Source organism: Hemiscyllium ocellatum, chromosome 12 (assembly GCF_020745735.1).
Source record: "Hemiscyllium ocellatum isolate sHemOce1 chromosome 12, sHemOce1.pat.X.cur, whole genome shotgun sequence".
In the NCBI taxonomy this organism is placed as follows: domain Eukaryota; kingdom Metazoa; phylum Chordata; class Chondrichthyes; order Orectolobiformes; family Hemiscylliidae; genus Hemiscyllium; species Hemiscyllium ocellatum.
In genome coordinates this window covers 84,123,596-84,411,953 of record NC_083412.1, presented here as the reverse complement: position 1 = coordinate 84,411,953, position 288,358 = coordinate 84,123,596, and the positions used below count along the sequence as shown (strand labels likewise).

Genomic DNA, 288,358 nt, shown 5'->3' with positions numbered 1-288,358 from the left:
AGAGTCCCTGGTGTTGCAAGACAGCAGTGCTAACCACTGAGTCATCCCACTGCCCCATTTTGTTCATTCTTTTATACAGATGAAGGTTCTGAATTGGTGAAATCAAAGGAGTTGTGATACTTCACTCTGCTTTGATGTACAAAAGCCAGTTGTATTGATACCTTACTGTCTTGGCTAAAATCCAATATAAAACAGAGATCAGCCTTGAGCATGTTCACAGTGCTCCATCAGACAACATATTTAACTAGACGGAATTCCCAATCAAATTTATGTATCAAGATCACTTAAAGAAACAAAAATAAACTTCGAATATATGCATTGAAATTCTATATCATCTTTATACTCTCACAAACAGCCAAACAGAAAATATTCAGGTCCTGAACGAGCTAGTGTACATGCAGAATAATAACTAGCCGGACAGTAGTTGAACAATTCAGCCTTTTTCCATCTGGTATTCTTAAACTAGAAATCCCAGTTGGATAGTATTAATATATGCTCTATTAATGTTCTGCTCTAAAGTGTATTAATGGTTTGCAAGCACATGATTGATTTTGCAAATATTACTGAAAAGCAGCACTCTTGAGGAGTTTATTACAGGAGCGAGAGAGCACATACCCTGCAATTTTCTGTTCATTAATAGAAGAAACATCATTAGCTATACACTTGAGATTTCAAAGTTAGTTCTCGTAGAATCTCCATTTTCCACGGGGAAACAGAGGTCCATTGTTAATCCCCTAATGCATAGGAGGGAATTGAACAGGCATTAGAAATATGGGGATTTCCCTTCTAAGCATTGCTAGGTTATATATTTGACCAGCTGTCGAATAGTAAGAGATACCACATTATTCTAATGACTTCCTGCAATTAACCTCATCGGTCATCGACTCTCTTTTTCGGGTTCTTTGGCTGCTTTTAGCTTCACCCGCACTCTCCCATTATTATTGAGGCCAGCGTGTGCATAATTGGCCACATGACAATGAACCAGACTGAAAAAGTAATAGTGTGTGAACATTGCATTCCCTTATTAGTGTGTAGATTGGTTAAGAACTTACAGCAAGAGGAGAAATTGTGATCGCCAGGGGCTTCTGGTCAATTTGCACTATTTCTCCGTTAGATTGCGTATATTGCATTGCACCCTTAAATCTCTCTGTGAGTTTCTTCACATTGCTATATTTGTGTATGAATTTCCCATTAAACATATTGTTGAAATATAGATTTTGCAATAAACAACGTTTGCATAATTTCAACAACATGTTGATTGTTAATGACTGCAAGTAACGTCTGCTTAGAAAGTTAGTAATTGTAAGTGTGGAGTTTCATTCCTTAAAATTGTGAATTGTTACAACAGATGTTAAAATTGTCAAATTTTAATTGTGATATTTCTTTTCCTTACATTTCCTTTTTGTTGCTTTTATTTATATTCACAGAGTCACAGAACAGTGCAGTACGGAAACAGACGCTTCATGCCGACCAGATATCTTATATTAATCTAGGCCCATTTGAGAGCATTTGGCCAATATCCCACTAAACGGTGCCTATTCATATACCAATCTAGATGCCTTTTAAATGATGGAATTGTACCAGCTTCCATCACCACCTTTGGTAGCTCATTCTATATACATACTACACTCTGCATGAAAACATTGTCCCTCAGGTCCTCTCACCGTAAACCTATGACCTCAACCTTTGGACTCCACGACCCTGGGGAAGAGACTTTGGCTAGTCACCCTATTCATGCCCCTCATGATTTTATAAACCTCTACAAGGTCACACCTCAGCCTCTGACGCTCCAGGAAAAACAGCTCCAGCCTATTCAGTCTCACCCTATAGATCAAACTCTCCAACCCTAACAACATCCTTGTAAATCTTTTCTGAACCCTTTCAAGTTTCACAACATCGTTCCTATAGCAGGGAGACCAGAATTGAATGCAGTATTCCAAAAGTGACCTAACCAATATCCAGTATAGCCACAACGTGACCTTTCAACTCCTATGCTGAATGCACTGACCAATAAAGGCAAGCGTATCAAACACTTAGTTCAAGTATCGTGTCTACCTGCAACTCCATTTAAAGGAACTATGAGCCTGCATCCCAACATTTGTTTGTTTGACAACACTCACCAGCATCTTACCATTAAGTGTCTAGGTTCAGCCATAATTTGCCCTTCCAAAAATGCAGTGCTTCACGTTTATCTAATTTATACTTCTTTGTGAATCCAATCTGTCTTCCCCACTCTATTTCTCTTCTTGGTTTTTTGAGGTATTGAATTCACCCCCTTTCATTTACCTTTATCCCTGTTGTTCCTTTCGTTTCTCGATCCTTACATTTTGTTTATTAAGGGTACACTCTGTTGGCTCAGAGGTCCTGTTGTCCACACTGCTTGCACTTGCAGCAGATTTGTGGTCATATTTTCCTTAAAATCAAAACATGGACAAAAAGGTCTAATTAGTACGATGTCCACTGTAATGTCAACAGCAAATGATAGTGTCGCTGCCAAAGTGGTGGGAAATTCTTCCACAATGGGCATCCTCTCCATCTCTTGTTTCAATTTCTCTTCTCATGCAACATTCAACTTTCAATAGAGCCTCTCTTCACAAGTATATGTTGTTTTCCTCATTTTTTTCACATTTCACCACCCTCCAGGGGCGTCTGTAATTCATTTCCATGCACCCACTAACCACAGAACATGCCTTTCTCTCAATCTGCCCTGCCAGCTGGATTTCTGTTAGGTTCTGTCTTCCTGTTCTATTTACCATTTCCCTCGTCTTCCCTCCCTTCACCTAACAGCATTTCTTTCACACACATTCTCTTGCCTCAATGTTATCAACAGCAGCAGAGCTGAAAGAAATGAAGTCGAGATTCTGGTCAACAGAATTGGTTTTGCTGTGCATTCGAAGCTTATTTCCATGGTTATAGCAGGCAGCTCATTGTAGCATGCCTCATCGGGAGGCCTCAGCTTTCTTCAAGGTTAGCACTACTTAAAGCTAGACTGCCTGACTTAAAAGCATCCCCTAAACACAAATCAAATATAACTGAACTGAACAGAGTAACAGGCTCGAGGAACTGAATGGTCTCCTTTTGTCCCTATATTCCAATCTCATCTGCTACTGCTGAATAGCAATTGCTTTCAGTATAACAGAGACTTCACTTTAAAAGTGAAATGGTCGCCTTGAAGATAGAAGTTAGAATTAAACCCTGGAACCCCCTCCCTAACAGCACAATGGATGCATCCAGATCCCAACAACTGTAGCATTAACGAAGGGGTTCACCACCAACTTCTCCAGGACAATAAATGTTGGCCCAGATCCCACGATTGAATCAAAAAAGAGATTATTTCAAAATACAAGAAAATCTCATGTTAGCCTGAATTATATTTTGTTTCCATATTAATTTATTTGTAAAATTCAATCTCCTATAATTGCCTTGCAATTGTGCATTTGCTTTTTGTGCTCAAAGCATAATAATATTTTCTGATTCATTTTACTTGTTTAAGCTTTGCTTGCTGGTGCAAATTCACATTAATTACTACAATCAGTGTCTGTAAGTGTCAGCCCTGAATCAGTTTGCAATGTCCTCGCCTCCAAGTCACATCGTTGGCCCAGAGATCAGCGGCTTTTGCCCAAAACGTCGATTTTACTGCTCCTCGGATGCTGCCTGAACTGCTGTGCTCTTCCAGCACCACTGATCCAGAATCTGGTTTTCGGCATCTGCAGTCATTGCTTTTACCGAGCACACTCCAGTGCTGTGCTGTTGGACACGATGACCTTTTGGCATAAGCTGGTAAACCACGGTTCACTGTCGAGTGGAAGATAGCTGAGTGGAGTGCAAATCTCTTCTCCAGTATCAGACGGGTGCAAAGGCATGACAGCAGGGTGAAAGGGCAGCATTTGTCTTCAGCGTGCATTCTGTCTTGTTGTTTGAAAGTGATGGCTGTACTGCATGAACTGCAAATGATATTACCAATTCTGCAGTGTCGGTTCCGAGAAGCATATTGAATTTGTGATGTTACATCAAAAAGCGAATTAGATTTAAGGCAGCGCTTGGAGTTGTACCGGATTACATTTTAATAATAATTTGCTCTAACCTGTGTGTACTATACTGCAGTATTTGTCACATGATCACAAATGTCCTTCAAGTCTTTCCTCAATGTCATCAGTATTCTCAAAGCTGCTGGTAGTGTAGTTAGTTTCCTCACTTCCTCCAGTCTGTTTTTATTATATTCTTTTATAATCACATTCAACTCTCCAGACAGTTTTTTTTTAACAGCAAGAAACTTCTCAGCTTGATATTTGTGGAATTATACCAACTTCCACAGAATTCTTCCTGGATACTTTGTCACAGTGTTACTGGCGTCCGTGGATTTGTTTCTCCTGTTGTTCATTTGGCAGACAGCTCATTTGAGCTGTTATATTTATTCAGCACATTAAAGGAGAAACACCTCTGTCTTTTCAGAGGATCCCAAGACATTGAGAAAGAGCCTTTTCAGGAGTGGAGTCACTGTTGAAATGTGTGAAGACTAGTAGCCAATCTGTATGGGGTCAGTTTACACAGACATCGGTTGAAAAAAACAACCAGATATTCGGTGGCGGATGAAACTCGGAAAGTTTGCTCAGAGGTGCAGCAGGTAATCAGGTGGTCTAACAGAATGTTGTTCCTTATTTCAGGGGAGTAAGGAAGTCTTATTGCAACTGTACAGGGTGCTGGAGAGACCACATCTGGAGTACTGAGAGTAGATTTGGTCCCCTTATTTGAGAAAAGATATTATTTCATTGGAGCAAAGGCATTCACTCGTGATGATCCTTTATGTAGAATCATAGAATCCCTTTTGTGTGGAAGCAGGCCACTTGGCCCACCAACCCTCCAAAGGATAACCTACCCAGATCTACCTCATCTACCCTATACCTCTAACCTTGCCTTTTCAAAGGCTAATACACCTAGCCCGCACATCCCTGGACACTACAGGCAATTTAGCATGGCCAACCCACCCAAACTGCACTTGGAGGAAACCCACGCAGACATGGGGAGAATGTGCAAACTCCCTATGGACATGCCCCAAGGGTAGAATCAAACCCAGATCCCTGCAGCTGTGAGGCATCAGTGCTAACCACTCAGCCACCCTGTTGCCCCAAAAGGGGTATAGAGGAAATGTTTTATGGGCAAAGGCTGAACAGGTTGGGGCTCTATGCACTGGAGTTTCGTAGAAAGCGAGGTAATCACATAGATGTTTCCCCTCATGGTCCACCAAAGGACAAGGGGGCATAGTCTCAGAATGAAGGGGTGCCAATTAAAGACTGTGATGAGAAGGAACTTCTTTGTTCAGAGGGTTGTAAGTCTTTGGAACTATTTTCCATGTAGAGCTGTGAGGGCAGAGTTCTTGAGTATATTTATGCTAAGATAGGTTCTTGATCAGTAGGAGAATCAAGGTTATGGGTTAAACACAAGAACACGGACATGGGGAATGTTGGATTAGCCATGATCCTATTAAATGGCGAAACAAGTTCAAGGGGCTGAATGGCCTACTCTTGTTCCTATTTTTTATAGTCTTATGATTATCAAATCAATATTACCCAGGACAGCTCCCTGCTTTCTTCAAAGTATGGTTTTGTGCCTTTATTACATCCCCTGAGAGTGACATGGCTTCAGTTCAATGATTTCTCAGGAAGACAGCACCTCCAGCAGGGCAGCATCCCCTCAGTATTCTACCAGATTGTCATCCCAGAGTTTTGAGCTCAGGCCTGATCTTTGAACTATAACCCTTGAATTGAGAAGCAAGGGTGCTACAATCAAGCCGTAGCTGACACCGAACATCATGAATGGGTGAATCCTACTCATTCTAAAAGCTATTCTGACTTATTTTCCAGTGAAAACTAATAGAGGGGAACACATTACTTTCCCAAATTTTCCAAAGATCTCATGAGCAACTTTTACCAGCTGTAAGTCACACAACACCAGGTTATAATCCAACAGGTTTGCTTGAGATCACAAGCTTTCACAGCACTGCTCTTCGTCAAGTTAAGTCAACACCCCGAAAGCTTGTGATTTCAAATAAACGCGTTGGACTATAACCTGGTGTCATGTGACTTCTAACTTTCTCCACCCCAGTCCAATAGGCACCTCCACATTATTTCAGGTTGAGTTGCATCAGAACCAAAAGGAACCCCTTCAGTAAAACAAAGACCAGCAGATGCTGGAGATCTATAATAAACAAAAACAAAAATTGCCATGTTCTGTTCCAAAGAAGCGTCAAATTCAACTGGAAACATTGACTCTGCTTCTGTCTCCACAGGCACTGCCAGACCTGCTGAGTTTCTCCAGCATTCTCTGTTAGTGATTCAGATTTTCAGCATCTGTGTATTTTGTCTTTATTCCAGAAGTTGCAACGTTGTCTGACTTGGAAAGTGGAAAGCTTAAACTAAATTAATTGGGGTGGGGGGGAGGAAATGATCCTCATTGATCATCAGAAGTTGTATAGAAATTTATGCTCATGTTCACATATTCTGGTTGTGTTATAGCAACATGACTGATGGGTCAAGAACCAGATGACATGGCATTAATGTGATTGTCAAAAGAATTAGAGCAATGTGAGAAGATGGTTATGCACAGATGACTCGAATGTGGACTGCATTGCCTGAGAGTGCAGCAGGAACAAATTCAACCTGTGGATTCCCCAAAGGAATTAGATAATTATTTCAAAAGAGGAAGAAAATTGCAGAGCTGTGGTGAAAAGAAGGAGATGTGGCATAAACTAGGCAGCTGTTACTGAGAGCCATCACCGGCACAATGGGCCAAATGGCATCTTTCTGTGCTGTAACCATTCTATGATCACCGACATTTACAGTGGTTCTATATCCCGTTCTGACTGGACAGACTGAGTCATAGAGATGTACACGATGGAAACAGACCATTTGGTCCAACTCATCCATGCCGACCAGATATCCTAAATTAATCTAGTCCCATTTGTCAGCATTTGCCCCATATCCCTCAAAACCCTTCCTATTCATATACCCATCTAGATCCATTTTAAATGTTGTAATTGTACCAGCCTCTACCACCTCATATGGCAGCTCATGCCATACACACACCATCCTCTGTGTGAGAAAGTTGCCCCTTAGGTCCCCTTCAGCTCTTTCCTCTCTCACCTGAAACCTGCGTCCTCTCCTTTTGGACTCCCCTACCCTTGGGAAAAGATCTTGGCTATTCACCCTATCCATGCCCCCTCATGATTTTGTAAACCTCAAAAAAGTCACCTTCAGCCTCCGACACTCCAGGAAAATCAGCCCCAGCCTGTTCAGCCTCTCCCTGTAGCTCAAATGCTCCAACCCTGGCAACATCCTTGCAAATCTTTTCTGAACCCTTTCAAGTTGAACAACATCAGACCAGAATTGAACACAGTATTCCAAAAGTGGCCTCACCAGTGTCCTGTACAGGAATAACTGGTAACTGTCTGATGAATTAGCGGCACTCTGAAAGTTAGTGCTTCCAAATAAACCTATTGGACTATAACCTGCTGTTGTGTGATTTTAACTTTGTCCACCCCAGTCCAACACCAGCTTCTCCACATCAGAAATAACATGACCTCTCTGAGGTTTACCTTCCCCTCACTCTGCTGCAAAATAACTCAGGTATTTTTCAATGTAGAACCACGAGCATGTGAGTGTACAGCACCAACACATCTGTTTGTCTATCCTAACATAAATGAGGGGAAATGGCAATCTTACTGTGGTTTGCGGTATCTTCTGAAGTCAGAAGATTATATTGCAGTGAATAACACTACCCTTTGTAAACTGGCTGAATTGGAATCACTTTATCTTTCTAAGCCTTTGTACAATTTCACAGCAGTCAACCTACAGAGACAATCTTTCCCCATTACTGGGACAAAAGGGACGTTACTAAAATTCCCAAACTGGAATGACTTTGAAGTGTTTGATACTGATGCTGATGGAAAATGGCAGTGATAATAGCCAAACAAACACTTCATGGTTTTCGTATGATGTTCCTCACATGCTATTTTATTAGATGCAAATGGGTTACACATGCATTTGATAATATTTCCAAACCATTATTAGGTTATCAAGTGTAAAAATATTCCATTTTAGCTCTGGGATTCTGACCCAAATGAGTAAAGTAAAATTAGTCTAAATTAAAATACCATGTCAGGGAATAGAACCTAAACTGTAACCCAGTCTGAGATTTCAGACGTTGAATTCACAGCATAAGTTATCAGAACCTCTTGATTAAGTCACAAACTAAGCACAAAATCTGGGCTGACAGTCTGAGGCAGTGATAAAGGAATATTGAACTGCTGCTGTCACATCTTTTGCATGTGGTGTTCAATTGAGACCCGACCTGCTCTCTCACGTGAATATAAAACACTCCACCATACTATTCTAAAGAAATGCAAGGAGTGCTTATGCCTCAACCAACATTATTAAAATAAATTCAGAGGACATTTTTGAAATGGCAAATGGGACTAGATTAATTTAGGATTTCTGGTCAGCATGGGCGAGTTGGACCACATAGCTTTATGACTCTCAATGTAAGAGCTTGCTCTACGCAAATTGACTCCTGCACTTCCTATACTACAATTCACTGTTTGTGAGGTCTGTATGGCCAAGCTGTGGTTATGTAAGGGACTAAACAAGTTTCTTTTTTATTATTTTATATTAATTTATTGTTTTCATTGGAAAGCACCTCTTCCAGACTCACTCTTTCTCTTGTGCTGCTCAAATCCCTTGAGAGGATGTCACAGATGCCAGTCGCTCACACAATAAACAAAGAAGCATAAAATAAATGATTGGATTGAAGGAGACCATTCATCTCATCACATCTGTATCAGCTCAAAATGTATCCATTATCATTTTGCTTTCCAGTTTCTCATCTTTGGCTATCACGGCACTTCAAGTGTTATTCAAATTTGTTTTATGCACAATGAGAGGTTCTGGCTCTACCACCTTTTGAAGCAAAGAGTTCCAGAACCATCCTTTGGATAATGACACTTCTCCTCAACTACCCCCCAACCCCCATCCTTCCACCATTTTCTTTAAATCCTTGCTTCCTGTTTATTGACCTCGTTGCTAAGTGAAATAGGTCAGTCCATTCCATTCATTTGTATCTATTCCACTGCATTTGTATCCATTCCATTTAAGGCCCTCAGCTTCATCAACCTCAATTAAATTTCCCTCCAACCTTCTGTGTTCCAAGAAAAAGAGTCTGCCCATCTTTCTTCACCAATTAAATTCCCAACTCCAGGGAACATCTTCATGAATTTGCCTGACCAAATATCATTCTAATTATTGTTATCGTGGAATAAATCTTCTTGTTCAAAGTTTGTGAGAAGATTTGTAGCTCGGGTGCTCATTGTTGTGGTTCTGTTCGCCGAGCTGGGAGTTTTTCTTGCAAACGTTTCGTCCCTTTTCTAGGTAACATCTTCAGTGCTTGGGAGCCTCCTGTGAAGAGGTTCTGTGCCGGAGGAATCAGCATAGAAGCGCTTCACAGGAGGCTCCCAAGCACTGAAGATGTCACCTAGAAAGGGGACGAAACGTTTGCAAGAAAATCTCCCAGCTCGGCGAACGGAACCACAACAAATCTTCTTGTTATCCAAGAAAAGTGCCTCTTCTGTAAATTCTGTAATGATGTATTATCCATAACTGATCACTAGGCAGGACAAAGCCAAGAGAAAGGAAGATTGACAGCAGAGAACGATTTCAAAGAGCTCCCACCCAGTACCACACATTGGTTGAAGTGGCGAGTATCAGAATGTGTCAGGTGCGGTCATCTGGGAAAATGTCACATGGTAGCAGTGGTGCCGATATGACCTCCACCACGAGAAGAAGAAACAAAGAAAAAGACAAAAATCACACAACACCAGGTCATAGTTCAACAGGTTTATTTGGAAGCACTAGCTTTCGGAGTGCTGCTCCTTCATCAGGTGGTTGTGGAGAATAAGATCGTAAGACACAGAATTTAGAGCAAAAGTTAACAGTGTGATGTATCTGAAGTGGTATATTGGAAAAAGACCTGGATTGTTTGTCAACTCTCTCATCTTTTAGAATGAACATGTTGGCTTCAGTTCTTTCATATATAAATCCCAGAATGTCTTTTTTTAAAGTTGCATTCTTAAGTGAACTTTAACAATTGGTGTCATGTTGGCCCAGATAATGCACTGAAGGTGTGAGGTGCCCTGGTGAGGTTGTCTGTGCCCCAATGTTCAGACTGATTCTAATCTAAAAAATGCATTTACAGAATCTTACATGGATTCATGCAGTTTTTAAGCAAAAGAAAATGTAGCTCTGCAAGGACAAATTCACCCCACAAACTTATATTTGTATGTCTGGGTGTTTGGGTGTTTGTGTGTGGGAGGGGTTATCAGTGTCTTTGAGAAAGGGTGTCTATGTGTGTGAGTGTAAAGGGGTTGAAGTCTGTGAGTGGATGCATGTATACATGTGATTGTGGGAGTGTACGTGCAAGTGTATGAGAGACAGCTTGTGTATGACAAAGGGTTTGTGTGAGTGTATGGATCTGTAAGAGTGTACATTCACGCCTAACCTCTCTTATACACAAGCTCTCAGTCATGTGCTCACACATACACTTCACAATCACATGCACACACGCATCCTCTCACAGACCTATGCCCCTTTACACTCACACTCACACACATACACACACTCTCTCACAGAAACTCATAACCCCTCCCATACACAAACACCCAGACATATACCCACAAATATGAAAGAACTGAAACCAACATGCTCATTCTAAAAGATGAGAGACTTAACAAATAATGGAGGTCTTTTTCAATATATAATTTAAGTTATATCACAGTGTAAATTTTTATTATAAATTCTGTGGGGTCTTATGATCTTATACTCCACAACCACCTGATGAAGGAGCAGCGCTCCAAAAGCTGGTGCTTCCAAGTAAACCTGTTGGACTATAACCTGGTGTCATGTGATTTTTAACTTTGTACATCCCAGTCCAACACTGGCATCTCCACATCAAAGAAAACGAGTTCAATTAAATGAATTTATGACTTTAAGGGCATTACCACTTTAAGATAACAATGATAGTCAGCAGCTGAAGCATGATTCCCAACAGAAAGTGAGAAGGAATACAGACGGTGGGTGAATAGCTTAGCACTCCAAAGGCAAAACCTCATTTAGAAACTGGTAAGAAGTGCTATAAGACCATAAGATATAGAGCAGAATTAGACCATTCAGCCCATCAAGTCTGCACCGTTGTTTGTTCATGACTGACATGTTTCTCATTCTCCTGTCTTCTCCCTGCAACCCATGACCCCTTTACCAATCACGAATCTATCTTTGTCTTAAATTCATTCAATGAATTGGCCTCTACAGCTCTCTGTGGTAATGATTCCACAGATTAACCACGTGCTGGGGGAGAAATTCCTCCTCATCTCTGCTGTAATAGGACATCCTTTCATTTGAGGCTGTACCCTCAGGTCCTAATCTCTCCTAATCATGGAAACACCTTCTCCACATCCACTCTATCCAGGCTTCTCAGTATTCTAAAAGTTTCAATCCGATCTTCCCTCATCCTTGTGAACCCCATCGAATATAGACCCGAAGTCCCCAACTGCTCCTCATATGACACGCCCTTCATCCCCAGGATCATTCTTGTAAACCTCGACTTAGACCCTCCAACAGCAGCACATCTTTTCTTCCAGGGCAAAAAAACAGCTCATAATACTCCAAGTGTGTTCTGACCAGAGTCTTATATAGCCTCAGCAGTACATCTCTCCTCTTGTATTCCATCCCTCTTGCAATGTGTTTCATATTTCTTAATCATTTCCCCATTTGGAAAGTTCTATGCCTCCATTCTACCTACCAAAGTGTATAACCTCACAGTTTCCCATATTGTATTCCATCTGCCACTTCTTTGCCCACTTTCCCAGCGTGTCCAGGTACTTCTGCTGACTCCCTGCTTCCTCAAGATTACCTGTTCATCCATCTACCTTTGTATCATCTGCAAACCTAGCAACCATGCCCTTGGTTCTTTCATCCGGATTATTAATGTATAACATGAATAGTTGTGGTCGCAACATGGACCCCTTTAAACTCCATTAGTCACCAGCTTCCATCCTTACAAAGACCCATTCATTTCCACTTTCCGTCTTCTGCTAGTCAGCCAATCTCCTATCCATGCCAGTACCTTGCCTATAGCACCATGGACTCTTATCTTATTTAGCAGGCTTCTGTGTGGCACCTTGTCAAAGGCTTCTGGAAATCCAGAATCACGTCCACTGGCTATCCTTTGTCTAAATTCCTGTAAGAATTCTAACAGGTTATGTATGAACTTTCTGTAAAAGTTCACCAGCCAAGGGAACAACCTCAGCCCCAGTATCGAGGTCGACCCCTTTGATCAACTTCACTTTATCTTCCAACAGATATAGTCCAGTCTTGTTGACTCCGTAGATCACTTGGGGATGACTAGAACACATTTATCCATTCTTAAGTGTAAGCCCGCCTAGGAGAAAAATCTAAGGACTATGTCCAAATTCTGTAAGTGTTCCTTATTGGTCTTCCTTGTTAATAGTACATAATCTAGATAAATGGTGACCTGGAGTAGACCTTGTAAAAAGTTCTCATCATCCACTGAAAAATCACACAGGCTGACGATATCTCAAAAGGCCGTATCATATATTGGTACAAACCCTGACAGGTATTAATTGTAGCATACACCTGGGAATCCGCATCTCACCACAATTGCAAGAGAGCACAGCTCATGTCCAGCTTTGCATGCAAACACTCAATGCAAGGGATTGAGTATTTATCCATCTGTGAAAAGTGATTTCTTTAAAACCGCCACAAAGGCAAACCCACCAATTCGGCTACACAATCAGTACAACGGGTGCTGGGTTTCCTGAATCCAAGGTGGAGGATGGGAAAAATTTCTGGCTGTAATAGCTGCTCCTTTTTTTGAGGTATTTTAGGTGTTGGAGGTGATTTCCTCGAATTCCAGGAGCAGCAATTACTGTTTTATATGCTGTTGCATTGTTTTGGAACTTTGGAGAAAAAAAGTCAAAACAACAGCAGTTTTAAAAGGGAGAAGAGCAGACAAAGGAAGCACATGGTGAGGACAGCGCAGGAGAGAGAGAGAACCTGCACAGTTACCGCCTTTGCTGTTTGAATTCGTGTATCGCTGGACATCAGAGTGCATCTGGGAAAATGAACAAACAGTGAAATTCACAACTAATCTTGGAGGAACTGTTGGGGGAAGTTCACAGCACAGAATCAGATAAGTTAATTGTTGTTTTAAGCCTGTCCAAGAGAAAGGCTGCAGTAGTGAGTACAGTGGATTCTTTCTTGATTATATGTTATATAAAAGAGACCTAAGAAGCAACCTTTTCACACAGAGGGTGGTACGTGTGTGGAATGAGCTGCCAGAGGATGTGGCGGAGGCTGGTACGTTGCAACACTTAAGAGGTATTTGGAGGGGTATATGAATAGGAAAGGTTTGGAGGGATATGGGCCGGGTGCTGACAAGTGGGACTAGTTTGGGTTGGGATATCTGGTCGGCATGGACGGGTTGGACCGAAGGGTCTGTTTCCATGCTGTACATCTCTATGATTCTATGACTTTATGACAAACTGGTTTGATGGTTCCTTTGCACTCCAGCCTTCTGATATCTGCCTCGATGTTTGCCCATAATGCAAATTGTACTGGGCAAGTCTTGTAGAATTGTGGACTTACTTATTTCCTGAAAACTTTTGGGTATTTAATTAAGACTTCACTCAGGCAGCCATTTTCTAATTGAAACATGTTCAGCCAATCAAGGTGAATCTTTCTCAACCATTTTCACCCTACCAAGCTTGGGCCTAAGCATTTTACTATAATCAGTGGGAACTGAGCCAGCTGCTTCTCATAAGAGACCTGAACTTTCATTGCCAAAGGTTCCCCAGCATAGGTTCTCAATCTAGACTTGCACAAACTTAATGGTTGGAGTCCAGAGAGAATTTTGTTAAAGTGTGGTTCTGCAATCACTGAAATAGCTGTGATGGTATCAACCTCCATTAGAACCAGGTGACCATTTAACCAGACATTTATTTTGATTGGGTCAGATTTGGATGTTGGTAAGCAATTTAACAGTTCCAAACCAGATGTAGGTGGACTCTCCAAGGTGTGCACACTCCTGATAACCAGCCTATGAGTTCTCTTATTCAGTTTAGGTCAAGTGGGACTCTTTTGCTGTCTCGAGTCCACATACCAGCAACAACCGCAGTGCCTCGCCAGCCTGAATCCTGAGGAAACTTAACTGTTTGGCTGAGACCTAGTTTTATTTTAGGGTTTTGCTGTGGGCTGGCTTAGAATCCTTCTGTCGAGGACATGTCCTGAGTGAGGCTCTGCAATTGCCTTTACTCAAGTAACGTTCCCCAAGCTCAGTTGGACTGGCAAGGGTGTCCACTTCCAGTGAAATACCCTGCAACTCATATGCTCCAGTTGCTGCATTTTCCAATGGTAAAGTCAGTTTGAAATCCAGTTGGGCTGCATCTCATAGGTACTTTTGCATGGTTACATCATTTGTCCTACATACCAACCAATCTCTCAGCATCTCATTAAGGATTAAAACAAAGTCAAATTACTCGGCCAGTCGTGGTAACCAAGTCAAAAATCCCAATACAGATTCCCCTAGTTCTCAAACTAGTAAAACTGATAGCATCTCAGAATTAGAGGTGGCTTGGGGTCATAATATTCCTTAATTGAATCTGTCAACTCTTGGGTGCCTCAGGGAGTGTTAGGCTCTGAATAACTGAAGAAGCTTTGGGTCCACAAGCTGTCAGGAGAATTCCTGATTGCTTTTCATCTGCCCTAAAATCATCTGCCTGAAAAAAAATAACACATTCTTTTCACATATTGGGCCCAGACTTTAACAGCTGGATTGAACGAGTCAAGCTTCCCAAATAATGGCATGATCCGTGAAATGATTACCCCAACTCAAAGATGAACAAAGTTGTTCAGGAGTGTGCTTTTGTCTGGTCGTGACTAAAATTACTGCACAGAGGGTGGTATCCTGTCATCAAGTCCCCTTTTATTTACATGCGGAGAGCCTTGACACTGATCCAGCTCCCTCAGAGCCAGTTCTCAGATTGAACAGAACCTCTGACATTCCTGTTTATATCTGTCAGTCAGAACTTTCTGATTGGACCAGATTAACAGCGATAATCAGGGAAGTTATATTCTATGAGGTCTTCCTGGTTGACCTTGTTACAATCACTGTAGGCACCACACCCACTCTCAGGAGCTCAGTAGCCATAGTGTGTACTACCTAAAAGATACACTGCAGAAATTCATCAAAGATCCTCAGACAGCACCTTCCGTAAACACAACCAATTCTATCTAGTAGAACAAGGACAGCCGACACATGGGAATACCACCACCTTCAAGTTCCCCCCACCCCCACCCCGAGCTACTCACCCCTGACTTGGAAATATATCACTGTTCCTTCACAGCCACTGGCCAAAATCCAGAATTCCCTCTCTAATGGCATTGTGGGTCAACCCACAGCAGATGGGCTGCAACAGTTCAAGAAGGCAGTTCACCACCACCTTCTCAAGGTCAATGAGATACAGGCATTAAATGCTGGCCCAGTCAGTGACACCCACATCCCACAAATGAATTCAAAAAGATTCATGAATTCAAACAACTGACAAATAAAGGAACTTTTAGAGAACCTTTAGTGTAGCACAGAACCAAGCAAGTTCCACAAATATTCAATTTAAAACAGTATTCGTGAGTACAACAGTATAAGTATAATGAATGTCAGATTTAAATGCAACATGTTTAAAAATATTGTTACAGAAATAACACTAACCAGAATATTATGAAGAAATAGATAAGAATAGAATACTTCCTAGGAGATTTAAGGTCAGGAAATGACGAGACAGAATACAAGATTGGAGTTCATGAAGGTGATAGTTCTTAAAATATCACATAGCTTCAAAATGAACACTGAGACAAAGATGCATAAGTGAGTACACTTTTATATCCAAAGGCTCTGATTATGGACGATATTTTTAACAGGCAAAATATTAGAAAACATAAACATTTTTGAAAATGACCTAAAAGCTTTGATACTTATTTCAATTTAAGAAAAATCTAACTTTTTCAATGAGCAGGATTTACCAGAAGGTGCTAGCTATCAGGAGAATCTATAGGCATACTCATTAATGACCTTGCGTAATAGAGACATAAAGTTTCCTTTAGCATGGAAACAGCCCATTATATCCATGCCAGTAGATTAGTATGGTTTTACAGCCAAAATGCAAGTAAACCATGCAGATCTTTGGGTGACCATCCTCCAAAGCAGATTTTGGGATGTGCAACAATGCAGTGTGGCCGAGCAGTTAGTACCAAGTTTGGTACTAAGCAGGAACTTGGGTCCATGCCACACTACAGGACCCCCACTACACTATACACTCTCTCTCACACACGCACACATACACACACTTACATAATCACGTATTCTCACAGACCCTCTCTCATACACACACTTTGTCTCAGACATGTACATCCCACATACTCTCACCCACGTGCATGCTCTCTCACAGGCTTACACAATGTCACACTCATGCACACACTCTACCAAGCACACACTACCTAGGCACACTCTCACACTTGCGCGCGCGCGCACACACACACGTGCACACACACAAACTTACACTCTCCCACACTCTGTCTCTCTCTCTCTCTCTCTCTCTCACGCACACACATGCATGAATGCACAAATATAAGTCTAAGGGATGAATTTGCATTTGCAGAATTGTATTTGCAGACATATTCTATTTTATTCAAAAATCTGCGGGCAGTCATTCCATGTGACATTTTATAAATTCCTACTTTGGAAATAGAGCCAGTCTGACTCAAGATTAGAACACAGACAGACTCTGACCTCACACCTTTAATGCATTGCCTGGGCTGAGATGTCACTTTTTTTTAATAAAACCTTAAGTTATCTCTGGAATGTGACTTGAAAAAAGTTCTGGGATTTACATATTAATGAATCAATACCTGCAACCCATTCTAAAAGATGAAAGACTTAATAGCAATCTAGGTGTGTTCAATATATCATATCAGTTGCATGACACTATGATCTTTTGCTATAAATTCTGTGTCTTCTGATCCTGCCCCACTAGTTACCTAATGAAGGAGCAGTGCTCCGAAAGCTAATACTTCCAAATAAACCTGTTGGAGTATAACCTGGTGTTATGTTACTTTTAATTTTGTCCACCCCAGTCCAGCACCAGCACCTCCACATCAGAATAGTTGCTGGACACATATGTCAAGAGGGTGATGCATCACCATTGGAAAAACTATTTGCTTTTGGTGAAATATGTCCATTGGAGGAGACAGCAGAGGCATTCCTGGAGGGGCTAGTCAATCCAAATGAATCAGAAGAAACAGAATGTCTACATGAATGGGCATGCTATTGATTCTGTACTTGATATAGGAGTAAGTGCTACTGTCCTATCAGACTGATGACCATGTCTGAAAAAGCAAATGTTAAAGCTGACTGAGGTAGAACAACATAACAGAGGTAGTATAACTATCAGAAGCATATAAATGTTACAAGTCACATAAAATCAGAACACACTTAAGAGGGTTGAAAACATGTATGTTGTTCACAGTCAAACAACTTTACTTCGAGCATAGCTGCATGTCTCAAGCTCAACTTTATCAGAAGTGTTGGAGGAGATTGATAATCTTCCAAATTACAACCGATCTAGGAGCAAAGTCTGGTCCATGAACAAACCATTATTTCCCAGTCAAAAAGGAAGTACTCAGCAAAAGGCATCATTCCAGGTTCAAGGCAAAATGTGAACAGAAAACAGAATATGTTGGCATAAGGGAGCAACTTAATATTGTCAATGTAGAGTAAGTTACAGAGTTCATGACTGGTGGAACTGTTCAGTCTGCTATCGTCTAAAACAGAACAGTCAATGCAAGTGGCAGAGATAGTGCTGAGTGAGCAACAATCCTTCAGTAACAAGACAGAATCTGAAAGAATCAGATTGTGTTTTTTACCAGTTAAAAAAAAGGGCAACTGAAGGTACCGAGCCTGATCAATAAGAATAAGGCAGATAACCTGTACATGAGTCTAAAAGAGCCAGATCAAAGCTCACAAATCCAAGAGACGTTCAAGGTCAAGAAACTGAAAGTGTTTAGTGTTTAAAGTTAATAATGACACAACACCAGGTTATAATCCAACAGGTTTATTTAGAAGCACTGGTTTTCAGAGTACTGCTCCTTCATCAGGTGGTTGTCTAAGCTGTTTAGTCTAAGCACCCAGGATATTTCAAGAACAAGACTATCTTTCTGATTTGAAAGTGACTGCCTGATCCAGAAAATCCGAATACTAGAATGAAGAACATATTTATTTCAATAGAGCCATCAGTCTTCCAACAGGATAATAGACAAGCTGAAAGGCCCTCCAGAGGGAGGCAGCTTTAAAGTGAGGGGAGATAGGTATAAGACAGACGTCAGAGGTACCTTCTTTACTTAGAGAGTAGTAAGGGTATGGAATGCTTTGCCTGCCATCAGTAATATATTTGCCAAGTTTACGTGCATTTACGTCATCATGGACAGGCAAATGGATGTACATGGGATAGTGTAGGTGGGATGGGCTTCAGATTAGTATGACAGGGCGATGCAACATCGAGGGTCGAAGGGCCTGTACTGCACTATAACGTGCTATGTTCTGTGTTCCATGTTAAGTCTAGTGAGGAAGAGAGTGGGGATGAGCAGACCCATGGTGAGCGAAAGCCTGACGAGAAACTGTTTCAGTATATTCAAGCATTGCCTAAATTTGATGAGAATGATGTGGAAGCCTTTTTCATCTCATTTGAAAGAGTGGCTAAACAAATTCAGTGGCCGATGGCAATGTGGGGTTTGTTGATCCAAATGAAACTAGTAGGTAGGGCAAGTGAGGTTTTCACATTACTATCAGAGGAGGTATCTGGAGAGTATGAGAGGTGAAAAAAGGCATTTTAAGTGCATATGAGCTTGTACCAGAAGTCTACAGACAATGTTTCAGGAATCTAAGGATGGGCCTTGGTCAAACCTATCTTGAGTTTGAAAAGATCAAACATTCATTTCAACAAATGGAGAAGAGCTTTAAAAATAGAATAAACTTATGATACCCTTAGAGGGGTAATTATTTTGGAGGAATTCGAAAATTTACTGCCTGAAGTGTTGTGAACTCATGTCAGAACAGCAAGGTTAAGGTTAACAGATGAAGTGGCTGATGATTATGAGCTGGTCCATAAAACACGGTTTGGCTTCCAGAATCAATTTCAGTCCATGAAGGGTAGAAATTCAGGCAAAGAAAAATCCTCACGTGGAGAGGGAAAAATAAATCTCAGTGAAGATCAGAAGGATAACTTACCACAGGGTAAAAACGAAACCCTTGAGGGGGGACAAAGAAGTTAAAAAGCTTCGATGTTTTCATAGTAATGAAGTGGGCCACACAAAATCGCAGTGTTTGTGGGCCAGGAGAAAGCCAGTTGTAGGAAAACCAGACAATCCTGGGAGTTTTGTTGGACTAGTAACAAAAAGCACATGGGAAGTTGGACCACTGTCTCAGAGTGTACAAGATGATCAGAGGATGATTAAGGGGGAAGTGCCAGATCTGCTTAAAACAAATACCTGCAAGGGTAAAATTTATTCACAAGGCCAGGAGTAGCAAGTAAAGAAGTTACAATAGTAAGTCTATGATGCTGAAAGATGAGGAGATATGTACTCCTGAGGGAATATTGCCAGAAAAGGTACTGATAACAGGAATACTGGAGAAATCCTCAATTCCAGGAACACGATTTGTCCTTGAAAATGATGCAGCTGATTCACCGGTAGGCGTGCTGCCTACTCGAGTTGAAAAGCTAGTGAAGACTCATGCAACTGAAGAAATGCAGGGTATTTATCCAGGGATCTTCCCAGATTGTGTGGTCACAAAATCACAGATGCACAAGTTGAAGCAGGAGAGATCAAAAGGCACAGATAAGAAAGCTGGCATTGCTTTATCAGAAACTTTTTTGATCAGAGAAGTAGGACAGAGCAGGAACACTGGGAAAAAATGCAAGTATCTTTAGCTCTGCTATGCTTATTGAGTTACAGCAGAAAGCTGAGAAGTTAAAACAGTTGTATCAAAAGGCATATACAGAAGAGGAGTGTGAATGCATCCCTGTGTGTTATTACTTAAAGAATGATGTTTTAATGAGGAAATGGAGACCATCAGACATTCAAGCTGATGAGAAATGGGCAGAAGTTCATCAGATTATTTTGCCAGTAGGGTATAGAAAGGAGGTACTGTGAGTGGTGCATGAACAACTACTTGGAGGTCATTTAGGGGTGAGGAAAACACAGGCTAAAATACAAAGACATTTTTATGGGACTGGACTACACAAGGATGTAGTTGAACTTTCCCAGACGTGTCAAACACGTCAGCTAATCAGAAAACCATGGGTAGAAATAAAACCTGCACCTTTAATACCTATTCCAACATTTGAAGAACCTTTCACAAGAGTCTTGATTGATTGTTTAGGTCCCCTAACTCAAACAAAAAGTGGGAACAAGTATTTATTAGCAATAATAGATTAGATTTCCAGACGCTAAAAGAGTTGTAGAAGAAGTAATCAATTTTTTTATGAGATACAGTCTAACGATAGAAATCCAGTCAGATCAAGGATCAACCTTCACATCCAAACTATCAAGGAGGTTATGGGTAGCTTTGGAATAAAGCAATTCAAATCTACTGCATACTCTCCAGAATCGCAAGGAGCACTAGAGAGATGGCATCAAACATTATAGACCATGTTGAGGGCTAATGGTCAGGACTATCCAGATGATTGGGATAAGGGAGTTCCATTTGTACTTTTTGCGATCAGAGATGCACTAAATGAATTGACCAAATTCTGTCCATTTGAATTAATTTTTGGGCATCAAGTAAGAGAACTGTTAAAATTGACTGAGGAGAAATTAATAAGTCAGAATTCAGAGACCACAAATTTGGACTTTGTGTCAAATTTTAGAGAATGATTAAATAAAGCTGGAGAGTTGGCTAGACAGCATTTAAAAGTATCACAATGTACAATGAAACAGGAAGCAGACAAGAAATCACAAATTCGCAATTTTGCAATTGGAGTTACTTACACTAACAGGTGAACCTTTAAAAGCAAGATTTAGTGGACCTTATCAAATCGAGAGGAAATTGAGTGAGGTGAACTACTTGATAAGGATTCCAGACAGGAAGAAATCTCACAGAGTGTGCCATGTAAATATGCTCAAAAGGTATTTTGATCGGGAAGGAAAGCAAGAGGAGAAAGTGTTAATGGTTCCAGCACAGAAGGAAGAACCAAGTTCAGAGGATTCTGAATTGGACATTCCTCAAATCGGAACAATGAGGACAATGAGGAAATTATCAAAAGTTGGGATAAATTATTAAGCTACCTTCCACAAGAAAATCAAAATGACCTGACAGAGTTATGCTATCACATGGGAAGATATGTGGAAATACACTGGGAAGTACTAACTTAATTGTGCATGACGTAGTGATGGAGATGCCACTCTGATCAAGCAACATCCAAATAGGAATAACCCTCCAAAGTTGGCATAGGTTCAGAAGGAGATAGAGCGCATGCTCCAAGATGGCATAATGGAAATGAGTTACAGTGACTGGCGCTCATCCATAGTCATGGTGCCAAAGCTAGATGATACTCAGTGGTTATGAGTGGATTATCATAAAGTCAACACTGTTATAAAGACTAATGCATATCCAATTCCATGGGTGGAGGGCTGTGTTGAAAAAAGTGGGACAAGCAAATTATATTTCTCAGTTGGACTTACTCAAAGGCTACTGGCAAGTACCTCTGTCAGAGAGAGCAAAGGCAATTTCGGCTTTCGTAACACCAAATGGACTACATCAGTTCAAAGTCAAGCCACTTGGTATGAAAAACACTCCAGCCATATTTCAGCGACTAACTAATATGGTAATTGCTGGATTACCCAACTGTGTGGCGTATATTGATGACCTGGTGATTTTAGTCACTCATGAAAGGAACATTTATAGCATTTATCGGACTTGTTCGATCGACTTTGGAAGGCAGGCTTGGTGGTAAACCCAGCTAAAAGAGAATTTGCCAAAGCCCAAGTCACCTTCTGGGCCATATTATTGGACACGGACAAATGGCCCATGGGATGTGAAAATGAAAGCAATTGGGAAATTTTCCACACCGTCGACGAAAAAGCAGTATTATGGTTCCTGGGATTGAGTGGATTTTACCAAAGGTTTGTGCCAAACATTAGTAGTGTGGCTGCTCCACTCACCGAATTGTTAACAAAGGGCAAGAAGTTTAACTAGACAGCGGATTATCAAAGGGCATGTGACAGCCTAAAGACTGTGCTAACCATTGCCCCAGTATTAGTCACACCGCATTACACAAAGCCTTTCAAGGTGGCTATCAATGCCAGTGACGTGGGTGTCGGTGCGATGCTCCTGCAGGAGACTGACAAGGGGCTAGAAAGACCCATTGGGTATTTTTCCAGGAAATTGAATGTTCATCAACAGAAATATTCAATTGCGAAGAAAGAGACTTTGAGCTTGGTTTTGGCATTACAACATTTCAGTGTTTACATTACCAGCAATACATCTCAGACAATCATATACACTGATCATAAGCCATTGACATTTCTGGAAAAATTTCTGGACAAAAATGCCAGACTGTTTAGATGGAGCTTGTTGTTGCAGCCATTTAATTTGACAATTGTGCAGGTGGCAGGTTGCAAAAACGTGATTGACGATGCATTATCGAGGCTCGAATGAGATAAATAGGCATTCGTTGGCGGGTGTGCCACGGCCCGAATTTGCATGTGGTTGTGCATGTTTACATGTTTATAGTTAGTATAGTGTATAAGTGTGTTTAGACTACTAACAGGGTTTTTGAAGGGTTTTGAAAATGAATCCATCTTAGGAGGTTAATGGTTCTTTTTTTTAACGGGGGAGGTGTCATAAAACTCAATGATACTGCGTCCTTGGTTTTCTTCAGAGGGTTCATAAACTAGATCCCGGCTCCAAGGTGGTTGGTTTGGTACAGAGAAGAAAAAGGATTTTGAGAGGTCTTCTGTTTTTATGTAAACAGATGAGACTTCAGACTAGAATGGTCATGTTTTAGAAGTGACCTAAAAAATGAAAGGGGAGTGATCAGTTCTAAAAGCTAAAGTTAAGTTTGAGGCAGTTCAGCAATGGACTGTGTGAAGAAAGGCTGCTAAACTCTCTCGCCTTCTGCCCTTCTAACTTCGACCTGTAAGCCTCTGTTTCAGTTTTACTCTATGTTTAAGGGGTTTGTGTATTAGGGCTGTTGTGTACAATTGGACGAGCATAATTAAGCCTAGTTTGGATAGATTGGGTTCTGTAAATATTCTTTGCCCTGTTTTTTGTATTTTATTCCATAATTTTGTGAATAAATTTTTGTCTGTTTTAAAACCTGGTAGTCAACCTCGCTAACTTACTCTGGGTAATTTTCACTGTACACCTACTGAAGGACATTAAGTTTCAGTAATTTGTTACTGAAATCCTGGTGTTGAACTGAGGTGTACAAAGTTAAAAATCACCCAACACCAGGTTATAGTCCAATAGGTTTATTTGGAAGCTCTAGCTTTTGGAACGCTGCTCCTTCACCACCTGCTGAAGGAGCAGCACTCCGAAAGCTAGTGCTTCCAAATAAACCTGTTGGACAATAACCTGGTGTTGTATGATTTTTAACTTTGAAACAAAATGCAAAGTTATGGTCTGGGCTGCCTGCTTGAGAATGTTCTGAGTGGTCTGGCCCAGACCATAACACCTGTGAGTAGATAAAATGATAGTAAATGCAATATAACTAGGCACGTGATTATATAATCGGCAATAAATTTGAGGGAAGATGTTGTATTGCACAATGATTCTGAAGGGATCCTACCCATGTTACTTTGGTTCCTTTTGTTCTGTAGATTCTATGAAGGAATATCTTACACCACTAATCAGTGGCATATACCTCCAAGGTATTGAAGTATACCTTGAAGTTGTCATCTAGAAAAATATCACACATGACAGCATGCAGATTCCATTATGAATAGCGAACAGTTATCATATACCACATGGAAACAACTGAAATTTGCTTTTCTCCACCAGGCCAGGTACCACAGCTACAAAGTTGATAAACATAGACAAACAGAAACAGACCTCAAAGAACTTAATGTTGTGCTTGGAGATGGTTCATTTCTCAGATTGGCCTCACAGCCCAATGGACAGCAATTGTGGATAAAATAAAGAACCCTTTCTTCTTTATAAGAATATAACATTGGAAGGAAGAGGAAAGAATTTAGTCTCTTGGACTTCCTTCGCCAATCAAGAATTGGCTGATCAGAATGTGACCTTAACTCTGCCACCAAATTATTTTGGTTCCCATATAGATCACTCACTTCTGCCTCACTCAACCCTGAATATATTCAATGAACCAGCCTCCACAACTCCTTCATCCCAGGAACCAGCCTCATTAACCTTCCCTGAACTATTTCCAATGCAAGGACTGGTTAGAGCCCAATTAAAGACAAAGTATCAAAAGACCAAGAACAGTCATATCCACCTCATTTAAAACAACTATTTCTCCAGGTACAAAGTCATTACTTCTTGCTACTCTCCATCACACTCTAACACAATACAATATGAAGGAGGGCCTGTGATTATGGACCTTGTTGCCATTATTTGATTTGTTCAGTGTCTTTCTCATTCCCTTTCCTAACCAGGGTTGTGAAGATGTTGCTTCTTTACTGCTGCCCCTTGTTGAGATGATCCAATTCAGAAAATCAGAGGATTTAACCTGAGCCTTCTCTGCGCTGTATGATTCAGACTCTTCGATCCATAAAGCATTTTGAAGGCCCACTCCTGTGATACAAACCAGGAGTGGTACCAGTGTTCGCATTTGAGTGTTCCACCACTATTTTCAAGGTTATCCTTCAAGTAGCAAACTGATTCTTTACATGGTACAGCAGATTTATGGGCGGCACGGTGGCACAGTGGTTAGCACCGCTGTCTCACAGCGCCTGAGACCCGGGTTCAATTCCCGACTCAGGTGACTGACTGCGTGGAGTTTGCACGTTCTCCCCGTGTCTGCGTGGGTTTCCTCCGGGTGCTCCGGTTTCCTCCCACAGTCCAAAGATGTGCGGGTCAGGTGAATTGGCCAGGCTAAATTGCCCGTAGTGTTAGGTAAGGGGTAAATGTGGTGGTATGGGTGGGTTGCGCTTCGGCGGGTCGGTGTGGACTTGTTGGGCCGAAGGGCCTGTTTCCACACTGTAAGTAATCTAATCTAATCTAATTTCCCTTTGTTAGGCTACATACCATCAAGAATAAAGGTTATAAGTAATGAGCTAAATTTTCCTGCCACTGTCCCCAGTCCCCCCAAATGCACCCACACTTCTACCTCAGAGAAGGATTTGGAGGCACAGGTGTTAAGTGATGCCAGGAAAGAAATGGTAACCCTGTTGGCATGGATTCCCAATATTGTCCTGCCTCCAGCATGGAAGTGGGCATTCAGGTAACAAAAGTACTTAATATTCCCAGACAATGCTGGAGACACTCAGCAGGTCTGGCAGCATCTATGGAAAGAAAAAAACAGTTAATATTTTGAGTCCAGCACTCTGTTCTAAAGACATAACATGCTGAATTCCAGTTCTGAGGAAATTATGCCAGACTCAAAACATTAACTTTGTTTCTCTCTCCACAGATGCTGCCTGACCTATTGAGTTTCTCCAGCATTATCTGTGTTTGTTTAAGATTTCCTGTGTCTGAAGTGTTTTTCATTTACTTCATACTTTAAACCAGGGCATTGGAACTATCAGAATGCCTCAGTGCTGCATAATGTGCTGCAAAAGGAACCAGTCATTCGGAAATGTGCAGTAATATGGATGCATTAGCAGCACCGTGGGTTGCAAAACTCACAGAAGGCCAGGAATAACAACTGGACTGCTGCTCTATCTTGAGGTCTCCTCCCTGCACTCTATCATCTTTCTCATCACTGAACAGGAAGATCTTTGAGGGTGCCTCTATTTTAGGTCTCCCTCTTCTCCAGCAACGTTCACTTGTCCTGGTGAGTCAGTTCAGACTTTGGGGCTTGACCTCCCTCTTCACTGGTTCACAATTTTATAAAACCTTTCACAAGCTTTGGACATCGCTACCAGAGCCACATCCTTAACTGCCCCAGGAAGACAGCGTTGGTTTGCCATTTGAATTGCTGCAGTTCTCCTTGCCTTAACTGGACAGCAAACATAGAGTTTATCTTATTACAAGAAATAAGAGCAAAATAATGTAAAAAAAATGAAAAAAAGCAGAAGATGCTGGAAATACTTAGCAGGTCAAGCAGCATCTGTGGATAGAGAAACAGAGTTAACATTTCAAGACAGCGATGTCTCTTCTTGAGAAGCCATGATGTGGAGGTGCCGGTGATGGGCCAGGGTGGACAAAGTTAGAAGTCACGTGACTTCAGGTTATAGTCCAATCGGTTTGTTTGAAACCACAAGCTCTCAGAGCACTGATCCTTTGTCAGATGAGGTTTATCCGATGGAGGAGCAGTGCTCTGAAAGCTTGTGATTTTAAATAAAACTGTTGGACTATGACCTGGTGTTGTGTGGACTTCTGACTTCTTCTTGAGAATGTGGTCTCATATAAAATTTTTCACAGGATCTGGGCATTGCGAACAGGGCCACATCCCTAATTGCCCTTGAAAAGGCAATGGTGGGTTCCCATTTTGTGCTCTGAGGAACATGCTGCGCCATATATAGGCTTAGGTGTCCTCAAACATCTAGGCCTCAATAGCCATGGAAAGTTTCAGCACAATGTTAATTGGTTTTTCCTTTTATTGAAGAGGAAAGGAATGCAATTTGCCAGGACCATTTGAAAGTGAAGTCAGAAGGGAAAACATTTACTTAATTAAAATTGTTCCCTTGACAGCTTGGCCTACTTGGTAAGTAACCGCACTAAGCCACAACATTGTGTTTCCTTTTCAAGAGGATGTGCAGATGACACTTCAGTGTAATACTGAGACCGTGCTAAATTGGCAGAATTACTGTCCTTCAAGTATTCTGACAGACCATGTACCTTGATGCTTCAGGCAAGTAAAAGAATGTTCCACCCTTCAACTCTAGCTAAAATTTCTCAAACATCACAATCAAAACCTGACTGAATCATTATTTATTCTCTAGCTGTTTGGGCAGTGTTGCTCAAGCCAAAATGGCTTTTACATAGCTGCTGTACAATGGAGAGTGAACTTCAAAACAGATCACCATTATGAGCTTTAAGATACTTTCAAATGCTGTGACATGATACTCATGTCCATGTATGCCTTCAAATCTCCATAAATGTGATTCGATGATTCTATTCCATGCTTCTATGAGGCTATCATTAAGAGATTGAACAAAGGAAAACATGGCAGCTCTAATATTTTCTATTACCATTGATTCCTTTATAGCAAAGATAAGTGGGAAAACGAAGGACTGGGAAGCTTTGAAAGAACAACAGAGGATTACTAAGAAGGAAATACGCAGAGAAAAAATGAGGTACGAAGGTAAACTGGCCAATAATATAAAGGAGGATAGTAAAAGTTTTTTTAAGTATGTGCAAGGCAAAAAAAATGGTTAGGACTAAAATTGGGCCCTTGAAGACAGAAACAGGGGAATATATTACGGGGAACAAAGAAATGGCAGAAGAGTTAAATGGGTACTTCAGATCTGTGTTCACTGGGAAGACACAAGCAATCTCCCTGAGGTAACAGTGGCTGAAGGACCTGAACATAAGGGAACCTATATTTGCCAGGATTAGGTGTTGGAGAGACTGTTAGGTCTGAAGGTTGATAAGTCTCAGGGGCCTGATGGTCTACATCCCAGGGTACTGAAGGAGGTGGCTTGGGAAATCGTGGATGCGTTGGTGGATTATTTTCCAGAGTCCGATAGATTCAGGGTCAGTTCCTGAGGATTAGAGGGTGGCTAATGTTATACCACTTTTTAAGAAAGGTGGAAGAGAGAAAGCAGGAAATTATAGACCAGTTAGTCTGACCTCAGTGTTGGGAAAGATGCTGGAGTCTATTATAAAGGATGAGATTACGGCACATCTGGATAGTAGTAACAGCATAGGACAGAGTCAGCATGGATTTATGAAGGGGAAATCATGCTTGACTAATCTTCTTGAATTTTTTGAGGATGTAACTTTGAAGATGGACGAGGGAGATCCAGTAGATGTAGTGTACCTGGACTTTCAGAAAGCTTTTGATAAAGTCCCACATAAGAGGTTGGTGAGCAAAATTAGGGTGCAAGTACTAGCTTGGATTGAAAGTTGGTTGGCTGACAGGAAACAAAGAGTAGTGATAAACGGCTCCATTACGAAATGGCAGGCAGTGATCAGTGGGGTACTGCAGGGATCAATGCTGGGACCGCAGCTTTTTACAATATATATTAATGATATACAAGATGGTATTAGTAATAACATTAGCAAATTTGCTGATGATACTAAGTTGGGTGGCAGGGTGAAATGTGATGAGGATGTTAGGAGATTACAGGGTGACCTGGACAAGTTAGGTGAGTGGGCAGATGCATGGCAGATACAGTTTAATGTGGATAAATGTATGGTTATCCACTTTGGTGGCAAGAACAGGAAGGCAGATTACTATCTAAATGGAATCAATTTAGGTAAAGGGGCAGTACAAAGAGATCTGGGTGTTCTTGTACACCAGTCAATGAAGGTAAGCATGCAGGTACAGCAGGTAGTGAAGAAAGCTAATAGCATGCTGGCCTTCATAACAAGAGGGATTGAGTATAGAAGCAAAGAGGTTCTTCTGCAGCTGTACAGGGCCCTGGGGAGACCACACCTGGAGTATTGTGTGCAGTTCTGGTCCCCATATTTGAGGAAAGACATTCTGGCTATTGAGGGAGTGCAGCGTAGGTTCACGAGGTCAATTCCTGGAATGGCGGGACTACCTTATGCTGAAAGACTGGAGGGACTGGGCTTGTATACCCTTGAGTTTAGAAGACTGAGAGGGGATCTGATTTAAACATATAAGATTATTAAAGGATTGGACACTCTGGAGGCAGGAAACATGTTTCCACTGATGGGTGAGTGCCGAACCAGAGGACACAGCTTAAAAATATGGGGTAGGCCATTAAGGACAGAAATGAGGAGAAACTTCTTCACTCAGAGAGTGGTGGCTGTGTGGAATGCTCTGCCCCAGAGGGCAGTGGAGGCCCAGTCTCTGGATTCATTTCAGAAAGAGTTGGATAGAGCTCTCAAGGATAGTGGAATCAAGGGTTATGGAGATAAGGCAGGAACAGGATACTGATTAAGGATGATCAGCCATGATCATAATAAATGGTGGTGCAGGGTTGAAGAGCAGAATGGCCTACTCCTGCACCTACTGTCTATTGGCTATTTATGATGTGGTGTGGAACTGCACAGAATTATTTTATAGTTTTCAGTTATATACATTGTGTATTTTGGATTCTTTCATGTCATGGGATATCACTGTCTAGGCCAGCATTTATTGCCCATCCCTAGTTGTAAGTGAGAAGGTGGTGGTATGCTGCCTTCTTGGACCACTGCAGTCCATGCCATGTCAGTGATGCTAAGGAGGAAGGGAGAATCAGGATTTTGACACAGCAGTAGTGGGAGTGGCAATGTATTTCCAAGTCAGGATGGTGAGCGGCTTGGAAGGAAATTTGTATTTATAGTCATAGAGTCATAGAGACGTACAGCACAGAAACAGACCCTTCGGTCCAACTTGTCCATGCCGACCAGATATCCCAACTCAATCTAGTCCCACCTGCCAGCACCCAGCCCATATTCCTCCAAACCCTTCCTATTCATATACCCATCCAATTGCCTCTTAAATGTTGCAATTGTACTAGTCTCCACCATTCCATACATGTACCACCCCCTGCATGAAAAAGTTGCCCGTTAGGTCTCTTTATATATTTCCCCTCTCACCCTAAACCTGTGCCCTGGAATTCTGGACTCTTCCACCCCAGGGAAAAGACCTTGTCCATTTACCCGATCCATGCCCCTCATGATTTTATAAACCTCAATTAGGTCACCCCTCAGCCTCTGACGCTCCAGGGAAAACAACCCCAGCCTGTTCAGCCTCTCCCTATAGCTCAAATCCTCCAACCCTGGCAACATTCTTCTAAATCTTTTCTGAACACTTTCAAGTTTCACAACATTTTTTCCGATAGGAAGGACACCAGAATTGCATGCAATATTTCAACAGTGGCCTAACTAATGTCCTGTACAGCCACATAATGACCTCCCAACTCCTATACTCAATACTCTGACCAATAAAGGAAAGCATACCAAACGCCTTCTTCACTATCCTATCTACCTGCAGCTCCACTTTCAAGGAGCTATGAACCTGCATTCCAAGGTCTCTTTGTTCAATTACACTCCCTGGGACGTTACCATTAAGTGTATAAGTCCTGCTAAGATTTGCTTTCCCAAAATGCAGCACCTCACATTTATCTGAATTAAACTCCATTTGCCACTTCTTAGCCCAGTGGCCCATCTGATAAGATCCCGTTGTAATCTGAGGTAATCCTCTTTGCTGTCCACTACATCTCCAATTTTGGTGTCATCTGCAAACTTACTAACTATACCCCCCATGCACACATCCAATTTGATGATGTTCCCATCCTGACTTGGAAATCTATCGCCGTTCCTTCACTGTCACTTGTCAAAATCCTAGAACGCCATCCCTCCATCTTGTCCTTCTAGATAGCAGTGGTTCCAGGTTCCAGTTTGAAAAGTATTGTCGAAGGAAACTTGCTGCATTTCAAAGGTTCTCCACCAAACCTCCAATCATCAAGGATCACAAGGAAACCTTAGAGATCTTTGGTCACTTCCAATACCTCAGGATTGTTCTGTTGGCCAAAGCAGTTATTTATAAAGAGATCCACCACAACCTACAATGTGCTAGTGCAGCCTTTGACTGTCTGAGGAAAAGGGTGTTCAAGGACAACAACATCAGATCTGACATCAAACTCATTGTTTGCAGAGCTGTTGTGGCTCCTGCTCTGAGATATCTGCAGCAGACATGTCGAGGCACTAGAGGAAGTATCACTAATGCTGCCTGCACAAGATCCTGTGAAGCCATTGGGAAGAAAGATGCACCAACACCAGCATCTTCAACCAAGCCAACATCCCCAGCATTGAGACACTGACCGCCTTTCATTGGCTACAATGGGCTGGGTCCCAGTTGGACAGAGGAAGTGCTTCAGGGATACCTTCAAGGCGTCACTGGTGAAGTGCAGCATTCCCACAGACAACTGTGAATCACTGGCCCAAGACTGTCCAAAGTGAAGGAAGAGCACCCAGGAAGGTGTCAAGCACTTTAACATTTGCTGTCAGGAAAAAATGGCAGCCAGGCGAAAACAGCTTAAGGAGCACACTACCAGACCAATGCCCCACCCACCCCTTCTCACGGCGACCTTTTATCCCAAGTGTAACACAGCCTGCAGTATCCACATCAGTCTGTATAGCCACCTACAGACTCAACCTAAGAGTGGAAGAGAGTCATTCTTATCTGTAAGGGACCACCAATGATGAGTATGCTGAATTCCTGCAGAGTATCCTGTGAATGATATCAACATCAACTGTCTACTGCTGCTACTGTGCATTAGAGAGTAAATCTTGAAGGTGTTCAATGGATTGCAAAGTAAGTGAGTTGCTTTTTCCTGGATGATACTGAGCTTACTGAGTATTGTTGGAACTGCACTCATTCAAGCAAGTGGACACTATCCCATTACACATCTGATGAGCACCTTATAGATGTAGACAGGCTTTGGGGAGGTGAGTTTACCTGCTCTTGTAGTCACAATATTTATATGGCTAATCCAATTTCATTTCTGGACAATGGGAACCCTCAGAACATTGATAGCAATGCTAATGCAACTGACTGCTGAAGGGAGATGGTTAGGCTCTTTCTTTCCAGAGATGGTCGTTGTCTGCTGCTTGTATTTTTTCCAATTAGTGCTGCACAGTGGCTCAGTGGTTAGCACTGCTGCCTCACAAAGACCGGGGCCCATGTTCGATTCCACCCTTGGGCGACTGTGTCTAGTTGCCCTGTGTGTACTCTCCCTGTGTCCATATGGGTTTCCTCCGGGTGCTCCGGTTTCTTCTCACAGCCCAAACATGTGCAGGTTAGGTGGATCGGCCATGCTAAATTGTCTGTATTGTGCAGGGATGTGCAGGCTAGGGATTAGCCATGGGAAAGTTGGGGCTACAGGGATAGAATGGGGGTGTGACTCTGGGTGGGATGATCTTTGGAGGGTCATTGTGGACTTGAAGGGCTGAAATGCCTGCTTCCATGTTGTGAGGATTCTATGATCAGCACAAGCCTGGATATTATCCAGGTCGTGCTACAAATGTACACACACTGCTTCAATATCTGAGGAGCCATAAATGGTGACGAACATTTTGCAATCATCAACAAACATTTCCACTTTAGACTTTATGGTGTTGGGAACGTCATTGATGAAGCAGTTAGGGATGGTTGGGCCAGGGAGATATAAGAATTGAATGCAACATAAAACTTGGTTTACTGGTCACATTGAGGTTGTGTGAATCTTATCACCTTAAATTGCAGCATCTGTTTGAAAGAAAGAACTTGCATTTTGTGCAGATGTTCCACAGGATGCTCCAAAGTGCCTCCAGGCCAATGAAATGTATTTGTAGCCTGATGCTTAGCAGGCACACACAGCAGTCAATTTATCCAGAGTACCGTGCTGCTGATGGCAAGGGAAATAAACGATGAGGCAAATTGTTTTGGTCATGTTAGTTGATTATTCCATAGGCAGAAGAAGTGATATTATATTTTCAGCTGGTCATTCAGTTTGGATTTATTGAGATTTGTGCAGAATGTAGGGAAATTGTGGTCCGTTCAGAAGCCAAAATACAGACTTTGTCGAATTACTGTTATGACATATCAACCGAATCACAGAATTTGTTCTTAAGTACTGCAGCTGACTGCAGACAGTCTGCAACATGAAGTTTGGAAGTGAGCATTAAACTAGTATATATGTTGCTTTCTGTCTTATAGATGATAATCTCTTTTTACAATTAGTCATATTATAATTAATTCAGCAATGAGTAAGAACTACTTACAGAGTGCATTAACTTTTGAGGTTTCGTATTGAAGTTATACCAGATTCTGTTGGAGCCTCATAGATTGTAAAGCGATCATAACAGACTGTGATGGACAGAGATATATATTCGGAACAAATTTCTAATAACTGTGCATTCATAACAAACATGGCTGGAATTCACAAGGTGAGTGACTGAAGGTCACTTCACTTAGAACAATGTGGGCTTTCAATCAACGTTGTTTTTTTTATTCATTCACAGGATATGGATGATATTGACCAGGCCAGCATTTTTGCCCATCCCCAGTTGCCCAGTTGAGTGTCAACCCCACTGCTGTAAGTCTGGAATCACATGTAGGCCGGACCAGGTAAGGATGGCAGTTTCCTTAAAGGACATTATTAAATCAGTGGGTTTTTTCAACAATTGTTTCATGGTCATTATTAGATTTTTAATTCCAGATTTTGACTGAATTCAAATTCCACCATCTGCCTTGGTGAGGTTTGAGCCCAGTTCCCCAAAAGATTATCTGGGTCTCCACATTATTAAGTACAAACTGCAGATGCTGTCAATCAGAAACAAAGTTTCTCAAAAACTTCAGTATCTGTGAAGAGAAATCATAGTTAACATTTTGGGTCCAGTGACCCTCGGAAATGATGGTAGCTCAGAAAGTGTCAGTTTATAGGCAGAAGATAGTGTGGAGGGATGGGGTAAACAGTAACAATAGGTGGAGATGGAGCCCAAAGAGAGAGAAGAACACTTGGACAGACAAAGGAGTCAATAACAATCTGGCTGGGGGTGTAAATAGCTGTTAGCCATTAGTGGCTAATAATAGGTAGTGTGTAATGGCAGATGATGTGATAAAGCCTGGTCTGTGTGCAGTTGAAACTAGGACATAGGAGAGCTCAGGACCTAAAATTATTGAACTCGATATTGAATCCGGAGGTCCCTATTTTAGGACAAGGGGTAAACTGAGTTGAGGAGAAATTTCTTAGCGACTGGTGAGCCTGTGGAACTCACTGACACAGAAAATGGCTGAAGCCAAACCATGTGTTTTCAAGAAAGAGTTAGATATCGCACTTGTGATTAAAGGGACCAAGGGATTCCTCACAAGTGTATAGAATGAGCTGCCAGAAGAGGTGTTGGAGGCTGGTATAATTACAACATTTAAAAGGCTTCTGAATGGGAAATGAATAGAAAAGGTTTAGAGGCATATGGGCCAAATATGGGCAAATGGGACTACATTTATTTAGGATAGCTAGTTGGCAAGATCGAGTTGGACTAAAAGATCTGTTTCCATACTGTACATCTCTATGACTCTCTGACTGTATGATATGTGAAATTAGGGGATTGTACTCAATGGATTTTAGAAGGATGAGGGATGATCTGTTTGAAACTTATAGAATACTAAGTGGCCTGGATAGATTAGATGTGGAGAAGATGTTTCCTCTGGTCAAAGAGTCTCGCACCCCAGGGCATGGCCTCAGAGTGAAGAGAGAACCATTTAGAATGGAGATGAGAAGAAATTTCTTCCACCTGGGGTGGTGAATCAATAAAACTCATTGCCGTGGTGGGCTGTGGAGACCAAGACATTGAGTGTGTTTAAGACAGAGATAAATTGATTTTTAAAGGAATCAGAGTTACGAGGAGAAGACAGGAGAATGGGGTTGAAAAACAATCAGCCATGATCAAGTGGTGGAGTCAAATCAATGGGCCAAATGGCCTAATTCTGCTCCTATGTTATCTGGTCTTATGATCAGCCTTGATCATCATAAATGTCAGAACAGGTTTGAGGAGTCGAATGCCCTACTGCTGCGTCTGTCTTCTATGTTTACGTTTCTATGTAAATGTTAACATTTGCCATCTGTCTATCACTATGGAATGGCCAATGTCTCAGAACATTTTCAAACTTAGGGTTTTACTTGAACTTGAATTGAACTCTAAGGAAAAGAAAGTGAGGACGGCAGATGTTGGGAGTCAGAGTCGAAAAGCACAGCCGGTCAGGCAGCATCCAAGGAGCAGGAGAGTTGATGATTCGGGCATAAGCCCTTCATCAGGAATGTACCCTCACGTCCCCACCATCACAGAGACCATCATGTCCACATCAATCAGATCATGTGCCTCCACTACTTCCTTCTTATTCCACTATTCCATGTTCTCCTGGCGGGCCGTTCATCTTCAACCCTCCAAGAAACTGAGCTCCATCAAAAGGATTGTACTAATAATAAAACCTGTGTCAACACCCACACATTTAACACCCCCCACTATGTGCTCACTGACACCAAATGACGCCTCACCCATCAATATCTCAACGTTGACATTCTCATTTTCCGATAAACCCATCTCTCCTCCTCACACCTGTAACCACCTCCAGTTGTCTCTCCCTCTCCTTCTTCAGCTTTGTATTCATTTTTGTCTTAAATACATTCCTGTGAAGCAGACGGAATGTATTATTACATTACAGGTGCTTTATAAGTAAAAGTAGTAGTTTTTTTAGCCTTTATTCACCTTACTGTTATAGTTCTATTACTACGTGATTCCTACAGTGTTAGCTTTTTCCCACACAAATGCCTCAGCATGCAGAGCTGACACTAATGCATCTCTGGCAGATTCATAGATCATTGGTCATTTGTGTAAAAATAAGACAGGCAATATTATTTCCTTTTTCATTCCATTAACTCCAATTTAACAAATAAGCACTTTAGGAGGTAAAACGGAAAGCTGATGAACCACTCATGAAGTTGGACTCATTAGGGTGCTTTAAATCAACCGTGACTTGCCCTTCACTCTCCAATTTAATACCAATGCCCAGTAAATCAAGAAAGCAATTTTTTTTCCCCTTTGAAAGATTTGGCCTAAATGAGCCTGCCAGTTAAATAAAAGATTCTGAATTCTGTGTAACTGCACATGATGTAAGGCTTCTCTATCATTTCCTTTAATTACCTTCACACCCCCACTCAAGTCCTCCCTCCATCCTGAGGGTGTCATTCAGATCCATATCTTGTTTGACTTTACTGTCTGCATGTGGGGAGACCAGCTTGCTCAGCATAAACCTATCACCAAGCCTTGTACTCTTCAATTTGTTTCTCTAAGGCTGAAAGTTGTTAACTTTTATCTTCTCTAATCTTTCCAAATTCAGGATGTGCTTCCCTCGAGCCCTCTGCCTCACTCTCGCTCCTCCTTTCAGTTAAAACTTTAAAGTGTCTCCTTTGTCCAACTGTCCTACTGTCCCTCAGGTGATTTAGTATCAAAGTTGATAACAAATTATGTGAAGTGCCTTAAGGCCTTATTCTGTAAAGGAACTATGTCTATACATTAAAGCTGGTATTGCTTTATTCATCTTCCAGGAACGGATGTCAGTGTCCAATGCTGTGGGCAGGGTTTAGATCAAGTTTCCGTCTGCATGGGAAACACAGCACTCCTAATTTGATACAACATGTTCGACATTTATATAGCACCATTCACTTCATAGAAACGTGCCAATAAGGTGCTTCACAAAAGCAGTATCAGGCAAAGTGATAAAGGCCACCTGAAGATAGTTGACAAAGGGGTGGTGGCACAGTGGTTTGCACACAGCACCAGAGACCCGGGTTCGAATCCTGCCTCAGGCAACTGTCTGTGTGGAGTTTGCGCATTCCCCCTGCGCTGCAAGGGTTTCCTCCGGGTTCTCCAGTTTACTCCCACAATCCAAAGATGTACAGTTTAGCTGAAATGACCATGCTAAATTGCCCATAGTGTTCAGGGATGTGTAGGTTAGGTGCATTGTCAGGTGTAAATGTAGAGGAATAGGGTAGGGGAATGAGTCTGGGTGGGTTACTCTTCTGAGGGTCAGTGTGAATTTGTTGGGCCAACTGGCCTGTTTCCACACTGTAGAGATTCCATGAACAATTCTACGTAAATTTTAAGGAGCGTATAAAACAGGGGAGAGCGATAGAGGTGTGGGAGAGGCCTGCAGTGGAACTCCCAGAATTTAAGACCTTGGCCATTAAAACCTTGACTACTAATGAAAGACCCAACACCAGGTTATGGGATAGTGTGAGTCTATATAAATAGAAAGCTCCACAAATTGCCCTGACATGTTCATTTGCACAGCTACAATGGCAACATCATGTCTCCAGATTGTAGCTGCACCAGTGCTGAGTCATCATTGAAGTGAAGCGACCAACTGTAACATCCTTCTGCTTGTCAGCACACACTATCTCTGCTACTGTACCCACCTCCCACCAAGGCTCAGGTTCAGCCACTCTTACTATAGCCTGCAATATCTTCCTGTACTCACTCTCCCCCTAGCCACTAACCCTGAATGATGTCTCCTCATCCCTTTGGTACATCTCATCATCTTTCACCCCACGTACCACAGCACTAACAGCTCGGCCACCCATCCTAACCTCACTTATTGGCCTTCTTTGTTCTTTTTGTTACAAGAGAAGACAACAGTGCAGAAAAGACCTGAAATCTGTGTCCTCATCCCCAGTGAGGAGAGGCACCACTTCTGTGGTGGTGCTTAACCATCCATGTCCCACCAAGCAAACTTCACTCATTCTTTCCACAACAACACTTCCAATCATTCAACACCACACTAAACCACTTGCTGTGACACCCTCACTCTCCCTATCTCTCTTCTGCCTTGCATGTTCCATTAGCCTCCCCATGAACTCTGCAGAAAAATGCCCAGCTGTCCCAGATACTGAGGGGGACAAGAGAAGCCCCAAGGTGTTCAAATGAAAAAGGCGTGAGATTGATATCGCACACTGTCACTTGACAAGATGTGTGCCCCTCCTAGATGGAAGACCTCTTAGCATCAAGATAAGTTGCCTAAGCTCATTAGCACAGTAAAGCAAGGCAGGGATATTCACAGAATCCCTGTGTGGAAACAAGCCATTCGGCCCAACAAATCCACACCAACTCTCCGAAGAATGTCCCACCCAGACACACCACTCCCTACCCTATCCCTATAACCCTACATTTTCCATGGCTAATCCACTTGACCTACACATCCCTGGACACAATGGGTAATCTAGCATTGTCAATTCAACTAACCTTCACTTTATGGAAGGAACCCCATACAGACATGGGAAGAATGTGAAAACTCCAGGTAGACAGTCATCAATGGCTGGAAGTTAACCCAGGTCCCTGGCACTGTGAGGAAACAGTGCTAGCCACTGAGCCACCATGCCACATGTTGCAAGCATGCAGGCAGGTGCTAAGTGAGAGAGTGTGATTCCTGTAGATGCAGCCTTGGTCCAATCTACGCCCTGGCTGCCTGTTCTTCTTCCAATGTCCCCTTTCTGCATCCTTTGAAAACTAATTGTTGGTGAGCCCTGTAATGTTGGTTTATGCTTCCAAAATGCATTGCCAGCAAATAGGACAAGTGTCAATGATGATGAGCAAATGCGGATGCCAGTGTCCATGGAGGAGGAGGGTTGTGTGTTGACCATACCTGGGACTACAGTTTGGGAGTAGGTTCATGGAGAGCATTTGGAGCAAACTTTGTGCTGAATCCAACAAGTACACACCCTGGTTTCCTTTTTGAGTTTCCCTGATGACTAGTTAATTGATGATTTTTGTAAGAGGGGCTGAATATAAATGTGGCAGGTTGTGGCATTAAATGCAACAAGCATTAATCACTGTCGATAGGCATCTCGCTGCTGCCTCTCAAGAATCTCACCGCGCTACTTGGGAAATGGTAGAGATGGAGTTGGTCCTCACCATACTGTGTGTCAGGGAACACCTGCCAAAACACACATCACTCAGACTCCTGTAAGATTGCTTCCTTCATTTAGGGGTGACATCCATCATTACGAAATAGCACAGTGGCTCAATGGTTATCCCTGCTGATTCACAGAGTCAAGGACTCAGGTTTGATTCCACCCTCAGGCAGCTGTCTATGAAGTCTCCATGTGTCTATGTGGATTTCCTCCAGGTGCAATGGCTTCCCCCCACATTGTGCAGGTTAGGCGCACTGGCCATGTTAAATTGCCCATAGTACCCAGAGGTATGCAGGCTAGGTGGGTTAGCTTTTGGAAATGTAGGGTTACAGATTAGGGGGTTGGGTCTAGTGGGATGCCTTTCAGAGGCTTGAGGTAGACTTGATGGGCCAAATGGGCTGCATCCACGCTGTAAGGATTCTACAATTTCCGTGATGCCTGTCATGACTTCAAGGTGCTGCCATCCTGGGAAAAATAAGAGCAAGATGCCACAAAAAAGAAATAAATAACGGATAATTTATTGTAGAGATGTTGGGTTGAGGGATGAGCATGACTCCCTTACTCTTGTCCAAATCACGATCACTGCTATCTGCCTGGGAGGATAGATAATCTCATCATTGGAAATGTAGATCCTCCAGAAGTGCAGAATGTCCTCATTACCTCACTACACTGTCAGCCCACATTCTCTGTCTACGTCTGCAGTGTAGAACTGGAACGCTGAAGCAAAACTATTAAACCAGTCTTTCTCATAAATGAACTGAATCAATTATCTTCTGAAGAGCCTCATGGGAAGTGTCAATAGCTGTGTTGTCTTCCGCTGAGAACTTATGAGGCTGGGATAGAGAGAACTCCTTCAGGTCTCATTCTGACATGTGTGCAGAAGGTCCACCCATGATCCCTTCCAGCGGATGATCAAAGGACCGGATTGAACTGGGGAAGGAACATTTCACCCCAGTTTTCCTGGATGCCAGCAATTCCCGCATCTACTTCCATGGCTGAATCTGCTACCTCATCTAATACCTGCAGTGAGTTCACCTTCCACCAGGAAATATCCAGACTCTAGTGCTTTCCAGAGCCAAATGCACAGTATCACTGATGGTGTGGTGAGACCAGGTTGGACTAATGTTCTATGGGGAGCCACAGGAATGGCACTAAATTATTTTAAACACCCCGACTCATGTGATGTATACTACTGCCTTAAACAACTTCTTATACACCAAAACATTACTTGGGGGTGGGGTGTAGTCAGACAAACACTAGGCTGGGGGTGGTGGAATTATAAATATTACTGGGCTTGGGAGGACTGTAATAAAATTATTGGTGGTTATGAAAACACGGGGACATTGTTATAAAATTATTGAGGGTTATAAAAATGCTGGGCTGTGGGATGTTGTTATGAAATTATTGGGGGTTATAAAAACGCTGGGCTGGGGGATGTTGTTAGAAAATTATTGGGGGTTATAAAAATGCTGGGCTGGGGGATGTTGTTAGAAAATTATTGGGGTTATAGAAACGCTGGGCTGGGGCAAGTTGTTATAAAATTATTGAGGGTTATAGAAATGCTGGGCTGGGGGGTGTTGCTATAAAATTATTAGGGGTTATAAAAACACTGGGCTGGGGCAAGTTGTTATAAAATTATTGGGGAGTTATAAAAATGTTGGGCTGGGAGATGTTGTTATAAAATTATTGGGGTTATAAAAACGCTGGGCTGGGGCAAGTTGTTATAAAATTATTGGGGGTTATAAAAACGCTGGGCTGGGGGATGTTGTTATAAAATTATTGGGGGTTATAAAAAGGCTGGGCTGGGGGATGTTGTTATACAATTATTAGGGGTTATAAAAATGCTGGGCGGGGGGGTTGTTATAAAATTATTGGGGGTTATAAAAACACTGGGCTGGGGCAAATTGTAATAAAATTATTGGGGGTTATAAAAATGCTGGGCTGGGGGGATGTTGTTATAAAATTATTGGAGGTTATAAAAGCACTGGACTGGGGGGATTGTTATAAAATTATTGGGGGTTATAAAAATGCTGGGCTGGGGGTGTTGTTATAAAATTATTAGGGGTTATAAAAACACTGGGCTGGGGCAAGTTGTTATAAAATTATTGGGGAGTTATAAAAATGCTGGGCTGGGGGATGTTGTTATAAAATTATTGGGGGTTATAAAAACACTGGGCTGGGGCAAATTGTTATAAAATTATTGGGGGTTCTAAAAATGTTGGGCTGGGGGAATGTTCTTATAAAATTATTGGGGGTTATAAAAACACTGGGCTGGGACACATTGTTATAAAATTATTAGGGATTATAAAAATGCTGGGTTGGGGAATGTTGTTATAAAATTATTGGGGCTTATAAAAATGCTGGGCTGGGGGACGTTGTTATAAAATTATTGGAGGTTATAAAAATACTGGATGGGGGGGTTGTTATAAAATTATTGGGGGTTATAAAAAGGCTGGGCTGGGGGATGTTGTTATACAATTATTGGAGGTTATAAAAACGCTGGGCTGGGGGATGTTGTTATAAAATTATTAAGGGTTATAAAAATGCTGGGCGGGGGTGTTGTTATAAAAGTATTAGGGGTTATAAAAACGCTGGGCTGGGGCACATTGTTATAAAATTATTGGGGGTTATAAAAACGCTGGGCTGGGGGGTGTTGTTATAAAATTATTGGGGGTTATAAAAACACTGGGCTAGGGGACATTGTTATAAAATTATTGGGGGTTATAAAAACGCTGGGCTGGGGGATTTTGTTATAAAATTATTTGGGGTTATAAACACGCTGAGCTGGGGGGCATTGTTATAAAATTATTAAGGGTGATAAAAACACTGTACTGGGGGACGTTGTTATAAAATCATTGAGGGTTATGAAAACGCTGGGTGAGGGGATGTTGTATAAAATAACTGGAGGTCATAAAAACACTGGGCTGGGGCACGTTGTTATAAAATTATTGGGGGTTATAAAAACACTGGGCTGGGTTTGACGGAGTTATAAAATTATTGGGGGTTATAAAAACAATTGTGAATCAGCTGGGAAGAAAGACGCAGCAGCACCTGGGTCCTTGACCAGGCCAATATCCCCAGCATTGAGACACTGACCATTATTAATCGGCTGTGATGGGCTGGGCATGTCATCCACATGACCATGAGACTCCCCAGGCAGGTGCTCTACTTCCAGCTTTGAAACAGCAGGCACCGCCCAGGTGGATAGAGGAAGTGCTTCAGGGATACCCTCAGGGCCTCACTGGTGGAACACTGCATTCCCACAGGCACCTGGGAACCGCTGACCCAACATCGTCCAAAATGGAGGAGGAGCATCCAGGAAGGCATTGAGGTCCTCGAGACTTGCCGTCAAGAAAAAATGGAAGCCAGGTGAGCACAGTGAAAGGACCGCGCTGCCACACACCAATGCCCCCACCCATTTCCGTGATCACATCCCAAGTGTAAACAAAGCCTGTGGGAGCTGCATCAATCTGTACAGCCAGCTGCAGACTCACCCTGAGAATGGAAGAGTGTCTACCTCATCTGCAAGGGACCGCCGATGAACGAATGAATGAATAAACCAAACCCTGATGCAGAAGCTAGAATGGCATGAGCTATCAGAGCTGAACAACAACCAACCATACTGAGTAAGATCAGCGTGAATAACATAGCAGTATATTTCCCGAATTATTTAGTGGTCTTTTATCAAAGTGTCTCATACATATTCTGTACATTTTATACAGTGACTGGCCCTTATTTTCTTTTGAGTGATAAACGCGTAATAGAAGGATGCCCATCATCTTATCCCTTCAGATTTGTAATCAAAAATAGTATCGCAATATTATTACTTAATACTCTATTTCTTCCAGGTTTCACTACTGTGTATTCCTGTCCAACATGGGTAACCTCTCTCTACCAACTTCAATGCCCATCCACATGGTCTGATCATTCCGACACCAGAAATTGCAATGAGATTGTTGGGTGACGCCCATTCTCCAGTATCAAGTACTAATTTTTCACATCTGCATCCAGACAATGGGGCTTGAAGAATCAACAGTCGTTGTGAATGGGTAGAGGGACACCATTCATTCATTCATAACCTCTACAGTGGGAGCAGAGGTGGGATTGGGAGGATATCAGCTCCAGAATCCCGACTAGTGCAGGCGCTGCTGTGCCCAACACATTCCACTCTTTGGGAAAAACAGAGCGCTTGGCTTGAACCACGGCAGAAGTCCCATCACCACCAAAGCAAACGTGAATTGCTCTTGGGTATGGATTCCTCACTGCTGCCTGTTCTGTCCCTGAGGGCAACCCCAATGTGCCAACATTGTCTCAAGTATCAGAAATTCTAGTGGGTTTAGTCATCCCATGTGTAGGAGAAAGTAAGCCTTGTACTGGTCTCATAGCCCACCTCACCTAGTGGTGGCAGGGTGGCATTGCAGTCTATGAGACCACCATGGTGACATGGTGGCTCATTGGTTAGCAATATTGCTTCACCAGCACCAGAGGCTTGGGTTTGATTCCACCCTCAGGTGACTGTGCAAACTTCACACAGACATTCTGCCCAAGTCTGCGTGGGTTTCCTCTGGGGACTCAAGTTTCTTCCCACAGTACAAAGATGCGCAGGTTAGGTGGATTGGCCAAAGGAAATGTAGAATTGCAGAGATAGGGTTGGGGGTGAGCTGCTCTTCAGAGGGTCAGTGTGGACTAGATGGACCATGCTTCCACACTGTAGGAATTCAATGATTAAGTATCGGAAGCCACTTCAACTGCAGGAGGCATCACAGCCTTTCATGCATGTGTACTTTCTAGTCAAGCTGATCATATTAGAAGCAAGAGAGGGCAATGTAGATGGATTTGTACCTGAGGTCAGTGAGGATGACTCAATCCAGTACATCTTGCAGCCTGTCAGTTGGATGCGTGGGGAGGGCAATACGCCCTCTGATTATCTCGGTCACTGAAAAAACTCTCAAGATTAAAATGCTTGACTAATTTATCCTTTAAAGCACCAAGTTTGAGGTCAGCCTCAGGGCCCATAAATCCACTTTTGTTATTAATGTCATCCCTCTGAAACTATCATTTGATTTTCAGCTCCCTCTTATCATTCCCTGAATCCATTGTTTTTGCCTTCTAGCTTCCTTCCCTTTCTGTTATTTCCCTCTCAACAATAATTAAGCAATGATTTCTCTGATGTCCTGCGGTGTCCACAACAACTGAAATATTTACAGATTATAAATCTTTAATTTCTATGACCATCTGTTGGACTGGCTCTGAATGGTTGCTCACTGTTTTGTGTGTGCGCTGGTTTGCTGTAACTCTAAAGGTCACTGCAGCACCCTTATATCCTTTCCTCTCACATCCTCATTTCCTTCTCCACTCCTTCTGTCTCACCCCTATCCGCTGTCGCGTCATTTATTTTTCCTCTTTCCTCTCTTCTCCTTGCGCTCCACTTCCTTCACCTTTGCTTTGTCCCTTCTCCTCTCTTCCTTGTATTCAAAGTTGCTGACTCATGCTCATCCTCATTCAAGAAGATAAACTTTTTGTGTTAAATCTGGGCAGAGTGAGCTGTCCGAGGATTTGATTGTGGAAGTTTGTTAGTCACTGGTTAACTTACTGAAGCAGGACAAACACCTGATTAATTTTGATTTTTGTTTCTCTTTCTGACATCCATTGGAGAAACTAGAAACGAGCAAAAAATTTCTGAGATATTTATTTTCCGGGACTTGCATGGCTCTTCCCCAGAATTTAACTGGAAGAAACCAGGAAAAACATTGCCTTCATCTTCAACCCTATACGTAGTTGTAAATGTATAAGCAAATGAAAGGAGAATAAATCATAGTGTAAGCAACATCTACACATAAGAACAGCTTTATCCCCACTGTTATCAGACTTATGAATGGACCTCTCATATAATAAAGTTGATCTTTCTCTGCATCTTCTCTGTAGCTGTAATACTAGATTCTGCGTTCTGTTCTATTACTATGATGTGCTTATTTAAGATATGATTTATTTGGTATATTTCACTGTATCTTAGTACATGTGACAATAATAAAACAGATTAACTCTGATTTGTTATGTATCTCTGATTTCCATCACTCCCACAATTAATGGCCATGCCTTTGGCTACCTCGGCTCTAATCTCTGGAAATACCACTCTCCACCTCTCTCTCTGTGGCCCTTTGAAATCTACCTCTTTGCCTGAGCCTTTGCTCACCTGTCTAGATATCTCTTTGTGCGTTAAGTCTTGTCTGGTAATGCTCCAATGAAATGCTTTGCTATCTATTCTACTGTGTAAAAAGTGCTGCATAACTGCAAGTTGTTATGATCAATCTGCCCCATCCACACTGCGTCTCCCCTCATCTGCACCAAACAATCATATAATGCCCTCCCCCACCAGAAACACCACAACCTCCACTGCCCCAGTCACCCAATTTCGACCTCAGATAGGCAGAACAAAAAGTTCAGGATAATTTGAGAACCTTCGTGTCAATAGTGAGGAAGGTATGCTTTAAGTGTGAGGTTTTTGTGAACGTGGATTGCCCTTTCTCTAGCTTACATCATGACTTGACAGCAGCTGACACAAGGTGAGATTACCATGAACATCTTGTGAACATTGCCGTTCACACAGATTGACTTGAATCAGATGGATGGTGTAAAAAAAAGGAAAGCTTCTGACAATGTAGGCTGTAACAATCTATTATTCATTACAGATAACCCAGTAAAACATTAGCTCTATTGTCCCATCTTAAACATAACCTGTCATTAGATGGAATGAACAATCTACACATCAGCTAGAGAAAGTGGTATTCAAGCAATGTAAGTTCAAAATTGAAGTTACTTATTTGTTTCAGAAAAAGAGTCAAATAGCAAAATGTCTTTCATTCACCAGCAGCACTCTACAGCAGCTTGAGTTCTTATGTTCACTTCAGCAGATTTCTTCAAACATAAATGAAACAGGAGAGGGGGATTTAATTGTAAGAATATTATTGCTTAAATTGTAAAGCCTTAAATTTCTGGAAATCTTCCACCATCTGATAGTTCACTGGATCTTTCATAAAGAACTTTACATGCAATTCAACAGCACTTTCCCAACCCAAAACCACTTCCATCTAGCAGGACAGGTGCAGCAGATACCTAGGAAAGCCATCAGCTGCAAGTTTGCCTCCAAACCATTCACAACCTTGATTTAGAAATATATAGCCATCCCTATAATGTCACTGGGTCAAAATCCTGTGGGTGTTAGATGGGCATGGACTGCAGCGGTTCTAGAAGGCAGCTCACCATCACCTTCTCAAGGGCAATGAGGGGATGGGCAATTAATTCACTCCAGCCAATGACGGCCTACATCCCATGAATGAATAAAAATAAATTGCTATGCATTGTACACACATGCAACTCTCGTTTTTTTCAGTCACGTACTGCTATTTTTGATTATTTTTACGATTTTAAAGCCTGTGTTTTCTGCCCGTACTTTTGCCCTCATGCTGCTTTGAATTTATGTTGTTTACTGTATCCATGTTTGTTTTCTCTCTTCTTTTGAACTGTTAATTTGTATTTATCTATGTTCACTGCTTTCATTTTGCTTCATTGTATCACCTCTATCAGAGATTTTCTTTGCACTTGCAGTCTTCAGCACTCTCCCTGTTTCTCTCTTTCATCTGTGTTACAGTTGGCTTTGCTTTGTCTTTATTGCACTCTTTTGTACATTTTGACTTTCATTCGCTCTGTGTTCCCTTTCTCCTTCTGCCCATCCTGCTGTCATTATTCGCTTCATAACACTGAGGCTCTCTGCATCTGTCAAATGCCTTTTGTATCTCAGTTCTGTTTAACACCGGACTCAAGCACCCACACAGTTATAAATTAGTTTCTTTTTAATTCGTTGCATTTTATACTTCTGTCAGTATACACTTAGATCTCCCATTTGGAGAAAATGCAACACAGCTGAACAAAGCTACGTATGAGTGCACACAATTATTAATATGAAGTGTCTTACTAAAGTGAAATTCACAATAAAAATTAACATAGCATATTGAACTCATTGGAAAAAAATGGACACTTTTAAAAATTAAAGCAAACTGCAAAGTGCTGGAATCACACAACAGGTCTGTGACCATCTGACAAGAGATTAAATCAGATTATTTTATCTCAGACTATTGAGGTTGACATCTGAAACAGTATCTTTTAAAAAATTTTCTTTAAGTTGTAAATGACTGACATATAGAATCCTTGGCATTCCTTTAAAGAGAACTTAAATGATCACAGTTTTATTGAAAAGGAAACTGCATTCAGTGCAGAATAAATCAGAATAAAACATCAGTGAGTTTAAACATAATTACATTAACTGAACTTGGGACCTGGAGGAAAAGGTTTTGTCAACCAATCTGGACTGAAGGCAGAATAATTGAGCATACTTTACATGCACAATAGAATGCAGGTCATTTTACTTATAAGCCTCACCTCGCTCATGGTTAGACTGCAAATGTCTCTCTGTGGGGTTTCTGTTTGCCGCTTTCTCCCTCCAAGGTAGTTCAGGTTCACACTCTGCTAGTGTCAGGAGCTCAGCAACCAGCCCTCTGTGATGCCAAGCTCGGAAAGCAGATCCTTTTAAACTCAGGCAGAACCTAATGTCATCACACCTTCGGGGGAGCCAATGGAAATCGCCGTTCTAAACTTCAGCATCCCGAGTCTGACACACTCTCATGCCACCCAGTGTTTCAAATATTAATAGAACACTTCAAGGTACGAGCTTAAGCTTCTCGTTCTCCCACAGTAATTGTGAAAAAGAAGGCATGCCCCATCGATAACGTTTTGAAAGACCTTTTTCTTTCCCTGAAGGCTATGCTCTGACCTCTTCAGCACAGTAAACAGAAATGCTATTCAGGACGAGAGGAGCTTTGATCCTTAAACACTGTCAGCCTGAGCAATACCCTCACTGTTTCCACATATACAAACCATATTTGTTATCAAACAGGGAAGGGAGCAGTTTGAGGTGGTTTAGTCACTTAATTGCTCCACCCAATGCATTCTTGGTGGTGACAGATCAGGAAGATTCATCCAGTATTTTACAATTGACCATTGATACGGAGTACGATCACCTCCACAGGGTATCCTATCCAAAGTGGTACTTCTGCAATTACTCACCTTTTCATTTGATGTTAATCCTGTGAAGCAACTTAGCATGTAGTGCAAAGGCATAATACAAATGCAAATTGTTATTGTTGTACTGCCCTTTGGCCAAAGGAGTGTTCTAACTGGCCCAGATTTTCTACCCTCCATTGTTACCCAGTGACCCAGGCAGAGAGTATCAGCCAAGGGTGAAGATCAGTGCCGATCCATGAGCAGTCCACCAACACTCATGTACACTTCCCCCAGATAGCAAATGAACCATTGGCTAGTGACTAGGGCCGTCCTTGCAATGGTAATCTGGCAGAGTGCTCCAAGAAAGTGGGGAAAAAACACTGTCACACAGGACAGGAAAACATTGTTTAACAGGACCATTTCTCTATGAAGTAAAAATCACATCCTTTCTCGATGTCTTGAGATAAAAATGTTATAGGAGGAGAAAGTGAGGTAGGTTCCCTTCTCTTTCTCCTTCATTAATGTGACACTGTGTATCCCTAAGCAAAGGCTGCTTTTTAAAATTCATTCAAAGGATGTGGGCATTGTTGACTTGGTCAGCATTTGTTACCCATCCCTAATTGCCCAGAAAGCAGGTGAGAGTATACCGTGTTGCTGTGGTTGGAGGTCTGGAGTCACATATCAACCAGATCAGGTAAGGACAGCAATTTCCTTCCCTAAAGGAAATTTCACTCCCTCCCTATCACCACCATGATAACAGTACCAACATCACATTGCCTTGGTTCTGAATGTATTTCACCAGCTTCCCCTCAAGGGCATTGAGAGAGAGGTGGTAAATGGTGATCTCGGCAGTGACATCCCCATATCAGAACTGAACAGAAAGATTTTTACAAAAACCATCATCACTCTCACAGTGTCTTTTCCCTCCCCGTGACTGTCTCCCAGGCTTACACCCGCTGTGCAAAACTGATGCAGGTTGGGCGATGTGTGATTAGTAATACAGTGTACTATAGAGTTGGACAGGATCAATTCATCAGGCAGAATCACAAAAGTCTTACAGTGTAGAGGGAAGTCATTCAATCCATCATGCCCACACCAGCTCTTCAAATGAACATCATTGCCTAATGCTTATGTCCTGCTTTATCCCCATTAACTTGCACACTATTTCCATCTAAACAACCATCCAGCTCCCTCTTGAACATATTCCTATTGAACCTGCCTCCACCACATGTCCAGACAGTGTGTTCCATACAGTAATTACTCACTGGGTGAAAATGTTTTTTCTCCTTTCACTCATGCTACTTCTGTAAAGCACTTTAAATCTATGCTATATTGTTCTTGTTCCTATTAAAAGTGGGAACAGTTTCTCCCTCTCTATTCTATTTGGCCTAATAGAAAGGTTCTATTTTCTTAGTCTTCTTTCTGAGGAATAAAGTCTCATCTTCTTCTATCTTCATAATTGAAGTTTCTCATTTCTGGAGCCATTCTTGTATATTGCGTCTGTCCAATGCATTGACAACTTTCCTATAGAGTAGTGCCCTGAACTGTATGATATCTAACAAGCGAATTATACAAGTTCAACATCAGCTCCTTGCTCTTGTACTCTATGCCCAATTAATAAAGTTGAGGACACTGTGTGCTTTATTTGCTGCTCTCTCTGTCAACCTTGTCACCTTCAGTAATCTCAGCACATATATCTCCCTCTGGTCCGGCATCCACTTTTAGAACTGTATTCTGTGCTGCATTGTATTCCCTCCTCTGCGCTGTCTTTCAAAGTTATTCCTACCAAAGTGCATCACTTAACTCTCTGAAACCCGCACCAATCAACCACACCGCCCTATGGCCCAACATTTCAACTCCACCTCCCACTCTGCCGAGAACATGGAGGTCCAGGGCCTCCTTCACCGGCAGTCTCTCACCACCAGACGCCTGGAGGAAGAACACCTCACCTTCCGTCTCGGAACACGTCAACCTCAGGGAATCAACATGGACTTCAACAGTTTCCTCATTTCCCCTTCCCCCACCTCACCCTAGTTCCAAACTTCCAGCTCAGCACTGTCCCATTGACTTGTCCTACCTGCCTATCTCCTTTTCCACCTATCCACTCCACCATCTCCTCCCTGACCTATCACCTTCATCCCCTCCCTCATTCACCTATTGTACTCTGTGCAACTTTCTCTCCACCTCCACCCTCCTCTAGCTTATCTCTCCACACTTCAGACTCTCTGCCTTTATTCCTGATGAAGGGCTTTTGCCCGAAAAGTCGATTTTACTGCTCCTTGGATGCTGCCTGAACTGCTGTGCTCTACCAGCACCACTAATCCAGAATCCAATCTCTGAAACCCATCACCACCAGATCACCCACTCCACCAAATTGTCTGTGTCCTTTTGAGTTTTTCACTGTCCTCACCACAGTTCACAATTCTTTCAAGTTTCGTGTCATCTGCAAATTTTGAAATTGTCACCTGCACACCGAGATCCAGATCATTAAAGTATGTCAAGAAAAGCAAGGGTCCCAAAGCCAAACACTTGGGAATTCCTTGACAAATCATGCTCCAGCCTAAGAAATATCCATCAACCATTACTTTCTGTTCCCTATAGTTCAGCCAATTCTAGTATCCACTTTGCTACTGACCCTTTTATTCTGTGATATATAACTTATCTCATAAGTCTGCTTTGTGGTACTATATCAAACACCTTCTGGAATTTATGTACAACACAGTGTTACACTAATCTTTGATTTGACTTATTGTTGTTATGTACCTAAATATAGTGAATAGTTTCGTTTTGCGAGCAGTACAGGCAACTCATAGCATACAAGGACATACAGATCATAGGGTGTTTAGACAGAGTGAGGCATGCAAGGTTAAGGCTGTACAGGAGATGCACAAAAGCAAAATCAACATTAGTTTTGAAATTAGAGTGGTCCATCCAGCAATCTAATTGGACCTTTCTGTTATCTCTTCAAAAAAAACCTCAACAAATTAATAAAACACAACTTTGCCTGTCTGTCTCAGCCTCTGCTGTATTTAATAACCCAACTTGACAGTACCGTATGATAAAGAGGTTTAAGGTCAACTTTATTGTAGATTATGATTTTTTTTGTTATTCAATACAAGTTTTACCATGTCATATGGTGGGATTTGAACCCTTGTCCCCAGAACATTTTCTAGGGTTATAAATTATTAATCCATTACCACTTTGCAACTAGCTCCCTCCCAATCTACACAATAACCTAACCTGGACCCACATTCTCATGAGCCATGAGCAGTAGGAGATGGAAGTCACATGATTGTGAGTTGTCGTCCTCTGCCAAGCTCCAAAACTGGGCAGAGGAATGTGCTCAGAGTATAATGCAAAGGAAATGACTTTACTTCCTGTTAACTGTTGTAGAAGCTGCATTTATTACATGCAATGCTTGTTATATTGTTGGATGGCTGCCTGACCCCTTTTAAATGTGTTTAGATGCAACAGAGGTAAATATTGTGACTCTGGCTCTTTATCATCACTTACTAATCTATATTATATTTGGTATTAACTCTTGTGCTATGTTGGTTGCATTTGTTTGTTAGTTTCTTTGCATTTTGCAGACACTCTCCTGATTCCCAATGTAAATTATTTATTTAGCTCTCCTTCTCTCTGTCTCTCATTCTTTGTTTGCATATTTATAGCATGGAACAGCTGGGAGAGTTGAACTTTATTTCAAGGGGTCCAGGGTTTCACAGACACAGGATGAACTTGATCATTCCTACTTTTTGATTTTACTGTGAACCTCACTTGATCAGGAGAGAGAGAGAGAGATCTGCCAGATGAAATCAGGCAAACTCCCCAGGAAATCAATCCTTTGCTGCATCAATTAAGATCAAAAATGAGCAGCACATTGAAAAAATAAATTGGCAGAAAGGAACCCTGATGTCCTTGTTCTTAGAAATAATAAGTGCCAGCTCTAGCATCAGCAATTATAATCTTCTACAACAGCATCTTCTAAAGCCATGACCTTTCCTAGCTCGAAGGGCACGGGCAGCAGGTGTATCAACACTTCCAGAATCCCTGTGACTGCAGGATATCTTGCTATTCCTTCATTGTCTGAGTTAAAGACCTGAAACTCCTTACTTTGCAAGGCAGGTGAATGGAGGGGAAGGTATCACTCCAAACTGCAACTGGTCAAGAAGGGGACCAACCGCAACCTTTTCAAAAGGAACTGAGCACGATCATTCGATTCCATCTCGCTAGCGATGTTCACATCTCACAATTTAATTTTTAAGAAATGTCTTCCTCTTCTAATGAGACTTCAGTGTCATCAAAATTAAATATATGCTACGTATGTTGCAGTATGCTTAATGTAACACAATAGCTGGAGAATTCCCACATCGACTCAGAAAGTCTGTAAACAGCCCAAAGTACTGATTGAAATGACAGGCAAAATGCCTTTGTGCTAAAAGGGAAGTTTGCTTTAAACTTTTAACAGAACACAGTGCACTTGGACATGTATAAATAGAATTTTGCCTGGGAAAATCTCTCATGCATGCTTCTTTTCATTCAAGAAGATGACCTAGAACATAGAATAGGACAGCACAGGAACAGGCCCTTCAGCCCACCATGTCTGTACCAGTTGTGATGCCATTCTGAACTAATTCCACAAGCTTGCACGTGATCCTATTCCTCTCTTTCCCATGTCTGTCTAAATGTCTCTGAAATATTGCTATTATATCTACTTCTACAACATCCCTGGTGGCATGTTCCAGGTACCTATCACCTTCCGTATCAAAAACTTGCCTTGCACTTTTAAAAAATCCCTTTAAACCTGTGCTGCTTAGTATTTGACACTTCCAACCTGGGAAAAAGACTCTGACTAGCCATCCTATTCATGCCTTGCATATGTTTACATAATTCTATCAGGTCACGCGCCCCCACCCCGCCAAGCCTCCAACAGTCTAGCAAAAATAATCCCAAGTTTGTCTGACCTCTCCTGATAGCTGATACACTCTGATCCAGGCAATATCCTGGTCAGGTGCAGTGCTGTGCAGAGGAGATGACCTGGGGGGTGCAGTGCTGTGCAGAGGAGATGGTCAACCTCTTTGGCACCGTCTCTAAAGCCACCACATCCCTCCTATAGTATGAAGACCAGAACTGCACACCACACTCCAAATGTGGCCTAACTGAAGTTTTATATAGTTGCCACTTGACTTGCCAACATTGATACTGACTGCCCCGACCAATGAACACTGTATGCCTTCTTCATCACTTTCTCCACTTGTGTTGCACCCCAAGATCCCTCTGTATATCAACACTCCTCAGGGTCCTGCTCTGTATAACTTTGCCATGATAAAAAAGAAGGATACATATTAATGCTGCATCTTTTTAAGATGTCCCAAAATCCTCTCATAGTGTAGTCACTGTTGCAAGTAGGAACATTAGCAGCCAGTTTGCAACACTGCAAGCCTACCGTTGCTGGTCATTAAATATGGTAGGGCTTCCTACAGTTCCGTGCGCTATACGATTGGACTTCTTGGCAACCTCAGAAATAAAGTCTAAGCATTTTGCTCACTGTGTAGGCTTGATCTGCAATAGAGTGCATCAAAGCCATCCTGCAGAATAATTGCTATCTGGATCATGTCATTTCTCATTATATATCACTCAAGTTCAAAACAAGCCTAAGGCTATCACTTTTAGTCCTAAAACGTCTACTGTCTACCTCAGATTACCCTGGTAATTTGAAAAACCAGAAAAGCTAGCAGTACTGCTGTGCAGTAGCAAAATGAGCAGTGTTCATTGAGTCAAAAATAAATTATGTCCACCACACAAATGAATTTGCCAGGGTTGGAGGATATGAGCTACAGGGAGTGATTGAATAGGCTGGGGCTGTATTCCCTGCAGGAGGCTGAGGGGTGACCTTATAGAGGTTTATAAAATTACGAGGGGCATGGATAGAGTGAATAGGCAAGGTCTTTTCCCCAGGATTGGGGGGAGTCCAAAACTAGAGGGAATAGATTAAAGGTGAGAGGGGAAAAATTTAAAAGGACACAAGAGACAATGTTTTCATGCAGAGGGTGGTGCGTGTATGGAATGAGCTGCCAGAGGAAGTGGTGGAGTCTGGTACAATTACAACATTTAAAGGGCATCTGGATGGGGACATGAATAGGAAGGGTTTAGAGGGATATGGGTCAAGTGCTAGCAAATGGGACAAGATTAGGTCGGATATCTGGTCGGCATGGACAGGTTAGACTGAAGGGTCTGTTTCCCGTGCTGTGCTCTATTATTCTATGATTCTATGAAAGTGTCAGTGGATTGTCAGCACAGACTTAAGTGCAAGTTCTGGAGTGGGGCACAACCCTCAGTCTAGGTTATTGTGAGGTAAGAACTATTGATTCTAGCTAAGGTTTCACAAAAGCAAAGTATTGTGGATGCTGGAAACTGATATCAAAACAGAAATTGCTGGAGAAACTCAGCAGGCCTGGCAGCATCTGTGGAGAAAAAGCACAATTAACATTTCAGGTCAATACTATTGAACCCCTACAGAGTGGAAGCAGGCCATTCAGCCTGTCAAATCCATACCAAACCTCCATCCCACCCCCCCCCCTATTCTATCTCTGTAATTCTGTATTTCCTATGGTGAATCCAACTAACCTTTGGCCTGTGGGAGGAAACCGGAGCACCCGGAAGAAACCCGCACAGATACAAGGAGAACGGGCAAACTCCACACAGTCAGCCACCCAAGAGTGAAATTGATCCCGGGCCCCTGGTACTGTGAGGCAGCAGTACTAAACACTGAGCCATCGTGCTGACCTTCTTCATTGACCTTTCATCAAAACTGTCAGAAATTTACAGAACATTTCGGAAGTGACGGAGAATACTGCACTGTCTCCTAAAGAATTTCTGACTATGTTTCATGAAATAGAGTGAGGAGTTTATGTTCTTCCAGTAGTAAATTGTGCTGCCAGACCTGAGATATAATGTTAGGTCAGTGACTTTGCTGAATAACAAATGAAGAATTTCATCAGGGTGATAAACCTTTTCATTGAAAATATGGCACAGAGAAATTCCAACATAATAAATTGAAGTGTATATATATTTAAAAAACAGTCCATTATGGGTTAAGTGGGAACCCTTCTACAACGACAACAGTATATCTTGCACACTCTCTCTGAACTAAGATTTCTCTCTGAATGGCAGTAAAAAATACACAGCAATGGCCAAAATCTACCAGCCCCTATTAAAGAAGGTAATTTACCTCACCACGTCTGCTTACTGTAGGCCCTGAGCAGTCATCCACATGTGTTATATTGATCCAGCGTCTCTGAGTGCTGATGTAAAGTGCTCAGCTGAAAGCTGAGAGACCTGCAGGGGTGTTCAGTCTTAATGAAAAGGAATCCCCAGCTAACGGTCTGTGTTCGCCAAATGCCTTCAGGATACAGAGGGAAGGTAATGACTATATCTTTGTTGTGTGGAGCAAAGAGCCTTTGTGAAACAAATCACATCAGATCGGACAAATCCAGCCACCTACTCTGTTATAAATACTGGGAACCCCCTTCGGGGTTCTCCTTTTCCACCAACGGAAAGCTGCACAAATGTGATGTGGGTTGAAGAATAAATATTGGACAGTTGGGGCCTCGATTTAATATTTTACCTGAAGGCTAGCACCTTTAACAATGCGTGGCATAGCCCTATACTAGGTAACAGTTTACTTTTCTAGGTCATATTGTTCAATCATTGAACACTCTGGGGCTCTCTGCAGTGACATGCTGCATTTGGCATGAAATAAAGTGATGAGCTTAATGTCTACTCCCACACAAGGGATTTTAAAGATGGCACCGACTAAAGGGTATAAATTCCTAAGCTCCTAATTTTTAGTAAACCATTTGGAAATTCCCCAAATATAAAAAGGAGAGACCAAAAGTCTTGTTTAAAATGCCCATAATTATTGATCTTGTATATAAGCATAGGAGGCATTACTTATTGAGAGTTTGGATTGGATTCAGTTCAGCAGAAATGAGGTACAGCATAGTGCAAATTCTGTTTCTACTTTGGTGAGGTAATTGATCCACTGTTCATGTGTATCTACAAATTTCAGGCATTTGATTTCATAGTATAACTGCAGGCTTTCAAAATTGGGGCTTGAAATCGGCACTTCATGACCTGTGACCAAGTCAATGTTCCACCCATTATCTGCTTTTGAACATATTGGAGGTACCAATTTTGATTCTTCATAAAAGGCTGGAAAACAATCCTGAAACATACCAGGTACAGCATCTAAAAATGTGAATCAGCAGTGAAATATTATCCTGTAACTATCATCCGTTGGGATTCTTACCTCCAACATATATGGCACATAACTGCCATGCTTATTTCCTCTAACAGTCTCTTGAATGCAGTTTGTCGATTGCACCCCTATTGAGTCCTTTGACTCATCATCAGCAATGGCACTGGAGTTATGCCAGTCAATATTTATGTTGTTCCAGTTGAAATGCACTGTACCTCAATGAAACATGTTTCATGTCCATCCTTGACTTTTGAAGACTTGACAAAAGGGATCCAGGTCTTGCTTAATCCCAAAATGGTTCCTACCTAATGTGAAATCAAAAATGTTCAAAGCAATTGCAGTCAAGACAACTGATGCTAAAGTTGTTTTTGAAACAATATGAAAACACTAATATGCTAGCTTTTAACTTTATTAAAGGTACAGTATACTCCCATCTTCATAACATCTCCTTCCTTAAGAAAAATGAAACATCATAATGAAAAGATGGCTTTTTTTAAAAAAACACATTACCCTAACATACAGATAACTTTAATATAAGTTCACCTTAAACTTTTCCCATATAGCTGTGTGTGTGTGTGTGTGTGTGTGTGTGTGTATGTATAAAATATTAAATAAGTACAAATCTCATCTAAACTTTATCAGTTAAATCCACAATAACGCATCTATGATTACATTCTTATGACTCCAATGAAATAGTCTCACATTCTTGTCTTTAAAGCATTCTAAGAATGTAAGCAGATTGTGATCTGTGCAGTAGTCTGTGAAAATTCGAGAGGCCAAGAATTATTTGAAGTAAACATTAACAACTTCATTCTTTAAGTATAACAGCAAGTAATCAACTAGCAACTATCTACAACTCCATCCTCTAACCTATCATTTACATTCCCCTTCCACAATACTGGTCCAATAAAACTCCCAGTTAGGATTTACTAAAATAAAATTTCTTATCTCAAAACCAGGCAGCTTTCGGTTCTTCTATTGGAATCTTCCTGTGTCTTCTTTTCTTCTTCTTAGGGATTCTGGTTCACAGGTTACTGATGAGAAATGCACTTTTAAGAGTGCTATTTTTCAGGCAGTCTTTTTACATTCTGGTAGCTGGGCAGTTCTCCTCCCAACTGTTCAATTTTCCCTGGTCTTATACCCACAAAGCATTGGATTATGTCATTGGCTTTTAAAATTGTCAATATATTAACTCCAAACTGGATTGGAGTTTGGCATTTTTTGGGTATAATTTAAACTGATTGGACTAATTCAAATCTGCTTTGTCGTTTTCAGTCAACCAGTAGCTGGAGTACATGTTACATTGTATCTTATTGAGAACACTTGGTACTGTCACTGATAGCTTTTAACTCTGTTAAAGTTACAGTACACCCACATCTCCATAACAGTAAGAAGGAAAGAAGCCAAGCTCTTCTTGCAATTAAAGCATTTAATTTTACTGCTAAACCCAGTTAAGAGTTGAAACATCAACATTTATTTCACTAGACTTCTGATCCATGGCAAACAACTATTTTCAATGTTTGGCACAGGAAACAGCAACTCACTTTCTCAAAGTATCAGCCTATCTTTCACTGAGTTTAGAAAATTAAGAGACATTTTAGTCAACATGTATAGATGCAGAGATGCTATATCTTCTGGTGGGGGAGATTCCAAATCAAATTAGAGCTAGGCTATTCTGGAGTGAAATTAGGATGTCCTATTTCACAAAAAAAAGGTCAGTGAAATTTTGGACCCCAGTTTCCCCCAAAATATTTGGAGTCTGAGCCAATGGATATTTTCAAGAGGTTGAAACTTTGAGAACACCAGATTACTGTTACAGAGTGATATTGAGAGACGAAAGGTGGATAATGAAGTTGAGGCTCAGATCTAAAGAATGGTTAAAGACAAAAAACTGCAATCCAAAGTAGACAGGTAGGGGGCTGGAAGAACACAACAAGCCAGGCAGCATCAGGAGGTGGAGAAATCAATGTTTCAGGTTTAACCCTTCTTCAGGACTGGGATAGGTGTTGAGGGGAGCTGTAAATAAAGAGAGTGGTTGGGACAGGGTGGTGAAGTGGGGATAGGTGAAGACAGGTAGAGGGTATGACCTGCTTGGTAAATGGGAGGAATGAGTCTGGTTAGTGGCAGGAAGGAGTGGACGGGGGGGGGGGGAGAGCCTAGAAGGGAGTCAGAGGATGGGAAGAGACATTATTTGAAATTGGAGAACTCAATGTTGGCTGTCCAGGCAGAAGATGAGGTGTTGTTCGTCCAATTTGTGGTTTGGTTCATTGTGGCAATGGAGGAGGCCAAAGATGGTCATCTGCCACTCTCTGCCTTCCACAAGGACCATTCCCCTTGACAGTCCTAGGTTTGCACCACTCTCCTCATCAACCCCACGAACACCCAGATACCTTCTCCTACAACCGGAAAAGATGCAAAACCTGCTGGTACACCACGCTCCTCGCCTCCATCCAGGACCCCCGACAGTCCATCTAGGTGAGACACAGGTTCACCTGCCTCTCCTCCAACCTAGTTTACTGCATCAGGTGCACCCGGTGTGGTCTTCTCTATATCGAGGAGACTAAAGGAACGGTTCGAGAATCACAGCTGGGCCTGCAGGGGCCAACCAGACCGCCTAGTCAACACCCATTTTAATTCCTCTTCCCACTCCCTTTCCAACATGATCATCCTTAGCCTCCTCCATTGCCACAATGAACCAAACCACAAATTGGAGGAACAACACCTCATCTTCCATCTGGGCAGCCTACAGCCCACAGGACTCAACATTGAGACCTCCAATTTAAATAACCTCCTTTCCCATCTTCTGATTCCCTTCCCAGCCCCTACCAATTCCTTCCACTGCTCTCTGCCACCAACTGGATTCATTCCTTCCATTAACCAACTAGGTCATACTTGTCTTCTCCTATTTCCACTTCACCACCCTGCCCCCACCACCCCCTTTATCTGCAGCTCCTCCCTGCACCCGCCCCTGTTCTGAAGAAGGGTTACACCCGAAACATCAACTTCTCCAGCTCCTGATGCTGCCTGGCTTGCTGTGTTCTTCCAGATCTAAAGAATAGCAAATGAATCTAAAATGGCTCTCACTCTTATAAACAAACAGTAAGGAGCATAGCTTCAGTCACAGCACCACATCCAGGTGGCTAAGCAAAGTCCTATAGGGGAGATGGAGCTGAACATAAGAACTAGGAGCAGGAGTGGGAAATTTAGCCTTTCCAGCCTGATCGAGCCTTTCTTACCATCCTGGCTGATCTCATATTGGCCTCAATTCCAATTCCTGCCTGGTTTCCATCACCTTTCAACCCATTCCTAATTAAAAACCTGTCTATGGCCTACTTAAATTTCCTCAATGTCCCAGCATCCATCACATTCTGGGTAATGAATTCTGAAGGCTCATGACCCTTTAAGAGAAGTAATTTTATCCTCATCTTTGTTTTAAATCTGCTCCCCTTTATCCCAAAACTATGACCTTTCATTCCCACATGGGGAAACAGCCTTTCTACGTCTAAAGTTAAAAATCACACAACACCAGGTTATAGACCAACAGGTTTAATTGGAAGCACACTAGTTTTCGTAGCGACGCTCCTTCATCTTGTCACGGAGCCCACAAGGGAGCAGGTTATTCTGGACCTAGTGCTATGTAATGAACCAGACTTTATAAAAAATCTTAAAGTAAGGGAACACTTAGGAAGCAGTGATTATAATATGGTAGAGTTCAGTCTGCAGTTTGAAAGAGAGAAGGCAAAATCGGATGTAATGGTGTTACAGTTAAATAAAGGTAATTATGAGGGCATGAGAGAGAGGAACTGGCGAAAAAAGACTGGAAGCAGAGCCTAGAAGGGAAGACAGTAGAATAAAAATGGCAGGAGTTTGTGGGTATACTTGAGGACACTGTACAGAGGTTCATCCCCAAGAAAAGAAAGATTATCCAGGGAGGGATTAGACAGCCATGGCTGACAAAGGAAGTCAAGAAATGTATTAAAGAAAAAGAGAGATCCTATAAAGTGGCCAAGAGCACTGGGAAATCAGAAGATTGGGAAGGCTACAAAAACAAACAGAGGATAACAAAGAGAGAAATAAGGAAGGAGAGGATCAAATATGAAGGTAGGCTAGCCAGTAATATTAGAAATGATAGTAAAAGTTTCTTTCAATACATAAGAAACAAACGACAGGCAAAAGTAGACATTGGACCACTTCAAACTGATGCTGGAAGTCTAGTGATGGGAGATAAGGAAATAGCAGGAGAACTTAACAAGTACTTTGCGTCAGTCTTCACACTGGAAGACATGAGTAATATCCCAACAATTAAAGGGAGTCAGGGGGCTGAGTTGAGTATGGTTGCCATTACAAAAGAGAAAGTGCTAGAAAACCTAAAAGGTCTTAAATTTGATAAATCTCCTGGCCCCGATGGGATACATCCTAGAGTTCTGAGGGAGGTGGCTGAGGAAATAGCAGAGGCATTGGTTGAGATCTTTCAAAAGTCACTGGAGTCAGGGAAAGTCCCGGATGATTGGAAGATCGCTGTTGGAACCCCCTTGTTCAAGAAAGGATCAAGACAAAAGATGGAAAATCATAGGCCAATTAGCCTAATCTCGGTTGTTGGTAAAATTCTAGAATCCATCATTAAGGATGAGATTTCTAAATTCTTGGAAGAGCAGAGTCGGATTAGAACAAGTCAACATGGATTTAGTCAGGGGAGGTCATGCCTGACAAACCTGTTGGAATTCTTTGAAGAGGTGACAAGTAGGTTAGACCAGGGAAACGCAGTGGATGTGGTCTATCTAGACTTCCAAAAGACCTTTGATAAGGTGCCACACGGGAGGCTACTGAGCAAGGTGAGGGCCCATGGTGTTCGAGGTGAGCTACTGGTATGGATTGAGGATTGGCTGTCTGACAGAAGGCAGAGAGTTGGGATAAAAGGTTCTTTTTCAGAATGCAGCTGGTGACAAGCGGTGTCCCGCAGGGTTCAGTGTCGGGGCCGCAGCTGTTCACGTTATATATTAATGATCTGGATGAAGGGACTGGGGGCATTCTAGCGAAGTTTGCCGATGATTCGAAGTTAGGTGGACAGGCAGATAGTCCTGAGGAAGTGGGGAGGCTGCAGAAGGATGTAGACAGTTTGGGAGAGTGGTCCAGGAAATGGCTGATGGAATTCACCGTGAGCAAATGTGAGGTCTTGCACTTTGGCAAAAAGAATACAAGCATGGACTACTTTCTAAACGGTGAGAAAATTCATAAAGCCAAAGTACAAAGGGATCTGGGAGTGCTAGTCGAGGATTCTCTAAAGGTAAACATGCAGGTTGAGTCCGTGATTAAAAAAGCGAATGCAATGTTGTCATTTATCTCAAGAGGGTTGGATTATAAAAGCACCGTTGTGCTACTGAGACTTTATAAAGCTCTGGTTAGGCCCCATTTGGAGTACTGTGTCCAGTTTTGGTCCCCACACCTCAGGAAGGACATACTGGCACTGGAGCGTGTCCAGTGAAGATTCACATGGATGATCCCTGGAATGGTTGGCCTAACATACGAGGAACGGCTGAGGATCCTGGGATTGTATTCATTGGAGTTTAGAAGATTAAGGGGAGACTTAATAGAGACGTACAAGATAATACATGGCTTGAAAAGGGTGGATGCTAGGATATTGTTTCCATTAGGCGAGGAGACTAGGACCCATGGACACAGCCTTAGAATTAGAGGGGGTCAATTCAGAACAGAAATGCAGAGACATTTCTTCAGCCAAAGAGTGGTGGGCCTGTGGAATTCATTGCCGCAAAGTGCAGTGGAGGCCGGGACGCTAAATGTCTTCAAGGCAGAGATTGATAAATTCTTGATGTCACAAGGAATTAAGGGCTATGGGGAGAATGCAGGTAAGTGGAGTTGAAATGCCCATCAGCCATGATTGAATGGCGGAGTGGACTCGATGGGCCGAATGGCCTTACTTCCACTCCTATGTCTTATGGTCTTATATCTCCAAATCATTTCTACGTCTACTTTGTCAATCCCCTTCAACTTCAAATATAACTCAGTTAGATCTCTTCTTGTTCCTCTAAATTCCAAAGAGTATACGCCTAAACTGCTCAGTCTCACTTCAAAAAACAAACACTTCATCTCTGAAATCAATCTGTTGAAACTCCTTTGAACAGCCTCCAGCGTAACTCCATCCCTCCTCAAGCAAGTGCCCTAAAATATGTCATGTCAAGCACTTTCTACAGACATGTTTGAGTGCTTACTCTTTATTTCAAGTGCTAATTTTATTCTACATGAATGATTGCATCAAATAGCACAAATTTGCTTTCAATTTATTTCATCAGACTTGGCTTGACATTTTAATTCAAGGGGAGAAAATGAAAAGCCTTGATTACATTGTAAAGAAGGTTCTGCACTCAAAGCGTTAACATGATTTTGTTGTGAGCTTAGACTTAAATTGTTGGATTACTATTCATGCACATCTTTTCACTGCTGTCATTGTACAAATGACTTACTGCAGTGCTAATTGGAGGAAAGTAATATAATGTGTTGAGAAATCATTTGTTTAACCAATGTAGTATTAATTAATGCACTCTTGTTTCTTTTTAATACATGCACCCTCCCCCAAAAATAATTCCAGTTCTGGGTTCAAACAGAGACAACTATAAGTGGCTCTTTGGGATTTTTGATCTAGATTTCCAGCTTGATTTGACACAAAAATGGTGAGGCTTTTGGAAATGATTAACTTGATAATGAGGCAAATCAAACTCTTCTGCAAATTGCCAACATAAGATAACTTTGCTTCTCAGGCAGACACATGCATCACATTGCCGGAAATTGTGTTTTTGAGCTAGCCTTGTCATCCCAAGATCAGGTTCCCACCCAGACTCCTCCAGGAGCACGGTCTGCTGACATGAGCAAGCTTCTCCAATGAAAAAGAGGCGAATCCTGGCAGGCTTGAACAAGCTCATCCAGAGCGCAGCAAGATAACAATCACAGCAGAGGGCTAATAAAGGTTGATGCATTGAAAAGGCAACACAAAAATCACTCCCTGTTGTTTGATTGTAATCACTATGAGAGTGATGGGTGGACAAGTATCTAATGTCCAATATCTGCCAGTCCCAGAGTACTTTCTATGCATCTATTCTCAGGATTGTACTTGATATTGCCAGGGCTACAATTGTTGCCCGTTCTCAGTTGCTTTGACATGCTTCTTGCTCTTCTGAGGGCCCAGTAACAACACAAAGTGGTTTAATGTAGAATTTTGCACAATACTGACACACAGTGATGTACGTTCAAGTCAGCACTTGAAAGAAAAGTGCACATTTATATAAGATATTTCTCCTGACATCCCAACATTTACAATGAATAAAGTATAGTTACTATTGCAGTGTAGGGAACACAGCAAGCCCCTGCAAACAACAATACCATAATCTGCTTAATTGATTGAGAGATAAATACTGGGCAGGACACCAGAGATACCTCCCCTACTCCTGTTTCAAATAGAGCAATGGGATTCCTTACAACCATCTAAGAGGGTGCATGGAGTCTCAGTGTAGAATCTCACCTAAGGCTCTGGTAGTGCAGCACTGCAGTATGACTTGAAATCAGAACCTTGTGACTCAGGAGGAAGAGAGCAACAGATTAAGCCGCTGGTGATATTGCTAATTTAATGCAAGTTCTTTTCCCATGTAGTTGCTATTTTTATCTATCTCTGTAATGCAGCTTGTGGCACCTTTAATAATAGCAAAACATTTCAAGGTACCTCACACACTGCAATCAAAAATAAAACTAACACAAGTCCACACTGGGAGATTTTAGAACAGATGACCAGAACCCTGGTCCAATCGGTTGCGTTCAAATTTCATGACTAAGAGAGGTGAGAGATGGAGAGGCGTAGAGGAAAATTCCACGGCTTCAGACTGAAGCAGTTGAACTTGCAGCCGACAATGGTTAAACAATGAAAATCAAAATTGTGCATGGGACTGGAATTGTTGGAGTACATGTATCCCATAGGATTGTGGGTTTGTGGAGATTACAGATATAACCAATTCCTTCCATCTTTGTACACTTCTATTCTGGTCTCAGCAAATAAAGCTTCATCAAACCAGTTGTTACTGAGACTTTAGACAGAGGAGATGGTTCAAACATGGGGGAGGCTTATAGATGCTTTGAAAATAAATAAGTCACTACTAAATCCAACAGTAAATTCTTTGTAAAACACCAAAGGTTAAATACTGGTTCAACAGAGACTTCCCGAGTCAGAGTTTTATTTCTACTCATAGTCCAATACTGCCTGACTGTTCTTTCCAGTCTGGCAGTTAGACATACCATTGTTCTGCCATTCTCACATTCCGATCACTTGATCTGAGCCATCAACATCTTTTCTCAACCAGTACTTTACACCCCACCACCCCCACACCCGCCACTTTCCCAGCATAAATGCTGCCCCTTGTACACTTCACTTCAGCTTTGATGATGAGTCATCTAGATTCGAAACGTTAGCTTGCTGTCTCTCCGTGGATGCTGTCTGACCTGCTGTCATCTCCAACATTTGTTGTTTTCAGTACAGATTCCAGCATCTGCAGTCATTTGTTCCAATATTGATTGCCTACTCCCTCCCTATAGATATTTTTCATCAACCTATTCAGATGCATGTGATTTATCTCTGGACCAGGTGATGCTTGAACTGACATCTTCTGGCTCAGAGATAGGGATACTACCACTGTGCCACAAAAGCCTCAGTGCTCACCCAATTATCCATTAGTTAAAATATAATAATATCCATTCCTAGTTGCATTTGGTCTCAGACATCTCTGCTTCACCCTTCTGGATGATAAGTTTCTTTACCCAAGTAGTACGTAAATACACATTTGAAAGGAGCTGACTCTCTGAGCCAAGTGCTGGAAGTAGGTTTAAAATAGATAGATGCTTGATGAGCAATGTGGACATGAAGGGCCGAAGAGTCTTTTGTCACACTGTAAAAACTCAGTGATTTTGCGAGTGGTTAGAATGAGAGTTTGGAAGTGCTTGGCAGTGTAACTGTTGAATTGAAGAGAAGTGAGAAAGACGTGTGAGGGAGAAAGGATATTCAATTTAATTTGATCTGATTTACTGCTGACATGTAGCAAATATGGTGAAAAATATTGTTTTGCATGCTATTCGAGCAAATGATATGTTGCATAAGTACATCAGGGTAATATTGCGACAGTAGGTGAATTGCAGTGGATCAAGGCAATCTGGAGTTGCTGTATGCTGTTACTAACCTCCTGAAACAAAAAGAATTCCAAAAATGTGGAAGCAGACCAATCAGTCCACACTTACCCTTTGAAGGGTAGCCCACCCAAACACTGTAATCCTACATTTCCCATTGCTAATCCACCTCACCTACCCATCTTTGACTGTAGGAGGAAACCAGTGCACCCGGAGGAAACCCATGCAGACACGAGGAGAATGTGCAAACTCCACACAGACAGTGGCCCAAGGCTGGAATTGAACCCAGGTCCCTGGCACTGTGAAGTAGCAGCACTAATCACTGAGCCACTGTCCCACATAATAATGATGGATGTCCAAGCCATTGAGACACGTTGCCTGATTTTCCTTTGGCACCTGAATGATAGTGGTCTTCTTGAAGCAGGTGCAACCATCACCTCATAGGAAGGAGAGGTTAAAGATGTCTGCAAATACTCCTGCCAGCTGGTCCATCTCGGTTCTGAACGCACAGACGGTGACTCCATCTGGGCTCTCAAGAAGGCCGATCTGATGTCTGCAGCAGTGACCATGGGTCACCCAAGGCGATAGGTGACACCATTTCACTGACCTTTCTTTCAAAATGAACATAGAATGCATTGAGTTCATTAGGAAGGGTTACATTGTTGGGATATTGTGATAGAATTATATGGGAGGTGGTTGATGCAAATGGCCTGTCACAGCAAGGCAAAACAATCTTTTTTCTGTACATTCTATGTAATAGCTGCCCTCTGGAGTGTCCAATGTTATAATTTTGGATGCAGTTTCTGAAGAAAAGCCAACAGCTGAAATATGAACCAATTCTTTTCCTTCCTCAGCTGCTTGGTCAGCCAAGTGTCGCTTGTTTTTTGTTTATTCTGTGATTGATTCACGGTTTGCACTTCATCCAGGCTTTACAAGGCCAATCAATGCCCTGACGCGGCATAATTGGATTAATCCTGGAAAAGGGCGTTTTGTGCCTGACTGATTTGCAAATCGAAGACACTGACCTGGATTCCACAAAACTTCATGCTGTTGTGTGGCCTAGGCACGAAGAATGTTATATCTGCAAACGTTGCTTTCACTGACACCTCCCTTTTCGCTACTTAGCAAAAATTAAGCAATCGTTGCCCTCATAGAATCCCGAACTTTGTCATTTATCAGATCAGAAGTCATTGGCTCTGACAGGACTTTGCAAAGCTTGAATAGTGCTTCAGTTATCATAGCATTTCATATTCCAGAGAAAGCACATTCAAAATATCCACAAAGACCAAAAACACCCACAGAAAACACTTCTTCCAGAGAGCAGTCGGCAGACATTTGTCCGGCTTAAGTAATGCTAAAAATATATGCATCACAAATATGTTATTATTTTAAGCAGTTGCACCTCTAGTCAGGTGATGACCCCAGTAACTAAATCATAGAACCAAAGATAATCAGTATTGTTGTTGGCGAACTAGTAAGCTACAGAGTTAGTTAATATTTTGGTGTCCTGAGTTCAAAGCCCAGATGGTGGAAATTGTATATTATAAATGTTGGAAATTAAAAGTCTAATGATGACCATGAAATCATTGCTGTGTCAGGAAAAAAGGACCCATTTGATGTACTAATGTTTGTTAGAGAAGGAAGCTGCCATCCTTACCTAGGGTCTGGCCTACACGTGATTCCAGACAATTAGGGATAGGCAATAAATGCTGTTCTAGCCAGTGGTGCCCACATCCCTTGAACGAATTAAGCAAAAATAAAAGGATTAAAAATTCCCTGTGGTCCTGTTGATCACCTCCATGACCTTCCTGCATGCTTTACTGAACATTGATGGCTCTAGCTTGAAAGGATCCAGTGGTGGTTTTGGAAGCTGCTCAGTGAATAGGATGTTTTAAAGAGAACTCACTTTGTCTCCTTCCTCATACAGCTTTTCTCTATTGTCTCTCCATGTGTTGCTGAACTGTAACCTCCATCCTCCCCACAATAAGGCAATGCTATTCTCTGCTTTCCATCTTCTTGCTCTTACCCGTGCACAATGTACAGTTCTCATGATCCCATTACTCATTCTAGACCAAAATTAGTAAAACCTTGTCAAATCTCCCTTCCAAAGACGATAAATACTAGAGTCAATTGGAACTTTGAAAGCATGAGGTTAACAGATTTCTAGGAGAAAGTGAGGTCTGCAGATGCTGGAGATCAGAGTCGAGACTGTGTTGCTGGAAAAGCACAGCAGGTCAGGCAGCATCCAACGAGCAGGAGAATTGATGTTTCGGGCTGTTCCTCAGATGCTGTGCATTAACAGATTTCTTTCCAGTTTTGAAATCAAGGGGATATGAGGGTGAGGTAGATAAAGGATTTGAAGTACAGATCAGCCATGATCTAACGGAATAGCAGTGCAGGCTTGAGTGGCTGAACAACCGATTCCCTTTCCTAAATCTTATTACAATGGTCCTCTCACTGATAGCATGTTATTCCATTTGTTAACCTGCTTCCTTTGGTTTTTACCAATGCCATAAACCTTATCCTTATTTTCCTTTTTGGGAATACTTCAAAATATCTACTCTGCAAAATTCTTTCAGAGTTGTAAGCTGACTGGGTCAACAAAAATCACAAATTTATTGGCTTTCTGTGATATTAACATGTAAACACTTCACAGATTGGGAAGAAATTTCTGTCTTCACCACTTCATTGATGCAAAAAGCTGTTAAATTCTGAACAGCTTGATGTTTTGATTAAATTGCTAGGAAATTTCATGCAAATTAATGCAATTCAAATTTCATGATATCTCCATATTTTTTATATTCCAAGGTGGTAATTTAAACATTGCTGCATATTTATTATTGTGACACATGGTTCATTATTTACAAACAGTATCACTCTCAAAATTAAATAATAACGAAATATTTGGCATCCATATAGCATCTATCATAAACTCAGGATATTGATGGCCAATTTGCCACCATTTACTGTCACAGGGAGAATGTAATTGTGGAATTTGCCAATAGTTAGAACAGTTGTGAAGTGAATACCGTACATGCATTTAAGGGAAATTAAATAATCTCATGAGGGATCAAGGAAGGGATGATATATTGATAAAATTAGATTGGATTGCAGGAGGCTTGTGCAGAGCATGAATGGCACAGACTAACTGGTCAGAACAACCAGTTCCAGTGCTTTGTAGATCTAGTCTGTGCTGTTGAATATTTAACAGCTATTTATATGAAGTAGTTGAGGGAAAAGAGACACCCAAAACCTATGTTCATTGCCTTGGGTCAATGATGGATGTGGGTTAGAGAGAGAATCAGAGCTAACTTTAAGAGATGATAGGTCGAGGTAGATTTTGCTTCATGGGTTTCTGAAAGGAAGTAGCTGCCTTTTCTGATGAAGGGTCATTTGTCTCAAAATGGTAACTCTGATCACTTTACAGATGCTGCCTGGCCCGCTTTGTTTCTCCAGCATACTCCCTGTTTTTATTTCAGCTACCTATAATCTTTTCTCTTTCTTTAAGGCACCCATTTGGCTTGACCACACTCCAGATAGGGATTTCTGGCTGGGACTTGTACCAGAGAGGGTGGGAACACAGTTCAACTCAGCTTCTATCAGAGGAGTCCTGTGACAGTTCCTGGAGAGAGGGTATAACAACATCATCAGCACATGGAGGATTAGGATCAGCTTGACGGGAGGGCAGAGGATAACAGGTTCCCAATGATTCTGAGTGACCACAGCTCTCCTGAAATTTAGTTCTCAAATGACAGACCGGAAACTCACCTTTGATTGCTTCAGCAACATCCCCAGCACTTTATAGTAGATCATATTTTGGAAATGTGGTCACCAAATGTGAAATGGAGCAGCTAAATTATACTCAAGTCCCAATGTGCATTTACTTCTGCCCCAAAACATTTCCACTTACCCTGCCTATCCAGGCCACTCAATATTTTGAAAACTTTAAACAAACCACCTCTCGGCCTTCTCCCCTCACAGGAAAACAGTCTCAAATTCTTCAGTCTATCCTCATAATGGAAGTGTCTCATGCCTAGAACCATTCACGTAAACCTCTTCTGCAGCTGAAGTCGAAGCAGTGCCCTGGATAAGTCTAGTTGAGCAAGAAATCCCCTTGCAGGTGTCTGTTTTTAAATATATATCACAGCTCACAGCCTGGAGGGATAATATTGATCGGCTTTGTAATTAAAGGCTGCTATGTGTTGCACTGCAGAGCCAAAGTATGGGTGGGACTTTCATTTCTGTGACGTACTTTTCAGAGGTGCTGAAATGGTACATTTGGAAAAAAACATTGAAATCAAGTTAGAAATTAATGTATTCCTTTTTCCACAAGACCAATGAGAAAAATGTGAAACAAACCTAAGCAAAACAATGAAAGTGAGAAGGGTGGAGGTAGCTGACTGTTAAAATTGGAATGCTTTATTGTAACTATGAGACTTTATCAGGCCTCCTGCTTCCATTTTATTTCAAGGATTTTGATCCATTCAAACTCGGTAATTCCTGTTTAATTAGGTCATGCAAGTATGTTAAGCAGAATGTGATCAGAACAATCTCAATTAATTTACTGATCTAATTGCAGTTGATGTGGTCCAACAAGATTACTAATGCAATGGCTGAGAATTAGCATCAAATGCAAATGTCATCTGTAGGGAGTGTTATGGAACACCTTCCCTGTTTCCTCCATAATATACGTTCAGCCATGATACCTAAGACCATAAGATATAGGAATAGAATTAGGCCATTTGGTCCATTGGGCTTGCTCCATCATTCAAGCATAGATGATATGTTTCTCAACACCCACTCTCCCACAACCCTTGACCCCCTTAACAATCAAGAATCTTCCTATCTCTTTCTGAGATACACTCATTGACTTGGTCTCTAAAGCCCTCTGTGGCAGATTAGACACCCTCTAGTGGAAGAAATTCCTTCTCTTCTCAGTTCTAAAGGGTCATCTCTTCATACTAAGGCTGTGCTCTCAGGTCCTAGTTTCTCCTACTAATGGAAACATCTTCTCCACAATCTACCCTCTCCAGGCCTCGCAGAATTCTCTAAGCCTTGATCAGATTTCTTCTCATCCTTCTGACCCCTGTTGAGTCCATATCTGCTCTTCATATGACAAATGTTTCATCTCCTGAGATTATTCTTGTAAACCTCGTCTGGAACCTCACCAGGATCAGCACATCCTTCCTTAGTTACAGGGCCCAAAACTGCTCACAATATTTCAAATGTGTACCCTGAATTAGGATTCCCTAGTGTATTTGTGCATCTGATTTCAAGAGTCTTTCCCCATTGAGAAAATATTCCATGCCTCTATTTTTCTGTCCAAAGTGCAGAACCTCACACATTGTATTCTAGCTGTGACTTCTTTGTCCACCATCCTAACCTGCCCAAGTCCTTCCACAGACTCCAATTTCCTCAACATGAGCTAACCCTCCACCTATCTTTGTGTCAACTGCAAATTTAACAATAATGTCCTTTGTTCCTTTGTTCAGATTGTTAGTGTTATAGTTGCGGTCCTGACATTGATCCCTGTGGGACTCCACTAGTCATCAGCTGTCATATATGTTAGTTTTCTCTGCAAAGCTGATGCAAAATAGTGTTTGTGAAAAAAGCTATGTAAAAATCAAGTTTGGAAAGGAAAATTCACTTTGATGTTCAGCAACTCATATTCATGCGAGTACAGAGAGTTATCCAGCATTCCAGCTGAAGCCTTTGAAATGATCAAGGAATTTAATAAATACAGAGGGTCAAATTTTATTGTTTCTTGGTTAAGATGTCGCTTTGAACCTTTTCAGTGGTTTTTCATGTGAGGTTTTGTGGGTTCTTTGCTATATCTTACCAAACTTGCCACATTAATTATTAGATTCCAAAAAAAAACCAGGAGGCTAAAGCTTTTAACAGCAGGATCTTTATTGTTGAGCTGTTAACTCAACAGGCAGCCATGTTGGATGAAGCTGTTTCCTACCCAAAATGATTGATGATGTCATAATTACAAGACATGATGAAACTCTTAAAGTGACAGTCCTTCATACGTACACAAATGCACAACATTAATTACTTATCCCACTCCTGTGGTGTCTCTCAAGTCTGATTCTGGCCCCACCTTGCTGTACACCACTCCCAGAAAAAAAAACACTCAGCGGGTATTGGCACCCCTTGCACCCATGTTATCTTTAAAAGTCCATTAAGAACCTTGATAGCTGCCCTGCCCAGTTCCTGATGTTTGCCCCAGACTTTGCAGACAGGGAGAAATTGGAACCCTACTGCATGGGCAGGTACGTGGAGGTCCTGATAGGTGGACTGGTGCAGAGACAACTTCCTCTTCTCTCAAGACCAACACTGGAGGCCACAGGGCCATCCAATCCAGCCTGGGCCAAGGTTACCATCTGGGTCAGTGTAGGCTCAGCCATTAGACCATAACATTTAGGAGCAGAATTAGGCCATTTGGCCTATCAAGTCTGTTCCACCATTCAATCATGGCTGAAACATTTCTCAATCCCATTCTCGTGCCTCTCCCCCATAACCCTTTATCCCCTTACTAATCAAGGGTCTATATTTTTCTGTCTTAAAGAATTCAATGACTTGGTCTCCACAGCCCTCTAAGGCATTGAGTTCCATGAATTGGCCACCTCTGGCTGAAGAAATTCTTCCTCAGTGGAGTTCTAAAGCATTATTCCTTTACTCTGAGGCTGTGGCTTGGGTTCTAGTATCTCCTACTCATGGAAATATCTTGTCCACATTCACTCTATCTAGCCCTCTCACTATTCTGTACGTTTCAATCAGATCCTCCCTCACTCTGCCAAACTCCATCATGTACAGCCCGATCAGTCTTCATATGACAAGCACTTGGGATCATTCTTCTAAACCTCCTCTGGACCCCCTCAAATGCCTGCACACCCTTCCTTAGATATGGGACCAAAATTGCTCACAAAATTCCATCTGGATAAATGCTAGCAGTGTGGGAATAAGGACAATGGCTTTCTCTATTTTGCCAATGTAAGAGCCACAATCATCTCTCTGCTGCCTCACACTCACTTCAGCAGGAGCAGTGCTCTGAAAGCTTGTGATTTCAACTTAACCTGTTGGACTATAATTTGTGACTTCTGACTTTGTTGATTCTGAGAATAGGATCTGAACCTAAATAAAGGAAACTACAATGGTATTAGGAGCTCGTTAACTTTGATGAATTGGGCACATTACTTAATTGGACATGGTGGATAAGTAGTAACATTTAAAAAGTGCACTGAGAAGTAACATTTAAAAAGTTCATTTCTATCTGGCAGAAAAATATAATGGAAAAGTTGGCCTGACCATGGCTAACTAAGGAAATTAAGAGGAGTAACACAGAGTTGATGACATTGTGGTAATGATTAGTAATCCAGAACCTTAGGTTAACTTTTTAGGAGCAAGGGTTTAAATACCACGTTGGCAGATGTTAAAATTTGAATTCAATATACTCTGAAATAAAAGTCTAGCTAATGGTGATCATGTGACCATTGTTGATTGCTATGAAACCCATCTGGTTCACTGGTGCCCTTTAAGGATGGACATTTTTGCCATCCTTGCCCATTGTGGCCTACATTGCCTCTGAACAATTAGGGATGGACCATTAGTGCTAACATTACCAGTGATGCCTCTCATCCCATGAACAGATAAAAGTACATTCAAATTGGCCAAAACAAGTAGTAAATCTGAGGATTGGCATCAGTTTAGATTTCAGCAAAGGGGACCAAAAGGATTGATTAAGAGGGGAAACGTGAAGTCCAAGAATAATCTCATCACTTAGCAATTGTATTGTCATCTTAAGACATCATAAACCTAAGATAATTCTATCTTTTAATGAGACCATCATTCATGTACTCGGTTTTATGAATTCTGCCAGTTGTGCCAATGCATTCACATATCTATCAATTGACTCTTTGTCACTGTGACAGACAAGGTGGGCTGAATGGCCTCCTTCTGCACTGTAACAATTGTGTAATTCACCATTAGCTCTAATTTGAAATGCATAAAATTCATATGTTAAGTTCAATTTGAGTTTAAAGTATGCCTTCTAGTCTTCCAAAATTTCGTACCTGTTTTATTCTTTTCTTCAGAGAGGTTTACAGTGGGATATACTTTGAAACAGCCTCTCCCCAATGAGTGTAGCTGCTCTAGCCTGTTAATTCAATCTGTCACAATCTTGTGGTTATGCCAGTTCTGATTCATATTGCTTTTCATTTTGTCTGGTGCCAGGAACATTTGCAGACATTGTTTTTTACTCAGTGCTTGTAGCTGTGGCCTCTTTCTTTGTTACATTTCTGTGTTTTCATGTGTGTTATACTCACTTGCAGCAGCTCTGAGCATCTTTTTATCCTCTCTTAATAGTTGTGCTTCATATAACTCTCAAATGTTTAATCTCAGCTCCACTTTAACACCGTCTTATGTGTGCAGCAAGTAGACTGTTGCCTGCATTGTGTCTTTATTGAATTGTCTGTAAAACAGGAGCCTGCAGTGAATGTGCCTCATGGCACATAATGTTGGCAAACCAGAAATAACATTTGTACATGATTGCATTTCAATCCAAACTCTATCAACAGCTGAATCAACCTCTATTAACCTGTTAGGAGAAAGTGAGGACTGCAGATGCTGGAGATTAGAGCTGAAAAATGTGTTGCTGGAAAAGCGCAGCAGGTCAGGCACCATCCAAGGAGCAGGAGAATCGACGCTTCGGGCATAAGCCCTTCTTCAGGAATGAAGAGGATGTGCCAAGCAAGTTAAGATAAAAGGTAGGGAGGAGGGACTTGGGGGAGGGGCTTTGGGAATGCGATAGGTGGAAGGAGGTTAAGGTGAGGGTGATAGGCCAGAGAGGGGGTGGGGGCAGAGAGGGCGGGAGAAATGCAGATTTCTCCAGCTTCCTCATTTCCCCTCCTCCCACCTTATCTCAGTCCCAACCCTCGGACTCAGCACCGCCTTCTTGACCTGCAATCTTCTTCCCGACCTCTCCGCCCCGGCCTATCACCCTCACCTTAACCTCCTTCCACCTATCGCATTCCCAACGCCCCTCCCCCAAGTCCCTCCTCCCTACCTTTTATCTTAGCCGGCTTGGCACACCTTCCTCATGCCCGAAACATCGATTCTCCTGCTCCTTGGATGCTGCCTGACCTGCTGTGCTTTTCTTAGTAAAAAATGAGGTCTGCAGATGCTGGAGATCACAGCTCAAAATGTGTTGCTGGTTAAAGCACAGCAGGTTAGGCAGCATCTCGGGAATAGGGAATTCGACGTTTCAAGCATAAACCCTTCAAAGGGCTTATGCTCGAAACGTCGAATTCCCTATTCCTGAGATGCTGCCTAACCTGCTGTGCTTTAACTAGCAACACATTTTCAGCTGCTGCGCTTTTCTAGCAACACATTTTTCAGCTCTATTGACCTGCTGAAAGGCAAATGATGTAACAGAGTCATAGAGTCTTACAGCACAGAAACAGACCCTTCGGTCCAAACAGTCACCATGCCAACCATATTTCCAAACTAAATGAGTCCCACCTGCCTGCGCTTCGCTTATTTCCCTCTAGACATTTCCTATTCATTCACTTATTCAAATGTCTTTTAACTGTTTTAACTGTCCCGTCACCCACGACTTCCTCTGGAAGTTTATTCTACACAGAAACCACTTTGTGTGTATAAAATATTACCCCTCATGTCTCTTGTATATCTCTCTCCTTTCCCTTTAAAAATATGCCCCCTACACTTGAAATCCTCCACCCTAGTGAAAAGACACCTATCACTCACCTTACCCATACCCCTCATGATTTGATAAATCTTGATAAGGTCATCCCTTAGCCTCCTGTGATCAGTGAAAAAAGTTCCCACCTATCCAGCCTTTCCTGATAACTCAAAGACTCCATTCCGAGCAATATCCATGCAAGTCTCTTCTGAACTCTCTCCAGCTTAATAATGTCCTTCTTATAACAGGGCAACCAGAACTGGATCCAATACTCTAAAAGGGGCCTCATCAACATTCTGTACAACCTCAGCATGATGTTCCAACTCCTATCTTGAAAGGTCAGAGCAATGAAGGCATCCATCTTCTTAACCATCCTGACTACGTCTGATGCAAACTTCACAGAATTACGTGCTGGAACCCCTGGGTCACTGTGTTCTACAGCACAACCCAAGGCCCGATTATTAATTGTATAAGTCCTGCCCTTGTTTGTTTTACAAAAATGTAATACTTTGCACTTATCCAAATTAAACTCCATCTGCCACTCCTCAGCCCATTGACCCAATTAACTAAGATTTCTTTGTAGTCTTAGATAACCTTCTTCACCACCCAGTATACCATCCATTTTGGTATCATCCGCAAGCTTACTAATCCCTTCTATATTCTCATCTACATCATTTATATAAATGATAAACAAAATACCATCCAGCAGTGATCCCTGTGGAATAATACTAGTAGCAGGCCTCTAATCTGAAAAACAACCCTCCACTACTCTCCTGCCATTAAGCAAATCTTGTATCTAATTGACAAACTCACTTTGAATCCCATGTGATCTAACTTTATTAAATATAAATTGGACAAGATGTCAATGTACAAAGCATGGGATGAAGGTTTCTACAGATACCTCTGACTCTATATCGCATTGATTCTTTGAAGAGTTCAATCTTTTTCATTTCATTTTCAATTGCAAGCAAATATAATTTAATCCTGACCAATGTGGCAAACTACTGGGTCTGCTGATAAATGCAGCAAGCACTGAAATATCTTCTGTCTCTGGTTTGAAAAGAATTTGGGATCTCCTTCTAATGCTGTCATGCACAAAAATCTAGGCTGCCACTCCCAATGCAATATTCAGGGAGCTGTGCAATTTCAATCATATTTATTGGTCACAACATGAAACCTTGGCATTGGCTTCTAAGCCTGTAAATATTGCATTGTCACTATTTCAAAGGAATGTAAGAAGGTTCTACCAACTACTCCTAGAATCAAGCAGTAATAGAGCAGAGGAAAAGAGCAGTTTCACTTTATCATTACCCTGGTTTTATTGATTATCACAAAGATAGTCTGAAGATAAAAGTATGAAATATCAGTGTGCAATTATCGATAACATCTGAAAGCTGACCCACACTCCATTTGGCTAAGCTGTGAATTTACTCTGAAACAGTGTTATCTGTTGTAACCAAAGTCGTTTTCAGGCAAAGGTAATGATGTCATGACTGTCTCCCAATATCGGTTGAATCATCTCATCAATTATTTCTTGCACTCTTCAATCCAATAACTGAAAGGTAACTCTAGTGTTGGTCAAAAATAGCAGAGATAGGGCTTAATAGAGTGGTTTACATACTATCAACTTCTAGCCCCATATTTGGTGTAATATATGCCTCTAAGATGATGCAATTCATGCTGAAAACATAGCAAGTATTGAAAGCAATAAAAATTTGTAACTCACTACTTTATGCCCACAGCCTATTGGTTGAACAGAGATGTGAATCCATTCATTTTAAATGGATTAAGAACAACTATTAAAATGATGCATTGGGGAATAGTTAAATCAGCACATTAAGTGTCCAACTGTTAGTTTTACCAAACATTTCTCATCTTGCACCCTGCTAGGCTTCATTCCTTAAAGCTCCACTAAAACTGATGCCAGATTGAGTGTTCCAGCAAGTAACAGTTTCCATGCCAATGTGCTGTGCTATAAAGTCTTACAATGCATTCTGAGAGATTTCCTTGGCATGGGAAGGATTGGCAATAGTCTTGGTGGCGTTGTTATGCAAATACATTTTGCATTTGTGCAGCTGCACACAAAAAAACAAAACTAGCTGCTCTTCTTGTCTGAATTGATCATGCATTGAAAGTAATGCTATTGAAATTTTTAATTGCTGTTCTTCTCTTCGTTGCTTCTCAACAGTTTCAATTTGGAGATTAAAGTGATGGCTCTTAATGAGACTATTGATGTGACAGTAGCTGCAAATGACAAAGCATGGATAGACTCTAATGATCTTTTCCAATTTGTTTCAGCTTACAACTTGCATTTTATTAATACCTCAACAGGCAGCATCACTTGATGTCACCTCTTTGTAAATGTTGCTGAAATCTCTGGCAGATTTATCCAGTCGACCTCTTCAACATTGCAAAAGGAACACACAATATTCAACCCTTATTTTAAAAGGTTTGAATTTTCTGTCTTGTGCAGATACAAATGTAAAGTGCATTTGACTTGCTAAAGAAGAAAATTTATTTGGTCTCTTTCACAAACTGAGGGTACACCAGAGGCTGGGTCATGGGTACCATCTGGAAGGAAACCCACGTGCCCTCTTTCATTCCAATCAGATTCTGTTGGTGGACCTTGCCCTATGATTGGGACACCAGGAAAGGCAGCCAAGAGCTGCCAGCTAAACAGAGACCAACATCTCTCGTGAGGAGCAGCGCCACCCAAGGAGGCAGTGGCAACAGTCAGAACTACGTTCCCAGTATTCCAGGATCATAAAGGAACCAGGACACATTTTTAGATTAGATTAGATTACTTACAGTGTGGAAACATGCCCTTCGGCCCAACAACTTCACACTGACCCTCCGAAGAGCAACCCACCCAGATCCATTCCCCTACATTTACCCCTTCACCTAACACTACGGTCAATTTAGCATGGCCAATTCACCTAACCTGCACATTTTTAGTCTGTGGGAGGAAACCGGAGCACCTGGAGGAAACCCACGCAGACACGGGAAGAATGTGCAAACTCCATACAGACAGTTGCCTGAGGCAGGATTGAACCCAGATCCCTGGCACTGTGAGGCAGCAGTGCTAACCACTGTGCCACCCAGCTGATATAGTGTGGTGAAGCTTCTTGGGGTAGAGGCTGCAAGGAAAGGGGGAAATAGGAGGTGCCTTCAGTGAGCACCTTCTGTCGACTGATCCTCAACTGAGCCCTGGTTGTCTTTGATTGAGACACAACCCTCCCCTTCACCCACTGAGGTGATGACGTAGCAACTATCAGTTGCATCACATGGTGATGACACACTTGCAGCTGGACAATGGAAAATAAAGAGTTGGCAGATAATTTGTACAGGTATCTTATATCGGTCTTCATTGTAGAGAATGCAAGCAAGAGCCCAGATGCAGCTATAAATCAGGAAATGGAAGGGAAGGAGACCATCATAAAAATTACAATCAGCAGGGAAGTGATCCTGAGCAAATATAGGGTACTGTATTTCCTGGAGTATAAATGTATGAATTATTGGAGCTGTGTGCTAACAAGTGCTTGGGTCCTGATGGACTTCATCCCCGGATCTTAGAAGAAGTAACTCGTGACGTAGTTGATGCATTGGTTTTCATTTTCCAAAGCTTCCTAGATTTGGGGAATGTCACTCTTATTTTCAAAACGGGAAGGAGACAGAAAGCAGGAAACTGCAAGTCAGCAAACCAGTGAACACCTTTCACAGGGAAAGAACAAAGAACAAATAAAATTTACAGCCCAAGAACAGGCCCTTTGGCCCTCCAAGCCAAATGTACTGTCTAAACCTGTCAATTCCTAACCATCTGTATCCCTCTGCTCCCCGCCTACTCATGTATTTATCCAGACGCATCTTAAATGAATCTACCGTGCCAGCCTCTACCACTCTGCTGGCATCACGTTCCAAATGCCCACCACCCTCTGTGTGAAGCACTTGCTGCGTGTATCCCCCTTAAACATTCCACCTTTCACCTTGAAAGCATGACCTCTCGTTATTGAATCCTTCACCCTGGGAAAAAGCTTGTCTCTATCCACCCTGTCTATACCCTTCATGATTTTGTAAACCTCAATCAGGTCCCCCCTCATTTTCCCTTTTTCTAATGAAAACAAACCTAACCTACTCAATTGCTCTTCATAGCTAGCACCTTCCATACCAGGCAACCTTCCCCCCCCCACCCTCACCCCACCCCCATCCTTGTAAACCTTCTCTGCACCCTCTCCAAAGTGTCCACATCCTTTTGATAATGTGGCGACCAGAACTGTACACAATATTCTAAATGCGGCCGAACCAATGTCTTGTGCAATGTTAACGTGACTTGCCAGCTCTTATACTCAATAGCATGTCCAATGAAGGCAAGCATACAATATGCCTTCTTGACCACTCTTTGCACTTGTGCAGCAACCTTCAGGGTACAGTGGGTCTGCCCTCCCAGATCTCTCTGCCCATCAACTTTTCCCAAGGCTCTTCTGTTCATTGTATAATTTGCTCTAGAATTAGTCTAGAATTAAATGCATCACCTCACGTTTGTCTGGATTGAAATCCCTCTGCCACTTTTCTGCCCAACTCTCCAGTCTATCTATATCCTCCTGTTTGGGAAGTTATTGTTAAAGAGGTTTGATAAGTTCAATGCAATGAAGCAGAGGTAACAAAGTTTTGTGAAAGGAAAATCATATTTAAGTAGATAGAGTTTTGCTGCAATTATACAGGGCCTAGTGAGATCACATCTGGAATATTGTGTATAGCTCATGCCTCCTTTCCTGTGGTAGGATGTCCTTCTACCAAGGGAATGTACCAAAGGTTTACCAGACAGATTCCTGGGATATTGGGATTGACATATGAGGAGCGGTTGAATCAATTAGTATCATATTCATTGGAGTTCAGAAGAATGAGGAGGATCTGACAGAAACCTATAAACTTGTAACAGGGCTAGGCAGGGAAGCTCAGGAAGGATGTTCCTTATGTAGAGGATTCCAGAACCAGGGGTCACAGACTAAGGATATGGAGTAAACCGCTTAAGATTGAGATGAAGAGAAATTTCTTCCAGAGAGTAGTCAGTCTGTGGAATTCACTACTGCGCAAACAATCAAGGCAAAAACATTGTATGACTTCAAGAAGGAGTTGGATACAGTACTTGGGACTAAAGGGATCAAAGAATATGGGAGAAAAGTGGAAACAAACGACAGGATTGGATGATCAGCCATGAACAAACTAAATGGTTGAGCAGGCTTGAAAGATGAAATGGCACTCGTTCTGATATTTTCTGTTCCTGTTTGAATTCTTTGAGGAAGTAACATGTTCAGTAAGTAAGGGGGAACCAGTAAAGGTATCACCTTTAGATTTTCAGAAGGCATTTGATAAGGTGCCATATCAAAAGTTATCATTGCAAAAGCTCATGGTGTGGAGAGTAGCATGTTGGCATGCATAAACAATTGGCTGGCTAAAAGGAAGCTGAATAAATGGATCTTTCTCACACCGACAAATGACACATGGATAGACCACAAATATCAGAGATGGGGCCTCAACTGCTTAAAATGTATACAAATGACTTAGATGGAAGGATGGGAAAGTAAGTTGTGAATTGGACATAAGGAAGTTACAAAAAGATATAGAGAAGTTGAGTGTGTGAGCAAATAAGTAGCAAATAGAATATAATGTGGGAGAATATGAAATACTCTATTGCAAAGCTCTGAGGATCATACGATATTGGCATCCTAGTGTAACTGCAAAAAGTTAATATGGTGGTACAGCAAATAATTAGGAAAGCTGTAGAATATTATGGTTTATTGTGAAGGGAGCTGAATATGAAAATAAGGCAGGTGAGACCACATCTGGAGTACTGTGGACAGTATTGATTTTATTTAGTAAGAGATGTAAATGTGTTGGAAGTAGGTCAGTGGAGGTTTACCAAACAATATCTGAAGTAGGTGGGTTAGCTTATGAGGAAAGATTGAATAGGCTAGGCTTGTATCTGCTGGAATTCAGAAGAGGAAAAGGTGACTTGGATGAGACAGATAAAATTCAGAGGGAGGGATCTTGACAGGGAAAATGTGGAGAGAATGTTTCTTCTTATGGAGAATATGAAACTAGTGGTTACTGTTTAAAAACAAGGCATCACTCATTTAAAATAGAGATTACAGAATTTCTAGGAAGCACAGCAGAAATTTATCTCAAGGAATAAGAAATATACTCAGGGAAGAATGAGGTAACAATTGCTAACAATGGAAGTCAAGACAGCATAAAAGGAGTTTGGTGAACTCTCCTTCTTTATGGTCATTTAAGCGGGCATTGGATAGGCATTTGCAAGTTATTGGGCTAGTATAGGTTAGGTAGGATTCGGTCGGCGCAACATCGAGGGCCGAAGGGCCTGTACTGCGCTGTATCCTTCTATGTTCTATGTTCTATAAAAGCCAAAGAAAAAATGCATACAATCTGGTGAAAATTAGTGGAAAGCTAGAGGATTGGGAAACCTTTAAAAACAAGGAGAGGATAACTAAAAAAAAGCAATATGCAGGGAGAAAATGGAATATAGTAATATAAAAGAAGATTGCACGATTTCTTTTAGATATCTAACAGGTAAGAGAGAGGTAAAAGTGGACATTGGAGCCTTGGAAAATGAGGTTAGAAAAGTAGTAATGGGAAACAAAGAAATGATGGAGGAACTCGATATGTACTTTGCTTCAGTTTTCACAGTGGAAGACATCAACAGCATATCAGAACTTCAAGAGAGTTGGGGACAGATGTGAGTTCAGTGGCCATCACTAAGAAGAAGGTGCTGGAAAAGCTGAAAGGTTTAAGGTGGATAAATCACCCAGAAGAACCAGATGGACTACACCCCAGAGTTCTGAAGGAGATAGCTCAGGAAATTGTCGAAGCATTGGTGGTGATCTTTCAGGAATTCCTGGAGTATGGGTCCCAGAGAACTGAAAAATAGCAAATGTAACACCCCTGCTTAAGAAAGGAGGGCTGCAGAAGAAAGGGAAAATATGCTTGTTAGCCTGACTTTGTTCTTTGGTAAAAATTTAAGAAGGATGGAATAGTGGAATACTTGGAAGTGTGTGGTAAAATAAGGCTGAGTCAGCACAGCCTTGTCAAGGTCAGGTCATACCTGACAAATCTGTTAAAATTCTTTGAGGAGGTAATGAGCAAGTTAGACAAAGGAGATCAGTGGATTTGATCTTTTTGGATTTTCAAAAGGCCTTTGAGAAGGTGCTGTTCAGGAGGATGCTAAATAAGATAAGATCGGAGGTATTAGTGCAAGGTATTGATATTGATTGAGGATTGGCTGACTGGCAGAACACAGAGAATGAGAATGAAAGGGTCTTCTTTTGGTTGGTTGCCAGTGATTGGTGGAGTTCCGCAGGGGTCAGTTTTGTGACTACAGCTATTTATGTTACACATTGACGATGTGGACAAAGGAACTGTTAGGACGGGCTACCGTCCCCGTGTTCGTTTGAAGGAGAGAAACACTGGATCTGATTCAAAATATAAGCTGTTTTAATGAGAGAGAGCCGTACACAAATACAGTGAGGTTTTCAGATCACTGGAGAAGGCGCCTTCTGCAATCTTTCCAAAACCCCTGCTTGATATATTGTTCGCTAAGCTAACGCTACGTAATCACTCACACACGTGATCACTCACAGACAAAGGCCTCCTGTGAACAGGCCTCGGCCTTGGCAGGTATCCACGAGATGGTCTGTCTCGTAAACAAGGTCTCCGAGTAAAGGCTGCCATTGTATTGGTCTGACCTTGGTAGTCCAGCTGCACAGGCAGTTTCGGTAAACAGTCCAAACAACAGCTCCGCAGCGCCCCCCGATTTCCCAAGAAGTAACTACATCTCTACCCTCCCTAGGCCTATGATATATCCATCCCAACAGAACTGAGGGCATTGTTGCTATGTTTGCAGATGACACTAAAGATAGATGGAGCAACAGGTAGTGTAGCAGAAGCTGGGAGCTGGCAGAAGGACTTGGACAGGCCAGGAGAGTGGCAAAGAAGTGGCAGATGGAAAACAGTGTGGGTAAGTGTGAGGTTTTCACTTTGATAGAAAGAATAGAAGCATAGACTATTATCTAAACAGGGAAAGGATTCAGAAATTTAAAGCAGAAGGAGGATTGGAAGCTCTAGTTCAGGATTCTCTTAAGGTCAACATGCAGGTTCAGTTGGCAGTTGGGAACGCAAATGTAATGTTAGCATTAATCTCAAGAGGGCTAGAATATGAGATATACTGCTGAAGTTGTATAAGGCTCTGGTCAGAATGCATTTGGAATACTGTGAGCAGTTTTGGGCCCCGTGGCTAAGGAAGAAGGTGTTTGCATTGGGAGGGGGTCCAGAGGAGTTTTACAAGAACAATTCTGGGGAAGAAGAGCTTGCCATATGAGGAGTGGTTGAGGACTCTGAGACTGCACTCAATGGGGATTAGAAGGATGTGGTGGATCTGAGTGAAACTAAAGAATATAGAAAGGCCTGGTTTGAGTGAATGTGTCGAAGATGTTTTCACTAGCAGGAGAGACTAGGAACCTAGGGTATAGCCTCAGAGTGAAGGGACGACCCTTTAGAACTGAGATGAGAAGGAATTTCTTCAGCCAGAGGCTAGTGAATCTGTGGAAATCATCGCTACACAGGGTTGTGGTGGCCAAGTCATTAAATGTATTTAAGACAGAGATAGATAGGTCCTTAATTACAAAAGCAGAAATTTCTGGATAACTTCTGCAGCTCTGGCAGCATCCATGGAGAGAAGGGAGAGTTAATGCTTCAGGTTCAGTGGGCCTTTGTCAGAACTTTTTCCACAGATCCCCTGAGTTTCTCTGGAAATTTCTATTTCTGTTTTTGATTTCCAGCATTCACACTTCTTTTGATTAGGTTCTTGATTAGTAAGCGGACCTAGGGGGTTACAGACAGAAGGCTGGAGAATGGGACTGAGAAACATATCAGCCACGATCGAATAGTGAAGAAGATTCCATGGGCCAAATGGGTTAATTCTGCTCTGGTATCTTATGGTATTATAATGTGATTTTATTTTTCTCTCAGATGGTTGTGTGTTTGGAACTCTCTCACTGAAGAAGCAGTGGAAGTTGAGTCTTTGAATATTTTATGGTAGAGCTGGTTAGATTCTTGATAAGTTAGGAATAGGCAGGAATGTGGATTAGATAAGCCATAAGCACATTAAATTACAAACAAAAAAACTGCAGATGCTGGAATCCACAATAGACAATCAAGAGGCTGGAAGACCACAGCAGACCAGGCAACATGAGGTGGTGGAGAAGTCACCGTTTCAGGTGTAACCCTTCTTCAGGACTGGGGATGAGTGTAGGGGGAGCTGCAGATAAAGGGAGAGGGAGTGGGGTGTGGGGTGCTGAGCTCAGGATAAGTGAACACAGGTAGAGGGTACAATCTGGTTGGTCAAAGGGAAGAATGAATCCGGTTGGTAGTTGGAAGGAAGGATCGATGAGAGAAATGGAAGTGAGGGGGATGGGGTGGAGAGGGAGTCAGAGGATGGGAAGGGAGGTTATTTGAAATTGGAGAATTCAATGTTGAGCCTTCTGCGCTGTAGGCTGCCCAATGGAAGATGAGGTGTTGTTCCTCTGATTTGCGGTCTGATTCGCTGTAGCAATGAAGGAGACCTTGGGAAGGGGAATTAAAATAGGCAGTGACTGGGAGGTCAGACCTGAAGAAGGCTTACATCCAAAATGCTGACTTCTTGACCTCTTGATGATGTCTGGCTTGCTGCATTCTTTCAGCCTCCTGCTTGAGAACCATGTTAAATGGTACAGGTGTGTGTATATCCTCTCAGTTTATCACAACATTGAAGGTACGGTTACCTCAGCCTAACTTTGTTTGCCTGGCCATGTATAGTGAATGCATGACACCAGACACCCAGAGCAGCAACTTTATTTGGAACTGATTTCCAACAGAAGAAATGTTGGAGGTCAGAAAAGATGACATGAAGATGCTTAAAAATGCAATGTGTAGGAAAGTGGGATTGGCACTAACATTGCAATTGAAATCTTCAACAAACTTGTAGGAAGTTCAGAAGTTTGAATGGGGTAAGATTATCCAAAAAAGGAAAACATAGACAGAGGAATGAGTGTTAGTCTGTAGGATGTGCCAAGTAGATTCAGGTGCCCAATTTATTAAAGCATGTCTACTTTGTTTACAAGATGATTCTAAAACTCACCAAAGATAAGACCAATCTGAAAGCGCAGATCTCTATCTTTCCCTCATGCTTTATGCTGAGGAACAATCTTACACAAAAATTGAGAGGTTGCCAGAAATGTTAAGATCAGAAAATCTTTTCTGTTTTATTGTTTGAATGGCACTTCACTAATAAGCAGCACCATTACCAAGTGATCCATGGAGAAACTGCTGCTTGTATAATGTTAACATCCTTCAATGTTGCTGCTGGATCAGAATAATTAGTGCTCTATTATTTTCTATTGTATTGATAAGAAACAATTTTCTGTTATCATCCAGTTAATTTACAGTGATCCATAATGTACAAAGTGCATTGTAGAATCCTCATTATCTAACTGCATTAAGGAACTTGACTTTGTCTTGTGTCATCTTCAATCACCTTTACATTCCCATTTCAATATATCTGTGTGACTGTAGAAACATACCATTAATTCATAAATGAACTGATCTCATGGTCAGGATGAAATATTTGTATCCATTAAGAGATATCTGCAGTATTGGTAAACCTAACTTTTACAAAGGAAAGATATTTATACCCAGTGTCAGAATTGGCATTACTCACACTCATCAGATAGTCAGAATTTCATCCCATTAGTCAGTGTTGGATTGAAATCCAATGCACACATCATTATCTATTTGTTATACGCTATGTTGATTTATATTGTCTTTGTAAGTTGCATGAAATTCGAGCCTAAGTATGTTATTTTCTTCCACTGAAGAAGAAGTAACATACAGAATACTAGATGCTTTAGGCCGACTATCTGAATGTCAATGCATAATATTAGCTGCATCTTCCTTGGGGACAGTCAGAGGACTAAAGCAAGAGTTGACGGTGGAATACAAGTTTATAAATGGGGAATTCAGATCATTTCCTGCCCCTGGACCTGCATTTTAACTGCGTAGTGAAACCTCAATGATACATTGTGGTAGAGGGATTCCTCAGGCATACATCAGAAATTCTTTAAGCTGTTCAGCAGATGTTAATCCATCTTATTATCCACTGTTCTTATAACTCAAGTGGAGTTTTGATATCTTGTCATATTTGTTGTTAAGGAAGAGGCTATTCCAGTCAGTAACCATCCAAGTGCCACCTAGAAATAGAGAATGGAAAATTAAGTTGACTAGAGTGAACAGGTTGATTTGATGATGTGAAGGACTTCCTATGCTGTCTGTTCTGGATGCCATCTCTCAGTGCACAAAGTTAAAAATCACACAACACCAGGTTATAGTCCAGCAGGTTTAATTGGAAGCGCTAGCTTTCGAAATGCCGCTCCTTCATCAGGTGATCAACCACCTGACGAAGGAGCAGCGCTCCGAAAGCTAATGTTTCCAATTAAACCTGCTGGACTATAACCTGGTGTTGTGTGATTTTTAACTTTGTACACCTCAGTCCAACACCGGCATCTCCAAATCATCTCTTAGTGCAGATGACATTGGACTCTTCTAATTTTATGAAGATTAGATTGCACGTGTATTAGAAGTAGGTCCCAAAAAGGTACACAGAGTAGGGCGATCATACGAATATCAGTATATAATTTGATGCCAGTGCTAGAATTTTCATCCTCAGCTCACCACATAATACCATCTCATAAGTACAAACAGCTAACATGTATTCAGCAGCAGCAAGGAACTCTCATTGCTGCTATATAGTGGATGAGTCTTTCAGAGGTAGTGAACACAAAATGGTAGAATTTCAAATTCAGTTTGAGGAGATCAACTTGGGCCTTAAATGGCTTTCCTTAATTGTAGCAAAGGTATGCATAAAGATTTCTCTCAAGCTGGATGGGAAAATATACTAAGGTGGAAGTAGATGAGCGGTGGCAGATATTTAAGCAGATAGTTGATAATGTTCAGCAAAAAATTTGTACCTATCAAAAAGAAAGACTCAGAGAATGGTGACACAGCTTGCACTTTAGGGGGTGATGGAGAACAAGGATCCACACATAGTGAGTCACCAAACATGCGACCATGGTAGGGAGGAAAGGTGGCATAGGTGGCATTGTGGTCATGTCATTGGAACAGTAATCCAGAGGAAGAGGCTAATGTTCTGAGCAAGTGGGTTCAAATCCCATCCTGACAGATGGTGAAATTTAAATTCAATAAAAATCTGGAATTAAGAAAACAAGCTGGCCTGTTGCTAACCGGATGACTATTGCTGATTGTTGCAAAAACCTATCTGGTTAAACAATACCCTTTAGGGACGAAAATTACCATCCTTACCTAATCTGGCCTATATGTGACTCCAGGCCCACAGCTTATGATTGACTCCTAACTGCCTGCTGGGCAAGTAAGGATGTGCAATAAATGCTGGCCTATCCAGAGATACCTTAGCCTGTGAAGAAATAATGAAACAGAGGGCAAACTTGTGCAGTAATATTGTTGCTAGGATACACATTTTTGGTGAAATATTGTATCTGTTTCATTGTCGGGCCAAAAAGCCCACCACTGTTGGAAAAGTTCAATGTCATCTGCAATCCTTTACACACAGATTGAAAGCCATTCTTTCCAGCAGTGAGTGATGGTTAACTCCACAGGAACATTTGAGAATCTGTAAGGGCTTTGTCATGTACAGTGCCACTTCTTTTGATCTTGACCAGCCTTAAACAATTTTAAACCACCACGACTTTTATCAGCCCACAAACAGCCAATGGAAATGAATCAACAAATGACTTGACAATAGATGACCACTTTAAATAGCAGCAATGAGAGTTCCTTGCTGCTGCTGAATACATGTTAGCTGTTTATACTTACGAGATGGTGTTATGTGGTGAGCTGAGGATGAAAATTCTAGCACTGGCATCAAATTATATACTGATATTCGTATGATCGCCCTACTCTGTGTATCTCTTTGAAACCTACTTCTAATACACGTGCAATCTGATCTTCATAAAATTAGAAGAGTCCAATGTCATCTGCACGAAGAGATGATTTGGAGATGCCGGTGTTGAACGGGGGTGTACAAAGTTTACAATGGCTCTAACAAACAATACCTGATACACTCTAGAAACTCAACTGTCACATTACCTTTGCCCATTTGACTTGACCATTCAACATGTAAGCTAAAATCACTCATGATAATTGAAGTCTCCTTCATACATACCTCATTTTTTCCTGATTTATGCTTTGCCCTACAGTGAGACAGCTCTTTGGGAGCCTACAGATGACACCTACCCCTGAATTCTTTCCCTTCCTATTTCTCATTTCTTTATCATGGTCTGGTGTTCCTATGTCATCATGCACCACCACACTGATACTATCCTCTATTAATAGCACAATCCCACCTCTATTAGCTCTTTGCCTATTTTTTCTAAACATCAAATATCCCCTTGTATGTTGAGTTTCCAATCCTGGTCACCCTACAGTCTTGCCTTCATAGTAGTTATCATGTCATGCTCATTGATTACTGTTTGTGCTGTCTACTCATCCATCTTGTTACAATTGCTGCATGCATTCAGAGTTTTATTAAAGTAAACTGGCAATAAATAAAAACCAACAGCAAGAGTTTCTATATGTATATAAAAAGAGAGTAGCTAAAGTAAAGGTGGAAGATGCACTGGAGAATGAACAATGGAGAACAGGTAAAAGGAAGACTTTTTAAACCAATACTTTGCATTGGCTTTGACAGTGAAGGATGCCATAAACATCTCAAAGATAAGCAAGGTCCTAATGAGAGGAAATGTCTTGTAACAGTCTTTGTCACAAGCGACAAAGTATTTGCAAACTAATTTGACTAAAGGCAAACAAATTACCAGGACTTGGTGGGCCCTGTGCCCAAGAGTTTTACAGGAAGTGACAACAGAGTCTTGGAAGAATTCATGGAAATATTGCAAACATCACTGGACTCCAGGAGGGTTATAGTGGATTGAAAAACTATTAATATGGCACCCCTGTTCAAGAACGAAGAGAAACACAAAGCAGGAAACTATAGGACAGTTAACCTAGCATCAGTTGTTGAGAAAATGCTAAAATTTAATTATTAAGGAAATAATAGAAAGGCATTTAGAAAAGCTTAATGCAATCAAGCTGATTCAACATTGTTTTGTAAAAGAGAAATCATGTTTGACAATTTTGAGAGTTCTTCAGAGGCTACAACAATCAGACTTGATAAAGGGGAGCCAGGACATGGAGTACATTTGCATCAATAAGGTGACACACAGAAGGTTATTGCTTAAGATTAGGGATCAGAGTTTGAGGGTAATGTATTAGTATGGACTGAAGATTGATTAACACTCAGAAGATAGAATCATTATTAATGGTCCTTTTACAGGTTGGAAAGGTTGTGATACTGGATTGCCACAAGGATCAGTCCTAGGACTTAAATTGGATATTATTTATATCAACAATGTGGACGAAGGTACAGATTGTAATGTATCCAAATTTACTGATGATACAAAAGCAGCTGGGAATGCATAAAAACTACAGATGCTGTAAATCAGAAATAAAAACAGAAATTGCTTAAAAAAAAAAGCTCAGCAGGTCTAGCAACATTTGTGAAGAGAAATGTTTGAGGAAGAGTCACTCGAGCTGAAATGTGAACTCTGATTTCTCTCCATCGATGCTGGGGATACATGCTGTGATACAGACATAAAGAATCTGCAAGGGGATATAGATTGAATGGACAAAAACTTGGCAGATAGAGTTTAATGTAGCAAAGTGTGAAGTGATGCACTTTGGTGGGAAAAAAAGTCAAAAGGCATACTAGTATTTAGATGGAGAAAAGTGCAGCATCGAGGCTCTAGCTGTTCTTGTGTATAAAACACAAAATATTAGCATGCAGATGCAGCAAGTAATTAAGAAGATAATGGAGCTTTGGCCTTTATTCCTACAGGTTTGAAGTTTAAAACAGAAACCTCTAGCTTCAACTGTGTCCAGTGTTGGTGAGAATTTCTAGAAGGCATTGGACACAGTGCCATACAACAGATTCATGAGGAAAGCATTGCATAGAGTTTGGTCCATTATTTAGGAAATATATACTGCATTAGCAACAATACCAAGGGATGATTCCTGACATAAAGCAATTGATTTATCAAGAATGGCTAAACAGACTAAGGCTTTATTCATACAGTTTTGAAGAATGAGGGATAGTCGTATTGAAAGATACAGATTCTGAGAGGATTTGACATGAAATTTTTGAAATAATGTTTCCAATGGTAGGGGAACTAATGGACAGAATTAAAGAACAAAGGGGACACTTGTTTAAAACCGAGGGGCAAAGGATCTTTTCTCTCCTAGGTAGTAGTGAATGTTTGGAATTCACTACCCTGAAGAATTGTAGTGAGTGAGATCACTGAAAGTATTTCGAGAGGACATAAATAGATTTCTCGAAATATTTAGGAGTTGATGGCTATGAGAGACTGGCACAAAAGAGGAGTTGAGGCATAGGGCAGATCAACCATAACTTTCGCAGAATTACTGAATTATTACGGCAGAGAAGGAGGCCATTCAGATCATTGAACTTATACCAGTTCTTTCACCTAGTGCTTTCTTACAATTGTCTTAGAGAGGTTCAACAACATCTCCTTACTTTTAACTCTGTTCCTCTATTAATAAAACCAAGAACACTCTCTGCTTTATCAATTGCTCTCTCCACCTGTACTGCCATCTTTAATGATCTTTGGATGCATTCACCCAGGTCCCTCTGCTCCTGTATCCTCTTTAGAATTGTACCCCCTATTTCATATTGTCTTTCAGTGTCCTTCCTACCAAACTGATTCTTTTTACACTTCTCTACATTAACCACATCCGCCACTGATCCAACCAACTTGTCCATGATCTTTTGGGTTTCTGCACACTTCAGTCCACAATTCTGCCAAGTTTCGTGCCATCTGCAAACTTTGAATTTGCCCTCTGCATACCAAGATTCAGATCATTAATATGTCAGGAAAGACTAGGGTTTTAATAATGACTCCTGGGGAACTCAACTACAGATGTTCCCCCAGCTGGAAAAATATCGATTGACCATTGCGATCAGTCTTCAATCACTATTTTGTATCCTCATTGCTATTGTCCATTTTATACCATGACCCATAACTTTCCTCATGAATCTGTTGTGTGGCACTTTGTCCAATGCCTTCCAGAAATCAATATATGCCATATCAACATTATTATCTTCACTGACTCTTTCTGTTCCCTCTTCAAAATACTCTTGCAAATTAGTTAGACAATTTTCCCTTTAGAAATCAGAGCTGATTCTTCTGAATCTTGTTGACTGGCACAGAATGAATGACTTATTCCTGCTCCTATTTCTTATCAGCCATCTCTGAACCCACAAAACAGTTCCAGAGGATATATCAAAGCGAGAAGATATTAAATGGACGATAACACAGAGCAAATGGTCGATGACAATTCTCTCCATTTTTTAATAACATTCAGTTGAGTGTCTTATATTGGATTCAGATAAAGCAATAAGTTTCAATAAAACTTAGAACAGTCATATTGTTTGTTCTTTGTCCCTGTGTTATTTTCTTTAATCTCTGATGTACAGATTAAACCAAAAGTAAATGCTTTGCTGGTACATATGTGGCATCTTTACAATTTCAGGGAACACTGATCTCTACAGCATGCAGTGTTAAGAGGAATAAAACAGTTCAATTTACCTGCATTAGCAGGGAGTCGACACACTTCATACAAGATAAAATAAGTTAATTGCCTCAGGTGAAAGTCACATTGCACTGAAAGTGAAGCTCAACCTGCTAAATAAGAGATCTGAAATTGTGAAATGTTTGAGAGTCTTCCTTCAGCTTTTCAATATATTTTGTTTTGTGTCAAATTTATCTGTGCTCAACTCTGGCCTCAAAATTTGTTTTTTCTGACTGTCTGGATTTAATATTCATTTGGAAGCCTTACCTCTGCAGATTATGGCACAGATGGTATTCACAAAGCCCTGAGGATGAACGGAATGACAATTAATGGGAAATCAAATTACAGGAGCAAGCAGCTCCCGTGGTAAATTATCTACAAACCCAGTAACAAAATGCGCAATATCACCATCCATTGAATCATTGCCCAATTTAGTCAAGTGTGAACAGATAGATTCTAAATCATTGTGATGTATTTTAAAAGTATTGATGTTTAATATGAGTTATAACACATATTATTTAATTTTTATGCTTCACAACACAGACATTATAATTGCTGGCCATAACATTAAGCATGGCACGGATTTCAGAAACGGTTCAGGTATTCTATTACACATCTCCACTACTGTAATCTGGCATTAGTTCATGTCCTTCAGTGCATTGCCTTCATTTCCAAAATCTTCTGCAGCTAATCTTATCCCAGCTTATGGAGTCTGTGATAGCCTTGTGCTCACTTTACTGACTCTAGCCTGTTGTGTACCTTCCTTCCTCGGCTCCATTACTGGCTGCAAAGCCTTCAGTGATCATTCAGTCTACTTTACTGTTCACCCATTAACTCTTCCACCTTGTTGGGTTGCCCTGCTTAGCTACAAATCTTTTTTAAAACTTGCCTGATTATCCAGATAGTGATTACAAGGTGAACCTGTCTAAAATATGGAGCTGCTGAGGGAAACAGACATAGCACATTTATGAGGATGTTAGATAAATGTATAAGAAAAATGAGTAGAAGTTTATTCTAATTAGGAAAAGTCTGACATGGACTGTACACACAGTGTAAATAACCTTTGACCTGGAAGTAGTAAAGAACATTTTTAATTTCTTTAAATCGTTTGTGGATTCTGGACTTATTTTTAGGGATTGTTAGAACCTTGCATCAATTCTAAAGAGCTTAATTATGATTTCCTTGTATAATAACCTGTACTGGTTCCATGTGAGGACACAATGCTTGACCAGGAATCAGTAGAAACAAGAAGGCAGTGAGGATATAGAGTTCATCTGGTCTGACACTGCTGCCTCACAACACCAGGGTCCCAGGTTCGATCCCAGCCTTGGGTGACTGTCTGTGTGGAGTTTGCACATTCTCCCTGTGTCTGTGTGGGTTTCCTCTGGGTGCTTGGGTTTCCTCCCCCATTCCAAAGATGTGCAGGTCAGGTGAATCGGCCATGCTAAATTGTCCATAGTGTTAGGTGCATTAGTCAGAGAGGGTGGGTTACACTTCGGAGGATCGGGGTGGACTTTTTGGGCCGAAGGGTCTGTTTCCACACTGTAGGGAATTTAATCTAATAAGAGCTGTAGACATAAAGGAAAGCTGCAATGTGAGATAGTGGAAGGTGAAGGAACAGATATAAACACAAGGAGAAAGCAGAAAGCGATAGAAAGAGGAAAATGAAATAATTCGCAGAAAGTTTTTTTTTGACAACACTTTTAGACACAATATACAAGGTTGCTGCAAAGCCTGAAACCTGGAAAGCTATGTGAATAGATTGGAGATGCTAAAGTGCTGAATATTTTCTCAAATGTGGCCAAGCTGAGAACTCAGGCATTATTGGTTGATCTGTTGAGAAAATAGACAAGCTTACCTCCAAAAACAGCAGTAATTTGGAGGGATGTGGGGAGGATGAAAAATGTGACCAGACTGGACTCTTGACCTCCCAGCATAGATAAAGTAAAACGCCGGGTAGGTAATTGCCTAGTGGTATTATTGCAAGACTATTAATCCAGAAACTCAGCTGATGTTCTGTGGACCCAAGTTCAAATACTGCCTTGGCAGATGGTGGAATGTGAATTCAGTGGAGAATCTGGAATTAAAAGTCTAACGATGACCATGAAGCGATTGCCAGAAAAACATATCAGGTTCACTGATGTCCTATTAGAGAAGGAAATCTGTCATCCTTACCTGATCAGATCTACATGTGACTCCAGACCCACTGTCCTCTGGGCAGCTAGGGATGGGGAGTAAATGTTGGCCTATCCAGAGGTGCTCACATCCCATGAGTGGACAAAAAAAATTGTGGAAGTGCATAGCTACATAATGCCATACAAAATCTGTGATTGTGTAAGATAAACTTTGTATCAGGTATTTAAAGTGAAATTTAAACTTTTAATTTGAAACTATCATTTGCCTATTAATGCATGCTTGGTTTGCATTGTGTCTGCTTTGTATTAAACTAATTGAGACTAAAATGAAATCTCTTTGGTAGTTTCATCTTTAGATCATTCAGTAAATTTGATTATTTTGGTTAATGGTTCTGCAGTGATGGTTTCAATGGTCATGGATTAGGTGCCTGAATGACTTGCTTCTACCACAGTTCATTCTATGTAATTCTTTCAACCATCTCTCTCAGTGCCTCTCCACCTTTTTTCACAGACTTCTAATGTAAGTCATTATAGAACTGTATAAGGTTTACTGTCACATGTGCTCACATGAATGCAGTGAAAAGGTTACAAGTCACCACTTACGGTATCATCTTAGGCACAAAGGTACCTAGGTACAGAACCTTAGTTACAAAGCAGAAAAATAAGGAAGAAAAAGTTTAAGAAGTTAAACATTTCAATCCTTCTTACTAAAAAGTAGAAAATGAATAGAATGTTCTTTTGTATGAAATGTGCGTGATATTATTGACAATGAAGTCAATGTTTTCAGTATATATCTGCGAAACATTTTGATGTCACTTGTGATCAATTTTAACATAAAAATCTGAAGGGAAAAGATGGAAGCTGAAATTAAAATCCTTATAGAAAGAAAGAAGATGAAAATTCCAGTTCCAGTTTCTGAACTGTGCAGGATTAGTTGATCTCAGCCTGAACATCTATGCACAGGCTAAACTTGGCTAGATAAGGGGAAGTAAAACAGACATAGTATTTGTCGAGAAGTATCAGTTCAGACACAGGTAACAGCAGATTACATCTTTTTAGACCTAACATTCAATTTGTGAACTTCAGCTCCTACTCCCATTCTTATTTCCACACATATCCTCTGGTCACCATTTGTTTCCTTGTCAACCAAACATCTCGATGTACATTCCTATTCAACATTTGCTTGCATCTTGAAGGACAAGGGCAGCACTTACATGGGAACATTACCACAAGTTTACTTCCAAGTCACTCACCGACTTGACTTGGAATAATTTTACTGTTCCTCCAATGCCGTCGGGTCAAAACTCTGGAACTCCATCCCTAATGGTATTGTGGGTCTACCTACAGCACATGAACTGCAACAGTTCAAGAAAGAACCGTGGGGTGGCATGGCAGCTCAGTGGTTAGCACTGCTGCCTCACAGCACCAGGGTCCCAGGTTTGATTCCAGCCTCAGGTGACTGTCTGTGTGGAGTTTGCACATTCTCTCCATGTCTGTGTGGGTTTCCTCTAGGTGACTGTCTGTGTGGAGTTTGCACATTCTCCCCGTGTCTGCGTGGGTTTCCTCTGGGTGTTCAGGTTTCTTCCCACAGTCCAAAGATGTGCAGGTCAGGTGAATTGGCCATGCTAAATTGCCATAGTGTTAGGTGCAATAGTAAGAGGGAAGTGGGTTGGTGTTGACTGGTTGGGCCGAAGGGCCTGTTTCCGTACTGTAGGGAATCTGATCTAAAAAAAATAAGCTTATCACTACCTTCAAAGAATCAGAATATCCTTTATTGTCACTAGGCTACCTGGGAAGAACAATAAAGTCAACGATGCCAACATCTCTGAGTGAATTTTTAAAAATCTAGTTTCTTTACATTTTCCATTGCCACTTCCTTTTTTCCGATGAACCATCACTCCTTCTGGCACTTAAACTGTCCTGCCTTCCAGTCACAAATCTTCCATGTTGTTGTTTCTGACTCTCCTGTCACAGAGTCAGAGAGTCATAGAGATGTACAGCACGGAAACATCATCCATGCCGACCAGGTATCCCAACCTAATCTATTCCCACCCTCCAGCACCTGGCCCATATCTCTCCAACCCCTTCCTATTCATTTACCCATCCAGATGTCTTTTAAAAGTTGCAATTGCACTAATCTCCACCACTTCCTCTGGCAGCTCATTCCATACACATACCACCCTCTGAGTGAAAAGGTTGCCCCTTAGAGCTCTTTTATATCTTTCTCCTCTCATCTAAACCTATGCTGTCTAGTTCTGGACTCTCCCAATCCAGGGAAAAGACTTTGTCTATTTATCCTATCCAAGTCATTCATGATTTTATAAACCTCTATAAGGTCACCCCTCAGCCTCCAATGCTCCAGGGAAAACAGCCCCAACCTTTTCAACCTCTCCCTAGAGCTCAAATCCTCCAATCCTGGCAACATCCTTGTAAATCTTTTCTGAACCCTTTCAAGTTTCACAATATCGTTCCAATATCTGTCCTCTTGTTCCCTCTGTACTTGCTTAAAGCCTATTATAACAGTAATATTATTCAATTATGCTGAAAGATCACTGACCTGAATTATTTACTCTGTGTGTGTGTGTGTGTGTGTGTGTGTGTGTGTGTGTGTGTGTGTGTGTCTCTCTCTCTCTCTCATATGCAGACATTGCCTGACTTGCTGAGCTTTTCTGTTTGTATTTCCAGGTGACAGCATCTACAATTTTATGCCCTTGTATTAGATGTAAAAAATCCAAGGGCTGTTCTCTTTAATATCTCATCTACCCTTCATTTCTTTCATAGTGTGCTCATTTATAATATATTCTGTTAAGATCCAAAACAGAAGATGGATGACTGTTCTATTTCCGTGCTTGGTCTTTAGCATTTTCACCAATTTTTTTTATTTTGTAATAGCTTTTTAAACAATATTTTGAACCCTTGTTATAATATTATTGCCATAAAGTACTGATCTTGAAAATTCAGAATTTCCACAGAACAAAGATACATGAACAGCCATAGAGGCCGAAGTCTGAATAGCATGTGATCCTAAAGCGAGGAATACAACGCAGTTGCTTTATCCTATTTTCACATCTACACTGTTCCTCCATTGTCACCTGTGTCATTAGACCCTTCTCATTGATCCAAACTAAAACCCAGGATCTTTTAAAATTCTTTCGTGGGCTGTGGGCATTGCTGGCAATGCCATTCCTAATTGTCCTTGAGTAGGTGGAGAGCCGCCACCCTGAATCGCTGCTGTGTGTCTGGGTGAACTTTTCAGTAATGGCTTTGTACAACCAAGTGCGTGCCAGACCACTTCAGAAGGCAGTGAAGAGACAACCAATGACATTGCTGTGGGTTTGGAATGACGCATAAACCAGATTGGATAAAGACAGCAACTCTCCTCTGCAGGATATTAGTGAACAACTCATCTCCAGACTAGATTTCATTTCCAGACTCTATTGAATTAATTTTAAATCCACCAGCAGCCAAAGGGGGATTTTAAGTCCTGCACCTCCACCCCTAGCAAAGTATAAGCCTGGGGTATTATCCTGTGACAAGACCACTGCATTACAATCTCCCCCATATGGGGGCAGTATAAATTGATCCCACACTTCAGCTGATCCACATCCATTACCATTGGCTCCAACTGAAGTAGGAAACCACCTCCACGATCATTTAGGGCTTAACCCTGTGAAAGTCTTCACTTGTTCCCATTGGAGGCAGAGTTCTGATTGAAAAACAAATCTATCTCCTTGTTCTTGCTTTTTTGAGAAAAAAAATCAATACATGATGTTCATCTGTCCTGATAGATAAATGAGCATCAATATATATATTGTTTGATAGGCAACCAGTCAAGATTTAAAAGTTGCCTCTTTTTGTTCAAAGGAAATTACTCTGAGTCAATTGTGTGAACTTTTGCAGATGAATGGACAGATGAGGATTAGTTCCAGGACATTTTTGCAGAAATCTGCAGGTATAAGACACTGATGAGGTCACAACTGAAGGATTGTGTGCAATTCCGGTCGCCACATTGCAGGAAGGAGGCAATTGCGCTGGAGAAAGTGCAGAGAAGACAGACTAGAATGTTTTTCTTGGAGCAGAGAAGGCTGAGAGGTGGCATGATTGAGATATACAAAATTGTGAGGGTAAGAGATAGAGTAGACTGGAGGAACCTGATTCCTTTGATAGAGAATTCAAAACCCAGGGCTCAAGCTAGGCAGCAGAAAGTTTAGAGGGAACACGAGGAATAATGTTTTTACACAGAGGGTGGTGGGTGTATGAAATTCACAGCTTGAGTTGGTGGTGGAGACAAAGACCTGAAACTCTTTGAAAAAGTACCTGGATCTGTACCTGAAGGGCTGTACGCTGCAGGGCTGTGGACCATGTGCAGAAAGGGACTCTGGGTGTCTTTGGGTCAGATGGACAAGATGCGCTAAATGATCACCACCACTGACACCCCCCACCCCCCCCCCCCACACCCCCACCATACTGTGTTGTATTTCTATTGTTTTATAGATTCCTCAGAGTAGTGTCCTATACTCAACCATGTTCAGCTACTTCATCAAAGGCCTTTGCTTCACCATAGGGTCAGAAGTGAGGATGTTCATTGTGCCACCATCAATGTTCAGCACCATTCACAACGGCTCAGGTACTGCTGCAGTCCATGTTCAAATACAAAAGATCTGGGCAATATCCAGTTTTGGACTCAGACATAGCATACAACTCATTAGACCATAAGACATAGGAGTGGATGTAATGCCATTCAACCCATTGGGTCCACTTGGCCATTTAATCATGGCTGGTGGGCATTTCAACTCCACTTACCCACTTTCTTCCCACAGCCCTTAATTCCTAGCGAGATTAAGAATTTATCAATCTCTGCCTTGAAGACATTTAACATCTTGGCCTCCACTGTACTCTGTGGCAATAAATTCCATAGGCCTACCATTCTCTGGCTGAAGATACATACCTAACTGTCACTCCTTGATATTTAATGGCATTATCACCACTAAATCACAAATTATCAACATCCTAGGAGTTAAATTGACCAGATGTTGAACTGGACAAGCCATAGATATATAAGGACTATAAGAGTAGGAAATCCTGCATTGAGTAACTCATCCACTGATTCCCAGAAGTCTATCCATCATCTACAAGCATGTAAATTAAAGCAGTTCAAGAAGGCAGCTCACCAACACCTTCTCAGTGGAAACTAGGGGTGGACAAAAAGTGCTGGCCAACCAGCAACTCCCAAATCCCTTGAATAAATAATTCTAAAAGCCTGAAACTCAGCTATCCGAGACTCTATCATATCTTGAGGGAGTTAAGGTCATAGACATGGTTTTTGGTTGTAGACCCTTAATGCTTTGTTTTCATAGATTTATAGGAATTTAGACCATAGAAGAGGCTATTCTATCATAGCTGCCAAAAAATGCAAGGTTTCTTCCACTTTTTAACTCTTGAGATATAACTCTGTGCATTTCCCAGTATATTATCAATAAAATACACTCTCAGGCAGTGAGTTTCAGGCCTCAACCACCTCTTTCTTCTTGACATCTTTGACAAGTGAAATAAATCCTCCCTGTACACATTATCCAGATCCCTCGGGGAAGCAAAAACAGAGTATTCATCTTCATTTGGTACCCTAACCCAGGGCATTCAATGAAGTACTTTGGGAATGTAGTATAGTCACTTATGTTTTGGTTATGCACTGTTTGTTCAGTCAACGTGCATTTATCTTTTCATCAGTTGTGCACGAACATTGTCTTGAGAAGTCAGCTCTTCAGCGGTCTGCATATGTATGCAGCTTAGGAGAAAGGTTGTTAGCGACTGTTGTAAATTAAGAAACACTGCAGCTAATTGTTGCACAGTAAAATCCCACAAGGCTTGATGGGATTAATGATTCTAACTAAGGGATAAATATTGCCTAGGCTACCAGGAAGCACAACCTTGCTCTTTTCCAAAATGGTGACTTTCACATCCAACTCAGAGAGCTAAGAGGATATTGCTTTTAGCACTTTGTCCAGAAGGCAGTATCTCGACAGTATAGCAGCCTCTCACTGCTTAATTGAAGTGTCAACCTTAATTTTGAAGTTACATTCTATCACACAAGACCATGTGTGCTACCATTTATAATTGTATAAAACAAAATTGAGTGAGGTCGTTTGTGATGCAGTGGTGGTGTCCAAGCATTAAACCTGGAGACCCATGTTCCAGTCCCACCAGCTGGAGAGGTGTATAATAATATGTCTGAACAGGTTGATTAAATCTGAAAATTTGAATGAATTGTATGTCTTCATATCCATCGATCATAAATTGTTCAAACTTCATTTCAAAGCAACAGTTTCCTGTCACTTTGTTTTATCCATTTGTGGGATATGAGCACTGCTGGCTAAACCAACATTTATTTCCCATCTCTTATTGACTAGAGGGCAATTATGAGTCAACCAAATTGCTGTGGGTCTGGAATCACTTGTAGGCCAGACCAGGTTACGGGTGGCAGATTTCCTTCCCTGAAGGACATCAGTGAACCAGATGAGTTTTTCCCCGACAATCAACAATAGTTGTTGTTGGACTAGATTTTTATTGAATTCAAATTTCACCATCTGCTCTGGCAGAATTTAAACCCTGGTCCCCAGAATGTTACTTGGGTCTCTGGATTATTACAACCAGAAACAGAAATTGCTGGGCAGACTCAACAGGTCAGGCAGCATCTGAGGAGAGAAAGCAGAGTTAACATTTCAGGTTCAATGACCCTTCCTCAGAACCTTCTTTTGCATTCTTTAATATCTGAAATGAAAATAAAAAGCTTCTTGTTGGAATGTCGAAAGAGCCAGAAGATGAAGTGGGAAGAAGGACAGCTCTGAGCCAGCCTGAATGGTGCTGATGGAGAGAGAGAGACGTCGACAGTGTGTATGTGGTAATGCATGGCTCTGAGTATGGATCTCAGGATGCAGTGAGAATAGCTGTCTGTGCAATGTTGAATCTCACAGAGATACCTGTCATCCTGAGTGGATTCAAAATATGAAGGATGAAACTTGAGTTGGAATCCATGTGGAGTGAATTTGAAGGCAGTCACTGTGGAACATCCTGTGGCTGTGGAAGTGAGTTTTGACAAATACGCTGTCAGGAGCAACAACAAAGGTAATGATGGTGAACAAGAACAAAGAGCAGAATGGAAATCCTGCCAGTGAGAGGAGCAGAGCTCCTTCAAAGTGGCCATACCTGGCAGAAAATTAAATGCTAAACAAAAAGAAAGGAACTGCAGAATCTGGAAATCAGAAACAAAAACAGAAGTTGCTGGAAAAGCTCAGCAGGTCTAGCAACACCTGTGGAGAGAAAGCAGAGTTAACATTTCGGGTCCAGTGACCCTTCTTCAGAACACTCTGGATTATTAGCCTAATGACAATGCCACATGGCCATCGCCTCCCCGATTTACTGCAAAATGAAAATAATCCAAAAATTATAGATTGTTTCAGGTAATCTCATTCAATACATCAAATGTTTTTGCAAGTCCTTCATTAAACGTATTTTTGAATTGTTCAAAGATATTGTCTTACAGCTTAACTTAATATCAATGTTTGTGTTGGTGTGTTAGTAAATTTTAATAAATATTATGTATACATTTGTCACCATTCACTCACTTACATTAACTTGATAAAGTAGCAGATTTATAAATGTTTCACAAAGCATTAGAATTCAGACTCAGGCTAAACAAATATGACACCAAATTGATTAACAAACAAATTGCAAGTGAAGTAAAGAGTAAAACTGCAAATCTTGCAAGGAGAAGTGACTCAGTGGGATTTTTTATAGGACTCTGTCATCTTCATTAGCAGTCTCTTGGATCAAGGATGATTATTTTTTCCAGATGGTTGTGTCAAAGTGAAAAGTGAGTGTTGCATGTGGGTTCGAGAAGACTTATGATTCCTACCCTAACCTTACAGGCTGTCTCAAAGTGAGGATATCTGATCTCAGTTGATGAAAGTATTGGTGGACTGATGGAGCAAGCACTGCCTCTCTTTCATCTGTCTTGGTTTTCTTTCTCAGTGGTTGTTCTCATTGACTGAAAGGACTTCCAACCAGCTTGGACCTGGGATTGCCCTTTTGCGAGTGGGATTGGGAATACATTTCCCATGTGAGCACTGCAGAAGATTGCACATTACATCCATCCTTTTCAACTTCCAGTGCCTCAAATATTCCTTCCTGTGAAGCAATGGGTAGGATTTTCACCTCCATGGAGGCATTAAGAAGAGGAAATTATTGGGTCAGTTTGCCCTGGAGAGAAACTCGCCCCTTTCTTGTCACCTCTGCAATTAACTGCTGGGTGAGAAGGTCCATGGGTGACTGTCTCAACTTGTCAACACCTAGGACCTTAAGTGGTCAATAATGGCCATTTAAGGACTTGAATTCTACACCTTCCCAGTGATCTGTCTCCATGGCTGGCAGGAGTTGTGGCTAATTTCCCATTTTAATTTTAATATGAAAAGAGATTGGATAGACCAGATTTGTTTTCCGTGGAGCAGAGGAGACTTAGGGGAGATATGATTGACATGTACAAAATTATGAAGGGCATAGACAAGATTAGATTAGATTAGATTAGACTTACAGTGTGGAAACAGGCCCTTCGGCCCAACAAGTCCACACCGACCCGCCGAAGCGCAACCCACCCATACCCCTACATTACCCCTTACCTAACACTACGGGCAATTTAGCATGGCCAATTCACCTGACCCGCACATCTTTGGACTGTGGGAGGAAACCGGAGCCCCCGGAGGAAACCCACGCAGACACGGGGAGAACGTGCAAACTCCACACAGTCAGTCGCCTGAGTCGGGAATTGAACCCGGGTCTTCAGGCGCTGTGAGGCAGCAGTGCTAACCACTGTGCCACCGTGCCGCCCAAGGTAGACAGAAAGAGACTTTTCCATTTGGTAGACAGATCAATGACTGGGGACATGGATTTAAGATAAAGGGCAGGAGATTGAGAGGAAATGTGTGGACAAATGTAGTACGCAGTGCCTGAGACAGAAACCCTCAAGACATTTAAGAACAGTTTAAATAAGCACTTGAGACAGCATAGCATACAAAGCTTCAGGCCAAGTGCTAGGAGTTGGGATTAGGATAGTTATGTGTAAGTGAGGACTGCAAATGCTGGAGATCAGAGTCAAAGAATGTGGTGCTGGAGAAGCATAGCCAGTCAGGCAGCATCCGAGGAGCGATGAATCGCCTTTCATCAGGAGTGAGCTTTTAAATGGAAGGAGGGTGGGGCTGGGGGGAAGGTAGCCGGAAATGTGATAGGTAGATGAAGGTGGTGGGGGAGAGTGATAGATCGGAGAGGAGGTTGAGCAGATAGGAGGGAAGGAAGATGGACAGGTAGAATCATTCCAGGGGGCAGTGCCGAGTTGTAGGGTTGGGACTGGGATAAGGTGGGTGAGGGGAAATGTGGAAACTGGTGAAATCTACATCAATCCCGTATGGTTGGAAGGTCCCAAGGCGGCAGATGAGGCATTCTTCCTCCAGGTGTTGAGTGGTTAAGATTTGGCGATGGAGGAAGCCCAGGTCCTGCACGTCCTTGGTGGAGTGGGAGGGAGAGTTAATGTGTTAAGACACAGAGTGGTGGGTTATGCCTGAAACGTCGACTCTCCTGTTTCTCGGATGCTGCCTGAACGGCTGTACTTTTCCAGCACCACCTTCTTCAACTAGAATAGTTAGTTGTTTGTTTTTGATCGGCAAAGTCTTGAATGGCCAAAGGGTCTTACTTCTGTGCTGTAGATCTCTATGAGTCTATGGCTATAACTCTGTGACCTGCTTGCTGTGTTTGGCAGCATGAGCTTCCAATTGCCTTCAATCCCTGACTCTCCAGACGGCCCTACTCCCTCCCTGTGAGACTCAAACAACAACAAGAGGTAAAAAAAACCTAACTCCTCATGATTGGATTTTCTCAAGAGTAGGCCTTAACAGATAGCCATTAGGAACCAGAAGTTTGGCAACCAGGCATGTCAAGTTATCTTGGTGATGTGGGCAGCACTTTGGCTGCTACATAACACAGTCATGACACATAGAAAAGAAAAGGGACAATCTCAACGAATAAGTTCTTGCATTTGTCTAAATTTAAGTACACAGCATTCACTAATTTCAAATATGGCTTCCTCTACACTCGGAAGACCAAAGACAGATTAAGTGATCATTTTGTGGAAGAGCTCCATAGTCCCCCAAACTTCCAGTCACTTCTCATTTTAATTGGGTATCCTTCCCCCAGCCTGACCTTCCTGTCCTCAGCTGGTGCATTGTGACAATGAAATTCACAATGCTTGAAGATAGTACCTCAACTTCCAACTCAGCACTCTGCAGCCATCGGGGCTCAGCACTGAGCGCAAGAATGATCATTTTTGCATCTGTTTTGTTGTGCTTTATTTTTGCTGATTTAATCTTTCTTTTTGGAAAATAAAATTGCTGGAATTCATGGTGGGTCATACAGCATCCGTGGAGAGAGTGGACGCTGATGTCTTGAGTCTAGATGACACTTCATCAGATTCCTACATTGTGTTTAATCAACTTACTGCCTCTCCATGGACGCTGCCTGATCTGCTGTGATCTCCAGCATGTTTTGTTTTCAGTGCAGATTCAAGCATCAGCTGTAATTTGCTCCTCCATAATCTTTCTCCCTTTTGCTTCTTTCTTTACAAATTTGATTTGCTTTAGGCTGGCTGTTGCCCGACTCACCTTTTCTTAAACTTATTTTTTAACCCTAAAACGTTTCACCTTTTAAACCTGCCTTTGCCCCACCTTATTGCTGAAACTTTCTTTTTGAGTTTTCTGATGATATGGATCTTGGAAGATTTGTGAACCAGGAGAAGGGTCATGTAGAACTTCAAAGGATGTAGACAGATTGGTGGAATGAGTGTGCAAGGGGCAGATTAAATTTAATGGTAGGAAATGTGAAATTATTCATTTTAGAGGATGAATGAATGTGGAGAATATAAATGAAGGTGAAATGCTAAATCAGAAGCATAGGATCTGAGCATTTAGATTAGATTCCCTACAGTGTGGAAACAGGCTCTTTGGCTCCACAGGTCTCCACAAGTCTGAAGAGTAACCCACCCAGACCCATTCCCCTCTGACTAATGTACCTAACACTATGGGCAATTTAGCATGACCAATTCACCTGACCTGTGGGAGGAAACCTGAGCACCCAGAGGAAACCCACACAGACACGGGGAGAATGTGCAAACTCCACACAGTCAGTCGCCTGAGGCGGGAATTGAACCCAGGTCCCTGGTGCTGTGAGGCAGCAGTGCTAACCACTGTGCCACCGTGCCGCCCCAAAGAACTAATAAAGAACTAATGCCTTTGAGCCACTTGTAAGTTTAGACAATGTGAGAAATGGAGGGGAATTTGCATGGAGGGGCTGATGTTCCTGTGTGTCTGTTGTCCTTGATCTTCCAGTTGGTAGAGATCATGAATTTGGAAGGTGCTGTTAAACGCGCCTTAGTGAGTTGCTGCAATGTAAATGGTTATATACTGCTGCTACTGTGCATTGATAGTGAAGGATGTCAACATATCTGGTGGTCTGGAATGCTACTTTAGTTTCCTGAGTGTTTTTGGAGCTTCGTTCATCCAACCAAGTGGGGAATATTTAATCAAATTCCTGGCTTTCACCTATTGCACGGTGGACAGGCTTTGAGGAGTTGGGAAGTGAGTTACATACCTCAGAGTCCTCAGTCTCTGATCTACTTGTCAAACTACTGTATCTATATGAATGATTTTATTGTCATGTATATTTTACTGTGAAAAATATTGTGATCACCGTGATCCACACTCACCAGTCACCTCACCATCATCTGCCAGAGTTCAGTTTCAGGTCAGTGGTATCTGAGGATATTGATGTTGGGGTTTCAGGCTACAGTAATCCAAAAGAATGACCAGGGCAGCTGATTAGATTCTTTCTTTTCGGAGATAGTCATAGCCTGGCATATGTATGGCACAATGTTACTGAACACCTATCAGACCAAGCCTGAATATTGTCTGGATCTTGATGTTTTTTGGCATTGACTTCTTCAGTGCCTGAGGACTTATGAATGTACTGAACACTGTGCAATAAGCAGCATTCCCATAGCTGACCTTATATTGGAGGCAAGTTATTAATGAGAAGTTGGAAGTGGTTGGACCGAGGACATAATCCTGAGGAAGTAGGGCTCTTGTGATGCAGTGGTTGGTGTGTCTACCTCTGAGCCAGAAGCCCAGATTCAAGTCCCACTTGCTACAGAGATACGTAATGACATCTCTGGAGAAGTTGATGTGGAAATATCCACCCTGAGGAGCTCTAGTGGTCTAATGGTTACAGCCTTGCTTCCCATTTCAAAAATAGTTGCTTCAAAATCCTCTCTTACTACAGAGATCTGAATACACTATCCAATGTGATATGGATACAGCACTGCATAATAGTTCTGTCTTTCAGTTAAGACATTAAGTTGATGTTCTCCCTGATATCCTGGTCAATAGTTAACCAAAATCAGTCTTAGCAGAAGCAGGTTACCCTGGCTATTATCTTATTGCTATTTTATAGGGGATTTCTGAGCACAATAATGGTTGCTATGATTTCCACAAAAGTGCCTACGCATCAAAAGCACTTCAATGGGTTTGAAATGCTTTGCGATGCACAAAGATCAGGACAGACATGGTATAAATCCAAGTTTTTTTTCATGAATAATGTTGAAGTTGTTAAGGATAAATATGAAGGAGAAGTCTTCGTAGGTCTAAGACACAACATCTCCAACCAAGGCACAACAGTATTAACGAAACCTTTGGAGCATCCAATTTCAGAACTGAAGCAGTAAGGTACAAATCAGAGGAAGCTAATCACTAGATTCGATACACAAACAAAACGGAGTTACTGTTTTGAGTTGACTGACCCCTCTTCAGAACTAGATTTGATGTCTGGAACAAGAAGACTATTCTATGTTCAGGAGCTTAGTGAATTGAATCCATATTCTTGAGAATTAAGAAGAATGATAAGTAATTAAAACAGGTAAGATTCTAAAGAGGGTTTAAAAGATAGAAAATGAGAGTTTTGCTGACTGGCAAATCTAAGCATCTGGGCACTGTCTCACTATATAGCATTGATCACTTAGGACTGAGATCAGGAGAATTTCTTCATTGAAACAGTTTTGAATCTTTTGAATTCATGACACGAGAGGGTGGAAAATGCATCATCACTGAGTGTATAGTGACATGTTACGCAATTGATATATTTTTCCAATGCCTCCGAGATTATTTGAATTTGATAGCAAGGTAGAACACTTCACAAAGACTTTGAAAAACATTTCATTGTCTGCTGCATTGATGTCTGGCAAGAGAGACACACTACTGTGACTCATCGCTAGCACCTTTCACTTACTGAATGGTCAATAGTTTCTATGCTTGCTAATAATTCCTTTGAATAGCTTATTGAATTTCAACCTCCAGTATTGGAAGACCTCATCACGCTTATATAATCCATCCACACCGTAACATAAGCAGTGTTTACATAACGGATCACAGCACCTAAAAAACAAAGAGATATATTCTTACATTGCATAAATGTGATCTTGAAATCCAATGTATTGTCAGACAGTTAATCCATCGTTTACTCCAATTGACTCAGTTAAATATTTAGAAAGCAAACAGAAATTGGATCAGGGATTTAAAGTTGCACCAAACTAAATGAATCATATTCGGTGTCGTCCTCCTTTGTATACACAGCAATGCCTGGAAAATCATAATAGGTTTGTTTCCAAGCCTTTACAAATCAAATGAAAGGCTTACCAGACACAAAATGAGTGTCAAAAGGTCCGACATGTTCATCTTTGCATATTCATCTATCACAAACTACCTACCTTTTTGACAGAGGTCCTCCACGTTTTGAGGACTGGCATTGAAAGTATTTGGAAACTTCATCAATATGTGTAAACAAAGGGTCAGTGATTATTAAATTTTTGCATGGGCCAACATTCACTGCCTGTGTAATATAGCCTGAGTGCTTTGCTACACATTAGCTTATCAAATATATACCCAAATGACTGGATTCCTATTGAGACGGGTATCTTGGCATTTATTAATAATACCCATCTACTTCGATGATGATGGTAATATTACTGGAGATAGTTAATTAAATTACCAGGCTAGTGCAATGAAAACATGGGTTCAAATCCCATTAGGAAGGTAGAATTTGAATTTGAATTCAATCAACAAATCTGGAACTAAAAATGAATCCCAGTAATTGTGACCATGAAACAGTCTTCAATTGTTGCAGGAAGGCATCTAACTCATGAATGCCTCTTAAGGAGGGAAATCTGTTATGCTAACCTGGTTTGTCTACATGTGACTCAAAACCCACAAAAATGCCTTTTAACTGCATAGGAAGTGGCTCATTTCAAGAGAAATTAGGAATAGGCAGCAATGCTGGCCAACCAGCAATACCCGTATTCTGTAAAAGGCTTTCTTTCAAAGCAATACAAATTATTTACAATGTTAGGAAAATTTAGACTTGAACATTGTTCTATGCTTAATAACATTACTGTGTCTTAAGTAGATGTAAGGCTCCACACAGCTGACTTCAACAACTATACATTGCACTGGCACTAAAACACTGAGTGAGAGGGTGTGCTGAAGGTGAGGTGATGACTTTTATACTGAAACATCACACGTCATGATGTCACCGAAGTAGCTCAACGGCACACTGCCTGTCTGGAGTGTATACAAGGATACAACATTGCCCTTTATTCCCTTTAAAAAAATGAATATCACTTTTCTCTCAGCATGTAAAAAGGATATATGGGAATACACTATGTCCTTTTTTTTGATATTCACTCATGGACATGGGTGTTGCTGGATGGTCAGCATTTATTGCCCATTTCCAATTGCCCTTAAGATGATTAGATTACTTACCGTGTGGAAACAGGCCCTTCGGCCCAACAAGTCCACACCAACCCACCAAAGCGCAACCCACCCATACCCCTACATTTACCCAACACTACGGGCAATTTAGCATGGCCAATTCACCTGACGTGCACATCCTTGGACTGTGGGAGGAAACTGGAGCAAACCCACGCAGACACAGGGAGAATGTGCAAACTTCACACAGTCAGTTGCCTGAGTCGGGAATTGAACCCAGGCCTGTGGCGCTGTGAGGCAGCAGTGCTAACCACTGTGCCACCGTGCCGCCCTACGATGGTAGTGAGCTACCTTTTGAACCACTGCAGTCCATGTGCAATTGGTTTACCCACAATGCCCTTAGAGAGGGAATAGCAGGATTTTGACCCAGCAGCACTGAAGAAGTGGCAATATATTTCCAAGTTAGATGGCAAGTGGCTAGGAGGGGTTATGCAGGTGGTGGTATCTACTATCCTTGTCTTTCACGGTAGAAGAGGTGGTGTATTTGGAAGGTGTTGTCTAAGGATCTTAGCTGAAATTCTGCAGAGCATCATGTAAATGGTACGCATTGCTGCTACTGAGCGTCAGTGATGGAGGGAGTGGATGTGATGCCAATCAAATGGGCTGCTTTGTTTTGGATGGTGTCAAGCTTCTTAAGTGTTGCTGGAACTGTACCCATCCAGACAATTTGGAGTATTCCATCACATTCTTGACTTCTGCCTTGCAGGTGGTGGACAAGCTTTGGGGAGTCAGGTGGTAAGTTACTCCTAACTTGATGGCACCAAGATGACAGGTGATGAGCTTTTGGCTCTTTCCAAGAAGCTATTATGAAACTGTGTGACATCTCTTCATTCTCAATCCAAATGCATTAAGGCTGTTACTAATGCACTTTATCTCAAACCACTTCATCTCATTTCCCCATCATGAAGTCAGCATTGCAATCCAGGCTTTGGGCAGTAGCTAGCTTTGTCCAGCCTCAGAGTATGATACACAATGATGTATATTGTGTTGAGAATTTTGGCATTTGCGCCACTTCCTTTCAGATCCCAGGATATGTGCTGGAGTCGAAGGGATATTTCAGGCTTTAGCCTCAATAGTTTTCCTCGTACTGTTCCTCTTGTCATTGGTTCAAGTCCCTCTGTTTCGGCCCTTGTTTTTCTACTGTTCTTGGGATGCTTTCTATATTGGAGAAAGTGAGGACTGCAGATGTTGGAGATCAGAGCTGAAAATGTGTTGCTGGAAAAGCACAGCAGGTCAGGCAGCATCCAAGGAGCAGGAGAATCGACGTTTCGGGCATGAGCCCAAAGAAGGGTTCATGCCCGAAACATCGATTCTTCTGCTCCTTGGATGCTGCCTGACCTGCTGCACTTTTCCAGCAACACATTTTCAGCTATGCTTTCTATATTTTCAACTATGAAGACAGATGTAAAATATATGTTCAAAGTCTCTGTTATTTCCTTCTTTTTCATTACAAATTCTCCAGTCTCACTTTCTCAGTGACCAACTGTTACTTTAGGACTTGTTTTCCTTGTCAGATATAAGCTTTTACAGGCAGTTTTTATATCACTCGCAAATATTCTGTCCAACTCCAATTTCTCACTATTATTTTTAAATTTCCTTTGCTGGTTTCTAAAATTTCCCAATCTTCTGATCTACAATGAATCCTTTCAGCAATTTTCTTCAAATTTGCTCCAACCCTTTCTTAGCTTGCCACTCTAATAGCATCTTTATCAATGGAAGCTGTCTTCATTGAGAGTTATAGCATATATCTTTTAATGTCTGTCACTGTTCTCTACTGTCTTACCTTTTAGCCTAACTTTCATTCCCATTCCAATTTATCAAACTGTCTTCATTTCCTCATAACTGACATTGAGTATAATGTAATAGTTTCAGACCCAAATTTCTCACCATTAAACTGAATGTAAAAATGTAACATGCTATGATCACTCTTGCATAGAAGATCCTTTATTAATTAGACCTGCCTCAAAATCACTAGGTCTAAATAGCCAGTTCCTTTGTTGGTTCCAGAAATAATTATTCCAATAAAATCTCTAAAGTATACTCATGAACTAAAACAAAAATAGAAATTGCTCAAGAAAATCAACAGATCTGGTAGCTCTTGTGGGAAGAGAGCAGAGTTAACACTTTGAGTCCGATGACTCTTCATCAGAACGCTCAAGAACTTATTGTTCAGATTAATTCTGCCAACTTGATTAATTTAACTAATGTGAAGATTAAAATCTCCCATTATTATTGCAGTAACTTTATTTCAAGCATTTAATTTTATATTTTTTGATAAGATTAGATTCCCTACAGTGTGGAAACAGGTCCTTTGGCTCAACAAGTCCACAAAGATCCTCTGAAGAGTAACCCACCCAGACCCCTTCCCCTACCCGGTGTTTACCCCTGACTAATGCACCTAACACTCTGGGCAACTTAGGCTGGCCAAATCACCTAACCTGCACATCTTTGGACTGTGGGAGGAAACCAGAGCACCAGGAGGAAACCCACAGACACGGAGAGAATGTGCAAACTCCACGCAGACAGTTGCCTGAGGCTGGAATCAAACGGGGATCCCTGGCGCTGTGAGACAGCAGTGCAAACCACTGAGCCACCATGCTCCCCCTTTTCTTGGTAAAGATTCTGTTTTACTGTATAATTATTGTCAGCGCACCTGAAAACCACTCCTACCAATGACCTCTTTCTTTCATTATTTCTTATTTCCATCTAATCTAATTCTAAATGTTGATTCTTCAAACAAAGATTATTTCTCACCTGTATGCTGATCTCACTCTTCATTAACAAAGCTACACCATCTGATTTGCCTTTCTTCCTGTCCTTCTGAAAGGTCCAAGGCCCCAATTGTGGCATCACAGCAACCATGTGTCGTCATGGCTACCATAGCAGATTTACTTATTTCTCCCTGCGGTATCAATTCATCCGTATTGTTACAAATGGAGCATATTCAGATAGGAAGATTAATTCTGCCTTTATACCATTTAACTCTGAGCTTAACTCCTGGTGCAATATTATGCTTGTACACAAATTTGTCAAACATGTGGTTACAACTATCTTGTGTTACCCTGCACAATTGCCTTGTCCTGTTCTCTTTAACGTTCCAAATCTCTAGTCAGGTGAGCTTTATTTTTCCATTATTTAAATAAAAGCCATCTCATCAGTGCTATTTATATAATGTATAGCAAACCAGTCCAAGTATGGTACAGCTCTCTCATTTTCTGGAGGTGTTGTGTTGAGCTTGAAACATTAACTTTGTTTCTCTCTCCATAGATGCCACAAATCTGTTGAGTTTCTCCATCATTTTCTGCGTTTGTTTCATAATTATTTAAAACTTAGCATGTTGGTGCAATAATGTATGGTTTGCACCTCTTCTTCTGACAGAGTTACCTCAAGGTCTGCAAATGCTGCAAGAATTAAATGTCTTTCTCCTTGAATAAAATAATTTTTTGTGGGCAATTGTCTGGAATTTGAGCTTAGATTTTGACCTTGAAAACACTGAACGTCAAAGGCATTCTCAAAGCTTTTCTATGCATAGACACAATGAGGAAGTGAGGACTGCAGTTGCTGGAGATCAGAGCTGAAAATGTGTTGCTGGAAAAGCGCAGCAGGTCAGGCAGCATCCAAGGAGCAGGAGAATCGACGTTTCGGGCATGAGCCCTTCTTCAGGAATGAGGAAAGTGTGCCAAGCAGGCTAAGATAAAAGGTAGGGAGGAGGGACTTGGGGGAGGGGCATTGGAAATGCGATAGGTGGGAGGAGGTTAAGGTGAGGGTGATAGGCCAGAGTGAGGTGGGGCCGGAGAGGTCAGGAAGAAGATTGCAGGTTAGGAAGGTGGTGCTGAGTTTGACGGTTGGGACTGAGACAAGGTGGGGGGAGGGGAAATGAGGAAACTGGAGAAATCTGAGTTCATCCCTTGTGGTTGGAGGGTTCCTAGGCGGAAGATGAGGCGCTCTTCCTCCAGCCATCGTGTTGCTATGGTCTGGCGATGGAGGAGTCCATTGGTGGAGTGGGAGGGGGAGTTGAAGTGTTGAGCCACGGGGTGGTTGGGTTGGTTAGTCCAGGTGTGCCAGAGGTGTTCTCTGAAACGTTCTGCAAGTAGGCAGCCTGTCTCCCCAATATAGAGGAGGCCACATCAGGTGCAGCGGATGCAGGAAATGACATGTGTGGAGGAGAAGGTGAATTTGTGGCGGATATGGAAGGATCCCTTGGGCCTTGGAGGGAAGTAAGGGGGGAGATGTGGGTGCAAGTTTTGCATTTCTTGCGGTTGCAGGGGAAGGTGCCGGGAGTGGAGGTTGGGTTGGTAAGGGGTGTGGACCTGACAAGGGAGTCACGGAGGGAGTGGTCTTTTCGGAACACTGATCGGGGAGGGGAGGGAAACATATCCCTGGTGGTGGGGTCCGTTTGGAGGTGGCGGAAATGACGACAGATGATATGATGTATATGGAGGTTGGTGGGGTGGTAGGTGAGGACCAGTGGGGTTCTGTCCTGGTGGCGATTGGAGGGGCAGGCTCAAGGGCAGAGCAGCGGGAAGTGGAGGAGATGAGGTGGAGAGCATCGTTGATCACGTCTAAAGGGAAATTGCGGTCTTTGAAGAAGGAGGCCATCTGGGTTGTTCGGTATTGGAACTGGTCCTCCTGGGAGCAGATGCGGCGGAGATGAAGGAATTGGGAATATGGGATGGCGTTTTTACAGGGGGCAGGGTGAGAGGAGGTGTAGTCTAGGTAGCTGTGGGAGTCGGTCAGTTTATAGTAAATGTCCATGTTGATTTGGTCACCCGAGATAGAAATGGAGAGGTCTAGGAAGGGGAGGGAGGAGTCTGAGATGGTCCAGGTAAATTTGAGGTTGGGGTGGAAAGTGGTGGTAAAGTAGGTGAACTGTTCAACCTCCTCGTGGGAGCACGAGGTAGCGCTGATACAGTCATCGATGTAGCGGAGGAAAAGGTGGGGGGTGGTGCCAGTGTAGCCGCGGAAGATGGACTGTTCCACATATCCTATGAAGAGGCAGGCATAGCTGGGGCCAATGCGGGTGTCCATGGCTACTCCTTTGGTTTGGGGGAAGTGAGAGGATTGGAAAGAGAAGTTGTTCAGAGTGAGGACCAGTTCAGTCAGTCAAAGGAGGGTGTCAGTGGAAGGGTACTGGTTGGTACAGTGGGGAAGGAAGAACTGGATGGCTTTGAGTCCTTCATGATGGGGGATGGATGTGTACAGGGACTGGATGTCCATGGTGAAAATAAGGCGTTGGGGACCGGGGAAGATGTAGAATGTAGGGAAATAAATAGCAACTTCTTGAAAAAGTCCACATTACAGAGGAGGAGGTGCTGGATATCTTAAAATGCACAAAGGTTGATAAATCCCTGGAACCTGATCAGATGTATCCTGGAACTCTGCTGGAAGCGAGGGAAGAGATTGCTGGGCCCTTTGCTGAGGTATTTGTATCATCGACGGTCACAGGTGAGATGCTGGAAGACTGGAGGTTGGCTAATGTGGTGCGCCTAATTAAGAACAGAACATTGATGAAGCCAGCATTGGATTATTGGGCACCAAAGGGGCAGGATTGGTAGCTAATGTAGCAAGTTCTGAAGGATGCAGTGAGAAATCTCAGTAGATGTCACGGCAGAAATCTTTCCAAAATAGCAGACCTGGTCAAAAAAAGTAAGATATAACCCAATATTTTCAAGGCTTTTTCCTCATATTCAGATTTCCTCAAACCAGGCAGCAACCGATTGAGGCTTAGATTAACATTTCAGTCTCCCATAAGAAAGGAGAATGTGCTGTTTGCCCTCTAGTGATTGTAGCTTTACAGGAAAAGGCACTCTTAAAGTATACTCAGTTCCTTATTCAATTTGCAGGGTTGTGTAGGGTCACAGAAATCTGATCCGATGTGATGTGACATTCTAGGATAAGAGCTGGAGGATCAATAATTTATGAGAAAGCAAGGGATAAAGAGCGATGGCAATGATGACGAAGGCACACTGTTGAATAAATAGGAGCACTTTATTGATGAATTGCATTCTGATGGTCCCTTGAAGCTGTCACCTTGGGGTCTTCTGAGTGACAGCCCATTTGATGCTCCAATAAACTCGCTCCTGCTGCTTCTGAAACAGCATGATCCAAGAATAGCACTGCGATCATATGGCTGGGGTGGTAATAGAGATACCTGGACTAATGTTCCAAAGATATGAGGTCAAATCCCAAACTGGCACATTTCAATTTCATTAATTAGTACATGTGTAATTAATTTTAAAAAATCATTAGTCTCAATAATAGTGACCATGAAAAAACAGATTGATCTAAACACTTATCTGATTCACTAAAATCCTTTACTGAAGGAAATCTGCCATCCTTATGTAGATGTGACTCCAGACTCATAGCCAAGTGGTTGACTCAACTCCCTCTGAAATGGTACAGCAAACCAATCAGTTGTGTCAAACGACTGCAGAAAAGTTCAGCCAGAATAAATCCAGGCAGGTTGACCATGGGAAAATCCTCCTCACTAATACGTGTGCTATATTTGAGAGAGGTGTCCAATAGGCTATTCCACCAGCAGCCTGGCACAGTCATACTCATCAAATTTATTTCCAAACACTAGTATATGTACCACTATCACCATTCCTCAGTATGCCCTCCCCTAATGGCAGGACACACCCACCAGATATGGCTTAATTGCTGAGTTCTAGTTAATCTACCTGTGGCCAATGCAGATGTCCATAATGTGAGATGGCAACAGTGGGAAGTGGAGTTGAGGCCACTTTCAGATTAACTATGACATTAATGAATGACAGAGCAAATGAGAGGTCTGAATGGTCTACATCTGTTCCTAATTCCTCTATTCTTCTGACAGCATAGCTAGGAGTGGCCTTGTGGAGACAAAATCCCGCTGTGGACATCCTCCACTGTCTCGTGTAGTGCTAGCTTGAAACTAGGAAACCATAGTCACAGACTGTCATCTTGTAATGCTGTAAATGCATATCCTTCACTCTACCATTATCCTTAAGCCCAGGAGAACATGCCAGAAGCTGCACGGAACATACCTAGAGAGGGTTGCTAGCCTGGTGGATCTACAACACAGGATGACCTGCATGCTGAAAGATGCACCCAAGACATGCTAGGCAAAGTTAACTCAAATGCTGACATAGTCTATATTCAAATGCAGAAAGACCTGGAAGATATTCAGATTTGGACTCAGAAATGGCAAGTGTTGCTTGTGCCATACAAGTGGCAGGTAACAGATTCCAACAAGAGAATCTAACCATTGCCCTTTGACATTCATAGGCATTACTATTGCTGGATTTCCACACTATCAACATTCTGGGAGTTACCATTGACCAGAAGCTGAACAGGACTGAGCATATAAATACTGCAGCTACAAAAGAAGGTCAGATGCTAGGAATTTCTAATGAGTAACTCATCCTCTGACACACCAAAACCTTGTCTACTATCTACTAGGCACAAGTCAGGAGTGTGATGGAATAATCCGCACTTGCCTGGATGATTGCAGCTCCAAGAACTCTTAAGAAGCTCGACACCTTCCAGGAGTAAAAAGCCTGCTTGATGGCATCATAACCACCAGCCTCAGCATTCATTCTCTTTCTCGCAAACATAGCAGAACCTGTCTGCATGCACTGCTTGAACTCAGCAAGTCCACTTTGACGGCCCCTTCCAAACCTAGGGCTTTCACTAGAGAAGGACATAAGCAGCAGTCACATAGGAAATCACTATCTGTAAGTTTTACATCCTAACTTGACACTATGTCAATTTTCCTACAAAGTTGCTGGGGCAAAGTCCTGATGTTCACAATATAACAATACTGTACCTCATCATATGAGTTTGGTGGTTCAAGGAAACAGCTCGCCATAACCTTCTAAGAGAAATTAGGATGGTCAATAAATGCTGGTTTTGCCAACAGTCTCCATGTCCCATGTAAGGCCGTGCCTCTTACCAGGGATATATTGAAACCATCACTGTGGTAAGTAATATAACCTGTGGCCATGTCAAATACACCCCTGTAGAATGAACTCTGATGTGACATAAATGCGAAAGCTCCCCTTTGGGAGCCCCATGATTCTCTCTTTAAGAAGGGTCTGTTTCCACGCTGTACACCTCTCTGATTCTGTGAAGTTTCAAGAAGCATGTACTGTGTTGTGTTAGTCTAACCTGCAGTTCTGGCAACTTTTGCACGGGTGATCGCTAAAATTGGATGATGGTAGCATGTTACTGCCAAGCTCCATGAATTGCCCAAGGTTAATTCTTGAAGTGTGTGTCAGCAGCCCGATGAATGATTCTCCAGCTACCTCCCAGTGTGATGTGACACAGATCCCTTGTGACAATTTCTTTAAATGGTATAAAAGTCAGATGTGGTCATAATTTTTATAACCACCAGTACAAGCTGGCTGGGCAGATGATCTTGGCTGCAGGCTTCCATGTAATTAATGATATTGGCTCTTTAATTCAGTGCATTCTTCTCATATGTCATGAAATCACTGAATTCTTAATGGCATCTTCTGGCACGTCCTGTTAGTCACACACTTTACCTCACACTTCAGCTCAAAATGTTTTGGTGCTACAAATTGCTGTAAGTGGAAGCTGATATAGGCATAATGATGTCAATGGGATCTTGGTGAATGTCTAGACCCATAGTCTGCCTTCATAACTTGATCCAAGAGTATTTAGAATTATGGAACCAAGATATGCAGATATAAATCGAACTGAAAATGCAACAAGCTTGAGAGGCTGGATAGCTGGCTGCTATTTCTAAGCTTTTATGCTCTGGGAACAAAACGTGCAGCATTCTGATAGACCTTGTAAAAATGTGACAAATGTTTTCTGACAGTCATCCACAAGATAAGCTGTAAAGAATTCAGAACAATCAAGAAATATGACCTTGTAGCTTATCCAAAAGAAACGGAATTCACTGGATTTAAAGAGAGAGATAACTGAGGGTAGATTGGTCAGGGTAGGTACATCCTTCTCGATAAACTATGCAAACCAGAAATGAAGATATGATTTAAAATCAATTTCAGACGTATCACGATTCCCAAATATAAACACCGCACTTCAGCTGCCTGAAGGTCAAGAACAATATGTTTCAGCTTTGTGCGGCTTATTGACAGTGATGTCATGATGATGGATGGAAAAGCTGGTATTGGAGGTAGATGCATTCTGAGCATTCAGTGCTGTTCCCAGCATGTCAGCTGATGTGCTATAGCAAAAGATGTTTGAAGGAAGATCAAAGACAGATATTGAACTACAGCTTACTTTGCTGATTGCTGGGTTTTGCAAGCAACTATCTAACAATTAGCCTGTTGACAAAGGACAGCACTCAAACAGTGCAATCCCATTAGAAGTGTCAGCCTTTGTAACTGATCATAAAAGGCACAAAGCGTAGGATTGTGTTTTGAAATCAGTTTTGCTATTGTACATACTAGGCATTTCATAAAAGGAATTCAAATCAGCTGTTGTACAAGAAAAGACAGTCATCGAGTCATAGAGATGTGCAGCACGGAAACAGACCCTTCGGTCCAAACCGTCCATGCCGGCCAGATATCCCAACTCAATCTAGTCTCACCTGCGAGCACCCGGCCCATTTCCCTCCAATCCCTTCCTAGACATATATCCATCCAAATGCCTCTTAAATGTTGCAATTGTACCAGCCTCCACCACTTCCTCTGACAGCTCATTCCATACACGTACCACTCTCTGTGTGAAAAAGTTGCCCCGTAGGTCTCTCTTATATCTTTCCCCTCTCACTCTAAACCTATGCCCTCTAGTTCTGGACTCCCTGATCCCAGGGAAAAGACTTCGCCTATTTACCCTATCCATGCCCCTCATAATTTTGTAAAACTCTACAAGGTCACCCTTCACCCTCCGACGCTCCAGGGAAAACAGCCCCAGCATTTATTAAAATAAAAAGAGTGTTGCTGTACATTCAGGAAATCCAAGTTACTGCAGCTATATGCACTTCATATGCATATTGTGGTATTACCTTGATTACCCCTGCTGGGTTGTTAACCACATCTGCCAAATTGTGGTACAGGGTAATTGTTGTTTGAGGTAATTTGCTACCATCCATCCTCCTTTTTTCTAAGTTTTCAACAAACAATAATTGTGCTTTGGTTAAATCTCATCAGTTATGATACTATATCTCCAGCCTGTGTCATGATTAGTGGTACAGGATATATCACTGTAAAGTCTTTCCAGGAGAGGCATTATTCTAAATTAACAGCATGGCTTATTGCATTATAGCAATAAGTATAGTAAGGTATAATTACTAGAACCCTGAAAACCAGCAGCAATTATATCTACTCTCTACAAAACCAAGAACCCGCAGACTGTGTGAAATCAGCAGAATGGATGGAATCCAATGTAACAGGAACATTAACTCCTTCAGAACCATTGCATTATACAACATCTTTCCCAAGCCATAACCCCAATAATAAGCCCTGCATACATTTACCACTACCACTACCCTCCCATCTCCCCTCAAGTTTCTGACTTCATCAATGCAAAGTTAAGAATCAGAGCTGAAAATGTGTTCCTGAAGAAGGGCTTATGCCCGAAACGTCGAATCTCCTGTTCCTTGGATGCTGCCTGACCTGCTGCGCTTTTCCAGCAACACATTTTCAGCTCTGATATCCAGCATCTGCAGTCCTCACTTTCTCCTCAAAGTTAAGAATCACACAATCACCTGAAGAAGGAGTGTCGCTCCGAAAGCTAGTGTGCTTCCAATTAAACCTGTTGGACTATAACCTGGTGTTGTGTGATTTTTAACTTTGTAAACCCCAGTCCAACACCGACACCTCCAAATCATGGCTTCATCAATGCAGGCAGACTTGGAATTTCACTATTTTGCTCGGATACACTTATTTTTTCAGATAGTTTTCAGAAATTGGTCAAATTCCGCATCTAAGCATTCCACAAAACATGGTTAACCTGATATGTGCACCTTGAGTGTCTGGTCAATACAGGAGTCAAAAGGCAGTCACGCTGTAGAAATACATCGACAAACAGTAGAACTCGGAACATACCTTCAGCCTTAGAGGCACTGCATATGAATGACCTTGCAAATACTGATTTCAGAGAACCTTTTTAGCTTAAAATGAAACAGACCTGATATAACCAGCACCTTCCTCATCAAAACTGCCTTCATGGGTCAATGGACAATTGTGAAATTGTTGTATTATTTTAGATTTGATGAGAATTGTTTGAGACAATCTTTGACATGGCTGTGACTTTGGGTTTTAAAGAAATGTGTTTTTCGGTAGAGTAGTATCAGCAGCCAAAATGAACAAGGGGAAAGCAGCAACCAAAAACCTCAGTGGGAGCACTGCACAGGAACACTATGTGGCTCAGTAATTTGTGACTGTGAAATTGTTTTAACTTCAGGAAAGAACTAGGGGTTTGATGTTTGTAAGTTCGTTTGTAAATGCTGATGTAAAATGAAATGGTTCCAGGGTGCTTTGTATTTGTGCTTGTAAATTTATCATAGAACATCAAACATAGAATAATGTAGCACAGTACAGGCCCTCCGGCCCTCGATATTGTGCCAACCTTTTATCCTATTCTAAGTTCAAACTAACTGACACATCCTTCATTGTGCTATCTCCCATGTGCCTATCCAAGAGTCGCTTAAATGTCCCTAATGTATCTGACTCTATTACACTGCTAGCAGTGCAATCCATACATCCACCACTCTCTGTGTAAAGAACCTTCCTCTGTCATATCCCCTTAACTTTTCTCTAATCACCTTAAAATTATGCCCCCTCATGACAGCCATTTCTGCCTTGGGAAAAAAATCTCTGCCTATCCACTCTATCTCTGCCTCTCATCACCTTGTACACCTCTGTCAAGTCACTTCTCATCCTTCTAGCTCCCTCAACCTTTCTTCATAAGACATGCCGTTCAGTCCAGGCAGCATCCTGGTAAATCTCCTCTGCACCCTCCCCAAAGCCTCCACATCTTTCTTATAATGAGGCGACCAGAACTGAATGCAATATTCTAAGTGTAGTCTAACCAGGGTTCCATAGAGTTGCAGTATAAACTCGCAGCTCTTAAACTCAATCCCGCTGCTAATGAAAGCCAACAACCTCATTGACTTGGGTGGCAACTTTGAGGGATCAATGAACATAGACCCCAAGATCTCTCTGTTCCTTCACACTGCCAAGAATCCTGCCTTTAACTCTATATTCTGCATTCAAATTTGACCTTCCAAAGTGAATTATTTCACACTTTTCCAAGTTGAACTCCAACTACCACTTATCAGCCCTGTCAATGTCCTGTTTCAACCTACAATAGCCCTCCACACTATCCACAACTTCACCAATGTTCGTGTCATTGGCAAACTTATTTACCTACCCTTCCGCTTCCTCATCCAAGTCACCACCACCCTCTGTCTTCTGTGGGCCAGCCAGTTCTGTGTCCAGATAGCCGGATTTCCCTGTATCCCCTGCCTCCTTACTTTCTGAATGATTCTACCAACGCCTTGTTAAAATCCATGTACACCACATCTAATATTCTACCTTCATCAATGTGTTTTGTCACATCCTCAAATAATTCAATAAGGTTTATGAGGCAGAACCTGTTTTCACCCTCACAAAACCATGCTGACTATCTCTAATCAAACTATGGCTTTCCAAAAAATCATAAATCCTGTCTCTCAGAATCCTCTCCAATAAATTGCCCACCATAGATGTAAGACTGAGTGGTCTGTAATTCCCAGAGTAATCCCTATCCACTTTCTTGAACAAGGGAATAACATTTGCCACCCTCCAATTATCTGGCACTACTCCAGTGGGCAGTGAGGACATAAAGATCATCGCGAAAGGCATAGCAATTTATTCCCTCACTTCCTTTGGTAACCATGGGTATATCCTATTTGGTCCAGGGGATTTACCTATCCTTATGTTTTTCAAAATTTTCAGCACATCCTCCTTCTTGACATCAACGTGTTCGGACATATCAGTCTGTTTCACGCTGTCCTCACAAATGTCAAAGTCCCTCTCAGTAGTGAATACTGAAACAAAGTATTCATTCAGGACCTCCTCTATCTCCTCCAACTCCAGGCACAAGTTCCCTTCACTATTCCTAATCAGCCCTATCCTCACTCTAGCCATCCTCTTGTTCCTCACATAAGTGTAGAATGCCTTATGGTTTTCCTTAACCCTACCCAGTAAAACGTTTTGTGTCCCCCTTCTATCTCTCCTAAGTCCATTCTTCAGTTCCTCCCTGGCTACCTTGTAAACCTCTAGAGCCTTGTCTGATCCTTGCCTCCTCAACCTGAAGTAAGCTCTTGACTAAATGTTCCACATCCCTTATCAACATCATAATAGACTAATAAAAGAAGAACAGAGCACCATTTCTAATCACTCCATCTTGATAGAATCCTTGAAAGTAGAATCGCAGGTAGACAGGATAATGAAGAAGGCATTTGGTACACTTGCCTTTATTAGTCAATGCATTGAGCATAGGAGTGGAGATTTCATGGACCCACAGTCCAAGACATTGGTTAGGCCACTTTTGGAATACTGTGTTCAATTCTGGTCTCCCTGCTATAGAAAGGATGTTGTTAAACTTGAAAGGGTTAATAAACAATTGACAAGGATGTTGCTGGGGTTGGAGGTTTCCAATGATAGGGACAGGCTGAATATAGTGGGCCTTTTTTCCCTGGAACATTGGAGACTGAGGGGTAACCTTATGGAGATTAGTAAAATCATAAGAGGCATGGCTATGGTAAGGTCTTTTCCCAGGGTAGGGGAGTCCAAAACTAGAGGGCATAGGTTTTAAAGTGAGAGGAGAAAAATGTAAAAGGGACCTAAGGGGCAATGTTTCACACAGAGGGTGGTGCGTGTATGGAATGAGCTGCCAGAGGAAGAGGTGGAAGCTGATACAATTACAACATTTAAAAGGCATTTGGATAGGAATATGATTAGAAAGGATTTAGAGGGAAAAGGGCCAAATGTTGGCAATTGGGACTAGATTTATTCAGGATATTTGTTCAGCATGGATGAGTTGGACAAAAGGTCTGTTTTCATGCTGTATATTTCTATGACTCTATCTAGTTGAACATAAGGGATAGAGATCACAGGGAGGTGAGAGTTCCCTCATCATCATCTAGAGTGCATAGATTTTAGCAAGATCCACAAGGTAGGTTGCTCATTGCATTAAATGTTCATGGAAACCAAAGGCAAGCCAATGGCAAGCTGGATTCAGAGTTGTTAACAGGAAGCAAAGGATAATGGTTAACTGTTGTTTCTGTGGCTTAAAGATTCTTTCCCTTTGGTTTCTGCTGGGCTGAGGCTCCTTGTTACTCATTGTGTATATCAGTGAATTGGATTTAACTGGATAGCACATGGTTAAGAAGTTCACAAACAATACAAAAATTTGCTGAAGGATTAATTTGAGGAAGAAATCTTTACACCCATAAGTAGATATCAGTGGACTGGTCTGGAGACCAGGGAAGTGACAAATGAGTTTCAATCTGCTAAGTGTGAAGTGTGCATTTGTGCAGGGCAGACAAAGGGAAATCCACACGAATAGCGTAATCCACAAAAGAGTGTAAGGTAACAGGAAGATATTGGAATACATATCCCTTAAGGTGGCATGACAGAGAAATAAGATGGTTAAGAAGGAATTATGGGACACTTTATTTTAGTAGCTGAGAAATGGAATGTACCAGACAGTAATGTTAAAACTGAATAAAATGAGCTACGCCACAAACAAAACAGTTTGTTTTCTTATTCACTCACAGGATGAGGGCATCATTGGCCAGGCCAGCATTTATTAGCTATCTCTAATTGGCCATAGAGTAATTAGGAGTCAACCACATTGCTGTGGGTCTGGAGTCACATGTAGGACAGACCAGATGAGGATGGCAGATTCCTTCCCTAAAGGACATTAGTGACCCGGATGGGTTTTTCCTGACAATTGGCAATGGGTTCATGGTCATTATTAGACCCTTCACTCAAGATTTTTATTGAATTCAAATTCCACCATTTACCATGGCAGGATTCAAACTTGGGTCCACAGAACGTTACCTGGTTCATTGGATTAGCCCAATGATAATACCACCAGACCATTGCCTATCCTTGTAAAATTCCTTACTGAAGGAAGGACGTGATTGTTTTAGAAGGATTTTGCCAGGATGGCAGAAAAGATTTAATAGACTGGATTTGTTTTCTTTGAAACAAATTAGGCCATTGGGAAAGGTGTTTGAGGGGGTTAGACAGAGTGGAAGGTCCAGTTTCCTTTAGCAGACAGTCAGTAATAGGGGGTATAGTAAGACACATAGAAAAGAAACAAAGAAACACAGAAAATAGGAGCATGAGAAAACCATTTGGCTCCTTGAACCTGCTCCACTACTCAATACAACTAGTCGCTACTTCCTGCCGCGCGAGATCACCTCCGCTATCCTGACAGCAGTTTACATACCACTCCATGTGGAAGTGAAGAGTGGTCTTGATGAAATGTATACTGCTATAAATGGACTTGAGACATATTACCCTGAAGCCTTGTTCCTCGTAGCCAATGACTTCCACTAGAGGGTACAACCTCAAGGGGATGTTACCAAAATACTATCAACATGTTCCCTGTCCTACCAGAAGGCTGGGCATCTTTGATCATTGCTACACAAACATCAAAGATACCTACCGTTCCATCTCGACACTTTGGAAAATCAAATGGCAACACTGTGTTCCTCCTCTTGGCTTACAAGCAAAGATTGAAAGGTGAGGACCCAGTGTGGAAAGTTGTGCATGCTTGTCTGAGGCAATGGAAGAGCTTCTCCAGGACTGCTTGAATCAGTGGACTGGTCCATATTCAAGGACTCAGCAGCAAATGTAAATGAGTACGCCAGTATCGGTAGCAAGTGCAGAGAAGATTACGTGACAGAGTTCATCTGAATGTTCCCCAACTAGTAAACCATGACAGAACTGTAAGTTCCATTGCCTACTGAAGACCAGGTGTGTAGTGTTCAAGTCAGACTAACCTGGCCTTTGCAGGATGTCTAGATACGACCTCTGTAAGACCGTTAGAGACACAAGAGGTAATACCGAACTAAGCTAGGGCCCACATTAACCACACAGACACGTACGAAAGCAACCACCCCAACACACACACAAAGAAATTGATCAAGACACTGTTCAAAAGGACCACAGCACACTGCAGCACACCTGAACTGCAAAAAGAGGAAGAAGAACACCTCTACAATGTATTCACCAAAAACAGATGCCCCCACAATTTCATCAACAGATGTCCAAGGGAAAGACAACGGAATGAGGACATGCCACAACCCAAAGGACTAGCCACGTTACCATACATCAAGAACATTTCTGAACTGACAGCCAGACTACTACGACCACTAGGACTCATAATAGCACACAAACCAACAGCCACTCTCAGACAACAACTCACCAGGACAAAGGACCCAATACCCAGCATGAGCAAAACCAATGTAGTGTACAAAATCCCATGCAAGGACTGCACAATACACTACATAGGACAAACAGGAAGATAGCTAACGATCCGTATCCATGAACACCAACTAGCCACGAAACAACATGACCAGCTATCCTTAGTAGCCACACACGCGGATGACAAGCAACATGAGTTTGACTGGGACAACATACTAGTATAGGACAAGCCAAGAAGAGAACAGCCAGGGAATTCCTAGAGTAAAAAGTGAGGTCTGCAGATGCTGGAGATCAGAGCTGAAAATGTGTTGCTGGTTAATCGCCAGAACATAACAACACGATGGTTGGAGGAAGAGCGCCTCATCTTCCGCCTGGGAACCCTCCAACCACAAGGTATGAATTCAGATTTCTCCAGTTTCCTCATTTCCCCTCCCCCCACCTTGTCTCAGTCGATTCCCTCGAACTCAGCACCGCCCTCCTAACCTGCAATCCTCTTCCTGACCTCTCCGCCCCCACCCCCTCTCCGGACTATCACCCTCACCTTGACCTCCTTCCACCTATCACATCTCCATCGCCCCCTCCCCCAAGTCCCTCCTCCCTACCTTTTATTTTAGCCTGCCTGGCACACTCTCCTCATTCCTGATGAAGGGCTCTGGCCCGAAACGTCGAATTTCCTGTTCCTTGGATGCTGCCTGACCTGCTGTGCTTTAACCAGCAACACATTTTCAGGGAATTCCTAGAGGCATGGCACTCATTCACATCGACCTGGACCCAATATACCGGCCACTGCAGCAGACAGCTGGAACTGACAACCGGAAGCGGCAGAGACAAACCACTATAAATGCCAGAGGAAACATCACAGAAGCACTTCACAGGAGGCTCCCAAGCACTGAGGATGTCACCTAGAAGGGGATGAAACATCTGCAACACAAATTCCCAGCTCGGCGAACAGAACCACAACAACTTCTTCAAAAACTCAATCAAGTTTATGAGACATGATTTCCCATGCACAAAGTTATGCTGATTATCCCGAATCAGTCCTTGCCTTTCCAAATACGTGTAAATACTGTCCCTCAGGATTCCCTCCAACAACTTGCCCACTACCAACATCAGGCTCAACGGTCTATAGTTTCCTGGCTTGTCCTTACCACCTTTCTTAAATAGTGTCACCACGTTACCCAACCACTAGTCTTCCGGCACCTCACCTGTGACTATCAATAATACAAATATCTCAGCAGAGGACCCGAAAATCACTTCCCTAGCTTCCCACAGAGTTCTCGGGTACAACTGATCAGGTCCTGGGGATTTATCCACCTTTATGTGTTTCAAGCCATCCAGTACTTGCTCCTCTGTAATATAGACATTTGTCAAGATGTCACAATCTATTTCCTTACATTCTATATCTACCATGTCTGACTTCACAGTAAACACTGATCAAAATATTCATTATATCTCCCCCATCTCCTTCACTCGATCTATCCTGTCTATACCTGACATATGCTTCTTTCTTTTTCTTAACAAAACCCTCAATTTCTCTCGCCATCCAGCATTTCCTACACCTACCAGCCTTTCCTTTCACCCTATAAAGAATATACTGTCTCTGGACTCCCATTATCTCATTTCTGAAGGCTTCCCATTTTCCAGCTGGCCCTTTACCTGCAAACATTTGCCCCCAATCAACTTTTGAAAGTTCTTGCCTAATACCGTCAAAATTAACCTTGCTCCAATTTAGAAATTCAACTTTTACATCCAGTCTATCCTTATTCCATCAGTATTTTAAAACAATAATAATTATGGTCACTGGCTCCAAAGTGCTCCCCCACTGGCACCTCAGTCACCTGCCCTGCTTTATTTCCCAAGAGTAGGTTAAGTTTTGCACCTTTCTACCACTTTGTATGGTATGATCTACCTGTACAGCATGCAAAACAAAACTTTTCACTTTACCTCGGTACATGTGACAATAATAAATCAAATCAAAAAGCCAAACCAACAAATAGATATGACCATAGCTGATTGTCAAACTCAATACTTTGGTCCCACTGTCTCTCCAAACTCTTTGATTCCTTACTAGCCCTAACTCCTTCTTGAAAATGTTGAATATTTTGGCCTCTCGAATTTTTAACTATGATATTCTCTCATTTTCCTTTGACTGATGCAAAGCTAACAGACCTGTAGCTCCCTTGTTTCCTTTGAAGTAGTGAGGTGACATTTGTTAGATTCCAATGCAAGAACCATTCCAGAATTTAATAGTTCAACGAACCAGAGGGGCGATACAAAGTTTTTTTCTTTTCTCACACTGAGGGCGATGCAAATCTGGAGATCTTCTTCTGAAAGGGTAATAATTGCCAGAAATCCTCATCGCTCCAGAATATGTGCTTGAAGTTCCATAAAGCTCCAAGGTTACAGAGTAAGAGCTAGGCAGAGGAATTATCTGGATAGCTCTTTTCAGATAGGCACAGACACAGGGCTGAATGGCCTGCTTCTGAGCTCTACATTTGTTGATAGCATGAGGAATGACTTTTTTGGTCAGTGAATTCCAAGGCTCAACTATGATTAGAGTTTGGTTATTTGGAGTATTGTCAGCTAGTTCACCTTTAAGCAAAGTGTGGTGAGAGTCTAGAATTCTCCCCAACCACCCTCCACTTCCACAGCTATTGAAGGCTTAATTGGAAAATGTAAAAGTGTGATTTTATTTGACAAATATCTTACCTAGTACAGGTGAAGCTATGATCCAGGTGAGTCATGATCAAATTAAATGGTGGAATGTGCTTGCGGGATTAAATAGCCTACAGTCCCGTCTCTATCATCCTGTGAATGCAAATATTCTGCAGGATCTGGTAAAGTAGAATTTGTAAATGGCAGAATGTCATGAAAGTGGATCTCATTACTTATGCTACGTTCTTCCAAGAGGAACAAAGTGATTGCGCAGGTCCCACAGGAGGTAGCCTCAGTTGTGAAAGCACAGTTTAAAACGCTTCACACATCAGCTAAGATACTTTTGGGGAAACAAAGATAGTCAAGTATTTAAAACCAAACAGTGCAACAGCTTTTCTGTTCACTGTATTAATAACAGGAGGGCTCGCACATAAACTTTAAGCAGAAACAGGCCATTCAGCCCATCAGATTGATTTCAGTATTTCTTCTCCACGAGTCATCTTCTACCCCTCTTCATCCAACCCATTCCTTTTACTCCTTTCGTTTTCATGCATTTATTTGGTTTCCTCTTCAATGTATTCCTTCTGGTATAGAGTTCACTTCCTGGGAAAGACGTGCTTCCTGAATTCTTCACCGGACTTATCAGTCCAAAGCTTCATAGAACCGTAATGTACAAAAGTATAAGGAAGTTGTTTTAAATGTGTATTGAATACTTGGCCCAACCTCAAGTGGAGAATTGCTTCAGATTGTGGGAATCACACTTCAAAAAGGAATGTGGAAATGTTGGAGATGATGCAGAACAAAATGATCCAAGGATGAGGAATTTCATTTACATTGAGAATTTGGAAAAGTTGGGACTGTTTCTTTTGGAGTTAAAAAATACTAGAAGCGAGAGGCAGCATCAACTGAAGCGCCAAGCAGAGAATCGGGTGTTTATTTGAAAAGAAAGAATGTGCAGAGTTACAGAGAGTGGATATAGATTAGCATCGCCAAAGTGTGGAAGCAGGTCTTTTGGCTCAACAAGTCCACACTGACCCTCCGAAAAGTAACCCACCCAGGTACATTTCCCTCTGACTAATGCACCTAACACTGTGGGCACTTTAGCCTGGCCAATCCACCTAACCTGCAGATCTTTGAATTGTAGGAGAAAACCAGAGCAAATCCCGACAGACACGGGGAGAATGTACAAACTCCATACAGACAGTCACCCAAGGCTGTAAGCGAGCTTGGATCCCTGGCACTGTAAGGCAGCAGTGCTGACCACTGACCCACTGTACCACCCACAAATGCGAATTGATTCTTCAGAGAGCCAACACAGTTACAACAGGATGAATGGATTCCTTCTGTGCTGTAACCATTCTGTGACATGGTAGCTACCGCGCATTTATAACCCCTGAGTTCAGAATCCAGCAAAATGAAGAGTAACAGTAGGGAACTAGCTGGCTGAATGGTACTCGATAAACCAACTGGACAATTCATATTGTATTATGTATTTGGGCAAGGATGCAATATGATACATTCACTCAACCAAATGTTGCATTTTATTTGCTGCATATCAAGCTGCAGTGATGTTTCTGAAGAAGAAAGAGATCTCTAGTGCAGTTCTCTGGTGACAAGACAACTTGCAACCAAATTAAAATTCAACACAAGCTGTTCATAGCTCACCCGATAAATCCATCACTGATCAAGGGGAGAGGAAGGAGCAGAGGAATTTCCCAAGCTGCTGAAAATGGCTGTAATAAAGAGGGAAAATACTGATAAAACTTTGGAAGGTGAAAAAACTTTGGAAGTTGAGATTTGAAACAACCTTTATTTGGAAACTTGAATAAGAGTCATAGTGGACTCAAAACATTAACTCTGTTTCTCTCTCCACAGTTGCTGCAAGACCTGTTGAGTTTTGCACTGCTTTTGCTTTTTATTTCAGATTTCTAGCAATCATTGTATTTTAGTTTTAATGGAATGAATCGATACAAAATTCCGGTGGATGTGAGTTAGGTGCACTGATTATAAGTGCATACAGTGCAGCGACTGGAAATTTGTAGATGCTTCAAAGGCAAACAGGCCCTAAGTGTTCCCAAAGGCAAATGTGGCTTCTGTATGTTTTTTTTGTTCACTTTTGGTATTGTTGAATTCGAAGTGAATGTTTTGAATATTTTGAAGGTTTCTGGCTGCATTAATTGGGCTACACTAGACATTGGGAAAAAAGGTAGCAATCTCTTAGATAGGACTTGAAGATGACTGTGTGTTGTCCATAATGTAGTTTAGCTAAATGCAACTGGTCAGAAGATGTGTACAGATGAGAAACCAGTGCATTATTCTATAAAACAAAGCAGAGCCAGAGAAGACCTAAATAGAAACTGTCCTCAGAACCATGCAATCCTACGCCACACAAGAAAGCCATTCATCTAACTGTCCCTGTGCTGGCTCAGTAGAATAGTCATCTCATTAGTTCCATACTATTCTTCCTTCCAAACAGCTCTACATTATTTTTCTTCCCACATATATTGCCAGTTGCCATTTGGAAGTTGCAATTAAAACTATTTCCTTCACCCATTCAGGTTGTGGTTTCCAGCTCATGATAACTCGATGCTAAAAGAAAGCTCCTTATTTCCATCTAGTTCCTTTGACAATGATCTTAAATCTGTGTCATCTAGTTATCGAACCTCTATCAGAAGAAACAGTTTTCCCTTATCTAATGTATCAGAACCCTTCATAGACATTGAAAAAAAAACACCTTGATTTATTCTGTTTGAAGCACTGAAGTAGCAAAACTGGGAGATAAATAACATGAAATATTCTTGGATCTGTGTATTTAAAGCTTGTTTGATAAGTGGACACTAGCAGTGTGGGCACAAAAACTGACTCCGAAACAGAAAAGGGAAATGTGAATTGTTGCTTTTTTATAGACAACTAGACAATGACATTTCCTCAGTGACTAGTACTAGAACAGAACAGAATAGAATCCCCACAGTGTGGAAACAGGCTCTTAGGTGTCATATTTACACAAAGTCAAAAATCACACGACACCGGGTTATAGTCCAACAGGTTTATTTGAAACCGCTTTCGGAGCACCTGCTCTTTCCTCAGGCTCCAAATGTTTGCGGTTTCAAATAAACCTGTTGGACTATAACCCAGTGTCATTTGATCATCAACTTTGTCCACCCAAGTTCAATACCAGCACCTCCACATCATGCTTATACAAGGTCCACGGAGCAGTTCATGAGGTGCAGATTTGAGCATAACTTTTAGCTGTTTCTTAAGTGTTCCAATTTAAAAGTAATCCAAACAAATGATAATTTATTATCTTACTATCATCAAACATTGCTAAGTAAAAATGATTGTTATTATCTTAAAAAGATTAAAAGTAGGTTTGGATAAAAGGTACTTATAAAGATGAAATAAGATCAGGTATTCATTGCAGATCTGTTATTTCCCTGCAGACTCTCTTTCTGAGATGAAGGAATTGAAATCCAAATTCAGCTTTTGCAATGGCTTCAGTAGTTGAATGGCTGGAGGTTTCCTCTACAGGTGAGCTAAACAGAAAACATTCTAGGTGGGAATCAACATGAATTTATTTTGCCTTTATGGCACTACACGATGTGACTCTTCATAGCCTGACTCACTATTGCATTCTTGATGAAGAGCTTATGCTGCTCCTCAGATGCTGCCTGACCTGCTAGCACCACACTCTCGACTCTGATCTCCAGCATCTGCAGTCCCCACTTTCCCCTGACTCAATACAGCAGCCCATCAGCTGGTTTGGCTTTTCCCTTGTGCTTCTTTTGGCTGAGAAGTCTCCTTTCTGATGGTGTCTCCACAGTTTTTCTCCAAGCTCTAAAAGATATGTCTCATAACTTGTCTTGTACAGATTAAAATTCCGATGGCTGTGACATTAACATTGATTAATTATTGTTTCACAAAGCAAAATTCTTTGGAATTTTCTGTGGTGTTCTTCCAATTTTCTGTCTTCTCTGAAGCTTTTAATTCTCAGACGCTTAGAAGGGTCAACAAAATCAGTCATGTTTTGATTAGAGTAGCGCTGGAAAAGTATAGCAGGTCAAGCGGCACACCTCTAATCTAAACTCTGGTTTCCAGCATCTGCAGTCCTCACTTTTACCTAAGATCTGTCATGTACTGGGGGATCTCTGGGAGATGCTGGAAAGGTTACATTAGCCTTCTTTACAAAATATGTAATTTTGTAAAGACACCATCATGACAACTACTCATTTGGATCGAATGATTTGAATATAATGGATGCAATTTACAGATGATATAAAATGTACAAATGCAATGAGGAACATGGTAACAGGCTTCAAGAGAACATAGGCAGACTGACAAAATGGCAGGCTAACTACAATGTAGTGTAAGTTTTTGTTTTCTCCACCGCAAGCATTTTTATGAACGTTCTCTTCGCATCGTCCACAAACACACCCAGCAACAAATGAGAAGAATTAGATAACTTCTTTGTTACTAAGAATGGCCCATCCAGTCAGCTATTTCAGTGGCTTTCTCCCTTCTCCTAGCCCTGCAGAGCTAACTACCTCAAAGTTAGACCTGCCATGTCAATCTAGTTCTAAACGTGCATCTTTTTCCGGTTTCTCCCCCATCACCTCGCAAGCCTTTCTGAATTCAACACTTCAATGAGAACACCTCATCCTGCTTTTTTGACTACATTTAACTAAACTGCAGAATAGTTAACTTTAATTCCGGACTCCCATTATTTAAACATGACTATTGTGGAGAAACGACACATCTTGTTAAAGTTGTTGCTGAGTTTGAACTCCTCTAATCCCAGCTATCCCAACACAAACTAACAACTAGTGAAGGCACTGGATACACATATATATTCCAGAATTCCAAATGCTTTGACAATTGTCACAGTGAATGTCTGTCATTGTTGTAAGACCTACCTGGAAATGTACATTCACAAATCTGACAAATGGACAGGAATAGCCATCTTTATTAAACATGACTATAGCAATAAAATGAACACCGCTCTTAATGATAGATTCAAATCTGCTTCCACTGGCACTGCCTTTCAACCTGACCTGCAACGTTGCTCAAACATGAGCTAAAATATACTTGTTGGGTGTGTGTAACAGCCCAGTTCTCTTAAATATCTTTCAGATCCATGAGAGACCTATCATTGATGGAATGAAACCTAACATTCTAACCTTCCATATTTCTGGCATGTTGGTATATGCAAATCTGCTGCTGTATGTATGAATTTCCTAAAGTGTCTTAATTAACTCAATTCTGCACAAATTCACCTTTGAAATGGAGCAGTAAAATAATCCTGAAATAGATTGCATCAAAGCCATTCTTTGGAAAATTAAAAACTCACACAACACCAGGTTATAGTCCAACAGGTTAATTTGGAAGCCCTAGCTTTTGGAGTGCTGCTCCTTCATCAGATGGTTAAAGTGGCAGTGCTTTGAAAGTTAGTGCTTCCAAATGAGCCTGTTGGTCTACAACCTGGTGTTGTGTGATTTTTAATCTTGTCCACCCCATTCCAACACTGGCACCTCCAAATCATCCTTTGGGATAACGGCTACCCTGATCCTAACATTTCTCCTTGTATACCACACAACTCCTAAATAGGCCTAGGCCACCCCTTTTATTCTGGAAAGTATCTAGTTAACCTTAGGTTACCCTGCAGGGTTAAGGTAGCTCAAAACTTGGAGCAGAAGGGGAAGCTAACTATCTAAACTGTTATTGTGCAGGAGTGACATGAGTGTGCTCACCATTAACAGGAAGCTGCCATCAAAAATTAGATTCTACTAGTCACTCAAATGAGTAATGTGGTATGTGAATTTCAGTGTCAGTGTGATATAGGTAGGGTATTAATCACATGTTTGTAAAACTCAAAACACAGCGTCCAGAAACAGATCTGATGACATGATTTGGAAGCATTGGTCAAATAAATGTACTTACAGCTGAGAATTGTGCTGACAACGAAACTAATATGTTACATTTGCACATATTAGAAATTACATAGAGTAATGAACAGGGCACTGCTGTTTAAAGACACTGCATCTAGTTGAACTGAAAAATATGGGTGACAGTTATTCTTTGGTTCATATCACAGGGATATGGGGTGGACAAGGTTTACCAGTCACCATCAACCTGCCTAATTTATAATGTAAGCAAAGCTTAGCATTTAACTGTCAGTCATAATCATAGAGTCATAGAGTTATACAGCGTGGAAACAGACCCTTTGGTCCAACCAGTCCATGCTGAACATAATCCCAAACTAAACTAGTCCCACCAGGCTGCTCCTGGCCCATATCCCTCCAAACAGTTCCTATTCGTGAATCTATCAAAGTGTCTTTTAAACATTGTAATTATACGAACATTCACCACATCATCTAGTTTCTGGATTCTCCATGACAACACCTCTACCAATCAGAGTTTGTTGTCGGCCAAAGATACATATTGTCCGGAGGACTACATCACAAATTGCTTGGACAAAATGTGTATTTTTCTTCGGTAATACCCATGGTCTGTGGCACCAAATAACTATTTAGGTGGGAAACAGTCCCTTTCCTCAGGTTTTGACCATCCCCCATTTTCATTATCACCCTTCATCACCACTACACTCTTGTAAACTGGCTCCCCAGCACCAATCTCCCTTTCCTTTCTAAAGTACGTGAATATTCTGTTGTTTCCTAAATATGTGCCAATGTTTCCAAATACTCAATGTTTGAATCCCTCCAATTGGATATCTAGCCCCAGCACAATACCAACACTTCTCTTATCATAATACCGACAAACAGTCTGAAGAAGTGCTACTTGTCTTGAAATGTTAACTCCATTTCTCTCCCCACAATGCTGCAGACCTGCTGAGTTTCTCTCGCATATTTTCTTTTTCTTTTGCATAGGACATCCTATGTGACTGAGAAAAATAAATTATTCCTTTTCATCCTTCAGGGGAGGTGATGAGCTCATGGTATTATTGCTATACTATTAATCCAGAGACCAAGCTAATATTCTGGGATCAAATCCTGCTATGGCAAATTGTGGAATTTGAAAACAATAAAAATCTGCAATCAAGAGTCTAATGATGACCGTGAAACTACTGTCAATTACTGGAGAACATATCTGGTTCACTAATATGCTTAGAGGAAAGAAACTGCTCTCCTTACCTGGTCAGGCCAACATTCATTGCTCATCCCCAATTGCCCAGAGAGTAATCTAGTGTCAACCACATTGCTGTGAGTTGGAGTTATGTGTAGGCCTGACCAGTGACACCCTTATCCTGCAAACGATTTTTAAAAATTTCTCCTCAACCTATTTCCAAGCTTGACAAAGTTGACCACATCGACCTCCTCCATTGTTTCATCCAGTTGGATAAAATATCACTTGTCTGGTCCTGTTCATTTCGAATCACAGCCTGAGATGTCTTCTTTTTCTATTCATGCACCATTATCTCTGGTATCCTTCAAGTATCAATATTATGTTTCAACATCCTGCTCCTTGCTAACAGCAAGTTAAAACAGTTCCATATGTACATTGATGTCAACCTGCTGTAAAACATTATCTCCATCATGCTTCCACTCTTTAAATTGTCTCACAGTTTGTCCAACGTTTAATGCTGGAGTGGCAGAATTTTCCTTCAAATTCCATCCCTTTCTTCACCACAGTTTTCTGAGGTTGATTAAGATGGCCCATAACCTTTAGTTGAATTTCTGATCTTATATTTGATCCATCATTGAGACTAAATGTTTCCACCTCTCCAACACCAACTGACTCTGTCCCTGCCTCAGCTCTTACATAACCAAAACTCTGATCGATGACTTTTCTACTTCTAGTCCTGGCCTGTCCAACACAGTTCTGGACCGCCTCCTATTTTCTAACATCCATCAATTTGAAGTGCTCCAAAGCCCAGCTGCTTGTGCACCAAGTTCTGACCCTCAATATTTCACTGAGTTGAGCAAAGCCTTGATTTTAAAATTATCTTCATTGTTCTAAAATTCCTCAATGGCCTACTCTTCTACATCTTTACAATCTTTTCTCATTCTGCAGCCAACTGAGATATCAGCATTCCTCCTATGCTAGTCTTTGCCATCCCTAGACATTTCAGTATTGGTGGTCATACCTATAGCTAATTTTAGGATTTACTGTGTTTTTGCTGTACTCATCACTTTCGGTGCAGGACAAATCGAATGAGCTGGGAACTAGTTTTGATATGACACAAAAACATCGGATGCATAGGTATCCATCAATGATTCTGCAGTGGAAACCGAATGTAGAAATCCCCATTATTGATGCTATAGGCTGAAAACACTTGAGAAGGAGCAATCAACAATATCACAGGTGACATGGTGTATTTCAGTTCATCAGTAACATTGCACACCCACTGAGTGACCCTTACCCTTAATATTCCCTTGTTTAGCAAACAGAACTCTAGTTGCAATATTTACATTTTAAAGCTGAAGGAAATATTCAAGCTGCATTGTAGTACTGGCATATTAAATTAGAAACAGCAAGCTACCTATGGGTGGCACAGTGGTTAACACAGCTGCCTCACGATACTAGAGTAGCTGGGTTCAATTCCCACCACAGGCGACTCTCTGTGTGGAATTTGTACATTCTCCCCATGTCTGTGTGGGTTTTCTCCCACAATCCAAAAATGTGCAGGGTAGGTGAATTGGCTATACCAAATTGCCTGTGGTGTAGATGGATGGCAGGTCAGTGTGGACTTGTTGGGCTGAAGGGCCTGTTTCCACACTGTAAGTAATCAAATCTATCTTGCCTGATCTGCTCCCCAGCTCTATTTCATGTTAGGAAAAAAGGCAGCTCTTCAAAAATACAATTAGCAATATGAAAACTAAAATTATGCACAAGAAATGAATCTGTCGGTCTTCATCAATTTTTAATTTCAAGAATTGTTGCAGTAGCTAATTAAAAAGAGATAAATGTTGTCCTATGTGATTGGAGCTTGAGCTGATTATTAACATTATGTTGAACATACATTGTTTTAATGAATGTGCGCAAAATTACAAACCATGCTGGCCCCCCAAACACATGTACCCAATGCACTGTCTGGTATAGACCTAATGCATATCATACCATGAATACACTCTCAGCTTTTACTGAATTAAATCAGTGATAGAGCAAATGCTGCCTATCATTCAGAAAGAGACTTGCATTTTTACAGCTCTTATCACACTCATTGATGCACTCAATGACAATGAATTACCTTGATGTGCTGTCACCATTGTTGTATATTTATGTTGCTAGGTGACCTCAGTGCTTCAGAAAAAGGAGGAGAAAATTAGTTACTAACAGCCCTCCAAGAAATCCAGCTGAAACATTTGTGGACATTAGGTTGAATTATGATACCATCTGTGCTGTAATCATCTACAATACTGGTCTTCATCATCAAGAATTAGAGGTGGAGGAGATGGAATGATTATCGAATCATAGAGTCATAGAGCATGGAAACAGACTGTTCAGTCCAACCAGTCCATACTGACCATGGATAAACATTCAGGAGACGGGTGGAGGAAATTGAAGATAATGCAGAATACATTTCTCATTGCTGAGTGAAATGTGTCATTTTTAGTAACATCTAACCTGCCTAGATCTTAGAGGGATAGATATTGTTATAGAGTCACAAATTGTAGTTATACAGCAAGGAAACAGATCCTTCAGTTCAACTAGTTCATACCAGCCAGCTTGCCAAAGTAAACTCGCCCCTTTTGCCTGCATTTGGCCTAGATCTCTCCAAATCCTTTCTATTTGTGAACTTATCCAAACACCTTTTAAATGTTGTAACTATCCTGCATCCATCACTTCCACTGGCAGTTCATTTCACAGACGAACCTCTCTCTATGTCAAAACGTTACCTCTCATGTCCTTTCTAAAACTTGCTCTTCTCAGTTTAAAAATATGCCTCCTGGTTTTGAACTCCCCCACCCTAGGGAAAAGATCCTTGCTGTTCAACTTCTTTACGCTCTTCATGATTTTATAAACCTCTACAAAGGCACTCCTCAAGTCTCCTATGCTCCAGATAAAATGCCCCACGCTATCTAATCTATTTTTATTAGCAAACCCTCCATTCTTGACAACATCCTCAAATTCTTTTCTGAACTCTCTCCAATATCCTTCCTAAAACAGGATGACCAAAACTGGACACAGTACATCAGAAGAGGCCTCACCAACATCTAACATGATGTCCCAATTCTTATACTCAAAGGTCTGAGCAATGAAGGCATTTCTTAACCACCATGGCAACTAGTGACACAAATTTCATAGGATGAGGTATCTGAATCCCTAGGTCTCTCTGATCTACAAAACTACCAGGGCCTTACCTTAACTGTATAAGTCCTGTCCTTGTTTGTTTTACCAAAATACGGTAGCTTGCATATATCAAAATTAAACTCCATCAGTTATTCCTCAGCCCATTGATCTAATTGATCAAGATCTGTTTGCAAGCTTAGAAAACCTTCTTTGCTGTCCAATATACCACCAGTTTTGGTGTCATACGCAAACTTACTAACCATGCCTCCTCTATTCTCTCCAAATCGTTTATATAAATAACAAACAAACATGGACCCAGTACAGACCATGAGAATCTGCCAAGGTCACTTGGTTTCAGACATCTTAAAGGTCCAGTTCAAAAATAGGAAAACAAAAGCTCAATTCCAGTTTCAGGTGGAATTGACTGTCCAACTGTTATATCAAGCAGCCTTAGCAAAGTGAAGCTTCTAGGAATCGGAAGAAAAATACTTTCCATTGGTTGATAACATACTTAGCACAAAAGAAGATGATTGTGGTGGTTGAAAATCCATTGTCACAGTTCCTATGTATTGTTTCAGGATTACTCAGGGGAGCCTCCTGGGTCCAATCATCTTCAACTGGAGGATGAAGCTTTTTCATTAAGAACTTCTCTCCAACATAAGGTCAGAAGTGGAAATGTTTGCTGATCCTCAGATCAGTCCATGTTTTCAAGCAACAAAAAGCTGAACAACATTCAAACTTGGAAGATAACTGACAATTAATATTTGAGTCACACATGTACCAGGCAATGATCTCCTTCAACAAAACATAATCCATCCATTTTGACATTCAATGTCCTTACTATTACTGGTCCACAACCATTAATATTCTGGGGACTTCCATTGACAAGAAATTGAACTAGGCCAGCCATGTATGTACAGACGTTGCAAGAGCAGGTCAGAGGTTGGAATTCTGTGATGACTAACTCATCTCTCTCCCCAAACCCTGTCCACCATCTGCAAGGCATAAGTTAGAAATGTGATGGAATACTCTTCACTTGCTTGAATTGGTGCAGCTCCAACAACACTCAGGATGCTCAACATCATGCAATACAAAGCAATTCATTTATGATGCTAAACATTGAATCCTTCCACAACCTGTATGCATGACAGTGATGAGCTCGATCTACAATATGCACTGTAATAAGGCCTCATTGTATGCACCTCCCAAAGCTACAAGCTCTGTCACTGAGGAAGACAAGGCCAACACATACATTGGAACACACGTGAGAGGCCCTTAAAGATGCATGCCATTGTGAAAAAATGTCACTGCTCCTTCAATGTGGCTCAGTCAAAATCCTGAAACTCCCTCCTGAGAACTTTGTAGGTGCATCTGCAAATCATCCGTTTCAAGAAGGGAGCTCACCACCATCTTCGTAAACTAAATTATGGATGCTCAATAAACTCTGGTCTTACCAGCCATGTCAAGATCCCAAGAATTGTGGGCGGCATGGTAGCACAGTGGTTAGCACTGCTGCCTCACACCGCCGAAGACCTGGGTTCAATTCCCGACTCAGGCAACTGACGGTGTGGAGTTTGCACGTTCTCCCCGTGTCTGCGTGGGTTTCCTCCCACAGTCCAAAGATGTGCAGGTTAGGTGAATTGGCCAGGATAAATTGCTGGTAGAATTAGGTAAACGGGTAAATGTAGGGGTATGGGTGGGTTGCGCTTCGGTGGGTCGGTGTGGACTTGTTGGGCCGAAGGGCCTGTTTCCACACTGTAAGTAATCTAATCTTAAAAAAAAATAAGTTAAACAAATTCTTCTGTTCCCAGTGATATCAACAATATCATTTTGTATTTATATTGTACTTTTAATAAAGTGTAATAATTCAGTCAGGTGCTTCATAGGAGCATTATTTAGCAAAGCTTTAGCACATGGCCACATGGCGAAGTAGGTGACTAAATGTCTACTTAAAGAGAAAGGTTTTAGGGGAAAGGAGCAAATAGATATGGAATGGTTTAGGGAGGGAATTCCAGAACTTAGGGTTAGGCCACTGAAGATCTGACCAGCAATAATATCGGGGAAGCACAAGAGGTCAAAATTGAAGGAGTATAGATATCTCAGTACATTTAGGGTTAGGGAAGACTATCGAGATCAGAAAGGGAAGTCAACGTAAATCATCAAGAACAATGTGATGGCTGAACAATACTTGGTGCAAGTTAGCATACAGGTAGCAAACGTTTAGATCACCTCAGGTTTATGGAGTATAGAATGCGGGAGGTCAAACATCAGTACATGAGAATAGTCAAGCCTAGAAAGGACAAAAGCATAGATGGGGATCTCAGCAGGAGATGACCTGAGATAGCCACAGAGTAGAGCAATGTTACAGAGATGTAAATAGGTGATCATGATGACTGAATTTTTATGCTCTCAGAAGCTCAACTTGGGGGGGTCAATGATGACACCGAGGTGCCAAGCAGCCTAGATAATACAGTCCAGAAACTTGGTTCACTCAAAGGGCTAAGGACTTCCCTGTATTTAATTGGAGAGCATTCCAGCTCAGCAGAAATTGATAGACAGTGGACCAGGGCAGAGATGGGTATTATCGGATCACATGTGGAAACCACCAGATGATTCTCATATGTCACTGAAGAGCAACATCTGGATAAGAAACAGAAAGGGTTCAAGGATAGATCTCTGGCAAACCTTGAGACCATGGTACAGGGATCGAAGAAAAGCCACTGCAGACTGTTCTCTGACTATGACTGGACAGATAGATATCCTCAGTGAAAGGTTGACAGTTTAGAATGTTTAATCTCTCCTCAAATTAAGAGGGCAGTAAGTGGAAGGATCAGCCAGAGTTTCTCAAAAGTTTCCTGTGACCAGTTGTCAAGCAGGGCAATGGAGCTTCAGTAACTAGATCGCCTGGACTAAGGATAATGTAGCAATATGGAGCGATAAAGGGCACAGGAGAAAAACAACAATTTATGAGGAAAGAAATTCTTGCAGCTAGTGAGGATATTTTCTGTGGAGTAATCCTTGCCTCCCTTAATATTTCCAATGCATAGCATGCAGGTAGCCTCTCAACTCAAGCTGGATGTATTCTGAGAAGTTTGGGCATATGCTTGCCAACCATTTCTGGCATTGGACATCCAACCCACCCAACCTCCTGACACACTGCCGACAACTGACGAGGCACTCCATTACCCAATGATATGATTCCTGGTCTAGCAGCCCTTGCTGAAAGCACACTCAATCCCCACCACATCTTTGGGGTTCTTGTTAGTACCATTCTGCCAGCTTACTTGCAGTAATATCTATGGAGGCTTGGGGAAGGATTTAATCTGTACTTTCTGAAGTTTCAGCTCGATTAATCGTGTGTGTGTATCTTTGTTCAGCTATCACCACAGCAACAGGTAAATGTTAAACAGCAAAGTCGATATTTCCCTTGCATTCCTACTTTCCGTTGTTGAAAGCATCTAGAGAGCCAGTTGTATTCAATCTGTCATTTATTGTGCAAATTACAATTGAATTTTGGAATTCAATTTTTAAATGAATTAAACTTAAGCTGAAGTTAATTTCCATTTAATCACAAACTCATATGCCTGCACTGAAAGCATGCATATGGAATTCTATGAAAACAATTTACAAAACCTCACAATACTGTCAACTTTCTTGACTTACAAATCAATTACATTATGGATGCAAATCAAGTAAAAGAAATTAAATTTCACCACTAGACAAGCAAAACATTTGTAGACTAAAATTAGAAATGCTTCCTGGAGGTAGAATGAATCAACTCTTGTTTAGGTTTATTCTGAACATAGACAAAAAGGACTTGCATTTATATAACAGGGTGGACAAGGGGGTAAAGGATTATTAGAAGGTAGGCAGGAATGTGGTTTTGAGGTTCTAATCAGATCAGAGAAGACTTTTTAAATGACAAGAGACAGAGTGAAGTCAAGATTAGAGTGGTGCTGGAAAAGCACAGCACGTTAGGCCGCATCCAAGGAGCAGGAAAATCGACATTTCAGGCAAAAGCCCTTCATCGGTCAATTTTCATGCTCTTCATATGCTGCCTGATCTGCTGTGCTTTTCCACCACCACTCTAATCTTGACTCTGATCTCCAGCATCTGTAGTCCTCACTATCACCTCAAGAGACAGAATGACCCATTTCTGCTCCTTGCCGGTATGTTTATATCTGGAAGTTTATTAACAACTGACCCTGTACATTAATGTGACAAGCAGACTTACTGATGGTGTGCTTGCTTAACTTACTGTTACACCAGATACAAAGTTGACTGAGTGTGTAGTTGACAGCTCGTCTAAGCAACTGCTTTCCTAAAAAATTGATTGACTGCACAGAGTGTAAGATGGTGAATTTTTACACAAAAGCATCACATGCTGTCAAGTAACCTTAGAGATCGAGTGTCTTTCTGGGATCTGTGCAATAGTCCCAACAGTCTCTCTGCCTTTAAGCCCATCCTCTGGAGTTTCCATGAAATCTAGCCTACTCTCCTTTCCATAAAATGAAAATGTTTGCATGTCTGAAATGAAACTAAAACTAAGTTAGTCTACAATAGACCAAGAGTGGGCTATTGATGCTTTAAACCTGTTCTTCCATTCAATCAGATCATGGCTGATCTGTACCACAAAGTCATCCACATGCCTGGTTCCAAACTTCTTAATATGCTTATCAAACAAAAAAAGCTATCAATATTCCATTTGAAATTATCAATCAACCCCCAGATTCTATTGCTGTTTGAGAAAAGAAGTTCCAGATTTCCACTAAGCTTTGTGTGAAGAAGTACTTCCTGACATTAACCCAGAATGAAATTGCTTTGATTTTAAGGTTATCCTTCCCTGTTTTTGGACTGCACAACCTTTTCAGTCTGTGATTTGATTCCACTAAACTAATCTCAGGTATTAACCGCAAGGCATGAAATAGATTAATTAATCTGCCAACCAGGCATTAAAGGATTATTTGTTGGAAGATGCAGCTACATTTACAATTTAAATAGAATGACCATTGTGTTCATTATGATGCATGTCCACACATTAACATTTTTTTAACTTCAGCACTTCTGCCATTGTTAAAGTTTGAAAATGTTGCCCCCATCTTCCTTGATTCATATTTCATCTAACCAGTTTCCCATTCCTACATATTCGATTGTGACTTGAATTTCACGATAGAATCTAATATTCTTACCTCTTGACAACCATTAACCAATTGTCCATCTAGCAGTTAATGATCCCATGGGGGAGAAGCTCAGTGCTGACTGTAATTCTTCCAAGTACCAAAGATGGTATTCAGTTGACCAGCCTAAGTATTTTAGTACGAATATCTCCACACTTGCTGCTGTCTCCTATAGCCAGTTCAAGCTCAAGGCTTTAACTCTGGTAAATTGATATTTTTCAGAAGAATAACCAACAATTGTAAATAAAAGTATTCAGCTCCTCAAAGTCTTATCCTTCACAGGATAGATGTCAATGAGAATGGCTTCGGTCATGTTATTTGTGGTTGCTAATAATCCTTAAATGCTGTTGTCCTGCTTTTTAAATATGGATTATTCACTGTCCTTTCTGAAAAAGCACACTCCACAGATTAAATAAACTTTACCAGAGCAAAGAAACCATTCACCCATTTGTGCATCTTATTTGGTCTGTTCTTCCTTGAAGGATAGGAAGGTAAATACATTGGTCTTTATACTGGCTGAACCTTCATGCCCAGTGAAGCATTAAGCTGTTTGCTTATGGCACCATGAATTGAACTCACTGTTCAGTATGAGCAAGATTTTAGTTTTGCTATAGCTTATTTTTAATTAGGAATTTAAGTTTTTTTCTTAATCATTCCTGGGATGTGAGTAACTTTCCTTCCAGGTAACTTGTAAATCCTCCTAATGCACTGATTGTAGGTGCAGAGAATACAGGAGTCTCCTGACCCAGCCACAGAATCATGTAGTAGCAGTAACACACAGCTGTGTTACAATGCTCAAAAGCCTTCAGGCACAGGTTCTTGTCTCCATGGTAATCATTCTCCTCACTTGATAATATTGAAATTTCTTCAGTTAGTTTTTCTTTAACCACAGGTCATCGACTAAAATATGACCATACGACCATAAAACATAGAAGCAGAAATAAACTGTTCAGCTCCGCCAGTTAATGAGATCATGGCTCAACTCCACTTTCCTGCCTTTTTCTCATTGCCCTTGACTTCCTTACTGATTAAAAATCTGCCTACTTCGGCCTTGAATATACTTAACAGTCCAGTCTTGACAGCCCTCTATAGTAAAGAATTCCATAGATTCATAACAGCTGAGACAAGAAATTCCTCCTCATTTGTGTCTTTAATATGTGACCCCTTATTCTGAGATGCCGTCTGATTCTAGACTGTCCCACGGGAGAAACAACTTGTCCACATCTACCCTGTCAAACCCCCAAATAAAGAATCTGTTAGATCACCTCTCATTCTTCTAAATTCCAGTGAGTACAGGCCAATTCTACTCAACATCTCTTCATAAGGCAATAACTCCGCATGCTCGATATCAGCCTGGAGAACCTTGACTGGCCTGCCTCCATGACATAGCCAACAGTTTCTCCCGTAAGTCCAATAATAAATGCGCAATTGTGCATTAAAGGTAGGGATGATAGTGAACTGGCTTAATCAGCTGATCACAACCAAGAGCCATTTATAAACTGTGCATGTGCCTTCTCTGAAGCAATAAACTCAAATCGATTGTCGGGCGATAAGAGGTTGAGGTGATCCCTCTGTCTCATTTGCTCCACAGCTAAAAAACTTTCCAGCACTCACAACACAAGGGGATCTACTTTGGAGAGGTCCTGGATGAGGGCCACCCCAGTGTGAGCCAGAATCTTCAGGAGACAGGTAAAGAATAAATCATTTGCTTACACAACAAAGGGGAAAAGAATTGTGGTTTTTCTTTAGAGTTCTTGTTTAAGCAGTGTTATACAAAATATAAATCTGTTGTAGCTTGTCACTGATACTGATTGGAGGTAGAATGTCTAAAATGGCCATTAACTGGAATAGATACTGACTGCGAAACCTAAACTCCCTCACACTGTCAGGATGACGTAGGGTTGGAATGGAATCTAGCTGCGATTAGCTTCAAGTCCATTACTGTTGCCATATGACATAACAGAAAAGGTTAAAGATACCACCACTGTGATGGATTGTTAATAGGCAACTTGTTAGTTTTGTTAATGTGCCCAGAGGGGTAACATCCATTTCCTTGAGCTTACCTTGCACTCAGCTAAACCATATGCCCTGTCACATTATAGTTTTTGACACACTGTTCCATTTGCATAAGTTCATGAGGCTCTATTTAATTAAGGCAGAATTGTTCTCAATAAATAAATGTGCCTGGAGGGATAACATTATTTTGACATAGCAGGAATCATAACAAAGAGAATTAAAAATGTCCTCATCAGCTCTGATGATCTACAGGAGCACAGTGTGAATGATGTGTAGGAGCACTATGTGTTTTATCAATATGTGCTGTTAAAATCCTTCCTGCAACCTTCCTCATTGTTATAGAAAACAGAATAAAGATTAGAGCATATAGCCCAGTCAGGCTCTTGCACCATTCAAACATCAGTTTCAGCCTCGACTCCATTTCCTGTCCTTTAACTCCTGAAGAATCTGTCTATCCCAACCTTGAGTATAGTCAGAGACAAGCATCCACAAGCCACTCGAAGAGACAACCTTTGAGTGAAGAAATTTCTTCTTATCTCAGTCCTAAATGATTCACCTCTTACCCTGAGACAGTGCTTCCATTTCTAGATGCCTCAGGCAGAGGGAAACAACCTCTCAGTATCCACCCTATCCAAGTTCCTTTAGAATCATGTATGTTTCACAGAATCACAGAATTGTTACCGCCCATTGTTTCTGCACTGGTTCCATTACCTGGTCCCAATCTGCTGCCTTTCCCCCATATCCTCACACACCATTTCTATCCAAATAAGCATCCAAGGCCCTCTTGAATGTCACTGAGGTTTCATGGAGATTGCTTCTCATTCTTGTAAACTCCAGACATTTTCGGCCTAATTTACTCAGCTACGTATCACCTGAGAACCTGAGCAATAAATTAAAACTGGTACTGTATTCTAGCCCCTTATATTTCAGCAGTGAAGAAGACTCCTAATAGCTAGGGTTTGAAAGTCCAGAGTGAGGCCTGAAGAAGTATGGTGCCTGTGAAATGTTGGTGTGTGGTCTACCCAAAATGCAGCCCAGTTACAGACCACCATTGTGTGCCAAAGGGTCTTGCAAAGAAAAAGGCTTTTTCATCAGTGTGGGGTCTGGTTTTCTTACCTGCCCTTTATTAACATTGTACTAATTTCCTGTCTTATCTCTCTCCACAAAGGTTTCTGATCAGAAGGAATTTATTATTCACTGTGCATCATTTATGTGCTTCCCTGTTCTCTGTCACATCTCTTGCTATCAGTCTTTTCCCACAGTTTTTCAGCTTTTGCCAGGCTTCCCCTCTCTACGGTCTAATGCCTATGTGACCTTTGAACTCCACTGCCTGCTGTTTGCTGTGATCACTGAGCTTTTCTTCAGGCATTTCCTTCACCTCTGTCATTGGATCACTGCACCAGGTTAGTACTTCACTGTTCCGTCCCTGGGCTCCACTCAAGCTGTGGTCTGTTGCTTGCCTTTAGATTTAAGTCTGCTCATTGTGTGCCATCAAGTAGTGAGATGAGGTCCACTCATTTGCAAGCAAATGTTAACACAGTTTAGTTTTTTTTTATTCTTGAAGTGAGTGCTGCTGGCTTGGCCGGCATTTATTGCCATCTTGTGTTGCCCCTTGAGAAGGTGTTGGAGTGAGTTAGGTTCTTGAACGACTGCAATCCGTGTACTGGAAGTAGATCCAGAATGCCTTGAGGGAGGGAGTTCCAGGATTTTGACCCAGTAACAGTGAGGGAACAGTGATATATCTCCAAGTCAGGATAGTGAGTGATTTGGAGAGAAACTGGCAGAGTGTGGTTTTCCCATGTTTCTACTGTCCTTGCCCTTCTAGATGGAAGTGTCTGTGTATTTGGAAGATGCTCTGTTTCAGCTTTGTCTTTTGTACTGATATAGTAGGTTGCTCCATCATTGAGGTTAGGGGTAATATCATATGGAAACAGCGTGAATGCATGCACCCAGATGAAGGATAGCAGCCAGCACTGTTTGGCTGAAGGACTCGTCTCCATGCTGCAACTGACATGTTTTTCAAAGTTCTCCCAATACAGAGAGCTCTTTCCACAACCAACCTTTACGACAACTGTATAAGAATGCACTCTATTGCACATAAATCGGATTAGTATAGTTTGGTGTTTGTTAGTTGGCATAAACATGGTGGGCCGAAGGGCCTGCTTCTATGCTCTATGACTCCATGACTGTCTCTATGACTCTGGGACATATTCTGGTGCCCTACAGACTGAGGCTTCCAGTCTGTGTAACCTGACATACCTTGAACATAGTTCCTTAGGTACATGTTCAGTAGCTATACGTTAAGTAAAGGTAGGGTTAATCTTTCACTCCACATGTAGATTCATCCCTACAATTTACAGTGAATTGCAGCCACTGCTAAACTGCATCACACAGGTCTTGTGACAAATACATAATGAATGACAGATGATAAAATGATGAAAGATGATTCCATACTTAGCTTGACAATATCAAAAGTACTTCACTGGCTGGAAACTGTTTTGGTACATCTGGAGATGATAACAGGTCCTACAGAAAGAGAAGACTTTCTTCTCCCATCGTAATCTCAGTTACCGAATCATTGCTTGATATAATTATGCAGCAACTTGCAGCACATCAAATGTCATGTCGGTGTAAATGCTTCATTTATGTTACAACTAACCTACTTGAAATGCTAGTCAAACAGCCTCCAACCCTGGTTGGACCAGTGGTTTTCGTAGGTTTTGTGGGCGGCACGGTGGCACAGTGGTTAGCACTGCTGCCTCACAGCGCCTGTAGACCCGGGTTCAATTCCCGACTCAGGCGACTGACTGTGTGGAGTTTGCACATTCTCCCCGTGTCTGCGTGGGTTTCCTCCGGGTGCTCTGGTTTCCTCCCACAGTCCAAAGATGTGTGGGTCAGGTGAATTGGCCAAGCTAAATTGCCCGTAGTGTTAGGTAAGGGGTAAATGTAGGGGTATGGGTGGGTTGCGCTTCGGCGGGTCGGTGTGGACTTGTTGGGCCGAAGGGCCTGTTTCCACACTGTAAATCTAATCTAATCTAATCTAAACTGATTAAAGCAGGCACACCATATACATGCGCGTTAACATCACATACATGCATCATATACATCACACCATATACATGCACTTTAACATCAGCTTCCTGTGTTCAAGCGTGTTGTTGAGGTAAAACCTGACCTCTTCCTGGAAGAAAACCTGGGAGAGGAATGATTTGCGGTTTGTCGTTTTTGAAAGTGCTCATCAGACCTGAATGTAACAAATTCTGGGCTAGTAAGAGTGAGAAAACTGCCAAGGTTCAGACCATTACATTCTAATCTGGTCTAGCTACAGGTGACATGCCAGAAGCCAAGAGGGCATCTAGTACCATTCCATTGCTTAAATAAAAAGAGAAATAAGAACAGACTGGGAAATGAGAAGTCAATCAGCATCAATTTGGTGGTGGACGAATACTTAAGATGGATCCTGTGGAATGTTATAAATTGCCATTTAGAGAGGCCCAACTTAAACAAGTCAGCATGGACTTGTTCAGAGAAGTCATGTCTGACTTAAATAGTCAAAAAAGGTTTGAGCTTAGCAGACCTGACAGCATCTGTGGAGGGACAATTAATGCTTCGAGTCTGATATGGCTTCTTAACAGCAGAAAGGGATTTGAAAATTATGGTTTTTATGCTGTTGACAAAGTTGGAGGAAGACTGAGTGGAGCAGATGGTGAGAATCCTAATGGTAGTATGGGAACTTTATAGACAAAGGATAGATGTCAATGGTAAAGGTTCACGGCAGAAAATGGGTCAGCTCTATTGAGAGCAAGTCCATGCAAGCAAAAGGAATGTTGTTTCCATCAGGATTCTTGTGTTTTGTGGTATTTATTGGTGATTTAGATTTAATGTAGGGTAGAATAAAAATCTCAATCACATAAAAATTACTCATTTGGCCGATAGTGCTGAGGAAAACATTCAAGCCATCCGGATACAGAACTGGCTCGAAGATAGAAGACAGAGGTTGATGCTGGATAATTGCTTTTCAGACTGGAGGCCTGTGACCAATGGTGCGCCTCAAGGATCGGTGCAGGATCCGCTGCTTTTCATCATTTATATAGTGATTTGGATGTGAGCATAGGAGGTATGTTTAGTAGGTTTGCAGATGATGCCAAAATTGAAGGTGTAGTGGACAGCGAAGAATGTTACCTCAGATGGGCCAATAGGCCAAGAGGTAGCTGATGGGATTTAATTTAGAGAAGTGTGAAGTGCTGCATTTCAGAAAGGCAAGTCAGAGCAGGACTTATACACTAAATGGTAAGGTCCTGGGGAGTGTTGCTGAACAAAGAGACCTTGGAGTGCAGGTTCATAATTCCTTGCAAATGTAGTCACAGATAGATAGTTTAGTGAAGAAGGTGTATGTTATGCTTGCCTTTATTGGTCAGGAAATTGAGTATAGGAGTTGGGAGGTCATGTTAGAGCTGTTCAGGGCATTGGTTAGGCCACTTTTGGAATACTGCATACTATACTGGTCCCCTGTTACAGAAAAAGATGATGTGAAACTTGAAAGGACTTAGAAATGATTTACAAGGATGTTGCTAGGGCTGGAGTGCTTGAGCTATAGGGAGAGGCTGAATAGGCTGGGACTGTTTTTCCTGGAGCGTTGGAGGCTGAGGGGTGACCTTATAGAGATTTATTAAATCATGAGGGGCATAGTTAAGGTGAATAGACAAGGTCTCTTCTCTGGGGTGGGTGAGTCCAGAACTAGAGGGCATAGGTTTAAGGTGAGAGCGGAAAGATATAAAAGCAAGCTAAGGGCTAACTTTTTCATGCAGAGGGTGGTGCGCTTATGGTGGAGGTTGGTACCATTACAACATTGAAAAGGCATCTGGATGGATACATGAAAAGGATGGGTTTAGAGGGATGTGGGCCAAATGTTTTCAAGTCGGACTAAATTAACTTAGGATATCTGGTCAGCAATGTCGAGTTGGACTGAAGGGTCTGTTTCCATGCTCCATAGCTCTATGACTATGACTGTCGGGAGATAGCTGTAGTTTGGGAGAAAAAAAGCCACAATGCATGTGGCAAAGTCTAACACAACAAAGAAGTGCAAAATAAATTATGAGAAGTGAGAGGGGAAGTCCAAGGGGATGTTGGAGTCTGTATCTACAAATATCTCAAGGTAAGGGTGTGGAATGTCCTGCCTGCCAATGTAGTTAACTCAGACACATTAGGGAGATTTAAACAATCCTTGGATAAGCACATGGATGATGATGGGATAGTATAGGGGGAATGGGCTTAGATTAATTCACAGGACGGCGCAACATCATGGGCCCAAGGGCCTGTTCTGCGCTGTATTGTTCTATGTTCTATGTAACAGGGCAGGTAGGTAATATGGCTTCTGCATACTGCTGTTTATTACTTAAGGCTAGAATAGAAGAGCAGGTAGTGGAAATTGAGTTTATCACTTACAGTTTTGTCACTTCCTTACAGAAAAGATGACAGAAAGGATTCCCTTATCACCCAATGCCTGGAGGAAAAACATCTCATCTTCCGCCTCAGGACCCTCCAACCCCATGGCATCAATGTGGACTTTTCCAATTTCCTCATTTCCCCTCCCCCCTACTTACCCCAGTTCCAACCTTCCAGTACAGTACCATCCTCATGACCCATCCCATCTGTCCATCTTCCTTCCCACCTATCCACTCCACATTCCCCACTGACCTATCACCTTTACCCTGCCTCCCATCCACCTACTGCACTCTCAGCTACCTTCCACCCAGTCCTATCCTCCTCCCATTTATCTCTCCGCTCCCAAGGCTCCCAGCTTCATTCCTGATGAAGGGCTTTTGCCCGAAACATCGATTTTCCTGCTCCTCAGATGCTGCCTGACCTACTGTGCTTTTCCAGCACCATACTCTTGACTCTAATCTCCAGCATCTGCAGTACTCACTTTTGCCCACAGAAAGGATATGTTCACTCTGAAGAATGTACAGAACAGACTTGAAAAATGCTCATAGGACCAGAGAAAATTAGCAATGAAGAAAGAGTGAACACATAGTGATTATTTGCAACAGAGGAAGCTGAGGAGACAAAAATGGAGGTGCGTAGAATGGATTTAGAATGGATAACAAGAAGCATTGACTTATATTAGCAGGAGGAGAAACAGAGGACAGCTGAAAATAGATATTTGTTTTTTTACCCAGAATGTGGTGGCGATCTGAACTGCATTGCCTCAAGGAGTGATGAGGGCTAAAGCCACCATTGTGTGCAAGAATTACTAGATGTGCCCTTTTTAAATTCCATTAATGTGTGGAGCTGTGAACCAAGGGCTGGGAAGTGTGATAATGGCTTGTTGGCTGGCAGATATATGATGGAATGAGTGGCCTCCTTCTGTGCTGTAAATTTCAACAAACTATGGAATTATTAACTGTCCTGGAAGCACAACAAGAAACTCCTTGTCACCTTTCTGATGCTTTTTCATCACTTCAGTATATGAAATGTTCAATATTTTTTAGCGAGAATTAAATGTAGGAACATGCTAAAATTGACAAGCAGGAAGGGATTCTCATGCCACTCATGTGCCATGATGGCTGGCACAACATAGACTTTTTTTATACACTGGATGTTGGCACCACTGGCTAGGCCAAGTATTTATTACTCATCCCTCATTGTCACCTGAATTGATATTTCAGAGAGCTGGTGTGGATCTGGAGTCATATGTAGGCCAGACTATGTAAACATGACAGATTTTCTTCCATGAAGAGCATTAGTGAACCAAATTTTTTTATTTTCCAAACACAACACATGTTGCATAGTCACCATCAAGCCAGCTTTCAATTCCAGACTTCCATTTATTTAAATGTCACCATCTGCCATGTGTGATTTGAACCACATCCTCAGATACTAACCTGGGTTTGCTGGATTACTAATACCAGTGACAATATCACCACACCATCCCTGCATCCCTCCCTTTACTTGGGAGAAAAGTGGAAAGGATGGCGTTGGAAAGGAAATCGATGCCTCTTAAATGTTGTTTGATATTTGCAGTACTTATCAAGGTCAGGATTTTCAATGCTGGCAGTGAAATACTTTTCCATTTCAGAGTTTGGGCATTAGCATTAAATGTGATCAGGTCAGACTTAGATAGATAAAGAAATATCATCCATTCATTAACCATATATGTGTTTCACACTGATTATTGCTATGCCTTCCCTTCCAACAATATCAGTTGATTTTTTCCATTTACTTACTGAACGGACTGCTGGGTTCAAGCCATTTGGTGCTACATTATGCACGGTTTTGTGCCTACATTACCCTAGAGGGTGAAGTAAGACTACCTAAGTAGGTCATTGAAGAGAGCTGGCTGAAACAGTCGACATCAGATTCATCCGTAGATCCCAGCACTGACAGCCAGCACAATATATTCCTGTCTGCTGCTCAATTAGCCACAAGCAGGTGAATTTGAATTGCTTATTTTTCCCAGTTGAATGTAAAAGATGGCTGGTACCAAGTTGGTCCTGTCAGTGCGAGTAACATCCATCTGATCCTTCAAAACCATGTCCTTGAAGCCTTCAGAAATGCAACCTAATGTCCATGAACAACAGGAGGAGAAGGGAAAGATAGACAAGTCAAAATGCACAGTGCACATTATGATAATCATGATGGATACTTGCAGGCTGGAAAGGACAGCATCACTACTTCACCATTCACCCCATGAAGTAATGGGGTAAAAGGAAGGAAGTTCAACACGAGGCCTAACTAGCTGAAGGTGTTGCCAATTTGCTGTGATGAAGAAGGAACACGCATAACTGGTGTGGAGGGTTGGAGGACTGGAAGAAAGAGTTCGGAATTTAAACACAAGGGTGATCATTTTCAATGTGTTGTTTTTGAGGACCCAATAAGGACATGCAAGGAGAGCTGTTCCGAGTGACGGGGAACTTAGTGCAGGATAGGAGATGAGCAGCAGAACTTTGAAGGAGCTGACATTTATAGATGGGTAAAGATGAGAGGCCAGCAGGAGATCACTGGAGTTGTCAGGCCTGGATGAGAGAGAATGTGTTCCAAGCTAAAATAATTTCAGGTAAAGGCTCAGAAGTATCAGTCATCTGTTCTAAATGGCATTGCATTTCATAGACAACTCAGTGCAAACTCAGACTGTCCAACTGGAAAATCTTGTATTAGCTTATTAAAGCAATTTTAATAACATACAACAAATCAGTTAATTAATCAAACTCATGTTCAGTCAAATAACATCCGTGAATTAACAGTCAACAGCATTTGGCAATGGTATAAAAATTGTTTATTAACCATGCAATCATTCAGGAGGAAATATGGATGCAGCAGCAATAATAAAAACAGCCTTACACAGGCAAACTGTCTGAAGGACAGGACATCAGCAAGAGGTGAAACCATTAGGCTCAGAACCATTGGGATAAATGGTCCTCACTGTCTATAGAGACAGGGTGATTCGATGGAGCTGACAGTTTGCCTTGAAGAGCAGAGGAGTTCTCCTTACTGTCCTGGCTGGCAATGTAGCATCCCCATACCCGCAGATTCGGTTTCTGTGGTTCAGTTGTCTATGGTTTACAGCGGTTTGAAAATATTACATGGAACATTGCAGAAATAAATCTGGGGGTTGCCGGGGAGGTAAGTTTCCCATTTGAATGATAGAGTTCACTATTATCTGCTGTTTCAGGCATCCATGGTAGGTCTTGGAACGTATCACCTGCGGCTACCGGGGGACATAGATATTTACCTCTCAATCAACATTATTGGTGATTATTACATTGCTGTCTGTGGCAGCTTGCTATGTGCAAATTAGCTGTTGTGTTTCCTACATTGCAACAGAAACACTGCTTTGAAAATACTCTGGGATGCCCTGAATTGTGAAAGGCACGATGTAAATGCAAGTTCAGTCTCTCTTTGTGCATGTGGATTTAATGGAATAAGAGTGATCTAGAAAGGGTAATGTTCCACTGACCCAGATTATAGCCCTGTGGGCTGAAGGCAGGGTTGGCTATCGATTTAAATAGTTAAAAATGCACATAACACCAAGTTATAGTCCAACAAGTTAATTTGAAAGCACCGGCTTTCGGAGTGTTGCTCCTTCATCAGGTAACTGTGGAGCAGGATCATGATCATGAAGGAGTAGTGCTTCCAAAAAGAAGCTAGTGCTTCCAAATAAACCTGTTGGATTGTTGTGTGATTTTTAACTTTGTCCACCCCTGTCCAACACCGGCTCTTCCACATCAGTTTAAATAGTGACCAACATGATTGTAGCACAGAGGTTTGAAACTCAGCAGTAGGTCATACAGAGGTGTGGCTGTTTGGGTGCAGAGGCTCACAGTTAGAAGCAAAAACAAGATTGTGAACTTTTTCGCCAAGCAGAATAAGATGACTTTGACCACTCAGGGTTTGCTGGAAATTAGGGTTAGTTCATCCATGACCTGGTGTGAAATAGGCTCCATGCTAACAGAGAGAGGACTGAGGGAGTGGAGGTGCAAAAACTGATCACAATCCCTTTTATTGGCACTGATGCATCGTGACTCAAGGGCAATATAAATAAATGATACTCCAAAGAGCACCGAGTAATAAGAAACAGCTTTCCCTTCATTTGGAAATAATGCCTTGTGGGAGGGAATAGAAATCCCCAGCCCTGAATTTAATTTCATTTGTATCAAATTGCCTCAGTCCACATAGCTTTGATCAGTCGCACAATGCTTGCAACTCAACCACCTTCCAACAATCAATCTTTTTTTCCCATTAATGAATGACTCTTGCTGTCAAAAATTCTTCACATTCAAAATGCTTGCCAGCAGCCATGATTTCTAATGCAAGAAAGTAGCATGTACAAAAGGTAGATAGAGCCACAAAGCACACAAAATCCTCGAAGGCACAGTCAATCTGGTCAAACAGCAGTCACATGCCTCGTTTTCTGTGGGTGTGCAGGAAAGTTGATTATGTATTGATTTACTATTTGCTCCTGGCTTCCAAAACTACTGGCTGAAACCATTGGCACCTGTTCAAAGCAGAGAAAAGACAGGTAAATCCAAACTAAGCTTCATACAGATTGATTACACTCAAAGGTTAATTTTCCCAAGTACAAGCCTCAGAACGAGACGCAATGAAGGCTCACAGAATTTACTCCTGCAATGAAAGGGATGCCTTGTGATATGGACCAGAGCAGTCTCCTTCAAAGGTAGCCTGGACTCTAACTTTTCTTATTTTAAAGACAAATCTAACGCTCTGTGTTCCAGATACAATTCGACTGGTCAAACTACTCCATGTAAAGCAAAACACCATTTATTCAACACCATAGTTAAATTACAATAAAATTAAATTTTATTAGATTCCCTACAGTGTGGAAACAGGCCCTTCGGCCCAACTAGTCCACACTAAACCTCCGAAGAGACACCCAATCAGACCTATCCCCCATATTTATCCCTGACTAATACACCTAACTCCATGAGCAATTTTAGCATGACCTAACCTGCATATCATTGAACTGTGGGAGGAAACCAGAGCACCCAATGGAAACCCATGCAAACACAGGGAGAATGTGCAAACTCCACACAGTCACCCGAGGCTGGAATCGAACTTGGATCTCTGGTGCTGGGAGGCAGTAGTACTAACTACTGAGCCACTGTGCCACCCCTTAAGAAAGAACTTAATGTAACAACTCTATTGGAAAACTTTACACATAGATACAGTAACTATTACTAATTAACTGTCCCAATATAGTAACATCACATAAACACACTCTTTGGCAAAAAAGACAAATTCAGAAATCAGATTTTCTCACATGCCACACCCACAATAGGAAGAGAAACCCTTGCTCCTAGCTGTAACTGAGAGAGGGGGGAAAAAAAATCTTCTATTTCTTCAAAACTCCAGCAGCTCCTGCTGAACCTGAAAGCTAAAAGAAACTAGCAATCCTGGCTTATGCAAGCTGACTATACCCATGCAGGCTGCTTCTATTGGTCTAGTTTCTAAAAAAAGCCCAAGGCCTCATAACCTGTTTAAGTTACTACAGATAGCTCAGCACCTCTCACTCAATCTCTCTCTTAAAAGAAACCAGGACAAAAAACACCTCTTAAAGCCAAAGCATTGTCACACCTGTGAACAGAAATTATGTAGAATAGGCTCATATTTTCTGGGAATTAGAGGGCTGAGAGACCATACCATTGAAATAGAGAGCTTAACAGATATGGAGAGGTTGTTTCCTAAAGCTCAAGGGTCTAGACATAAGGGTTAACCATGTAGGGCTGAGATAAGGACATATTTCTTCATTCAGTGAGTTGTGAATCTTTAGAATTCTATACCCAAGAGATTTGTGGATGTTCAATCATTGAGTATATTTAAGATTGGGATAAAAGTTATTTTTAGCAACCAAGGTATATGGGAGGAGCTAGCCAAATGAAGTCAATGTCAAAGTTCAACCCTGATCTTGCTGAATGCTGAACTAGACTCAAGGGGTCAAGTTGCTTGCTCCCTCTCTGACTTTTGCTGTTCTGAGCAGGGAATATTCGCCTGATGCTTAAATAGATTGGGATATTCATAGACAACTTGACCAACAGGTTCTCAATTTGATGGAGGCAACTGATGATCCTTGTCAATATGTGCACTTGGAAATGTAGCCCTTAAACAATTTGAATTTAAAATGTTTTATTTATGAACAGATTGGCATCACTACACTGGACACAGCTTACTGATAATGAGTTACTCTGAGAAAATTGTGCTGAATCTTCAATACCTCTGTGTTTACATGCAATCCCCATTCCCCAGGCTCCTGTGTATCCCCGTCTCCCAGCATTCCTTACTTGGTTCCAGAACTTTCAACTCCCTTAGTCCCACCTTCTAGAATATTCTTTTTCGGTCTCTTCACTTTGCCAATTTTTATGATGTCTTTATTAATTAAACCAATGTGTTTCATGTTCCATTTCCCACTTCTCTACGGCTCGATCCATTTCTTTTTATTAAAATGCATGGAATATTTCATTAAAGTGGAGAGAAGATTGTGATAATGGTGAAAATAGTTATAATGAGCTTCATGCAGATCGCAATGATCTAATTGATCTCATGACTCTGACATTAGTAAGAGAGAAGAGAAAAATCGAGAATGCACATATGAAGAGAGAGTTCTTAAACAAGACAGTAGTGAGCTGCATTTGATAACTTACTCTGTACAGATATGAATAAAGACGTGTGTCAGTTCAAAGGTTTATTTAGTGATAAAGAGCAAGAAGCCTCAGGGACAGGGTGGCACGGTGGCTCAGTGGTCAGCACTGCTGCCTCACAGCGCCAAGGACCCAGGTTTGATTCCTCCCTTGGGTGACTATCTGTGTGAAGTTTGCACATTCTCCTCGTGTCTGCGTGCGTTTCCTCTGGGTGCTCCAGTTTCCTCCCTCAGTTTAGAGATGTGCAGGTGGATTGGCTGTGCTAAATTGCTCATAGTATCCAGAAACGTGTAGGCTAGGTGGATTAGCCATGGGAAATGCAGAGTTACAGGGATTGAGTAGAGGGGTGGGTCCGAATACGATGCTCTTTGGAGGGCCAGTGTAGACTTGATGAACCATTCCTGGTGAAGGGCTTTTGCCCGAAACATCGATCTTCCTGCTCCTCGGATGCTGCCTGACCTGCTGTGCTTTTCCAGCACCACTCTAATCTGGACTCTGATCTGCAGTCTTCACTTTTGCCTTGATGAACCAAATGGCCTGCTTCCACACAGTGATGATTCCATGACTCTATAACAGTGTTTGTGCAGACAACCACAGCCAGTGATACTCCAGACCAGTATCTCAATTTGCTGGTAGTAGTACTGGCTTAAAGCTCAATATGAAGCACCAACTGCACACTTAAGCTTTTGCATGGACAATTGACTTTAGCAGCAGGGGCTCCAATTGAAATGCAGGGATAAATGATGTCGCTTGAACCATATGTTTCCAACAGTGAGTTACAATGGTATCAACATGAAGACTATGAGGGATGTTGGTCTTGATCACAAGACAATACAAATGGAGATCAATAGGAAGAGATTGGCAAGCAAATTAAACACTCAATCTTTATACTCGTTAAGTGGGTAATTAGTTTATTGAAATTTGGAAAAGTAATGACTGTGGATGCATTGTGACAGGTCAATTTTCAGTCAATCTGGCTGAGAATATCTTCTGCAAGAAATTTATTAGTAAGACTATTTTACTTTGTATTAATGGGGCCACTGACACCCTTAATAATTGTGAGATGCAGCATTTTTAAGTTTACTTGGAAAAATATATTCCCCAATACAGATATTTTGAATTCACATGTTTCATGAAAAATGAGAAGTCACTATTTCATTTATTTTCTTTTTATTCATGGAGATTGAACAATATTTGCTGTTCTAAATTGCTCTCAAGAAGATGCTTTGCACTGTGGTTCAGGAGAGGTAGGTACACTCTCAATGCTGCTGGGAAGGAGTTCCCCGGTTTTGACAGTGCAGCAATGAAGCAACAGTGATGTAGTTTCCAGTCAATAGACAGTAGGTGCAGGAGTAGGCCATTCTTCCCTTCAAGCCAGCACCACCACTCATTATGATCATGGCTGATCATCCTCAATCAGTATCCTGTTCCTGCATTATCCCCATAACCCTTGATTCCACTATCCTTAAGAGCTCTATCCAACTCTTTCTTGAAAGTATCCAGAGACTTGGCCTCCACAGCCTTCTGGGGCAGAGCATTCCATACAACCACCACTCTCTGGGTGAAGAAGTTTCTCCTCAGCTCTGTTCTAAGTGGCCTACCCCTTGTTTTTAAGCTGTGTCCTCTGGTTTGGGACTCACCCATCAGCGGATACATGCTTCCTGCCTCCAGAGTGTCCAATCCTTTAATAATCTTATACGTCTCAATCAGATTCCCCCTCAGCCTTCTAAACTCAAGAGTATACAAGCCCAGTCGCTCCAATCTTTCAGCGTAAGATAGTCCTGCCATTCCAGGAATTGACCTCGTGAACCTATCCTGCACTCCCTCAATAGCCAGAATGTCTTTCCTCAAATTTGGAGACCAAACTGCACACAATATTCCAGGTGCGGTCTCACCAGGGCCCTGTACAGCTGCAGAAGAACCTCTTTGCTTCTATACTCAATCCCTCTTGTTATGTAGGCCAGCATGCTATTAGCTTTTTCACTGCCTGCTGTACCTGCATGCTTGCTTTCATTGACTGATGTACAAGAACACCTAGATCTCATTGTACTGCCCCTTTACCTAACTTGACTCCATTTAGGTAGTAATCTGCCTTCCTGTTCTTGCCACCAAAGTGGATAACCACATATTTATGCACATTAAACTGCATCTGCCATGCATCCGTCCACTCATCTAGACTGTCCAGGTCACTCTGTAATCTCCTAACATCCTCCTCACATTTCACCCTGCCACCCAGGTTTGTGTCATCAGCAAATTTGCTAATATTATTTATAATACCTTCATCAATATCATTAATGTACATTGTAAAAAGCTGTGGTCCCAGCACTGATCCCTGCAGCACACCACTGGTCACCGCCTGCCATTCCAAAAGGGAACCATTTATCACTATTCTTTGTTTCCTGACAGCCAACCAATTTTCAATCCATGGTTGGTCCGGGTGTCCCAGAGGTGTTCTCTGAAACGTTCCGCAAGTAGGCGGCCTGTCTCCCCAATATAGAGAAGGCCACATCGGGTGCAGCGGATGCAATAGATGATGTGTGTGGAGGTGCAGGTGAATTTGTGGCGGATATGGAAGGATCCCTTGGGGCCTTGGAGAGAAGTAAGGGAGGAGGTGTGGACGCAAGTTTTGCATTTCTTGCGGTTGCAGGGGAAGGTGCCGGGAGTGGAGGTTGGGTTGGTGGGGGGGTGTGGACCTGACGAGGGAGTCACTGAGGGAGTGTTCTTTTCGGAACGCTGATAGGAGAGGGGAGGGAAATATATCCCTGGTGGTGGGGTCCGTTTGTAGGTAGGTGGCGGAAATGGCGGCGGATGATACGCTGTATATGGAGGTTGGTGGGTGGTAGGTGAGAACCAGTGGGGTTCTGTCCTGGTGGCGGTTGGAGGAGCGGGCCTCAAGGGCGGAGGAGCGGGAAGTGGAGGAGATGCGGTGGAGGGCATCGTCGATCACATCTGGGGGGAATCTGCGGTCCTTGAAGAAGGAGACCATCTGGGCTGTACAGTATTGGAACTGGTCCTCCTGGGAGCAGATGCAGCAGATGGACTGTTCCACATATCGTACGAAGAGGCAGGATATGTGGAACAGTCCATCTCCTGCAACTACACTGGCAACACCCTCCACCTTTTCCTCCACTACATCGATGACTGTATCGGCGCTGCCTCGTGCTCCCATGAGGAGGTTGAACAGTTCATCCACTTTACCAACACCTTCCACCCAGACCTCAAACTCACCTGGACCGTCTCAGACTCCTCCCTCCCCTTCCTAGACCTTTCCATTTCCATCTCGGGCAACCGAATCAACACGGACATTTACTATAAACCGACTGACTCCCACAGCTACCTAAACTACACCTCCTCCCACCCTGCGCCCTGCAAAAATGCCATCCCATATTCCCAATTCCTTCGTCTCTGCCGCATCTGCTCCCAGGAGGACCGGTTCCAACACCGTACAGCCCAGATGGCCTCTTTCTTCAAGGACCGCAGATTCCCCCCAGACGTGATCGACGATGCCCTCCACCGCATCTCCTCCACTTCCCGCTCCTCCGCCCTTGAGCCCCGCCCCTCCAACCACCACCAGGACAAAACCCCACTGGTTCTCACCTACCACTCCACCAACCTCCGTATACAGCGTATCATCCGCCGTCATTTCCGCCACCTACAAACGGACCCCACCACCAGGGATATATTTCCCTCCCCTCCCCTATCAGCGTTCCAAAAAGACCACTCCCTCTGTGACTCCCTCGTCAGGTCCACACCCCCCACCAACCCAACCTCCATTCCCGGCACCTTCCCCTGCAACTGCAAGAAATGCAAAACTTGTGCCCACACCTCCTCCCTTACTTCTCTCCAAGGCCCCAAGGGATCCTTCCATATCCGCCACAAATTCACCTGCACCTCCACACACATCATCTATTGCATCCGCTGCACCCGATGTGGCCTCCTCTATATTGGGGAGACAGGCCGCCTACTTGCGGAACGTTTCAGAGAACACCTCTGGGACACCTGGACCAACCAACCCAACCACCCCGTGGCTCAACACTTTAACTCCCCCCTCTCACTCCACCAAGGACATGCATGTCCTTGGACTCCTCCATCGCCAGACTGTAACAATACGACAGTTGGAGGAAGAGCACCTCATCTTCCGCCTAGGAACCCTCCAACCACAAGGGATGAACTCAGATTTCTCCAGTTTCCTCATTTCCCCTCCCCCCAACCTTGTCTCAGTCAAATCCCTCGAACTCAGCACCGCCCTCCTAACCTGCTTCTTCCTGACCTCTCCGCCCCCACCCCACTCCGGCCTATCACCCTCACCTTGACCTCCTTCCACCTATCACATCTCCATCGCGTCTCCCCCAAGTCCCTCTTCCCTACCTTTTATCAGCCTGCTGGGCACACTTTCCTAATTTCTGAAGAAGGGCTTATGCCCGAAACCCGAATCTCCTGCTCCTTGGATGCTGCCTGACCTGCTGCGCTTTTTCAGCAACACATTTTCAGCTCTGATCTCCAGCATCTGCAGACCTCACTTTCTCCTCGAAAATTTTCAATCCATGTCAGCATTTTGCCCCCAATACCATGTGCCCTAATTTTGCTCACTTTATCAAAGGCTTTCTGAAAGTTCAGGTATACTACATCCTCAAAAAATTCCAGAAGATTAGTCAAGCATGATTTCCCCTTCATAAATCCAAGCTGACTCTGACCTATCCTGTTACTGCTATCCAGATGTGACGTAAATTCGTCCTTTACAATTGACTCCAGCATTTTTCCCACCACTGAGGTCAGGCTAACTGATCTATAATTCTCTGTTTTCTCTGTCCCTCCTTTCTTAAAAAGTGGGACAACATTGGCCACCCTCCAATCCGCAGGAACTGATCCTGAATCTATAGAACATTGGAAAATAATCACCAATGCATCCACGATTTCTAGAGCTACCTCCTTCAGTACCCTGGGATGCAGACCATCAGGTCCCGGGGACTTATCAGCCTTCAGACCTAACAGTCTCTCCAGCACATTTCCTGCCTATTATAAATTTCCTTCAGCCACTATTATATCTGGGAGATTGCTCGTGTCTTCCCCAGTGAAGACAGATCTAAAGTACCTATTCAACTCTTCTGCCATTTCTTTGTAATAAATTCACCCATTTCCACCTTCAAGGGCCCAATTTTAGTCTTAACCATTTTTTTTTCTTTTCACATACCTAAAAAAGCCTTTACTATCCTCCTTTATATTTTTGGCCAGTTTACCTTCATACGTTATTTTACCTCTGCGTATTTCCTTTTTAGTCGAGGTGGTGAGTGGCTTGCAGGGGATCTTGGATGGATTAATGTCTTTATGCATCTGCAACCTTCATCATTTCAAATCAAATTGGAAGATGCCATCTAAGGAAACATGAGCGAGTTGCCTGTTCTGGTTGGTGGAAATGATGCTGCTGCAGGGCATCAGTTTTGGAGGGGTGGAAGTTTGAAGCTGGGTGGATGAAGTACTAATCAAGCAGGCTATTTTCTTCCTGGATTGTATTGCGTATTGCATTACATTCCTGACTTGTGCCTTGTAGATGATGGACTGGAGGTGAGTTAGTTACCACAGAATTCCCAGCCCCTGGCCTGTTTTTCTAGCCAATGTGTTTATCAGTCCATTTATCTTTCTACACCCAGTTTGTCTCTTGATGATGTCTACTAATTTAAATGATAACGAGTTTCGAGAAGATTTGTAGCTCAGGTTAAGTTTCTGGATATAGGTTTGCTTGCTGAGCTGAAAGGTTCATTTTTAGACATTTTGTCACCATACTAGGTCCCATCATCAGTGAGCCTCCAGATGAATCACTGGTGGTATAGCCTGCTTTCTATTTATGTGTTTAGGTTTCCTTGTGTTGGTGATGTCATTTCCTGTGGTGATGTCATTTCTGGGTTCTTTTTCTCCGGTGAAGGGGTGGATAATGAAAACAAATCTCCCAGCTCAGCGAGCAAACCTACATCCAGAATTTAACTGATAACAACTGGTAGCACAACACAAAACATATTGTTAAATGGCTGCATGCTTCAGCATGAGGTCAAACTTCTTGCAAGTTAATACCATTGCAGCTCACTCACTCAACTTAAAACCAGTTGCACATTTGAAAGGGGAGGTTCATTTGAGCAGCAGTACAGGGTGAAGATGGCTGTCAAAAACACTTTGAGCACATAGAACACTGATTAAGGCCTACAGGACAGAGAACAGACTCCAAGATTCTTCGATTCAGCACTGGAGGCCTTGATGCAGGAGGTAGACTGGAGTAAAGAGGTCTTCAATCCACAAGGAAGCAAAAGTCCCTCCAGACAGACCCATGTCTACAGGAATAATGCCAGCAGACTGAAGGATAGCAAATGTTGTTACCTTGATCAAGAAGAGATAACCCTGGAAATTATAGACCTGTGAGCCTTACTTCGGTTGTGGGTAAAGTGTTTGAAAGGATTATCAGAGATAGGATTTACAATCATCGAGAAATGAATAAGATGATTAAGGATAATCAACACGGTTTTGTGAAGGGTTGGTCATGCCTCACAAACCTTACTGAGTTATTTGAGAAGGTGAGAAAACAGGTGTGGAAGGTAAAGCGGTTGATGTGGTGTATATGGATTTCAGTAAGGCATTTGATAAAGTTCCCCATGGTAGGCCACTGCACAAAATACAGGGGCATGGGATTGAGGGTGATTTAGCAGTTTGGATCAGAAACTAGCTAGCTGAAAGAAGACAGAGAGTGGTGGTAGATGGGAAATATTCATCCTTCAGTTCAGTTTCTAATGGAGTAACACAACACATTTTATAAATGACCTGGATGAGGGCATAGAAGGATAGGTTAGTAAATTTGCATATGACACTAAGGTCGGTAGAGTGTAGATAGTGACAAAGGATGTTGTAGGTTACAAATGGACATAGTTAAGCTGCAGAGCTGGGCTGAGAGGTTGCAAATGGAGTTTAATGTGGAAAGGTGTGAGATGATTCACTTTGGAAGGAGTAACAGGAATGCAGAGTACTGGGCTAATGGTAGGATTCTTGGTAGTGTAAATGAGCAGAGAGATCTCGATGTCCAGTTACATAGATCCTTGAAAGTTGCCACCCAGGATGATAGGGTTGTTAAGAACTTAAAAGGTGTGTTAGCTTTTATTGTTTGAGAGATTGAGTTTTGGAACCATGAGGTCATGCTGCAACTGTACAAAACCCTGGCAGCCAGACTTGCAGTATAGGAAGGATGTGGAAACTTTGGAAAGGGTTTAAGAGGCGATTACTAGGATGTTGCCTGGTATGGAGAGAAGGTCTTACTAAGAAAGTCTGAGGGACTTGAGGCTGTTTTCATTAGACAGAAGGTGCTTGAGAGGTGACTTAATTGAGACATATCAAATAAGCAGAAGGTTAGATAGGTTGGTCAGTTTTTCCTCAGATGCTGATGGCTATCACAAAGGGACATAACTTTAAATTGACGGGTGATAGATATAGACAGATGTCAGAGGTAATTTCTTTACTCAGAGATTAGAACATGCGTGGAATGCCCTGCCTGCAACAGTAGTAGACTCGCCAACTTTAAGGGTATTTAAGTGGTCATTGGATAGGCAGATGGATGAGAATGGAAGTGTAGTTAGATGGGCTTCAGATTGGTTTCACAGGTCAGTGCAACATCGAGAGCCGAAGGGTCTGTACTGCGCTGGAATGTTCTATGTTCTATTTTGTTGCTGGCACACTTTCTTATTCTCAACAACTCCTTTATTAGGTGATGCATTAATGTAGTAACATTAAATTCTGTATTTATGTTGACAGAGAATTTGGACTCACATCAAAGCAAAATTAAAAGAACTAAAATATCCTTAATAATTATCTGTCTCATTAAACTCACAAGGAAAGCATTACTTTCCTAGATACCACAGTATTTAAAATTGTGCGTGATAACAGTCATAAATTAGCATCAAAAATGTTTCTCAAAATAATTAACATATACTTCCACAAAAAGTTATGATCCTAAATACACCTTCTATAGAAGTGGGGTCACTGATAATGTGTTTCTATCACATATAAGCAAAACTAGAAGACTTCTACTCATCTCAGTCTTCCATCTCAGATTTAAATTTAACAATGTTGTTTGTCGAGTTAGCACATTTTCCCTGTGTCTGCGTGGGTTTACTTTGGGTGCTCCAGTTTCCTCCCACAGTCCAAAGATTTGCAGCTTCGGTAGATTGGGCATGAGAACGGCAGGGTTAGAGGGATGGAGTGAGTCTGGGTGAGATACTCTTTGGAGGATTTGTGCAAATGCAATGGGCTGAATGGCCTGCTACCACACTATGGGGAATTTATGTTTCTAATTGGCACAATGTACGTTACAATCAAATTCACGACATGTTTTCTAGATAGCAGCTGCTGAACATATGCAGCCTTGAACTAGAGAGATCACCTTTCTTTGCAAATACATCATTATTTCAGTGATTTAAATATTTCATCACATCTGTTCAGGTGAGTGTTCCATTTCTTTGCAGACTCCCTCTTTCTTCCACCACTTCGCAGCCTCTCGGACTTGGTCATTCTCTCACAGCTTTGCTGTTTCCCTATCCACCCCCCACCTCCCATAAGCCTGCTGTCTCCCCACAGTGCTTGTGGAGTCTTCCCATCTCCCTCAGCCCCTCTACCCCTAGACCCTGTCTCCCAATGTTTGCCTTGTAGCCTCACAATTTTCCCCAAGCCCCTTTGCAACCCGTTGCCTCTGCCAATCTCCTTGTGACATCTCTGTCTTCCTCCAGCCCATTGTGAACTTTGTCAAGGGTTAGGCTTCAACTTCCAAGTAACATTATTTATTACACATTAATACCAAGTACTGCTATACATTAGGTTAAGGACTCGCCTGTTTTGCTTTCTGTGTTTATGCCTGTGTTCCTGGGTGTGTCTTCCTGATTGGGTTGTGGCAGTTTTTCCAAGACTGTAGTGTGTCCTAATTCCAGCTGCACTGCACTATTTAAGCCCAGTCATGTACAGTTCCTGGCATCATTACAAGGTTATTCCAGGGTTCTGAAGCTCTTATATAACAGGTGGTTTTGGAAGGGGGGGTGAGGGGTGGGGGAGAAGTAGGAAGTTACAAAAAAGATGGGAGAGTCAGGGTGTTATGAATAAATTGACCAGAAGCAATCAGGATCATTTACCAGACAGCACCTCACCTTTCTCTTCCACTCTATTCATGGAGAGTATTTTCCTGTCATTAGTCGTGAATGAATTTTTGTGGGAAATTTGGGGGTTTCTACTCCCATGAATTTTAAGCATCGAGTCCCAAGGATCTGGAACGTGTCATTATAAGAAATTCACTGACCTCATACAAGTGAATTTTGATTTATTTTTACTTTCTTGCTACTGAACTGGTAACTTCACACAATGTTCACTGCCACATAGCCTTGCCATTATACCAATAAACTCGACTAACTTCACAGTCGCATCCTCAACATTTAGCACTGATACAGAGCTCACGTCCACACCTCATGAAACAGGCTGAATGGGCTGAATGACATGCTTCTATTCCTATGTTCTACATCTGACAGTATTGCCCACATTTCAACCCTGACCAGCATGTCAGCCAAACTTATCGTGCCATACTCACTGGCACACTTCCTTGTGCATCTTAGGACAAGCTGGTGCATAATGACAGGCAGCAACATCTAACCATAGCTCCCATTGCAGAACAGGCAGAAACCATCCAGTGTACAGCCACTGCAGTGGTAGTTCAGATTGACGACATAAAATCTGTGCTTGTTGCCATGGAAACACAGCCTGCTGCCATCCAGAGTGCGGTCATTATTGGTTTGAATCCTAGTTATTAAAGAGGGTCGCGGGGTGTCACAACAGCCCAGCAACCTGACTTCTGACAGGTTACTCAGATTGTTCAGGCATTGCTCCAGGGGAGTCAGAGGGGAATCAGAGAATGTCAGACGTGCTGCTCTCTCGCAGGGTGACACCATTCAGCATCCCCGCCTCTGTCACTTTGCCAAAGACCCAGCCATTTTCCGTCAGCCCGCCATCGCAAACCGCAGCCACTTGGATAGAGTGGGTGCAGTCAAAAATCAGGCCTTTGAGGCCCAGAGCTGCTCTAGGTCAACCTGTGGGGCTATATTCAGTCTCCCACACTGAAGTCCAGCAGCTGGGCTACAGCCACTGGGGCAGCACTGTATCAGAGGGAAGAAAACCTGCCGGACAGGGATTAAGAGAATTCACTAGCATTGATTTTTTACACCACACAAATGCCTGGTAATGGTCATCTGCAGTAAGAAACAATCTAACCACTTCCCCTTGACATTCAGCATTGTTTCTGTCACTGAATCCTCTCCACTATCAACATCCTTAGGGTTCCCATTGATCAGAACCTCAACTGGTCTTGCCACATAAACACAGTTTCTACTGCAGCAGATCTGAGGTAGCTCACCTCCTGACTCCCCAAACCCTGTCCATCATCTCTGAAACACAAGTCAGGAGTATGATGGAATACTCCCCACTTGCCTGGATGACTGTAGCTCCAACTACAGTCAAAAAGCTTGACACCATCCAGAACAAAGCAGCCTGCTGGATTGGCACCAACATCCAGAAACATCCACTCCCTCCATCACTGACACTCAGTCGCAGCAGTGTGTATCATCTACATGATGTACTGCTGAAATTCACTAAAGATCTTTTTGCAGCACCTTCCAAATACATGACCATTTCCATCTAGAAGGACAAGGGCTGCAGATACTTGGGAGCACCACCATCACCATCCTGATTTGGAAATACATCACCATTCCTTCACTGTTGCTGAACCAAATTCCTGGTATTCCCTCCAAACAGCACAAAGACTGTAGTGGTTCAAGAAGGCAACTCAATACCACCTTCTCAAGGGCAACTTGGGATGGACAATAAATGTTAGCCCAGCCAGTGATGTCCATGTCTCATGAGTGAATAAAAAAGTCTGGGTTAAGGAAATAAAGTTCTTACAATGTGTGCATGACCCTTATGAAGACTAAATGTGTGAAGAGCCCAGTAGAGTTCAATCTACTCATGAGAAATACATCAGAATATATAAGTAGTAAAAATGGGGAAGTTTCCAGTAATTTTGATCGTTACATCATGCACTCTGAGGTGATGATAGAGAAGGATATAAGGATTATGAAAACCAAGTTGGAGAAAATACCATTAAAAAACAAACCTTTTATTTTGAGAGAGTTGAAAAGTAGGAAAATTATGCTCACTCTGTATCAAAGCTTGGTCTGACCACACATTTAGAACATTACCTGCAGTTCTTGGCCACCATAATATTTAAAGGACTTTGGGATACTGGAGAGGGTGCAGAGAATATTTATAAAAGTGATATCAGAAATGCACAGATTCAAACATAATCTTGAAAGAGAATTGAAATCTCACCCCTTATAGAAAAGAAGGCTAAGGAGTGATCTGATACGGAATTTTTAAATTATTAATATTTTACACTCAGCAATTAAATCTCCTATCAGCTTCTTCTATTCAATAGACAATAGGTGCAGGAGTAGGCCATTCTGCCCTTTGAGCCAGCACCACCATTCATTATGATCATGGCTGATCATCCTCAATCAGTATCCTGTTCCTGCCTTATCCCCATAATCCTTGATTCCACTATCCTTAAGAGCTCGATCCAACCCTTTCTTGAAAGTATCCAGAGACTTGACCTCCACAGCCTTCTGGGGCAGAGCATTCCACACACCCACCACTCTCTGGGTGAAGTAGTTTCTCCCCAACTCTGTTCTAAGTGGCCTACCCCTTATTCTAAAGAAAACAATCCCTGGCCAAGTAATCTTTTCTCATAATCAGCACAACAGCCTGACAAACTTTCTCATGAGTCCTCTGCAATACAATTACATTGTTCCTGTAATGTAGTGACCAGCACTGCACATAATATTCCAGTTGTCATTTAACTAGTGCTAAACACAGGTTTAGCATAATCTCAGTGCTGTTATAGATAGTTTGAGTAAATCTGTCTCGGTGTATTATTAAAGGCCTCTAGAGAAGGTGCCATTTGAATCCAGGCCTAAAGGTAGGGACAGATTCACTCAGCAACTGTATTGTGGGAGGTAGCAGGTTCTAATGGGATCACCACTAGCAGATGATAGCTCCATTCTGTCAAGTTCTGGGTTTTAAGCCCAGCACACCCCCACCTGCACCAACCTGCCAGCTTCACTGCTGTTGTTTTCTATATCTCAGCTTGTAAAGAAAGCTATCTGGTGTGCTATCCTAAATGACCTTGTCTGTCTTTCCTGCTACCATCAAGTATCTGCAGATATGGAATTTAATGTCCCTCTGCTCCTCTGAATCTCTCAGGATCTTACCCCTTGTTGTGTATTCTCTCGTTATGTATTTCCTTGCTTTGTTTAGCTGCCTCCTGCCCCACTGCTCAAAAACCAAATGGCTTGGCCTCAGCCAAAGGTAGTGAAAGAAAATCAAAGTTCATTATCTTGGTTCTGATACTCAAGTGCATTGCATGATGTGATACACTATGTGTGTGGTGGGTGGTACAGGGTTGTAGCATTGTACAGAAAATTCATCCCGTAGTGCTCATTCAAGCTCTTTGAAAGAGCAATCCAATTTAGTTCCAGTTTTGGCCTCTTCAAATGCACATTCAATTGCCTTTTGTCAGTTACTAGAAATCTATCAGGAAGTGTGAAGGAATTTCCCGATATTTATCCTCTTGTTTTTCTGCCAATTGGTAACCTACCTACCCAGAGGAATTATTTTTGGCTCTATCAAACTCCCTCTAAATTTGAATACCACTGACAGGTTTCCACCTCAGCTTCTATGCTCCAGCAAAACTGTCACAATCTCTCTAAATATCTGAAGTCACTCATCATTAATGTCTATGATTTGGAGGTGTCGGTGTTGGATTGGGGTGTACAAAGTTAAAAATCACACAACACCAGGTTATAGCTCAACAGGTTTATTTGGAAGCACTAGCTTTTGGAGCGCTGCTCCTTCATCAGGTGGCTGTGGATTATATGCATATCTTCCACAATCACCTGATGAAGGAGCAATGCTCCAAAAGCCAGAGCTTCCAAATAAATCAGTTGGACTATAACCTGGTGTTGTGTGATTTTTAACATCATTGATATCAACCTGTTAAACCTCCTGAATACATCTCCAGAGCCTCGGCATCCACTGAATGTGGTCCCAGAACCTGCACCTGAAGCCTGAGATTTACAGAGATCTAGCCTGACTCCCTTGTTCTTGCATTCAATTCTCATTACAAAACCGAGCATTCCCTACACATTCGCAACTGCTTCATCACCAACACATTCAAGGATTTGTGATTTGGTCACACTGCACTGACATTCTACCTGAACATAATGTCATCAGGATGAACAGGATCTCTGTACATTTGTTCTCCCATCAGTTCCCACTTATCCACCTTAAGTGTGTCTGTCTGTTTCACTGGTATGCGTCTGCGGTCTCTGCTAAGAATAGGCTTGCTACCAGCTGCATTGTTTTTTGGTTATCATTAACAAATTCTGAAATTAATCTCCCAAATAAAGTCCACATAATTTATGTATATTAAACACATCGGTCTTAATATTGAGTCCTGGGAACCCCACTACATATCTCCCTCCAGTCAGAAATTCACCATGACTGTCTGTCTGCTATCTCTTAGACAAAAACAAGGACTGCAGATGTAGGAAACCTAAGTCTGGATTAGAGTGGTGCTGGAAAGGAACAGCAGGTCAGGCAGCATCCAAGGAGCAGGAAAATCGACGTTTCGGGCAAAAGCCCTTCATCAGGAATAGAGGCAGGGAGCCTGCAGGGTGGAGAGATAAATGAGAGGGGGGTGGGTGTGGGTGCTATCTCCGAACCAATTTTGTAGCAGGTTACCGTTGTCATATTTATTTGCAGTGTGTAACTGATGGGTGATGACAGGATTTTAGCATAGCTGTGAAATTGTTCACAGGCATGTAGTCTTTGAACAATCATGATTTAGCCTCACACTTGAAGAATTGGCATGTAAGGATGATTGGATGCTTATTGAACTGTAATCCAGTATTAATAGGCAGGAGAGGATGAAAATGCTTCACAAAATATTTACATATGAGTCACACAGTATTTATTCTGACAAGATTTGGAAAGTTCAAAAGTATTGTTTTCAAATTTCAGAGTGAGCTATACCACGATCAAGGAGATTTTGAAGGTTGGTGGTATAGCAGGTAGGATCCAGGACATGGACGTTGCACAGAGTGTAATTACCAGGGCCCATTAAATCAGGATAACATCATTCCTCTCCCTCCCTCAGCAACTAATCTGAACAAGGTCGCCTCAAACAGGAGACAGACAGGATTTGTGAGTACCTGCTGCTGCAAATCCCACATTTACTGCTGATAGCCTTAATATTGAACCTGTCAGCATTAAAGACTGTGATTGTAGCAACTGCGTGCAAGGTAAGTGGCTGCAGAGGGCAAGTCACTGAGATTGCTGAGCACACGGCAGGCCTCAGGAGTTGCTGCCGATGAGGTCCGAGTCTCGGGGATCCCTAGATCCAGGGAAGGCTGCCTGCTACACGGATTGTGCACCGAAAGAGGAAACTGCAAGTTTTGGGTGGAGGGGGCAGTGGTCAAACAATAAAGCTGCAATGTGGGGTTGAAGAAGCAGGCTGCAAGGTGGAGGGCCAAAGGAGCAGGAGTATGGAGAGAGGAAGACTGCAAAAGACAGTGGTTATAAACAGGTGAACAGTGGAATTTCCAACTGCCTAGGAGCCAGGAAACTTGAAATCACTGAAACAATGAATTCTTTATAAATGAATGACGACCCTGTATCTTATGGCTGTATCACATCAACATTGACTATCTGGGAAGAAACATAGTAGGTACTTTTATAATCAACGCTGTCTAAATCTTAACCTTAACACTGTAATGGAGATGTGAGACGTAGGATACGTAGTGGCTACTTCGTTAAAATGTTTCAATTTTCTGTCAATGGGATGGAAATTCATTCACTCAGAGGTCATCTGAAGGTGTGTTTATGGTGAACGCTTTTCTTTTGTGAAGAATTAGATTAGATTACTTACAGTGTGGAAACAGGCCCTTTGGCCCAACAAGTCCACACCGACCCGCCGAAGCGACAACCCACCCATACCCCTACATATACCCCTTACCTAACACTACGGGCAATTTAGCATGGCCAATTCACCTGACCCGCACATCTTTGGACTGTGGGAGGAAACCGGAGCACCCGGAGGAAACCCACGCAGACACGAGGAGAACGTGCAAACTCCACACAGTCAGTCGCCTGAGGCGGGAATTGAACCCAGGTCCCTGGCGCTGTGAGGCAGCATTCTATTAGTTACTTTGGAAAAAACCTTTTGCTACTAATATATGCCTGTTGTCTGGTGCCAAATTAAATATTGTGGTGTTGAGAAAAGTGATGTTTTCTTTGTGTGTTGTGGTTTTATATTTAGTGGACTATCGATAATTGAGGATGTAGCTGAATTCTTCTAATCTGTTACTATGCAAGTCCAAATGCCGGATTGACTTAAATGCAGAAGGTAATTTTGCTACATAACTTCGTGAACTGATAAATGAGTGAGGATGAAAGAGGAGCCCTTCAAAATAAAAGCATAACACTATTAAGACTATAAGAGATAGGAGCAGAAATTAGGTCATTCAGTCCATTGAGTCTGCCACACTATTCAATCATCACTGATAAGTTTATCAACCCCATTCTTTTGCTTTCTCCCCATAACCCTTGATCCCCTTGACGATCAAGTATCTATCTCCATCTTAAATATACCCAATGACATGGCCTCTATAGCCTCCTGTGGCAGTGAATTCCATAGATTCACTACTCTCTGGTGGAAGAAGTTTCTCCTTATCTCTGTTCTAAAAGACCTTCCCTTTATTCTCAGACTGTGTCCTCGGGTTCTAGTTTCTCCTACCAATGGAAACATCTTCCCAACACCTACTCTGTGCAGGCCAAAAGTACGAAGTAGTACAAAAGAAGAACCCTAGAAAATAATTATTTTCACTATGGGCCTGATTGTATATTATGAATGACTGATTTGATTGTCATGGTCTGAAAAAAGCCATGTTTGTAAAACGAATCATTACTGAAAGTTGAACATTCAACAGGCAGAGAGAATAAAAGTGAACAAAAGTCATAAACCAGTGTGTCTATGGTTTCCAATTCTGCTCACCAGACAATGGGAAGGCTTTGTAGAGGGTTTACAAGAGACTTATTAGAGCTGCTCCAGTGATGTGGGGTTACAGATAGGCAAAGGTTACTTTCAAAGGGGTCAAAAGTCAGGAGATTTGATGGATGTGTATTAAATTATGAAGGGTTTGGATAGAATAAATAGAAATAGTTGCCAAATGTTGAAGGATAAACAGCCATTTGACTCAGATTTTTAGTTTCCTATGAATTGATTGGTGAAAGAACTAGGAGGATAAAGTTTTACACAAAAGTGAGGTTAGAATTTGGAATGGACCCCTCCTTTGGGCATAGATTCAAATGAGTGTTTGAAAGAAAAATGCTTGCAGACAAAGAAGCGGGGGAGAAAAATATGCAGGTGGGGAGCTGGTGTGGTGTGGGGCATTCGTAGGGCTTACTGAATTTCTCTTCAAATGTACTGGCACTGACTCAATGGCCCGAATTTGCTGCATTGTTCTATTGGTTCATGGGTCGGGGGATGTAACTTTATGCTCACACTCTGGACAATAATTGGTAAAGTAGCTCCTGCCCTTTCTCTCAGCATTTCATGACAAATCAAACAGGATTCTGAAAGCAATAGAAAATGCATTCAACCCAGGCACAGGGAGAAATGGTGAGCTGGGATTACCAGCAACTTAACACACAGGTCAGGCTAGGAATGCAATCCTAATGAGTTAGCACTTTCAGGCAACAAAATAAACAGAGAATGTCATCATTTGGCCCAATATAACGATCCTTTGAAAGAACTAGCCAAACTCAACCCTCTACTCTGTTTCAAAATACAGCCAATCCCAGGGTTGCAAGTTCTGTTCTGGTCTCTGTTCACAAACAATCAATTTTTCCGCAAGTCGGAATACAATGCAAGACAATCTGAATCAGCCATCCATAAGTAGGAGTTAAAGGAAATGTCTGTATGTTGGACCTTTAAAATTACACTCTTGTAAAGGACTCCATTGGTAAGTATGAGTGTTTCTAAGTCGGATGTTCGTAAATCAGGGATCCCTGTGCACTGTTTTCATTCATGATTTGGAGATGCCGGTATTGGACTGGGGTGTACAAAGTTAAAAATCACACAGCACCAGGCTATAGTCCAACAGGTTTAATTGGAAGCACACTAGCTTTCGGAGCGACGCTCCTTCATCAGGTGATTGTGATCACCTGATGAAGGAGCGTCGCTCCGAAAGCTAGTGTGCTTCCAATTAAACCTGTTGGACTATAACCTGGTGTTGTGTGATTTTTAACTCTGTTTTCAATCACATATTGATCACAGTCACTCACCCCCACCGCCACTCTGTTAATACACTTCTTTTCCCTTGAAAAATCCAAACAGTATCATCACTATGGAAACAGTTGGAAACAGAACACTGTGTGATGCAAGGTGCTGGAGTTCCTATGAGAAAGGACAGGGGAGAGAGATTGGCATAACAACTGGGAGAAGGCCTTTGTGACTCTCCTTTGGCACACCAAGTGCAAAAGGAAAGCGGTCAGTTTCTTGAAGATGATTCCTTAAAATATTCTTTCATTATGGTGACTTTTGCTCCATTCTGCTGCAACTGTTATGCATTAAGTAATGTCCAATTAATTGCACGCATTTATCAAATTGCATTTTGGATTTAAAATATCATGTTTTTATATTTGTGAATTGCGTACACACATTGTTGAGTTTCACAGGGGATGAAGGGGGGATTCATTCTGTGACCCGATAAGTCACAACTGCCTGACCAGATCTCTCACCACCACTACGAAAATGCGCTACCACCAGAACTGGACATGAAGGTCCCTCCTTCTCAACCTCTCCCCTTGCCTGAGGCACAGTCACCCTCAGGCTAAACCAACATCAGCCATCTCACTCACTTTCTCCAATGAGAGAGCAGCTATGGATTATGCTGAATTTACTTACTTTACCTGTTAAAAAAGGCCAGTGGTTTTCTGCTTTCATGCATAGTTAGGTTCAGTCTGCAAGGCATTAACACACTAGCCACGCTAACTTATATTAAAAAAATCTCAGAACTGACAACTAGACTTCTCTGACCACTTGGGTTTATGACAGCCCATACACCAATAGTCATGCTCAGACAACAACTCACCAGAGCAAAAGACCCAACACCCATCATGTGCAAGACAAATGTAGCTTACAAGATTCCATGCAAACACTACACAAAACACTATATAGGACAAACAGGCAGACAAATAGCAATCCATATCCATGAACACCAACTAACCACTAACGCCACGACCAGTTGATCCTAGTAGCCATACACACAGATGACAACGACCGCAAATTCAACTGGGACAACACAACGATCATAGGACAAGCTAAACAGAGGACAGCCAGAAAATTTCTAGAGGCATGCACTCGTCCTTGGACTCCATCAATAAGCACATAGGCCGAGACCCAACATACCGCTCACTACCACAAATAACCAGAACTGGCAACCAGGAGCAGCAGGAACAAAACCAAACACATTCCAAAGGACTCAATACAGCAGCACTTCACTGGAGGCTCCAAAGCACTGAGGACATCACCCAGAACGGGGATGAAATGTTTGCAAATTAACTTCCCAGCTCGGCGAACATACCCACAACTATGGCAACCGGCACCCGAGCAACAAATCTTTACACAAACCTTGAAGAAATCAAGGTTAATATTTCAGGTCGAGTGACCCTTCTCCAGAACTCTGAGGAAGGTCACCTGTCCTGAAGCGTTAATTCTGATTTCTTTTCACTGATGCTGCTAGACCTGCTGAGCATTTCCAGCATTTCCTGTTTTCGTAACATCTTTTCTGCATCTAATTTGTAAACTCCCTTTTGTATTTTACATACCTTAATTAAATCTCCTCTCATTCTTCAAAACTTCAGAGTGTAAAGGCCTAGATTGCTCAACCTCTCTTCATAAGATAAACCCCTCACCTCTGAAATTAATGGAGTGAACCTCCTCTGAACTTCCTCCAACATAGCTACATCCCTCATCAAATAAGTGGGCTAAACTTGGACGCAGTACTCCCAGGTATGGCCTGACTAATGCCTTGTACAGCTGCAATAACAACTTCCTATTTTTATACTCTATATCCTTCGGAAATAAATGTCAAAATTCCATTTGCCCTGGTATTGCCTGTTGTACCCAAATACTAGTTTTGTGCGATACGTGCATGGCTCCGAGATCTTGCTGCAAAAAAAGCACTCTGCAGTTTCTCTTCATTTGGATAATAAAGTGTCTTTCTATTTCTCCAACCTAAATAGATAACCACCCACTTATCTACTTTAAACTTCATCTGTTAAGTTTTGGTCCATTCACCCAACCTATTTATACCCATGTGTAAATTTATGATTTCTTCACTGACCACTTGTCAATTTTCATTTGACTATGTAACATTATCGTATACACACATGTATAGGTCGAATTTTGAAGATTTGTTTAAAATCTAAAATTACGGGGTCAGCTTATACACGAGACATTGTTTTTGAGAGGATGAATATTTATCCACAAAATAGATAAATGGGAAATTTATCATTCTGGCAGCCCCCTGGTCCCTGGTTCTGGTACATACCCTGTAAAATCGACGCTGCGGGCAAAAACCCTTCATTCCTGATGAAGGGCTTTTGCCCGAAACATCGATTTTCCTGCTCCTCGGATGCTGCCTGAACTGCTGTGCTTTTCCAGCACCTCTCTAATCTAGACTCTGGTTTCCAGCATCTGCAGTCATTGTTTTTACCTACATTCCCTGTAATATGTTGGGGCGGTGGTAAACCGCGGGTAACTGAAACCGATTCCACAGATACGGCAGTCGCCCTGTACTGTCATACTATTACAGTAATTCTGAAAACCTGGAGTGGAGCGTGAAGACTGGCGGACTGGAAGACCCGGAACTGAGTAGTACGGCCAACTTCAATATGCAGGTGGACTGGGTGAATAATGTTGCCGGTGGATCCAAAGAAAGGGAATTCATGGAATGCTTACGTGATGCCTTTTTAAAATAGCTTGTCATGGTGCCCACAAGGGAGCAGGCTATCCTGGACTTAGTGCTATGTAATGAGCCAGACTTTATAAAAGACCTTGAAGTAAGGGAACACTGAGGAAGCAGAGATCATAATATGGTAGAGTTCAGTCTGCAATTTGAAAGAGAGAAGGCAAAATCGGATGTAATGGTGCTACAGATAAGTAAAGGTAATTGGAGGGGCATGAGAGATGAACTGACAAAAATTAACTGGAGGCAGAGCCTAGTGGGGAAGACAGTAGAGCAACAATAGCAGGAGTTTCTGGGTGTAATTGAGGACACAGTACAGTACAGAGGGACATCGCAAAGAAAAGAAAGATTATCCGGGGAGGGGTGGGGGTTGAGAATTAGACAGTCATGGCTGACAAAGGAAGTCAGGAAATGTATTAAAGAAAAAGAAAAAGCCTATAAAGTGGCCAAGAGCACTGTGAAATCAGATGGTTGGTAAGACTACAAAAACAGAGGATAACAAAGAGAGAAATAAGGAAGGAGAGGATCAAATATGAAGATAAGCAAGCCAGTAATATTAGAAAAGATAGTAAAAGTTTATTTCAATACATAACAACTAGAGGTTTAGGGTGAGAGGGGAAAGATATAAAGAGACCTGAGGGACAACAGAGGGCGGTACGTGTATGGAATGAGCTGCCAGAGGAAGTGGTGGAGGCTGGTACAATTGCAACATTTAAGAGGCATTTGGATGGGTATATGAATAGGAAGGGTTTGGTGGGATATGGGCCGGGTGCTGGCAGGTGGGACTAGATTTGGTTGGGATATCTGGTTGGCTTGGACGGGTTGGACCGAAGGGTCTGTTTCCATGCTGTACATCTCTATGACTCTAAGAAACAAACGAAAGGCAAAAGTAGAAATTGGGCCTTTCCAAATTGCTACAGGAAGATTAGTGATGGGAGATAAGGAAATAGCTGAAGAACTTAATAAGCATTTTGTATCAGTCCTCACAGTGGGAGATATGAGTAATATCCTAACAAGTAAGGAGAGCCAAAGGGCAGAGTTGACTATGGTAGCCATTACAAAAGAGAAAATGCTAGAAAAACTAAAAGGTCTAAAAATTGATAAATCTCCTGGCCCCAATGGGCTACATCCTAGAATTCCGAGGGAAGTGACTGAGGAAATAGCCGAGGTGTTGGTTGTGATCTTTCAAAAATCACTGGAGTCAGGCAAAGTCCCAGATAATTGGAAAATCACTGTTGTAACCTCCTTGTTCAAGAAAGGATCAAGACAAAAGATGGAAAATTATAGGCCGATTAGCCTAACCTCGGTTGTTGGCAAAATTCTAGAAATCATCATTAAGGATGAGATCTCTAAATTCTTGGAACTACAGGGTCAGATTAGAACAAGTCAGCATGGATTTAGTAAAGGGAAGTCAAGCCTGACAAACATGTTAGAATTTTTTGAAGAGGTAACAAGTAGGTTAGAAAAGGGAAACCTAGTGGATGCTATCCATCTAGACTTCTGAAAGGCCTTTGATAAGGTGTCATGAGAGGCTGTTGAGTAAGGTGAGGGCCCATGATGTTCAAGGTGAGCACCTGGCATGGATTGAGGATTGGCAGTCTGACAGAAGGCAGAGAGTTGGGACAAAAAAATTCTGCAGGATTCAATTTTGGGACCACAGCTGTTCACTTTATACATTAATGATCTGGATCACGGGACTGGGGGCATTCTGGCAAAGTTTGCCAATGACATGATGTTAGCTGGACAGGCAGATTGTTCTGAGGTGGTGGGGAGGCTGCAGAAAGATTTAGACAGTTTAGGAGAGTGGTCCAGGAAATGGCTGATGAAATTCAATGTGAGCAAATGTGAGGTCTTGCACTTTGGAAAAAAGAATACAAGCATGGACTACTTTCTAAACGGTGAAAAAATTCATAAAGCCAAAGTACAAAGGGATCTGGGAGTGCTAGTCCAGGATTCTCCAAAGGTTAACTTGCAGTTGAGTCCATGATTAAGAAAGTGAATGTAATGTTGTCATTTATCTCAAGAGGGTTGGAATATAAAAGCAGTGATGTGCTACTGAGACTTTATAAAGCTCTGGTTAAACCCTATTTAGAATACTGTGTCCAATTTTGGGCTGCACACCTCAGGAAGGACATACTGGCACTAGAGCATGTCCAACGGAGATTCACACAGATGATCCCTGGAATGGTAGGCCTAACATACGATGAACAGCTGAGGATCCTGGGATTGTATTCATTAGAGTTTGGAAGGTTGAGGGGAAATCTAATAGAAATTTACAAAGTAATGCATGGCTTAGAAAGGATCGACTTTGGGAAGTTGATTCCGTTAGGTAGGGAGACTAGGACCCAAGAGCACATCCTTAGAATTAGAGGGGGTCAATTTAGAATGGAAATGAGGAGAGACATCTTCAGCCAGAGAGTGGAGGGCCTGTGGAATTCATTGCCATGGAGTGCAGTGGAGGTCGGGATGTTGAATGTCTTCAAGGCAGAGATTGATAAATTTTTGATCTCACAAGGAATTAAGGGATGCTGGGAGAGTGGAGTTGAAATGCCCATCAGCCATGATTAAATGGTGGAGTGGACTCAATGGGCCAAATGGCCTTACTTCCACTCCTATATTTTATGGTCTTATGGCCAGCAGAGTAGAGAACCGGAGCAGAGTGCAATGTACAGGCACACTGACTCAAATGTTGATCTGTAACTGTGAAGACCTAGGGTTAACTTACACATGAGATATATGGAAAATACAAGATTTGTGGCCAAAAATAAGGAGTCGACTTATACATGAGATCGATCAATACATGAGTATATATGGTACTTAAATGATCCTTAGCCATGTGACATTTGCCCACTGATTAAACATTATTACATTTCCCTTGGGTGAAGATATAATAGCACCAGTTGTTGAGAGTGTGTTGCTGGAAAATCACAGCAGGTCAGGCAGCATCCGAGGAGCAGGAAAGTTGACGTTTCAGGCCGAAGCCCTTCATCCACTTCCGCTTCCTTTGTAAACGTCACTACTGACCCCATAGCCATGTCCATTCAAGCCACTGTCTCTGCCTCCACCTCAAACTCCAGCCGCACTCCAGGTGCGAGCCCCAACCCACCTCGAATTCCACCCCACTCCAGGTCCTAGTCCCCATCCTTGCCGTGTCTTCACCATTCCCCCAGACCTCCCCCTCACTGACGATGAATGTTTAGTTTTCAATAAAGGCCTCATCTTTATCCCTCTATGGTCCCAGATTAATGAATTTGACATATGCTGCGACCTTGAACGTTTCTTCTGCCACCTCTACCTCTGTGCCTACTTATACAGCTAAGACACCTGCCTCCTACCGAGGACCCCTTCTCCTGCCTCCAACACAGCCTATTCACCTGGACACCCCATTCTGGCCTGGACCCATCCTTGACCTCTCCATTTCAAAATGCAGGCGTGACATCAACCATTTCAACCTGTCCAACCACCTCACCCACACCAACCTTTCTCCCTCACAATGCACAGCCCTCCACTCCAACCCCAACCTCACCATCAAACTAGCAGATAAAGGGGGTGCAGTGGTAGTTTGGCCAGGCCCCAACTCAAAGACACCTCCTCCTACCACCCCCTCCACCATGACCTCACATCCCATCACAAAACCATCATCTCCCAGATCATACACAACCTCATCACTTCAGGGGATCTCCCACCCGCAGCTTCCAACCTCATAGTTCGGGAGTCCCGCATCGCCCGATTCTACCTACTACCAAGATCCACAAGCCTGACTACCCTGGCCAACCTATCGTCTCAGCCTACTCTTGCCCCACCGATCTCATATCCACCTACCTCGATATTGTCCTATTCCCCCCGGTCCAGGAACTCCCACATAAGTTTGGGAAACCACCCATGCCCTCCACCTTCTCAAGACTTCAGTTTCCCCGGCGCCCAATGCCTCATCTTCACCATGGACGTCCAATCCCTCTACACCTCCATCCGCCATGACCAGAGTCTCCAAGCCCTCCATTTCTTCCTCTCCCGACGTCCCCACCAATACCCTTCCACTGACACTCTTATTTGTTTGGAGGAACCGATCCTCACCCTCAATAACTTCTCCTTCCAGTCCTCCCACTTCCAAAAATAAAATTCCTGATGAAGGGCTCTGGCCCGAAACATCAATGCTGCCTGACTTGCTGTGATTTTCCAGCAACATACTCTCAACTCTGATCTCCAGCATCTGCACACCTCACTCGCTCCCAGTATAATATCCCCAGCCCCAAATGAAATATATGGTTTGTTTTCTGTTTTATAGCAAGATTAATTAGTTAATTTATAAATAAAAGAACAAAAGAATAGGAAGATTTGAGGATAAGCATTGGGCAGTGAAAAGGTTATCTCAGATTGAAACAGGACCTTGATCAGTTGGGTCAATGGACTGAGGAGTGAGTGATGGAATTTAATTTAGATAAATGTAAGGTAGTGCAGTTTGGAAAGGCAAATCAAACAGGCCTTGTACACTTAATGACAGGGCCTTGGGGAATGTTGCTGAACAAAGAGACCTTGGGGTGCAGATGCACATTTCCCTGAAAGTGGAATCGCAGGTAGAGAGGGTGGTGAAGAAGGCGTTTGGTATGCTTGCCTTCATTGGTCAGTTCATTGAGCACAGGAGTTGGGACGTCATGTTGCAGCTACACAGGATATTGGTAAGGCCACTTTTAAAATATTGCATTCAATTCTTTTCTACGCATTATAGGAAAGATATTGTTAAACTTGAAAGGGTTCAGAAAATATTTACAAGGATGTTGCTAGGATTGGAGGATTTGAGCTATAGGGAAAGGCTGTGGACTTTTTCATCTGAAGTGTTGGAGGCTGAGGGGTGACTTTGAAGAAGTTTATGAAATCATGAGGTGAATAGCAAATGTCATTTTCCCAGGGTAGGGAAGTCCAAAACTAGAGGCCCTAGTTTTAAGGTAAGAGGGTAAAGATTTAAAGGAAACCTAAGGGGCAACATTTTCACACAGAGGGTGGTGCGTATATGGAATGAACTGGCAGAGGAAGTGATGGAGGCTGGTACAATTACAACATTTAAAAGGCATCTGGATGGGTACGTGAATAGGAATGTGAAATAACATCACTGAGGCTGGTAACCCATCACCAACTCACACTCTATTTGGAAAGTCCTTGACACTGATCCAGCTCCCTCAGAGCCATCTCTCAGAGTGAACAGAACCTCTGACACTCCTGTTTATATTATCTGCCAGGACTCCCTGATTGAACCTGATTAACAGCCCCAATCACAGAACTCATATTCTATAAGGCCCACTTGGTTGACCTCGTTACAATCAATACTGAAGGGAGTTTAGAGGGATATTGGCCAAATGCTGGCAAATGGGACTAGATCAGTTTTGGATATCTGTTTGGCATGGGCAAGTTGGACCGAAGGGTCTGTTTCCTTACTGTATAAGTCTATGATTCTAAAAGTGATGCTGAAAAGAAAGTTATTTCTGTGATAGTTTCTCAGTAATAATGACAGATGAAACTCTAAGTATTTATCACCATTCGACACAATGATCAATCAAGTAACTTTCTAATTCAAGTTTCCGTGCTACTATATGACATTTTGCTTTACAATTTACAAGTTATAAAACAATAAAGATCGAGTCAAACATAATTAATCACTGACTCCCTCACACCATGACTGAAACAAAGCTTCAGGGCAATGGGGTTGTGTACAGAGAGGAGTATCAAAGATGCCTGTCTCCCGGGAACAAAATAACATTACAGAACAATCTCGGTTATCCAGACATCAATTATCAGACTTTCGAACTATCCAAACAAGATCTCAAGGTCCCTGCATGTATTTCAACTAAAGTAGGAAAATTCTATTCCTCGTCCATTTAATGCATCATTTTGTAAATTTGAACAAGAGTATAGATGCAAGTATGCTTTAATAAATAATTAACTTCAAATATATACTCGAGATATGATGTTAGAGTTAAGACTTACACTTTTTTATAGAAAGCTCGCTGATAGTTATTTTCCTGGGGACAAAGGGTTGTGACTGAACACGCAAGAACAGCATATGTGCAAGCCAGAGCTGTGTGCTCTAATAGCAAGATTCCCTCTCAACATTGACTCGCTCCATTTGGCAAACCCAACAAGTTTTTTCCTTAGCTCATTCTCCAGAGAATTAAGTCGTTTCCATTGTTTTTTCTTCCTGTTATCCCATGATGACGCATTATTTTCCAAACAAAACGTAGTTCAATATCTTTCAGCTGACAAAAAAAATTTAATGGTACTTTTTTTTGACTGGGGAGAGGGAATCGTAGTGAGTCAGCACACATGAAAATAGGTAAAAGTGAGGACTACAGATGCTGGAAACCAGAGTTTAGATTAGAGTGGTGCTGGAAAAGCATAGCAGGTCAGGCAGCATCCGAGGAGCAGGAAAATCGACGTTTCGGGCAAAAGTTCTTCATCAGGAATAGAGGCAAGAAGCCTTCAGTGTGGAGAGATAAATGGGGGGTGGGTGGGAGTGGGGCTGGGGAGAAAGTAACAAAGAGTGCAATAGGTGAATACGGGTGGGGATGGAGGTGATAGGTCAGATAAGAGGGTGGAGGAAGGTAGCAAAGAGTACAATAGGTGAATGGGGGTGGGGATGAAGGTGATAGGTCAGAGGGGAGGTTGGAGTGGATAGGTGGGAAGGGAGATCGGCAGGTAGAACAGGTCATGGGGACAGTGCTGAGCTGGAAGGTTGGAGCTGAGGTAAGGTGGGGGGAGGAGAAATGAGGAAACTGGTGAAGTCCACATTGACGCCCTGGGGTTGAAGTGTTCCGAGGCGGGAGATGAGGTGAAAATAAACAGGAGGAAGACTTGACGGGAAGAAACACGAGGAAAACATTACCCCTTAAAAAAATTGATGAGAACGGAAACTGAAGTCAGCGAAAAAATATTCCCTCCCTCTCATGGCCCTCCCTGTAGTTTATGCCTCTCTCTCTCTCTCTTTCTCTAAGGGCTCAGCAGTCACTGAGGAGGGAGGGACAACACTTGGTTAGTCTGGACGGCGGGACAACACTGAACAGAAGGTTGCTGGCTGCTGTTGAGGAATGGGATAAAACTGAGGAAAATGTCAGTGAAACATTACACAGACTTCAGTGTGTAAACTCGAGGCAAAAATTTTATTTGTAAAATACCATGAACTTTTAAGCAATATCCAATGTTTGTACATTGTACATACCAAAGTTTAAACTTTGGTTAGACCACACTTGAAACACTGCATCCAGTTCTAAGAAAGATGTGGATGCTTTGGAGAGGGTTCAGAGGAAGTTTACCAGGATGCTGCCTGGACTAGAGGGCTGATCTTATGAAGAGAGTTTGACTGAGCTTGGACTCTTTTCATTGGAGAAAAGGAGGAGAAGAGGGGACTTAATTGAGGTATACAAGATAATGAGAGGCATAGATAGAGTCGATAACCAGAGACTATTTCCTAGGGCAGAAATGACTAACACAAGGTGTCATAGTTTGAAGCTGGTTGGAGGAAAGTATAAAGGGGATGTCAGAGGCGGGTTCTTTACACAGAAAGTTGTGAGAGCATGGAATGCATTGCCAGCAGCAGTTATGGAGGCAGGGTCATTGGGGACATTTAAGAGACTCCTGGACATGCATATGGTCACAGAAATTTGAGGGTACATGCATGAGGATCAGTGGTCGGCACAACATCGTGGGCTGAAGGGCCTGTTCTGTGCTGTACTGTTCTATGTTCTATATTTTATCGATTGAATGAAATAAAAACTCTGTAAACATGCTTTTTTTATGTAATTATGCTCAGATTATCTGTTTACAATCAGGTCGGTTATCCAATCAATAAGTAATCTGAACAAAATACTCTCGGTCCATGTCATTCAGATAATCAAGACTGTTCTGTACATAACATTCTGACATGTGATCTCCCTCCCTCCCTTTAATGTTTTTCTCTTACGTCCCTACTGTATCTATCCCAACTTTGTGCTTGCCCCTTACACTTCTCTTTCCCACCGTTTGTGTCTGTCCATCTTTCTCCCTCTTGCCCTCCTTTTCCAGGGTTCACCCATCAGGAAATTCCTGCCCTTACTTCTTCAATGGAAAGCCCATTTTCCCTCACAGGAAGAAGACCCTGTCTTCTCTCCCCAGGATTTCTAATGGAACTCATTTGTGGGGCAGGGAGGGACAGATACCATTCTGTCAAAATGGAAAGACCAAAAGGGAGATGGATTAAAACTTAAAGACCAGGAAACCCCTTCTTGCACTGTGCTGGGCCAGTGTTTCTCAGTATCAGCATCAGTCCCCTGTGTCACCAAAGGTTGTGGTGGAGAGAAACATCAAACATGGTTCCAACTGGCCCTTTGCGGGAAGAGTCGCCTTGGCTGGAAAGCAACAGGATTGACTGCAACATTCCCACAGTTGTCCAGCTCACAAATATCCTCATTTCATTTCCTATCCTCGGACAAAAGCCAAAACAGAAAAGCAATCAAACACAACTTGAACCTGAGCACCAAGGATGCTTTGAGCTGGTCACACCAGAGCTTCCCATTTGAGCCACAGAGGAGACCATTCAACGTCGTTTTCAGATTCACACAGAGTATCACCAAAACCCAAGCAATACCAGGCAGGAAAATCAAGCCACAGCTCACACACGAGTTACTGACCAGCTTTGGGAGACACTGGAGAATATCCAACATTTCCACAAGCAGCAATGTGACATCATCAAAGGATCTGCTTTGGTGATGTTGATTATGGGATAAGTATTGATTTTGATATTAGGGAGAACACCTCTGCTTTTGTTAAAGTTGCACACTGGAATTTTTCATGCCTACCCTAGAGAGCAAAAAGGGCCTTGATTGAACTTCTGACCCAAAAGGCCTACAGCAGTGCAACGCTCCCTCAGCCCTGCTTTGGGCTGGTGGCCTGGATATTGTATTCAAATCTCTGGAGGGCTGGAGATGGAGAGGAGATCACAATCACAGAACACAATCGCATTTTTGTTGTTAAATCTGTAATCTTCTCCAGCCTAACAGTCCTCCACAGTATCTGCCCTACTTTAATTCCAGCCTCACTGATTTTAGATCTCACTCTTTGGCAGCCATGTTGGATATTCAACATTTAACATGAGGGAACTTTATCCCTAATAGCCTCAGCACATTTTCCACTGAAGTCCTCATCCATGGCTTTGTTCCATCCAGACTTGCCTATGCCATAGCCTCCCATATACTGCCATCCAGAAATCTTAGGTCATCCAAAGGTGCCACCTGTTGTAGCTCACATCAAATTTCACATCTCTCCAATATCTGCTGATGTGAACTGGCTTCCAGTGAAGGAAAGCCTCAATTTTAAAATTCTCATTCTTGTTGTTAAATCTGTAATCTTCTCCAGCCTAACAGTCCTCCATAGTATCTGCCCTTCTTCAATTCTTGCTTCACTGATTTTGAGCTCACTCTTTGGCAGCCATGTTGGATTTAACAGCCCTTCCTGATGAAGGGCTTATGCTCGAAACGTCGAATTCCCTATTCCTGAGATGCTGCCTAACCTGCTGTGCTTTAACCAGCAACACATTTTCAGCTTGGATTTTCAACATCCAACATTAGGGACGTTTATCCCTACAAGGTGTCACAATTACTTTAGGTAAGGTGGAGAGATACTTAACAGAAAGTAAATCAATATTTCAAAAGGTGTTGATGTCTGGAACCATTTCTGAATTGGTTTCTGAACCAAATGGAAGCTGCAGGAGCATTTGCAGCAGCCAGGATCGATTCAGTGATATTTTTGCAGCTTTATTGTGTAGTTATAGTGCTGGCTTCATATTGATGTAATGTGAAAACCTTGCAACATGGACACATATAAAACCCTACTGTACAAGGTAAACTGACAACACTGGTTCGGTGATTGTGATCTCCTCTCCATCTCTGGCCCTCCAGAGATATGAATGTAATATCCAGGCCACCAGCCTAAAGCAGGGCTAAGGGACTGTTGCACTGCTGGAGATCTTTTGGGTTAGAAGTTCAATCGAGGCCCATTTCGGCCTCTAGGGTGGGCATGAAAGATTCCAGGATGCAACTTTAAAAAGGCAGAGGTGTTTTCCCCAGTATCAAAATCAATATTTATCCCATAATCAACATCACCAAACAGATTTCTGATGATATTGCATTGCTGCTTGTGGAAGGTTGGTCTGTACAGACTAATTGCTGTTTTTGACATTGTTGCGATTTGTTGTTGGGATAAGAGCAAGGCCAGCACTTATTGTTCATCCTTTTTTGCCCCAGAGGTGTTAGAGCCATGTCCAGAGTGCATCATTTTCTATAAAACACTTTGAAACAACTTGAGGTCATGAAGGACACCACATTAATGCAAGTCTTTATCCTGCGCTTGCTGAACAGCTGACCACCTCACTACCCTTCCTGCCACACATGTCGGCTAATAAAGCAAACAGGTCTCTCTTTTCCACTGACTACCCACTTTCCTGCAAATCCGCTATCATTGTTCATCTCCTTACACTAAAAACAGTTCTTCACGCTTCCATTCCTGCAAACTACTGCCACATCCAACATATTGATGTAGGAACATACAAATTAGGAAGAGGAGTGGGACATTGGCCCCTTGAGCCTTCTCTCTGAGATCATGGCTGACCTGATTGTGTCAGTAAAAAATGAGGTCTGCAGATGCTGGAGATCACAGCTGCAAATGTGTTGCTGGTCAAAGCACAGCAGGCCAGGCAGCATCTCAGGAATAGAGAATTCGACGTTTCGAGCATAAGCCCTTCATCAGGAATAAGAGAGAGAGCCAAGCAGGCTGAGATAAAAGATAGGGAGGAGGGACTAGGGGGAGGGGCGATGGAGGTGGGATAGGTGGAAGGAGGTCAAGGTGAGGGTGATAGGCCGGAGTGGGGTGGGGGCGGAGAGGAAGAGTTTCTGTGCAGAGGAGATGACCTGGGGGGTGCAGTGAGAGAGGGACTCACTGAAATCCTTGTAGAGGGAGGAAGAGAGCTTCTTCAAGGAAGGCATCCTTGTAAGAGGATTCGCAGTAGGTTAAAATCTTCGAGTAAAAAATGAGGTCTGCAGAGACCTGATTGTGTCCTCAGCTCCGTTTGCCCATTTATCCCAATAATCTTTGTCTTCTTATAGCCTCAGCTCATCTTCCAATGAAGTCCTCATCTATGGCTTTGACTATACCATAGCTTTCCATACACTGCCATCCAGAAATCTGAGGTAATCCAAAGGTGCCACCTATTATAGTTCACATCAAATTCCACATCTTTCCAACATCTGCTGATGTGAACTGGCTCCCAGTCAAGGAAAGCCCCAATTTTAAAATTCTCATTCTTGTTGTTAAATCTGTAATCTTCTCCAGCCAAACAGTCCTTCACGGTGTCTGCCCTTCTTAATTCTGGTCTCACTGATTTTGATCTCACCCTTTGGCAGCCATGTCTTCAGCTGACAACAGCCCAAGCTCGGAAATCCTTCCTCCTTTTTCGTCTTTTAATTCACTCCTAGATTCTTGTCTCTTTGGCCAAGCCTTCAGCATCTGTCCTAATATCATCTTGTGTGGCTGATGTGTCAAATATTATTAGAAAATATTTGAAGCCCCTTGGGATGTTCTATTAAGCACAATAGGTACTAAAGAAATGCAATTGTTGTTTGCTGAGTTTTGTCTTTCTTTTTATTAAGGTGATAAGTGTAGACTTGATGACGTTCAGCAACAGAGGAAATTCAAAGCAAACTAATCCACATGTCACAGCTGTGTCAGCAGCTAGGATCTATACTGAGTGTCACAGAGGAATTTTGCAATCTACAACGCAAGTCATGGACAGCAGTAGATCTGATGAATTACTCTACAAGTGAAGCTGCTCCACAACTCTCAGTAATGAATTAGCATGTCAGTTTTGTAAGTGCGAGTATTCATCAGGCCTCACTATAAGTCAGGGTAATATTACACTTCAAACATTTGTAGGTAGAGCGCTTTCAGCTCCATTAAATTTAACACCAGCAATTGAATTTTGTCCAAGTTTGAGGAGCTAAATCTTTACCTCTGGGAGCTTAGGTAGAAGACTAACCTCTACTGAGGAGATTTAAGGAGGTAGAGAGACATAGGAAAGTAATTATAGAGCTGAGGAGCAAGGCAGCTGGAAACTGAGTATTTATCAACTGAGCTATGCAACAGAGAATTGGAGAAGTTACAGGAGTAACTATTCAGCCATTGAGCCTGATTCAATCTACATGCTGTATATCCCTCAGTAAGTAAGGAAACAGTAGCTGTACACTGTGTTCCAGTAGTGGTCTCACCAACATCCTGTACAACTGTAGCAAGGCATAAAATCAGAGAGCTATACAGCACAGAAACAGACCCTTCGGTCCAGCCAATCCATGCCGAATATAATCCCCGACTAAACCAGTCCTACCTGCCTGCTCCTGGCTCATATCTCTCCAAACCATTCCTATTCATGAATCCATCCAAATGTCTTTGAAATATTGTAATTGCATTTACATCCACCACTTCTTCAGGATGTTTATTCCACATGCTAATCACCCACTGTATAAAAAGTTTGACCCTGATATCTTTTTTAAATCTCTCTCCTCTCACCTTAAAAAAGTGCCTTCTTGTCTTGAAATACTCCATCCGAGAGGATAGACAACTACCATTAACTCTATCGATGCCTTTCATTATTTTATAAACTTCTATCAAGTCGCCTGACAACCTCCTACGCAGCGAGAAAAGTACTTACTTTATAACTGAAACTTTCCATACCCAGCAACAACCCGGTAAATCTCTTCTGAACCCTCTCCAGCTTAATCATATCCTTACTATAATTGGGCAATCAGAACTGGACACAATATTCCAGAAGAGGCCTCACCAATGGCCTGTACAACCTCAACATTTTTACTTTTATATTCCATCCACTTCATAATAAAGGCCAAAGTTCCATTTGCTTTCCTCATCTGTACCAGCATGCTGTACCTGCGCACTCACCATTTGTTTCACATACAAGGGCATCAGATCCCTCTGTATCTCAACAAACTGTAGTCTCTTTCCAATTAATTTGCATTTCATGTTGCTATTTTTCCTACCAAAGTGGACAATTTTATATTAACTTGCATTACACCCCATCTGCCAGATTTTTGGCCAGCCTCTTAAATTCTTTACCATCCTTTGCAAACTGTTTCTTCTCTTCACAATTTAATTTCCTACCTATCTTGGATCATGAACAAATTTGGCTACAATACTGTTGGTCCATGTCACTTCAATAATAGTCAATAATGCAGATAATGAATAGTTGAGGCCCAAGTACTGATTCTTGGAATATCCCATTAGTTACAGTTACCAGCCTGAAAATTGACACATTCCTGATGAAAGGCTTAGGCCCAAAACATTGACTCTCCTGCTCCTCGGAAGCTGCCTGACCTTTTCCAATGCCACACTTTCCAACTCTGATCTCCAGAATCTGCAGTCCTCACTTTCTCTCAGCCTGAAAAAGCTTCACTTATCCTAAACATCTACTTCCCGTTAGCAAATCAATCTATCCTCTATACACTCTAACATACCATCCCAAGATCATAAGTTCTTTCCCATTTCATCTTTTAACCTATTTTCAGATGCACTTTAGCCAACTCTATTTTCATGCCCCTATTTAAGTTGAAAACACTAGTTCCAAACCCACATTTCTCACCCTCAAAACGAATGGGGTATCCCATCATGTTATGATCATTTTTACTGAAAGGATCCTTTAGAAACATTTAATATAGTAGGCCATTCAACCTTCTCAGTCTCCTCCACCATCCAATATGATCATGGCTGATCATCCAACTCAGTACCCTGTTCCACTTTCTCCTTATATCTTTTAATCCCTTTATCCCTAAGGACTATATCTAACTCCTTCTTGAAAGCATTCAATATTTAGGCTTCAGCTACCTTTGTTGGTAGAGAATTCCACAGGCTCACCACACCCAGGGTGAAGAAATTTACCATAAAGTCTTTAACTAAAGTCATAGAGAAGTACAGCACGGAAACAGATCCTTCGGTCCAACCCGTCCATGTCGACCAGATTCCCAAGCCAATCTAGTCCCACCTGCCAGCACCCAGCTCATATCCCTCCACACCCTTCCTATTCATATACCCATCCAAATGTCTCTTAAATGTTGCAATTGTACCAGCCTCCACCATTTCCTCTGGCAGCTCATTCCATACACATACCACTCTCTGTGTGAAAAAGTTTCCCCTTAGGTGTCTTTTATATCTTTCCTCTCTCACCCTAAACCTATGCCCTCTAGTTCTGGACTCCTCCACCCCAGGGAAAAGACTTTGCCTATTTACCCTATCCATGCCCCTCAATTTTATAAACCTCTATAAGGTCACCCCTCAGCCTCCATGCTCCAGGGAAAACACTCCCCTAACTCAAATCCTCCAACCCAATCCAATCTCATTACATATTACCAGCTCTAAGGTAGTTCCCTGGGTACAACCAAAACATGCTGTTCTAAGAAGCTGTCCATTATGTATTCTATGAACACATTCGCTAAATTACTGTTGCCAATTTGATTCAACTAATCTATGTGAAGATTATAATCTCCTAGATTATTGAAGCACCTTTTCATACATCTCATTTCTTCATCATACATACTTTGTTCAATAGTGTAGCTCCTGTGAGAAAGATGATAAAATAACCCCATTAATGACTCTCTTGCTTTGCTACCTGAACTGATTTGACATTTTGATAAAGGTGGGTTGAGCAATGAAGAAATTTATAGAGAAAGAAAGAAGCGAGGCCCTGGGGGAAGGAGGTTAGCACTCTCACAGTACACTTGGAGTCCCAGCTTGAACCAGGTAGAAAAGTCAATCCCATTTTGATTTAATTCTTTCTCTTCAACCAGTTCAGTCTTTGGTCCTCAGAAACATTCATTCGATTTTCCAAAAATTGACTTCCAACAATTCAATCAAATGTTTGCGCTGTCTATCTGTCATTAAATCCCTATTTCCACTTTAAAATTGATTTATAACTTAATAAGCAATAGTTTTTCGATTTATACTTGCAGACTGACACATCTTAAGCACTTTACACAATTAATTGTATTAAATGAGGTATCTAAAATATACAGATATTATTCCCATTCAAAGCAACAAGACCGAGGAGTACTAATTGAAGATATATTCCACCATGCAAAATAGGTCATGCCTCAAAAGTGGACATCCATGAGGTTCTGTGGATGATCAGCAGTGATGGAATTATACAAAAAGGACAAATCAGAACAAATTTAACCGGGACAAATATTGCCCTATTGCTCTGCCGTTGATCATCAGCAAAGTGGGAGGTGTACCCAAGAGCTCTGTGGGAAGCTAGAGAAGTGATTACTGGGCTTCTTGCTGAGATATTTGTATCATCGATAGTCACAGGTGAGGTGCCAGAAGACTGGAGGCTGGCAAATGTAGTGCCACTGTTTAAAAAGAGCAGTAAAGACAAGCCAGGGAATTATAGACCGGTGAGCCTGACCTCAGTGGTGGGCAAGTTGTTGGAGGGAATCCTGAGGGACAGGATGTACATGAATTTGGAAAGGCAAGGACTGATTAGGGGTAGTCAACATGGCTTCTTGCATGGGAAATCAGAAAGATATTGTGAAACTTGAAAGGGTTCAGAAAAGAATTACAAGGATGTTGCCAGGGTTGGAGGATCTGAGCTACAGGGAGAGGCTGAAAAAGCTGGGGCTGTTTTCCCTGGAACGTCAGAGGCTGAGGGGTGGCCTTATAGAGGTTGACAAAATTATGAGGGGCATGGATAGAATAAATAGACAAAGTATTTTCCCTGGGGTCGGGGAGTCCAGAACTAGAGGGCATAGATTTGGGGTGAGAGGGAAAAGATATAAAAGAGACCTAAGGGGCAACTTTTTCATGCAGAGGATAGTATGTGTACAGTTCATCAACTTTACTACATCGATGACTGTATCGGCGCTGCCTCGTGCTCCCACGAGGAGGTTGAACAGTTCATCAACTTTACTAACACCTTCCATCCCGACCTGAAATTCACCTGGACTGTCTCAGACTCCTCCCTCCCCTTCCTAAACCTTTCCATCTCTATCTCGGGCAACCGACTCAACACAGACATCTACTATAAACCGACTGACTCCCACAGCTACCTGGACTACACCTCCTCCCACCCTGCCCCCTGCAAAAACTCCATCCCATATTCCCAACTCCTTCGTCTCCGCCGCATCTGCTCCCAGGAGGACCAGTTCCAACACCGCACAGCCCAGATGGCCTCCTTCTTCAAGGACCGCAGATTCCCCCCAGACGTGATCGACGATGCCCTCCACCGCATCTCCTCCACTTCCCGCTCCTCCGCCCTTGAGCCCCACTCCTCCAACCGCCACCAAGACAGAACCCCACTGGTTCTCACCTACCACCCCACCAACCTCCGCATACAACGTATCATCCGCCATCATTTCCGCCACCTCCAAACGGACCCCACCACCAAGGATATATTTCCCTCCCTTCCCCTATCAGCATTCCGCAAGGACCACTCCCTTCGTGACTCCCTCGTCAGATCCACATCCCCCACCAACCCAACCTCCACCCCCGGCACCTTCCCCTGCAACCGCAGGAAATGTAAAACTTGCGCCCACACCTCCACACTCACTTCCCTCCAAGGCCCCAAGGGATCCTTCCATATCCGCCACAAGTTCACCTGTACCTCCACACACATCATCTATTGCATCCGCTGCACCCGATGTGGCCTCCTCTATATTGGGGAGACAGGCCGTTTACTTGCGGAACGCTTCAGAGAACACCTCTGGGCCGCCCGGACCAACCAACCCAACCACCCCGTGGCTCAACACTTTAACTCTCCCTCCCACTCCACCGAGGACATGCAGGTCCTTGGACTCCTCCACCGGCAGAACATAACAACACGACGGCTGGAGGAGGAGCGCCTCGTCTTCCGCCTGGGAACCCTCCAACCACAAGGTATGAATTCAGATTTCTCCAGTTTCCTCATTTCCCCTCCCCCCACCTTGTCTCAGTCGGTTCCCTCAACTCAGCACCGCCCTCCTAACCTGCAATCTCCTTACTGACCTCTCCGCCCCCACCCCACTCCGGCCTATCACCCTCCCACCTTGACCTCCTTCCACCTATCCCACCTCCATCACCCCTCCCCCAAGTCCCTCCTCCCTACCTTTTATCATAGCCTGCTTGGCTACTCTCTCTCATTCCTGATGAAGGGCTTATGCTCGAAACGTCGAATTCCCTATTCCTGAGACGCTGCCTGGCCTGCTGTGCTTTGATCAGCAACACATTTTCAGCTGTGATCTCCAGCATCTGCAGACCTCATTTTTTACTATAGAATGAGCTGCCAGAGGATGTGCTGGAGGCTGGTACAATTTCAACATTTAAGAGACATTTGGATGGGTATATGAATAGGAAGGTTTTGAAGGGATATGGGCCGGGTGCTCGCAGGTGGGACTAGATTAGGTTGGGATATCTGGTTGGCGTGGACAGGTTGGACTGAAGGCTCTGTTTCCATGCTGTACATCTCTATGACTCTATGACTCTAAGTGATGGAAAGGAATGTCAAGAATGTTATCAAACACAACTTATCAGGGAATGGTCAGCTCACTGACACTCAGTTTGGGTTTCACTAGAGCAACTCAGCCCATCTCACATCCCTACCCAGTTTTGTAATGAGTTTCCATTCAGAAAACTAACTTGTTCCTTTGAAAAAGCCATGATTCAATCTGTCTCCACCACACTCTGACATGCAATGTGTTCCAGCTCCTAGCCACTGATGTATTAAAGCAGTTTTTGAATTATTCATGAATTAGGGTGTCACTGGCTCAGTTGTCATTATCCATCATTAAGTGCAGTGGAGATGGTGGTACTGCAATGCCTTCTTGAACCACTGCAGTCCTTGCCAACTAAGTGGCACCCACCGTGTTGCTAGGAAGATGATTCCAAGATTTTGAACTAGCCACATTGCTCGAATGGTGATATTGTTCCAAGTTAATACGGTGTGTGGCTTGGAGGGGAACTTGCAGGTGGGCTGCCTCCATGCAATTTCTGCCCCTGTCAGTCACAGGTTTGGAAGGTGCTATTGGTGAGTTGGTGCAGTGCATCAGGTATGACTGCCACTGTGCACCAGTGGTGAAGGGAAATGAATGTTGCAGGGGTTGGATCGTGCCCCAGCTACTTTATCCTGATGGTGTGAAGATTCTTGAGTCTTGTTGAGATTGAACACATCCTGGCAAGTAGTGAGTATTCCAACACACTCCTGGCTTGTGCCTTATCAATGATGGTGAAAGTGAGGACTGCAAATGCTGGAGATTAGAATCATGATTAGAGTGGTGCTGGAAAAGCACAGCAGGCCAGGCAGCATCCAAATAACAGGAAAATCGACGTTTCGGGCAAAAGCCCTTCATCAGGATGCTGCCTGACCTGCAGTGCTTTTCCAGCACTGCTCTAATCTTGACTCCTTTAACAATGATGGACAGTCACTCAGGAAACAAGAAGTGAGTTACTAACAGCAGAAGCTCTTGCGTTTGACCTGTTCTTGCTGGTTTACTTCAGTTTCTGTTGCTGTTGATCAACAATGCTGCTGATTTATTGGGTAGGAGTGTCATAGTGCTGACATCACTGAACAAGTAATCCAAGATCCACACTAATGTTCTGAGGACATGAGTTCAAGTTGCACCGCTGGAGATGATGAAATGTCAATCTGACTTTTAAAAATGCTGGCCCAATGGTGGCCATGTGACCACTTTTGATAGCTGTGAAAAATAAACCCATCCAGTTCACTAATTTCTTTTCGGCAAGGAAATCTCTTTTTTTTCCTTTGAGTTAATAGGACTACAGATGCTGAAAAGTCAGAGTCAATAAAGTGTGGAGGTGGAAAAAGCACAGCAGGTCAAACAGCAGAGGAACACAAGAGTCGATGTTTCAGGCAGGACCCTTCATCAAGACTGTTGTCCTAACCTGGTTAGGCCAACATGTGAGTCCGGCCTACAGTCATATGTGATGCTTCAGTGTTCTCTGAAATGCCCTAGCAAGCCACTCAGTTCAAGAGTAGTTAGGGATAGAAAATAGGCTGGCTGGGCCAATGATGCCACATTCCATGAGCTATTTAAAAAAATGTCAGTAATAGTAATACCATTGATCATCAAGTTCTTAGGCTACATGTCAAAATTTAGTTTCCTGTTATTTTTCCAAAAATCAGACAAATTGAACAGCCTAAAGAAACCCTCATCACATCTGATTTAGTTCACACTTTAGATCTTTGTATGGTTGGGATGTTAATGTTAATGAAATGAATTGTGCTTACCTTTATGGTATGTATGTTTGCATTCCCAGTCTGTGAGTTTGTCTGGCTAGTTGCAGGAACAGCTGAAGAAGAAGCAAGTATGATGAGCAACATTAAATTAGATGACATTACATTCAAATCAATGTTAACAAGCTGCATTTTATTCACCATATAACTTAGTTCAAAAATATGATTTGACTATCATTGAGTATTTCAGCATCTGCACCTTAATTGGAAATGTGCAAAGTGCTTTTTACAGCCAAACCTTTAATTAAGCTTTTTCTTCCGATGATGTGTTTCTATCTAGTATTACATAATACAGTTGAGAGAGGGTAGGAAGGCAAATCAGTGCTAAACTTGAGCAAATGATGGCTCTGAAAGCAGTCTCTTTGTGGCGCTAATTCCAATAAAAATCAAAAGAAATCTTGAAATCATATAATGGTACAGCACAGATAAAGATTGTAGTGGTTCTGTTCGCCGAGCTGGATGTTTTTGTTGCAAACGTTTCGTCCCCTGGCTAGGAGACATCATCAGTGCTCTGGAGCCTCCTGCGAAGTGCTTCTTTGATGTTTCTTCCGGCATTTATAGTGGTCTGTCCTTGCCGCTTCTGGGTGTCAGTTTCAGCTGTCCGCTGTAGTGGTTGGTATATTGGGTCCAGGTCGATGTGTTTGTTAATGGAGTTTGTGGATGAATGCCATGCCTCTAGGAATTCCCTGGCTGTTCTCTGTCTGGCTTGCCCTATGGTAGTAGTGTTTTCCCAGTCGAATTCATGTTGCTTGTTGTCTGAGTGTGTGGCTACTAGGGATAGCTGGTCATGTCGTTTCGTCGACACAACCAGCTATCCCTAGTAGCCACACACTCAGACAACAAGCAACATGAATTCGACTGGGAAAACACTACTATCATAGGGCAAGCCAGACAGAGAACAGCCAGGGAATTCCCAGAGGCATGGCATTCATCCACAAACTCCATCAACAAACACATCGACCTGGACCCAATATACCAACCACTACAGCGGACAGCTGAAACTGACACCCGGAAGCGGCAAGGACAGACCACTATAAATGCCGGAAGAAACATCAAAGAAGCGCTTCGCAGGAGGCTCCAGAGCACTGATGATGTCTCCTAGCCAGGGGACGAAACGTTTGCAACAAAAACTTCCAGCTCGGCAAACAGAACCACTACAACAAGCACCCGAGCTACAAATTTTCGCACAAACTTTGAACAGATAAAGATTATTTGGTGCCTAAAATCCACACCAGTGTTTTCAAACTGAAATCCATTTAGTTCTACTACCCCACTCATGTCTCACATTTAAGGATTTTTTTCTCCTATTAATATCTAAGCAACTTTCTTCTACAGTAGGATGTGCATACATCACTCCATCAGGCAATGAATTCCAAATCTGAACCAATTAAGTTAAAAAGAAGGTTTTGTCCTTATGGCAATACATTCTGCCCTTTGCTTAGTAAAAAGATAAAATTCCTACAGTCTGAGTTTTTCATTAGAGAGAGAGAGAGAGAGAGAGACAACTGGTGATGATTTAACCCCTGAATCATCACACCTCAGGTGAGGAGAGAATTGAGAAGGAGAGTTCTGCATGGTGATCTCAGCCAATGTAGGAACTGAACCCTACGCAGTTGGCACCACCCATTATCGCAAACCAGCCAACAGATTCAAGCTAACGCATTTCATCCTTTGGAAATAGTCTCAGCTTGCTGAATTGCTGCATGATGAATTGGTTGGTTGGGAAGATCAAACAGTTTCCAAATATCAAAGAAAAAGGGTCCGATTTTCCTCTTGTGATTTGAATGGCAAGATGAGAATCTCGTTTGTGAAGGGTGAGAGGCCTATTTGCGTCCATTAAAATCTCACTATTATGTTATGCCCTCACTTCACTTATATGTACCTTGCTGCTCTCCCATGCGGCAGACAGAAACAAGATGGTGACAGTTCTTGATATGAGGACAAAACAGGTACCTGGTGGCTGTACCTCAAAACTGAACTTTGGAGGGCAGTGAAGAAGGTTATCTCAGAGTACAACGAGACCTTGAACAGATGGACTAATGAGCAGAGGAGTGGCAGATAGAGTTTAATTTAGAAATTGTGTACAAACCAGAGCAGACTTATACAGTCATTGCTCGGGCCCTGGGGAGTATTGCCATACAAAGAGACCTAAAGCTGCTGGTGCATAGTACATGAAAGTGGAAACACAGGTAGGCGTCAAGGTGAAGAAGGCATTTGGTATGCTTGTCTTCATTGGACAGTATAATGACTATAGGAGTTGGGAAGTCATGTTGCAACTGTACAGGACACTTTTAGAATACTGTGTTCAATTTTGGTCTCCCAGGTATAGAAAACATGTTAAATTTGAAAGGGTTCAGAAAAGATTTATAACTATGTTGCCAGAAATGGAAGGTTTGAGCAAGAGGGAGAGGCTGATCAGGCTGCGAATTTTATCCCTGGAGCATCAGAGGCTGAAGGGTGACCTTATAGAGGTTTCTAAAAACATGATGGGCATGGGTAGGGTAAATAGACAAGGTCTTTTTCCCAGGATAGGGGAGTCCAAAACTAGAAAACATAGATTTAAGGTGAGAGGGGAAAGATTTAAAAGGGACCTGAGGGGTTACCTTTTCTTGCAGAGGATGGTGCATGTATGGAACAATCTGCCAGAGGACGTGGTAGAGGCTGGTACAATTACAACATTTAAAAGCCATCTTAAGAGGTACATGAAAAGAAGCATTTACAGGGATATGGGATAAATGCTGACAAATGGGATTAGGTTAGTTTAGGATATCTGGTCAGCATGGATGAATTAGACTGAAGGGTCTGTTTCCACGCTGTACATCTCTATAACTCTGTGACTCTATGACACCTTTCATTGGAATGCTGCTGCCAGGCCACTGACAAGGACCCATCTTATGCGTTGGAACAGGGTGCATCCCAAGACCAAAATAAAACAAAGAACCGTGAGTGCTTGAAATCCAAAACAAAATGAGAAAGTGATGGGGAAACTCAGGGAAGTAAAGATTTTCTCTCCACAGATACCGCTGAGTTTCTCCAGCAATTTCTGACTTTGTCTCAAATTTCCAACCTCCACAGCACTTTGTTTTATTTTAGTCTTGCGATCCTGCCTGACCTGTTGAGTTCTTCCATCGCTTTCTGATTTTGTATCTCAAAACTGTTTGTATGCATTTTTAGCATTCACTCACCTTACACCTACTTGAAAGTTCACAATGTCTCTGCCCTGCCTTCCTACCTTTTTGGATCATGTCTTCTCATTCAGAACCTAATGTGCTTCTGTCCTGATTTGTCTTTTAGCACAGACACAAAGCCAGCCAGCATGTCATGCCTGCCAGCAGTGATCTATCAAGGGATTGAATATGTTGCTGTATGGCATCACGCCATAGCAATGTCACACTTACACCATATGCCAGCAGCAGACACAGCAAGCACATTAAATGTGCTGCAACTAAACAACTATGTCTTACAGACTAAGAGGAGGAGTCCTTAGTCAAGTGAAGAGGGACTGTTATCAGTCAGAATATTCATAGTCAGCCAAGAGCAGTGTCTGGTCTCAGTCCAGATGCTTGGACAAGCAGCCTTGGGGTGGTCAGAACCCAGGTTCTATATCGAAACAGTTCAGGGAGTGGGTCACTGTGACTGCTGCAGAACCAGTGTAACCAGTCAGAGATTAATGGTAAGTCAGTCAGGAGTTGCACAGATATCAGTCAGGAATCCAGTCTCTCATCAATTGGGGCAGTCCTTCCAAATTAGTCAGGATGGAGGCTACAGTCTGTCCTGAGCAATGATAAGATGTTACACTATACTCGGTGTTCGGGGTTTAGACAGACTTCTAACATGGGATTCCTGCAACTGCAATTCCAATGGCACTCACACAGGTGATGATGTAAAATTACAGTGCATTTTACAAATGTGAGATTCAATTTGCAATCAAGTGTCACAATGCCACTTATGTGCCTTCAGAAGCATTTCTTGTTTTATTTCCCTTCCGCTACATGTAATGTCAAGGGTTGGTCGTGCCTTGTAATGATAGGTCTGGCTTTTAATTATGTTTCCAGTGATGGGAATCCCAGAAGGCCCTGGGAGCACTTTCCACCATTAGAGAGAGCACAACAGAGTGAGAGCAATGACACAGACACATGGCGCATATAGAACGAGGTGAGCTGTGGAGAATTGCTTAAGAGAAGTCACTAGAATTCACAGAGAAAAACTCTACAGGCAACTCCCCAACATTGACACCAAGCTATGTTTGGTAAAATTCAGCCCTCTATCGAAACCCTTCACATTGTAAGCAACTCTAATAAATCTCCTGGTGCCTTCTCTTCTCTACAGAGAACAAATGCGACACCTCCAATGTACCTCGAATATAACTCTAGTAAATCTCTTGTGTGCCCTGTAAAAAAAAAAATTGTAATTTGTCCTTATGTACAGTGTCAAAGAATGAGCTCAGGTCCAATATCTGCTTTCCAGATGGTTGCATTCTCTGGGCTGAAACTGCTGGTAGGGTTAAGTCCAGCAGAGGATGGGGAAAGCGACCCTTGGGTCCAGGTTGGTTTTTCTCACAATTATGCATTTCTCTGCTCATTGCATGTGCAAGGAGGACCACATATTCTGTGGTGGGAGCTGGCAGAAAGCCTATATCCCACCATTCCTTTATGGAGTCAAAAGTCATGGTGCCACATTTAAAGGGCACCAGAACAGGCATCCTTTCCCTGCAAGCCAGAAGCATCATTCAGGATCTCAGAGTGGATGTCTGCTGCTAAACTTCCTGGCATTTCTACATTTCACTGGTCAGCCTGCCTCCCATGGCCAGATGCACTTCAATGCTTGGCCAACCTCCTTAATCTCAAGCTTTCCCCTCTCGGTCACCCCAGACGCCCTATGCAACCTAAGCTACTGCTACCCAATTTCAATCGTGGCATGCCATAGATGAGCAGTACCAAAGAGGACAAAGCAATGGCTCTGAAGTCCCACAAGTACAGTAACACTGCACAAATCTTGCGCATTAGAAGGCACATATTGTTCAAATGCAAGGAATGTAATTAGGAAGGAGACCTTAATTCAGGTAAGCTAGCCTTTTAATAAGGATGCAAGCACATGCAAAAACACTTCCTGACACTTTGAAAGCTCCAAGGACTGAATTGCAATGTTTCACCCCACTCCTGATTTTGGTTTCTCACACACTGCCCAGCTTGCTTCCCACTCCCAGGAGCAGCACAAGATTCTGCCCTCGGCCTCCCTTCATAAAGCTCATATTCCAATGCGTTTTATCAACAACCTTTTTTCACCCGTTCTGACAGCTTCAAACACTCATGCACAAATTCTCCCGGCCCCACTCTAAAATCGTAGCATATGTTGCCACGTCTCAGTCTGCCTGCCAAAATGAAGTATTGTCTACATTTTGGAATTAAATTTTATTGATCAAGAGTCCACCCATTCCACCAACCTATCTACATGCTCATGAAGTCTGCTGATAACTTCCTGAGGGTTTATTACATTTCTTGGTTTTATGTCATCAGCAAGCTTTGAAACTGTGCCCTGTATCGTTATTATCTCTCCTATCCCATGAATTTCAACTTCGTGAACAAGACTAAAATGTGGTACTTCATTAAACATCTTAAGATAGTTTCTATCAATGATAGGTCAGGCAGCATCCAAGGAGCAGGAAAATCGAGTTTTTGGGTAAAAGTCCTTCAGCAGGAATGAGGCTGGGAGCCTCGGTTTGGAGAGATAAATGGGAGGGGGTGGGGTTGAGGCGCAGGTAGCTGAGAGTGCAATAGGTGGATGGAGGAAGGGGTAAAGATGATAGGTGTCGGAGAGGAGGGTGGAGTGGATAGATGGGAAGGAAGATGGACAGGTAGGACAGGTCATGAGGATGGTGCTGAGCTGGAAGATTGGGGTAAGGTGGGGGGAGGGGAAATGAGAAAACTGGTGAAGTACACATTGATGCTCTGGGGTTGGAGGGTCCCGCCTCTCCTGCCTTGGGACCCATTTCAGTTCTGCCCTCATGACCTGTCCTACCTGTCCATCGTCCTTCCCATTTATCGGTTCCATCCTCCCCTCCAACCTATCACCATTACTTCCACCTATCACACTCTCAACTACCTTGCCCTCAGCCCCACCCCCTCCCATTTATCTCTCCACCCCTGAGACTCCCAGCCTCATTCCTGATGAAGGGCTTTTGCCTGAATCATTGATTTTCCTGCTCCTCAGATGCTGCTTGACCTGCTGTATTATTCCAGCAGAACACTCTCGACTCTAATCTCCAGCACCTGCAGTCATCATTTTCATCTACCAATAATACGTCCTCTGTTATCACCCACCTCCTTTTCATCAGTCAACTCTACTAAGTCAATCAAGCATTATTGCCTTTGGTAAATCAATACTTTTCTCGTGCATTAGGCCATGGTCGTCAAAGTGGATTTTAACTCCTTTCTCAAATTTTGTTTCTACAAGCTTTCCCAAACTGCTACTAAACTGACTAGCCTGTAGTTTCTTGATTTATTCTTCTTCACTTTCTTGAGTATTTGACCCCCTCCTTTCCTGATTCTCCAGACCTTTGACATTAATCAATCAGAAAGTTTTGGCCATGATCTCTGCAACTTCTATTCTGCCTTCCTTTGGTCAGCTAGGATGGATCCTATCCAGACTTATCTACTTCATACTGCTTCCTCCCTCATACCTCCTCTTGTTTTTATTTCAAATATACAGGTATGCCCCTTATTTACCATAGCTTGGATAAACATCAATGCAAAGTACTCAAATCAAATTTCAATTGCCCCTTCTATCTCCAACTTTAGACCTCCATACTAATTTCTCATTGGCTCCATCACTCCCTTGACAGCCCTAGTACTGTTAATTTGCCTTTGAACTGTCTTTACGATCTCTTTTGCAGTAGCATAAAATAGTACAGCAGGAAAGGAGGCCATTGCAACACACCATGAATACAGTAGGTCTTTCAAAGATCTCCAATTATTCCCATTGGTTTGCTTTTTCCCTGCAAAGCTTCCTCAGCAAGTCTCTTGTGACGGTTATTGTTCAACTTACTTTATTGAATCTACCTGCCACCTCTGACATGAAGTGCATTCAGTATAATGCATGGCATAAAAAAATTCTCACGTTCTGGTAGTAGCCTGGTTACCAATCTTCTGGCAATTGAAACAGCTTCACCCTATCAAAACCTCTCATGATTCTCAATCCCTGTGCTAAATCCTTTTTAACCTCTGCTCTTCAGAGATCATGCCTGCTTTCTCTATCTGCTGGTGGGACCTTTATGGTATCCCTAGCTGGTACGGGAATTGAACTCATACCATTGGCATTACTCTGCCATACAAACTATCCTGATGAAGGGCTTTTGCCTGAAACGTCGATTTTCCTGCTCATCAGATGCTGCCTGACCTGCTGCGCTTTTCCAGCACCACTCTAATCTTGACTATAATCTTCAGCATCTGCAGTACCCACTTAGAGTCATAGAGTCATAGAAAAGTACAACATGCAAACAGACCCTTCGGTCCAACCCATCCATGCCGACCAGATATCCCAACCCAATCTAGTCGCACCCGGCCCATATCCCTCCAAACCCTTCCTATTCATATACCCATCCAAATGCCTCTTAAATGTTGCAATTGTACCAGCCTCCTTCACTTCCTCTGGCAGCTCATTCCATACACGTACCACCCTCTGTGTGGAAAAATTTGTCCCTTAGATCTCTTTTATATCTTTCCCCTCTCACCCTAAATCTATGCCCTCTAGTTCTGGACTCCCTGACCCCATAGAAAATACTTTGTCTATTTACCCTATCCATGCCCCTCATAATTTTGTAAACCTCTATAAGGTCACCCTTCAGCCTCTGACGCTCCAGGGAAAACAGCCCCAGCCTGTTCAGCCTGTTCAGCCTCTCCCTATAGCTCAAATCCTCCAATCCTGGCAACATCCTTGTAAATCTTTCCTGAACCCTTTCAAGTTTCACAACATCTTTCCAAAAGGAAGGAGACTAGAATTGCACGCAATATTCCAACAGTGGACTAACCAATGACCTGTACAGCTGCAATATGACCTCCCAACTCCTGTACTCAATAGTCTGACCTATAAAGGAAAGCATACCAAATGCCTTCTTCACGATCCTATCTACCTGTGACTCCACTTGCAAGGAGCTGTGAACCTGCAATCCAAGGTCTCTTTGTTCAGTAACACTCTCTAGGACCTTACCATTAAGTGTATAAGTCCAGCTAAGATTTGCTTTCCCAAAATGCAGCTCCTTGCATTTATCTGAATTAAACTCCATCTGCCACTTCTCAGCCCATTGGCCTATCTGGTCAAGATCCTGTTGTAATTTGAGGTAACCCTCTTCGCTGTCCACTACACCTCCAATTTTAGTGTCATCTGCAAACTTACTAACTGTACCTCTTATGCTCGTATCTAAATCATTTATGGAAATGACAAAAAGTAGAGGACCCAGCACCGATCCTTGTGGCACTCCACTGGTCACAGGCCTCCAGTCTGAAAAACAACCTTCCACCACCACCCTCTGTCTTCTACCTTTGAGCCAGTTCTGTATTCAAATGGCTAGTTCTCCCTGTAATCAATGGGATCTAACCTTGCTAATCAGTCTCCCATGGGGAACCTTATCGAACGCCTTACTGAAGTCCATATAGATCACATCTACTGTTCTGCCCTCATCAATCCTCTTTGTTACTTCTTCAAAAAACTCAATCAAATTTGTGAGACATAATTTCCCACGCACAAAGCCATGTTAACTATCCCTAATCAGTCCTTGCCTTTCCAAATACATGCACATCCTGTCCCTCAGGATTTCCTCCAACAACTTGCCCACCACCAACATCAGGCTCACTGGTCTATAGTTCCCTGGCTTGTCATTTCCACCCTTCTTAAACAGTGGCACCACATTAGACAATCTCCAGTCTTCTGGCACCTCACCTGTGACTATCGATGATACAAATATCTCAGCAAGAGGCCCAGCAATCACTTCTCTAGCTTCCCACAGAGTTCTCGGGTACACCTGATCATGTCCTGGGGATTTATCCACCTTTAACCGTTTCAAGACATCCAGCACTTCCTTCTCGGTAATCCGGACATTTTTGCAAGATGTCACCATCTATTTCCCGACGGTCTATATCTTCCATATCCTATTCCACAGTAAATACTGATGCAAAATACTCATTTAGTATCTCTGGCTTCTCTATCTCCCCACTGCACATTAGCAAACCTCCTTTGATAGCACCTTTCACACTCATGACCATGGAAACAGAGGCACCTATAGGTTTCCCTCCAAGACACTCACTGTCCTGACTTGGAACTAAATTGCCATTCCTTCATTGTCACTGGATCAAAAAAGTGTAACTCCCTTCATAACTTGACTGCAGGTGTATCTACACCACAATACTTCTGCAATTTAAGAAGGCAGCTCAGCACCACATTCTCAAGGACAATTAGAGAATAGGCAATAAATGCTAAGGCAATAGTGAAGACTGCAGATGCTGGGGATCAGAGTCTAAATTCGAGTGGTGCTGGAAAAGCACAGCAGGTCAGGCAGCATCCAAGGAGCAGGAGAATCGACATTTCGGGCATAAGCCCATCATCAGGAATAAATGCTAACCCAGACAAAGAGGCCCACAGTTCACAAATAAGTAATAAATGAAGATGTAGCTGAAGATCCTTACTCTTTCCTTTTGTATTGCATCATTTTGATTATGTTTAAATTGCTCATTCATTGCTGTTGATCCTTTGCCCCCAATTGACATTTACGAAATTAAAAAGCAGTATTTTCTCCATCATTAAGCTCCTTCTGCTGGATACAAGAATTGCATATTTTTAAGTACTCCTTCACTTAGTTTTAATGTCTCCCCCCCACTTCTTGAGTGAAGAAATGACACCATCTTTTGCCTTGCATTTCTTTAGGTGAATTGGCTATCAGAACAAGTCCATCTCAAAATATTTATCTAAATTGAAGTTCACTGAAAAGACTGAGTTAGGGACCATGCAAAGTCTCTGAGACACATTCGCTCAATAATTAAACAGATTTGTTAATGCAAACAGATGTGTACTTCATTACCAACCAGAGGGGATGTTGAAATCATCTACACTTTCAGAAGACATTCCGAAATTTTCCAGCCCGGAGCTTTTCTGATCACCCATAGTCATCTCAAGAGGTTTCCTCTTTGATATTTTCCTAAGAGTGACAAAAACAGTAGTAGGATCAAAATGGAGTTTATACATATGTAAAATCTGATCGAGAAAATTATACATTGTTTGTTGAATGGCTGACAGTGTTTGTTTCCCAATGATACAAATAAACTCAGATCAAAATCATTGGTCAAATGACTTAGTGTGTTTAAACACAGATGGAAAAATTTCTACAGGGCCTGTCCCACCAATTGTGCAATTAGTTCATTACATAGTTACAGTGGAGTAATGGGATTAAGATCAGCTGCATACATGGTAATATATTATTAATGTCTCAATCACAGAGTTGGAAGGGAGGAGAAGGTCTGGCTTCATGTGAAAATCATATTGATACAGATCGCGCTCTAAATAAATGGTTTTTGCTGAAAATACAATGGATTCAAGCAATATATATTTTAAATGACTAAGCAATGCAAAACAGAACCCAAACACAGAACAAAGCAGTAACTTTGGAATTCAAAATATTCAAAGCAAAGGTGAGGCCACCTAACTGGTCTGATAAATGAACAAAGGAGCTTGTGCCTGATAACCTTTCAGCCCCTTATTTAACAAGAATCAATCTGCATTTCGGGCAGGAGCCCTTCATCAGGGATGAGGTTGGAAGCCCCAGGGATGGAGAGATAAATGGGAGGGAGTGGAGCAGGGGAAAAGGTAGCTGACAGTGCAATAGGTGGATGGAGGAAGGGGTATAGGTGATAAGTCAGAGAAGAGGGTGGAGTGGATAGGTGAGAAGGGAGATTGACAGGTGGGACAGGTCATGAGGATGGTGCTGAACTGGAAGGTTGGAACTGGGGTAAGGTGGGGGAAGGAAAAATGAAGAAACTGGTGAAGTCCACATTGATGCCCTGGGGTTGAAGTGCTCCGAGACGGAAAATGAGGCATTCTTCCTCCAGGCGTCAGGTGGTGAGGGAGTGGCAGTGGAGGAGGCCCAGGACCTGTATGGTCTCAGCAGAGTGGGAGGGGGAGTAGAAATGTTCAGCCACGGGGCGGTGGGGTTGATTGGTGCAGCTGTCCCAGGGATGCTCCCTGGAACACTCTGCGAGAAGGCGCCCAGTCTCCCCAATGTAGAGGACACTGCATCTGGAGCAACGAATATGATAAATTATATTGGTGGAAGTGCAGGTAAAACTTTGATTGATGTGGAAGCCTCCTTGGGGTCTGGATGGAGGTGAGAGGGGAGGTGTGGGTGCAGGTTTGGCAATTCCTTTGGTGGCAGGGGCCTCCTTGGGGCCTTGGATGGAGGTGAAAGGGGAAGTGTGGGTGCAGGTTTGGCAATTCCTTTGGTGGCAGGGGAAGGTGCCAGGAGGGGAGGGTGGGTCATTTGGAGGCATGAACCTGACCAGGTAGTCATGGAGGGAACGATCTTTGCGGAAAGTGGATAGGGGTGGGGAGGAAACTATATCCCTGGTGGTGGGGTCTCTTTGTAAGTGGCCAAAATGTCGGCGGATGATGCGATCTGTACAGAGGTTGGTAAGGTGGAAGGTGAGCACAGGGAAGTCCCACCTCTTGCTTCCACAAGGAGGTTGAGCACTTCATCACTTTCACCAACTCAGTCCACCCCTACCTTATATTCACCTGGACCATCTCTGATACGTCCCTACCCTTCCTGGACCTCTCCAGCTCCATCAATGATGACCGACTCAACACCAACATTTTTACGAACTCACCGACTCCCACAACTACCTGGATTACACCTCCTCCCACCCTACCACCTGCAAAAATGCTATCCCATATTCCCAATTCCTCCGCCTCCACCATATCTGCTCCCAGAAGAACCAGTTACACCACAGAACACATCAGATGGCCTCTTTTTTTAAAGATGGTAATTTTCCCTCCCACATGGTAAAGATGGTCTCCAATGCATCTCATCCACATCCTGCACCTCCCCCCTCAGTCCCCACCCCTCCAACCACAAGGGCAGACCCCCAGTCCTCACCTTCCATACTACTAACCTTCGCATAAACCGCATCATTTGCCGACATTTCCGCCACCTACAAACGGACCCCACCACCAGGGATATATTTCCCTCCCCTCCCCTATCTGCTTTCCGCAAAGACCATTCCCTCCATGACCACCTGGTCAGGTCTACGCCCCCCCAACAACCCATCATCCCCTCCTGGCACCTTCACCTGCAACCGCAGGCATTGCAAAACCAGTGCCCACACCTACTCCCTCACCTCCATCCAAGGCCCCAAAGGAGCCTTTCACATCCACCAAAGTTTCACCTGCACATCCACCAATGTTATTTATTGCATCCAGTGCGCCCAATATGGCCTCCTCTACATTGGGGAGACTGGAAGCCTTCTCGCAGAGTGCTTTAGGGAACATCTCTGGGGCACCCGCACCAATCTACTCCACCGCCCCATGGCCGAACATTACCCTCCACTCTGCCGAGGACATGCAGGTTCTGGGCCTCCTCCACCGCCACTCCCTCACCATCCAAAGACTGGAAGAAGGACACTTTATCTTCCACCTCGGAACACTTCAACCCCAAGGCATCAATGTGGACTTCACCAGTTTCCTTATTTCCACTCCCCCACACCTTACCCCAGTTCCAACCTTCCAGCTCAGCACCGTCCTCATGACCTGTCCCACCTTTCAATCTTCCTTTCCACCTATCCGCTCCACCCTCCTCTCCGACCTATCACCTTTACCCCTTCCTCCATCCACCTAGTGCACTCTCAGCTACCTTCTCCCCTGCCCCACTGCCTCCCTTTTATCTCTCCACTCCTGAGGCTTCCAGCCTCATTCCTGATGAAGGGCTCCTGCCCAAAACATCGATTCTCCTGCTCCTTGGATACTGCCTGTCCTGCTGTACTTTTCCAGCACCACTCTAATCTTGACTATAAACGTAAGGTAGTTTTGCTAAAACTATAGAAGAGACTGGTCAGATAGCAGCTAGAATACTGTGAACAATTTTGTTTCCCTAATCTAAGAAAAGATACACTGACATTAATGGCAATGCAGCAAGGATTCACTTGGCCGAATACAGGTATGGAATGATTGTCTTGTGAGGAGAGGCTGAGTAAGTTAGACCTGTACTCACTGGAGTTAAGAATTATGAGAGGTGTGCTTATTAAAAGATGTATGTTTGTTAGGGGAATAAACACTGAAAGAACTGTGGAAGCTGTAAATCAGGAACAAAAACATTTGGTGGAAATGCTCAGCAGGTCGAGAAACATCTCTGAAGAGAAATCAGGTCCAGTGAGGAAAGATTCTGAGGAAGGGTCACCAGACCCGAAATGTTAACTTTGATTTCTCCTCACAGATGCTGCCAGACCTGTTGAGCTTTTCCAAGATTCTTAGGGGACTTGGCAGGCTGGATGTGGAAAGGTTGTTTCACCTCATGGGGAAATCTCAGGCCAGAGGGCATGATCTCATAGTAACAGGTTACAGATTTAAAGATGAGGAAGAATCTATGGAATGCTTTACCATACAGGCTATAAAGGCTGGGTTATTAAGTTCATTCAAGGCTGCAGACGGCAGTTTTAAAATCACCACTGCCAGCTTAGTTAAGACTGCCCTAACTCTGCACCATTCACTGTAATATTGGATACATATTTCTGTTGGAACAAGTGTACAACATTGTAAACAATCTGATCTGCGCTGTTTACCTTACTTCATCTTGATAACTGGATTCTAGGAGGAAAAGAAAGATACAGAAAGATATTGTCAATCATATCATTAAAAAATCCTTGTTGGTAACAATATAATTTCTTGGATATCTTGCTATTTTCTAAAGTGGAGTTTTCTTTCTACTGCAAGTTGATATCGTAGCTGGGTCTTTGCACATGTAGTTTGTGTGTTAAGCTGGAGGAGCAGGAATTTGTCTTACATTACGATGATCAAAGTAGACTGGATGTGGAAAATCATAACTTCATGATTAGGCGATCACAGATTTGGGCTCGAACAATCTCTGGGTTGTACAGCCACTGAACTAATGAAGATTGTAAGAGTTTCATTGCTTAGGAGGTAATATGCTGGCATTGGAGATAATGTAATTAATTTTAAAGGGCAAGGTAATGACTTCAAATAAATCTCTGAGGACATGCCATGGACTGAATGCACTGCAGTGATTTTAGTTCAATTAACTTTGGTCAAACTTAGGTAACCAATTGATAATTGGTTAATTTTCTTTGGCACACAGTATTGATGAGAAAAGACATATGCTGCTAAAATATCTTTGTCTTACAGGCATCAGGACTGAATTGCAAGAATACCATATCTTAAACAGAATAGGTAATGATTTTTGCAGTTCTGTCCTGATAGAATGCAAAATGAAAAGCTTTGACTGCACAACATTTTTTTCAGCAATAGTCTATATTTAGCTATCTTGCATGGATGGCAAGAACTCATGGAGAATTCCTGTAAAAAGGAATAGAGAGCATTTGCAAATCCAAGATAAAATTATATGGTTGTTTGCGGAGGTATAATTTGAGGGCTATTTATTAAATGGTTTTCGGTAGTCTATTCAAGACCCTTGCATTCCTATGTCCCTTTCCTGTCTCCCCTTAAACTACAGAATTTAATTTCTTCATAGTGAAGCTTTTATAGCACCCTTTCTACTTAAAATAAGTTAAACATCAAAAGCCTTGAGAACACAGATAAAATCAGATATAGTTACTGAAGTCATGGTTACCTGCAATACATTAAATACTGCAACAATCAGATGATGAATTTTAGGGACAGGAATATCGTATCTGCATGAATATTATGATTATACAACATCCAATCATATTCATATCCAATATCCACTTTCAGCTGATGCATTGTGCATTACAAATTTAATACAAGAACAAGCACAATTTTAAAAATTGCAAACATATAAGCATTTCAAAGGATAAATGTAAAAGAATGACACTGACCGGAGTGTTTGATCCGTTTTATGCAGCAAACAATCACAATGATGAGTATTATAAGCAGGAGAACCACAGCAATAGGCACCACAATAGCAACAATTAACCAGGTCCGATCGTGACTGGCTGTGGAGTCAAGCACTTCAAGGAATTATTTAGCAGCAGATAACCTTAGCACACAATCATTCCTGATAATGTCTGATATATGGACTCTTGGTAGATAAGTGACAAGAAGTTACAAGTTTAGACTTATGTCTTAAAGCACCACAGTTAAGTTCAAATTAAGATCAAATTCTCTCCCTATCTTATTTAAAATGTAAATCATTTTTTTATTCTGTTTTCTGATATAATTGTCACAAAAAGTACATTTATGACACTACTCTCTCAGAATAACATTGTGTCGTACCTCTGTGGCTCTGGAGTCGTCATAATTTAAAGAGATTTGCAAGAGCCTAACAAGCTGTGGCCCCATTTGTAGCAATCTCATTTCAGAGTTCAAAAGTTGCAGGTTCAAACACAAAAAGAAACTGATAGTTCAGTGCAGTACTGCGGGAGTGCTGTCTAGAACACAAGATTCTCAAACGAGATCCAATCTACTTTCTCACATGGACATTAAATTTCCCCAATAAAGTATTCCATTGACCTGGCCAATACTTACCCCACAACCAACAACGTTAAAATCAATCAACTGGTCATTATTACATTACTGTTCAAAGTCAGAAGTCACACAACACCAAGTTATAGTCAACAGGTTTGTGTGAAATCACAACCTTTCGGAGCATAGTCCTTCGTTGGGTGATGAAGGAACTATGCTCCGAAAGCTTATAATTTCAAATAAACTTGTTGATTTATTTCCAAAAAGATTGCACATATCAACACACACAGCATGTTTCTACAGAAATACAAGAAAGCAGGAAAGGTCCCAAAAGGATTACAGATCACAAACCCTCTTAGGTTGACCCAAAACATAGGCACCTCCACATCAGGTTCAACATTACTGTTCATGGAGCTTACTGCACACAAATTAGCTGCCGTGTTTTCGACAATGCAACAGTGATCACACTCCCAAAAAGTGTTTAGCTATGACGTGATCTGGGGTGTCTTATGGTTGTAGAAGGTGCTTTAACATAGATAATAGGAACAGGAGTTGGCTATTTGACCCTTCGAGCCTGCTCCACCAATCAAAACAATCATTGCTGATTATTCAACTCAATTCCAGTTTTTTTTACCCCATTCCTTTTCATCCTTTTAGCTCGAACAACTACATCTAGCTCCTTCTTCAAAACATTCTATGTTTTGGTCACAATCTCTTTCCATAGGCTCATTATTCTCTGGGTGAAGAAATTCTACCTTATCTCTCTCCTAAATTGCCTACATGTATCTTTAAACTGTGACTCTGGGATCTGGACTTCCCAGTCGCTGGAGACAGCCTTCCTGCATTTATTCTGTCTCGTCCTGTTAGAATCTTATAGCTTTCTAAGAGATCCTCCCCTCCTCATTATTCGAAATCCTAATGGATAAAGTCCCAACCAATCCAGTCTCTCTTCATATGTCATTCCTGCCATCCCAGGAATCAGGCGAAAGTGAGGACCTGGGCCTTCTCCATTGCCATAATCTAACCACCTGACACCAGGAGAAAGAATGCTTCATCTTTCATCTTGGGACTCTCCAACCACACGGGATCAATGTGGATTTCACCAGTTTCCCACTTCTCCTCCCCTCTCCTTATCCGAGTCCCAGCCTTCCAACTCGGCACCAGCTTCTTGAATGGTCCTACCTGTCCATCTTCCTTCCCACCTATCTGCTGCACCCTCCTTCCCGATCTATCACTTTCACCCCCACCTTCGCCTACCGATCGCATTCCCAGCTACCTTCCCCCCAGTCCCACCACCCTCCCATTTATCTCTCAGCCCCCTCAGCCCACAAGCCTAATTCCTGATGAAGGGCTTATGTCCGAAACATCTAATATCCTGCTCCTCGGATGCTGCCTGAGCTGCTGTGCTTTTCCAGTACCACACTCTTCATCTGAGGAATCAGTCTAGACAATCCTTGCTGCACTTCCTCCAGCGCCACAACACTCTTCCTTTGATAAACAGGCCAAATCTGCACACAATACTCCAGACGTTCTCACTAAAGACCTACACAATTGCAGCAAGACATCCCTGCCCCTGCATTCAAAACTTTGCCTAGTGACTCCCATTCAGAGAATCCAAATGAACCCTTGGCTTCATACAAATTGTGACAGATCAGTAAATTACTGTAAAAGCATAAGGCATTATACTTACATGGTTTCACAGTGATGTTAAGTGCAACTGTCTTAGGCTGAGGAAGTGCTTTGATGGCAGCAAGGCACATTACTTCAGCATCGGCACTAAGGGTGAGATTTAAGGTGCTGATGGCTGTGTAGAGATGTCCTGAAGGTGGATGAATGATGGTGGTGTACCTTTCTGAATGTACAGTTGTTCGGTTTATTGTCCAGGTGATTGTTGGATCAGGATTCCAATCTTCTGCCTTACAGATGATGTCTGTGCTGTGATTTGTCACCACGGATGAAATCTTGCTCTCAAAAAATAACTTCCCTTCAACTGTAACATGATAACAGAAGATGGTTAGTTTTATTCAGTGTTTAACCAAAGAAAAAAACAGTAGATTATTTTTCTAAATAGTCTAAAATTAATATTCCCAAATTAGCTTAAGCTTAGGGCGGCACGGTGGCACAGTGGTTAGCACTGCTGCCTCACAGCGCCAGGGACCTGGGTTCAAATCCCGCCTCAGGCGACTGACTGTGTGGAGTTTGCACGTTCTCCCCGTGTCTGCGTGGGTTTCCTCCGGGTGCTCCGGTTTCCTCCCACCGTCCAAAGATGTGCCGGTCAGGTGAATCGGCCATGCTAAATTGCCCGTAGTGTTAGGTAAGGGGTATGTGTAGGGGTATGGGTGGGTTGCGCTTCGGCGGGTCGGTGTGGACTTGTTGGGCCGTAAGGGCCTGTTTCCACACTGTAAATCTAATCTAATCTTTAATTACCTTTCAATATAATTTCCTTGCTTTTGATACTTTTTCTATCACCCTACGTACACATACAGGTGTGCATTTTCCATTTAGCTTTGGACTGTCACTCATAGACCCAGCATTTATTAACCATCCCTAACTATCTGCAAAATGCGGTGGGTTTTGAATTTCAAAATAATTTCAGGTATTAGTTAAACATGAACCATCTTGATGTCAGACTGGAGTCAGACAAGAAATGGACAGCTGATACAGATCATTCCTTAAAGACCTTTACTGAACCAATTGTGTTGTTACAACAATTCAACAGCTTTGTGGTCACTTTTGTTGATATCAGAATTTTACCTCCTGATTTTCTTAACCTGCCATGGTGATTTATGGAGTCATATTGTCTGGATGGCCACTGGACTATTAGTCCATTAACATAATCCTGACAAGATTTTACTTTGAACTAACATGCTGAGGGGAAACTGTCCAAACTGCTCTGAAACCAAGTCTTCCCAAGTAGGACTTACAATCAAATACACAAACAAGAAATGAGAAGGCCACTCAGCCCTTCAAGCCTGCTGCGCAAATTGAATACGATCATGACTGATCTGATTATAAACTCGACTCTACATTCCTACAGATCCCAGGTAATCTTTCAGCGCTTGATAATCAAAAATCTGTCCAGTTGCTGATGGACAGAAGATAAACCACAGAAGATTAACGTGTCATTGGATTGAGAATTCTTGAAGCAAAGTGTCTGCCCTGATGAAGCTCTGCTGCTGATTTACTCTAGATGAAAGTGAGGACTGCAGATGCTGGAGATTAGAGTCGAGAGTGTATGGCTGGAAACGTACAGCAGGTCAGGCAGCATCTGAGGAGCAGAATAATCAACATTTCGGGCAAAAAAGATTCTCATGCTCAACTCTGTCTGTGCCTCTCATAATTTTGTATACCTCAACTCAGATCACCACCTCAGCTTCCTTTGCTCCACAGAAAACAAACCCGGCTTATCCAGTCTCTCTCTCTCACTACTGAGACGTTTCATCCCAGGCAACATCCTGCTGAATCTCCTCTGACCCTCTCAAATCCATATTACTAATGACACCAACAAAAAAATCCCAGGAATGGGGGAGCACAGGGTTAGATACAGAGTAGATGTCTCTCTACACTGTCCCCATAAAACACTCCCAGGATAGGGACAGCATAGGTTTAGATAAAGGATAAACTGCCTCGACAATACTCCCATCAAACCCTCATAGGAGAAGGGCAGCCTGTCATATAGAGTACAACTTCCTCTACTTCACTTTACTCAGAGAGTAGTCGGGGTGTGGAATGCACTGCCTGCAATAGTAGTGGACTCACCAACTTTAAGAGCATTTAAATGATCATTGGATAGGCAGACGTATGGGAATGGAATGGGCTTCAGATTGGCTTTGTAGGTCAGCGCAACATCAAGGGCCAAAGGCGCTGTACTGCGCTGTAATGTTCCATGTTCTATGTTCTATGAAAAGAATTATTGGGAAATACATTTGTAATGGCAATGTACACTTGTGATTTGCCATTGCCATGTGAACTCTGTTGCAAGTGACATCCATTCAAAGAGATAAATCAAGAAACCTACACAGAAACAGAGAATCACATGAGCTGCATAATGGCTATGTTAAAATGGGGCCTGACGTATGAATCCTGGCCCAAAGATAATGTTCCATCCTCTCCTTGACCCTTCTTGACACAATCACAGTCATTTTCCATCCAACAGCTCCACTATTTGCTGCAAAGTAAGTTACCAGCTAATGTAAGAGTGGGTGAAGGAGGATGAAAAAGTAAAACAAATCAAAGTTGCTATTGAAATTGTTAAATAAAAGCAGAAAATGCCAGGAATATTCAGCAGGTCTGATAGCATCTGTGGAAAGAGAATGAGCAGGATTGTTCAACAACTGGTTGCTTTTTAAATCGATCCCACTCCAGTGCTCCCTTACCACTGGCCTAGCATTATAACCCCCAAACACTTTGCTGGATCTCTCTTCTTTCATACCTTTCTTCACCCAAAGAGTGGTGAATGTGTGGAATACTCAGCCCCAGAAGGCTGTGGAAGCCAAGTCTCTCGATACTTTTAAGAAAGAGTTGGATAGAGCTCTTAAGGATAGTGGAATCAAGGGTTAAGGCAGGAACAGGATACTGATTGAGGATGATCAGCCATGATCATAATGAATAGTTCTGCTGGCTCGAAGGGCAGAATGGCCTACTCCTGCACCTATTGTCTATTGTCTTAAGGTCCAGCACATAGACTGGCAGGATTGTTGTATTCCCAGCAGTGGTTAGGCCTGCAGGGCCAATCCAATTAGCCAGTATTCTCTGAGATGGTCCCAAGTGAGGGAGAAAGTGTTAAGTGATTGCATGGTTGAAAGTACTGTGTTTCCCTTTAACTTCTTATTCTAAGACAGAGGAACCCACCATCCCTATATTGTCCCCCAGGAAAAAGAGGTTTTCAACAAACTCAGAGGCAAGCAAAGAAGGCGGAGTCGATAAAGTGGAGTGCTGGAAAAGCACAGCAGGCCAGGCAGCATCTGAGCAGCAGGATAATCAATGTTTCGGGCATAAGCCCTTCATCTGGAATGAGCTTGTGGGCCAGGGCGAAGGAGGCTAAGAGATAAATGGGAGGGGGTTGGGGCTGGGGGGAAGGCAGCTGGGAATGTGGTAGGTAGATGAAGGTAGGGGGTTAAGGTGATAGGTCAGAGAGGAGGGTGGAGTGGATATGCAGCAAGGAAGATGGACAGGTCAAGAGAGCATCCCCACCTTTATCCACCTATTGCATTCCCAGCTACCTACTCCAGCCCCACACCCATTCCATTTATCCCTCAGCCACCCCCAACCCCCCACCCCCTGACGACAAGCCTCATTCCTGATGAAGAGCTTATGCCTGAAATGTTGATTATTCTGCTCTTTAGATCTGCCTGACCTGTTGTGCTTTTCCAGCACCACACTCTCAACTCTGCTCTCTAGCATCTGCAGTCCTCACTTTCTCCTAAGGAGCAGGAGAGTCAATGTTTCGGGCAGGACGCTTCCAACCTATCGACTCTTCTGTTCCTCGATCCTAATAAAAGGTCCTGCCCAAAACATTGACGCTCTTGGTCCCCACATGCTGCCTAACCTGCCGTGTTTTTTCCAGAACTATTTTATCGACTCTGACTCTCTCGCATCTACAGACCTCCCTATCTCCTAAAGAAGGAGGAGTAAAAAGGGAACTTTTGTGGTAGTGTGAAAGGCAGCTGTAATAAAATTATATAAGAGACGATGTTGCAATAAAACTTTTTGTGCAAATGTCTCCAGACCCTGGAGCAACCTTGTAATGATATCACCGAGTTGCACTTCACTGAGTGTAAATAGCATATTCTAGAACATTCTGGATGACTCATATGAGAGCATGGACATGAATACGCAAAGATAATAGATTAGTCTTTACCTATTACAGGTCTAAGTCAGAGCCTGGAATATTATGATTATCATGTACAATATTCAAATTAATGTATAAGAATTGAGTTACTTTGAAGTCTGAGCCTGAAGTCCATTCTTAACTTTGCTTTCTGTTCAACCAGTATGTCTTGAATCCAAGCTCATAATAAAAAGATTGCATGAAGTGATAATCTCATAATCCTGGAGCAGTGAAGGAGGCCATTCAGCCTATTATACTTATGCAATCCCTTAAAAGAGCTAACCACTAAAACAGAGGATACAGCCTTACGCCTAAACCCTGCACAATATTTGATTTTCAAGCCTATATACATTTTCTTTCATAAGTTAATAATAAATTTACTCACCCCTCCCTTCCTGCTAGGATCCAAATCACAATAACCCATAGAGAGAAAAAATGCCGGAAAGTCTCAGCAGGTCTGGCAGCATCTGTAAGATGCTTACAGATGCTGCCAGACCTGCTGAGATTTTCCAGCATTTTCTCTTTTGGTTTCAGATTTCAGCATCCGCAGTAATTTGTTTTTTTTTACACAATAACCCATAGTGTGTCAAAAGTAAATCACATAATTAGCATTTTGTCAATCATTTTAAATTTGTGACTCAATGACCATCCATCAATTTGAATCCCTCCATCAAATCTCCTATCAACCTTTTCTGCTCTACGGACAACAATCCCAGCTTCCCTAGTCTCTCCACATAATGGAAGCTCCTCAGTTTTAATGGCAGTATTGTACTGACCTTGCACAAACAAATTTGCCTGTTGTCTTCCATCAGTCTGGAGACTGCACTCCACGGTCGCATTGTTTTTCAATGACACTCTTGAGATAATAAGTTCTGAAGTAAATGCTTGTGGAGTTGTATAATTGCGCTGTCCAAACTGAGAGTCTGTGACTATGGGTCGATCAGGTGTTATAGTAAGGACTGGTGTCGAATTCATCATCCAGATAATAATAGTCCAAGGTCTGGACACTGTGCAGTTGAATGCAGCATCAGAGTTAAGCAAAACGAAGGCATCTTTTGGACCATCTATGATTCGAACAGGCAAACACGTACCTAAAAGGGAAATAGGTTTACATTAGATAAAAGTAACCTTGTGCACAGCAACAAACTGTGCCTTCAAGAAAAGAACAATTAGCAACATGAAGCCTCTTAGCTTTTTAACATTAGTTTGTAAAGGTGATCAATCAGTCCAGTAATTTTATTTCTGGGGTAGGTAGGACATGAGCCCAGGGCTTCTGTATCAGAGGTAGGGACATTACCACTGCACCACACTAGCTCTAGCCCTGGCATTTTTTTTATATTCCCCTATTTGTCTAATCTATCTGTTCAGAGATGTTATTACACATGTCTGGAGCAAGTGGGACTTGAACCCAGGTTTCCTGCCCAGTGGTTTGCACACTACAACTGCACTACAAGAGGGCCCCCTCAGTGCTGATATTAATGCTAGACTCATAAATTTGCAACCCCTGGATTTGGAAAGATAAAGACTATAAATGGGATGTGAGCCTAAGCAGGCCTCTGCTGTGTGCCTCCTGTACAGTGCAGCATAGCCTAGGGTCACTCAGCAAGTTGTTTTTAAACAACTGTCTCACAACGGATTAGAAATTCAGCTGTGGCTAATTTCCATAGGGCACAGTGAAGCCAACGAAACTAATTTTTAAGACTTTAATCCCCACGTCAATTGAATGAAACCCATCAATTTTTGTGAGTAAGAATCATACTACTTCTCTACCTTTAGATCTGTCACACCATCAGGTAAGAATGGTCTGATATCATAATCCTATAGTCTCTAAGTATGACATTGAAGTAATCAAATCACATTGCATCCTTACAGCGAGTACTTAGAATCTCTTATCTCAGCTAGCTAGCCAGGTGAGAGAGGAATGGTTAGAGGTGAAAGGATAATGTCAAAACTATTGTATGTTACTCAGTACCCAGGGAGAGGGGTAGGTGATGGGATGCACATGGATGTTCTGTTCATTGGTAAACCAACAATGGATTTGTGTTGATGGAGCATTTCTACCAGTGAAGACACTCACCTAATGCCTGATAATTATTTCAGGTAGTACTACATCTAAAGTCTGCTTGAATGTACAATGAAGGCCTTCCAGTTTGGCATCTCAGAGGAAGGGTTGACAAATGATGAAAGGCTGTGTCAATTAGACTTTGCGAATGGAATTTTCCCTTTGGCAGATAAAGTCTGTTGGTGAGTGAGTTCATGCCAAAAGGTCCTACCGTGGCCCAAGAAAAGTTTTCTCTCAACAAGCTTCCGCTCTTCACCTCATTAATTATGCAACTGGGCTGTTCAAAGTCAAGGGCTTATGCCCAAAACGTCGAATTTCCTATTCCTTGGATGCTGCCTAACCTGCTGTGCTTTAACCAGCAACACATTTTCAGCTGTTCAAAGTCAAAGCACAACACCATGTTAAAAAAAAATCACACAACACCAGGTTATAGTCCAACAGGTTTAATTGGAAGTACACTAGCTTTCGGAGCGACGCTCCTTCATTAGGTGGTTGTGGAGGACACACTTGAGAGACACAGAATTTATAGCTATAAATTTGTACACCCCTGTCCAACACCGGCATCTCCAAATCAACACAACACCGGTTATCATCCAACAGGTTTATTTGGAAGCACAACTTTCTGAGTGCTGCTCCTTCATCAGTTGTCGTGGAGTATAAGATCATAGGACACAGAATTTATAGCAAAAGTTTACAGGGTGATGTAACTGAAGTGATATATTGAAAAGATCTGGATTTTCAGTTAAGTCTCCCATCTTTTAAAATGAGCATGTAGGTTCATATGTAAATCCCAGAACTTTCTTAAAGTTACATTCTCTTGTGAACTTTAACAAAAGGTGCCATGTCGGCCCAGATAATGCATTGAAGGTGTGAGGTGCCCTGTGTGAGGCTGTCTGTGCCCCAATGTTCAGACTGAATCTAATTTAAAAAAGGGAATTACAGGATCTGACATGGATTCATGCAGATTTTAAGCAAAATAAAATGTAATTCTGCAAGTACAAATTCACCTCACAAACTAAAATGTATGTGTGGGTGTGCGCAGGGAGTGGGGGGGGACTGCTATGAGTGTCTGTGAGTGAGTGTGTGTATGTGAGTGTGTGTATGTGTGTGAGCGTGAGTTTAAGAACATAGAACACAGAAATGTACAGCACAGAACAGGCCCTTTGGCCCACGATGTTGTGTCGAGGTTTAATCCTAATGTAAAGTAAAATAACTTAATCTACACACCCCTCAACTCACTGCTATCCATGTGCATGTCCAGCAGTCACTTGAATGTCTCCAATGACTCTGCTTCCACCACCACAGCTGGCAACACATTCCATGCATTCACAACTCTCTGCGTAAAGAACCTACCTCTGATGTCTCCTTTATACCTTCCTCCTAGTATCTTCAAACTATGACTTCTCGTACCAGTCAATCCTGCCCTGGGGAAAAGTCTCTGACTATTGACTCTATCTATTCCACTCATTACCTTGTATACCTCGATCAGGTCTCCTCTCTTCCTCCTTCTCTCCAAAAAAAGTCCAAGCTTAGTTAATCTCTCTTCATAAGGCAAGCCCTCCAGTCCAGGCAGTATCCTGGTAAACCTTCTTTGCACCCTCTCCAAAGCCTCAGTATCTTTCCTATAGTTGGGCGACCAGAACTGTACACAATATTCCAAGTGTGGTCTCACAGGGACTTGGAGAGCTGTAGCAAAGCCTCACAACTCTTAAACTCGATTCCCCGTTAATGAAAGCCAAAACACCATTTGCTTTCTTAACTCTTTGCTAACTTCCCCCACCCTCCTCTCTGACATATCACCTCCATCCCCACTCCCATTCACCTATTGTACTCTTTGCTACCTTCTTCCCACCCCACCCCTCCTCCCCATTTACCTCTCCACCCTGGAGGCTCCCTGCCACCATTCCTGATGAAGGACTTTTGCCTGAGACGTCGATTTTCTTGCTCCTCAGATGCTGCCTGACCTGCTGTGCTTTACCAGCACCACTCTAATCTAGACTCTGGTTTCCAGCATCTGCAGTCCTCACTTTTGCCTGCTTTCTTAACAAAGGAGAAAGTGAGGTCTGCAGATGCTGGAGATCAGAGCTGAAAATGTGTTGCTGGAAAAACTACAAAGATCAGAGGCCCAAGAATACAGCCCTGCGGGACCCCATTCAACACTGACCTCCAGGCAGAATACTTTCCATCTACAACCACTCTCTGCCTTCTGTCAGCCAGCCAATTCTGAATCCAGATAGCCAAATCTCCCTGTATTCCATACTTCCTGACTTTATGAGTGAACCTACCATGGGGAACCTTATCAAATGCCTTGCTGAAGTCCATATACCCCACATCCACAGCTCGACCTCCGTCGATCTGTCTTATCACCTCCTCAAAGAACTCAATAAGATTTGTGAGGCATGACCTGCCCCTCACAAAGCCATGCTGACTGCCTTTAATCACGCTATACTTTGCCAAATAGTCATAAATCCTATCCCTCAGAATTCTTTCCAAAACTTTGCTGACCACAGATGTAAGACTGACTGGTCTGTATTTCGCAGGGATTTCCCTATTACCCTTCTTGAAAAGAGGAACATTTGCCTTCTTACAATCCTCTGGTATGACTCCCGCGGAGAGTGAGGAGGCAAGTATCCTCACCAATGGCTTAGTAACCTCCTATCTCACTGTCCAGAGCAGCCTAGGATAAATCTGGTCTGACCTGGGGACTTATCGATCTTAATGTTTTCCAAAATTTCCAGCACATCAACGTCATCAATCTTGATCTGTTCTAGACTGTATCCCAGCTCCTCAAGGTTCTCATTCACAACAAGGTCCCTTTCCTTGGTGAAACCTGAAGCAAAAAACTCATTTCGGGCTTCCCCTATCTGCTCAGACTCCATGCACAAGTTCCCTCCACTATCCCTGATCGGCCTTACCTTCACCCTGATCATTCTTTTATTCCTCATGTATGAATAAAATGCCTTTGGGTTCTACGTAATCCTTTTTGCCAAGACTTTTTCATGCCCACTCCTGGCTCTCCTCAGTCCATTTCTGAGCTCCTTTCTAGCAAACCTACAATCCTCTAAAGCTGTGCTAGATCCTTGCTTCCTCCACCTTACGTAAGCTGCCTTCTTCCTTTTGATGAGAAGCTCCTCTGTTCTCATCATCCAAGGTTCCTTAATCTTACCCCTTCTTACCTGTCTCAGAGGAACAAGTTCATGCATCACTCACAACAACTGCTCCTTAAACAGTCTCCACATGTCTGCTGTGCCCTTTCTGTGGAACAATTGCTCCCAGTGTACTTCCCAACTCCTGTCTGATAGTGTCATAATTTCCTTTTCCCGAATTAAATATCTTCCCTCAGTAATTACTCCTTTCCCTCTCCAAGGCTATGGTAAACGTGAGGCAGTTGTGATCACTGTCATCAAAGTGTTGTCCCACCGCGAGATCTGACATCTGTCCTGGCTCATTGCCAAGCACCAAATCCAAAATGGCCTCTCCTCTCGTCGACCTGTCTACATACTGAGTAAGGAACCCCTTCTGAATACACCTGACAAAACGGCTCCATCCAAACCATCTGCACTTCGGAGGTTCCAGTTGATATTGGGAAAGTTGAAATTACCCATAACAACAATATGTATTTTTCCAGAATCTGCCCACCTATGAGTTCTTCAATCTCTTCAATGCTATTAGGTAGTCTGTAGAAAAGCCCCAATGCAGTGGCTTTTCCCTTGCTGTTCCTAACTTCCGCCCAATATGGCTCAGTAGACAAACCTTCCTCAACAACCTTTGTTTCTGTAGCCATGATGCACTCTCTGATTAGCAATGCAACACCCCCTCCTCTTTTTCCACCCTCCCTGTTCTTTTTAAATGTTCTAAACCCTGGAACATCAAGCAACCATTCCTGTACCTGTGAAAGTTTAGGAGGATATAAGTCTGTGGGGGTGAGTGTTTGTGAGTGTGTGTTTGTGTTGTGGGGGGGGGGGAGGGGTGTAAGAATCTGTGAGAGAGTGTGTGTATGTGTGTGAGCGTGAGTGTAAAGGAGTATACGTCTGTGAGAGGGTGCATGTGTGCATGTGAGTGTAGGAGTGTATGTGTGAGCGTATGAGACGGAGGCTCTGCGTGAGTGTATGGGTCTGTAGTTTTGTGTGTGTGTGTGTGTGTGTGTGTGTGTGTGTGTGTGTGTGTGTGTGTGTGTGTGTGTGTGTGTGTGTGTGTGTCTGTCTACCTGTGAGTGTATGTATTTTTGTGTCACTGACTATGCTTTACACACACTCACAGACAGACATACACGCACACAGACACTCCTACACTCACATGCACACACGCACCCTCTAACAGATTTATAAACCTTTACACTCACACTCACACACATACACACACTCTCTCACCGATACTTACACCCCGCCACACACACACACACGCAGACACATTTATATGTTTGTGGGATGAATTTGTCCTTGCAGAATGACATTTTATTTCGCTCAAAAGCTGCATGAATCTATGTAAGATTCTGTAAATCCCTTTTTTAGAAATAGAATTAGTCTGAACAGTGGGGATAGGCAGCCTCACACAGGGCACCTCAAACCTTCAGTGCATTATCTAGGCCAACATGACACCTATTGTTAAAGTTCACTGGAGAATGTAACTTTAAGAAAGTTCTGGGATTTACATATGAAAGAACTGAAACTAACGTGGTCATTCTAGAAGATGAGAGATTTAACAAATAATCCAGGTCTTTTTCAATATACAGTAGCGCTTCGATTTACGAACTTAATCCGTTCTGGGACCCAGTTCGTGAACCGAAAAGTTCACGAACTGAATCAATTTTTCCCATTGCTCGGATAGTGTAAGAATGCTTAGACATAGCAACGAACGCTGTTCACAGCGCACACGCCAAAGACGAACTGAATGAGATCACGCGGGGGCCCGAGATCTTTTGCATTCAACAAGCAGGTAGCAAAGCAGAACAATGAAACCACGCGGTCACACACGGGCTTTTTGCATTCGTATCTTGAATTTCATATGTACGTTGAAGCAAAATTTTGCGTACAATCCTGTTTGTAAACCGATTTGTATGCGAACGGGGTCGTTCGTATGTCGAGGCGTTACTGTATCACTTCAGTTGCATCGTACTGTAAACTTGTGCTATAACTTCTGTGTCTTACAATCTTATTCTCCAAAACAACCTGATGAAGGACCAGTGCTCCAAAAGCTAGTGCTTCCAAATAAACCTGTTGAACTATAACCTGATGCTGTGCGATTTTTAACTTTGTACACCCCAGTCCAACACTGGCCTCCCAAATCATATCTGGGCTGTTGGCTGCTCTTTATGGGGTGTCACCACCTGGTGAGCATGACGGAAGTGCTCACCCCTGCTGCGGGGAACATAAAGACTGACACTAAGAATTTCTATAGGTATTGAAGGGAAAGGAATTAGTGAAGACAAATTTAAGTCCCCTACAGACAGAAATGGGGAGTGACAAAGAAATGGCTGAGCAACTGAATACATACTTTGGTTCTGTCTTCACAAAAAGGACACAAATCAGATCCCAGAAATGTTGGGGAATGCAAGGTTCAGTGAGTGGGAAGAACTGAGGGAGATAAATATTAGTAGAGAAATGGTGTTGGGAACGTTGAGGGGATTGAAGATGGATAAATCCACAGACTCTGATAACCTACATCACAAAGTATTTAAGGAAGTTACTCTAGAAATAGTGGATGCATTGGTGGTCATCTTCCAGGATTCTATAGGCTCTAGAAGAGTCTCTGCAGACTGAAGGGTAGCTAGTGTTACTCCAATATTCAAAAAGGGAGGTAGAGAGAAACCAGGGAATCATAGGCCAGTTAGCCTAACATCCGTATTGGGGAAAATTCTCGAATCCCTTATCAAGGACTTTATAGTGGAGCATTTAGAAAGCAATGGCAGGGTCAGACAGAGTCAGCACGGATTTCTGAAGGGAAATCATGCTTGACAAATTTGTTGGAATTCTATGAAGATGTAGCTAGTAGAGTTGACAAAAGGGAGCCAGTCAATGTGGTATATTTGGACTTATAGAAAGCGTTTGACAAAGTCTCACATAAGAAAATATTGTGCAAGATTTAAAGCGGATGGGATTATGGTAAGTATATTGAGATGGATAGAAAACTGATTGGCAGAGAGAATACAAAGAGTAGGAACTAATTGGTCCTTTTCAAATTGACAAGCAGTAGCTAGTGACATGTCACAGTGATTGGTGCTATGAACCCATCTCTTCACAATATATATTAGTGATTTGGATGAGGGAACAAAATGTAACATCTCAGTATGCAGATGATGGGTAGGTGAACTCTGATGAGGATGCAGAGGTTCTTCAGCATGTTCTGGACAGGTGGGGTGAGTTAGCAAATCAATGGCAGACGCAATGTAACCTGAATAAATGTGAGATTATTTACTGTGGAAGCAAAAACAAGGTGGCAGATTACTACCTGAATGGCTGTAAATTGGGAGAGGGGAATGTGCAGTGAGACCTGGGTGTCCTTGTGCACCAGTCACTGAAGGTAAGCATGCAGGTGCAGCAGGAGGTAAATAAGGCAAATGGTATGTTGGCAAAAGTGAGGACTGCAAATGCTGGAGATCAGAATCTAGATTAGAGTGGTCCTGGAAAAGGTCAGGCAGCATCCGAGGAGCAGGAAATTCATCAGGAATTCCTGATGAAGGGCTTTTGCCTGAAACGTTGATTTTCCTGCTCCTCAGATGCTGCCTGATCTGCTGTGCTTTTGCAGCACCATTCTAATCTAGACAAATGGTATGTTGACCTTCATTGTGAGAGATTTTGAGTACAGGAGACGGGATGTGTTGTTGCAGTTGTGAGATAATATGTTTTAGGTTATTTTTGTTAACTCACTCACCAGCTTGCTATATTCATTAATAGCAGTTTCCTGTTCATTCATTCATAACCCTTTACTAACCTGTTATTTACTATAACATGGTTTCATTCACTCATTCATAAAACTGTGGTTTTGTAGTCTATTTGATAGATCAAATTCAAACAACCCTTTCTAATTAAAACAACCCTTTCAAACCTATTTTCACACCTTATCAGCAGTGGCTACCCCTGAATAAGTGTAGCATACAAAACAATAACACCTCCATCAAGTCACCACGCAACATTATAATATTAATCAGCCCTTGCCAAGCATCTCCTAGACCTGAATAGATTCCCCAGTTACTATGTATCTGGGCCTTTTAACTGGACCATTATCCCTTTAAGAAACTAATTGACAGAACAGTGCTTCCATGAAATTGCATGAATGAACGAAACTCATACAGGCAAACAATAAATAAATCTCGTAACCCAGCTGCAGTAATCAGTTTAATATCCTTTATTCTGTTATTACAATTTCCAATTTACTTAGAGCATGTAGGTCTAGTACTTGCACTAATTTAAAAGACAAAAGGACCAACGCCTCCTAATTATGCAAGCAGACCAGACAGACATTCTTAATCCCATCAGAAGTAGCAGCCAGCATTTAGCACGTTTTAACCCATCTCCTCACTCCCAGGACAGAAGCCTTTCAAACCTTTGTGTACTATTGATAAATCAATGTACCATCATAGTAATGGAATTTTAATTCATGTAAGAACGTGTATAAGAACTGTATTTTGGGATTCTATTGCAGCCTTGAACTTGTGCTGTAATTGCTGAATAAAAAAAAACGATGTTCACCACTTATTAATTTTGGTCGTTATTTGAACACGATCCCACAAAGTGATACAGGGCCTTGGTGAGGCCACACCTAGAGTATTTTGTGCAGCTTTGGTCTCCTTTTCTGAGGAAGGATGCTCTTGCTCTCGATGGAGTGCACCAAAGGGTTACCAGGCTGATTCCAGGGATGAGTCAAAACGTGTGGTGTAGTAAAAACACAGCATGGCAGGCAGTATCTGAAGAGCAGGAGAATCGATGTTTCATCAGGAATCCTGATGAAGGGCTAATTCTCAAAATGTCAACTCTCCTGTTCCTCAGATGCTGCCTGACAAGCTGTGTTTTTCTAGCACTGCACTTTTCGACTATGATTCTCCAGCATCTGTAGTCCTCACTTTCTCATGATGCTGGGGATGGTGGGTCTGACATATGAGGAGAGATTGACTAGGTTACAATTGTTTCCACAGGAGTTCAGACGAATGACTGGGGTGGGGTGGGGTGGGTGGGGGGGCAGGGGGGTGGTGGTTGGATCTCAGAGACTTAGAGAGCTCTAACAGGTTCAGACAGGATAGATGCAGGGAGCATGTTCCCGATGGTAGGTGTGTCCAGAACTAGGGGTCACAGTCTGGGGATTCAGAGTGGACATTTAGGACGGAGATGAGGAGACATTTCTTCACCCAAAAAATGGTGAACCTGTGGAATTCATTACCACAGGAAGTAGTTAATGCCAAAATATTGAATGTATTCAAGAGGTGGCAAGATATAGCACTTGGGGAAAATAGGATCAAAGGTTATGGGGAGTTGGGCAATCAGCCATGATCTTGATGAATGGCAGAGCAGACTCGAAGGGCCGAATGGCCTCCTCTTGCTCCTATCTTCTATGTTTCTATGTTTCTATGATCTGCTGGTGTCCAAGTTGTCTCACAGTCAGCATGTCAAAAGAGACATCTTCATGATATGATCACTGCAACATAGTTCCTCACATCTCACACTGTCAAAAAAGCTCATTGAGTTCATGAACATTGCTTCCCCAATTAAATCCTATAAGAAGGATCTTTTGGGCAAGAAGAATGACCAAACTATTGATTTATTACCTGAGGATACACACAAGTAGGAAGCCATTGTGTCAGCCTGTATTCCTGATGAAGGGATTTTACTGCTCCTCGGATGCTGCCTGAACTGCTGTGCTCTTCCAGCACCACTAATCCAGAATCTGGTTTCCAGCATCTGCAGTCATTGTTTTTACTTAGCCATTATGTCAGGCCAACAGCAATCACATGCTTGGTGCAGCCAGTACGATTACTACATTCAGCAAAGATGTGGAGGTGCCGGAGTTGGACTGGTGTACAATGTTTAAAATCGCACACCAGGTTATAGTCCAACAGGTTTATTTGGAAGCACTAGCTTTCAGAGCACTGCTTCTTCATCCAGTGGTTGTGGAGTATAAGATCATAAGACACAGAATTTATACCAAAAGTTTACAATGTGATGCAACCAAAATGAAAAATTGAAAAAGACCTGGATTGTTTGTTAAGTCTCTCACCTTTTAGAATGACCATGTTGGTTTCAGTTCTTTCATATGTAAATCCCAGAACGTTTTTTTAGAAGTTGCATTCTTAAGTGCATTTTAACAAAAGGTGCTATGTCGGCCCCGATAATGCATTAAAGGTGTGAGGTGCCCTGTGTAAGGCTGTCCATGCCCCAGTGTTCAGGCTGATTCTATTCCTCAAAAAGGGATCTACAGAATCTTGCAAGGATTCATGCAGTTTTTGAGCAAAATAAAATGTAATTCTGCAAGTACAAATTCGCCCCACAAATGTATATGTGTGTGTGTATGTATGTGTGCATGTGTGAGAGTATGTACTGCAGCAGGGTCACCTGTAGTGTGACATGAAACCAAGGTCCCAGTTGAGGCCATCCCCATTCCCAAACTTGGCTATCAGCCTCTGCTCAGTCACTTTGCATTGTTGCCTGTCCTGAAGTCAGCATTGGAGGATGGTCACCTGAAGGTCCGAGGTTGAATGTCCGGACCACTGAAGTGTTCTCCAACTGGGAGGGAACACTCCTGGCCAGTGATTTTTGTGCAGTGTCCATTCATCCATTGCCGTAGCCTCTGATCAGTCTTGCCAACGTACCATGCCTCAGGGCATCCTTGCCTTCAGCATAACAGATAGACAATGTTGGCCGAGTCACATGAGTACCTACACGTACATGGTGGGCGGTGTCCTCACGTTTAATGGTGGTATCCACATCCACACTCTGACACATCTCACAACAAATACCGTGACAAGGTTGTATGGTGTTGTCCTGAAAGTCGGGCAGTTTGTTGCGAACAATGAGCTGTTTGAGGTTTGGTGGTTGTTAAAAGGTGAGAAGTGGAGGCATGGAAAGATTTTGGCGAGGTGCTCATCCTCATCGATAATGAGTTGCAGACTGCAAAGAACATTGTGTAATTTTTCAGCTCTTGGAAAGTACTGGACAACGAAGGGTATCATGTCAATTGCAGCTCATGTCTGTCTCCTGAGGAGGTCATTGTTCACAACAAACAACACCATACACCCTATCACCGCAAGACATGTCAGAGTGTCAACATGGATACTACCATTACACGTAGGGACACCACCACCATCCACCATGTATGTGTCAGGTACTCATGTGACTCAGCCAACGTTATCTATCTCATACACTGCAGGTAAGGATGCCCTGAGGCATGGTACATTAGCAGGACCGAGCAGAGGCTACAACAACAGATGAATGGACACCGCACAACAATCGCCAGTCGAGAAACACTTCAGCGGTCCGGGACATTTGAACTCAGATCTTCAGGTGACCATCCTCCAAGGCGGACTTTGGAACAGGCAACAACACAAAGTGACTGAGCAGAGGCTGATCGCCAGATTTGGTACCCATGGGAAAGGCCTCCATCCGGACTCACGCAGACCCTCTCTCATACACTCACATATACACACACCCCACACTCACACCCGCTCTATCACAGACTTATACCCCTTTACACTCAAACTCACAAACATACATACACTCTCTCACAGACACTTACACATCGCCAAACACACACACCCAAAAGCATGCACACATATAAGTTTGTGGGGTGAATTTGTCCTAGCAGAATTACATTTTATTTTGCTCAAAAACTGCATGAATCCATATAAGATGCTGTAGATCCTTCTTTTAGAAATAAAATCAGTCTGACCATTGTGGCACAGACAGCCTCACACAGGGCACCTCACACCTTCAGTGCATTATCCACGCTGACATGTCACCTATTGTAAAAGTTCACTTGAGAATGTAACTTAAAACAAAATTCTGGGATTTACATATGAAAGAACTGAAACCAACATGGTCATTCTAAAAGATGAGAGACTTAACAAACAATCCAGATCTTTTTCAATATATCATTTTTGTTGCATCACACTGTAAACATTTGCTATAAATTCTGTGTTCTTATGATCTTATACTCCACAACCACCTGATGAAGGATCAATGCTGTGAAAGCTAATGCTTCCAGATAAACCTGTTGGACTATAACCTGGTGTTGTGTGATTTTTCACTTTGTGCATACAGCAAAGTGCAATAATCCAACAAAATCTTTAACTGATATGATTTATCACAAGCAACCAAACGCTGTCAGCTTTTTCCTGATATCCAGGAAGCAAATGACATCAAATATTAGTTACAAAGGCCAAGCCAGACCACAGGACTAAACACAGGTGACTGACAAGATAACACCACAGCACTGGAAGCAAGGCAAGCATTAGGATGGTGTACAAAGGCAAACCTATCCACAAAGCTCCGGGTCAACCATGTGAAAGGTAAATTTCTGGAGATGATCAAGCTTTCCATGTTATTCACCTCACACATCATGTTGACAGTATAAGGTAATCAGAAACTATTTACAACCATTCATATCATAAATCCGTGGAAGGCAGGGCATCACATATTAAAAGCCAATATCAACACAGGAGCTAGTGTCAGCATATCCCTGTGACACCCTGAAACCCATGCAAGTGGCATTGCATGGTAACACCTGTGAGAGATATGTCGCAGTGTATCACTAATTCTGTTCATTGGCAGAATCAGATTGCAGTGTCGATGCACAAAGCTCATCTTAGTAAGAGTTGCAAAAGATCATTATCCAGGGATGGCCTGATAATACTGGAGAAGTTCCTGAGAAGATTTGTTAATTTGGGCAATACAGAGAAGAAATTGGGATATCACGACAAGGTCATTTTCAAGAACAAACTGATCCTAATACCAAAGCATTGTGATGAAATTTCATAAGCATTGTCACACAAGGGATCCATGGATATTGAATATACAAGAATCTATATGGGGGCCAGGGATAAATCAGGATATTCAATGACTTGTGAATGTCTATCAAAATCAGCAGAGGGAGATATCTTTATATCCACACGAGGTTCAAACCATTTCCTGAAGAAAATAGCAACAAACCTATTCACAGCGCATAAGAAAGATAAAGCTCTTACAATGGAAGACTCCACTAAATTTCCTATTGTTTGATGATTTAGTAACACAACAAGTGCTACCATCAGTAACACAAATTTTCAAGTCTATTCAGTACCAGATAGTGTTGATAACAGAGCTCAAAACTCTAGCAAACCAATTCAGGATGTATACAAACTGGGGAGCAACTCATATCCCACAAAGCCCATAACACTGAAAATTCCCATGCCCTTGTTGGCCCTACATCCTCTGGTGTACAGGACATGAACCACATAAAAGCAGGCAGCTTGTAATTCAGTGCTGATCTCAGTGCTGATCTAAGAAAGCAAGGTGAGACAGGCAGAGACTGGCAGCCTCCACATAAGTGCTAAAGTAAGTGGAACAAAGGAGCACATGTTAGTGTCAGTGCAATTGCATTCTGTTAGTGAGATGTGTGTCTGTCTCTGTGTGTAAAACGGCCTGGCAGAAATAAGACAGAGGTCTCCCTGAGCCCTGAAATAAATTCAATAAGTAAAATAAAGTGTTGAGTCTGAGAGAAGACAAAATGATGTGGTGAAGTTGGTGGTTTGCCAGTGATGACTTGCATGGACAAAGATTGAACAAAGAACAAAGAAAATTTACAGCCCAGGAACAGGGCCTTCAGCCCTCCAAGCCTGAGCCGATCCAAATCTACTGTCTAAACCTGTCGTCTAATTCCTAAGCACTGTATCCCTCTGCTCCCCACCTACTCATGCATCTGTCCAGGTGCATCTTGGATGAATCCCCGTGCCTGCCTCTACCACCTCTGCTGGCAATGCGTTCCATATACCCACCACCCTCTGTGTGAAGTACTTGCCGTGTGTATCCCCCTTAAACTTTCCACCTCTCACCTAGAAAGTGTGACGTCTCGTTTCACCCTGGGAAAAAGCTTGTCTCTATCCACTTGTCTATACCCTTCATGATTTTGTAAACCTCAATCAGGTCCGCCCTCATTTTCCCTTTTTCTAATGAAAACAAACCTAACCTACTGAACCTCTCTTCATAACTAGCACCTTCCATTCCAAGCAACATCCTCGTAAACCTTCTCCCCACCTTCTCCAAAGTGTCCACATCCTTTTGTTAATATGGTGACCAGAACTGTACACAATATTCAAAATGCGGCCAAACCAATTGTACAATTTTAACATGACTTGTCAGCTCTTAGGCTCAATACTCCGTCCAATGAAGGCAAGCATGCTATATGCCTTCTTGACCACTCGATCCACCTGTGCAGCAACCTTCAGGGTACAATGGACCTGCACTCCCAGATCTCTCTGCTCATCAACTTTTCCCAAGGCACTTCCATTCATTGTATAATTTGCTCTAGAATTAGTCTTGCCTAAATGCATCACCTCACATTTGCCTGGACTGAAATCCATCCCCACTTTTCTGCCCAACTCTCCAGACTATCTATATCCTCCTGTATTCTTTGATAGTCCCTTATGTTTTCTGCTACTCCACCAATCTTCATGTCTTCTGCAAACTTGATCATACCAACAGTGCCCTCTTCCAGATCATTATGTATATTACAAACAATAGTGGCCCCAACACTGACCCCTGTGGAACACCACTGGTCACCTTTCTCTATTTTGAGAAACTCCCTTCAACTACTGCTCTCTGTCTCCTGTTGCGCAACCAGCTCTTTATCCACCTAGCTAGAACACCCTGCAAACCATGTGACTTCACTTTCTCCATTATTCTACCATGGGGAACCTTATCAAAAGCCTTACCAAAGTCCATGTATATGTCATTAACAGCCCTTCCTTCATCTATCAACTTGGTCACTTCCTCAAAGAACTCTATTAAATTGGTAAGGCACGGTCTCCACCGTACAAAACAATGTTGCCTATCACTGATAAGCCCATTCTTTTCTAAATATAAATAGATCCTATCCCTCAGTACCTTCTCCAGCAACTTCTCCACTACTGACGTCAGGCTCACTGGTCTGTAGATACCCAGAATATCCCTACTTCCCTTCTTGTACAGGGAGACAACATAAGTAACCCTCCAGTCCTCCGGCACCTCACCTGTATTTAAGGATGCCACAAAGTTATCTGTGAGGGCCCCAGCTATTTCCTCTCTCACCTCCCTCAGCAACCTGGGGTAGATCCCAACCAGTCCTGAGGATTTGTCCACCTTAATAACCTCTAGCCTACCCAACACGTCTTCCCTACTTATGTCAACGTGACCCAGACTAATCAAGCTTCTACCTCTAATCTCAAGATTCATCATGTCCCTCTAGTCAGCGAACACTGATGCAAAGTAATCATTCAGAATCTCACCCATTCTCTCAGGTTCGACACACAGCCTTCCTTCATTATCCTTTAGTGGACCAATCCTTTCTCTAGTTACCCACTTGCTTCTTATATAAGAATAAAATGCTTTGGGATTCTTCTTAATTCTGCTTTCTAAAGCTATTTCATGACCCCTTTTAGCCCACTTAATTCCTCGTTTAAGACTTGTCCTACTCTTCCGATATTCCTCCAGGGCCCGTTCTGTTCTTAGCTGCTTAGACCTCATGCATGCTTTCCTTTTCCTCTTGGCTAGTCATGCAATTTCTCCTGTCATCCACGGCTCACGAATCTTGCCTTTCCTCCCCTTTACATTCAATGGGACATGCCTATCCCGCACTATCTTTAACCTATCTTTGAAAGCCTCCCAAATATCAAATGTTGAATTCCCTTCAAACAGCTGTGCCCAATCCACATTCCTGAGCTCCTGCCTAATTTGATATAATTGGCCTTGGTCCAGTTTAGTACTTTTCCCTAAGGATCACTCTCATCTTTATCTATGAGTATTCTAAAACTTACAGAATTATGGTCACTGTTCCAAAGAAATCCCCCATTGAGGAGGACAATGGTCCAAAAAACGTTGAAGATGCACAGTGGCAAGATAAGCATTCAGTGAGTGACAGCCATCCTGTACCCACTCAGCTTTACCAGTTGCGAATTTTTGCCATTTACTTTCCTGGTGGAAGAGATGAGAATTGGAAATGGTACATAAACAGGGTGAGGTGGGGCCTTAATGAGATAGTCATCACTCAATGGCAAATATCTAAAGCTGCCATTTGTGGTTGGAGTGGAAAATCTTTCTTGATTTGCAAAGCTTATTCCTTTCCTTCTCCTAGTATTCTCTGATCATCTTCAGGATTTCTGATGCCACACCAGGAAGAGAGAATTTCCTCATAGACTCTGGAATGTGGAAGAATGAAAGGTGTTTTAAGTGAAACATACAAGGTTCTGGAGGTGCTTGTCAGGGTAGTCACTGGGAGATTTCAGCTGGTGGGGAATGTGGAACACAGGGGAACCCTCTCAGGACAAGTGACCAATCATTTAGGAATGAGGCAAGGACAAATGTTTTCAACCATGTGTTTAGAATTGTCCATCCTTGAATGCTGGATGTTCCAATGCTGATATTATTTAAAGCTGAAATTGCCAGAGTTTTGATATTGAGATTAAGGGAAATGTGGTACAAGTGGGAAAGTAAGGTTGAGGCACAATATCTTTCTGGATCAGATTGAGTGTTGGAGCAGGGTTATATGTCTACTCCTGTTCCCATTTCTTATGTCCTTCATTGCACTATCTATTCTTTGTCCTATTACTTTGCCATTTACTCTTAGAAATGTGCCCGCTCAGTTAACAATCCATTTGGCCCACATAAGTCAAATTCTTGGTAATACAACAGTATTCATCTGAAACCTGACAACTCATTTCAATGGGTAATAAAAAATATAAAAAATAAAAAAAGGATCAAAAGAACATGCATCTACTGAAATGCATGTTGTTCAAGCACGTTAATTCTCCTCAAGTAACTTAATGACCTGAAGCTGCACACTACAGTTAAGAGATTTTGTATTTTTCACATTAGCTGTTGAATTTGTCGAAGTGCTCATAACATTCAAAAATATAGTTACTGATATTTTACAGATCACATGTTATATCAACACCATAGGCTCACACTTCACTGTAATATCGAGGGAGTGCTGCACTGTCAGAAATGGCGTCTTTTGAATGAGACATTAGACTGAATCTCCTCTCAGACGAGCACAACAAAATGCAACGATTCAAAAGAAAACAGAGTAACTATGGCCCCTGTAGGATGACCAATAATTATCTTTAACCAACATCACTGAGTCTGATTACTTCATTGATATCACATTGCTCCATGTGCGATCTTACTTGACGCAAATTGGCTGCCACATTTCCTATATTATTCCAACAGTGACTTCACTTTAAACGTACTGTAATTCATTGGTTTCAAGGCCCTTTGAAACTTCCAGTGGTCATGAAAAGCTCTATAAATGTAAGTTGTTGAAATTCTTTTCACTCCAACAGCTCAGTGAAACATCAGCCTAGGTGCCAATTCTGACTTGTATTTAATGGTCCCTATTGGAAAGATAAACGTTTGGGGAGAATTGAACTCAGTGCTAATGCCCTCCACTTTCACAGGTTGCTGACATTCACTACCAGGAAGCAAGTGAGCACTGCTGGAGATCAGACTCAAAAAGTGTGGTGCTGGAAAAGCACAACCGGTCAGGAGATATCCGAGCAGCAGGAGAATCGATGTAGAGCTTATGCTCAAAACATCGACTCTCTTCATTCACAACCTGCAGGCTACCCTGAAGAAGGATCACATGGGAGAGGCGTGGGAAAACTGCTTGTGACTTTGGAACTACGACAAGAGAACATGTTTTCACTGTTAATACTCCTTATTGGAAAATGTTCATGAATATATAGTTTACTCACCCAATAATATGCTAAATAATGTTATGATCGTTCCGACAGTTCCCATGATGTACAAGTAGTGTCATCTCAAAAATCGTGGACTGAAAAGAGAAATACTTCAAATCATTGTAAAAAGACAATTCACACAAGAACACAAGAAATAGGTGCCAGAGTAAACCCTATGAACAATTAATTTGAACTGAATTGAATTGAATTTATTGTCACGTGTACCGAGGCACAGTGAAAAGCTTTGTCTTGCGAGCAATACAGGCAGATCACATGCATCAACTCCACTTTTTCACCCACTCATCATATCCTTTGATTTCCTGAATAACAAAAATCTGTGTCCCAGCGTTCAATGTATTCAATGTTGGAGATTTCACAACTCTCTGGGGTGCAGATCTTCAAAGATTCCCATCCTTTTGAGTGAAGAAATTTCTTTGTTTCTCTTACTCAATTTCTGGTCACCAATATTGAAAGATCTAACAACTCCTTGTTCACCCATATCTGTACGTAAGGAAATGAATAGAGAACTAAGATGTTCTACTCATGTAAGACCAATTGTTAATTTAACAAGAGAAATGAATGGCGAACAAGTATTGAACATTGCACACCTGAATTCGAAATTGAATAGAGACAAGGATGAAACATTGATTAGATTGTGCCATTTTAATATATAAATCAGGCACATAGGAATCCAACATAGCAAACAGCAAACACATACCCAACACATGGAGGAAAACACCAGAGGCAGAGTCGATCAAAGCAAGATACCGAGGTTACTGGAAACTTAAAATAAAAACAGAGTGTGCTGGAGAAATATACCACATCAGGCAGCATGTGTGGAGTAAAAAGATAATTATTATTCTGAGGCCAATGTGATTCGTTTTTATAATGCAATATAACTCCAATATACATACCCCTGTATGTATCTAATGAACACAACTAAACGTCTTGAATATTGTTGTGTGAATAGAGTTCAAAGCTTCTTAGAGTCATAGAGCATGGTCCAACTTGTTCATGCTGACCAAATATCCAAATGTAGCATAGTCCCACTCACCAGCAGTTGACCCATTACCTTCTAAACCCTTCCTATTCATACACCCATCCAGATGCCTTTTAAAAGTTATAATTGTACCAGCCTCCAGCACTTCCTCTGGCAGTTCATTTCATACACACACCACCCTCTGCATGAAAAAGTTGCCCCTTAGGTCCCTTTTAAATTTTTTCCCTCTCACACTAAATCTATGCCCTCTAGTTCTGGAAACTCATAGTCCAGGGAAAAAGATTTTGTCTATTTACCCTATCCATGCCCCTCATTCAACCTCTCCCTATAGCTCAAATCCTCCAACCCTGGCAACATCCTTGTAAATCTTCCCTGAACCTGTTCAAGTTTCACAACATCCTTCTGATCAGAGGAAGACCAAAATTGTATACAATATTCCAAAAGTGGCCTAACCAATGTCCTGTACAGCCAAGACATGACTTCTCAACTCCAATACTCAATACTCTGACCAATAAAGGGAAGGATACTAAACGCTTTCTTCACTATCCTATCTACCTGCGACTCCATTTTCAAGGACGTACAAACCTGCACTCCAAGGTCTCTTAGTTCAGCATCACTCCCTAAGACCTTACCATTAAGTGTGTAAGTCCTGCTGAGATCTGCTTTTCCAAAATGCAGCACCTTGCATTTATCTAAATTAAACTCCATCTGCCACTCTTCAGCCCATTGGCTCATCTGATCAAGATCCCATTGTAATCTGAGGTAACCTTCTTTGCTGTCCACTACACCTCCAGTTTTTATATCATCTGCAAGCTTACAAATTATACCAACTGTATTCACATCCAAATCATTTATGTAAACAATGAAAAGCAATAGACCCAACACACCACTGGTCACAGGCTTCCAGTCTGAAAAGCAATCCTCCACCACCACCCTCTGTCTTCTACCTTCAAGCCTGTTTTGTATCCAAATGGCTAATTCTCCCTGTATTCCATGAGATCTAACCTTGCTAACCAATCTCCCATGAGGAACCTTGTCGAATGCCTTACTGAAGTCCATATAATTCACGTCAATTTCTCTGCCCTCTTTGTTACTTCTTCAAAAAACTCAATCAAGTTCAAGACATGATTTTCCAAAGTCATTTTGATTATCCCTAATCGGTCCTTGTCTTTCCAAATACAGTAAATCCTAGCTCTCAGGATTCCCTCCAACAACTTGCCCACCATTGATGTCAAACTTACCAGTCTATAATTCCCTGGCTTTTCCTGACCACCTTTCTTAAATAGTGGCACCACGTTAGCCAACCTCCCATTTTGCAGCACCTCACCTATGACTATCGATGATACAAATATCTCAGTAAGAGGCCCGGCAATCACTTTCCTAGCTTCCCACAGAGTTCTAGGGTACACCTGATCAGGTCCTGGGGATTTATCCACTTTTATGTGTTTTAAGACGTTCTTGTAGCAATCTTTAATGAAAATGGTTCTCCCTGATGCTTCAGTTAACACATGATAAACTCACTCAGTATATCATGGCACCAACATGGCAGCAAGGACACTGTAACAATGTTATTTAATTCTACATAAATTCCACACAGATTTCACCACTGACCTTATAGACCCAGTGGACACATAAATAGTAAAAGTGTCAGAAATGGATGTGGCCAATTAGGCACCAAAAAGCAACCTTACATTAGGAAACTGACAGTATGACTAAGATTTTAATTCAAATGTTTAATTTGACTTCAGCAAGGGAGCAACCAATACCAAAGTCATAGTGAAAGAAGAAGTAAACTGGAGATAATATGATGGTTGGCTGAATTTCAAGTTCATAAGTCACTAGGATCAAGTTTTGTGTCATCTCCAAACTTTGAAATTTCGCCCTATGCACCAAAGTCATGAATATGTATCAGGAAGTATAGCTGTCTAACACTGACAATTGTGACACCATCACCTCTTTTACAGTCTTCCCTGCTCACCTAGAATATTGACATGCCGATCCTGCCCCCTCACTCAACCATGCCTCCATGACAGCAATGACTTGTATCTCTGTGTGTTAATCAGGACCCTCAAATTATTTATCTTACTGGCAACACTCCCTGCATTATAATAAATGCACTTAACCTTGCCATGCTCCCCTGTGTCTTTAGTTGACTGTATACACACTGTCTTGTGATTAACTTGGTTTTACTTCTGTATTTGTCTGTGTATTACCCCATAGAGCATCTCCACACCATTACTTCCCACTAAAGAAGTTACTTTAAAACCCTGCATAATTCCTTTTTAGATGCCTCTCCTCTTTTTACCACCTATTTACAATTTTGGAACATGAGGTCAACCCCCTCGGACTGTAAACTCTTTTTGAACAATAAGAGTTGGTTAATGATTTAGTAAGTCCCATTAACACCTCCTCTAGACACATTCTTGCTCCCTTAGTTGTTTCATCCATACACCCTCTTGTGTCATTCTGTTTCCTGTCTTCCACCCTACCAAAGATGTTCCTTTTTGTTTTTTAATTATTAGTTCTCCCTGTCTCTCTATGTATTAATATACCTGGTTATTGTCTGTTTTGTTTTAATGTTCCAGCAATCCAGCATTGTGCTGTTGTGCTCTCATTCTTTAATGTTTGGATCCCTGCAAATCATCAAGGCAATCTATCATTGAGCTGTGTCACCTCTAGCAACTGGAATCCACAAACAAAGGTTTGGGCAGCACTGCCTGTAGCTAACAAGGTCACCATGGCCCTGAATTTTCTTGCAAAGGGCTCCTTCTTACTGTGAACACATGACATCAGTGGCAACTCCCAGCTTGCTGCACTGCTATACCCAGAGGGAAGCGAATGGGGAACTTTCCAATGTAAATCTGCCTATCTTCCATGACACAATAGTCCTGCAGAAGGGTTACAGTAGTTAGCACTGCTGCCTCACAGTGCCAGGAACCAAGGTTCGATTCCAGCCTCGGGTGACTATCTGTGGAATTTGCACATTCTCCCTGTGTCTGTGTGGCTTTCCTCTGGGTGCTCCAGTTTCCCCTCATAGTCCAAAAATGTGCAGGTCAGGGTGAATTGGCCATGCTAAATTGCCAATAGTGTTCAGGGATGTGTAGGTTAGATGCATTGGTAAGGGGTAAATATAGAATAATAGGATGGGGCAATGGGTCTGGGTGGCTTACTCTGTGGAGGGTTGTTGTGGACTTGTTGAGCTGAAGGACCTGTTTCCACACTGGAGGGATTCTATGATTCTACGATTCTCACCCTCAACTTTTACAATGTTTAAAGTGATGTACAAATAAATCAAGAGTGATGTGTGAAAGCAACATCTCCGCACAGCGAGTAGTTAGGGTATGGAATGCATTGCAGAACATTGGAACATAGAACATTACAACGCATTTCAGCCCTCGATGTTGGACTGACCTGTGAAACCAATCCAAAGCCCATCTATCCTACACTATTCCGTTCTCATTCATACTTCTAGCCAATGACAATTTTATTGCCCTTAAAGTTGGTGAGTCTACTATTAGCTGAGTTTCTGCATTAATAGTCTAGTGATAATACTGCTAGCCCATCACCTCCATATAGCCTTCGTATAGAACCAAGGAATACAATAGCAGGTTGTAGGCCATTTGGTTTTCTGAGCCTCCCCATTATTCAGTATGATTATAGATGATCATCCTGTACCCATTTTCTCCCCATACCCTTTGATCCTATTAGAGGGCAGGCTTGACACATACTAATAGCAAAATGATGTGTAGGTGCATTAAACAGTAGTCTGCTCTGGGAGATAAGCTAGGATTACATCCTTGTTCCTCTGCTTCTCCCATGGGAAGATAGAATAAAATGTCACATCTCTTTGAACACAAAGCCTCAGTGACCTCCCTTATGCAACAGTGGTACAGACTGTGAGGTATTGCAAATATCCCCAGCTTCAGCCTGAAAGGATTTCAATGCATACCCCTTTGTCACCACATTCAACTTCACAACCTCTGGTAATGCAGTCTCTGCCCATGACTTAATTGATGACTGCAATTGCAACAAGTGACACATTTCAGTGAGGCCACTCTTAATCAAGCACAGATGTCTCACACATTGTTTTTCACTGAGGTTCAAGGTTAGAAGATTGCTCTCTCTACACCCTGGGCCATCTCATGAGAAGTCTCTTCCCTCTCCTCCTCCCATTTCCAGCAACTTGTCCCATTCTGGATGATCGTCACTCATTTTCCAAATTATGTTATTTGAAATTTTATAATAATTCCGCATCTGAAAGCAAATAATCCGAGCCAGGGAATCTTGAGGTTTTATACAAGTACTATAACTTCTACCACACATGTTACCTTCGATTTTGACAACACCTGTCACAAGTAAGATCGTCATTTACAGGGGTGATTCTTTGAATACATCACGTCAGTTTCAGGATTTCCAGTTGATGGTCTCCCAGCCTCCTCTTTACCATGGACGTGCAATTCCTTGACATTTCCATTCCCCACTAGGATGGTCTCAGGGCTCACCTTTCTTTTCTGAACCATTTCTATCCACCATCATCCTCCTTCATCTGGCCGAGCTCATCCTCACCCTGAAGAACTTCTCTTTTAACTCCAGATCGAACGAGTCACCATGGCTACCTGTATAGGCCCCAGTTGTGCCTGTCTCTTTGTGGAGTAGATGGACTTGTTCCAGTTCTACTCTGGCCACCAGCCACAACCTTTTCTCCAGTAGTTGGATGACTTCACTGGTGCTGCTACCTTTTCTCATTCAGAATTGGAAAAAATTGAACAATTTCACTTTCAATTTCCACCTCCCGCTCTCACCTTCAGCTGGTCCATCTCTGACTCCTCCCTTCCCTTCCTCGACATCTCTGTTTTCATTTCTGGGTATAGGCTGGCCATCCATATCCCAAACCCACCGACTCCCACAGCTACCTTACCTATCCATCCTCACACCCTGCTTCCTGGAAAGAATCTATTCCTTTCTCCCAGTTTCTCCATCTTCATCACATGTTCCAGTGATGCGCCTTTCACAGGAAAGCCTCAGAAATGTCAAGCCTTTCCTCAAACGAAGGCTTCGTTTGCGGTTAACAGGCATCTTCGCTATAACTGGCCCATTTCCAACATGTCCACCCTCACCCCTTCTCTTCCCTCCCACAACACCAATTGGGTCCCCCAGCCCTCACCTACCATCCCACAAATATCCACATCCAGAGGATCATTATCCGCCATTTCTATCGCCTCCTGCAGGATGCCACCCTCAGATACATATTCCCCTCCGCTTCCTTGTCAACCTTCCGCAGTGATACTCTGGACCACTCCATCTTGACTCCAAACACCTTCCCACAGCCTAACAGCACCTTCCCAAGCACTTGCCTGTTTACTTCCTCCCTCCTCACTATCCAAGGCCGCAAACACACCTTCCAGGTTCACTCAATCCACTCCACAGCACTCGCTGCTCACAAGCTGATCTCCTCAACATTGGGGAAATGAAACACAGACTGCGTGAGCACTTTGCAGAACACCTACGTTCTGCCCACAAAAAAAAACACTGAGCGTCCAGTTGCCTGCCACTTCAACACACCACTCTGTTCTCTGGCCAACATCTCTGTCTCAGGCCTGCTGCATTGCTCCAGTGAAGCTCAGCACAAGCTGGAAGAACGGCAAGGTGGTAAAAACAGTGACTGCAGATGCTGGAAACCAGATTCTGGATTGGTGGTGCTGGAAGAGCACAGCAGTTCAGGCAGCAAACATCCCCTTCTCGGCTTTATGACCCCTGCAATCTTCTGGTCTCAAGTTCAACAATTTTAGAACTTGAACACCTTCTTCTACATCCTTGACCCACCCCCACACTCCAGGCCCTGTCATGACATGGGCTGCTTTCAGTGCAGCCAATCCATTGTCTCCATCGCCCCTCCCCCAAGTCCCTCCTCCCTACCTTTTATCTTAGCCTGCTTGGCACACTCTCCTCATTCCTGATGAAGGGCTTATGCCCGAAACGTCGAATTTCCTATTCCTTGGATGCTGCCTAACCTGCTGTGCTTTAACCAGCAACACATTTTCACCTACTTATGATCCCCATCATCAGCTTTTCTTTCTACTGGGCTGACCATTATCCATCCCATCCTCTGCCTCACTGAATTTCTCTCTCTCTGGTATCCAACTCCATCTATTCACTTACTTCTCCCCAGCATATTGTTCTCAGCATATAACCTAGCTGCTAATATTTCTGAAGAAGGGTTGCCAGACCCAAAATGTTAACTCTGCTTTCCCCCCACAGATGCTGCCAGACCTGCTGAGCTTCTCCAGTAATTTTATTTTTGGTTCAGATTTCCAGCATCCACAGTTCTTTGTTATGTTATATTGTTGTATGATCTTCTTGTGCCTAGAGCAAGTGCTCGCCCAACCTGGCCAATATGACATTCAGCACAATCTTGCCCGCATGCATTTACATATGATCTGGATGTTATTTTGGAATCAAAGTCATTCATAACATTTAAAACATGGACCTTAACAAAACCAATTCCTCCCAATATCCTCTACCATCTCTGTAATACTCTTCTTTCACTTGTCAAGACCTTGATCATTTGGACCAAAGGGTGGAGGAGTGGCAGATGGCGATTAATTTAGGTAAAGCATGAGATCAAGGTCAATTTCAAAAGAAATAAAGAGAAATATTGTCAAAATGAAACATTGCTACCTGAAAAAATTAGAGGAGGAGCAAAGTCTGATTTCAGGGCACAGTCAAAGGATAAATGAGTCCAACTATCAGTTCATTTCAAACCCGGAAGGACTTTGTAACTAAATTGAAGGCAAAAGTTTGCAATAACCAAATCAAAGTTTAATATTTAACCAGAACCTGCTGTCATCAGGGGTGTTACCTACAGCCTCTCCCACCTAGCCACAATTCATACCGCTTTGAAAAATGGTGAAAATACCTTGAGTTGTTTGCCATAGGAGTGACTAACACATTGGTGGTGCATTTCAGGGCAGGACTTACGTGCTTAATGGTAAGGTCCTGGAGTGTGTTGCTGAAACAAAGAGACCTTGGAGGGAAGGTTCTTAGTTCCTTGAAAATAGACTCTCAGGTAGACAGCATAATGTCGAAGTCAAGAGTGTGATGTGGAAAAAACACAGCAGATCAGACAGCATTTGGGGAGCAGGAGAATCTACACTTGGGCTCTTGCCAAAACGTTGATTCTCCTGCTCCTCAGATGCTGCCTGATCTGCTATGCTTTTCCAGCACCATGCTCTGGACTCTGATCTCCAGCATCTGCAGTCCTCACTTTCTCTAGGATAATGAAGAAGGCATTTGGTATCCTTGCCTTTATTGGCCAGTACATTGAGTATAGACGTTGGGAGGTCATGTTGCAGCTCTACACTGTAATTGGTGAGGTCACTTTTGGAAGATGCATTCAGTCTTGTCTCCCTGCTATCGGAAGGATGTTGTGAAACTTCAAAGGGTTCAGAAAAGATTTATATGGATGTTGCCTATGTTTGAGCTATAGGGAAAGGCTGAATAGGCTGGACTGCATTCCCTGGACCGTCAACAACTAAGGGATGACCTTAATAAAATCATGAGGAGCATGAATAGCCAAGATCTTTACACCAGGATAGTAGAGTCCAAAACTAGAGGGCCTAGATTTACAGTGAGAGAGAAAAGATTTAAAAGGAACTAGGGGCAACTTTATAAGTCAGAGGGTGGTGCATGTATGGAATGAGCTGCCAGAGGAAGTGGTGAAGGCTGGTACAATTTAAATTTTAAAAGGCATCTGGATAGGTATATGAATAGGAAGCATTTAGAAGGTTATGGATTAAGTGCTGGCAAATGGGATGAGATTAATTTAGGATAGCTGGTCAACATGGACGAATTGGACCGAAGAGTCTGTTTTCATGCTGTACAGCTCTATGACTCTAAATGTCTCTCCTGCCACTTTTGTCAAAAATGTACGAGTCAGGGAAATGTTGATGCAGTGACGTAATGGCAATGTCACTGACCAGGGATCCAGATTAAAGTTTCTCTGTGACCCGAATTCAAATCCTACTTTGGCAGCGGTAAAATCTGAATTCAGTTAAAAAGTGGAATAATCTTAAGAATACGAGACATCTCACAATTGTCATAAAAGCCCATCTGGTCCACAAATATCCTTTAGGGGAGTAATTCAACTGTCGTTACGTGGTAGTGTCTACGTTTGATTTCAGACCGACAGCAATGTGGTCGTCTGTTTGCTCTCAAAAATGCCCAGTTCATGGGCGACGTAGCATGGTCAACAAATGCCAATCTTGTCTGCATTACCCACACCCCATGACAGAATATTCAAAACTCTGTAGCAAACAAACCCTTCTGTTGTAATTTGAGCTAAACAGCCTTCTTGTTCTCAATACACAATTTAAACTTAATCAAATGACATTTCCTATGCTGTCACTTTTTAATTGAGTTAACTCCCTCCTGAACTCATAGCAATGTATCTTTAAAATGTAAATGTACTTCATACCTGCTCGTTGGCTTTGCCAAGAAGAAAGTAAAACTTTCATTTTCTTACTTCTGTGAAGCGTACACAAGCAATAGTAAATCATTAAAGAACGTTTCGGTGTATTCTCAGTATCACGCTGAGCATAAGTCAACGTAAAGTCCAGGACACAAGCCCAAAACAAGATTAACGTTCAAAGCATGAGATCAAGGTCAATTTCAAAAGAAATAAAGTGAAATATTGTCAAAATGAAACATTGCTACCTGAAAAAATTAGAGGAGGAGCAAAGTCTGATTTCAGGGCACAGACAAAGAATAAATGAATCCAACTATCAGTTCATTTCAGACCCGGAAGGATTTTGTAACTAAATTGAAGGCAAAAGTTTGCAATAACCAAATCAAAGTTTAATATTTAACCAGAACCTGCCGTCATCAGGGGTGTTACCTACAGCCTCTCCCACGTAGCCACAATTCATACCGCTTTGAAAAATGGTGAAAATACCTTGAGTTGTTTGCATAGGAGTGACTAACACATTGGTGAAACTAAAGTAATACATTGCTTTCAAAATAACATGACTCTCATGACCAACCCAGATATACCAATGACCATCTAATTGTCAGAACAGGACAGGCTGGAATTATCAAATGCAGCAGCTTTTGTGGGAATTATGCTGGGAAACTAACAATTTAGATTGGCGAGACAGCCTGTATCTGGAACCTTTTTAGCATTCAGGGGGATCTGCTCTGTTAGACTGGAGTTAGGCAATTAAAAACCTACAGCTAAAACTCAGGCTTTCTTGGTCGTGTGAGTTGGAGGCATTCTCATTGTGAAACCTGGTACAATTTCTCACTGTAGCTTAACGAACACGCCTCATGAACTACTCTGCCCTTATGGTAACCCTTACGTCCAATTTTAGCCCAATCCCGCTAGCACTGTTCCCAGAATAACTCACCAGATATCTGCTGAAAGATCAGCATTGCTGGTGCATGAGTCAAATTTAAGAGGCTGCTATACTGAGGAACAATGATATTCCAAAGCTGCCCTGCTTGGTCAAGGACAGTATCCAAACAGAGCAGATAGGTGGGACTAGTTTAGTTTTGGATTATGTTCAACATGGGCTGGTTGGATCGAAAGGTCTGTTTCCATGCTGTATGACTCTATGACTCTTTATCTATAGAAGAGGAAGGCAATGTCACAATTCTTCACCAAGGAGCTGGAGGTCTTCATAGACATGGTGCTGTAAAAGAAGGGCTCTCTCTTCAAAGAGGACGAACACAGGAGGCCACCTGCTCCAAGGTCACCAAACAGGTTATGCTACTGCAATGGCACAGAGGAATAACTTGAGTCACAAAAGAAGGTCAATGATCTTCCTCTCTCGGCCAAGGTCAGTCCCACTCTTTTATTTGCTAATTCACACTCTGTCTTTGCTAGAGCACCCATTTCCCACCAGGACACATGCTCTGTTGCTCCCACTTTTACTTGCAACATCTTCTCCCACTTGCTCTGTAGTCCCACACCAGCAACCCTGCATGAGCCATGTATTGTTTATTCACTCATACAGGACACCTTTTGGACCAGCACTAACTTTGATATATAGATACAGTGGCTACAGGTGCAAGTTAGGAATACTGCGGCAAGCAACTCACCTCCTGACGCCCCAGAACCACTCTGCCATTTACAAGGCACAAGTCAGGAGTGTGATGGAGTGCACTCCATTTCCCTGGATGAGTGCAGCTCCGACAACACTCAAAAATGTTGGCACTATCCAAGACAAAGCAGCCTGCTTGATTGGCACCACATTCACAACCTCCACTGACGCTCAGTAGCTGCAGTGTGTGCCATCTATGAGATGCACTGCAGAAATTCACCAAGCTCTAAAACAGCACATTCCAATCCCAAGAACACTTTCTCTAGGACAATATCAGAAGATGCATGGGAACACCACCAACTGCAAGTTCCCCTTCAAGCCACGAATTATCCTGACTTAGAAATATATCACCACTTTTTCCCACAGCAGCTTCCCCAACTCCATACCCTCCCCCCGTCACTATCCCTTTTCCCCTCAATTTCTGTGGATGGACTCGACAGTTTGACTGTGGCCCACCCATTCAGCCAACCACTGCCCCAGACAAAATGAGCCTTGTTCTCTGACAGATGGCAACACATTTATCTCTTTGGCAACATCATACCTCCTCCAACCCTCTTGACTGGCCACAGTGGAGGCCCAGGGCCACTGGCTGGACTGCAGACTCATAGACCTAATGACCCAAACCACCATAACTAAGCAGCAGACTGTGATTAATCCCTTACAATGGTATCAGAGACTGCTCTTTACTTATTATGTCAGGGCCCCAGACAGATGAGTGCCCCCATGAACCTCAATGAGGACCAGCTCTCTTGGACTTTGAGAAATTGCTACCGTCCAGTTGCAAGTGCAGTGCATTGGCCTTATAGTATCTTGGCACATGGTGCAATAGTGAGATTAGCGTAACACCCTGCTATGTCACCCTGGGATGTCAGGTCCCTTGATTTAAAATATTGATGGAAAAGGATAGGCCAGATCTAAAAGTTGAAGTTCTAAATTGGAGAAAGGTCAATTTTGATGGTATTAGGCAAGAACTTGCGAAAGCTTATTGGAGGCAGATGTTCGCAGGTAAAGGGACGGCTGGAAAATGGGAAGCCTTCAGAAATGAAATAACGCGAATATAGAGAATGTATATTCCTGTTAGGGTGAAAGGAAAGTCTGGTAGGTATAGGGAATGCTGGATGACTAAAGAAATTGAGGGTTTGGTTAAGAAAAAGAAGGAAGCATATGTAAGGTATAGGCAGGATAGATCGAGTGAATCCTTAGAAGAGTATAAAGGCAGTAGGAGTATACTTAAAAGGGAAATCAGGAAACAAAAAGGGGACATGAGATAGCTTTGGCAAATAGAATTAAGGAGAATCCAAAGGGTTTTTACAAATATGTTAAGGACAAAAGGGTAACTAGGGAGAGAATAGGGCCCCTCAAAGATCAGCAAGATGGCCTTTGTGTGGAGCCGCAGAAAATGGGGGAGATACTAAACAAGTATTTTGCATCAGTATTTACTGTGGAAAAGGATATGGAAAATATAGACTGTAGGGAAATAGATGGTGACACCTTGCAAAATGTCCAAATTACAGAGGAGGAAGTGCTGGATGTCTTGAAACGCTTAAAGGTGCATAAATATCCAGGACCTGATCAGGTGTACCCGAGAACTCTATGGGAAGCTAGGGAAGTGATTGCTGGGCCTCTTGCTGAGATATTTGTATCATTGATAGTCACAAGTGAGGTGCCGGAAGACTGAAGGTTGGCTAACGTGGTGCCACTGTTTAAGAAGGGTAGCAAGGACAAGCCAGGGAACTATAACCAGTGAGCCTGACATTGGTGGTGAGCAAGTTGTTGGAGGGAATCCTGAGGGAGAACTAGCCATTTGGATACAGAACTAGCTCAAAGGAAAAAGACAGAGGGTGGTGGTGATGGGTTGTTTTTCTGACTGGAGGCCTGTGACCAGTGGAGTGCCACAAGGATCAGTGCTGGGGCCTCTACTTTTTGTCATTTATATAAATGATTTGGATGCAAGCATAAGAGGTACAGTTAGTAAGTTTGCAGATGACACCAAAATTGGAGGTGTAGTAGACAGTGAAGATGGTTACCTCAGATTACAACAGGATCTGGACCAAATGAACCAATGGGCTGAGAAGTAGCAGGTGGAGTTTAAATCAGATAAATGCGAGGTGCTGCATTTTGGGAAAGAAAATCTTAGCAGAACTTATATACTTAATGGTAAGGTCCTAGTGAGTGTTTTTGAACAAAGAGACCTTGGAGTACAGGTTCATAGCTCCTTGCAAGTGGAGTCGCAGGTAGATAGGATAGTGAAGAAGGTGTTTAGTATGCTTTCTTTTATTGGTCTGAGTATTGAGTACAGGAGTTGGGAGGTCAAATTGCTGCTGTACAGGACATTGGTTAGGCCACTGTTGGAATATTGCATGCAATTCTGGTCTCCTTCCTATCAGAAAGATGTTGTGAAATGTGAAAGGGTTCAGAAAAGATTTACAAGGATGTTGCCAGGGTTGGAGGATCTGAGCTAGAGGGAGAGGCTGAATGGGCTGGGGCTGTTTTCTCTGGGGTGTCGGAGGCTGAGGAATGACCTTATAGAGGTTTACAAAATATGAGGGGCATGGATAGGATAAATAGACAAAGTATTTTCCCTGGGATCGGAAGTCCAGAACTAGAGGCATAGGTTTAGGGTGAGAGGGGAAAGATATAAAAAGAATGAAGGGCAACTTTTTCACACTGAAGGTGGTACATGTATGGAATGAGCTGCCAGAGGAAGTGGTGGAGGTTAGTACAATTGCAACATTTAAGAGGCATTTGGCTGGGTATATGAATAGGAAGAGTTTGGAGGGATATGGGCCAGATGCTGGCAGGTGGGACTAGATTGGGTTGGGATATCTGGTCAGCATGGCCGGGATGGACCAAAGGGTCTGGTTCCATGCTGTACATCTCTAAGACTCTCTGACTGAGGACTGCAGACTGGCAAGGCAAGCTGACTGGTTGTTTGACTGCATTAGTTAGCACGACAAGGCAAGGCAGGCATGATACAATCAGACAGGTAAACATTAACTGAGCTAGCACTAAGTGAGAGCTCTGAAATGCAGCCTGTCCACTCCATGAGCTGTGTACCTGTCCGTGCAGGCAGTGTCCTTTCGATGCTAGCTGCTGGTATCCCCCCTTAATGCATGTCTGTGCTTCCTGACCATCCTGTAAGTGAATCGAGAGACATGATGATGGCCATGGATGTTTGCAAATATCCAGATGCCAATGTCCCTGGATGAGGAGTGCACGTGGCTGGTGGCTATGGTTCTGGAGATGCCATTGAGAAATGTAGCGACACTTCATGGCCAGTGAAGAACTGAAGTCACCAGGGTAACCATTCTGAATTCCACATTGAGAATTTGCAACATCCAGCTTGTCAGGCGAATTTGGCGAGATCGGAAACTGAATATTAATGAGGCAAGCTGCAGCATTAATAAAGCATTTAACAAGAAACAATTCTCTCTCATGGCAAGACATCCACTCCTAGCCAAGACTATGGTGCTGGAAAAGCACAGCAGGTCAGGCAGCATCTGAGGAGCAGGAGAATCGATCTTTCAGGCATAAGCCCTACAATCAGGAAAGATTTATGCACGACACATCGATTCTTCTGCTCCTCAGATGCTGCCTGACCTGCTGTGCTTTTCCAGCATCACAGTCTCGATTCTGATCTGCAGCATCTATAGTCCTCACTTTTTCTTCTAAGACATCCACTCCTAGCCTAACACCCCTTCTCCTGCCAACCTGAAACATCTATGGCAACCAGTGATACCGACATCACCCCTTTGATCGTCGGTACCAATTCCGGGCTGTGACAACTCCATCCCTCCTCATCCCAGCCAGCACGGCAACTCCATCTCCCACTAATCCTAACCACCCCTCATCCATCCTTCTCAACACACCATCCAACCATAAGCAGTCCATCACTGACTTAGCACTCTTCTTCCCTGGCATCCTAACCACTTGACACCTCACCCACCAAGATGGGAGTTCCCAGTTAAAAAAAGACATGTGAGCAGAATATCATTCCAACTGTGATTGCCATCCCTCAGAATGTCCAGGCCAATGTGTTATTAGTTAAGAAAAAACAGTTGCCCACAATAAGAAGCCTCTTATTGCTTCACAAGTAACAACTTTTATCAATCAATTCACACAGTGGGAAAAGTAATCAAACTATCTGTGGCATGCACAATAATAGAATATAGAATGACTCATATTTGGAGTATTGTGTGCAGTTTTGTGCCCCATATCTCAGGAAGAATGTACTAGCCATGGAGCACGTTCAAAGAGATTCACGAGAATGGTCCAAGAAATGATAAACTTAATATATGAGGAACGTTTGAGGACTTGGGTTTATATTCGATGGAGTTTAGAAGGATGAGGGGGGTTCTAATTGAAACGTACACAATACTGAATGGCCTGGACGGAGTGGATATTGAGAAGAATTTTCCACTATAAGGAGAAAATAGAGCATGAGGGCATGCCTCAGAGTAAAAGGAAGACCTTTTAGAATGGAGATAAGGAGAAACTTCTTCAACCAAAGAGTGTGAATCTATGGAGTTCATTGCCACAGAAAGCTGTGAAGGCCAGGTCATTGAGTATATTTAAGACTGAGATTGATTGGTTCTTGAATATCAAGGGGATCCAGGGTTACAGGGAGAAAGCAGAAGATTGGGGATGAGAAACTTATTAGCCATGATTGAATGGCAGAGCAGAGTTGATGTGCTGAATGGCCTAATTTCTGCTCCTACATCTGTATCTGCAGGAAACATTACATTTGTACCATTCACTCCTTGTTTGCTCAGTGGGAGAGTTTTGTGTGCCCTAGGTACATTTTTTCAATACATTGCTGCCTGTCTGATTCTCACCTGAAAAGGTAGCTTCCATAGCACTCAAAATTGGCACAAGCACCTCGGCTGATAGATCCAATGCTTTCACTTATCTCTTCATGTCCCAACATTACCCTCTGAGCCTTGCTAGGTTAGCTAGGGCAGCTTTCATGCTGCACTGACCCCTGTCAAAGCCAGGATGTAGGTGTCTGTCATGCCCCTTCCTTACTAATTAACGTCTTCCAAAACGCTATCTTCCCCCACCCTTGTCTGTTGAGTTGCACCCATCACAAATATTATCCTCTACATCCCAGTAAGCTGTTCCCAGTCGCCACTATTTTGACTTCCTAGCTTCCCTACCACAGCACTGGCTCCTGATAACAGCCTCTTGACTTTCATTAAAACAGTCTGACCATGAGCCAAGCACTAGACTCACACAGCGATCATGTCACAGTTGGAGACAGGTGCTAAGGGGTTATACTTGGCCATGAGAGGAGGTAGTTTTATATTTGATTCAACAGGAGGAAGCAAACAAAAGACAATGGAGTAAAAAGATTAAAGAAATGAGAAATCCTGTCAGAAGAAAAATATGTCTTCAAAAGGAGTCCATTGGACAGTACAAGTACGGAATCAGCAGATACCACAGAACCTGGAAAAGACATCTTTATCCATTGATGTGGCAATCTCGGTTCTCAAGGCTTCTTCTGTAATAGAAATATAAGAACGTATCACAGCCATTCAATACTAAAGACTGTTCCATCATTCAATTTGATCTATACTGATCTATAGCTCAGGTGTACTTTTGACCCACTACACCTGAAATCAAAACCTAGATAATTGCAAATTCAGGACTTCAATTGGTCTAGCAAGAAAAACCTTTCAGGAAAGAAAGAGGCACACTATCCCAACATTTTGTTTGGAAATAAAATGCGATCTGGTTTTACCTTGAGTGTACGTAATTATCTGAACTCTCTTTGCTAGTCCACAGTTCTTAGTTTCTCACCATTTAGAAATCATTCAGGCAAAAACATTCCATAAAGTGATGAGGTGAATGTCCATCCTTCTGTATTTGATGGTGACAATTGTGAGGTCAACCTTGAATAAGAACTAGAAAGAATTATGTTGTTGCATGAGAATCATGAAAATCAGTTTGAATCTGATCATGCTTTTATGACACTCCCTCAGTTTTGTCCTGAATGACACTGCAAATAATGTGCTCAGGTCCTGGAGTTGATCTTGAGGGTGTTCTTACAAAGAGATAAGAGCCCTATTAACTGTGTCACACTGATACTCAATGCAAATTTAATGGTATTAAATTGCACTTTGCTCAACTCAAAACTGATCACTTGCAGCAATTTATTGTCACAGACCTTTGATATCACATAATAGTTACAAGTAAAAACATTGGAAATTATTTTTTATTCATGCACCAGCAATCCCCCTGGACACGGAGGAGATAATGCCAGAACTATGTCTATAAATTTAAAATGGTCACAGAAAACCCAATAAAGAATTTAGGGAAATATGTTTTGCACACAATGTTGTTTATTTATGATAATTGCTGACAAAAGAAAAATATAAGAGCATAAGAATGTTTGATATTGAAGTAGTCAAAGGTCACTCAGCCCATCGAGCCTGCTCAACTATTCAATAAGATCATGGCTGATATAACTGTGTCTTTACTTTCCTGCCTGCCCTCCTAACTCTTCAATCCTTGCAAGCTTAAAATTTCTCAAGTTTGAATTCGTTCAATGGCCCAGCCTCCACTGCTCCCTGGGGATGAGAATTCTGACCCCTAATAAATTCTTGAGAGAAGAAATTACTTCTCATTTCTGCATTAATCCCTTAGTTTTATGGGTGGCACGGTGACTCAATGGTTAGCACTACTGCCTCACAGTGCCAGCAGCCCGAGCTCGATTCCAGCTTAGGGCAAGTGTCTGGTGGAGTTTGCACATTCTCCCCGTGCCTGTGTGGGTTTCCTCCAAGTGCTCTGGTTTTCTCTCACAATCCAAAGATGTGCAGGTCAGGTGAATTGGCCTTGCTAAATTACCCATGGTGTCCAGCGGTGTGTAGGTTAGGTGTATTAGTCAGGGGTAAATGTAGAGGAATGGATCTGGGTGGGTTACTCTCCGGAGGGTCAGTGTGGACTGGTTGGGCCTGTTTCCACACTGTAGGGATTCTATTATACTATTTTTAATCTCCCTACTGCTAGGTTCCATCAAAACAGCCCCGTCAGAATCTAATATGTTTCATTGAAGTCACCTCTCATTCTTCTAATCTTGAATTAATGTAGGCCCAACCTTTCACAATAAGACAACCCATTTATCCCAGGAATCAGCTGAGTGAACCTGATCAGAACTGTTTCTAATTCAGTTACAGTTCAGGTGAATTGCATAAGCTAGATAGATACAGGAGAGAGGGAAAGGAAGGTTTTGCTTTCGGGTAAGGAAGGCAGATGGGAGAAGACTGATTGTCGACTGATAAACATCTAAATGGGTCATTTGGACCCAGTGGCCATTTTATGCTGTAAGTGCTATGCAATTCTACCTCATTAAGCTACGGCAATGCTATAGTAGTGCAGAACATATTGGGAAGAGGGGATAGTGGGGCAGGGCAAATAGCCAGAAGGCAGAGTCCATTTTAATAGAATCACTACAGTGCAGGAGGTAGGCCATTCAGCCCATCAACTCCACACCAGCCCTCCGAACAGCATCCCACCCAATCCCTGTAACACTGCATTCCCCTTGGCTAACCCACCCAGCGTGCACATCCTGGGAAACCATGGGGCACTTTCCCATGGCTAACCTACCTTAGCCTCGGACTATGGGAGGAAACTGAAGCACCCAAAGGGCACCCACACAGATAAGGGGAGAATGTGCGAACTCCACACAATCAGTAACCCGAGGGTGGGATCGAATCCAGGTCCCTGGCACTGTGAGGGAGCAGTGCTAACCATTGGGCTACCATGCCATTGAGAAAAGGTGAAAGTCCTTTCAGGAGCCCCTCACAGATCTGTTTACAAAGCACTGCCTTGGAAATTAATATTAAGTTACTGGAATAAAAGTTCATCTTTGATGTGTCATGAAAGTTTAAATTTACTGAAGAATTCAAAAAAATTCAAAGTCAGCCATGTCCTGCCAAAGAAAAGTCAAAGTTTGCACACAGCATGTGTCGAAGGCTTCGTGCTGAAGAAAACACTTTTGTGGAAATGTTCTTATCTTTCAGACTGACAAAGCAAAGATAGGGAATGCAATCCTACTCCATGCCAAAAGACTACAATGAGTTTGCTGCTTGTTTCACTATTAGCAAGTCTGCAGTTTTGTATTGAACATTTGGACTCAGCTGACTGTTCTGACGTTTGTGTAGAGATTTAAGAATTAGCTTTGAAGTCACAGTATGTTAGTAACAAATGTGTTATTGCATGAATAAGTATACTCAAAGGCATTCTTCTGTCCTTTATTTTAACAAATTCATTAACCAGTGGCCTATGTGCAAATAGAAAATGGAAAAATTTCATACACTAAGCCAACCCAATAGATATTAATACCACACAATGTGGTTTCAGCCTGCAAGTTTCAAATAAATTGGCAATTCAAATATTATTCCAAAGCTGATTTTATCTTCACGCCAAGCTCTTGCAGTTGGAGGATTTCCATAACTCTAACCGAACTGCTCTAACCCGCTCCTTGCCAGAATGAAGTACTCATTCCACATTCACATCACATACTTTTCCATCTCCCATTCAATATTTAACATTTGTTGGGTTGAATTTCATTATTCAATGCTCTGCCTGACTGCCCTGCATATCTAAATGTGTTTACATTCGTAAAACTGCTCAATGAAATAAAGACAGACACAAAAAATCCAAGTAACTTTTTTATTATCACCATTTGACACTGTTCAGAAGAAGGCAATTCAACCCATCATAAAGTATGCTTGCTCTTTGACAGAGTTTTCCAATTAATTCCATTCTCTCTTTCCCCACAATAGTATTTTCATTTATCGATATGGATACAACTTTTGGGTTTGTTTGCGATTCATGGTGCAAATTTTCACAGATCATAATTCGAGCTGTTGCACTGGTCACCAGCGAGCACTTCATTCTCATTTTCTAGCTCAATCCCTGTAGTGCAAGAAACAGGTCATTTGGCCCATCAAGTCCACACCCAGCCTTGGAAGAGCACTGTACCCAGACCCACCCCCTAACCTACCCCCATAACTCTCCATTTCCCATGGCTAACCCATCTAACCTGCACACTTACCACTCAAAAATCCATTTAACCTGCTTATCTTTGAACTGTGGGAGGAAACTGCAGCCCTTGGAGAATACCTAACACAGATAGGGGGAAAACATGCAAACTCCAGAGAGTCACCTAAAGCTGGAATCAAACCCAGGTTCTTGGCACTATGAGGCAGCAATGCTAACAACTCAGCCACCGTGCCACCCAATAAAGGAAGTGCATATAGTTATGGGAAATAGGAAGACAACAGGTTGAACCACTGGTTCCCATCTGGTCAGAGATTCCAGCACATGGAGCAGTATTTAATGCAAACAACTATGGTCTCATTCATTGTTTAGAGAAACATTGAGACCCACTGTCACTTCCTCTGGGAAACGTCCACTGGTTTAACAGCTTCTCAGGTACATAAGTGGTAAGTGGTGGACCTTTTCTGGGAGCAGGGACTCTAAACCCTCAGCCAACACACCCTAGCCCCACCCCTTCACTCTCTAAGAGCTGCCAGTGAATTAGAAACAGGCAGCTTCCCATTCCATGTAGCAGCAGCATTATGAACGGTGGTACCTGTTCCCCATGCACCCGGGGAAAGGCCTCCATTTCCTGAGCAACCTGGGCCACAGGTGAATGAGTACTGGATGGCAGTCATGGAGGGGGAGGAATCAGCAGCAAGTGACAGTGGATCAAGTACACCCCAACCCCTTCTCAATGCCAGGGTTTGCAATCAAGCACTTTGGATAAGGGATCCCACATGCCTCTCACATATGCTCCCCCATCATCTCCTGAAGTGCTGCAATAGCTTTTCCAGCTTCTCTTGTGGTGACGGCTTCACCTGTACTGGATCGAATACCAGCGGCAGGAAGGTGAGGCCTTTGTGTGGCCATTGATTTCCCACTGAAGAGTTTCATTGCGATGACCAGCCATCAGCCAATCCACCCTGAAATGGCATGGTCATGTCACCATCGCAGCAACTAAATATCCACCCACCTCTAAATTCACTTTATAAGAGTGCATTAAATTAGAATTAGAATTTAATTTATTGTCACATAGACGTGAGTACTTAGAAAAGCGTACACTGTCACCCTTCCTAGCACCATCTTACATACTAAAAGGTACCTGGGTACAAAATCTTAGTAAAGGGGAAAAGTAAAGAAACAAGTTAAAAGTTAAACATTACAGTCCTTCTTAGTGATAACTAGAAAAATGGAGAAGCAAATTTAAAAGTCCAACATTACAGTCTTTAAGTGCTGAGCCTTGCTGGACTCCCACTCCCAACCAGGGTTTGGTCTCCCCCACTTTAGCCTGCTCCCCCTGCCCTGGCTCTCCGGAAATACCAGGAGACCTTGATTTGCCTGCTGTCAGCACTACCCCAGAACATAGGGGACCTCTCTCACTGCCATGTTGGACTCACTCTTCCCATGTTGAGACCGACCTCTGACAGTCAAAGGCCCGATCCAGGCTCCCTAGCCGCTGGCACACTCTGGACACCAACAAACCTGCAATGGCATTACCACAGCTGCTTCCACAACTGAGCTCGCTCCAGTTCATAATAAAGTAATAAAAAAGCTAAAAATCTCAAAATAAAATAAAATCGAGGAAAGAAGGAAAAAAAAGAATTCTCCCCTTTGAGCCATAACAGAACAGAAAGAAGCCATTTGGCCCATCAAGTCCATGCTAGTACTTTGTGGAACAATCCGGTCAGTGCTACTCTTCAGTATATCCCATGGCCCTGTATGTTTAATTGCCTCAAATGCCCATGCAATTCCCTTTCACAATCATTTATTGTCTCTGCTTCTGCCAAACTCATTGGCATTGAATCTCTGATAAGAGATTCTTCCTCACAATTCCCTACTTTACAACACTTGGTCAAAACCTTAAATCTGTGTCCAACATTCTTGTACCATCAGCTAATAATGTTTTCTTGTCACCTTCACACAACATTTAAGAATATTAAATGCACAATTACAATGCTGAGGCATACAAAGCTGTGGGCCAATTACAGGAAAATGGGATTAAAATAGTTAGAAAGGTTTGACTGGTGAAAATTCAATGGGGTAAAAGGCCTTTCTTCTGTGTTGTACACCTCTATGACTCTTGCACAATCCTGTCCTTAAACCAATTTTTGTTTTTATCCAAGCTGACTCTTCTAATCCAAGATACTCAATTTTTAGACAGCTTTTTATGTGGTAATTTGTCAAATATTTGCCTAAAATCCATTAAGACAACATCCATTGCATTCCAGTTATCAACCTTCTCATGAATAAATTCAATTAAACTAGCCAAGTGTAATCTGCCAGTTAAAAGTCTGTGCGCTGCCTTGCCTTAAATAACTTAGAAATCTCCAATGTTTGTTGATTTTGTTTTCCCTGATTATTGTTTTTAAAACCTTAGCCAGTGCCAATGCTAAAATAACTGACCTATAGTCAGCAGGAATGTCTTTGATGGTTTCTCAAATAAGGGTGGCTCACTAGATTGATTCTGGAGTTGAGAGGATTGCCTTATGAGGCGAGGCTGAGTAGACTGGGATGACACTCATTGGAATTTAGAAGATTGAGGGGGATCTATAAGAAACATACAAAATTATGAAGGGAATAGATAAGATAGAAGCAAGGAGGTTGTTTCCACTGGCTGGTGAAACTAGAACAAGAAACATTGCTTCAAATTAAGGAGGAACAGATTTCGGACTGAGCTGAGGAGGAATGTCTTCACCTAAAGGGTTATGTATCTGTGGAATTTCCTGCCCAGTGAGGGAGTCGAGGCTACCTCAAAGAACGTTTTTAAGACAAAGATAGATAGACTTTTGTACAGTAAAGGAATGAAGTGTTATAGTGAGCTGGTAGGTAAGTGGAGCTGAGTCCATGAAAAGATCAGCCATGATCATATTGAATGGCAGAGGAGACTCAAGGGGCCAGATGGCCTACTCCTGCTCCTATTCCTTATGTTCTTATACTCTTACGTCACTCTCTAATTCTGTAGCACCTCCCCCCTTATCTGGGAAAGACTGGAAATTTATGACAAGCCTTTCTGCTATCTCCAGTTTCTCCAACAGCCTGCAAGGAATACAAGCCATTCTAATCAGCCAACCTATCTAATCTGAGCACAGCCAATCTTTCCAGTACATTCCTGCTATCAATTTTCACCGTTTCCATTACCTGTCATCAACGGTTCTACTGATACTTGTGAGCATCCTCATGCACACTCAAAAATTATCCTAGCCTTGACTTACACTAACTATCACTAACTATGTTAATATTAGGACACAAGCAAGTGTCAATTTACTAATTGCATGCCAGTTAGTTTGTGAGTTTGTGATTCTGTTATTCTGCTTTTTTCTTCATCCTCCACCTCATTCCACTGCATATGGTCTGTTCTTGCTTGAATAATTCACCTGGCATTTATCATACATGCCCATCTATAGGGTAAGATTCAGCCTGTGACTGGAGCAAAGCAATTCTGCTGCGTGTACTGACTGGCCTGTTGTGATTGTAAGACCTGTACTCTGTCATAAGTGCCTTCTTGAGCAGTCTGTCGCAACCATTTGACACTTCACTTGGAACATGATATGAGGAGTGGTACAGCCGAGGCAGAATGGATTTCCAGAGCTGCGAGAGAGCCAGCTACTGTAAAGAAAACAACAGCAATCTGTAAATTTGAATTATGCGGTAAGTCAAAAGCATTTTCCACTCCTTGCTGGAAAATAAAAGAGGTATGAAACAGGTTTAGAATTATTTCCACTGTCAGTAGCAAAGCAATGAAATAGCTACATAATTAATTTTTAAAAATACATGAGCAATGACATTAAGGACCACATCATGCAATTTAGAGCTTGTAACAAATAACAAGCTCAGCAAAATAAAGATCCACTTTGACCCATAACATCCCAGATGGACTGTGGATAAAGCTTGAATAAATGTCTTCACTCTTCCTCTTCTTCACAGGAACTGATCATCATCAAGTATTATTCTAACTACAGGTAATTAAATTAAGTGCTGTCAATGATAGCCAGTGAGATTGTAGAAGTCATCAGAGTATACCAGACATTGTGATGAGTGAGAATCACACTCAATTCATGAACAAAGATTACCTTTGCTTCATAAATGGTTGGAAAATTCAACACCATACATCATGCCCAAACCATCCCCAGTTAAATTAAAAGCCTGAAGCTGCACTGCCAATTGCCAAAGAGGCAAAGGAAATCAAGCATCTCATGCACAGACTCATTCAAGGAATTCCTTGAGTGGAAAGGAACACTGACCAAAGGTATGGCAAGTAGTCCAGTCCAAAGACTAATGCCACATCACATCCAAACTATTGTTACAATAGTGAACAATCTAATGAAGACAGAAGTAGCTCTGGGCATGACTGGCAAAATTAAAGTGAAATGAGAGAAAACCAAATCTGACCTTCATAAAACTACAATTAATTGCCAAAGCTGAGTATTGAGTAGCCCGTCAAAGTGTAAATGTTCAATGTTTTCAAAAGAAGAGTCAGCACCCATGGAAACACAGGATCTCTAATGAGCTCCCGTCACCTCAAATGTAAGTGGTGAATGTGAATAAGTTGTCTCAGACATACACAGGAATAGAACTAATGGCTAGGGAATGTTTCAGTCTTCACTGCATTGAGTTGCTGAAAATTTGAGTTCACCCCATCCTGGACTTTGGATGGGCAATTTGACAGTTTATAGGCAGTGGGGAGTTTGAGAGATTTACTGAAAGCATCAGAATACTGTCGGTGTGGTTTTACACTATAATTTTGGATGATGTTGTCATGTGAAACTATAGAGATGACAAATAGGAAGGGGCTAATGATAGCCTTTGAGGATCAAAATCCCAAATCACTTCCTCCTTGGGCATGGCAGAGCAGAGACACCTTATCATGAAAATGTTTAGGAATTTGTATCACATTTCAGATAGTTCATCAAGAAAGAACACACAGTTCTCCACCATCCCCACAACCCATCGCAATTTCCAATTGGTTCATATACAGGATTGCTTCTTCTGATACGCTGCCTAAATTCCCATGACATATTTTCATTTACCTTTCCTTTTGGAACTGTAGTCTCCAGTTTGAAATCATTGGTAGGTTGGACACGGACTCAATAAGCTGGATGGTTACCCTAACCTTCAGTATTCTATGAAATATATTTGAGATGTTCAAAATCATCATTCATTTCAAAGCAATACATAAACTGCTTTCGCTGGCTGTCTGATTAGTATCAGAGGAGATAGATTCAAAATAATTGACAGAAGAAATTGAGGTGACATGAGAAAGCAGTCTGCTCTCAGTGAGCTGTTTTGATCTGGAATGCACTACCTGAACAGGTGATGGAAGGGATTCAATACTGGCATTCCAGAGATAATTGAAAAATATTGAAAGGACAATACTTACAAGGCAACAGGAAATGAGTGGTGGACTGACATTAATTAAATATCTGTACTAAAGAGATGCTTGAAGGCTTTCCTTTTACTTAATTTATCCATCCAAAAAAATCGTCTTTACCATCTGAACTGGTCATTGAATGATTCTGGGTTTTCAATGTTACTGCTACTTCTGGAAATACATCACGTGTGATCAAGTTGCATGGAGAAACTTCCACTGCCCAGCTTCACAAACCACACTCACCCGGTACCAGTCTTAATTTGTCTAACCACAGTCAGAGAATCACCCCCAAAGCTTTCCATAACACTCTTGCACTATGTCTTGTATCCCAAGGACAAGAATACTGTGTACAATTCTGGTTGCCCTTCTCCAGGAAGGATGTTGCTAAACATGGGAAGGTGCAGAAAAGGTTTACAAGGGGGTGTTGCCAGCAAGCCATACAAGATTACAGCTGCAAAGTAAGATCAACGTTAACAAGATCAACATTGTTTGAAATTAGAGAGGTGGGGGAGTCCCAAACTAGAGGGCATAGGTTTAAGGTGAGAGGGGAAAGATTTAAAAAATGACCTGAGGGGCTTTTTCACGCAGAAGATGATGTGTGTGTGGAGCAAGCTGCCAGAGGAAGTGGTGGAGCAGGTACAATTGCAACATTTGAAAGGCATCTGGATGGGTTTATGAATAGGAATAATTTAGCTGATATGGGCCAAGTGCTGGCAAATGGGATTTGGTCAGATTGGAATATCTGGTTGGTATGGGTGAGTTAGGCTGAAGGCTCTCTTTCCATGCTATATGATGATATGACATACACACACAACTAATGGGATGAACACAAGTCTGGACTCTAAAGCATTGTGGATATTTTTAACTTGCAATTCCAAAATTATTTTTCAAAAGAGGCCTGATGCAGCCAAAAATGGCTGTAGTTGCAAATTAAGTGGCAGTCTGGAGAGAGAGAAACAGAGAGAGAGACCCACAGAATGTCACACCAGTGGGAAGAAGGGAACTTCAAATAACGTCCCTTCAAGGGGGAATGGGTCAAATCATAACAGAATGAATTTTGACCTCCTGAAACTACACAGATAATGACAGGCTGATGACTCTCTGCCCAATATCAAATCACTTCCTGTGAATGATGTCCCAAAGTGCAGTCATATTTTGTGATTGCCCCTTCAATATGTACACAAGGACAGCAGTTAAAAAGCAGCTTCAATGCTGATGAAGATTGCAAATGAATCCCCATAGGTTTAAGCATTACCGTGTTGTGCAGGCCACTGTTGAAGAACTATCCCCTCGTCACCCAAGTGTTGCAGATAAAGAGGCTCTCTCACTCCGAGTGCTTGAAAACAACCTGGAAAATGTAAACATGTATCTCTCTCACCCTGAAGGCCTGCCAGCCCTGACATGCCAGTCTGGTCATACACTGTCTCCCAACAAAGCTAGGGTATTCCGGACTATGGATTAACACCCTCTCCCACTTACTCCAATCTCATCCAGGCTGTAAGGTATGGCTACTTAATAATGTAAGAGCCCATGGTGCTGGAGATGGTATATTAACATGGATAGCAAATTAGATAACTCACAGAAAACAGAGAATTGGGATAAGGGGGGCATTTTCAACCTGTATTAATGACTTAGATGCGGAAAGTGAATATAATATTGCCAATTTGTGGACCAAGCAAAAATGAAATGGAAGGCAGCTGGTGAGGATGACACAAGAGTCTTAGAGGGATATAAAAGGTTAAGTGACTGGGCAAAAAAGTTGGCAAGTGGAATATAACATGAGATTGTGCATTTTGGTAGGAAGAGTAAAGAAGCTGATTATTATTTAAATGGAGAAACACAGCAGAAAACGATAGAGCAGAAGGATTTAGGAATTGCCATTCATGAATTACAAAACGCCAGCATTCATGGTCAGTGGGTAATAGAGAAAGTAAATAGCATGTTGGCCTTTATTTCAGAGAGTACGAAATATAAAGGTTGAGATGTTTTGCTAAAAGTAGACAAGAAACTAGCCAGACCACTGGTAGAATACTGGATTCCTTATCAAAGGAACTTTTCATTTTTATTCACTTGTGGGATATGGGTCTCATTACCTGGGCTGGCATTTATTGCCTGTTCCTTATTTCCCTACCTTCTTGACCTGCTGCTGTCCATGTGCTGTAGTTCGATCCACAATGCCCTTAGGGAGGGAATTCCAGGATTTTGACCCAGTGACAGTGAAGGACAATATATTTTCTTGTCAGGACAGTGAGTGCCTTGGAGGGGAATGCTGGTATTCCCATGAATCTGCTGGCCTTGTCCTTCTAGATAGAAGTGGCATGGGTTCAGAAGGTGCTGTCTGAGGATCTTTCCTGAATTCCTGCGGTGCATTTTGTAGGTAGTACACACTGCTGCTATTGTGCTATGGTGGTGGATGAATGGATATTTGTGAATGTGGTGCCAATCAAGTGGACTGCTTTGTCCTGGAATGATGTCAGCAGCAGTGGGGGCATCGACCCGGGACCTGACAGGAAGGTGAATCACTGATATAAATACTTACCTTGAGCATCGGGGCCCTCCATTTTTGTTTCAGAAGCAAGAAGAGTGGGAGTAACGACCAGGGGGCTGACGGGTAGGTAAATCACTGATTTGAAAACTTACCTCATGAACAGGCAGAGCGCACGATGAGCAGGAGTGGACACGGGACTACTGAGTAAGAGAAGTAATATATTTGGGCTGTTGCATTTCCTGAAACACTACTTAGGTAGTGTCACCCACCCATCCTCTTCCTCTAACCAAAAAAAGTTATGTGCACTGGATTGGTAAGATAACTAGCTTTGTTTTTATTCTTAATTTTTCTACAGTCTCTTTGGGAATTTAGAATAATGGGAGGGCAGTTGAATGTTCCTCCTGCAGAATGTGGGAGGTTAGGGTCACCACTAGTCTCCCTGTTGACTTCATCTGTGGGAAGTGCACCCAACTCCAGGTCCTCAAAAACTATGTTAGGGAACTGGAGCTGGAGCTGGATGAACTTTGGATCATTCGAGAGGCGGAGGGTGTTATTGAGAGGAGTTACAGGGAGGTAGTTCACCTCAGGTGCAAGAAAAAGGCAGATGAGTTACAGTCAGGGGACAGAAAGGGAACCAGCAGGCAGTGCAGGGAACCCCTGTGGACATTTCCCTCAATAACATGGGATTGGAGGTATGGGATTGAGAGAGATTTAGCAGTTTGGATCAGAAATTGTCTAGCTGAAAGAAGACAGAGGGTGGTGATGTACCACAAGGATCTGTTTTGGGTCCACTGCTGTTTCTCATTTTTATAAATGACCTGGATGAGGGTGTAGAAGGATGGGTTAGTAAATTTGCAGAAGACATTAAAGTCGATGGAGTTGTGGCTAGTGTTGAGGGATGTTGTAGGTTACAGAGGGACATAGATAAGCTGCAGAGCTGGGCTGAAAGGTGGCAAATGGAGTTAATGCGGAAAAGTATGAGGTGATTCACTTTGGAAGGAGCAACAGGAATAAGGAATACTGGGCAAATGGTAAGATTCTTGGTAGTGTAGATGAGCAGAGGGATCTCAGTGTCCATGTACATAGATCCCTGAAAGTTACTATCCGGGTTGATAGGATTGTTAAGAGGGCATATGGTATGTTAGTTTTTATTGGTAGTGGGATTGAGTTTCACAGCCACGAGGTCAAGCTGCAGCTGGACAAAACTCAGGTGTGGCCACACTTGGATTATTGCATACAGTTCTGGTGACCACATTATAGGAAGGACATGGAAGCTTTGGAAAGGAGGCAGAGGAGATTTACTAGGATGTCGCATAGTATGTAGGTGAGGGCTTATGAGGAAATGCTGAGGGACTTGAGGCTGTTTCATTAGAGAGAAGGCGGAGAGGTGACTTAACTGAGACTTATCAGATAATCAGAGGGTTAGATAAGGTGGACAGTGAAAGCCTTTTTCCTTGGATGGTGATGGCTAGCACAAGGGGACATAGCTTTAAATTGATGGGTAATGGATATAGGACAACTGTCAGAGGTAGTTTCTTCACTCAGAGAGTAGTAGGGGTGTGGAACACTCAGCCTGCAACAGTAGTAGACTTATCAAGTTTAAGGGCATTTAAAAGGTCATTGGACAGACATATGGATGAAAATGCAATAGTTCAGGACAGATAGGCTTCAGATTGGTTTGACAGGTTGGCGCAGCATTGAGGGACCTGTACTACACCTAAATGTTCTATGTTCTAAGCTTCTAATGTTGTTAGTACTTCATTTATCTCAGCAAGTAGGGAGTATTCCATCGCATTCTTGACTTGTGCCTTGTTGATAGTGGACAGGCCTTGGGCTCAGACAGCGAGTTACTCACTGCAGCATTCCTAGCCTGTGAACTTCCATACATTGGAGTCAGTCCAGAGAAGGTACACTAGGCTGATGCCAGGTCTGGAGGGAATGTCTTATGAGGAGAGATTAAGTAGATTGGTCCTGTACTCAATGGAATTGGAAGAATGGGAGGATACCTTATTGAATCATCCAAGATTCTCAGGGGACTTGACAGGGTAAATGTGGAAAAGTTGTTTCCCTTGTGAGAAAGTCTAGGGCCAGAGGGCATAATCTCAGAATAAAAGGTCATATATTTAAAACAGAGATAAGGAGGAATTTATTCTGTCAGAGGCTTGTGAATCTGATAAATATTTTACCAGGAGGGCTGTTGAGATTGGATCATTAAATATATTCGATACTGAGACAGACAGATTTTTAATTAGTAAGGAATTCAAGTGTTCTGGAGAAGAGTTACTGGTCTTGAAAATTTAACTCTGTTTCTCTCTCCACAGATGCTCAGTTTCTCCAGAAATTTCTGTTTTAGTTTGAGATTGCCAGCATCTATAGCTCCTTCTTTTATTTTGGGGGATTAAGGGTTATGGGGAAAAGACCGGACAGAGGAGGTGAGGATTATCAGGTCAGCCATGCATGGAGGAGCAGGCTCTGTGGATTGAATGGCCAATTCTACTCCCGTGTCTTGTGGTCTTAAATACTAAATGTCCCTTTCACAATTGTCATCCACCTTTTCTTCCAGTCTGTAACCCTCAATCCTGATGATTGGGTTTCCAAGTCTCCATCCTGTAGCCCTCATCTGTGTTGTCAGGATATTGAATCATTAGTCAGATGCGATGATAAGTGCTATGATAGGATCCCGTGCACCGCCACTGAGAATGTCCTTGCCAGCACGGGATGCTGCCTGGATTTTACCAGGGATGGGCAGAACTGTGATCTTCCCTTCCATTGTTTGAGGCTGCCATTGATACCAGAGAGCCATATTTCCTAGCCTTTCTATTTGCCAACCAGTGTCAACCAATTAAATCACTTCATTTTCATGATACTTAAACTGAATCATTTGCAGTTTAATGAAGCATAGAAACAGTAGGAGAGATTTGGGCACTCAACTTCACTCTGCCCTGTGATGAGATGATGACTGATCTGACTGTGGCTTCAACTTGGCTTTCCTGTCTACTCCTGTACCCTCTGACCCCTTTGTCAATCAAGAATCTCTGCCTTAAAAATAGTTAATGGCTCATGCAATCTCCAACACTTTTTGGAGGAGGAAGTTCCATACCGTGCCAACCCACTGAGAAAAGAACTTTTGTCCCATCTCGATTTTAAATGAGAGACCCCTTATTTTAAAACTGCATCTCTTAACTCTGGCCTTTCCTACGAGGGAAAACACCTTTTCATCCATCCTGCAAAGTTGTATTCGAGAAGAGATATTATGAAACCTTGTAAACTGAAGGGGTACTCACTCACAAGAAGACTGAGAGTAGGGGTGCACAGTCCCACTGATCCTTCATCTGTCACAATTAGCAGACAGAAATACATGAATGTGGTGCATTTGAGTCCTCATTACAGGAAGTTCATTAAGTTCTCTTTTGTGTATCACAATTTGAAAACAAAGGATGCTTTACTATAACTTGGAAAGAGTGCCCTCTGCTGTTTGAGTGTGAATTTTATCACTAACTATTCATGAATTAAATTATCAGCGTTAACTCACTCATCCAATTCTCCCTCGGGAAATCTAGACCCAATAACTGCACAAGTTAAAAAGTAAGTCCTTGAATTTTGTAGCCTAGCCTTTTGCTACATGCTTTCTTCAGACAAAGTTGCTGAATGGCAGTAAGAATAAAAAATGAGGTCTGCAGATGCTGGAGATCACAGCTGCAAATGTGTTGCTGGTCAAAGCACAGCAGGTTAGGCAGCATCTCAGGAATAGAGAATTCGACGTTTCGAGCATAAGCCCTCGAAACGTCGAATTCTCTATTCCTGAGATGCTGCCTAACCTGCTGTGCTTTGACCAGCAACACATTTGCGGCAGTAAGAATAAGAAAGGTTTAGAGGCATGTGGGCCAAACGCTGGCAAATGGGACTAGCTTAGTTTCGGAAACCTGGTCAGCATTGACGGGTTGGACTGAAGGGTCTGTTTCAGTGTTGTAAGACTGTGTGACTCTAACTTTATTGGTTCATTGCTGGGTAACGATCACCCTCAGATATGATCCCCTTAAGGTTGAATATTCTGTTCACAGATTCCTGATGAAGGGCTTTTGCCTGAAATGTCGATTCTCCTGCTTCTCGGATGTTGCCTGACCTGCTGTGCTTTTCCAGCACCACATTCTCCATTCAGTTCACAGTCAGGCTCTGTATCTTCATTGTTTGTGCTGTTCATGAATGGCAAAGCTTTGTGATGATGCTGCTCCTTTAATAAGGTTTGTTTTTTTTTCAAAGGATGTAAAAAAGATAGATTCTGAAAAAAATTTGGGCATGGAAGGGTTTTAGGGCTAATTTGATTATAGCTAACAGATACTGCTTTAGGCAAAAAGCTTTTAAGTTTCAAAAATACACTTGTATCATGAAAAGGGAGTGGGCAGTTCTCCCAGCTCAGCTTTTCTCTGGTTTGATTTGGTGTTTACCAATCTGGCTGTTCACTGAAAACAGTCAGGCAGTTGTGAAGCTGATGGACCCAAAGAAGCAGGTCCATGCTGAACCTCTCTCTCTGACCTCTCTCTCCTGTAAGATCCTGAGTTTGATTTTACATTTTGTACCAAGGGTATTTACAGAGACCGTTGCAAGTATTGGGAACAGCATCATTAAGCTGGTATAATCTGTTGGGTTTTCAGATAGGTTAAGCTATTCAGTTCTCTTTTGTTTTCGTTTGGTAATTCTGTAAATAATTTCTGCTTTGTTTAAAGCTAAGTGTTTTGGTCAGCTACATCCCTCCTGGAATATCTGCATTACACCTGCATAAAACAACTAGCAAAGTTAGGGTATGGGCTACTTTCTTGAAATGCTTTGAGAGGGTCCATCCTGGTCCATAACAACTTAACTCACAAAATGTCAGCAGCCACCAATCTCCGAACATTGACATATGAGTGATTGCATCTATAGCATCGCGAGATAAGCAGGCTATTGGAAGAGTTAAACATTGGTGATAGTCATAGTCATAAGTGATGTACCTGTAGCAAATACAGTTTGATAATAAGGCGACTGGGTCTGTGTGAAGTTTGCACATTCTTCCTGTGTCTGCGTGGGTTTCCTCTGGGTGTTCCGGTTTCCTCCCACAATCCAAAGATGTTAGGTGAATTGGCCATGCTAAATTGCCAATTCTGGGAATGAGTCTGGGTGGGTTGCTCTTCAGAGGGTCAGTGTGGACTTGTTGGGCCGAAGGGCCTGTTTCCACACTGTAAGTAATCAAAAAAAAATCTAAAAATAAGCCTGACTGGCAATTTGCAACACACCTCTACAACCATTAGTTTCTGAGGGGAGGACTTTAACCCAGAGCTTCTGGTCAAAGTTAAGGAGACTACCACAAGATACCTTACCGACTGGTTCAGTCAGCCTATCACCAGACAATAGGATTTCCATAAATGACAATATAAACTCACCAACATCTCAAAGCCATGTGATCTGCTGGGAGAACTGAACATGGAGGTGAAAATTCAGACCAACCTGGGGCGGGAGAGGGTGTGAATTGTGGGATTTCTAGGGTCTATCTACCAACCAAACAAACCGATTCTTGGATAACATGACGATCTGGAATTCCCTGCCATATTAATCCTTGCTAAGAGATGATGGCCGCCCCAACAAGAAATAGGACCAACCCTTTCATGAAGAAATAAGGTATTGTGTGCTCTGCTGGGCAGCACCTTCAGCTGTTGGGATGTTTCCAATGGCCCCAAACAAAGAAATTGAAAAGAACAGTTCCAGATTTTCACTGCTTTTAAGAAGTGTTTTCAGGGATTATCCCATTGTGCTGATGTTCCCCACCAGAGGGAGTAGTTTCTTTCTTTTTGACTTGTTGACTGCATTTATGTTTTAAATATGATAATCAGATCACCTCTTAACCTTTCTTGTTAAAGAGAATACATGTTTCTGAACAGGTAACAGCTACAATGCAGGAAGGCTTTGGAACTGCTGACAGTGGAATGCTCAAACAGAGGCCTGTCCTTTGATGAATGGACTCTCTAGTCTCAAATAATGCTGACCTTGCTAACATTGCTGTCACCTAGTGCACACCCTGTGTGATGTAACTTGTATGTATCTGTCTAAGTCTCTCTGATCTCTACATCCTTGCTTACTGTACTGTTCATAAACAGAGGTTTTCAATGTACTTTGGTACATGTGACAATAAATAAATCAATCAATCATTGTTCATCTGCTAAAATTGAATGTCCACCATAGCCAGCTTCTGACCTGCAATTCCGACCACGATATTTACCTAGGTCATTCAGTCAGTTCCTGGTTATCGGATTAGCCATGGCTTCATCAACTGGCAGAACAGACTGAATAGGCTGAATAGCCTTCTTCTTCTCCTACGTCTTATGAACTTAATGATAACCTCCAGGATGTTGATAGTGGGAGATTCAGTGATGGCAATAGTACTGCCTCTCCACTAGTCAAGCTATTCCAGTACAGCTACAACACAGGCATCAGCCCGACAATGTATAGAATTGCTCAAGTATTTCCTGTGCATAAAATGTAAGGCAAATCTAACCCGGTCAATTACTATCCCATCAGTTTACTCTCGACTATCAGTAAAGGGATGGAAGGTGTCATCAACAGTGCTAGCAAGCAGCACTTGCTCAGCAATAACCTGCTCAGTCACGCCCAGTTTGGGCTCCACCAGGGCCACTCAGCTCCTGACCTCATTGGTTCAAACATGGACAAAGGAGCTGAATTCCAGAGGGGCGGGGAGAGTACAGGACTTGGCATCAAGGCTGCATTTAACCAATTGTAGCATCAATGACCCCTCACAAAACTGGAATAATTGCTTAATAGGACATCTATGCAAGGGTTCCTCAGGGTAATGTCCTCAGCCCAACCATCTTCAGTTGCTTCAGCAATGACCTTCCCTCCATCATAAGGTCAGAAGTGGGGATGTTCACCAATGATTGCACAATGTTCAGCACTATTCGGGATCCCTCAGGCACTGAAGCAGTCCATTTTCAAATGCCACAAGGTCTGGACAATATCCAGGCTTGACCTCACAAGTGGCAAGTAAGATTTATGCCACATAAATGCCAGGTTATGACCATCACCAATAAGAGTCAAGAATGTGGTGCTGGAAAAGCACAGCAGGTCAGACAGCATTCGGGGAGCAGGAGAATTGACATTTTGGGCAAAAGCCCTTCATCGGGAATGGGGTTGTGAGGCGATATCTCTGCCTCCCCTCAGTTCACAGCCTCATTCCTGATTACCTCATCTTCTGCCTGGGCAGCCTCCATCCTGGAGGTCTCAACATTGAGGCCTCCAATTTCAGATAACCTCCCTTCCCATCCCCTGACTCCCTTCCCAGTCCCTCCCCAGTCCCTCCCCCTCCCCCTCCCTTCCACTGTTCCCTGCCACCAACCGGATTCATTCCTCCCACTGACCAACCAGGTCGTACCCTTTCCCTTTCTTCACCTATCCCCAGTTCACCACCCTGCCCCCACCACCCCGTTTATCTGCAGTTCCACCTGCATCCTACTCCTGAAGAAGGGTTACACCCTCTGCACCTCCTGATGCTGCCTGGCTTGCTGTGTTCTTCCAGCCTCCTGCCTGTCTCCATCTCGCTAAGTTAAGACACAGACTGTTTCAGTATCTGAGGAGGTGTAAATGGTGCTGACTGTCGTGTGATCGTTTGGTGAACATTCCCGCTCTGAACCATGGACTGAATCTTCCCTGAAATTGGCTAAGTGTTATTTTCGGCTCATTTCATGGAGGCTTTCTCTCAGCAAGGCACAACGTGGTATCTTGTGCTACCATCCCAAATTCATTTAAACACTATGTTCCACACCCCACTCATTGAATTCTCCCACTCACTCCAGGCAGACATACTCACCATTACCAGGATCTTGCAGGGTTCATCCTTCAGCATGTCCAGCCACACCTCAGACCGAGCCACATCTCATCTTACAACCCCGTCAAAGTCAGTGATAATCTTTCCCCACTGTCCAGTTTAATGGGGGACTATAAGATACAGGGAAGCCTTGAAACAGATCAAAATGTAAACTTTTATTTGACCATAGCAGAAGTGAACAACAAACAAAGGCTACATTATTGTTTTTCGGAACAGAACTTTTGTTCGTTCAAGTGATGAGGGCATCGCTGACTAGGTGGCATTTATTGTCCATCCTTAATTGCCCAGAGGGCAGGTAAGAGTCAACCACATTGTTGTGGGTCTAGAGTCATATGTAGGTCAGACCAGGTAAGGTTGGCAGTTTCCTTTCCTAAAGGACATTAATGAATCAGATGGGTTTTTCCGACAATCGGTTATGGATTTGTGGTCATCACTAGATTCTTAATTCCAGATATTTATTGAATTCAAATTCCACCATCCACCATGGCAGGATTCAAACCCAGGTCCCCAGAACATTACCTGGGTCTCTGGATTAACAGTCCAGCGATAATACCACTGAGCCATCGTTTCCCCACTAGAAATTGACCAATTTCCTTTTGACCAACAACAATTTTACAGTCAATGAATGATCAGTGCATCCAGGTATCCCTGACGAGAAGCGGTGTCAATACGACCAGTCTGACTGGTTTTCCCTGACATTGCTGCACTCCACCATGCAGAAGGTGATATTTCTCCCATTGAACACCCACTACCTCTTCCACCTCGGAACACTATAGTCACTCTTCCAGATCTTCACCATCTATCACACCCTCTCTTGGTCATAGAGTCATAGACATATACAGCACAGAAATAGACTTTGGTCCACCTCATCCACTCTGACCAGATATCCTAAATTGATCCAGTCCCATTTGCCAGCATTTGGCTCATATCTCTCTAAACCATTCTCATTCATGTACCCATCCAGATGCTTTTTAAATGTTATAATTGTACCAGCCTCCACCACTTCCACTGGCAGCTCATTCCAAACATGCACCACCTTCTGCATAAAATGTTGTCCTTCAGGTCCCTTTTAAATCTTTCCCCATTCAGTTGAAACCAATGTCCTCCAGTTTTGGACTCCTCTACCCTAGGAAATAAACCTTGGGTATGCACCCTATCCATGTACCTTATGGTTTTATAAGCCTCTACAAGGTCTCCCCTGAGCATCTAACACTCCAGGGGAAATGAGCCCTCATCCATTCAGCCTCTCTCTATATCTCAAGGCCTCCAATCTCAGCAACATCCCTGTAAATCTTTTCTGAATTCTTTAAGTTTAACAGCAACTTTCCAATGGTTTGGAGACCAGAATTGAATACAGTATTCAAAAAGTGGCCTAACCGATATCCTGTATACCTGCTATATGACCTCCCAACTCCTATATTCAATGCACCAACCAATGAAGACAAATATGTCCAACACCTTCTTCACCACCCTGTCTAACTGCGACTACACTTTCAAGGAACTATATACTTGTCTCTTTGTTCAGCAACACTCCCCAAGGATCAGCATTAACTGTATAAATCATGCCCTGATTTGCCTTACCAAAGGGCAACATTTATCCAAATTAAACTCCATCTGCCACTCCTCGGTACACTGGCTTAGCGCTCCCCTTGATCCTCCTGACCACGAGAGACCTATTCAATATTGATGTTATTTTCACAATAAATATCACCAAAGTGAGATATCCCTGTTCCAAAGCTGATCTACATGTAAAAGCCTTCTCTCCTGGAGTGAATTGTCATCATCTGGGGCCATGTGTTTGTAACAATGGCTTCCTCTATTACTTAATGAAGCTATATGATGACTGTTATCCCAGAACAAAGAACAAAGAAAATACAGCACAGGACAGGCTTTTCCATCCTCCAAACCTGTAACGACACATTTTGTCCTTTCATGTTAAAACCATCTTCACTCACAGGATCCATATCCCTCGATTCTCTTCCTTTCCATGTATTCGTCCAGGTGTTTCTCGAAAGTTGCTATTGTATCAGTTTCCACCAGCTCCTCTGGCAGCACATTCCAGGCACTCACCATCTTCTGGGTGAAAAACATCTTGCACATCTCCCTTCCCCCTTCCCACCTTGAACCTGTATCCCCTGGTAATTGACCCCTGGGAAAAAGCCTCATTATTTCCACTTTATCTACGCCATTCACAATCTCACAATAAGGTTCTCCTTCAACCTCCTGCATTCCAGTGAAATCAAAGCAGTCTATCCAACCTTTCTTCGTAACTAAAATCCACCAAATCAGGCAACATTCTGGTAAACCTTTATTAACCTTCTCCAAAGCATCCACATCCTTCTGGCAGTGTGCTGACCAGAACAGTATGTAATATTCCAAGTGTGGGCTAACTAAAGTTCTATGAAGCTGCAGCATAACTTGCCTGTCCTTGTACTCAGTGCTCCTTCCAATGAATGCAAGCATGCCATTGGCCTTTTTTACTATCTTTTCTATCTGCGCTGCCACCTTCAGTAATCTGTTGCCCTGCACACCCAGATCCCTCTGCATATCAATACACCTAACGGTTCTGTCATTCACTGCATAATTTCCACCTGGAGTTGACCTTCCAAAATGCATCATCTCCCATTTGTCCAGATTAAACTCCATCTGCCATTTTTCTGTCCGTGCCTCCAACTGTTCCATATGCTGCTGGATCCTCTGATAATCCTCCTCACTATCTGCAACTCCATCAATTTTTATATCATCCTCAAACTTACTAATTAGACCAGATACATTTTCCTTCAAATCATTTATGCAGATCACGAACAGCAGAGGTTCCAGGACTGCTCCCTGTGGAAAACTATTAGTCACAACCCTCCATTCCAAAAAGCATCCTCCCACTGCTACCATTTGTTTTCTTCGGCTAAGCCAGTTCTGTATCCATCTTGCTAGCTCACCCCTGATACCATGTGACTTCACCTTTTGTACCAGTCTGCTATGAGGGACCTTGTCAAAGGCTTTACTGAAGTCCATGGAGACAACATCAATCGCTTTTCCCTCTTCAGTCCTGTGTCATTGGTGTGATGATGTTCCAAATTCCAGTCCTTTTCATCATATCAGTTCTGTTGTGATGTTGGAATGTCACCTGGGATGTGTGTGTATGTATGTGTGCATGTGTGTGCATATGTGTGTGTGTGTTGTTGTTGTTGAGGTTTAGCATTTATTTGCATCTCCAGCGCCCATGAGGTTTGGTGTTTTCCAATATATTCCACAAAGTCCACCAGAGGGGATGCCGGACCCACTGTTTATTAATTGGAACATTTTGGTCTTGACCAAGAAACTTTCGCTGGTCGCCTCACATGAATTTCCCGACTTTAACGACATTGGCCCATCATTCTTGGGCTGGGAAGATTCCACCTCGATGTGCCAGAAGGAGAGTATTGATGAAGCAGATGAAGACAGTTAGACCCACAACACTATACTGATGAATACTTGCAGTGACATCCTGGAGCTGAGATGATTGACCTCCAACAACTTCAGCCATCTTCCTTTGTGTTAGCCATCACTCCAAATAGCAGAGAGTTTCTCTCCTGATTCCCATTCAATCCAATTTAGATAGGGATATTTTCCTAGCTACAATAAGCTCTGCAGAACAGTCACTGGACCCAAATCATTGACTTTAATGTCTCTCCACAGATGCTGGTGAACCTGCTGAGATTTTCCTGCAATTTCTGCTTTTGTTTCTGATTTGCAGCATCTGCAGTTCTTTAGGTTTCTTTTCCATTCATACCATATTTGGTGAAATGCCATCTTGATGTCATTGTTTCTTCTCATTTCATACGAAAGATCAGATGTTGAGTGAATAAAATCCTTTACAGTTTGTGTAAGAGGCACTGTTGTTGGTATTTGGATTGTAAGTGTCAATAGCATAGTAGACCTTGGGGAAAATTCTGTACAAAGAAAACAGCTAGTGCTCTTAGCTCCTCTTTCTCTCTTCATCCTCTGGGGAATAGTGATGACATTAATCATTCTGATAAACAATGACTGAGTCACCTGCTTCAAACAATAAATCACTGCAAACGAACTAGTTATATCAGTGGGCATAGAAATGAGCCTGAAGCAAAAAGCAGTCAAAATACCCACCAAACTAATATCTCTGAGAGCACTGCCCCTTCTGTTGCGTGTTACCTTATCAGATCCCTGGTATTTCTGAGACACCCTTCTAAAGGCTGATTTATTCCATATGGTATAATATAGTCAAATTGGTTTGTACCACATGAACAGTGTGAGGTTACAATTTGAGTTATCAGAAAAGGCTGGATGCCTGGGACCTTTTTTCAGTGGAGTGTAGGAGATTTGAGAGGTGACCTTACAGTGGTTTTTAAAATAATGAGGGGCATAGAAATGGTGAATGAGAATTCCCTAGGTTGAGGGGATTTCAAGCGTCAGGGGGATATTTTTAAATGAGAGAAGAGAGGTTTAAAAAAGACATAAAGGGGAATTTTCCTACACAGAGAATGGTTTGTGTTTGGGATGAATTTCCAGGGCAAGTGGTGGATGCAGGTACAGTTACAACATTTAAAAGACATTTGGGTACGTTCATGAAAATGGAATGTTTGGAGGGATATGGCCCAAGCACAGGCAGATGGGTCTTGTTTAGTTTGGGATTATTTTCAGCACGGATTGGTTGGACTGAATGACTCTATGATTCTATACATTCTGGCCCTCCTTAACCGCCTGGCAGTTATTTATTCCCTCTCTGTTTGCATATATTTAAGCTTTGAGGTGATCTTCCCTGATGTTAGTAGTACAACATTAGCAGCTGCTACTCAAACCCTGCCATATGACTCTATAACAAGCCATCCCAAAACAATTGTGCAGACCACCTGATTCCATACACTGTACACTGACCACAGAACAAATCACTAGTTACTCTTGTTACAACACAGTGGTGAATCCCTCTGTAAATTAAACTAAACACCAGAAAAGCTCACCGCATCTCATTATCTGTTAAAATATGAGTGACAGAGGACTCCTAAATTCCATTATTTAAAAGAAATAACATCAATTTATTTTTTAACTCTAAACGTGAACATCAAACAACAACTATTCTCAACTCTCAACCGCCCTTCCTCTCCACTGGTTATTTCCTGCCTCCAACTCTAACAATATGCTGTTCCAATAAGACACATATTAAAATTACATCAACTTAGTTTCAATACCACACAACTGCTATCGTCTTCTGTGACTTCACTCTTCTGGCAGCTGAATTCCCTGGGTTATCTTGTTTTCTTTTATTGTGAATATATTTCATATGAAAAGATACCTTTGATAGAGAGTGTTTCCTAATTTGTTGTGTCTCTTTCGATGGCAGTTGCTCTCTCTGCAATTTTCAAAATGTCCACATTTTTATATCCCCAACATCAGATCATTTCATTGGTTCAATGTTGGCAAAACCATAAATTCAAACTCAATTGAGTTTGAGTATCCTGAGGCATAAATTAAACTGATTGGTTAAATTTGCATTGTTGCCAAAACAGCAACCAACTCGGGTATCTATTTCACAGCCAAATGTTACATGTTTTCAATCTTCAAGGGACACTCTGTTAGTTAGTCATATGACAGGTGCTTGTCAGTTCTCATTTCAGAACAGCATTCACTGTCTCTTAAAGGAGCAGTACATGCCTTCAACTTTATAACACCTTCCTGCTTAAGAAAACAATGAACCATCATAATAAAAAGATGGATTCTTTTTTTTCCTAATTCCTAATCCCATTACAATGAAATACATAAGTCATTAATCTAAGTTATACTTTCATATTAATTTCTATGCACATATATATAAAACATTGGGATCTGTGCAATCTTATCTATATTTTTCAATTAAATCCACAATAATGCATTTGCTATCACATTTTTCCACCCGCAACATGTACAATTTGTAAATTAGAAGTCTGTAACATAAGACTCCAATGAAACAGTCTCATATCTTTATATTTAAATCCTTCCAAGAATGTAAGAGGACTGTGATCAGCGTACACAACCATTTCCATTATATTGTTCATCACATAAACCTTAAAATGGTGTAAAGCCAAAATGTTGTAGACTCAATAATTCTTTTTTAATGGTAGAGTATTTTCTTTAGTGGGTGTTGAGTTTCTTTGAGAAGTAACCAATTGGCCCTTCAAGTCCATTATCATCTTCCTGTATCAGTAATTCCTAGATTGTTAACATCAATTGCAACTTTGAAAGGTTTCAAAACATTTGGTGTAGCTAAAAGTAGTGCCGTGGTTAATATTGCTTTTGAATTGTCAACTGCCTCCTGGCATTGTTCAGTCCACCGAAATGTTGTGTTCTTCTTTAATAAAGCTGTTAGCGGTGCCCCTGCGCAGCTGAAGTTTGGAACAAACTTCTGGTAGGATCCCGCTTATCCCCAAAAATTGAAGCACCTCTTTCTTTGAGATTGGTCATGGAAATTCCTCCATGGCCTTCGTCTTCGGGGTCCTTGGAGTCAAGCTTCCATGGCCGATGTTATGTCCCAAGAACGTTACCTCTGCCTTTGCAAATTCTGTTTTCTTTAAGTTTATTACCAGTTTTGCTTCTCGTAATCATTCAAAGAGCTTTGCCAACTTCACACCCAGAAAGCGTGAAGAAAGCTACTAAATCCTCCACCACCCTTTTAACCTTGATACTTCATAATGCAATTGCCTTCGGAACCCCGGTAGACGCATCCATTACGGTTAATAAGTACTGGCTCCCACTTTTAGTTTTAGGGAGGGGACCTACACAATCAATCATAGCCCGCATGAAAGGTTCTTCAAATGTGGGAATTGGCAACAAAGGTGCTGGTCTTATTGCTGCCTGTGGTTTACCTACCATTTGACACATATGACAAAATGTAACCATATCCTTGTGCAGGCCAGGCCAATAGAAATGCTTTTGTATCTTAGCCTGAGCCTTCCTCATATCCAGGTGACTTCCTACTGGTAGTTCATGTGCTACCCATAACATTTCCTGTCTGTATGCTACTGGCAACACAATCTGATGCACGTTCACCCATTTCTCCTCTGCACTAACCTGCCGTGATTCCTTTTCTGAGTATGCATTTATATAGCTGAAAATGTGTTGCTGGTTAAAGCGCAGCAGGTCAGGCAGCATCCAAGGAACAGGAAATTCGACGTTTCGGGCAAAAAGCCCTTCATCAGGATTTATATATACATGCATTTATATATACATATACATATATTTGTCTTGTCTTTCTGTTGTAAGTCCATTAGCCTTTCAGGGCTAATCACTTCTGTCTGACCCTCTGCTTGATCAGGTTTATCCTGCACCATTACTTCAAACAGGGTATCCGTTAATTGAACCTCAACTCCTTCTTCTTTCTCTTTAGTTTTTGTTTCTTGCTGTGACTTATGACAGTTGAATCTTGTCACTGCACAGTCTGGAAAAATTCCAGGACATTTTTCTTTCAACTCCTCGGTTCCCTGGTCCTCCTTTGGTTTCTCCACAATGAGGGGTGTCACTCTGACCTTGTTTCCTGCTAAATCATTGCCAAGAACAAGTTGTATTCCTGGAACTGACACTCCTTCAGTCATTCCCATTGTTACTTCCCCACTCCAATCTGATCTTACACAGGGGATTGCTAAATTTCTCTCTATTTATGCCACCAATTAGTGCGCTCTTGGGTAGCATGTAGAAAGAGTGCAAATACATTCACTTCTTAATATTAGAGATTGCTTAGATCCTATATCTTTCAAAACCATAACTTCTTTCCCTTCTCCCCCTGTTCTTCCTGAGTAAACTTTACCCACAGAGACAAAGTCTTTATAGATATCAGGCACTAAGTCAATACCCAATCCCTGCCTAGGCTGTGCACTCTCCTGCAGTTCCTTGACTTTTCTTAAAGTTCCTTTACTACTTTTACTAATCCCACTGGCTTAGCTTCAGTTACCACATCTTGTCCCACAGTGCCTTTCTTTAATGGCCAGTACTATGACACTACATGCCCCACCTTACTACAGTGGAAACACCTAGGCCTTTCACCTCCTTTTCACCCTCTTAAGCTTCTTTTTTCACCGGTGGTGTACTATTACCAGTGTGGTCTACTCTATGCTTTATAGTGAATGATTTCCCCTTCTCCAAACTTCTATCCCTCACAGGATGAAATTCTAGTCAGAAGCTAAATTTCACCTTATGCACCAATGCATATTCATCTGCAATCTCTGTCACTCTTCTCACTTCTTGAACTTTCTGTTCATCCACATGAATTCTTATCATCTCTGGAAGTGAGTTTTTTTTAAAATTCCTCCAGCAGAATAATCTCTCTTAGAACCTCATAGGTTTTATCTATTTTTAAGGCCAACAGCGTTCCATTAAAATTACTATGTTTAATTCTTTCGAACTAAATATAAGTCTGACCTGGTTCCTTCTTTATGTTTCTGAACTGCTGTCTTCTGGTACCAATCCATAAACACGCAAAATAGCCTGTTTGACATCTGCACAATCGCTTGACCCCACATCGGGCAGTGCTGCAAATGCCTCAATAGCTCTGCCAACCAGATTAATCTGAACTAGTGTTACCCACAAGTTGTCTGGCCACTCCATCTGCTTAGCCAATTTTTTAAATGAAATAAAGGCTTCAACATCTTTATCATCAAAATATGGCAATGTTTTAACATATTTGTATACATCACTAACTTCTCTCTTCATCTCCATTCTGTTAATTTGCCTTTCCTGCCTAATCCGCAACTTCTGAAATTCAAATTCTCTCTCCCTTTCTCTCTCTTTTTCTATACTCTCTTTTTCTCTTTCTCTTTCTACTCTCTCCCTTTGCTCGGCTGAGAACCTTCCCTCCCATTTTTTTCTCTCTCTCTTTTGCTTTCTTTCTCTCTTTCTCTTTCTCCCTCTGTCTTTCTTCTCGCTCTCTTTCTTCTCTCATTGCTGTTCTTTCCCTTTCTTTATCTTCTCACTCTATTGGTTCAATTGCAATTTAAGTTTTTCTAACTCTACTGCATCTGTCTGTTTCTCTGATATACCTAAGTGCTTGACCAACTCCATTACAATTTCAGCTTTCCTCTTGTCCCTGGTTAAACTCAGTTCTAACCCATTTGCTAAGTCTAAACGTATGTCCTTCCTCTGTCTTTCTAACCTTTCTAGGCAAATTTGGGAAGCATCTTCAAACCCCAGCACCTCTTTAGCAATCTTGAGAGTCATTTCCCTCACTTTTAATTTAACCAACCACAAGTAACCAAAATGAAACAAATTGTCTCACCCACATTTTACTTAAAGATGTAGGACACTAATTGGCAAGTGTTTAAATCTGTTGGAACCTTTTGTACCCCAAATCTGTTCAAATCTGTCCAAGTCTCAGACTGAATCTGTCTAAACCTGTCCAAATCCTAGATGAGTCCCCAAACTATTACAACACAACAGTGAGCTCCTCTGTTAACTAAACCAAACACCCTGAAAAGCTCACCGGAGTCTTACTATCTGTTAAAATATGACTGATAAAGAACTCCTAAATTCAGCTATTTAAAGAAAATAATATCAATTTATTTTTAAGTCTTAAAGTGAACATTGAACAACAACTAATCAGAACTCTAAGCTCTGCTTTCTCTTAAGTGCTTATTATTTGCCTCCAACTCTATAACAATATGCTGTTCCAATCAAACACTTATTAAAATTACATAAACTTAATTTCAAACCACACAGCCGTTGTCATCTTTTGTGACTTCACTCTTCCAGCTGTTGAATTCTCTGGGGCATCTTCTTTCTTTTTAATGCAAATATGTTTCATATGAAACAGTATCTTTGATAGAGAGGATTTCCTAATTTCTTGGGTATCTCTCTCTTGATGGCACTTGCTCCCTCTGCAATCTTCAAAATATCCACATTTTTATGTGCCCAGTATCAGATCATCTCATTGGTTCAATGCTGACAAAACAATAAATTCAATCTCAATTGGGTTTTAATTATACGACAGAGGTATAACTTAAACCGATTGGTTACATTCGAATTGTTGTCAAAACAGCAACCAACTCAGGTATCTATTTAACGGCAAAATGTTATACATTTTCAATTTACCAGTACACTCTGGTACTGCTAGTTAGTCATATGACAGGTGTTTAGAAGCTCTCAGTTCAGAACATCATTCACTCTCTCTTAAAAGTACAGAACATGTCTTCAACTTCATAACTCTCTGCGATGTCATCTTTTAGATATCTTTAGTGCAGCAATGGTTGTATACTGTACATTGATCCACATTCTACTTCCATGCAACATGAACTCAGCATCAATATGGAGATTCTTTTGTGTCACTTAAAAATTTTTTGCATGCTGTTAGAATCACATGTCAGAAAACACCCTCCCTTCCCCATTATATCGGTAGATGGGACACAGCAACACACTTGTTATGTCACTGGCCTTGTAATCCAGATGTTTGGGTTGATTCCTGACCTCAAATTCAATCATGGAAGCTAATGAAATTTGCATTCAGTTAATAAATCTGAAGTTTGAGCAAGCCCCAAAGTAACTATTGCAATTGTAATGAGGTCAACCGGATGGACAACATAGATAATGAGTTCCCTGATTGGAGCTATTAATCTGATCTAAACAGGAGTGTCAGAGGTTCTGTTCACTCTGAGAGCTGGCTCTGAGGGAGCTGGATCAGTGTCAAGGACTCTCCACGCCTAAATAAAGGGAGACTCAGTGACAGGATAGCAGCCTCTATGAAGTTATTTCAGTGGTGACGTGAGTAAAGCACCCCCCCTCAAGAAATTTGATGTCAACACTTGTTTTTGAGTTGGGGTAAGCATTTCTGGCATCATTTGGGAAGCTTTACTCATTCAACCCCCTGTCATTGAAGAATGGGCCCAGTATATGGAAAGAATATGATTTTTTTCAGAGCAAATGACATTGGGACAGATGAAAAGCAATGAGTAATTCTCCTGATAGCTTGTGGACACACAGGTTTTTTGGTTGTCAGGAGCCTCATTTTCCCTGAGGCACCAGATACTAAAACCTTTCAAGAGTTGATGGATTTAATTAAGGAATATTAGAACCAAGAGTCTCCTCAAATTCTGAGATGTTATTGTTTTAACTCTGGTAATTCTAGAATCAGGGGAATCTGTATCAGGATTTTTAACTGAGATAAGACAACTTGCAAAGGCGTGTGACTTTGGTTTAACCCTTAATAAGATGCTGAGAGCGTGTTTGGTATGTGGGATTAATGATGTAACCATGCAAAAGCACCTACTAGCTGAAGCCCAACAGACACTACAACTGGCTTTATCATTGGAAAATGCAGCAAATGGAGCGTATGCGTTACAGAATATTCCAATGGAAATGGACACCCTTGCTTGGGGAACACCACTTGAGTGAAAGTGAGGACTGCAGATGCTGGAGATCAGAGCTGAAATTGTGTTGCTGGAAAAGCGCAGCAGGTCAGGCAGCATCCAAGGAGCAGGAGATTCAACATTTCGGGCATGAGCTCTTCTTCAGGATTCCTGAAGAAGGGCTTATGCCCGAAACGTCGAATCTCCTGCTCCTTGGATGCTGCCTGACATGCTGCGCTTTTCCAGCAACACATTTTCACCACTTGAGTGAAGGCAATTACATAGCCTCATTTAGGACATATTCTGAACAGAGGGACTCTAGGCTCATCCACAGCAAAACTCCAAAACAAAGCCAAGCCTCAGCCAACTGGTTAACATTTTCTTCAGGATCCGGGCTAGCAAGCTATTGTAGCTGTTGCCAGGATGCAGGCTCGAGATAGCAAGTGAGTCCCACTAGCCTTGAGTTAAGTAAGAGAACTCATAGGCCAGTATCCAGGAGAGTGCACACCCTGGAGTGTCCACCTCCATCTGGTTTGGAACAATTAAATTGCTTAGCAACAACCAAATAAGAGCCAAGCAAAATAAACATTTGGTTAAGTGGTCACCAATTTCTAATGGTGATAGATACCAACATGACCATTTTGGTAATTGCAGAATCAGTCTTTAACGAACACGAAAAAAAACAGAAATTGCGAGAAAAGCTTAGCAGGAATGGAACATCTGTGGAGAGAAATGAGAGTTAAATGTTTCAGGTCCAGTGACTCTTCTTCAGAATTCAATCTTTGACAAAATTCATCCATGGCTCCAACCCTTCTGTTTGCGCAAGATCTTGGCTAGACTGAGAATCTACATTAGGGAACTTTTCCAGATTAAGTTTAGAACTTCAGTCGAGGTCTCTTATGAGAAGCAGCTGGTTCACTTTCCACTGATTATAGTATAAGGCTTGATGGGGCGAAATTCATTAAGGAAGATTCACCTTAGTTGGCTCAACATTTTTCGATTAGAAAATGGCTGCCTGAGTGAAGTCCTCAATAAATACCCAGAGGAGTTTCAAGAAAGTCCAGGAATTAGCAAAGGAGCCAAGACCACATCGCATATCGACCAGGAAGCAATTCCATGATTCTGCAAGGACCCCACAGTGCTATTTGCCTTATGGGAAAAAAATACAGGCAGCAATTGGAAAGCTGGAAAGCAAGGAATCATCAAATCAGTCCAGTTTGAGGAATGAGCAGCATTGTGAAGCCTGACAGGTTGGAGGATTTATACACAAAGCTGGCAGGGAGCCATGTGTACCTGCAATTGCTGTTAGATGAGGATTCCCAGAAGTATGCTATAATTAACACCCATAAGGGTTTGTACCAATTGATGAGACTGCCATCATCACCCTGCACCATTTTTCAGCTGACAATGGAGAACATTTCACAAGGTCTACCCCAGGTTGCCATTTATCTGGATGACATAATAACAGAGAAGACCAATAAGGAGCACTTGGTGATCTTGGAGGTAGTGTGTAGACATTTCTCCCAGGCGGGTGTTTGTCGTATAAGCGAAAAATGTGTTCCAGGCACCCCAAGTGACTTACTTGGACTACAGAGTCAACAAGATCGGGCCACACCTGTTAGAAGATAAAGTGAGGGCAATCAAAGGCAACCCAACTCCCACCAGAGCTTCGGTCTTTTTTGAGCTTTATACAGAAAGCTCATACTGTCCTCCAACGTTGCATCAACTCCGAAATTGGGTCAGCCTTGGAATAGGTCCCATAAACAAGCCACAAACTTAGGGAAATGAAGTGACAGCTATCTTCCTCAAAAGTCTTGGCACACCCGGATCCCAAGTCATATCTGGTTTTGACATGCAATGCCTCAGTATTGAGATAGCATTAGCTCATAAGTGCGTCAATGGTGAGAATGCCTATTGCAAGTGCATTCAGGGCTTTGGCTCATGCAAAGTGTAAATATGCCGGAGATAGATAAAGAAGATTTTGTGGTCATATTTGGAGTCAGGAAGTTCCACCAATATCTTTACAGGCGTAAATTTATATTAATAACGAATCACAAACCCCTGCTAGGTCAACTTAAAGAGGACAAGGCAGTGCCACGAATAGCTTTAGGTCAAATTCAGTGGCGGTCTATAATACTGAGTACACACAGTTAAAAGTTGGAATAGCATTCCGGAAAATGGATTAGAAAATGCAGATGCATTGAGCTGCCTCTGACTGGCAGATAGTCCACCACTGGAAGAATCTGTAATGGTTTTAAATTTTCTGGAAACACTTCAAGGAGAAGTGCCAACAAGGACAAAAAAATACTACCAGCAGCTTCCCCACATTCAGAGGAATGGCTGGATAAATACTGGTCTCGGTTATATACTGACTACGCAGGTCCTTTCATGGTGTCAACGTTCTGAGTCACTGTTGACGCCCACCCAAAATGACTGAATGTTCATAAAGTTCATTGGTCAAACACAGGGATGACAATAAAACAAAACTGTGCATATCTTTTGCAACACAGACTACTGGAACTGTTGGTCACAAATAACAGGCTATCATTTAGCTACAGGGAATTTGAGTATTTCCTAAAGTTGAATGGCATTTGACATACAAGGACAGCTCCAAACTATCCATCATCCAATGTGCTGGCAGAAAGAGCAGCAAAAACTTTGAAGATAGGATTAAAGAAACAGCCCACATCTTCACTTGAGACCACAATGTCTCAAATCCTACTTAATTTAAAAGGCTATCCTTTGTTAGCGCGGATGAAATTATCTCAGTCCGAGCCCAGAGTGCGGTTCGACAATCGGTAACTTTATTGAAGTATGTAACGCCGGCGGAGACCAACCGAGGTCCGCATCTCGATCGCTCTAACGTTTCCCGTGCGATGTTACAAGTTATATCCTTCATGAGTCAGGATGTAGGAGATTGGGTATGAATGAGTGTGAATGGTGGTACTCATGGCTGGAGTATGTGTGAATGTCAAGCTTCCTGCCATCCTCGGAGAGTCGGCAGCATACACAAAAGGTGTGCTGTTTATCTTTATGTAAAGGGGTCCGGGTGCTATCTGCTTGTCTCTCCGTGAGGGCTGGAGGCTAGCACCCCCCTTTGTTACTTCCAAAGTGTCTGTTAGGTTCATCCTGTTTGTTTGGTGTTTGCCTTTTGTGTCGGACTGTTTTGCATGATCAGGTTATGGGGGTGTGTCAGTTGCGATCTTGACGAGATTATAAGGTGGGTTTCGATCTGTGAGTCATGACCATTGTCTGGAGTCCTGACTAGTGTCTGGTCTGGTGTGTATTTGGATCTGTCTTTGGGCCCCCTTCTCCCGATCACGTGGTCGGACTGGCAGCTGCTGTCTTAAAATGAATACTGTTTGCTTTAAAATGGATACTGCTGGTTTTCCCGATATGGGCCTTGCTCCACGGTAAACACGGGGCGGTTTATGCCCGCCTTCAGTCCCCCCTTTCGGCAAGGGGTTGGCCACGTCCACACCACCGAAGCCGACATCTTAAAAGCTGCTACCCCGCCCAGTACATTCCGCTGGCCGTCATGCTGCAGTCATGGGGCCTTTGGATAGTCCCGGGAGATGGTTACATTAGTTCGAGCCCTGTGAGCTCGTCTGATTATTCGCCAGGAGTCTATGGCGTGGAGCATGGCCTTTCTGGCCTTTCGTTTTTTATGTTGGCGGCATGAGTGACATGCCACCAGGAGCCAGGCCAGAGCTAGCAGTAGCTGTACCCCCACGATGGCATGGGAGATGATTCTGACCCAGG

The 288,358-nt window shown here is 42.3% G+C and overlaps 1 protein-coding gene across 1 annotated transcript; it reads right to left on the bottom strand.

Annotated features, from left to right (window-relative positions):
* Nucleotides 1–110,914: 110,914 nt before the first annotated feature.
* On the bottom strand, nt 110,915–265,484 carry LOC132820621 (immunoglobulin superfamily member 5-like). Its single transcript, XM_060832824.1, has 7 exons — nt 265,463–265,484; nt 219,234–219,548; nt 214,318–214,617; nt 212,042–212,158; nt 210,791–210,815; nt 116,363–116,555; nt 110,915–110,932 (listed from the first exon to the last, which is right to left on the bottom strand). The coding sequence occupies exons 1-7, from the start codon at nt 265,482–265,484 to the stop codon at nt 110,915–110,917; spliced, it is 990 nt and encodes a 329-aa protein (XP_060688807.1).
* Between the last annotated feature and the right edge of the window lie 22,874 nt (nt 265,485–288,358).

Excerpts from the sequence above, each read along its gene's own strand:
- LOC132820621 (XM_060832824.1), bottom strand. The coding sequence starts at position 265,484 with ATGGAGGGCCCCGATGCTCAAG. Across the intron at positions 212,159-214,317 it reads TAACATCACTGTGAAACCAT|CCAGTCACGATCGGACCTGG; the intron begins GTAAGTATAATG and ends TTGACTCCACAG. Across the intron at positions 210,816-212,041 it reads AAAACGGATCAAACACTCCG|AATCCAGTTATCAAGATGAA; the intron begins GTCAGTGTCATT and ends TTTTCCTCCTAG.